The 221,494-nt window shown below is 39.2% G+C and overlaps 2 protein-coding genes across 10 annotated transcripts; both read left to right on the top strand.

Annotated features, from left to right (window-relative positions):
* Positions 1-19,917: 19,917 nt before the first annotated feature.
* Positions 19,918-29,666, top strand: LOC128638992 (speriolin-like protein). The gene is made up of 5 exons (XM_053691131.1): positions 19,918-20,116; positions 21,058-21,408; positions 22,994-23,032; positions 28,910-29,052; positions 29,242-29,666. The coding sequence occupies exons 1-5, from the start codon at positions 19,918-19,920 to the stop codon at positions 29,572-29,574; spliced, it is 1,065 nt and encodes a 354-aa protein (XP_053547106.1). The 3' UTR covers positions 29,575-29,666.
* Positions 29,667-37,810: 8,144 nt separating this feature from the next.
* Positions 37,811-196,961, top strand: LOC128639111 (tRNA selenocysteine 1-associated protein 1-like). 9 transcript variants are annotated; one of them, XM_053691270.1, is made up of 16 exons: positions 37,811-37,933; positions 39,752-39,849; positions 40,597-40,696; positions 51,292-51,344; positions 53,573-53,708; positions 57,548-57,584; positions 92,413-92,454; positions 93,974-94,066; positions 94,885-94,980; positions 96,300-96,374; positions 125,699-125,752; positions 131,642-131,707; positions 179,271-179,324; positions 179,841-179,894; positions 180,542-180,595; positions 196,449-196,961. In XM_053691270.1, the coding sequence occupies exons 1-16, from the start codon at positions 37,910-37,912 to the stop codon at positions 196,577-196,579; spliced, it is 1,167 nt and encodes a 388-aa protein (XP_053547245.1). In that variant the 5' UTR covers positions 37,811-37,909; the 3' UTR covers positions 196,580-196,961. The 9 variants fall into 9 exon arrangements, with proteins under 9 accessions (XP_053547245.1, XP_053547246.1, XP_053547247.1 ...); XM_053691271.1 differs by having other exon boundaries at positions 96,303-96,374; XM_053691272.1 differs by lacking the exon at positions 179,841-179,894.
* Positions 196,962-221,494: the final 24,533 nt, after the last annotated feature.

Genomic DNA, 221,494 nt, shown 5'->3' on the forward strand with positions numbered 1-221,494 from the left:
GATTTTACCTAAATATGAGAAACTCAAAAAAAATTCAGTTAGTGTCTTTAATCTCTGGATACAGCTTCATGATCTCATCCTGTAAATACAAATATTGTGTTAAGAACAAAATAGAAAAATAAAAACATTTTAGTTTCACTTTCTTACTTAACCTCTTAAGGACATATGACGGAATTTTTCCGTCATAAAACAATTGAGCAAACAGAAAGCTGTGTCCTTAAAGGGTTAAAATAATCACCCCAAATCACATAAAGATACTCAGCAATACTCATCAACACTTCCCCCTTGTTTGCGTGAAACATCCCAGGTGGCACGCAAACACAATATAACACGAAACTAAAAGACCCTTCATGCACTCCACTCATGCATGTAGTATACTATTCATAACATCAGGCAAAATCAAATACACCTCAACATGCAATATTCCATTCATACAGTACCTTACCACACGCATTCACTAAAAATAAAAACACAACATTCTCTTAGAAAACACTTAAAATCAACTGTCCATTTCACAAAACATTAACAGCCGACACAAACATTAACAATCAGAATTAACCTGAAATTCAACACAGCTACTTACATTCACTGAAACACAGCACTCGCAAAACACTACAAATAATAAAAATCCTATAACAACCATCTATACCCTGGTTCTGCAAATTCTACCATACACAATACTATGAGATCACACTAATAAGGCAATCACTGCAGATGATCAATAAACTTCAGTTGCATATTTACAAATAAAATCCCTAACCATAAATTTACAAAGGAACACACAAACACCTAAGTACCCTATTTTGGAAAATATCAGATAATAATGGTACAGCCACTGTTCTATATAGCCCCTGCCCCGCATGCACCGTGCAAATCCACTGTTAAATAAATCATGTTTGGCACAAATAATTTGTGAAAAGCTCTAGAATCCAATCTATACTTTTACATAACCAAAATTTTAATAAATACACAATTATTTGATTTAACTTTTTTTTATAATTTGATATTCACCATTTTGCAATTTCCTAGCCAAATATAACCATTGTATATAACACAAATGAGCTTTCTACAAAAGAATAATAATAATAAAGTAAAAGGATAGTTTGTCCAAAAATTATCCCTTTAAATTGTTCCCAATGATCCATTGTCCTCACTTATGATAAAAATGTATACTGACGTCCATTAAATAGCCTAAGCAAACACAGCCAGCATCATAAAAAAAGCACACACTCACAGTGGGGTGCAGGCTAGTTAAAGGGACATTTTACCCAAAACATTTTTAAAAGATATCTGAAACTGCTGACATAGTTAAATATACTAGTGTTAGGCTTACAGTAAACCTCATTTTCTCTCTCTGTAAATATGTCTTTAAAATCAGTTTGCCTGTATCCCTTTAAATATTCTCTCTTCTTCTTTTCTCTTTTCCGCTAGTCTCACAGATCGCAACACCAAGATTGCATCTAAATGTCTGCTATCCAAACAGCAGATTTAAAAAGAATATATACAAGGAAAGGTCTCAAAAAATATATTTTGCAAACTGCTAATACAGTGTTATTGCTGCTCATGAACTCCTTTCACATGAGTGAACTGGTCCTCTAAGTAATAAAATGACAATTTTCCATTGCTCTGTCTAAGCACTGAGCTCCGGTTTTACAGACAAATATAAGATAAGGAACACAATAAAATATGCTTATTATCCAAAATTCAACCCCCTGCAATCAACTGTGTTTTGAAAGTACAAAACTAGCTACTTCATATATACACAAATAAACTCGCAAATGCAATTTCTCCTATATATTTTAAAATATTCAGCTTGTATCACAAGTCATTGAAAATACATTAATATAAAAACAATTTTACAGTGTACTGTCCCCATAAGGGCTAACCATTTATCATGTAAATTACATACGTATACCCTAGCCATGATATAGGAAACTTGTATTATTTACCACACAAATTCTACTGCTTTACTGTATCATGACCTGTATATTTAAATGAGAGCCATCACAGCATAAATAACACCCATGTATATTAAAACTTCTACTGAATTAATTTACTTGCAACAGAAACGGACCCAAATACTTTTAGATAAATTTAATGATATACTGCCTATAACCTTATTTTATCTTTTCCACTAATTCCTTGTACAAATCTTGCAAATACAATATACTTGAATCAACCTGTTAATCTTTTTTTTCATTTACCAGAACATGACCGAAAGTCACCCAATCATCCACACATTTAAAAATCCCTTAATTAGTTCACTTGCAAAAACAATATATTGATATGCCGCAACAGGTGGATAGTTTTTTTTTATTGCATACAACAAATATCACTTAAAACTAAAAACTGCTATTAATAACACACATACTTAAGAACATGCTTATGACTTTAAAGTTGTAACAATAAAACTTCAAATACCTCATTGCAACGTCTGATTTCTCAGCTAAGAAACTAGCTTAAATAATTACCCTACAGAAAGAAAAAATGCACCAAGGTCATTTTTACAGCGATACACACACACACACACACAAGCTCATATCTCGCATACCAGAAATTCACCCCCTACATTTATTCTTACACAATTTCAACATACATGAAACTCTTAGTGACACAGAAAACACATTAACAGTCTCTTTCCTTCTCAATAAAACATATATTTCATAACATACCAAAGACATATAAAAATACAATAAGATTAACTTTCCACCAAATTTAAAATGTATTTGAAAGTGTGCGAATCTGCAAAGAATGGCCATTTTCTCAGCAGACTGAGACAGTCAAATTTTATAATACATTCTCAGATCTTTTGGTTCGTAGAGTCTGCATTAAGTATGGTGGCTACGCAGTAGTTATAGTGTCTACGGTGCTGAAGATCCGTTGGTGAGCGCTAGGAGCATCCTTTTCTACGGTCCAACTTCCAGCCAGCCTGGAGGCAACTGTAACATATAGCAATAAAAAGCAAGCAAGCACCAAATAGTAATCCATTTCCAGTGATAGGTAACAAAAATCTACTATAGGAATGTTATCGGGAAAGCGATGCCAACTTACCCAGGTGACTTCAACCTTCCGTCAAATGCATACCAACTTTTATCTTGCGCGCTTCACCAGACAGGATTGCAATACCTGTCTTAAACTAGCACAGGACTATTAACCTGTCTAGAGGGATTATCACAAGTGCCGGCAGGACTAGGAACCTCCGCACACACCCTGCTTCTTTCTTTACTGCAGGAATCCCTTAACCCTTTATCATATATAACCAACACCTATTACAAAAATAAATTTAGGTTCAGATTTTCAGAGGGAAAAGTAAAGTAAAAAACACTCATCTACTTACCCAGTGCGAATCCCACAAGCTTACACCAGGAACCGTTAGGTGTTGTTTTCAGGGGGGTGTCAGTTCAGGACTGGGCATTGCGCACACCGTACCAACTGGAAATGAGTATACCATTAGATCAGGATATCCAGGAGAACAGATTTCAGATCACGCAGCAATGATTCTAAAAGCTATTCTGTTTATTTCAAGTTGATAGGCACGTTTTATAGACAACAGTTACGGCATATAGGGTTAACAAGTGGCGTATTCATAACTACATCATCTTACATAGTATTTCTGCAAGAACAAAGAAGCTCATTTAAAATATAATCAAAAGAAAAGGAGTGTTAGGGAGTCATTTCTACAGAAATACCTAACTTCAGATAACAGTAAATATGAGCCTCATAGCCCAGCACAAATCAAGGCTGTTTGACATCTTGTAGAGGTAACAGTGCATCCAAGCACATCGTCAGGGTCATTCTCAGGGCTATTCTAGCTATGCAATTCTCCCTAACAACAGCATATTTCTCACTACATAATAAACCACTATAATAAAGGTTATTGAGACAAGATAGATGCCAAAGACAAAATGGCAGCCAAGAACAAGATGGTGCTGGTCACGCTAACAATAATTCCTAACAATGTCTTTGCTTCAATTCTGTAGAGCGCTGTACATGTTAAAAAAAATAACTGCACCCCCAGCCCACTCCAACCCTGAGTGATCTTACATACTCCAGATCAGAGTCCTGTCTTCAAATTTGCTGCCTGTTGCAAACTATTGCATAGTGCTGCTGTCTTTCCACTCTCTATTCTTCCTCCTAGGCTGCACTGCCGGCGGGTTCATCATGCTCCTCCCTCTCTGGTCACATTACTGGTGCTGTATAACTATAAGGAATGCGACTGGGGCTGAAATGGAGCATGATGAGGTGTTATGTGGAGGTAGAGACTGCTTGGTGGCAAGCTGGCTGTCCTAATACATTTATCAGTGTGCTCTCTGCACAGTGACACACTGTATCTGCCTGCACATAATAAATTTTTCAGTGTGCTTTCTGCACAGTGACACACTATCTGGACACACTATCTGCCTGCACATAATACAGCTGTCAGTGTGCTCTTTGTACAGTAACAAGAAGTCTCTACCTGCACATAATACAGCTGTCAGTGTGCTCTCTGCACAGTGACACACTATATCTGTCTGCACATAATACAGCTGTCAGTGTGCTCTTTGTACAGTTACAAGCAGTCTCTACCTGCACATAATACAGTTGTCCGTGTGCTCTCTGTACAGTGACACGTATCTGCATGCACATAATGCAGTTGTCAGTGTGCTCTCTGTACAGTGATACACTATCTATCTGCACATAATACAGTTGTCAGTGTGCTCTCTGTACAGTGATACACTATATATCTGCACATAATACAGTTGTCAGTGTGCTCTTTGTATAGTCACAGGAAGTCTCTGCGTGCACATACGACAGTTGTCAGTGTGCTCTCTGTACAGTCACACGTATCTACATGCACATAATACAGTTGTCAGTGTGCTCTCTGTACAGTCACAGGAAGTCTCTGCATGCACATAATACAGTTGTCAGTGTGCTCTCTGTACAGTCACAGGAAGTCTCTACATGCGCATAATACAGTTGTCAGTGTGCTCTCTGTACAGTCACAGGAAGTCTCCGCATGCACATAATACTGTTGTCAGTGTGCTCTCTGTACAGTCATAGGAAGTCTATGCATGCACATAATACAGTTGTCAGTGTGCTCTCTGTACAGTCACAGGAAGTCTCTACATGCACATAATACTGTTGTCAGTGTGCTCTCTGTACAGTCACACGTATCGACATGCACATAATACAGTTATCAGTGTGCTCTCTGTACAGTCACACGTATCGACATGCACATAATACAGTTATCAGTGTGCTCTCTGTACAGTCACACGTATCTACATGCACATAATACAGTTGTCAGTGTGCTCTTTGTACAGTGACACGTATCTGCATGCACATAATACAGTTTTCAGTGTGCTCTCTGTACAGTGACATTTATCTGCATGCACATAATACAGTTGTCAGTGTGCTCTCTGTACTGTCACAAGAAGTATCTGCATGCAAATAATACAGTTGTCAGTATGCTCTCTGTACAGTCACAGGAAGTCTCTGCATGCACATAATACTGTTGTCAGTGTGCTCTCTGTACTGTCACAGGAAGTATCGGCATGCACATAATACTGTTGTCAGTGTGCTCTCTGTACAGTCACACGTATCTACATGCACATAATACTGTTGTCAGTGTGCACTCTGTACAGTGACACACTGTATTAACATACCCCAGATCCAAATCCTGTTTTCAAATTTGCTGCCTAGCTAGTGCTGCAGCTGCTGCCTTCCTGCTCTCTACTCTTCCTCCTAGGCTGCACTGCCGGCGGGTTCATCATGCTTCTCCCTCTTCCTCACCGGTCACATTCCTGGTGCTGTACAACTATAAAGAATGTGACTGGGGCTGAAATGAAGCATGATGAGGTGTTAGTACAGCCAGCTTTACCCCCCCCCCCCCCTAAAAAAATAAATAAAATTCCAGCGGGGAAATAGACATCAACGTGTTTCTCCCTACGTGATCTTGAAAAAGCCCTCATGTAGGGAGAAATGCGTTGATGTTTTTGCTATTTGCAGCCAGAATAATCTTTATCATTGTTATTTATACTTTCTGTTAAGTACTCTCTGCCTAGTACAGAGTTCATATTGGGACTTTATCCAAGATTAATCCAGGTCTTAATATTGTAAAACAGGTAAATTCAAAACCTGTGAAAACGTTTGTAAAGTCCGCACTGAATAGTGCTAAAGATAAGATCAAGTTCTGCCAGAATCTCATTGGGGACATTCTCAAGGATTTTCCAGTATCCAGCGTGCAACTGCAGTATAGAGCGGATACCTTTTTTCTCCTAAACTGAGAGAGGACAAGTGGATCAGCTGAAGTGTTTAAATGTGACACCATCCAATAGGATCAGAGCAGCCTGACAGATCCGATGCAGATGACCTAACGGCAAGAGGCGCAAGATACACAGAGGTCAAACGGCTAGTAAATAGCCAGGTACTGTTATTAATTTCAGCCTATGAATATTCCTACGTAACCCACTAATTTGTGGTCTGGACTATAACTACTGTCTGGTACTGTTACTATTCCTCTGGCAATAACGTGCACTTTGTTTCTATTTTTGACTCTCAGTGGTGGCAATAAATTATCACTTTGTTTTTAATATATTTTTTATTATCGTAGACGTCCGATTAGTTATTTTTATCTAATTTGTTGCAACTTTTACTATCATTATAATGTTTATTGCCTAGTTATCCTTTGTTAGGTTATAATAAATTTATAAGAACCTATTTTGGGGTCGTTTTAGAATTACGCATTTTTTCACATATATTCCATATTAGTCACCTTTACCTTTAGCGCTCCTAAGTATATTGTGTGATTTATGTATATATGTTTGATGCAGTGACTCGATCAGTGTGAGGGGATTTATGATTTTACATCAGGCTTTACCCACAGCCAATTGGGTAATATCCATTTTACCCAGGTAATCCTAGGATTACCCAATATCTGACTTTACCTGCAACATATATATATATATATATATATATATATATATATATATATATATATATTACAGCTAGTGCTAGTTAAGTCCACTGCTGCTCCCAACAGAGACTCAAAAAGTAATGCCTCACCGCAATCTGCTGCCCTTGGCATGTGCCCTGTTTACCTAGGCGGCCAATATTCACCCCTTTTCCTTCCAATGGCATGGAGAGTCCACAAATCCATTCATTACTGTTGGGAATACAGCTCCTGGCCACCAGGAGGAGGCAAAGACACCCCAGCAAAGCTTAAGTATCCCTCCCACTTCCCATAATCCCCCAGTCATTATCTGCCTTCCTGAAACAAGGAGGAGTGTGACGAAAGCGCTCTGAAGGAGAATCTAAGTCCTTTATGGGTAGTTTCCTTTCAAGCAGGACTGGGGTAATACTGTGTCCATGTAATCCTCTTGAGTAAGAGTATTGGCAGCTGTTAGCTGCTGGAGGTTGTGGAGTACTCTCTGTTATCTCTCCAGCAATTTATTCTAACACCCCACCCGGCAACCAGGGTTACTCTGCTTTCCTTTCTACTCAGGTCCCTGTCAGAAGTCTGGATGAAGCTGGCAGACCAAAAAGTGTTGTGACTGCTCCACAGCAGAAGACCTTGGAGGGTAAGTCCTTTTGTATTCTCTATCCCTTATAGGGAACCTATGCAGGGGACTCGGTGGGGTGTCCTAATGGCGCTTAAATTCCCTCTTAGGGGTCTGAGATAAATTACATATCCTGGGATCAGGCTATTTTCATGGCCTATAAGCAGTTAGGGGTTTAAGGCTCCTGCTCACTTTAGAGTAAGTCCCTTTCTCTCAGTGGAGGGTTTCTATAGCAACTTTTATAATAATTGTCCATCTGGGAAACATAGAGCTTCTTAGGGGCTCTATGATATAATCTCCCTCATATTGAGGTAATTTCGGCTAATGTCTGGGACATCGTGTCGTTTTCTATGTCACATACATTTATTTCTTAGTGATCATGGGACTCCGATATGTTTTATTTCATGTTCCCTGTTTTATCTATATGATCACAATATTGGGATCTCTCTCATACTGAGGTGATCTCTTCTAATATCTGTGTCAGGACACTAATATGTTTATTTTCATGTTTTCCTAGTCTTGTATAGGGACTCAATATTATAATGTCTCTCCTTTTGAGGTGATGTCTGTGACATCATGTATTGTCATAGGTAACATATACATATTTCCTGGTTATCTTAGGACACTAATAAATTCAATTTTTTGTTGTCCTTCTTATGTAGAGGGACTGTGTATGTGTGTATATATATATATATATATATATATATATATATATATATATATATATATATATATATATACATACAGTTGTGCTCATAAGTTTACATATCCTGGCAGAATTTATGATTTCTTGGCCATTTTTCAGAGAATATGAATGATAACACAAAAACTTCACTCATGGTTAGTGTTTTGCTGAAGCCATTTATTATCAATCAACTGTGTTTACTCTTTTTAAATCATAATGACAACAGAAACTACCCAAATTACCCTGATCAAAAGTTTACATACCCTGGTGATTTTGGCCTGATAACATGCACACAAGTTGACACAAAGGAGTTTGAATGGCTATTAAAGGTAACCATCCTCACCTGTGATCTGTTTTCTTGTAATAGGTGTGTGTGTATAAAAGGTCCAATGAGTTTCTGGACTCCTGACAGACCCTTGCATCTTTCATCCAGTGCCGCACTGACGATTCTGGATTCTGAGTCATGGGGAAAGCAAAAGAATTCTCAAAGGATCTGCGGGAAAAGGTAGTTGAACTGTATAAAACAGGAAAGGGATATAAAAAGATATCCAAGGAATTGAGAATGCAAATCAGCAGTGTTCAAACTTTAATAAAGTAGTGGACAATGAGGGGTTCTGTTGAAACCAAACCACGGTCAGGTAGACCAACTAAAATTTCAGCCACAACTGCCAGGAAAATTGTTCGGTATGTAAAGACAAACCCACAAATAACTTCAGGTGAAATACAGGACAGTTTTTTTAACATATATAAATCCAAAACATAACATCAGTACGGTTTAATTCCATCTATTTGACAACATATTTGCTACTATATAGATAGATACAGCAAATGGATACAAAAATACAAATTATAAAACCCTATAATATACAAATATAAGGCATTTTAAGACAAATGAAAACATAGATGGTGAGAACAAATATTTAACAATAATCTATACAACTAAACTATCTCCTGTTCTCTATGTAAGATTCACATAATACACCTAAAGTAAAAAGTCAATGTTAATATTTCAAAATAGTACAAATAAACAAACAAAAGGGGAAAAAAATGGGGCTGGGATCTCCCTCCCCCCACCCCCAATACACACCAGGTATTCCCTGCTCTTAAGATGGGGAAAAAAGAGAAGAAAAAAAAAGGGAAACAAATATCTCTTAATGAACATCTCTATAGTTAGCCAACCATGTATGCAGGAAACACAACTTCAGGGAAGCGCTCAAGCACTCGTAAGATGTGGTGACAGGCAATTCACATAAGCAACACACCCCCTCTCGACGTCACTCTGACGCATCCGACTCTGTCAGCTATACCGGTGCAATGAACGGAGCTTTCCACCTCCGCTCCAAAGAATACAAACAGGTACAACAATCAAAGCACTTAGCAAAAAAGCAGCAGGTATACAAAGGATCCTTAACTCAAGAGGATGAAGAAAACGCTGTGTTTATTTCTCCATAAAAGTCACGTCTTAACAGATGAAACGCGTTTGACCTTTACTGCCTGTCTTTTTCCCAATTATATGCCAGCGCTGTGAAAAGATACCTATTGATATCTGCTGATATGGAGAAATAAACAGAGCGTTTTCTTCATCCTCTTGAGTTAAGGATCCTTTGTATACCTGATGCTTTTTTGCTGAGTGCTTTGATTGTTGTACCTGCATGTATGCGGGAATAGGTCCAAAAGGATCAATTCCATAAAGCTAATAGAAGTCAAAAAGTGGGATAGGATAAGTTTTTGAATCGGTAATGAGTATGAATTAATAATTGGTAGCCAGCCCATTAAGAATCTTTTAACTTCTTTTTCTGAGGAAAATTGTGAGTAAAATGATTAAAAAATGATTTGAAATAGAATTCCTACATCACTTGTACTCGGGACAGTATTAGATTTCCAGTTTTTAACTATTATATGCCTAATCGTCAATATAATGGTGTTTAGCGTATTTACCTGAAAGGATCTATTATTCTGGGAATATAGCCAGAAAATGTTCTCTAGTGACAAAGATTTGGAAACATAATGTCTATTAAACCAATGCTCAATTTTCCGCCATAGTTGATTGATTTTGGGGCAATACCAGAACATATGGAGGATGTCAGCTTTCGGATTAGTACAACGAGGGCAAACACCAACTTTTGCAAGATACATCTTTGAGTGGGGATAAATAGTAATTATTTATAAGTTTAAAGTGCGATCCCTTCCAGCTCATTGAGATTTCACATTTATTCAAAGCAGCAAAACTTAGTTTGATTTTATCATGATCTATTGATGAGAAAGCGTGTGCCCAGGTATTACACAATTTATCAAAATAAATTAAGCTTTGTTTAGTGAACATAATATCGTATATATGAGGGAAATAGACTCGTTACCTGCTATACATTTTTGGATACATATCTTGATATCAGACCACGAGACCAACAAAGCAGGACCCCAATTTTGGGTGTGAATATAGTGCCGTAATTGTAGATAGGCAAAAAAGTTTGTTCTAGCTAGATCTAGGGACTCCATATTATAATCTCTCTCATATTGAGATGATCTTGCTAATGTAGGGGAGATCTTGTTCAGTCCTACGTAATATATATTTTTCTTAGTGAGTAAGATGCTTCATGTTCACCTATTTTAGGCCAATAATATTCTCCTCATAAGGAGGAGTCTTTTGGCTAATGTAGGTATGATTACATAATGTCCTATGTAAGATATGTATCTTTCTTAGTGACTCTAACAGGCTTATACCCATTCTATCATGTATATAGACTCCATTTTTAATCTTCCTCATGTTGAGGAGATTTTAGCCTTATGTCTGTGGCAACATGTATGGTCCTTGTTTAATAAATTATTTTCTTAGTGATCTTCACTCACTAATTAGTTTATTTTACGTATTTGGGATTCTCGATATAGTCTCATAGTCAGATTTTGGTCCTATGTCAAAGCATATATTTCTTAATGTTTTGAGACATTAATAATTTTATTCTCATCCTCATATATTTGAGGTATTCGGAAACATTCTATAATTTTCTTATAGTGAGGAGGTTTCCTTCTAATGTCTGCTTCAACATAGGTTGTCCTTAGTACAATAATATTTTTATTAGTATTTCTTAGGACCCTATCATATGTTCATTTAGTTCAGGTTTATTTCCTGTTCTTTGTGTGTTTTATGCTGACATTTGATGTCATTTTAAACACCCTGTCAGTTTTGCTCAACCTATTATTTAGGTCTATATGGCCTTTGGCTTAACGCAATTGGACTTCTCCATAACTCGAGAATATCTTCTCTCTGCTTGTCTCTACCTTCAGTCCTCAGCACGCCTCTCAGTGGCGCAGTGCTTGGAATTAATTGTTTTCATGTGTACCTGCATGAACATTTATTCCTTTTGCCCTTTTCCATTTGAGAGCTCTCCATCTATGTGTGCTCCGTCAATGGAACAGCGTTTGGATCTGTTTGGGTTAATCATCTAGACAACCACACGTGAGAATCTCCCCTTCTGTTTCTGTCAGGTTCCTCTATTCCTAGAAACATGAATCTTGAGGCCATTGTAGGAATTTGTGTCTTTTGATGCCAGCTGGGAAACTATTTTGGATTCCTTGAGAGCTCTGGTATTCTTTCCAAGGAACATTCTGGAGCTGGGGGTTATCCACAATTCTCTAGTAGCGTGACTTCATCTGAGCTCTGTCCATTTTCCTCAGTCTCTATCAGTCAAATTTATTTATGTGGCTTTTATCAGTCCTCAAACATCTAGGACTAATGATGATGGAAGTCTCGCGTATCCCTCAATGGGCAGTGTTTTTGTTTTTCCCTTTTAAGCCTCCTTTTCCCCTTCTTCCTGAGGTGTTCTCCGATCTTACCCTCAGGTGGGGGTTCTAGAGATAGACTATATGGCTTCTCTCCTTAATACTAGGGTCAGCTTGCATCAAGCGGGAGCGGACCTTAGTTATTCTATGTTCTCCATTTTTGGTCAGGACTTGGTCAGCGGATCTGGTGCAGAAGGACCCTCTACTTCAAGGTCCTTTTCCTCTTTCAAACTCTGATTCTTCTAAGGCAGACACCGTGGGGATGGACGTTCTCTTAAAAAAAAAAAAAGACCTGGCGAGTAAGTCAGGGTTTCGTCGGAGGTATCATAAGTTCTAGTGCTCCTGTATCTAAACTTAAGTCTCAAGGTTTTTCCTTAGCGCAAGGACTTTGCTCCAAGAGAGTTCAGATAAGGGTTTGTCCGATAGTTCTTTATAAGAGCGGATCTCTTCCATTTCAGTTCTGTTATATAAAGGATTTTTCAGTTGTCCGGACGTCCAGTAGGTGCTGGTTATTATCAGACCTGTGTTTCAGCCTTTGCTCCTTCCTGGAGCCCTATTCTGGTTCTCATATTTGAGACTCCCACTCTGTTTATATTTATCTTTTATGGGAGAATGTTTTGTTTTTATTGGCTGTTTCTTTTACTCGTAGAGTTTCAGATTTTACATCTGTACAGTGTGACCCTCCTTCTTGTCTGTTCGGATAAGTTTGTTCTCCGTACCAGCTAGGTTTCCTTGCTCTAGGTGGTTTCTGATCGCAATACTAATTAGGGGATTTAATTCCTTCCTGCTGCCCTTATCTTTTTTCTCAGAAGGATAGTTTGCTTTTCAGCCTGGATGAGATTCCTACTCTGGAATTCTTCTCCAGGCTTCTAAGCAGATTAGTTATCTGTAATTATTCTGGTAGATGCTAGGACCTAGAGGTCTCTGCAACTACTCCTTTTTTGGTCTATGGGCTGTTTTTCATTTGGCTTATTAGATAACAGAACAAAAGCCTCCTTAAGGGATTCAGCTTTGTCTCCCTATGCTGTTTCGTGTCCCTGGGCCGTTAAGGATGAAACTTCCAGAAAACAAATCTGTAAGACTTTTTGCACGTCCTTTTAAAATTTTAATAATGTTGATGTTTTTGCCTCAGCTGAGCTTTCTTTTTGGAGAAAGGTGCTTTACGTGGTGGTGCCTTAGGTTTCGGCCACCTAAATTAGTTCTCTCTCCCTGACCATTCTGTGTATTCTCTTGCTTGGGTATTGGTTTAGTAGACAAATAGAAAAAAGGGCAGGAATCCAGTGCTGTAGTTAAAAAATCCATATACTTTATTGATCCATAATTTTAAAATCACCAATGTGACATAAACGGCATAACATGGAAGATAACGTGAAAACAGGAACAATCAGTCCATGCTATAACTGGCTTACGCGTTTCGGCCGTAGCCTTACTCTTAGCCTAATTAAAAACCTAGCACAGCTGTGCTTTAAACAGAGACTAACGTAACGTGATAGGTTAAAATAATGGGGCAGGTCTGATTGAGCTTAAAAGACAACTCCTTTTATGACATCATTAAATATACATAAATATTCATGCCACTGAACTAGTTATTTTACCCCAATTTGGATATTTGCTTGATAACAGTATTACATTGAACAACATGATGTTAAAAAACTTCATATACATGATAAGCATACAAAACAATATTGAGTCTTACACTCGTTGTTAGTTTGTAGTATACATATAGACTGATTTGAATCAATTGAGTAAAAACTTTGTGCACAAAAACCTGTTACAATGATTTAAATCCCTAACAAATTACTAGTTAAGATACAGAATCAGTATGGTATACAACCTAACTCATTGTCTAGAGATGGGCAGATAAGGATATATCTTTGGGTAATTTAATATAAGGATCACTTCCTACATCAATATCCAGCAAGATTAAGTTAAGCACAGACCTATGATTTCCATATTGGTTAGGTATCTTTTCAAAAAGCTGCACTTGTTTAAAGGTAAAACTAGAACTGATGTATTGATAAGTGCACAGGTAAAGCGTACCAAATGAGCTGAGTGTTACTGAATCATGTAAACCGGGTACTTAAGCTGTTAAAGCTAAACCTGATGTGTTGATAAGTGCATAGGTAAAGCGTACCAAATAAGCTGAATATTACCGAATCTTGTAAACAGGGTACTTAAGCTGGTGTATATGTATAAGGGTATGTAATGGAGAGGAGTATATTATCATAGTTAAATATAATATTCCACACTGATGTAGAGATATCTTTAGTCTATGGAAAAGACTTTTACTCCCAATAATTTATTAAGTCATATTGGGAATTAAGTCCACCCGGAAACCTCGTTTCCAGGTGAAAAATCCAAAACATTTCTCTTTTATAGAGGAGATTATCTCTGTCTCCCCCTCTCTTAGGGGTGAGCACCTGTTCTATGGCTTTCCACCTAAAAAAGGACAGGTCTTTTTGATGTTTGATTGAAAAGTGTGTCACAATGGGTGTAGTAGCTTTACCAATGGAAATAGTACTAAAATGCTTCCTAATACGCGACCAGATATCTCTAGTGGTGAGCCCTATGTATTGCACCCTGCACTGGGTGCATTCTATCATATATATCACGTATGTAGAGGAGAAATTTAGACAACGTTCTATTTCAAAAGTTTTTCCATTAGAGTTTGAGGTAAAGGTAGACGATATGTCCACGTGGTCACAGGGTTTGCATTTCCTGTGGCCACATCTAAACATACCTCTGTGTGTCAGCCATGAACTCATGGTGGTTCGGTCACTTTTAAGCTGAGAGGGAGAGACCATGTTCCCTATTGTACTGGCTCTTCTGTAAGAGCATCTCAGGCCACTGTCTACACTATTTACTCATTTATCATCAGCTCGCAACATACCAAAATGTTTACGAACAATTCCACATATTTGCTTATATTGCGAGCTGTAATTGGTAACAAAGGTGACACCTTTGTGAGGGACAGAATCTATCTTACTTTTGTTCTTCCCCCCCATGCGGAGTAAAGTCTTCCTATCCATACACTCCACTTCTTTTAGTGCTTTGTCTATGTCAGTCTTTTTATAGCCGCGTTGTTTAAAGCGGTCTATCATGAATTTTGATTGATCCCTAAAGGTGCCATCATCCGAACAATTTATTTTTAGACGGATGAGTTGTCCTTTAGCAATCGCGTACGGGACATGGGGTGGGTGACAGCTCTTGCCATGAAGCAAGGTGTTACCCGAGATAGGTTTCCTATAACTGGATGTTTGAAATGAGCCATCTGTTTGGCCCTTGATAGTGATGTCCAGATAATTTATCTCATGATCATTAACATCAAAGGTAAAAGTCAGGTTTAGTTCATTTACATTGATCCAATCAACAAAATGCTGAATTTTGTCAATGCCTCCTTTCCACACCACGAGCAGATCGTCTATAAATCGTCGATAGACGATTATGTCCTCTAGAAAGGGGTTACTCTGTGCATAGACGTGGGACAGCTCCCACCATCCAAGATATAAATTAGCGTAGGATGGGGCGAACTTGGCCCCCATAGCTGTCCCACGCCTCTGCAAGAAAAACTCCCCCTCAAACTCAAAGTAGTTGCGGGTTAGCAAAAATAATGTTACTTGAATAACATAATCTTGAAACTGTGCGGTGTATGTGGTGTAGTTGTTCAAAAAATACCGTATGGCCTTAACCCCTTCATTATGGGGAATGCTTGAGTACATCCACCGTAACTCACATGTATTCAGGTTTCCATGACAATTTCTCGAGGACATTTAGCACGTGTGTGGTATCCTTTAGATAACTGGGCAAATTTTGGACTAGTGGTTGGAGTACAGCATCCAGCCATTGGGACAAGTTCTCAGATAGTGAGCCTATACCGCTCACAATCGGTCGACCCTTTACCTCCTCCAAAGATTTATGCACCTTTGGCAGGTGGTGAAAGATTGGGGTAACAGGGTGCTTGACTAATAAATAGTCAAATGTTTCTTTGTCAAGAAAACCCAGTTCCATGCCTTCATCCAGAAGGCTTTTTAGTTGTTTCTGAAAAAGCCACACCGGATTATAGTCTAACATAGTGTAGCTATCTTGATCATAAAGCTGTCTGTGTGCCTCTTTAATATAGTCAGTCCTATTTAGTACCACAACAGATCCTCCCTTGTCTGTGGCCTTAATCACAATACTCTGATCCTTGCTAAGTTTATTTAGGGCCGCCCTCTCTTTACTGGTTAGGTTGTTTTTTTCCTCTGGATTCAGTTTTGCTTAATTTAATAAAATCAGCCTCTACACGGCTGTTTCTATTTGTCTACTTTGCCGGTTGTTCTCATCAGGAATCCATTAGTGCCGGAGCATTCTCCCAGGGGACCCGATAACCAATAGGAGGTGGGGGTGTGAGCGCAGGAGTGCGTGTCATATGACTGGATACATGGACAACGGCCAATGGCAAGCCACAGGGAGCTTGGGCGTATCGACGAACAGGCACGCAAACGATTTGTGAATACCTGAGAAGAGAGGTTTAGCCCAGGACCGCCGTATATGCCGCTCCCCTGAGTACAGATTCTTTCACAGCCCAGTGCAGCAAGGATCTACATCTGTGAGTACTGCTTTTTTGCTTTATTATTATTATATGCTTTCCGGATGAAGAGGCATTCAGTGGGACTGAAATTTCTACCCTCCTTTGTACTAAGGCTGTATTTTTAAGTGAATTCTACTCACCGCTTGCCCTACAAGTGCCATATTTCCTTCATATGCTTATGTTTTCCTAAAGACCTGACTTAAGGCAAAACAGTTGGTTTATACTTGCTTACACCGTGTACCAACTATACTCATTTACTCAACGAGTCAGGATCAAGTGTGCCTGGCTGAATTAAAGCTGATCAGTGTCCAAAAACGTGGAATTGAGCACACCAGACTCCCTCCCCACCTTTTTGAGTGTCCCCAGGGTTGGTACCCCACATTAACTGTACTACTTATTTTGCTAAGGGGTACGATAGGCCCACAGCACATTAAAGGGATTACCTTTCCATTTTCCTATTTTTGGGTATTGGTTTCCCAACAGTAATGAATGGATTTGTGGACTCTCCATGCCATTGGAAAGAAAACTAAATGTATGCCTACCTGATAAATTCTTTTCTTTTCTGGCATGGAGAGTCCACGGCCCGCACTTTTATACTCTTAAAGGCGGCATTTATTTTCATGATCTTCAGACACCTACCCCTTGTGTTCCTCTTTCTCTTTCCTTTTCCCTCGGCTGAATGACTGGGGGATTATGGGAAGTGGGAGGGATACTTAAGCTTTGCTGGAGTGTCTTCGCCTCCTCCTGACCAGGAGGTCAGGAGCTGAATTCCCAACAGTAATGAATGGATTCGTGGTCTCTCCATGCCAGAAAAGAAAATTATTTATCAGGTAAGCATAAATTTTGCTTTTGCAATATATTATAAAACTCCATATGAGTAAACATTGAGAAGACCAGGTCATGTTAGACATCCCACCCACTTCCCCATACTTATTTATTTTTATGGTTAAGAAGTCCACCTAGATCTATAAGGTTAAAACATTTTGCATATTTCTAAAAGCCTGAAGCATTGAAAAACTCTTTTTTTCTTAGGGAAAATTAAAAGGTGAGTCAAAATTCAGGAAATGTCTTAAAGGAATATGAAAATCAAAGTTTGAGTTTAATGATTCAGATAGAGCCCAGTTTTAAGAGACTTTTCAGTGTACTTCTATTATCCAATTGACATCAACCTCTTAGTATCCTTAAAGGGACATAAAACCCAATTTTTTTCTTTCATGATTTAGAAAAAACGTGCAATTTTAAACAACTTTCCAATTTACTTCTATTATCAAATTTGCTTCATTGTCTTGATATCCTTTGTTGAAAAGCATATCTAAATAGGCTTAGTGGATGCACATAGTGCATTGCTATTTCTTCAACAAAGGATATCTAAAGAATGAAGCATATTAGATGAAAGAAGTAAATTGGAATGTTATGTGTGTTTGCGGGTATCTCGTTTGTGTGTGTGTGAGTATCTTGTGTGTGTGTCTTTATGTGTGTGTGTGAGTATCTTGTGTGTGTGTCTTTATGTGTGTGTGTGAGTATCTTGTGTGTGTGTCTTTATGTGTGTGTGTGAGTATCTTGTGTGTGTGTCTTTGTGTATGTGAAAGTGTCTATGTGTGTGTGAGTATCTTGTGTGTGTGTGTCTTTGTATGTGTCTAAGTGTCTTTATGTGTGTGTGTATTTGAGAGTAACTGTGTTTGTGCTTTTGTGTATTCCTCTCTAGCCAATGAGCTCTTGTGACATTTAAAGGGACAGTCTAGTATAAATTAAACTTTCATTATTCAGATAAGAATTTTAATTGTAATCAACTTTCCAATTTACTTTTATCATCAAATGTGCTTTTTTCTCTTGGTATTCTTAGTTTAAACTAAACCTAGGTAGGCTCATATGCTAATTTCTAAGCCTTTGAGGGCTGCCTCTTATCACATGCTTTTTAAATCTCTTTTCAACACAAAGAGACCGAAAGTACACGTGGGCCATATAGATAACACTGTGTTCAGGCACAGGGGGTTATTTAAGATCTAGCACAAACCAATGCTAAATGTAAGACAATAGATAATAAACAGTCACAGTCATGTGATCAGGGGGCTAAAAGAAGGTTCCTAGAAACAAGGTAATCACAGAGCTAAAAAGTATATTAATATAACTGTGTTGGTTATGCAAAACTGGGGAATGGGTAATAAAGGGATTATCTATCTTTTAAAACAATAACAATTCTATGGTAGACTGTCCCTTTAACTGGTTTATGTGTTAACCTAGTAGTAATGACTCTCTCAGCTAATGGGGGAAACAGTTAAAGGGACATGAAACCCAAACATTTTCTTTCATGATTCAGGTAGAAGATACAATTTTAAATAACTTTACAGTTTACTTCTATTATCAAATTTGCTTCATTCTCTTGGTATCATTTCTTGAAGGAGCAGCAATGCACTACTAGTTTCTAACTGAACACATGTGTGAGCCAATGACAATCGTATATATATGCAGCCACCAATCAGCAGCTAGAACATATGTTCTTTGCTGCTCCTGAGCTTTCCTAGATTAACCTTTCAGCAAAGGATAACAAGAGAAGGAAGGAAAATAAATAATAGAAGTCAATTTGAAAGTTGTTTAAAATTGTATGCTCTGTCTAAATCATGAATGTCTAATTATGACTTTACTGTTCCTTTAATAAAGCTTCTGATTAAAGCCATCAATGGAAATCAGTGCTATCTCCTCTCCCTCTCTTCTTTTCTGATTTACTTTGGAAACGCCATGAAAAAAAGCCATGTTACACCTTGACCAAAAAATATTATGGCTAAAAAATAAAGCCTAAAACCGGGGGGGGGGGGGGGGGGGGGGGGGATTTTGAGTGCCTAGGGCAGCACAAAACCTATATACGCCACTGTGTCTGTTATACCCTTTTATTGATTTCCTGAATTTTCACCTATTCAGATAGATTTGTATGTCTCTAGGACAATTTGAAGACAGAAAGCTCTGTACATGTGAAGAACAATTAATATATTACTAAGAATGTATGTCTCCTAATGCATCTTACAACTTTTAAGAATACTCATAAAGTATGACCAACTAATGAGAATTTGACAAAATGTGCACTTCCACATATATAAAGAGAAATAGATAAATACACACACCAAAATACCTGTCCTCCCTTTTCAAATTATTTAATTCTGGGGAAGTGTTGATTGCTGTTCACTAGGTTTCACATATGTCAGTGAATGACATCACAAATGCAAACTGGTGTTTGTAGGAAGCTTTCTGTATTTTGCTTGTGACAAACCAAATGAGGCAGTTACCTCAAGCAGCCAGCAGTAACAACCAGGCTGGTGAAAAGTGTTGAGCTTAGAAACCATACTGAAGACCATAGCATGAATCTGCTGCATAGTCAAGAATTGGAATCCTTGAGAAAAGAGAATGTGCGTCTGCTGAATGAGAATGGAGAGCTGCGTAAGATGGTGGTATTGATGCAAGAAAATTTAGAGTTGCGCTGCACACTAAGGGACCATGAAAGTCGTGTGCGAACACTCTCTCCACCAGCAGCAGGATACAAGGACGACAAAGACAAAGGTAAACAAGACATGTAGACATTCTCAAGGGTTTCACAATGGCAGGTATAAGATTAAGTGCAAAAGGAAACAAATAGGCAGAGAGAGAATAGGGGCATCTATTTAATGCTCACAGTTGGAGGACCATCAGGGGGAGTTATGTAGATGGGAATGGATGGACAGAAACCAAGATGCATTAGTGAGCAGTGAGTGTGTTTTGACAAGATATATAGTATTACAATCTAAAAGCATTTTTTTCTTTTTTGCATATCTTGAAAATGGAAGATCTAAAAGAACCACCACATGTTCCCCTGTGCCAAGGTAAGCAATATTTTGCATCCTTAGTCTATATGTAGCCTATAGGGTAGTAAAGGAAGGCTCAATATTTAAATCATGGGCAAAAATTAATTATTTAGATTTTTTTTTTTTTAAACGTTACTGAGAAAATTAGGAGTACAAAGCTAATTTATGAGTTACAGAACATTGTGCTGTTATTTCCATATTCACTCAAACAATGCAAATTAAATATGAACTACAAAACTAAAACAAACTATACTGGTTGTATCATCCAACAGTTATATATGACTGAGTATTAAAGGTGAACAATTTAGATTTAATAGTTTTAACTTGTTGATTGCTGAGACCAATCTTTTCCTCAAGACTTTCCGATAGTCATATTACAGAATATCATAAATACTAGCAAAGCAGCCAAGTAATATTTCTTCTGCTGGTGTTCATGGAACAAAGGCATTGCTACCTACCCACATGATGATCATATATTTGAATCTCCACTTCTTCAGAATAGTAGCTTCATTGAAATACTGAAGTGCTGCTGTGCCCTTAATCATGCCATTGCTGTAACTTATACTTCAAAGTTCCAAATAAAGCTACTATTTTGAAGTATTTAGTGCTGTGGAATATGTGATAGTCATATAATGCCAGTCAGCAGATGACATCATAAAGGTAGACTGAGTTTGGTAGGAATAAGTTTGAATGTGAAAGAACCATTGTCAGAAGCAGCAAGCAGTGGTGGTCAGATCAGTGTGGAGTTTCTTGCCTTTGGAAACAGTTTCAAAGACAGGAGCATGGATGTGCATAGTCATGATGTGGAAGCCTTAAGGAAGGCCAATGCACACCTGGTGACTGAAAATGGAGAACTGCGAAACATGGTGGGGTTAATGCAAGAAAACATACAGCTGCATTGCACACTGAGAGACCAGGAAAGTCACATGAGCACACTCTCTGCTCCACAAACAGGATTTAAAAACCTTAAAGATAAGGGTCTGATCGATCAAGAAAGTAAGGACAAGAAAGGTATAAAGTGTAATAATTTCTACTACACACAGCTGGAGGGGTATACTTGTCAACTGTCCCAAGTTTACTATAACAGCCCAGAATGTTAGCCTCCTTTTATAATGTACCAAATTCTTGCACCGCAAAAATCTTCCCTGATGTAGTATTGAGATATGAGGCATTTTGTTGGTACATATTTGTTTGCATATTGTGTCTTCTGTATTAAAGCATGAGATTTATAAAATAATACATCTAATCTGCTAAACCTGCATCTGTGAATCTCCTGCAGTTCAAAAAGAGCAAATACTACAATTTTACTATTTTGTGTGTAATTTACATATGGTGTTTTGTGGTGGAAATGTTCCATGATCATTATTCCCATAACCTGATAACTTGATTGTTCTTTTGTCCCTGGGCATTTTTATTTTTCTTCAAATGTTTGTTACTCTGCTGGGTCATACAGAGGTAGAGGAAAGGTGAGACTTATCAGAGAAGCAGCAATGTATAGTGTTTAAAGGGACAGTTTACCCAAAAAGTGTTCAATTTTTAAACACAATAGCAGGAATAGTTATAGTAGTGCTGAACATTCTGTTTTAATCATGCTCTGTATTTAGAAATATTTTTTTGAAATGTCTCTATACAATGCACTTTGCCTAAACCCCTTAGAAAATGTTCTGGCCGCACGGCCAGTCTGCTGTTACTCCCCCTCAGTGCATTGTGCATGTGCTGTCCTCTCCTAAAGCTTTTGCAACAAGCTGCCTGATAAGCTGTGTCTGACATTGTATAGCTGTTTACTTGCTCAGATGCCGTGGCTGCCCTGCATTGCCTGCTAAAAATTCCTATGTGTAATAAAAGTCAGAGTTTTGATTGCAGACATCGCTCTGTAAGATTTAGGAGACTGAGAACGGCAAGACAAACAGAGAGATCACTTCAGCTAAACTTCTCACAGCGTGTAGTGAGCATATCTGGAGGACTACGTACTTGTAACAACACAGATTCTCACTGCAGAAATACGTATGCTGTCTGCACAAATACAGAGGTAAGAATTTCAGGTCAAATGATGTCTGTGTTGGCACAAGTACATAGTCCTACTGATATGCTCACTACACGCTGTGAGAAGTTTAGCTGAAGTGATCTCTCTGCTTGTCTTGCCGTTCTACAGCCGTTCTCAGTCTCATCAATCTTACAGAGCCTATGTCTGCAGTCAAAGCTCTGACTTTTATTACACATAGGAATTTTTAAAAATTATGTTATTTTTACTATTTAGGAGGGATTAGAGAGGATTTGTTGTGCAGGCAAATTTCTAATGCTCATTTGACATAGGACTTTACATATAGCCTATGAATGGAGGTTGGGCGTGCTAGACTAAAGCACAGCTCAGCCCTTTCATGGGGGAGTGCCAGCACCGTGGATAATACTCACAGAAGCAGGAATAAAAAGCTAAAATTTGCTAAACATATAGTTAGCAAGTTTAACTATATATGTATATTTTCTTTAGTCACTGTATTTCCTTTATGGACATAAACTGGTGATTGCTGTGTAAACTGGCCCTTTAAGTCTTATTTAAGTCTAATGCACAACTTTCTTTTTTATACCTTTGTAACAGACGATCTCACAGAAAAGCCTCACATTCCCCAACAGGAAGGTAAGTGAACATTTTCAGCCCTTGTCCACCAATGGCATATGTGACAGTAAAGGGACAGATAAAATGAATTAGAAAGGCAGATGATCACTGTGACTAGAACCACTTATTTTCTGCCACCAGCTATAGACATGAGGGGCACGAGGAATATGACCCATTTTCTAGTTGTATTTTGTTTGTGACAGTTTAGGAATAACTAACCCAATCTATGTAACCTCAATCGTTTGGTCATAACCAATATCAATTCCTAATCTTAATTTTGAGAAAAACATTTCGACTGAAATTAAAGGGATATGAAACCCAATTTTTTTCTTTCATGACTGAGATAGAGCAAGCAATAAAGAACTTTCTAATTTACTTATATTAACAAATTTTCTTTGTTCTCTTGGTATCTTTTAAAAAAAAGCAGGATCAGAAGCTCAGGAGCGTTCACGTCTGGAGCACTATATAGCAGCAGTTTTGCAAGAATGTTATACATTTGCAAGATCACTAGATGGCAGCACTATTTCCTGCCATTTAGTGCTCCAGACACCAACCTAGGTATCTCTTTAACAAAGAATACAATGGAAACAAAACAAATTTGATAATAGGAGTAAATTGTAAATTGTTTTAAAATTGTATGCTCTTTGTGAGTCACAATTTTTTTTGTTTCATATCCCTTTAAAGGGACATAAAATTGTAAAAAAAGAAAAATCTCTATTGTGTTAGAACATTTTACTTTTGCACTATTGCTTACCTGTAACTTTGTGTTTAACCCTTGCAAAGGAGTTAAACACATAGTTAACATGCAGCAATGCATTACTTGGAGATAGCTAGACATATGGTGAGCCATTGAAAAGAGGCATATGTTCATAGACACTAATCACCAGCTAGCTCCCAGTAGGATACCAAGAGAACACAGTACATTACACAACAAAAGCAAATAAAAAAAGTTTCTTACAATGATATGTTTTATCTGAATCGTGAAAGTTTTGACTTTCATGCCCCTTTGACATGAATATAACATTAGTGGGTTTATTTATATCAGTGATGGGCAGCATATGCCCCCCCCCCCTCCACCAATCTGCACCCCGTCCTCATTGTATTTAAAATAAATTGTCTGCTTTGTTTGTGCAAGAGTGTGAATTATTTGATTAAAGTACAGTTGTTCTGTGAGATAAAATAGGGCTGGTGTGTATTTGTAAAATAGGACATTATTTTGTGCTGTAGTGATGAGAAAAGATGAAGCATGTGACTAGGTAGTCTGGGGGTGTGGCTAGGCAAAACGGGAAGTGTTGAGGAAAGTGGTTTCCACCTTAGCCAAATTAGTACAAAAGGGGTGCAACCTAAGTTGTAGGGGAGAGTTTCACCCCTGTGCAACCTCTTAGAACTACCACTGCATGTGGGGCGACATGAAACCTCAAATGTTTCTTTCATGATTTAGAAAGAGAATACTGTGACAGATTCCCTGCTACCCCGACTGGGTAGCTCCTCCAAAATATCCTTCCTATACCTGGAACAGGCCGCTATGTAGAGGAGAACAAGTGATTTTAGCAATTCCCACCCAAATAACTAGACAGTCTAGCATTCAGGTGAAAACAAGAACTGACTTTTATTAGGGAAAACACACAACATTTATACAGAAACTGATCTTGATAACAAGCCTTATCTGACCACATCTCCCGCCATTCCCACCCCTCCAGACAGGCTAGCGCCTGCCATAGATACCACAGTCCTACAAAGACCCAGGACACAGGGGTGGTGGTTTTGAGGTGATCTTGGGGGCACTCCAAAGGTGTCATTCGAAAGCTCTCGGTCCCCAGATGCCACAGTCCAAAAATGCAGCATGATTCGTTACAGCCTGGTAAAGATTGGGGGGTAGGGGTGTCCAAAACCCCCGGTTCCCAAAGTAGCTTCCCTCCGGCAATTCCGCCACCTCTTGTCCTTCTTAGGGGCTACCAATCCCCAAAAGAGCAGAACTCTGGGACAAAGGGCCGCTGGAGTGACCAGGGTTAAAGGTGACCAGGAATCCAAGCTGATGCAGCCGACCGGAAGTTCCAGGAAGCCGGCCGGCCAGAGAGGGATAGGTCGGTCAGAGGCCAGTTTCTTGCACGATTCAGTTTACAGACAAAACAAGGGAAACCAAAGCTCTGGGAGAGCCCAAAACCGCTGATAAATAAGAGGTGGTAGGGGTAGAGGTTTAACCCCTGCAGCCCGGTATCAGTGACAACTCCCCCCTTTCAGTTCGGCAGACCCGGCTAGATCCACACAAGGGTCAGCCTGGGGCTGTCCGAGGAGCTTATTTCACTTCAGTCCGCCGGGAAAGTCCATCAGCGTTCTCATTGCTTTTTCCCGGCCGGTACTGAATTTCAAAGTTAAATGGCTGCAGGGCTGAACTCCACCTCAACAGTCTTCCATTGTCTCCGGAAACTCTATTAAGCCATACAAGGGGGTTGTGGTCTGTGAGGACGGTGAAGGGTCTCCCATAGAGGTAGGGCTGTAACTTTTTCAGGGCCCAGACCAAGGCCAGACACTCCTTCTCCACCGCCACATAGCCTACCTCTTTGGGCAACAGCTTTTTACTGATGTAGGATATGGGGTGGTCCTGCCCCTCTTCATCTGCCTGGCTTAATACGGCTCCCAACCCGAACATGGAGGCATCTGTGTGGACAGAAAAGCGTTTTTGGGTACCAGCACTACCAGGGAGGCCCAGGGGCTGTTGGACGGTTCAACTACACCTAGGTCCAACATTCCCCAGAGCTCCCGGTGCATGCTGTCCCTGACTGCCTCTGGGACCCGGTAGGCTGCCTGTCGCAGGGGAGCCTGTCTCGGGGTCTCCACTCGGTGTATGGCAATTGTGGTGTACCCAGGGACAGTAGAAAACATATCTTGTCTCTCTTCCAGGAGTCTTTGGACCTGCTTTCTCTGTTCAGTCCCTAACCTCTCGTCTAGGGGTATGTCGGCCACTCCTTAGGGGGCTTCAGTGGGTCCGGGGAGCTCCGGCATTGGGAGACTTTTAGAGTCCTCCACCGCCGGGGCACAGATAGCGGCCACATCCCTGGCCCTTTCTACATATGCCTTCAACATGTTCACATGAAAGGTCCGGTGGACCCGATCATCTGAACATTTGGCTACCAGGTAAGTGGTGTTGTTTAGTGCTCCACTACCCGGTAGGGTCCTTGCCAAGAGGCCTGTAGCTTGTCTGTTTTGACAGGCTTCAGGGCGAGGACCTTCTGTCCTATTGTCAGGGTTCGGGTACGAGCATTTCGGTCGTACTATCTCTTCTGCTTACGTTGGGCGACCTGAAGGTTCTCTCGCACCTGGTCGGCAAGGTCCTTCAGTCGGTCCCTGAGTTGGAGAACATACTCCACAATGGAGTGTTCTTCCCCTCGTGTAGTCCCTTTCCAGTGAGCTCTTACTAAGTCGAGGGGCCCCCTTATCTTCCGGCCATACACTAACTCAAAGGGAGAGAAGCCTGTGGATTCCTGGGGCACCTCTCGGTATGCAAAAAGGAGGTGCAGCAGGAATCTTTCCTAGTACTTGTGAGTGGCCGAGAACATGCTATGCAGCTGCTTTAGGGTCCCGTTGAATCGCTCGCAAGGCCCATTCATCTGGGGATGGTAGGGGGCACTGTGCAGGGGTTTGATCCCGCTTAATTTCCATAACTGTTGAGTGATTTCCGGAGTGAACTGTGTTCCTTGGTCGGAAATCACTTCCCGGGGGAAGCCTTCCCTGGTGAATATCCGGAGCATTGCATCTGCTATGGTCTCCGCCTGGATATTAGCCAAGGGGATTGCCTCTAGTAGTCCGCTACTATAAGATGTACCTTTTCCCTGAGGGGCTGGGCCGGGCTAATGACCCCACTATGTCTACGGCAACCCTGCTAAAGACCTCGGCAGGTATCCATTGCTTGATGCCCACCTCCACAACACGGGAGCCGGCTCCCCAGTTCAGGTGGACCCGAGCTGTGGGTGTATGTACGACGGCTCCTCGAGCCGGGGTTGGAGCAAGGCGGGTTGCTGGCCGGAGGTCTGGGGCTGCCTGGCACCGGGCATCCACATACTGATCTGCCAGGGCGGCGGCTTGGTCAGCTGTTCTGGGCCCCTTGTCCTTCACCCAGTCCCTTATCTCCACTGGACTGCGGTTGTAGAACTGCTCCATGAGGATGTGCTGGACAGCTTCGTCTAGGGTGGTGATGTGGCACCCAGTAACCCATGAGTTCAAGGACCGAGCTAAGTGGTGGGACAGTGTGGCAAGCCTCCAGGGCCCTACCGGACAGTTTCCCAATCAGGATAGTAACCCTATCGGCATTGGTGACCCCCTGCAACCGGCACTGGGTCTCGAACAGTTGAAGGTAGCGATCGATATTCTCGCTCACATCATCCTGGAAGGCTCGGAAAGCCCTGGAGGCTGTACTGGGCCGGCCCCCACTTTACTCCCTGTACGACCCACCAGCCTGCTCACTAGCCCGATCATCCTCCATCAATTCTGCTATGATGGCCGCCTTTGACTTGTTGCCAGCCATCTTTCCTCTAGCCTGCAGCAAGGTTTTCAATTCCTCTTTCCGGAGGGCACGATATTGCTCCATCCGGCAAAGTCTTTAGGTGGTGGTTTGGACGTTCCAGGTAGAGGGAAGCATCCCACTGCTGCCACCACTGTGACAGATTCCCTGCTACCCCGATTGGGTAGCTCCTCCAAAGTATCCTTCCTATACCTGGAACAGGCCGCTATGTAGCGGAGAACAAGTGATTTTAGCAATTCCCACCCAAATAACTAGACAGACTAGCATTCAGGTGAAAACGAGAACTGACTTTTATTAGGGAAAACACACAACATTTATACAGAAACTGATCTTGATAACAAGCCTCATCTGACCTTCAAATCTCCCGCCATTCCCGTCCCTCCAGACAGACTGGCGCCTGCCATAGAAACCACAGTCCCACAGAGACCCAGGACACAGGGGTGGTAGTTTCGAGGTGATCCCGGGGGAGCGGCGGCACTTCCAAGGTGTCATTTGAAAGCTCTCGGTCCCGGAGTTACAGCCCGGTAAAGATTGGGGGCGTAGGGGTGTCCAAAGCCCCCAGTTCCTAAAGTAGCTTCCCTCCGGCAATTCCACCACCTCTTGTCCTTCCTTGGGGCCACCGATCCCCAAAAGAGCAGAGCTCTGGGATAAAGGGCAGCTGGAGCGACCAGGGTTAAAGGGGACCGGGAATCCGAGCTGATGTGGCCAACCGGCAGTTCCAGGAGGCCGGCCTGCCAGAGAGGGATAGGTCGGTCAGAGGCCAGCTTCTTCCAAAATGCAGTTTACAGGCAAAACAAGGGAAACCAAAGTTCTGGGAGATTGTGGTTGCTCTGAGGAGCCCAAAACTGCTGAGAAACAAGAGAGGGGGTAGGTGGTAGGGGGTAGAGGTTTAACCCCTGCATCCCTGTATCCGTGACAAATACAATTTTTAAAAAGTTTAAAATTTACTTCTGTTCTTCTGCTTGTCTTTGTTGCAGAGATATCTGGATAGGTAGCATGCACATCCCTGAAGCATTACATTACAGGAACATCACAGGAAATAGTGCTGCAATCTAGTGCTCTTGCTAATGTATAACATTTTTGCAAAACTGCTGCCATATAGTGCTGTAGACACATGCATACTCCTGAGCTTACGTCATCCTTTTCAACAAAGGATAACAAGAAAACTAAGAACATTTGATAATAGAAGTAAATCGGAAAGCTGTTTAAGTGTATATGCTCTATCTGACTCATGAAAGAACAATTTTGGGTTTTATGTCCCTTTAAAGAAATGTCGTACTTTTTTTACATCCTTGTTTGCTTAAATTATGTAACAAAAAAGACTGACATCATTATAAGCTGACGATTAAGTTATAACATATCAATTTTATCACTTCTAGACAATGAACACCTTCAACATTGCCATCAGGTTCTAGGTGAAATTGCTTTCCAGCTAGACCGGCGGATACTCTCGTACATCTTCCTGGAACAGAGCCGTATTTATGGATTCACTGTGTCCAATGCTCTGGAAAAGATTATGCAGGTCAAGATTCTTTCACATTAGCAGCACAATTAAGGGTGGAAAAAATTGTTGGGGTGTTCATTTGGTAAAAACCTAGGTATTTATGCCAATTATTTGGTAGCCATAGAGTCCAAGGCTTCTTTATGGAAGTATACCTCTGAAAATGACTTGTAACTGTATATAAACTGTTCTGTTCTCCCTTGTCTACAGGCATCTACATGTCCTCTGACTAACAATGTAAATGAAGTACAAAGAGCTGAGATGATGGCACGCTACACAGACATTATGAATCGCCTCAAGAAGCTTGGCTATGACACTCGAGTACACCCTATGGTCAGTGAGCACCTGGTAAACTCCTACGGAATCCTGAAAAAACATCCAGAACCTTTGACAAAAGAATGGGAATCTTATAATGATCCAGAAGTTCTGTACAAGATAGCAACTGATGCTGCACCTTCTGACTCAGTGAAACATGTGCAGGTCCTCCTCAACTGTCTGGTTAATCTGGCCAAGGAGGATGGAAAGAGTTTATTTATCTGGTAGAGAGAGACATACAATGCCTACCCTCTTTCTCTAACCCTACCCCCTCATTCTCAACTTGGACATTAACCATTAAAGGATTGTTGAGCACTAAATCCAGTCAATGTGTTTGTCTGTTACACTTGAATAACAGTATAGTAGTTCCTAGTACATGCGTGCTTGCTATCTTCTGAACAGTGGTATTTTGGATATATATATTATAGACAGCAGTGTAGTTCACCAGACTATTAAATCTAGTCCAAAATAAACTTTCATGATTCAGATAGTAAATTGGAAAGTTGTTTTAAAATTGCATGCCCTATCTGATAGGGCATGCAATTTTAAACAACTTTCAAATTTACTTTTATCACCAATTTTGCTTTGTTCTCTTGGTATACTTAGTTGAATTGTTGAAAGCTAAACCTAGGTAGGCTCATATGCTAATTTCTTAGTCCTTAAAGGCTGCCTCTTATGTGAATGCATTGTGACATTTTTTCACAACTAGAGAGCATTAGTTCATGTGTGCCATATAGACAACATTGTGCTCACGCCTCTGGAGTAATTTATGAGTCAGTACTGATTGGCTAAAATGCAAGTCTGTCAAAAGAACTGAAATAAGCGGGCAGCCTGCAGAAGCTTAGATACAAGGTAATCACAATTTCAATTTGCCAGCCCCATGTATCATGTGACAGCCACCAGCCAATCACAGACTCAAAATATGTGAACTCTTGTACATGCGCCTGAGAGAGACTGTGGACAATTTCATAATGAAAGTAAATTGGAAAGTATTTTAAAACTTCATGCTCTATCTGAATCATGACTTGATTAAGCTGTTTTTACAGGAGCTTGTTGTAACTTAATTTAGCCAAAGGCAAAAATCTCTGCGACAATATTTATGAATTTTGCCATAAATAGATTTTATTGTCTAGTATATGCTTTTTGGTGCTTGGTTAAATAACAAGCAACAGTAGCTAGGAAATAAGTAGTAAAGTTATCTTAGTTTGCACATGCTCAGAAAACAAAAAAAGATTAAAAAAAAAAAAGAAAAGATAAATAAAATCAAGACATAGTGGTGTTTTCTTATAGCTTTTCTGAACGAATATAGCTACAAAACAAGGATACAAAGATGAGCATCTTATCGTACTGTCCCTAAGGTCAGGGCCGCCACTAGAAATTTTGGGGCACCTTACTTATCCAATGATCAGCCCCGGCTTTTGACATGCGCAATTTTCGACCAAGTGACTAAAGCGTATATGCACTTTATTCTTAAGTCTAGTCATTCTTGAGAATGTTGTAAAGGTAGTAACACACAAACACAGAACTCAGTAGTAAGGTCAAAATGTCCTAAAAAGGAACAGACAATGGACACACACAAAATACAAACACAAACTTGCACATACACCCAAGGAAACACCCACAGAGACAGCCTCAGAAAACACACAAAGACATACACACTCACAGACACCCACAGAAAACACACAAAGACACACACACACAGAGACACTCACAGAAAACACACAAAGACATACATACACACACACACACCCTCACAGAGACATCAACAGAAAATGCACACAGATAGACACATAAACCCTCACAGAGAGACCTACAGAAAAGAAATACATACACACTCATAGAGACACCAACAAAAGCACAAAGACATAAACACAGACACCCACATAAACACTCACAGGAGGTAAAATGTCTGCACATTGCCATCCCCTAAATCAACAGTGTGCGACATGCATGATAAAAATAAATAGCAGAAATTAAGAGATCACTTTTAAAAAAAATCATATTTGTAAATGAGCAAACAAAAATACTTATGTGAATTCAAAATTGTACATTATTTATCTGTCAAAAGGGGTAGATGAAGAAAAGTACTTTTGAAAGGTTGACATATGTTTGTTTGTCCCCCCCCCCCTCGCATTTTTCCCAACCAAGAGCACCACTTCAAATCTGTCAGCTGTACTTATGGATTTTGAAAATGCTGTACTCTTTATGGTCTTGGTGGAACCATAAGCTGTGGTACTCAGTCTCATACCATTAGATCTGGTTAAATGCAGGATTTAGGCTTGTTTGTATATATTTCAAAATTAAGTCAGCTGTAGTGTAAACTGAACATTGTTAAGTTAACCTGTCTCATTTCAAACACTGAGCAATCTTAGCCTGAGAGTACAACATTTGATGCAGATGTAAAAATCTTAGATAAAATGCCTACTGGCATCTGGAAAGTCCTTGCATAAAGAGGCAGTAAATTGGAATGTTATATATATATATATATATTATGGTTTTAAATATAGAATTTCTACAGCATTGTCAAATAATCATAAATACACTGCTGCATATTGCTAAAAAAAATGAGTTTTATGGACCCCTGACACCACCATACAAATACCACACTGAATTTACAATCTGAAATTGCACAAATAAATACAAGAACATTTACTAAGTCAGTCCTACTTACTCTGCAAATTAAAGTGATCTGCCATCTGACTCAGGCACACACTGTACAAACTGAAGTGCCAAGTCTGTCTCACACTGTGCATAGTGGTTTAGTGCACACTCATAAATCCTCTCAAATGCTAATACTGTACTTTACTCCTTGTATTGACATTTTCTGCACTTGATAGCACTCTGCTGTAGCGCCCTCTGGTGGCTGCCAAAATGGGCCCCTAACAAGAGTCACCCTATTCACTCCCTGATGGCAGCCCTGCCTAAGGTACACAGCTGCAGTCTCTGGACTTTGCTGAAGATTCAAATGCAATTTTGACATGGCTTCTAATGCACAGCAAATGCATGGCCTTCAATCTTCTGTAACCCTGTATAGTTAGTGTAATTATCCAGCGAAACGTTTAGCAAAAAAAAACAGCCTGAAGTATTATACAAGTATATACACAACACTTGATGTGCTGATGTTAAAATCTGATTCTGATCATCCAATGATGTTGACAATGGGTGTTAATGATCCAAAACCTTAAAGGGACAATCAAGTGAAAATTAATCTTTCATGTTTCGGATAGAGCACACAATTTTAAAGAACTTTCCGATTTACTTCAACAATCTTTTTATATGCACACTTTCTGAGGCACCTTCACCTACTGAGCATGTGTAAGATTCACAGAAAATATGTATATGCATTATGTGATTGGCTGATGGCTGTCATATGATCCAGTGGGAGGGAAAATAGAATTAACTTTATAATGTGTTAGAACGAAATCTACTACTTATTTGAAATTCAAACTAAGTGCTTTTGTATTGTCTATTTAGAGTGCATTTACTGATTGTGCAATTCTACTGTGCTTAGTGATCCTTTAAAGGGACAGTCTACTCCATAACTTTTGTTGTTTAAAAATATAGATAATCCCTTTGTTACCCATTCCCCAGTTTGCATAACCAACGCTGTTATATAAATTCACTTTTTTAACTCTGTGATTACCTTGCAGCTAAGCCTCAGTAAACTACCCCCTTATTTCAGTACTTTTGACAGACTTGCATTTTAGTCAATCAATGCCCCCTCATAAGTAACTCCACAGCATGAGCACAATGGTATCTATATAGCACACATGAACTAATGCCATCTAGCTGTGAAAAACTGTAAATGCATTCAGATAAGAGGTAGCCACTAAGGGCTTAGAAATTAGCATATGAGCCTATCTAAGTTTAGCTTTCAACTAAGACTACAAATAGAACAAAGCAAACTTGATGATAAAAGTAAAGTGGAAAGTTGTTTAAAATTACGTGCCCTATCTGAATCATGAAAGTTTAATTTTGACTACACTGTCCCTTTAAGTGTACATTAGCAGGTATTAAGGTAACCATTAAAGGGACAAAAGCAAAAAATAAAAAGTTCCAACAGGGAAGCTTTTAAATGTCGAAAAATAGCTTTATTTTATTTAAAACAACAGGACATGTGGATAAAATTCATGGCAGTACATAGTCTGACCGGTTTCAGACTTCCAGACCGTAATCATAGACTAATTTCTAACATGTGAAGTTGCATTTAGTTTAAATAGATGCTTCACATGTTAGAAATTAGTCTATGATTACAGCCTGGAAGACCGAAACCGGTCAGACTATGTACTGCCATGAATTTTATCCACATGTCCTGTTGTTTTAAATGGAATAAAGCTATTTTTCGACATTTAAAGACTTCCCTGTTGGAACTTTTTATTTTTTTGCATTTGCCCAGTGGACAGTGGGGTGTCTACTCCTAAACTGGAAGCCTATAGCCCTTGGGGTTATGAATCACTTTCCACTATGAGTATTGGATAACAAGCAACAACTGCTGTGACTGTGCCCGTAACTGCTGATTTGGGGATAACTCTTCCGTGCTGGCAAGCTATTTGCAGTGAGTACAGCGATTGCTGAAGTATTAGCCGGGAACTCTGTGCCGAGGTGGAGTTATACATACATCAGGAGGATGTTCTCTGCCTCACAGCCGGTCTTGTTTTCGGTTGGCCACAGACTAGTCACCTGACACACAAAGTGCACGGATTCCGGATGCTAGACTATACAGAGCACATACAGAACACCAAGTTGGATTAGCCGTTTCTTCAAACTGGGTGAGTGAAGAGTTGCGCGGTTGCGATTTTGTTCCCATTACCTACTGGAACTTTTATCCTTGCGTTGAATCCAGCTAAATCCCACGAGAGAGCGGTGAGTTTCTTTGATATATACCACTTATTACTGGATCTAGCGATGGGTTATTTCACGATGCGGAACTGCTTTAGGGATGTTTTCCTCCACGTTGTTCTCTATTTCTAAACCGCCGGTGGGTACTTGATGGTTTAAATTTATTACTGTCTGGAATAGAGCTAGTGGTTGGTTCATTCAAGCAGCGTGCAACCAGCAAGTCTCACCCGGTAAAGTATTCTCTGTTTATCAAGTGGACTGTATACATACATATATATGTGGACTCTGTGTGTTTTTTGCTTGTTTATATTACTCCTCTCAATTCTCTTACTTTGGTTCATTAAGGACTGGATTAATACAGAAAGGTGGGTAATAATCGTTTTAACTAGTTTTTGTCTGCAAAATCAATTTTCACGTTTTCTCCAGTCATACATAAAAGTACATTAAAAGGGACAATTAAGGTTTATATTTTTAATATCTGTATCTTTCAACTACATATTGTGCCCCCTAATCATCCACCAATATTTGCAGTCATTTTTCTTGTTAGACATATTATGTTAACTGCCCATCCAGCTACTGTTTTTTTGTGGGGGGTTTGTGGTTGCTTTTATGATATTGGATGGTAGAGCCTATCAGCAGTTATAGCGCCAGCCCAGCCCCATAGATAGTAAATAGATTAATTGCATTCCGTGCTGTTGGTCAAGCTGTCTTTTTAACCCTTTGATGACCGGGTTAATTTGTCTACATCGGAACAACGTTCCGATGTAAACAAATTGAAATCCCGCGATCGGATGCACAAGATTTCAATGATGGGATCGGGTCAGGAGGCGTCGCTATGACACTAGGCACACTCTCCAAACCGTGATCGCATCCTGGAAGCGTCGTTGGCTTCAGGACAGCCAAATGGCTAGGACGTTCTATTCCGTCTTAATGGCGCTAAAGCCTGGCGGGGTTGGGACGGAAAAGAACGTTGTAACGGAATTAAAAGGTTAAAGCAAAGGTAGTTTACGCAGCACAATATATGTAACTCACATTGGTTTAAAAAATAGAAAGAATCTCTTCAGCTTTTTCAACTAATAGTGGCTATTAGATTTATGACTGGCATTCTCATTAAAGGGACAGTAAACACCATGTAATTACAAGACACTTCTGTTATCTTGCTATACAATAACATATTAACCAAGTGTAAACATGTTTAGAACAAATGAACATCTTGTTTACTGTCATTGTTTTTCAATAGATAAACTCCACCCACCATTTGCCGTATTTGGAGGAGCCAGCCTGGGCTTTAGTCTGCAGACAACAAGGCTAGCAACCGCCATTATGATAGTATAAAGCACATTGTTTTGCTATTCTTATTAGCTAAAGGTGAAGATATATAGCAGAGTTAGCCTTAAAGGGACATGAAACCCAAATTGTTTTCTTTCATGATTTAGAAAGAGCATGCAATTTTAAACAACTTTCTATTTTACTTCTATTATCTAATTTGCTTCATTCTCTTGATATCCTTTGCTGAAAAGCATATCTAGATAGGCTTAGCAGCTGCTGATTGGTGGCTGCACATAGATGCCTCGTGCTATTGGCTCACCCATGTGCATCACTATTTCTTCAACAAAGGATATCTAAAGAATGAAGCAAATTAGATAATAGAAGTAAATTGGAATGTTAGTTACAGCATTTGGCCAAATGGGACAAGCCCAGGTACCACGTCAAGGTCTCTTCCACATACCGGAGTCCCTAATACAGCCACACAACTGCAGCCACGCACACAAATGCAAGCTAATAATCAAACAAACTGAGAACAAGTCAGGGTTCACAGACCTATGTAATCACCCTGGGCATAAGCAAAACAAAGAGAAAGGACAGCACATCCAGACCGGACCGGGTACACATCCCATGACCCATAAACAGGCCCAGCTTTGGTTGCTATTGCACTCTCATAAAGCTACAGTTTACAGAGTCACAGGCAGTTAACCCCGGGCCAAGTTGCGGGTGAAACGCGTTGAAGCACTGTCAGTTTGATCTGAAACATTTTTTCCGGCAATCCATCATTTCTGAAGTGAGAGTTTGTCCAAACTCGTTATCGGACTGATTGCTACCATCACATGTACTAAAAGAGGATTCAGCAATCTTACATTGACCTGCGTGCAAATGAACTAGATATCAGCAGAGGAGTCCCACAGCTGATTTCGGATCCAAGCACTCCTAGCATATGTGCTGTCAACAACGGAATCCTTGTGGTGAATATACCTACAGCGTAAGCAGGACCAGATCAAAGTGTCCGTGAAGAGTCGATTGTAAGAGGTACATTTTCCTTTACCGCAATACACCCTAACTTATTATTAAAGATCGAGAGGGTGAGTACTTTGCTCCTGCTCCAGATTCGCAGTACTACTATAGCTGTGATTGAAGATATTGTGAACATATGCTCGAACTGACATTACGCACACGCTCTTGAATGTGTTTGTTATTACCTACTCTGGACTTGTAACATTTATGAGGTGTTATTTCTGGGAGACGTCCCGCATTATATATAAATTTTATTTGCTATCTAATAATTTTATGGGTTTATTGCGATGTGTATTTTATCATGTGTAACACCTAAGTGTATCTAAACACTCTAATTTATTGAACGTATTGTATATATTTGTAGCTACTCTTATACCGCACTGAACGCCCACTTCTTATACGTTTATTTTCTGGATATTTGAATATTTTTAGGATATTTGGTCTGATTTTTATAATATTATATTTTTTATTCATTATATCTTTTTGATATTTTATGAGTCATTTCTCTGTTTAGCACCTGGATACTGAGATTTGAATAATCCGTAATTATTTAATTCATCAGCATTTTCACCAATATATATGTATATATTTTTTCCTTTTAATTTATTGATCACTTGTTATTTAACCTCGCTTTGAGCGCCCTCCTGTGTGTTTTTTGTTTCAACAACACATACCAAGTGAATGAAGAAAAATACACAATAGAAGTAAATCAGAAAGTTGTTTACAAATGTATACTCTATCTGAAAGAAAAATGCTGGGGTTCATGTCCCTTTAATTTCAAGTCATAAAACTTGTGTTCTATTCTGTATTCACTACTTCTGTACATATAAATCTATATATCCTTATTTTAATACGCCTTTCCATTTTTGTCATTTACATCTTTCTGTAAATGTATCCGTAATGCAGTCGACTTATTTAAACCTTATTAGACCACCTGAGCATCCAGTAACACGACCCTATTCGGTACCGCTACTTTCACCACCAATACACATTCTCTTCTAGCTTAGTGGCTACAGTGTACTCCATGAATACTCAATAGAACCATACACTAATCTGCTCTGTTTCACTGTTTATGGACATTACGTTCATAATAATCGTATTGCTTCTTCTGTTCCCTGCCTTTTCTCCTTTCTCCCATCACAATAACGCAAATTGTGCTCGTGCTGAGAACATGCGCGCGCTCCTCACATTCGCTAACATTAGTTTCCTCTTTAGAACACGCTTCCTAATATCGACAGCTGTATTGTCCCTCTCTGCCTATTGGCTGCTCTTTATGATGAGGTGGGCGGTAGCAAGTCTGGTTGGTTGGTACTTTTTGTCTGTAAGTGGGCGGGCACAAGGGTTGCAGTTGGTCTGGGGAAACAGAAGCTAGTGCAGCTGTTATAGCGTTACTGATGATAGGAAACTCCGGAGGCTTTTGGCCTAGAACGCTGGAATGCCGAGACTAATAATAGGAGATGTAAGTGATCTCCTGCTACTTATATGTGCTACAGAATTAACACAACGGCTTTGGTTACTGATATAGTTGATAGACAACACATTATTTATCACTTATACTTTATGCCATGGTACAAGGTAGGTTAGGCATCATGAAAGAAAACATTTGAGTTTCATATCCCTTTAATAAAGTCATTTTTTTTTAAAAAAAGGCATTTTATACACCCCTTGCAGGAGTTAAACACACAGTTAACAACAGACATTCATGAAATAATATATAATCAAATTAACTAGAGCATTTTATTATTGTTATTAATAATACAAGTAATATTAGAATGTCCTCATAAAGAAGCAGTAATGACACAAATTATATGATTCAGACAGGGCATGCAATGTTAAGCAACTTTCCAATTTACTTCTATTATCTAATTTGTGTCATTCTCTTGGTATCCTTTATTGCATCAATGGACTACTGGGAGCCAGATGGTGATTGGTGTCTGTACACATATGCCACTTGCCATTGGTTCATTGATGTGTTCATCTAGCTTCCAGTAATGCATTGTTGTTCCTTCAACAAAGGATTCCAAGAGAATGAAGCACATTTGACAATAGAAGTTAATTTGAAAGTTGTTTACAATTGTCTGAATCAAGAAAGTTAGGTTTAATGGCTTTTTAAAGGAACATGGAAGTGACCATCACACTTTTCTACATCACTTTCACTGTCTGTAAATAAAAAAAAATATATATATCAAAGAATGTGCATTTGCCCCCTGCTTCGCTATTTTTCATTCTCTCCAAGAGAGTAATGATAACTTTTTCTCAAGTTTCCTATCAAGTTTGTTTCCTAGGCGATGACACTGCCACGCATTGCATTGTGGTTTTCTCCATTTTTCATGTGTAGAATGGAGAAAACTAAAGTGCACATGTTGTTGTGATCATATACTTCACAATTTAAAGGGTCATTAAACACTAAATAAATGCTAGCTAGAATAATGCATTCAAAGAAAGGATTCATCTGAGAATAACATATACGGTAGATGTCTTTTTTAAAAGTTTTATTAGATGTTTAAATATTGACAAAATAAGTGTAACGTTTTAGTGTCTATAAAACAATGGGAGCAGCCATGTTGTAACTTAGGTTATCTTCTCTACTGTGGCGGACAGTTATAAATAGGTCACTAGAGTGTGCAGCCAATGGCTGTGTGTAATATAACTGGGTTTTTTTTTAACAGGAACTGAAAAGCTCACAATTTCAGAATGGTATTACAGGAAAAGGGGACAAAATAAATAATGGAAGTATATTGCAGAGTTGTTTTTATATATACGATTTATCATTCTATATTACCATGTCCTTTTAAGCTGAGTAGGGAACGTCTGCTTGCTCCTGTTCAATGCATTGTTTTGATTGACATGTATTCTTCTCAGATGTATTGTCCTGAAGTTCCTGGAGGGGGAAAAGGTGACAAAACTGAATATGGATTTTTCTTTCACTTCATATTTACATAAATGTTCTGGAGGTGACACCTTTCAGTTTAATCATTATTTCTTTATATTTTTAACTATTGGTAAAACAAAAGTAAATCTCCACAAGTTTTGTTATTACCACTGGAGTGCGTTGCATCAGAGGATTGATATTTTCTGATCAAGCTTTTCTTTAAATTTTCAGAAATATCCAAATTCTATTCCTTAATTTGCTATAAAATAACACTATCTAATGAAAGTTAGTGTTTAAAAAGCCCACTGAAGCATTTTTTCTCTTCTCATATTATTCAATAACAGTGTTTTGCCTTCTTCAAAACTGTCACAAGTTTTTTTTTTTTTTTTTTTTTATGTCAAACAGCTTGACCCAGAAATGTCAGAGGGGTTCCTTTTCAATGCTTTACGGTCAAGGGGTGAGAACGTTGTAAATGTTACAATACATCGCAATTCATTTACAGGGTGAGTAAAATAGGGGTAATACACAGGTTTGGTTTTTATGAGCCACATCATACGTGTATATACTATCTATTCATAAAAAAAAAAAATATATTGTAGACTGTCCCTTTAAATTGAAGGTCAAGTTTACAGTTGTTAACTACCGCAATGCATGTATAAATAGTGCATTAATATAGTCGCTAACTTTTTTTTTTTCTATTTTAAAGTCAAGGTCCATTTTGATGAATTAGTGCCCAGTTTTTAATAAACCTATTAAAAACAAGGGCACTTTAATTCATCAAAATTGACATTTCACTGTTTTCTTCAAAAACTTACCTTTTAATCCTGAGAGCTGCTCCAGCGATTTTCCCCCGGCCGTCGGAAGCCTCTGCAGACGTCAGAAATAATGAATCCGGCTTCCTCGAATCTTGGCCTGATGCAACGCTGTGATTGGAGGAAGCCGGATTCATCATTTTGGACCCGCGAAGAGGGATTGTGATGAGCGGGGGAAGCGCTACAGCGGCTGTCAGGATTAAAAGGTATGTTTTTGAAGAAAACAGTGAAATGTCAATTTTGATGAATTAAAGTGCCCTTGTTTTTAATAGGTTTATTCATTCATTTTTTCAATGGCTCCCAACTTGTTACAGTCTTCATTTATGTCTTTCTTTACTGGTTTCCAAATTATTTGCTTTATCCTTTCCTCTCTTCCATATGTCCCAAAAAACGTCTGTGAAAATTCACCTGTTATTTCCTCTCCTTCCTTTCTCACAGAATGCCGTCTGGTTACGGTTATATTGAATTTCCTGACTGGTCATCTACGGACAGGTGTTACGAAAGGCTGAATGGAAAAGTCTTTGCACTTGCTGGACCAGTATGTAAATATCAGTAAAGTTGTAAAGTGTGCAAGATGAAAACAATGTAATGGTCGGCAGAAATGTCAGAAGTACATACTGATGGCAGACCCCAAGGCAGTGCATGCTGTGATCTGAGATGTCACTGCAGAAAATGCAGCATGTCTGCAGAAAGAATGTGACACATGCAGAAACTTAGCACTTTCACTTGCAGCACTGCTCTACATTAGATTATTCTCTTTAAACAGAGCTTTGCCCTGGCTGCACTGTGTATGTTTTCCTCAACACAGTGTATCTAGGGCAAAGTGCTGTTTGAAGAAAACAGTCAAGTATGGAGCAGCCCTGCAAAGCAGCAGTGCATTTATTGTTGACTCACTCTCAGGGATTTTTTCAACCTCGCCCCCTAGCCTTTCCTTGTCTAAGCTGTGACTTCTGAGTGTAAGATGTTCTTGTGAGCAATGCACCCTTTTTTATTACTACAAGAGAAAAGGAAAAACATTTGAAACATTTTAAAAACATTGCTTTACTCTCCAGTTAATCAACACATTGCAATTGAGCTGGTGCTTTAGTGTAACTGTCTAATTTAAAATTGAATTTTATTTCAAAATGACCTGCAGAAATATGATCACAAAAAAATCTCATTGCAGAAAGTGAATAAAAGTTCTGCCTCTGGGATGGCAGATAAGAACCACAAGGCCTATTGAAGCAACCTCTATATATCTATTGTGTTGTGTATAATCTTCAGGGTAGTCTTATGCAAAAGTTTATTTAACTATCCCCACTGTATTATGGGGTTAAACACATGGCTGAAGTTCAGCTTGGGAGCCGTAAAGCATTGCTGTGTCTTTTTCAGGACCTGCTTAGCAGCACGGCTGTTGAAGGACTTCAGCTATATGTTTAAAGGGATAGTCGAGTCAAAATTAAAGTTTCATGATTCAGAAAGAGCATGCAATTTTAAGCAACTTTTTAATTTACTCCTATTATCAGTTTGTCTTCGTTCTCTTGGTATCTTTATTTTAAAAAGCAGGAATGTAAACATGGGAGATGGCCCATTTTTGGTTCAGCACCCGGGTAGCCCTTTCTGATTGGTGTCTAAATGTAGCCACCAATCAGTAAGCTCTACCCAGGTGCTTAACCAAATATGGGCCGGCTCCTAAGCTTACATTCAAATAAAGATAGCAAGAGAACAAATAAAAATTGATAATAGGAGTAAATTAGAAAGTTGCTTAAAATTGCATGCTCTATCTAAATCATAAAAGTTGAATTTTGACTATACTATTCCTTTAATGCAAGTGCAGGTGTTAAACACATATGTGTGTATTCCAATTCTTTAGAAAAACTTAGCTAAATATTTAACCTCAAAAATTTCTATGTACTTAAATATTCTAGAAAAAAAGTATTGCTAAGCTTTTCTAAAGAGTTAGAATATACCCTATAGTTCGGTGCAAGCATTAGTAAATTACATAAATAAACACTAACGCAGCAAAACATTTTTGCACCTAGTATGTTGTTTTAATTAGAGGCCTTTTACTTTCTATGTATTAATTGTCAAATGATAGTATTGTTTATGTCCTCTGCATTTCATTGGTATCATAAACTTAAAATATAGGGTGAGCTTTTGCTGTCTAGATGAGGGCTACGATACAATAAGAAACAGCTTGTAACTTCTGCCTTCCATATGAATATGTTATGAGCTTTCTATGATAACCTTGGCACCTAAAAAAGAATTGTGTGTCTGGCTCATGTTTCATGTATGTTCGCGACCCCTGTTTTGCACATTCATGATTTGGATAAAACATACAATTTTAAACAACTTTTCAAATAATTTCTATTATCAAATCTGCTTAATTCCTTTGTTATCCTTTGCAGAAGGAGCAGCAATGCACTACTGAACACATCTAGTTAGCCAATCACAAGAGACAAATGTGTGCAGGTACCAATTAGCAGCAGCTCCCACTAGTTTAGGATATGTGCATTTTTTTTTCCAACAATGGATGACAAGAGAGCAAAGTACATTGGATAATAGAAGTGAATTTAAAAGTGCCTTGAAATAACATGCTCTATCTTTATTTTTATTTTTTAAATAGTTTTTTATTGAGGTTTAGCAATGAAAACAACATACGATAGCCCTGTGACAGTAAGGCCACGTATACCATTGTTCAATAAACATTAAAATATGTAAAGAAAAGAAAATAACAATGAATGACAATGAATAGGCTTCCCTAACCTCTATTTCATAAATAAGGTAGCTTAAATGGCTGACTATTTGGATGACCCTTTATGGACCCTATGGTCGGAAAACTAAGAAACAGATGATAGTCAGATTGGCAGCCACTCTTGGGCTTAATAATAGCTGATAGTGTACAGCGGGTAAGCACCACTTAGGGTGTAATATATATGAATAATATGAAGTCACAGTACCGCTTGGGTAATTGCATAAGTAAGAGGAGTATCCATAGATTACCTGACGCAACTTATATAATATAGTTGTATAACCATATGGTATAACTAAAAGATACAGGACCATAAAGCTGGTTGATTGAGGGCACAGTATCTGGTTAAGTAGCAGATTACCTCTTTATGAGGAGGAAAAGGCCACTCTTGAGCAATTTATATAGTATGGAATTAGCAGATTTTAAAGGAAAATATTATCCCCAATGTCAATTTTATGTCCCTATTGATGGAGTGAGCACATTGGCCTTCTTAAAGTAGTGGGACATCGGATATCCAGCCTAAATTTGAGATTTTTTACGCTATTTGTCCCCTAGATGCAGGAATTCCCTATCATATAGAGTAGCATAGGGGAGTTACTCAACCATATAAAAATGGCGGTGACTGGCCAATATAGTAATATAAACTATACATCGGGCTTATAGAATATAGGAGTATATAAACATGGCTCACTTAGATATAAGCTAAACTGAAAGCTATTAATGTGTGGATTAAATTCTTGACACTCCAGGGCTCAACTAAAAGGGCGGAGATATTTAATGAGGATGAAAATAATGCCCCTTAAACTAAAAAACAAACAAACATTTCTAAAGTCAGATAGGTATTATTATCTTAAAGCAGTAATCTACTGTACATTAAGAAAGGGTACCATTAGTAATATATAGAGATATATAGTAAGCCACATAATCAAGTGTCCTCTGGGAGATCAGACAAGTCAGTCTTCATGCAACACTTAGATCCTATGGAAAAAGAATCGTCTGATTAAAGACAAGCAGTCAGAAATACATAAGGAAACTTGGAGCACAACCCAAATATATCCTGACATTAGCTTATGTAAGCCTTTGCGGTCTCTTCAAATCACCTTGATTTCTCTTTTAATATTGAAAAAAGAGATATATAATTTGACTGCAGCCAGTTATTGTAGTGCAGGGGGGTTAATAGGAGATTAGACCTGTACGATAAAACAGAAATGAAACTATGGAGTTCAATCAAGATAAGGTGTCGATGCCTCTATGAAACTAAAGAGATTCAGTACGTAGGCTTACTTTGTAATTTTATAAAGCTCTTCAGCTTACTCTACACCAGAGCGGTTTTTATTTTGCCTTTTATAGTGGTTATTTGTCCCCTCACAACTCGGTTGCGGCATGTCCAAGGCTGTCAACTATAATAGGCATTCTGATGCACCAAGGGAGCCGGTTCCTGTTTGTCTTTTCATCTGCGACGGCAACACAGTGGCTGACCAGTCTCCTCCATCACATTCCATGTGACTTCCCCTAGAGTAGTAGAAATTGTCTGAAACTCGCCTGCAGGAGTCGGCCGCACCTCCCCCGGACGTGCTCAGGGGTAGATGATTATATTTCAGTTCATCTCGGGAGCATAGGCTGGGAAGTGTAGATCGCTGAAGGAGCTGTAGCATGGAGATTGGAGCAGTCCTTTCCATCTTCGGCGTATTTTCAGAGAGGTGTGATGTGCTGACTGCGTAGCGTAGTGTAGTTCTGTGATCTATACTATCAGAGACAGTGCATTCTGAGGACCTTCTGACTATCCCCTCCTGAATCGATAAAGGGCACTGAGAGATGATCGGATCATCCATCAGCTTCGTAATTTTAGAGATCTCGCTTGTTGATTGGCTGACGCCATGTTGCATGTGCGTAACTCTGACAATGCCCCGGAGTTTGTTAAACCGCCTTTCAGCCTTACGTCCCAATCTCTCCAGCAGAGTGATTATGTTTAAGTAGGACTCCTCCATCATGGGCTATAAGGAATACGGCTGTTACCCAGCTAGATGTAAGATGCGAAGATAGAATGTAGGATTAGGCCGTTGAATACAATCTTAATCGGTATATGTCTTCTGGAGCTAGAAATGTTACAATATAGGTATCATTCCCCTCAGGATCTTCTCCTTGTTTGATGCTTAGAATTGTGCTGCAGGATGGCATAATAGTAGGGAGAAAATCAGCGGATAGTGTAGATGACCAGAAGAGCTGCTTGAATTAGCTTCCGACTATGGCTGCTGCTTAGACATGCCCCCCACATGCATCTTAATCATGCAAGTTTAATTTTGACTTTCCTTTCCTTTTGAAGATCAACGTGTATTTTAGAAATCACATTCTACAGGCAAGTTGTAATTTTCAAGTTAATAAAACATAATAAAGTTACAAAAGATTAATAATTTAAAGGAAAGGTTGACAAACTCATCTGCAAGGGCACCAAGGAGGCCTTAAAGGGATATGAAATCTTACATTTTCTTTCATGATTCAGATAGAGCATACATTTGTAAACCACTTGCCAATTTACTTCTATTATCAATTTTGCTTTATTCTCTTAGTATCCTTTCTTGAAAGAGCAGCAATGCACTACTGGGTGCTAGCTGACCACATCAAGTAGCCACCAATCAGCAGCTAGTTCCCAGCTCCAAAGCCTACCTAGGTATGCTTTCTTTCATGTAATTGGCAAGAGTCCATGAGCTAGTGACGTATGGGATATACAGTCCTACCAGGAGGGGCAAAGTTTCCCAAACCTCAAAATGCCTATAAATACACCCCCTCACCACACCCACAATTCAGTTTTACAAACTTTGCCTCCTATGGAGGTGGTGAAGTAAGTTTGTGCTTGATTTTTTTCTGTGATATGCGCTTCTCAGCATTTTGAAGCCTGATTCCTCTCAGAGTACAGTGTTTGTCAGAGGGATGTGAAGAGAGTATCGCCTATTGATTCTATGGTTTTCCTCACGGGAAATCTTTTCAAAGGTTCTCTGTTATCGGTCGTAGAGATTCATGTCCTACCTCCCTTTTCAGATCGACGATATACTCTCATATTCCATTACCTCTACTGATACTTTTTCAGTACTGGTTTGGCTATCTGCTATATGTGGATGGGTGTCTTTCGTAAGTATGTTTTCATTACTTAAGACACTCTCAGCTATGGTTTGGCACATTATGTATTATTATAAAGTTTTAAATATATGTATTTAGGAAGTTATTTTTTCTTACCTGGGGTATAGTCTTTTCTTCAAATTGACTGCTTTTTCATAAATTTTCGCGGGCAAAATTAGGCTTGCAAGGTCGCAAAATGCTGATATTTATTGCGTCATTCTTGGCACAAGAATATTTTGAATAAATTTGTCTCTTCCGGGGTCTTAGTTGACGCCAGGTTTCCTTGCACAAGGTTGCGTCTGCCATGAAGCGAGTTGCGTCATTTACGGATGTTGTTAGCACCAAAAAATTTCATTTTGCGTTGTGCGTCATACTTGGCGCCAAATAATTTAATTATTAAAACCCCACTTCCTATATGCCTCTTGCCTTTTTTTATTCTCAGAGGGCTATGCTGTTTGCATTTTTCCCATTCTTGAAACTGCCATATAAGGAAATTGATAATTTTGCTTTATATGTTGTTTTTTTCTCTTACATTTGCAAGATGTCTCAATCTGATCCTGTCTCTGAAACCACTGTTGGAACCCTGCTGCTTGATAACAGTTCTACCAAAGCTAAGTGTATTTGTTGTAAATTAGCGGAGATTATATCTCCAGCTGTAGTATGTAACAGTTGTCATAAGCTTTTACATGCAGAGAATGTATCCATCAGTACTAGTACAATGCCTGTTGTTCCTTCAACATCTAATGTACATGATATCCCATATGAATATAAAAGATTTTATTGCTGATGCGATTCAGAAGGCTTTGTCTGCTATTCCGCCTTCTAATAAACATAAAAGGTCTTTTAAAACTTCTCATAAAGTTAATGAAATTTCAAATGACCGACAACATAATGAATTATCCTCCTCTGATGAGGATCTATCTGGTTCAGAAGATCCTACCTCAGATATTGACACTGACAAATCTACTTATCTCTTTAAGATGTAGTATATTTGTTCCTTGTTAAAAGAGGTGTTGATTACTTTGAATATTGAGGAAACTAGTCCTCTTGATACTAAAACTAGTAAACATTTAAATTCTGTTTATAAACCTCCTGTGGTTACTCCATAGGTTTTTCCAGTTCCTAAAGCTATTTCTGATATGATTTCAAAGGAATGGAATAGGCCTGGTACTTCTTTTATTCCTTCTTCTAGGTTTAAAAAGTTGTATCCTTTGCCAGCAGTTACATTGGAGTTTTGGGAAAAAATCCCCAAAGTTGATGGGGCTATTGCTACACTTGCCAAACGTACTACTATTCCTATGGAAGATAGTACTTCTTTTAAGTACCCTTTAGATAGGAAACTTGAATCTTATCTAAGGAAAGCTTATTTATTCTGGCTACATGTTGCAGCTGCATCTACTTTTTGGTTGGAAAGCTTAGCGCAACAGGAAACAGATCCTGATTTGTGTAGCATTGTTCACTTGCTTCAACATGCTAATCATTTTATCTGTGATGCTATTTTTGATATCATCAATATTGATGTTAAATCTATGTCTTTAGCTATTTTAGCTAGAAGAGCTTTGTGGCTCAAATATTGGAATGCTGACATGGTATCTAAGTCTAGATTACTATCTCTTTCTTTCCAAGGTAATAATTTAATTGGTTCTCAGTTGGATTCGATTATTTCAACTGTCACTGAGGGAAGGGAGTTTTTTTAGAGAACTAGTGTTGTGTCTTCGAAGACTTGCTTGGAGGATCAATTTACCAAAAAATTCCTTGATTCCTCAGACAAGGCTCACCTTTTTAGGTTTCCAGATAGATTCAGTGTCCATGACTCTGTCTCTAACAGACAAGAGACGAATACAATTGGTTTCAGCTTGTCGAAACCTTCAGTCTCAGTCATTCCCTTCAGTGGCTATGTGCATGGAAGTTTTAGGTCTCATGACTGCAGCATCGGACGCAATCCCCTTTGTTCGTTTTCATATGAGAGCTCTTCAGCTTTGTATGCTGAATCAGTGGTGCAGGGATTATACAAAGATATCACAATTAATATCCTTAAATCCCAATGTTCGACTCTCTCTGACTTGGTGGTTAGATCACCATTGTATAGTTCAAGAGGCCTCTTTTGTTCGTCCAACCTTGACTGTAATCACAACAGATGCAAGTCTTTCGGGTTGGAGCTATGTGGGGATCTCTGACAGCAGAAGTGGTTTGGAAATCTCAAGAGGCTAGGTTACCAATCAATATTTTAGAGCTCTGTGCTATTTTCAGGGCTCTTCAGGTTTGGCCTCTGTTGAAGAGAGAACCATTCATGTGTTTTCAGACAGAAAATATCACAGCTGTGGCATATGTCAGTCTTCAGGGTGGGACTCACAGTCCCCTAGCTATGAAAGAAGTATCTCGGATACTTTCTTGGGCGGAATCCAGCTCTAATTTCTGCGGTACATATCACAGGTTTAGACAATTGGGAAGCGGATTATCTCAGCCGTCAAACTTTACATCCAGGGGAGTGGTCTCTCCATCCAGATGTTTTTCGGGGGTCTTCCCTAAATAGATCTAATGGCTTCCCATCTAAACAAAAAACTTCCCAGGTGCTTGTTCAGGTCCAGGGATCCTCAGGCGGAGTCAGTGGATGCGTTAGCAGTTCCTTGGTTTTACCAACCTTCTTATATCTTCCCGCCTCTAGTTCTTCTTCCAAGAGTGATCTCCAAGATCATCATGGAACAATCATTTGTGTTCCTGGTAGCTCCAGCATGGCCTCACAGGTTCTGGTATGCGGATCTTGTGCGGGTGTCCAGTTGCCAACCTTTGCCACTTCCTTTAAGACAAGACCTTCTGTCTCAAGGACCGTTTTTCCATCAGGATCTCAAATCATTAAATTTGAAGGTATGGAAATTGAACGCTTAGTGCTTAGTTATAGAGGTTTCTCTGACTCAGTGATTGATACTATGTTGCAGGCTCGTAAATCTGTTTCTAGGAAGATTTATTATCGAGTTTGGAAGACTTATATTTCATGGTGTTCTTCTCATAAATTCTCCTGTCATTCTTTTAGAATTCCTAGAATTTTACAGTTTCTTCAGGATGGTTTGGATAAAGGTTTGTCTGCAAGTTCCTTGAAGGGACAAATCTCTGCTCTTTCTGTTTTATTTCACAGAAAGATTGCTAAGCTTCCTGATACTCACTGTTTTGTGCAGGCTTTCATCTGTATCAAGCCTGTCATTAAATCAATCTCTACTCCTTGGAGTCTTAATTTGGTTTTGAAGACTTTACAGGCTCCTGCTTTTGAGCCTATGCATTCTTTGGATATTAAACTACTTTCTTGGAAAGTGTTTTTCCTTTTGGCTATCTCTTCTGCTAGAAGAGTTTCCAAATTATCTGCTCTTTCTTGTGAGTCTCCTTTTCTGATTTTCACATCAGGATAAGGCAGTTTTGCGGACTTCATTTACATTTTTACCTAAAGTTGTGAATTCTAACAACATTAATAGGGAAATTGTTGTTTCCTTTTTGTGTCCTAATCCTAAGAATTATTTGGAGAGATCCTTACATTCTCTGGATGTTGTAAGAGCTTTGAAATATTATGTTGAAGCTATTAAATATTTCAGGAAGACTTCTAGTCTATTTGTTGTCTTTTCTGGTTCTAGGAAAGGTCAGAAAGCTTCTGCCATTTCCTTGGCATCCTGGTTAAATCTTTTGATTCATCATTCTTATTTGGAGTCGGGTCAGGCCCCGCCTCAGAGAATCACAGCTCATTCTACTAGATCGATTTCCACTTTGTGGGCTTTTAAGAATGAAGCTTCAGTTGATCAGATTTGCAAAGCAGCAACTTGGTCTTCTTTGCATACATTTCCTAAATTCTACCGTTTTGATGTATTTGCCTCTTTGGAAGCAGTTTTTGGTAGAAAAGTTCTTCAGGCAGCTGTTTCAGTTTGATTCCTCTGCTTATGTTTTAAGATTTTTCTTTTCCATTATGAGAAAAACATATTTTTTTGGATGTGAATTTAATTTTTTCAGTGGAAAATGGCTGTTTTTATTTTTATCCCTCCCTCTCTAGTGACTCTTCTGTGGAGTACCACATCTTGGGTATTACTATCCCATACGTCACTAGCTCATGGACTCTTGCCAATTACATGAAAGAAAACATAATTTATGTAATAACTTACCTGATAAATTCATTTCTTTCATATTGGCAAGAGTCCATGAGACCCACCTTTTTTATGGTGGTTATGTTTTTTTGTATAAAGCACAATTATATTTCCAGTTCCTTTTGTTGATGCTTTTTACTCCTTTTTCTATCACCCCACTACTTGTCTATCTGTTAAACTGAATTTTGGTTGTGGTGAGGGTGTGTTTAAAGGCAATTTGAGGTTTAGGAAACTTTGCCCCTCCTGGCAGTATTGTATATCCCATACATCACTAGCTCATGGACTCTTGCCAATATGAAAGAAATGAATTTATCAGGTAAGTTCTTACATAAATTATGTTTTTCAACAACGGACACCAAGAGAACAAAGCAAATTAGATAAGAAAAGTACAATGGGACGTTGTTTAGAATTGTATGCTCTATCTGAATCATGAAAGAAAATTCTTGGGTTTCAAGACACTTTTAAAGGACATTAAACCCACATTTTTTTCCTTTCATGATCCATACAATTTTAAACAACCTTTTCATTTACTTCAATTATTACATTTTCGTCTTTCTCTTGGTATCTTTTGTTGAAAAGCAGGGATGGAAGCTCAGGAGCATGTACATGCCTGGAGCACTATATGGCAGCAGTTTTACAAGAATGTTATCCATTTTCAAGAGCACTAGATGGCAGCACTATCTCCTGCCATTTAGTGCTCCAGACACCTAGGTATCTCTTCAATACAGAATATCATGGGGATGAAGCAATGTTGATCATAGAAGTCAATTGGAACTTTTTTCTATATGAATCATAAAAGAACATTTTTAGTTTTTATTATCCCTATTAAAATAGTCCTTGAATTGAGCTACTATGAAGCAGTTGGACAGAATTGGGGGGAAAGCGCACAGCACACAAAGAGGAGAGGTATATTGGTAAACCCTGCACCACTGGACCAGGCATGTTTTTTGCAGTGTCTTGTATGTGAGAGAACGCCAGTTTATATTTGTTTGCCCAAAATGTCTCAATTCTATTTCTTTAGTCATAGAATTACAATAAGAGTTATAATTAGTGCACTTTTATCTAGAACCGAAAAAACTTGGCATTGTGGGTAGCTGTGTAGTGCTAATTGATTTGATGCCATATTTTTTTTTATTTTTTTTAAATATGTTTATTTCTTCTTTACAGGGGAAGAGATTTGAACTACAATATGAACCTGGACCACACAGTTATCGCACTAGGTAATTTATTTATGATTAAAGGGACATTACAGTCAGAATTTAAGCACATAAATTAATTAAATGTTTGAACAGAAACATATTTGCATTATACATGTATTAGCAAAAATGTTTCTAGTAAAAGTTATCACTGGTTTAGTGTTAGAATTTTCCTCTGCAGGTACATGTGAAGTATAGCTAGAAATTCTCAGTGCATCAGCATTTTAAATATTGCAGCTGCTAAGGATGACAGTGGGGCTTGTAACATGTCAGCAATTAAAAAATTGAGTCATTACCAGATAATACAAGCACCTTAGACTCTATGAGCATGTGCTGTGTTAAAAATGCTGGTGTACGGTGCATACTTAAATACACTTTTGAAACAGTTACAGCTTTTATTAGAAGCATTTTGCTAATACATGTACAGTATATTACAAAAATGCTTCTATAAAAAAACTGAAATACACCATCATGTTGAGTTCTAGCATAGCAGGAAGCATGTACTTATATCTCTCTCATCACCCAGCAGTATTGACCAGTAGGAATTGTCTGTGGCGTCATGGAATTACTTTCGGCCTGGTATTAGTAATCACACAGAGATAAACACACTCGTCCTTCTGCGCTTGTACCTCTGCAGCTTAGTGCTTCCAATGACTGCACATACCAGTGCCCTTCTTACCAGCCACTATGCCACAAGCAAGTTCACCCCCTGGAACCATACTGGGGTAAATAGTTTGGGAATCAGTGGAGATAGTGAGGGGGATACATCTATGTATATTTAAAAAACGTCCTTTTATATTTATTTCTTGCCATCCTGAATGGTATAGGACTATTCTCATCTTCTATTCTGCCAGCAAAGTTATTCATCAATCCCGAGTTGCAAAGATATGGTCAGGTTAAACTTTCACCTGTCTGCAATCTCGCTGTTTCTCAGGCCCTCTGTGTTATTTAAATGCTTTGCTTCCCTTAGTATGTATGAATGGAAATCTTTTGTGGGGTTTTATATTCCTGTAGTTTCACACTTTTAGTAAGAGAGCCAGACCTTTACTTCCAGCTACAAAGATTTTGAATTATTTATTCTAAATTTCATATAATTCGTGCACCCATAGGCGACTGTGTTATATCAACATTTCACAGGGTATTATAGGTAGAGGTGATGAGTGAGGTAAATTATATATTGGATGGTTATACGTTAAAAGCACCTACAAGTTGCAATTGGAATGTGCATTATTCCAAAGAAGCATTTTTTTCAATAAATATATTGGCAAAAGTGCTTCTAATAAAAATTATCACTGTACGGATAATAACTTATATTGTGCATAGAACATTGCACCCTCATTCAAACTGAACACTTTCTCAGAGAGCCAGCAATGATGTAACTGATACAACTCATGCCTTCTGAGCAGGTGTAGTGTCTGGATGCACGTGCACAGAGCATATGTACATATCCTGTAAGGTTAAAACTGCTAGAAATTGGAATAAGCTGGACATGCATGTTTGTGCACACTGCACAGGTAATAGATTATTAATGCTTGTAGGGAAAGCTACCACCGCTGTATTGGCTTTCAGGTAGAATTCTTCATAAGCTGGACCAAAAAAAAAATCATAGTTTGAAAGATTAGACTGAGAATAATTTGTACATGTATTTGTAAAAAATATATTAGTTGTTTAAATATTGAAAAAATAAGGGTACATTTAATTTTTATAAAGCAGTGGGCATCACCATATTGTAACTTAGGGTACACTGAGGCCAATTAGGAATTGTTATATATGACTTAATATAGTGAACAACCAATGACTGTGTGGAAAATAGTTGTGTCTTCACTTCTATGTTTAACATGAATTGGAAAGCCCACAATATTCAGAATTAAATTACAGGAAAGGAGAACAAAATAAATAATGAACATATATTGCAAAGTTGTTTTACTATGTGCAAATAAACAGTTTATATTAATATCTTGAGGTGTTCAATGTCCCTTTTAAGGGCATCATATTTAAGTCTAGATGGAAAAAAAAAAAATTTGAGCAAAAAGCCATTGCTGTGCCACCACTATCACGTTTTTCTACACACTACATGCATTATGCAAGTATAACTGGGCACATTTTGAGGAGTGTAGCACAGTTTAAAGTTTGAACTTCCAATAAAAAGAGGACATTGACTGATAATTTACGTGGAAGTATTTTATAGCAAGTAATTCATGTTTTTTAACTATTCAATTGATTCTATTCTACATTTTTTTCTCTCTCAACAGTGAAGTTCAAGAAGCTGCTGAATTCACAGAGGCCTTTGTTTTTTATACTCAGACATTTAGTAATTTTTTTACCTCTATGCTGGTTAACTCTGCCCCTGCTAATCTCCCGTTGCAACAGAATAGTGTCCCAAATCAGGTAAAACGTTGTTTAAGTTAAGGAAGATGAGATTTGTGAGTTTTGTATAATCCGCAAGATGTCATAATTTTTTAGGGTAATTATTTTTCTTTGCTGTTTTAGTAGTGATTCTAAAAAAGTGGTTACATAATGTTATATTCCCCAAAAACAACAAAATCTGGCAGAAATATTTGGGTAATGGGCCCTGCACATTGCATGCCGTTTGTTTGGTTTATGACACAAGACAAAATAAATACAGTGTTCTCCACTGAAAACTTTGCCAGCTGGGTGGCACTATAAAGCAGCCGGGTGGCACTATGAAGCAGCCGGGTGGCACTATGAAGCAGCCGGGTGGCACTATGAAGCAGCCGTGTGTCACTATGAAGCAGCCGTGTGTCACTATGAAGCAGCCGGGTGGCACTATAAAGCAGCCGTGTGGCACTATGAAGCAGCCGGGTGGCACTATGAAGCAGCCGAGTGGCACTATGAAGCAGCCGAGTGGCACTATGAAGCAGCCGAGTGGCACTATGAAGCAGCCGGGTGGCACTATGAAGCAGCCGGGTGGCACTATGAAGTAGCTGGGTGGCACTATGAAGCAGCCGGGTGGCACTATGAAGCAGCCGAGTGGCACTATGAAGCAGCCGGGTGGCACTATGAAGTAGCTGGGTGGCACTATGAAGCAGCCGGGTGGCACTATGAAGCAGCCGAGTGGCACTATGAAGCAGCCGGGTGGCACTATGAAGCAGCCGGGTGGCACTATGAAGCAGCCGGGTGGCACTATGAAGCAGCCGGGTGGCACTATGAAGCAGCCGGGTGGCACTATGAAGCAGCCGGGTGGCACTATGAAGCAGCCGGGTGGCACTATGAAGCAGCCGGGTGGCACTATGAAGTAGCTGGGTGGCACTATGAAGTTGCCAGAGGGCATTATGAAGCAACTGTGTGGCACTATGAAGCAGCTGTGTGGCATTATAAAGCACCCATTTGGCATTATGAAGCAGCCGAGTGGCACTATGAAGCAGCCGGGTGGCACTATGAAGTAGCTGGGTGGCACTATGAAGTTGCCAGAGGGCATTATGAAGCAACTGTGTGGCACTATGAAGCAACTGTGTGGCACTATGAAGCAGCTGTGTGGCATTATAAAGCACCCATTTGGCATTATGAAGCAGCCGAGTGGCACTATGAAGCAGCTGTGTGGCATTATGAAGCAGCTGTGTGGCACTATGAAGTAGCCGTGTGGCATTATGAAGTATCCGGGCGGCACTATGAAGCAGCCAAAGGGCATCATGAAGCAGCTGTTTGGCACTATGAAGCAGCCCTATGGCATTATGACGTAGCCGACTGGCATTATGAAACAGCTGTGTGGCACTATGAAGTAGCCTTGTGGCATTATGAAGTATCCGGGCGGCACTATGAAGCACCCAAAGGGCATTATGAAGCAGCTGTTTGGCACTATGAAGCAGCTCTATGGCATTATGAAGTAGCCGACTGGCATTATGAAACAGCTGTGTGGCACTATGAAGTAGCCGGAGGGCATTATGAAGCAGCCGTGTGGCAATATGAAGTAGCTGGAGGGCATTATGAAGCAGTCGTATGGCACTATGAAGCAGCTGTGTGGCACTATAAAGCAGGCAGTTGGCACTATGAAGTAATACATCATTGTAGAAACTCCATCCACCAAAGAATGTTTAAAAGACCTTTATTTTTCCATAGGTTGGGTCTAAAAACAGAGAGAACAATGTTTCAAGTCTGCAATAGGCACTTAGTCATGCACATTGCAGACTTGATATGTTGTTCTCTCTGTTTTTAGACCCAACCTATGGAAAAATAAAGGTCTTTTATAGCATTCTTTGGTGGCTGGAGTTTCTACAATGATGCATTACAGTCAGGACCTGGCATGTCTGTAACTCTGTGCCCCTCTTACAGGGTGTGCTGTTTTCCCTTTTTTTTTCTTTCTTGGCACTATGAAGTATCCAGGGGGCACTATGAAGCAGGCGGTTGGCACTATGAAGTAGCTGAGTGACACTATGAAGTAGCTGGGGGCATTATGAAGTAGCCGGGTGGCACTATGAAGTAGTTGGGGGGCATTATGAAGCAGCCGTGTGGCACTGAATTAGCCAGAGGGCATTATGAAGTAGCCGTGTGGCACTATAAATTAGCCGGAGGGCATTATGAAGTAGCCGTGTGGCACTATGAAGCAGCTGGAGGGCATTATGAAGTAGCTAATATTATATCATTTTCTGCTTTCCAAAGCACAACTTAATTGCATAATTTAACATAATTGTATTTAATGATGATTTCTACAATAAAAATTGAACATTTTTAATATTGACTAACATTTTAGCCGAGTGGTCAGTTAAATCAGCTAGTCGGTGCACCCGCTAAAAAATCCTGGGGCAGACACTGTAAATAGTTTAGATACATATGTAGGAACAAAGATGAGATGGATATGTCTCTATACAGATTCATTAGTTAGTGTATAATTCTGCAAGTGTATAAGGTTGTATGTCAGAAAAGACTGATTTGGAGATTGACTGATCATCTCTGCTTGTCAAGTTATAAAGATAGCGAAAAGCTTATTCCCCAGCAGGTTCCCATTCTTTGACTGCTAATACAGATATCTCACATGTGCAAGGTGGCAATTTGGTGTGCTTACATATTTCTAGAGCACTGTAAATTAGATTACCCCAGTTCTCACTTGTGTTTTTTACTCTAATTAGAAATAAACAAACCTGATTTCCTCCTTCTTACAGTGAAAGTCAATCCTAACGTTTGTGAAACGCTAATATTTACCATTGGAACAAATAAAGGGGACTTTCATTCATGAAGTATAAAATACTTCATGCTGAAAGTTTCTTTATTTTTTTCAAGTGTTCACCGTACTGAGCTGCTCAGGCAGCCCAAGGCAGAACGTTGTTTTGCTAAGTGATGACATTTCCACCTCTTAGCAAATAGCCATGTTGGAAATCCGGCTCCACACAGCAAATAGTGTGCGGGCAATCCGGCTTTGTGCCAAGAGGTGGAAACGTCACCTCTCAAGCAGAATTGCATTCTGCCGTGGGCTGCCTGAGCAGCTCAGTGCGGCAAACGCTTAAAACAAATAAAGGAGCTTTTAGCATGAAGTCCCCTTTATTTGTTCCAATAGTCAATCCTAGTGTTTCACAAACGCTAGGATTGACTTTCACTTTAACTGAGTTTGTGGATATTCTTTCTATGTCTCTGTTTGCTTATACCTGACTGTTCAGTAAGTCCTGGCTGGTGTGCTGTGCTAGGTTGAACAAAGAAAAATGTAAATGAAATTGTAGTTACCAAAACTTTCGTATCTTGACAGAGTTCCTTAAAGGGGCGTGTAAAAAAAAAAAAAAAAAAAGTGTGCCTTGTCCCACACTCCCTAGAGAGATCAAAAACAAAATATATAACTTAGGTTTTCACGATGCTGCTTATTAAATAAACCACCTGGCTGATTTGCAGGTTACAGAATATTTTTGACTCCTCTAGGAAATGCAGTGTTTAATGCCTTCTGTATAACAGGAAGGTAATGAGTGCTATACCCTCTTTAGAAGGTGGGATATTAGAGCTACTAAGGAAACTGAGACAAGGTTTGGACATCTGTTTTTATACAAATTAGAAAAAATTAGAAAACAGATCACAATAGAAAAAATACAAAAAAGAGTTTGTAAAGCATCGAGTGACAGTTTTTTTGCTCCTTCTGCTGTTGTCTCATAGCTTTTGTAAATAGTAACATTTGTCTTTAAAAGTTTTCACTACATTGTATGAGCAACAAAAGGGGGGAAATTATTTTAGAAAAAATCACACGCTTACCAAATCATTAAAGGATTTTTCATGTTGTCTTTTTATTTCAGATGTATAAAAGAAGAGGTATTAATGCAGAGAGAGAAGGTGAGTTTGTTATTGCAAGAAACTCACTATAATAATTAAGGAGGTATTTCCTGCAATAGGCCTTAAAGGGACAGGAAACCCAAAATGTTTATTTCATAATTCAGATGGAGCATGCCATTTTAAACAACTTTCCAATTTACTTCTATTATCAATTTTGCTTCATTCTCTGGGTATCCTTTGTTGAAGAAGCAGCAATGCACTACTGGGAGCTAGCTGAGCGTATAAGGTGAGCCAGTGAAAAGAGGCATGTATGTGCAGCCACCAATTAGCAGCTAGCTCCTAGTAGTTCATTGCTGCTCCTGAGCATACCTAAGACTGCTTTTTAACAAAGGATACTTAAAGAATAAAGTAAATGAGATAATGGAAGTAAATTGGAAAGTTATTTAAAATTATATGTTCTATCTGAATAATGAACAAAACATTTTGGGTTTCATGCCCATTTTAAACTAGCCTGTAATGGTATAATCTGTTTGTGTTTACATTTTGTGTCATGGAGATTAATATATTTATTTACCAGTGCTTACGATTATTTAGAATTACTTAAGTAAAAGTGTTGCCTAGACGTTGCCCATTTGTGAACAGTTAGGCGAGGAGAAGGTGTACCATTTGTCCATACATAATAATAGGAAAATATAATATATGGCTACATTTATAAATAGAATATTTCTGACAAGCAGAGGTTTATGATTCTCAAGTCTTCTTTCTGTCTGTACAGATGGGCTGTTTGTCTTTTCCCTGCCAAAATATACATCCTGTCAGCCTCTATTATGTATAGACGTGCTAATAGGTTTATTTTGTACTTTGAGATATAATTTAGATGCGCACTAAAAAAGGCTGGGGCAGATTAGTGCAATGTGTGCAAAGTTTGTGGTTATATCTTAAAACATATATTAGTACAATCTTAAGTAGAATGCTGTGACTATTAAAATGCTATGTCTATTAAAACATATTTATTCTGTATCTATAAAAAGAGTAGTATTTCACAGTGTTAAAATATATAACATGGATCCATGTGTACAATGAGCTCTAAATATATAAATAACATATAAAAACAGTTGGTTAGTCCCAAAAAGAGAAAAGTCTGTGATGGAAAGTCTATAATAAATCCGTGTAGAATCCTAAAGTGATGTTGTGTCGCAGATAAATGAATTCACTATGTAAAAATACCATAAATCCGATGCCTTAAAAGGTGATAAAAGTGAAAAATATATACCTGTATATATAAAATGTAAAAAATGTGAAAGATAAAAAAACAAAAAAAGGTGCAAAAATGCATAAATCCTAAAAATATAAAAATTTGTATAAAAATTTGTATCAAAATATCAAATTTGTAAAAAAGTGTTGTTTATGTGAAAAATGTCTTGGATAGTGATTCCAAAAGAGGGTGATAGGAGATCCTACTGGAGGATGTTGATTTTCTCAAAAGTAGATCCTCCTGTGTGATAGTGTGAAACCTAAAAATAAACAAATTGCACAATATGCAGGCATGTTTAATGTAAATACCAATTTTTCAAATACTTTTGAATTAATTCACTAATTCAGCTACAATTTAGTTGAGATTTTTAGATACTACAGTAGAACCGTTCACCTTTTTCATTATGGCCATGAGAGGATTTCTAGACAAAGCTACAGGGATACTCTCTAAGACATTTCTCATAGATATAGATCTGCATATTTCAAACATACACTTTATAGAACCACTTATAAATATACAAGAAAGCTCAGACTTTTTCTTCAGACAAGGCCGTCAAGATTCGTAACACATTCTAAAGTCAGTAGTTATGAGTATTACACTACAACGCTGTAGCATAAAACTCATAACTAAAGTGCTAAAAAGTACACTAACACCCATAAACTACCTATTAACCCCTAAACCGAGGCCCTCCCGCATTGCAAACACTATAATAAAAATATTAACCCCTAATCTGCCGCTCCGGACATCGCCACCACTATAATAAACATATCAACCCCTAAACCGCAGCAATCCCGCCTCGCAAACACTAGTTAATTATTAACCCCAAATCTGCCGCCCCTAACATCGCCACCGCCACCTACCTTCATTTATTAACCCCTAATCTGCCGCCCCCACTATACTAAATTTATTAACCCCTAAACCTAAGTCTAACCATAACCCCCTAACTTAAATATAATTAAAATAAATCTAAAGAAAACCTACAATTAATAACTAAATAATTCATATTTAAAACTAAATACTTACCTGTAAAATAAACCCTAAACTAGCTACAATATAACTAATAGTTACATTGTATCTAGCTTAGGGTTTATTTTTATTTTGCAGTCAAGTTTGTATTTATTTTAACTAGGTAGAATAGTTACTAAATAGTTATTAACTATTTAATAACTACCTAGCTAAAATAAATACAAATTGACCTGTAAAATAAAACCTAACCTGTCTTATACTAACACCTAACGTAACCCTACAATTAAATAACTTCCCTAAATTAAATCCAATTAGCTAAATTACAAAAAAAAAACCCACTAAATTACAGAAAATAAAAAACATAATTTATGTAAGAACTTACCTGATAAATTAATTTCTTTCATATTGGCAAGAGTCCATGAGCTAGTGACGTATGGGATATACAATCCTACCAGGAGGGGCAAAGTTTCCCAAACCTCAAAATGCCTATAAATACACCCCTCATCACACCCACAATTCAGTTTAACGAATAGCCAAGAAGTGGGGTGATAAAGAAAGGAGAAAAAAGCATCAACAAAGGAATTTGGAAATAATTGTGCATGGACTCTTGCCAATATGAAAGAAATGAATTTATCAGGTAAGTTCTTACATAAATTATGTTTTCTTTCATGTAATTGGCAAGAGTTCATGAGCTAGTGACGTATGGGATAGCAATACCCAAGATGTGGAACTCCACGCAAGAGTCACTAGAGAGGGAGGGATACAAATAAAAACAGCCATTTCGCTGAAAAAAATTAATCCACAACCCAAATATAAGTTTATTCTCAAAAAAGAAAAACTTAAATCATAAGCAGAAGAATCAAACTGAAACAGCTGCCTGAAAAACTTTCCTACCAAAAACTGCTTCCGAAGAAGCAAATACATCAAAATGGTAGAATTTAGTAAATGTATGCAAAGAAAACCAAGTTTCTGCTTTGCAAATCTGATCAACTGAAGCTTCATTCTTTAAAGCCCAAGAAGTGGAAACTGATCTAGTAGAATGAGCTGTAATTCTCTGAGGCGGGGCTTTACACGACTCCAAATAAGCTTGACGAATCAAAAGCTTTAACCACGATGCCAAAGAAACGAAAGAAACCTTCCGACCTTTCCTGGAACCAGAAAAGATAACAAATAGACTAGAAGTCTTCCTGAAATCTTTAGTGGCTTCAACATAATATTTCAGAGCTCTCACCACATCCAAAGAATGTAAAGATCTCTCCAAAGAATTCTTAGGATTAGGACACAACGAAGGGACAACAATTTCTCTATTAATGTTGTTAGAATTCACAACCTTAGATAAGAATTTAAATAAAGTCCGCAAAACTGCCTTATCCTGATGAAAAACAGAAAAGGAGAATCACAGGAAAGAGCAGATAATTCAGAAACTCTTCTAGCAGAAGAGATGGCCAAAAGGAACAATACTTTCCAAGAAAGTAGTTTAATGTCCAAAGAATGCATAGGCTCAAATGGAGGAGCCTGTAAAGCCTTCAAAACCAAATTAAGACTCCAAGGAGGAGAGATTGATTTAATGACAGGCTTGATACGAACCAAAGCCTGTACAAAACAATGAATATCGGGAGGTTTAGCAATTTTCCTGTGGAATAAAACAGAAAGAGCAGAGATTTGTCCTTTCAAGAAACTTCCAGACAAACCTTTATCCAAACCATCCTGAAGAAACTGTAAAATTCCAGGAATTCTAAAAGAATGCCAAGAGAATTTATGAGAAGAACACCATGAAATGTAAGTCTTCCAAACTCGATAATAAATCTTTCTAGAAACAGATTTACGAGCCTGCAACATAGTATTAATCACTGAGTCAGAGAAACCTCTATGACTAAGTACTAAGCGTTCAATTTCCATACCTTCAAATTTAATGATTTGAGATCCTGATGGAAAAACGGACCTTGAGATAGAAGTGGCCAAGGTTGGCAACTGGACATACGAACAAGATCTGCATACCAAAACCTGTGAGACCATGCTGGAGCCACCAGAAGCACAAACAATTGCTCCATGATGATCTTGGAGATCACTCTTGGAAGAAGAACTAGAGGCGGGAAAATATAAGCAGGTTGATAACACCACGGAAGTGTCAATACATCCACTGCTTCCACCTGAGGATCCCTGGACAGGTACCTGGGAAGTTTTTTGTTTAGATGAGATGCCATCAGATCTATTTCTGGAAGCCCCCACATCTGAACAATTTGAGAAAACACATCTGGGTGGAGTGACCATTCTCCCGGATGTAAAGTCTGACGACTGAGATAATCCACTTTCCAATTGTCTATACCTGGGATATGAACCGCAGAAATTAGACAGGAGCTGGATTCCGCCCAAACAAGTATCCAAGATACTTCTTTCATAGCTTGAGGACTGTGAGTCCCACCCTGATGATTGACATATGCCACAGATGTGATATTGTCTGTCTGGAAACAAATGAACGGTTCTCTCTTCAACATAGGCCAAAACTGAAGGGCCCTGAGAATTGCATGGAGCTCCAAAATATTGATTGGTAATCTCGCCTTTTGAGATTTCCGAACCCCTTGTGCTGTCAGAGATCCGCAAACAGCTCCCCAACCTGAAAAAACTCACATCTGTTGTGATCACAGTCCAGGTTAGACGAACGAAAGAGGCCCCTAGAATTATACGATGGGGATGTAACCACCAAGTCAGAGAAAGTCGAACATTGGAATTTAAGGATATTAATTGTGATATCCTTGTATAATCCCTGCACCATTTGTTCAGCATACAAAGCTGGAGAGGTCTCATATGAAAACGAGCAAAGGGGATCGCGTCCGATGCTGCAGTCATGAGACCTAAAACTTCCATGCACATAGCTACTGAAGGGAATGACTGAGACTGAAGGTTCCGATAGGCTGCAACCAATTTCAAACGTCTCTTGTCTGTTAGAGACAAAGTCATGTACACTGAATCTATCTGGAAACCTAAAAAGGTTACCCTTGTCTGAGGAATCAAAGAACTTTTTGGTAAATTGATCCTCCAACCATGTCTTTGAAGAAACAATACTAGTTGTTTTGTGTGAGATTCTGCAGAACGTAAAGACTGAGCGAGTACCAAGATATTGTCCAAATAAGGAAACACCGCAATACCCCGCTCTCTGATTACAGAGAGTAGGGCACCGAGAACCTTTGAAAAGATTCTTGGAGCTGTTGCTAGGCCAAAAGGAAGAGCAACAAATTGGTAATGCTTGTCTAGAAAAGAGAATCTCAGGAGCTGATAGTCATCCGGATGAATCGGAATATGAAGATATGCATCCTGTAAGTCTATTGTGGACATATAATGCCCTTGCTGAACAAAAGGCAGAATAGTCCTTATAGTCACCATCTTGAAAGTTGGTACTCTTACATATCGATTTAAAATCTTTAGATCCATATTTGGTCTGAATAAATTTTCTTTCTTTGGGACAATGAATAGATTTGAATAAACCCCCAGACCCTGTTCCTGAAACGGAACTGGCATGATTACCCCTGATAACTCCAGGTCTGAAAAACACTTCAGGAAAGACTGAGCCTTTACTGGGTTCGCTGGAATGTGTGAAAGAAAAAATCTTCTCACAGGCGGTCTTACTCTGAATCCTATTCTGTACCCCTGAGAGACAATACTCTGAATCCAATGATTTTGGACCGAATTGATCCAAACATCTTTGAAAATTTTTAATCTGCCCCCTACCAGCTGAGCTGGAATGAGGGCCGCACCTTCATGCGGACTTGGGGGCTGGTTTTGATCTCTTAAATGGCTTGGATTTATTCCAATTTGAGGAAGGCTTCCAATTGAAAACAGATTCCTTTGGGGAAGGATTAGATTTCCGTTCCTTATTATGTCGAAAGGAATGAAAATGGTTAGAAGCTTTAAATTTACCCTTAGGTTTTTTATCCTGAGGCAAACAAATTCCCTTCCCCCCAGTGACAGTTGAAATTATTGAATCCAACTGAGAACCAAATAATGTATTACCTTGGAAAGAAAGAGATAGCAATCTGGACTTAGAAGTCATATCAGCATTCCAAGATTTGAGCCACAAAGCTCTTCTAGCTAAAATAGCTAAAGACATATATCTAACATCAATTTTGATGATATCAAAAATGGCATCACAAATGAAATTATTAGCATGTTGAATCAACTTAACAATGCTAGACAAATCATGATCCAATACTTGTTGTGCTAAAGTTTCCAACCAAAAAGTTGAAGCAGCTGCAACATCAGCCAAAGAAATTGCAGGCCTAAGAAGATGACCTGAATATAAATAAGCTTTCCTTAGATAAGATTCAAGTTTCCTATCTAAAGGATCTTTAAAAGAAGTACTATCTTCCGTAGGAATAGTAGTACGTTTAGCAAGAGTAGAGATAACCCCATCAACTTTGGGGATCTTTTCCCAAAACTCCAATCTAACTGCTGGCAAAGGATACAATTTTTTAAACCTTGAAGAAGGAATAAAAGAAGTACCAGGCCTATTCCATGCTTTAGAAATCATATCAGAAATAGCATCAGGAACTGGAAAAACCTCTGGAATAACCACGGGAGGTTTATAAACCGAATTTAAACGTTTATTAGTTTTAATATCAAGAGGATTAGTTTCCTCCATATCCATTAAAATCAACACTTCTTTTAATAAAGAACGAATATACTCCATTTTAAATAAATAAGAGGATTTGTCAGTGTCAATATCTGAGGCAGGATCTTCTGAATCAGACAGATCCTCATCAGAGAAGGATAAATCAGTATGTTGCCGGTCATTTGAAATTTCATCAACTCTATAAGAAGTTTTAAAAGACCTTTTACGTTTATTAGAAGGCGGAATAGCAGACAAAGCCTTCTGAATAGAATCAGAAATAAATTCTTTTAAATTTACAGGTATATCTTGTGCATTAGATGTTGAGGGAACAGCAATAGGTAATGAACTACTACTGATGGATACATTTTCTGCATGTAAAAGTTTATCATGACAACTATTACAAACCACAGCTGGAGGTATAATCTCCACAAGTTTACAACAAATGCACTTAGCTTTGGTAGAACTGTTATCAGGCAGCAGGGATCCAACAGTGAATTCTGAGACAGGATCAGATTGAGACATCTTGCAAATGTAAGAGAAAAAACAACATATAAAGCAAAATTATCAATTTCCTTATATGGCAGTTTCAGGAATGGGAAAAAAATGCAAACAGCATAGCCCCCTGACATAGAAAAAAGGCAAGAGGCATATAGGAATGGGGCTTTAAATAATGAAATTATTTGGCGCCAAGTATGACGCACAGTGTAACGGAAAAATATTTTTTGGCACCAAAAACGTCCGGAAACAATACACTCACGTCATAGATGACGCAACCTTGTGAAGGACTCAGCGTCAACTAAGACGCCGGAAATGACGAATTTGCATCAACGAACGTAACTTCGCTCCAAAAAATCTCACGACAAAAAATGATGCAATAAACTCTGGCATTTTGCGCCCTCACGAGCCTAATTCTGCCCGCGAATTTAAAAGACAGTCAGTTTGAAAAAAAGACTATACCCCAGGTAAGAAATACATTTTCATAAAAAAGCATTTCCCAGATATGAAACTGACAGTCTGCAAAAGGAAATATACTGAAAACCTGAATCATGGCAAATATAAGTACAATACATATATTTAGAACTTTATATAAATACATAAAGTGCCAAACCATAGCTGAGAGTGTCTTAAGTAATGAAAACATACTTACCAAAAGACACCCATCCGCATATAGCAGATAGCCAAACCAGTACTGAAACGGTTATCAGTAGAGGTAATGGAATATGAGAGTATATTGTCGATCTGAAAAGGGAGGTAGGAGATGAATCTCTACGACCGATAACAGAGAACCTATGAAATAGATCCCTGTGAGGAAAATCATTGCATTCAATAGGTGATACTCCCTTCACATCCCTCTGACATTCACTGTACTCTGAGAGGAATCGGGCTTCAAAATGCTGAGAAGCGCATAGCAACGTAGAAATCTTAGCACAAACTTACTTCACCACCTCCATAGGAGGCAAAGTTTGTAAAACTGAATTGTGGGCGTGGTGAAGGGTGTATTTATAGGCATTTTGAGGTTTGGGAAACTTTGCCCCTCCTGGTAGGATTGTATATCCCATACGTCACTAGCTCATGGACTCTTGCCAATTACATGAAAGAAAACAAATTACAAGATCTTTAAACTAATTACACCTAATTTAATAGCCCTATCAAAATAAAAAAAGCCCACCCAAAATAAAAAAAACCTAGCCTAAACTAAACTACCAATAACCCTTAAAAGGGCCTTTTGCGGGGCATTGCCCCAAAGAAATCAGCTCTTTTACCTGTAAAAAAAATAATACAAACAACCCCCCCAACAGTAAAACCCACCACCCACACAACCAACCCCCCAAATAAAACCCTAACTAAAAAAAACTAAACTCCCCATTGCCCTGAAAAGGGCATTTTGCTCTATTGCGGCCCAAAGCCCTAACCTAAAAATAAAACCCACCCAATACACCCTTAAAAAATCCTAACACTAACCCCCGAAGATCCACTTACCTGGAGAAGTCTTAATCCAAGCGGCAAGAAGTCCTCAACAGAGCCGGGAGAAGTCTTCATCCAAACCGGCAAAAGTGGTCCTCCAGACGGGCAGAAGTCTTCACCCAGACGGCATCTTCTATCTTCATCCTTCAGACGCGGAGCGGCTCCATCTTCAAGACATCCGGCGCGGAGCATCCTCTTCTTACGACGGCGACTGAAGAATGAAGGTTCCTTTAAGGGACGTCATCCAAGAAGATAGAATACTATCAGCCAATCGGAATTAGGGTTGAAAAAATCCTATTGGCTGATGCAATCAGCCAATAGGATTGAACTTCAATCCTTATGGCTGATCCAATTAGCTAATAGGATTGAGCTCACATTCTATTGGCTCACCGCTGACTTAAGCAGCGCTGGTATTGGAGTGCGGTATGGAGCACAATTTTGCTCTACGCTCACTTCTTGCCTTTTAACGCCGGGTTTGTAGAAACCTGTAATACTAGCGCTGTAGGAAAGTGAGCAGTGAGAATAACGTGCAAGTTAGCAACGCACAGCTCATAACGCAAAACTCGCGATCTAGCCGGAAATCTTTTGGGAAGCTTTTAAATGTGTGACTAGAGGAGAAATACTAGCATATAGAATAACTCAGAAAAAATGAGAAGACTTAGATCAGAACAATTAGCAAATCAAGTGTCCAACGCATATAATAGGTATTTGACAGACAGAAGTTTGGGGAACTGGATTAAATATATTAAAGCAAAAGATGAGATATTTTTTTACTAGAACAAACACACAGCCAGATTACGAGTTTTGCGTTATGGCTGCTCGCTAATTACTTGTACTTTATTTTCACCGCTCACCTTTCATAGTGCTGCTATTACAGGTTTGCAAAAAGCAGACTTGTGCGGGCGATATGGTTGCATTGAGCTCCATACCTCACCCAAATACAAGCGCTGCTTGGACGTGCTTGTGCACAATTTCCCCATAGACATCAATGGGGAGAGCCGGCAAAAAAAAAAAGCCAAATGCCTGCGATTGCGGAAACAAAAAGTTCTGTAACGCAGCCCCATTGATATCTATGGGGAAAGAAAAAGTTACCTTTAAACCTAACATAAACCCCACGTCTAAACACCCCCATCTACCGCCCCTGACATCGCCGCCACCTACATAAAACTATTAACTACTAATCTGCCGCCCTTAACATCGCCGCCACATAAATAAAACTATTAACCTCTAATCTGCTGCCCCTAACGTCGCTGCCATTTACATTAGTTATTAACCCCTAAACCACCGCCCTCCATCGCAAACACTATTTAAAGATTATTAACCCCTAATCTGCCGTCCGCCCACACTGCCGATATAATAAGCCTATTAACCCCTAACGTAACCCTAACCCCCCCTAACTTTAAATATAATTAAAATAAATCTAAATAAAACTTACAATTATTACATAAATAATTCCTATTTAAAACTAAATACTTACCTGTAAAATAAAACCTAAGATAGCTACAATATAACTAATAGTTATAATGTAGCTATCTTAGGTTTTATTTTTATTTAACAGGTAAGTTTGTATTTATTTTAACTAGGTAGACTAGTTAGTAAATAGTTATTAACTACCTAGTTAAAATAAATACAAACTTACCTGTGAAATAAAACCTAAGATAGATACAATGTAACTATTAGTTATATTGTAGCTAACTTAAGTTTTATTTTACAGGTAAGTATTTAGTTTTAAATAGGAATTATTTAGGTAATAATTGTAAGTTTTATTTAGATTTATTTTAATTATATTTAAGTTAGGGGGGTTAGGTTTAGGGTTTAATAGGTTTATTATAGCAGCGGTGTGGGCGGACGGCAGATTAAGGGTTAATAATATTTAAATAGTGTTTGTGATGCGGGAGGGTGGCAGTTTAGGGGTTAAAAGGTTTATTTTTCAGTGGCGGCGATGTCCGGAGCGGCAGATTAGGGGTTAATCATTTTATTTTTAAGTGTTTGCGATGCGAGAGGGCCTCGGTTTAGGGGTTAATAGGTAGTTTATGGGTGTTAGTGTACTTTTTAACACTTTAGTTATGATTTTTATGCTACAGCTTTGTAACTTAAAACTCATAACTACGGACTTTAGATGGCGGTACGGATCTTGTCATTTTAGGCTGTACCGCTCACTTTTTGGCCTCACAGCAAAACTTGTAATACTGGCGCTATGGAAGTCCCATTGAAAAGGGACTTTTCTTAAAGTGCGGTACTGACGTTGTGTGACGGCCAAAAAAGTGTGCGGTACAGCTATTCTGACAAAACTTGTAATAGCGGCGTTAGGGAAAAAGCATTGTTATGGTCCATAACGATGCTTTTTCACTCATAACGCCAAACTCGTAATCTAGCTGACAATTAGCAGAAAAGAAAAACAAAGAGTATTTTTTTCAGACACGGGAACAAATCTGGGAAATATCTTGCTAACTTAAAGGGACATTCCAGTCAAAATTTAAATGCACATAGATTAATTACATATTTGAATAGAAACATATTTTCAATATACTTGTTGTGGCAAAAATGCTTCTAGTAAAAGTTATCACTGTTTTAGTGTTAACATTTTTTGCACGTGCATGTGAAGCATAGCTAGATATTGTCACTGCACCCACATTTTAAATAATGCAGCTGCTCAGATCATTACTGGGGCTTATATCATGTCAGCAAGTAACAAATTGAGTCATTACCAGATGGTACAAGCACCTTAGGCTGTCTGAGCAAGTGCTGTGTTTAAAATGCTGGTGCATGGTGCATACTTAAATACACTTTTTAAACAGCTATAGCTTTTATTAGAAGCATTTTTGCTAATACATGTATATTACAAAATTGCTTCTGTTCAATATCGAAATGCACCCATGTGGTTTCCAATTTTGGCTGGAATATCCCTTTAACTAGAAATCATAAACAGAATAGTCATATTTCTGTAATTAAAAAAAGAGGGGAAATCCCTCACCTCAACAGATGAAGTCACACAAGAATTTTTAGTTTATTATAAAAAAGTATATAGTGAGCCAGGAATAGATGAGGCACAAAAAAAACTTTTTGGGGATAAAGTTAAAGTTCTGCATATAAATGAACATCAACTGGAAATGATGGAAGCCCCCATAACAATTTTAGAAGTAGAATCTGTCATTAACCCTTTCGTGACAGGGTTAAAGTGCCTACATCGGAACAACTGTTCCGATGTAGACAAATTGAAACTACAATTATTGGATCGCATCTGGGGGGCGTCCCTGCAATCCTAGGAACACCCTCCAGACCGCGATTAAATCCTTGAAGCACAGAAGGCTTCAGGACAGCCGTCAGCTATGACGTTCTATTCCGTTCGATTGGGCGGATTGATGTCCGCAGCCTCAGAGGTGGGCGGACCAGTTAAGGAGCAGCAGTCGTAACTGCTATTTCCGGCGAGCCTGAAGGCTTGCGCGGAAACAGGGGCATCAGGGGCCATTTGGCCCTTGATAAATCCTCCCCTTTATCCCTCTTAGAAAATCGTATAAGAGCATTTATACATAAATGGGAGAAATTTATTGTAGCTCAAGAAATAGATTTCCAGAATCAAGTCCTATCCCCCTTTCTAAATACTGCTTTGCTGATGGAATATATGCTCCGAGGACAATGGAAATTTTTAGAGGAGTAGGGGATAGGGAGCGGAGAGAGAGAGAGAGACATAGGAGGAATTCTTTTCCCCCTTTTCTTTTTTTTTCTCTCTTCTTTCCCTCTTTTCTTTTTCTCTAATTGATCGGCTGCTGAATTTTAGCAGCACGATATATACTGCGGATCATGTTAATATATTTGTAAAAATGTGAGATGAAAGAATATTTTTTTCCTTATGATGCAGATAATTACTGACTATTGCATCTTACCTTGTTTTTCTTTGATTTATATGTTTTCTTTATTTGCATATAATGATTACTACATTGGTAAGAATCTTATATCACAAAATAATAAAAATATAATTGGGAAAAAAGGATATTTTAGTTCCTTTTCTTTGTTCTATGCATTTTTTAAAGAGCATTTAACACTTTTATTCCCATGTATCTGCATTTGAGACAGAGGACTACAGTAGTTATTTTAGTTTCCTTGTTAATGTTTTCATTAGTTTTGGCTTTACTGGAGCAGGAGAATTCCTTCCACATATTTTACAGTCCATTCTACTAGACTGGTTCCACTTTGTGGGCCTTTTAAAAGGAGGCGTCTGTTGTGTAAATTGCTCAGCAGCAACTTTGTCCTCTTTGCTCATTTTCCTTTTGGGATAGTTTTTTAAAGGAAATTCCTTAGTCTTAGTGGCTGGGAAATAGGTGTCTGCCTTAACATTTTTCCCCTCCCATCGTGGACTCTATATCTTGGGTATTAGATCCCAGGAGTAATGGCTTTTGGGCTTTCACCACCTTATGAAAGAAAACAAAATGTATGCTTAACTGATAAATTAATTTCTTTCATGGTGGTGAGAGACCACAAAACCCACCCTCCTATTTTTCCAATTGGCAGCAGTTTTAGTTTGCACCTCATTTACTGTGATATGTGCTTTCCTACATCTCTATTTCTTTCATGTAATTAGCAAGAGTCCATGAGCTAGTGACGTATGGGATATACATTCCTACCAGGAGGGGCAAAGTTTCCCAAACCTCAAAATGCCTATAAATACACCCTTCACCACACCCACAAATCAGTTTTACAAACTTTGCCTCCTATGGAGGTGGTGAAGTAAGTTTGTGCTAGATTCTACGTTGATATGCGCTCCGCAGCAGGTTGGAGCCCGGTTTTCCTCTCAGCGTGCAGTGAATGTCAGAGGGATGTGAGGAGAGTATTGCCTATTTGAATTCAATGATCTCCTTCTACGGGGTCTATTTCATAGGTTCTCTGTTATCGGTCGTAGAGATTCATCTCTTACCTCCCTTTTCAGATTGACGATATACTCTTATATACCATTACCTCTACTGATTCTCGTTTCAGTACTGGTTTGGCTTTCTACTACTTGTAGATGAGTGTCCTGGGGTAAGTAAGTCTTATTTTCTGTGACACTCTAAGCTATGGTTGGGCACTTTTATATAAAGTTCTAAATATATGTGTTCAAACATTTATTTGCCCTGACTCAGGATGTTCAACGTTCCTTATTTCAGACAGTCAGTTTCATAATTGGGATAATGCATATGAATTAATCAATTTTTTTCTTACCTTAAAATTTGACTTTTTCCCTGTGGGCTATTAGGCTCGCGGGGGCTGAAAATGCTTCATTTTATTGCGTCATTCTTGGCGCGGACTTTTTTGGCAAAAATTTTTTCTGTTTCCGGCGTCATATGTGTCGCCGGAAGTTGCGTCATTTTTTTGACGTTTTTTGCGCCAAAAGTATCAGCGTTCCGGATGTTGCGTCATTTTTGGCGCCAAAAGCATTTAGGCGCCAAATAATGTGGGCGTCTTTTTTGGCGCTAAAAAATATGGGCGTCACTTTTGTCTCCACATTATTTAAGTCTCATTATTTATTGCTTCTGGTTGCTAGAAGCTTGTTCACTGGCATTTTTTCCCATTCCTGAAACTGTCATTTAAGGAATTTGATCAATTTTGCTTTTTATGTTGTTTTTTCTATTACATATTGCAAGATGTCTCCGATTGACCCTGAGTCAGAAGTCACTTCTGGAAAAATGCTTAACTGAGTTTCAGTTCTACCAAAGCTAAGTTCATTTATTTTAAATGTTATAAATGTTTATCTTTAGCTATGGTTTGTAATAAGTTATGATATACTTTTACATGCAGATTCCATTAGTATTTTTGCTTTATACATTTCCATTCTTAAGTACAAGAAATGTTTAGAAGATTTATAAGAAATATTTTTTCTGATTAAGGCTTTGTCTGACTTCGTGCCTTCTAATACAATTTTTAGGTCTTTTACACTTCTTTTTTAATTATTGAAGTTTCAAATGACCAACAACATACTGATTTATCCTTCTCTGATGATGTTTTTTTCTCTTTCAGAAATTCTCTCCATCAGATATTGACACTAACAAATCTACTTTTTTTTATATAATTTTTTTATTATTAAAGTACATTTGTTCTTTGTTGAAGAGGTGTTGATTATTTTGGATATTAAGGTAACTAGTTCTTTAAAACTAGCTGACACTATTTCTGCCTTTTTATTCTTCTGTGATTTCAGAGGTTTTCTTTCCAATTCCCCATGCTAGGGAATGGAATAGGCTGAGAATTTTCTTTTATTTTTAAACTATATTCTTTGTCAGCAGTTAAATTCAATTTGGAGGGTTCTCCAATTTATTGGAGCTATCTCTACTCCTACTAATTATGCTATTGTTTTTATAGCAAAATAGTATTTATTTTCCTTTATATAGTTATATCTTATTTATGGAAAATTATTTAGTTTCAGGTACTTTTCTTGGGCCTGTGATATTGCAATTGCTTCATTTTTTCTGTTTACTTTAAGATCAAGTATCAGATTATGATTTATTTTAGCATTGTTAAAGGGACAACATTTACTAGACTAGGTGCTGTTGCATTTGTCTTGTTGTTTTGCATTTTGCAAGTCCTCTGTTTTGACTGGTCCTTTTAACTGGACTTTCATGCTAATGATTTCATTTGTGTCTTCATTTTATTGAATATATTCGCAAATGAGGGTTAATCTATGTCTTTAGCTATTTTAGCTAGAAGAATTTTGTGATTTTTAAAAAAAAATAAAAAAAAAAATCCATATTTCTTTTGTTCTAAGATAATCAATTATAATTGGATTCAATTCTTAACTGTTACTATGGGCTTCAAGATTGAGTTCTAAGACTAAAACTTTAAGATTATACTAGTTTGGTTGTTCTTATTAAGGAACGAATTCCTGAGTTCTTTCCCAAGTAACATGTTTATAATTGGGGTTCGAAATCAGCTCCCTAATATTGCGATGTACGTGCCGTATTCCAGCTTGGCTGGTAAGGGGCAGGTTAAGACTTCTTTGAAATTTATTTGGTTCTATTTTGTCCAAATTTCTTTGATTTTATTCCAGTAAGGCTAACACTTTCTTTCAGTGTGTTTCTGTCCTATATATTTTGGATACTGTTGAAGCATGGCTGGGTACCCATGGGGTTCAAGCGCTGCTCAGACCTGGAATCTTCTGGGGTATTTCTTCCAGTTCCTTTTCTAGGAACTGGGTTTTGGAGTTTTATTCAAACTATTCTGCCTTTTTATGGTCATTGATAGCATTATTTGTTTTCATTAGATACAATAAATGCATATTCTTCATTTCTCCTGTTAAGTGTGGTCAGTCCACGGGTCATCATTACTTCTGGGATATTAACTCCTCCCCAACAGGAAGTGCAAGAGGATCACCCAGCAGAGCTGCTATATAGCTCCTCCCCTCTATGTCACCCTGTCATTCTCTTGCACCCAACTAATAGATAGGATGTGTGAGAGGACTGTGGTGATTATACTTAGTTTTATACCTTCAATCAAAAGTTTGTTATTTTAAAACAGCACCGGAGTGTGTTGTTCCTTCTCAGGTAGAATTTGAAGAAGAATCTACCTGAGTTTTTTGTATGATTTTAGCCGGCGTAGTTAAGATCATATTGCTGTTCTCGGCCATCTGAGGAGTGAGGTAAACTTCAGATCAGGGGACAGCGGGCAGGTTAACCTGCAAAGAGGTATGTAGCAGCATATTATTTTCTGAGAATGGAATTGACTGAGAAAATTCTGCCATACCGATATAATGTAAGCTCAGCCTTAAATGCAGTAGTAGCAACTGGTATCACGCTGTCATGTATGTATATTTACACTTCAGTATTCTGGGGAATGGCACTTCACTGGGATAATACTGTATGCATAAGACTTTAGCCTAACTTGCAGTGGGAACGACTAGCAACAGGCTTTCTAATGACATTTCATTTATTTGATGTTAAACGTTTTTGCTGGCATGTTAAATCGTTTAATTATCTGAGGTACTGGGTGAAAAATTGTTTTGGGCACTGTTTTTTTCCACTTGGCGGTCGTTTTATTTAATTTAAGACAGTTTACTGATCTCCCTCACTGTTGTGTGTGAGGGGGAGTGGCCTATTTTGGCGCTTTTGCTACGCATCAGAAAATTCAGTCACAAGTCTGTTTTCTTCCCTGCATGATCCGGTTCGTCTCTACAGAGCTCAGGGGTCTTCAAAAGTTAGTTTGAGGGAGGTAATCACTCACAGCAGAGCTGTGAGATTGTGCTTGACTGTGATAAAAAACGTTTATATTCTGTACATTTTTTCTGCTATTCAGGGTTAGTTATCCATTGCTAATGGGGGCAATCCTTTACTAAAATTGTGTTTTACCGGAAAGAATTTGATGTTATAGTTTCTCCGGTTTATTATTACTCAACTGTCATAACTTTTTTTCTGTGCTTCTTAAAGGCACAGTACGTTTTTCATATTATTGTAAATTGCTTTGAAAAGTATTTCCAAGTTGCTAGTTTAATTGCTAGTGTGTTAAACATGTCTGACTCAGAGGAATATCTCTGTGCTATATATGCTAAAGCCAAAGTGGAGCCCAATAGAAATTTATGTACTAATTGCATTTATGCTACTTTAAATAAAAGTCAATCTGTACAAATTGAACATCATTCACCAAACAACGAGGGGAGAGTTATGCCGACTAACTCGCCTCACGTGTCAGTACCTGCATCTCCCGCTCGGGAGGTGCGTGATATTGTAGCGCCGAGTACATCAGGGCGGCCATTACAAATCACATTACAGGATATGGCTAATGTTATGACTGAAGTTTTGTCTAAATTACCAGAACTTAGAGGTAAGCGTGATCACTCTGGGGTGAGAACAGAGTGCGCTGTTAATAATAGGGCCATGTCTGATACTGCGTCACAGTATGCAGAACATGAGGACGGAGAGCTTCAATCTGCAGGTGACGGTTCTGATCCCAATAGAATGGATTCAGACATTTCTAATTTTAAGTTTAAACTCGAAAACCTCTGTGTACTGTTAGGGGAGGTATTAGCAGCTCTGAATGATTGTAACACCGTTGCAATCCCAGAGAAATTATGTAGGCTGGATAGATACTATGCGGTACCGGCGAGTACTGACGTATTTCCTATACCTAAGAGGCTTACAGAGATAATTACTAAGGAGTGGGATAGGCCCGGTGTACCCTTTTCCCCCCCTCCTGTGTTTAGAAAAATGTTTCCAATAGACGCCACCACACGGGACTTATGGCAGTCGGTCCCTAAGGTGGAGGGAGCGGTTTCTACTCTGGCTAAGCGTACCACTATCCCGGTGGAGGATAGCTGTGCCTTTTCAGATCCAATGGATAAAAAATTAGAGGGTTACCTTAAGAAAATGTTTGTTCAACAAGGTTTTATATTGCAACCCCTTGCATGTATTGCGTCTGTCTCGGCCGCGGCCGCTTTTTGGTCCGAGTCCCTGGAAGAGACTCTTGACTCAATAACTATAGATGAGATTTCAAGCAAGCTTAAAACACTTAAGCTAGCTAATTCATTTGTTTCAGATGCCGTAGTACATTTAACAAAACTTACGGCTAAGAATTCTGGATTCGCCATTCAGGCACGCAGAGCACTGTGGCTAAAATCCTGGTCAGCTGACGTTACTTCTAAATCTAAATTACTTAACATACCTTTCAAAGGGCAGACCTTATTCGGGCCCGGTTTGAAAGAAATTATCGCTGACATTACAGGAGGTAAAGGCCATGCCCTGCCTCAAGACAGAGCCAAACCTAAGGCTAGACAGTCTAATTTTCGTTCCTTTCGTAATTTCAAGGCAGGAGCAGCATCAACTTCCTCTGCTCCAAAACAGGAAGGAGCTGTTGCTCGCTACAGACAAGGCTGGAGACCTAACCAGTCCTGGAACAAGGGCAAGCAGGCCAGAAAACCTGCTGCTGCCCCTAAGACAGCATGAATCGAGGGCCCCCGATCCGGAAACGGATCTAGTGGGGGGCAGACTTTCTCTCTTCGCCCAGGCTTGGGCAAGAGATGTCCAGGATCCCTGGGCGTTAGAGATCATATCTCAGGGATATCTTCTGGACTTCAAATCCTCTCCCCCAAAAGGGAGATTTCATCTGTCAAGGTTGTCAACAAACCAAATAAAGAAAGAGGCGTTTCTACGCTGTGTACAAGATCTTTTACTAATGGGAGTGATCCATCCGGTTCCGCGGTCGGAACATGGACAGGGGTTTTACTCAAATCTGTTTGTGGTTCCCAAAAAAGAGGGAACCTTCAGGCCAATCTTGGATTTAAAGATCCTAAACAAATTCCTAAGAGTTCCATCGTTCAAAATGGAAACTATTCGGACAATCCTACCCATGATCCAAAAGGGTCAGTACATGACCACAGTGGATTTAAAGGATGCTTACCTTCACATACCGATTCACAAAGATCATTAACGGTATCTAAGGTTTGCCTTCCTAGACAGGCATTACCAGTTTGTAACTCTTCCATTCGGATTGGCTACGGCTCCAAGAATCTTCACAAAGGTTCTGGGTGCTCTTCTGGCGGTACTAAGACCGCGAGGAATTTCGGTAGCTCCGTACCTAGACGACATTCTGATACAAGCTTCAAGCTTTCAAACTGCCAAGTCTCATACAGAGTTAGTACTGGCATTTCTAAGGTCGCATGGATGGAAGGTGAACGAAAAGAAGAGTTCTCTCTTTCCACTCACAAGAGTTCCCTTCTTAGGGACTCTTATAGATTCTGTAGAAATGAAGATCTACCTGACAGAAGACAGGTTAACAAAGCTTCAAAATGCATGCCGTGTCCTTCATTCCATTCAACACCCGTCAGTGGCTCAATGCATGGAGGTGATCGGCTTAATGGTAGCGGCAATGGACATAGTACCCTTTGCACGCCTACATCTCAGACCGCTGCAATTGTGCATGCTAAGTCAGTGGAATGGGGATTACTCAGATTTGTCCCCTACTCTGAATCTGGATCAAGAGACCAGAAATTCTCTTCTATGGTGGCTTTCTCAGCCACATCTGTCCAGGGGGATGCCATTCAGCAGGCCAGATTGGACAATCGTAACAACAGACGCCAGCCTACTAGGTTGGGGCGCTGTCTGGAATTCTCTGAAGGCTCAGGGATCATGGACTCAGGAGGAGAGTCTCCTGCCAATAAACATTCTGGAATTGAGAGCAGTTCTCAATGCCCTTCTGGCTTGGCCCCAGTTAACAACTCGGGGGTTCATCAGGTTTCAGTCGGACAACATCACGACTGTAGCTTACATCAACCATCAAGGAGGGACAAGAAGCTCCCTAGCGATGATGGAAGTATCAAAGATAATTCACTGGGCAGAGTCTCACTCTTGCCACCTGTCAGCAATCCACATCCCGGGAGTGGAGAACTGGGAGGCGGATTTCCTAAGTCGTCAGACTTTTCATCCGGGGGAGTGGGAACTTCATCCGGAGGTCTTTGCCCAAATACTTCGACATTGGGGCAAACCAGAGATAGATCTCATGGCGTCTCGACAGAACGCCAAGATTCCTTGTTACGGGTCCAGATCCAGGGATCCGGGAGCGGTCCTGATAGATGCCTTGACAGCACCTTGGACCTTCGGGATGGCTTATGTGTTTCCACCCTTCCCGATGCTTCCTCGATTGATTGCCAGAATCAAACAGGAGAGAGCATCGGTGATTCTAATAGCGCCTGCGTGGCCACACAGGACTTGGTATGCAGATCTAGTGGACATGTCATCCTGTCCACCTTGGTCTCTGCCTCTGAGACAGGACCTTCTGATCCAGGGTCCCTTCAAACATCAAAATCTAATTTCTCTGAAGCTGACTGCTTTGAAATTGAACGCTTGATTTTATCAAAACGTGGTTTTTCTGAGTCAGTAATTGATACCTTAATACAGGCTAGGAAGCCTGTTACCAGAAAGATTTACCATAAAATATGGCGTAAATACTTATATTGGTGCGAATCCAAGAGTTACTCATGGAGTAAGGTTAGGATTCCTAGGATATTGTCTTTTCTACAAGAAGGTTTAGAAAAGGGTTTATCCGCTAGTTCCTTAAAGGGACAGATTTCAGCTCTGTCCATTCTTTTACACAAACGTCTGTCAGAGGTTCCAGACGTTCAGGCTTTTTGTCAGGCTTTGGCCAGGATTAAGCCTGTGTTTAAAACTGTTGCTCCACCATGGAGTTTGAACTTAGTTCTTAATGTTTTACAGGGTGTTCCGTTTGAACACCTTCATTCCATTGATATCAAATTGTTATCTTGGAAAGTTCTGTTTTTAATGGCTATTTCCTCGGCTCGAAGAGTCTCTGAGTTATCTGCCTTACATTGTGATTCTCCTTATCTGATTTTTCATTCAGACAAGGTAGTTCTGCGTACTAAACCTGGGTTCTTGCCTAAGGTGGTCACTAACAGGAATATCAATCAGGAGATTGTTGTTCCATCTTTGTGTCCTAATCCTTCTTCGAAGAAGGAACGTCTTCTACACAATCTAGATGTAGTCCGTGTCCTGAAATTTTATCTACAGGCAACTAAGGATTTTCGACAAACGTCTTCCATGTTTGTCGTTTATTCTGGTCAGAGGAGAGGTCAAAAAGCTTCTGCTACCTCTCTCTCTTTTTGGCTTCGTAGCATAATACGTTTAGCTTATGAGACTGCTGGACAGCAGCCTCCTGAAAGAATTACAGCTCATTCTACTAGAGCTGTGGCTTCCACTTGGGCCTTTAAGAATGAGGCTTCTGTTGAACAGATTTGCAAGGCTGCAACTTGGTCTTCTCTTCATACTTTTTCCAAATTTTACAAATTTGACACTTTTGCTTCTTCGGAGGCTGTTTTTGGGAGAAAGGTTCTTCAGGCAGTGGTTCCTTCCGTATAAAGAGCCTGCCTGTCCCTCCCGTCATCCGTGTACTTTAGCTTTGGTATTGGTATCCCAGAAGTAATGATGACTCGTGGACTGACCACACTTAACAGGAGAAAACATAATTTATGCTTACCTGATAAATTCCTTTCTCCTGTAGTGTGGTCAGTCCACGGCCCGCCCTGTTTTTTATGGCAGGTCTAAATTTTTAAATTATACTCCAGTCACCACTGCACCCTTTGGCTTCTCCTTTCTCGTTGGTTCTCTGTCGAATGACTGGGTGTGACGTAGAGGGGAGGAGCTATATAGCAGCTCTGCTGGGTGATCCTCTTGCACTTCCTGTTGGGGAGGAGTTAATATCCCAGAAGTAATGATGACCCGTGGACTGACCACACTACAGGAGAAAGGAATTTATCAGGTAAGCATAAATTATGTTTTTTCTGTTTTCATTCAGATTATTTCCTGAGGATGCGGAATCTCATATGTTTCACTTGCTCTTCAGGACATAGTTAGAGGATCTTTTTTTCAAAAGCTCTTGATTCCTCACGCAAGGGTCACCTTTTTTAGGTTTCCAGATGGTTTATGTTACTATCTTTGTCTCTATCAGACAAGGGACAATTTGTATTGGGTTCCGTCTGTCGGTACCTTTAGTCTCTATTATTTCCTTCAGTTGCTATATATGCATAGAAGTTTTTAACAGCATTGGATTCAATTCCCTTTGCTCATTTTCAATGGAAAGATCCTTTCCAGCTTTTTATGAGTGTTGTTTCTTCAAGAACATGGTTGGAGGATCAATTAACCAAAAAGTTTGTTGATTCCTCAGACAAGAGTAACCTTTTTTAGATTTCCGGATAGATTCAGTGTCCATGACTCTGTTTCTGTTGGACTAGAGACGTCTGAAATTGGTTTCAGCTTATCGAAACCTTCAGTCTCAATCATTCCCTTCGGTAGCCTTATGCATGGAAATTCTAGGTTCTTATGACTGCTGCATTGGACGTGTTCCCCTTTGCTCATTTTCACATGCGACCTCTTCAGCTCTGTATGCTGAACCAGTGGTGCCGGGATTATATAAAGATATCTCATTTAATATCTTTAAAACCGATTGTTCGACACCCTCTGACATGGTACAGACCACCATTGTTTAGTTCAGGGGGCTTCTTTTTTTCTTCCAACCTGGACTGTGATCTCAACAGATGCAAGTCTGACAGGTTGGGGAGCTGTATGGGGGTTTCTGACAGCACAAGGGGTTTGGGAAATCTCAGGAGGTGAGATTACCAATCAATATTTTGGAACTCCGTGCAATTTTCAGAGCTCTTCAGTCATGGCCTCTTCTAAAGAGAGAATCGTTCATTTGTTTTCAGACAGACAATGTCACAACTGTGGCATATATCAATCATCAAGGAGGGATTCACAGTCCTCTGGCTATGAAAGAAGTATCTCGAATACTGGTATAGGCGGAATCCAGCTCCTGTCTAATCTCTGCGGTTCATATCCCAGGTATAGACAATTGGGAAGCGGATTATCTCAGTCGCCAAACGTTTCATCCGGGCGAGTGGTCTCTTCACCCAGAGGTGTTTCTTCAGATTGTTCAAATGTGGGGACTTCCAGAAATAGATCTGATGGCTTTTCATCCACACAGGAAACTTCCCAGGTATCTGTCCAGATCCAGGGATCCTCAGGCGGAAGCAGTGGATGCATTGTCACTTCCTTGGAAGTATCATCCTGCCTATATCTTTCCGCCTCTAGTTCTGCTTCCAAGAGTAATCTCCAAGATTCTGAAGGAATGCTCGTTTTTTTCTGCTGGTGGCTCCAGCATGGCCTCACAGGTTTTGGTATACAGATATTGTCCGCATGGCTTCTTGCCAACCGTGGACTCTTCCGTTAAGACCAGACCTTCTGTCACAAGGTCCTTTTTTTCCATCAGGATCTCAAATCCTTAAATTTAAAGGTATGGAGATTGAACGCTTGATTCTTAGTCAAAGAGGTTTCTCTGACTCTGTGATTAATACTATGTTACAGGCTCGTAGATCTGTATCTAGGAAGATATATTATAGAGTCTGGAAGACTTACATTTCTTGGTGTCTTTCTCATCATTTTTCCTGGCATTCTTTTAGAATTCCGAGAATTTTTCAGTTTCTTCAGGATGGTTTGGATAAAGGTTTGTCTGCAAGTTCTTTGAAAGGACAAATCTCTGCTCTTTCTGTTCTTTTTCACAGAAGGATTGCTATTCTTCCTGATATTCATTGTTTTATATAAGCTTTGGTTCGTATAAAACCTGTTATTAAGTCAATTTCTCCTCCTTGGAGTTTGAATTTGGTTCTGGGGGCTCTTCAAGCTCCTCCGTTTAAACCTATGCATTCACTGGACATTTAATTACTTTCTTGGAAAGTTTTGTTTCTTTTGGCCATCTCTTCTGCTAGAAGAGTTTCTGAATTATCTGCTCTTTTCTTGTGAGTCTCCTTTTCTGATTTTTCATCAGGATAAGGCGGTGTTGCGAACTTCTTTTAAATTTTTACCTAAGGTTGTGAATTCTAACAACATTAGTAGAGAAATTGTGGTTCCTTCATTTTGTCCTAATCCTAAGAATTCTAAGGAGAGATCATTGCATTCTTTGGATGTAGTTAGAGCTTTCAAATATTATGTTGAAGCTACTAAGAATTTCCGAAAGACTTCTAGTCTATTTTGTTATCTTTTCCGGTTCTAGGAAAGGTCAGAAGGCCTCTGCCATTTCTTTGGCATCTTGGTTGAAATCTTTAATTCATCATGCTTATGTCGAGTCGGGTAAATCTCCGCCTCAAAGGATTACAGCTCATTCTACTAGGTCAGTTTCTACTTCCTGGGCTTTTAGGAATGAAGCTTCGATTGATCAGATTTGCAAAGCAGCAACTTGGTCTTCTTTGCATACTTTTACTAAATTCTACCATTTTTATGTGTATTCTTCTTCTGAAGCAGTTTTTGGTAGAAAAATACTTCAGGCAGCTTTTTCAGTTTGATTCTTCTGCTTATAATTTCAGTTTTCTTCATTATAAGATTTAAACTTTATTTTGGGTGTGGATTATTTTTCAGCGGAATTGGCTGTCTTTATTTTATCCCTCCCTCTCTAGTGACTCTTGCGTGGAAGATCCACATCTTGGGTAGTCATTATCCCATACGTCACTAGCTCATGGACTCTTGCTAATTACATGAAAGAAAACATAATTTATGTAAGAACTTACCTGATAAATTCATTTCTTTCATATTAGCAAGAGTCCATGAGGCCCACCCTTTTTTGTGGTGGTTATGATTTTTTTGTATAAAGCACAATTATTCCAATTCCTTATTTTTTATGCTTTCGCACTTTTTTCTTATCACCCCACTTCTTGGCTATTCGTTAAACTGATTTGTGGGTGTGGTGAGGGGTGTATTTATAGGCATTTTGAGGTTTGGGAAACTTTGCCCCTCCTGGTAGGAATGTATATCCCATACGTCACTAGCTCATGGACTCTTGCTAATATGAAAGAAATGAATTTATCAGGTAAGTTCTTACATAAATTATGTTTTTTCTCCTTTTTCTTGGCTATATGTTAGATGTGAGAGGGATTAAAAGCTTGTGAAATGTTGGGTATCTTTGCCTCCTCCTAGTGGTCAGGAGCAGGGTTAATTTTGTCGACTAAAACTAGAGTAAATTGAGCGTTAAACTAAAACAATTCTGATGACTAAAATACGACTAAAACTAAAATGACATTTTAGTCAAAAGACTATGACTAAAACTAAATCAATATTTTCTGTCAAAATTAACACTTTATGCAAGGTGTTATAATCTATCCATCTCTATTTACTGCTCTTTTGTAAAAAAAAAAAACCTTATTTACAAAATATGGTTTTATTTAATTTTAAGATAAAGACGTTATATACAACAACAGTGATATGTTCAAACCATAATAGCATAAAAAAAACTATGCTGCATTTTGTACGCCTCTCAAATTGCTTCCAAAATCGTTTATAACTTGCCTGCCCTACATAATTTGCCCCAGAAGCTGTACGAACATTAGAATATACTAGATAGCTTTTGGGTTTTGCTGTGATGTCCTGGCACTAGGGATGCACCGAAATGAAAATTCTGGGCCGAAACCTGAAAATTCAGGGTGACCTTGGCCGAAAACCGAAAATGAAAATGACTTTTTTTCAAAAATGATTTTAAAATAGGTTTTTTTTTTCTATAATTTTATTATAAATATAGAGTTTTTAATTAATTTAAATAATCTGAAATGAAAAACTACAAACCATAAAAATAAATAACCACACTTTTTATTGAAAGTAACACACCGAAATTGGGCATAAAATAACTTAAAAAACAATATACATCTTTAATAGAAAAGGTATACCTTATGGTGCTAGCTAGTGCTATAAATGGGTCATCTACAAAACAAAACATTTATACAAAGAAAAATCTAGTGTACCCTGCCATTACTGCTTCTTCACAAAATGATGTAGTGATGTGTTAGCTATAGATAGATAAATTATTTCAGATAAAATAGATTTAGCTATAACTGTAGTAGCTATAATGGTTAATTTCTGCATTACATTAAAAGGACATGAAACCCAATTTTTTTCTTTCATGATTCAGATAGAGAATACAGTTTTAAACAACTTTCTAATTTACTTTTAAATTTGTTCCATTCTCTTGATATCATTTATTGAAGGAGCAGCAATGCCAATGACAATCAATGTGTATATATATATATATATATATGCAGCCACCAATCAGCAGCTAGAACCTAGGTTCTTTGCTGCTCCTTAGCTTAGCTAGATACACTTTTCAGCAAAAGATAACAAGCGAAGGAAGCAAATTAAATAATAGAAGTAAATTGGAAAGTTGCTTAAAATTGGATGCTCCGTCTAAATCATAAATGTCTAATTATGACTTTACTGTCCCTTTAAATACCAAAGTGGTTGCTCTGCACAGCATAGCAAGATTAATCAGTAGTGCCTCTATACACTGATGCACTGTGATACATAATCCAATTGAATTGAGTCTTACAAAGAGAAAGCTTTTTGTTTTAATTAATAAGGGGGGGGGTGAGTACCTTAAACTACATCAATAGTCCAGTGATTTTCTGGCAGTGTCAAGCCAATTTGGTGTGACACCGTCATCAGAACATGAAATTATCATAACATACAATTCTAAAACTTACCTTAAACAGCTAATGTGATATATATATATATAATGCAATATAATGGATACCAATCATTATACTACCATACCAACACTGTGCTAAACATAGTTTATTTTCATTAATAACTACTGTTAACCAAAGCTGGAAGTGCTTAGTATAGATAATCTGTAGTGAATAGGGAATCATAAAGGGACTAAAAGGGGACAGGATCAATCCCCCAAATATGTCGGCTTCAATACAAAACACTACTTGCAGCAACACTGTACACACAGAAGAGTTGTATGTTTGCAATGTTCAGTAAGAAAAGATTTGGACCCTAGGAAGCCTGTCCCTATCATGTCAGGAAGACCACTAGGCTAGCTCATGTTTTCCACAATAACTCCTCAAGTGTCAGACCAGACATCTTGAATCATGACCTATTAGTACAGTAAATGTATAAATCCATTCCACGTGCCGTTTGTGACTTGAGTTATAGCATGAGAAATACAAGCCAGGAAAGAATGAACACTATGGCTATGTTTTCTGGTGCCAGTCAATGTATCTACTCTAGCAACCCTACACTCAGGAATCTTTAACCAGACAGCTATCGATTCAGCACAAAGACACACACCAAGAACTTATTTCACAAGGTACGTGTTCACCCAGGACCCAACAGTAACTACATATAATGATGTGGTGTGTTACATCAAGACACTTCCACTCTGACCTCGACATTAGGATGATTATATTCCTGCTCTAAGTACCGATTGTTTTTTTTTTTTAAATTAGCATGGAATAAATATGTTTTATATGGGCACATGACAAGTAACTATCAGTCTGACTAATGTAAATGGAAAGTGTGACATCTACCGCTGACAGGCGTCTCACCTCGCTACCTCTGCTCCACTTAGTTGGCAGCCTGTGGCAGAACCTGCAGATTGTTGGGGAGTTGCTCCATATCAGTTGTCAGGCTCAGGCTCTAAACTGATGGGCTCCGGTGGGCCTCTGCTCATTAAGATCTGCAAAATTATCTGCAAGAGTGTTAGTAGCTGCGGTTGCGGGAACGTGCCTGCACTGCTTGGCGGGAAGCTTAGTTACTGAGCATGAACGGAACAAATAACAGATTAATAAAGTGACGTTTGCATAACTTCACTTCCTAAACTAAAAAATAAATAAACACTTTATAAAAAAAAAGTTTATTTTATGCACCAATTTTGCACTCAAAGCTCAGAGTAATTTTCGGCTGGTTTGCCCCTCTTTCGGCCGAAATGGGATAGGCCCATTTTCGGCTGAAAATTTCGGCAGCCGAAATTTCGGTGCATCCCTACCTGGCACAATTTTCTTCTTGACATTAGAGGCCTATTTATCAAAGGTCTTGAGGACTTGATCCGACAGTGTGGATCAGGTACACAAGACATCTCTAAATGCGGAGAGCAATACGCTCTCCGTATTCAGCATTGCACCAGCAGCTGACAAGAGCTGCTGGTGCAACGCTGCCCCCTGCAGACTCGCGGCCAATGGGCCGCCAGCAGGGGGTGTCAATCAACCCGATCGATCTCGTTCGGGTTGAATTGTGGCGATTCCATTTTGCCTGCTCAGAGCAGGTGGACAGGGTTATGGAGCATCGGTCTTTATACCGCTGCTTCATAACTGCTGTTTCATAACTGCTGAAACACTGGCCCACAAGCTCCATACGGAGCTTGATAAATGGGCCTTATAGTCTCAATAAAGTTTCCTTTGCACAGGAACACTTAAAGGGACACTAAACCCAATTTTTTTCTTTAATGATTCAGATAGAGCATGCAATTTTAAGCACCTTTCTAATGTACTCCTATTATGTATTTTTCATCGTTCTCTTGCTATCTTTATTTAAAAAGCAGGAATGTAAAGCTTAGGAGCCGGTTCCACACACTAATGGCATTGTAGCCTGTGCACTTTTTCTTTGCATGTATTTGAGAATCAGAACTGTTGAAATAATAATCTGTGAACAACCAATTGATTCTTCCTATAGAAATAAGCATAACCCACGAGTATGGGTTTAAGTTATGCTGTGCTTGTGCTAGCTGCAGAAACTTTTTGTTGTGTCGAGTTGCAATGGCGTTACAGCCAATACAGTTTACAGTTTGTTTATTTATGTTTTAAAGTTGCACTTCTGTTTATGAAACTTGGTTTTATTTAATTTTAAGTTTAATAAAGACACTAAATTTGTGCCTGTATTGCATGTCTAAACCTTAATACCATAAATAATAACAGGTTATTAGATATTTACTCCTGGAGTATATAATGAGTTTGGAAATTATAGAGAAATGCTTAAATAATGCATTACACTTAAACTAAACCCCTTAGATTTTAGTCGACTAAAACAAATCAGATGACTAAAATATGACTAAAACTAAAATGGCATTTTAGTCAAAATACTAAGACTAAATCGAAATTTGCTGTCAAAATTAACACTGGGAGGAGTTGAATCCCAGAAGTAATGGCTCGTAGACGCAGCATCATGAAATAAATTAATTTATCAGGTTAGAATAAAATTAGTTTTTATGTCTGAAAAGAGGTATTTGAGATATTGGTGTTAGCAATATATGGTTTCAGAATCTGTCTGTCACAGAGATTACAAGTTTTGCACTAAACCCGGTGCGTAAATAACACTAAAAATTTAGCGGTACCACACTTTCCATAGCAATGCCTTTACAAGTTACAAAAAAAACTTCTTGTGTTGTGCGTTACGGTGCGTTAAGCTCCATACCGTGCAAAAGCCAAGTCCTGACTTGACGTGCTCGTGCACATTTTCCCCCATAGACATCAATAGAGAGAAAGTGTTAGAAAAAAGAACACCTGCGATTGCGGAATGGCGATCGCTATAATGCAATCCCCATTGATGTCTATGGGGACAAGAAAGTTACGTAAAAACCTAACACCCTAACATAAACCCCCAGTCTAAATACCCCCGAGATCGCAATTACTAAGTAAAGTTATTAACTCCTAAACCGCTGCCCCCCCCCGACATCGCCGACACTACATAAAGTTATTAACCCCTAATCCACCGCCCACCCGCATCTCTAACGCCTAAATAAAGTTATTAACCCTTAAAACGCCACCCCTGACATCGCCAACACGAAATAAACCTATTAACCCCTAAATCTCCGACCCCCCACATTGCCAACACTACAATAAACCTATTAACCCATAATCTGCTGCCCCCCGCATCGTAAATTACTAAACCTATTAACCCCTACTCTGCCCCCCTCAGCATCGCAAATACTAAACTAAACCTATTAACCCCTAATCCACCCCCTCTGCATCGCAAATACTAAACTAAACCTATTAACCCCTAAACCTAACACCCCCTAACTTTAAATTAAAGTTAGTTGCAAAAAATAATAAACGGAATTATCCAAAATATTAAAAAAAAAACTAATCTAATACCCCTATAAAAACAAAAAAACTACACCAAAATAATAAACCCTAATCTAACAATAAACTACCAATAGCCCTTAAAAGAGCTTTTTGTAGGGCATTGCCCTTAAGAAATTAGATCTTTTACATTCAAAAATTACAAAATAACCCCTAACAGTAAAACCCCCACCCAACGAACCCCCCAAAATAAAAAAAAACCTTACTCTAAAAAAACCTAAGCTACCCATTGCCCTTAAACATGCAATCAGCTCTTTTGCTGCCCATAAAAAAGCCCTAATCTAAAAAAAAAAACACCCCCAAAAAATCAACTAACACTAACCCCAAAAAATGTACTCACCGTTCCTGAAGTCCAGACATCAATCTTCATCCACGCGGCGACAAGTCTTCATCCAGGGGGCAATATCTTTATCCAGCACGGGTACATCTTCTTTCTTCTGTCACAGAGATTACAAGTTTTGCACTAAACCCGGTGCGTAAATAACACTAAAAATTTAGCGGTACCACACTTTCCATAGCAATGCCTTTACAAGTTACAAAAAAAACTTCTTGTGTTGTGCGTTACGGTGCGTTAAGCTCCATACCGTGCAAAAGCCAAGTCCTGACTTGACGTGCTCGTGCACATTTTCCCCCATAGACATCAATAGAGAGAAAGTGTTAGAAAAAAGAACACCTGCGATTGCGGAATGGCGATCGCTATAATGCAATCCCCATTGATGTCTATGGGGACAAGAAAGTTACGTAAAAACCTAACACCCTAACATAAACCCCCAGTCTAAATACCCCCGAGATCGCAATTACTAAGTAAAGTTATTAACTCCTAAACCGCTGCCCCCCCCCGACATCGCCGACACTACATAAAGTTATTAACCCCTAATCCACCGCCCACCCGCATCTCTAACGCCTAAATAAAGTTATTAACCCTTAAAACGCCACCCCTGACATCGCCAACACGAAATAAACCTATTAACCCCTAAATCTCCGACCCCCCACATTGCCAACACTACAATAAACCTATTAACCCATAATCTGCTGCCCCCCGCATCGTAAATTACTAAACCTATTAACCCCTACTCTGCCCCCCTCAGCATCGCAAATACTAAACTAAACCTATTAACCCCTAATCCACCCCCTCTGCATCGCAAATACTAAACTAAACCTATTAACCCCTAAACCTAACACCCCCTAACTTTAAATTAAAGTTAGTTGCAAAAAATAATAAACGGAATTATCCAAAATATTAAAAAAAAAACTAATCTAATACCCCTATAAAAACAAAAAAACTACACCAAAATAATAAACCCTAATCTAACAATAAACTACCAATAGCCCTTAAAAGAGCTTTTTGTAGGGCATTGCCCTTAAGAAATTAGATCTTTTACATTCAAAAATTACAAAATAACCCCTAACAGTAAAACCCCCACCCAACGAACCCCCCAAAATAAAAAAAAACCTTACTCTAAAAAAACCTAAGCTACCCATTGCCCTTAAACATGCAATCAGCTCTTTTGCTGCCCATAAAAAAGCCCTAATCTAAAAAAAAAAACACCCCCAAAAAATCAACTAACACTAACCCCAAAAAATGTACTCACCGTTCCTGAAGTCCAGACATCAATCTTCATCCACGCGGCGACAAGTCTTCATCCAGGGGGCAATATCTTTATCCAGCACGGGTACATCTTCTTTCTTCATCCCGGTGGCGCGGAGCTGAGCAGGAACGGCATGGCGGCGACATCCAGCGTGAAGTCTCCTCTCCATGCGATCTCCGCTCCACACTGAAGATTGAATGCAAGGTACCCCTTTTATATTGGGGCACCTTGCATTCCTATTGGTTGAAATTTTAAAATCAGCCAATAGGATGAGAGATGCTTAAATCCTATAGCCTGTTCAAATTAAGCAGCTCTCATCCTATTTTGGGTGGTTTTACTGTTAGGTGGTACTTTTTTTTTAATGTAAAAGAGCTGATTTCTTAAAGGCAATGCCCTACAAAAGGCCCTTTTAAGGTAGTTTATTGTTAGATTAGGGTTTTTTTTATTTTGGGGTGGCTTTTCTGTTTTTATAGGGGTATTGGATTAGGTTTCATTTTTATTATTTTGGATAATTTTGTTTTATTTTTTGTAATCTTAGATTTTTTTGATTTTTTTTAATTTTAGTCTGTTTTTTTTTTTTTTTTAGTTTGTTTCTTCGTAGTGTTAGGATTTTTTTTATTTTGTAACTTAGGTTTTTTAGTTTATTTTAGTTTTTTAAAAATTATGTTAGGTTTATTTATAGTTTAAGCTCAGGTTTTTTATATTTCACATGTAAATTTCTATTTATTTGAAGGTAGTTATATTGTAACTTTAATTTAAAGTTAGTAGTCCGGCGCTTTAAGGGTTAATAGGTTTAGTTTAGTATTTGCAATGTGGGAGGCTGCCGGTTAAGGGGTTACGTTTTACAATTTAAGAAAGATAAAACTTCTCATTTTCTTCAAAACCCATCTGACGATCCACTCTGTTCAACCTATGAACAATCAAATTCCATTGCCAAAAAAGAAAATAACCACACAATAGGTTTTAAGAAATGTCTCTTTTTACCACTTCTTGTGTCCCACAGCACCATCACAATTCTGTTGAAATTTTTTTATAAACTGGCACTATGTTAGGCTGCCAGCTGTCACCCACAAGAATGATGGATGACCACCTGATCCTCTAGCAGGAACTAGTGGGAAGTTGTGATCTGTTCTCAGATTATACCTGATCTTAGATTAAACCCTACAGCTTCTTCCAACTGCACACCTATTGCCCTAAAAGGGACATTGTACTGTAGATTTCCCCCCACTTTAATGTGTTTCCAGTGATCTGATTTACACATTAGAGTATATCCAGTTGTTTATAAATAGTTTTTTTCCTTTATTTTGTCATTTAAAATAACTGCTTTTGCCTTTTGAAACCACCATCTATACTGAAAAATGAATACATTCGTATAGAAAAGCTATGTTAACAAGATGCAGCAAGTACAGTGGAAGAGAGCGGTAATAACATTTTACATTTAACCACCAATCAGCAAGCGCTACCCAGGTACTGAACCAAAGATGGGTCGGCTTGCAAGCTTACATTCCTGCTTTTTCAAATAAAGATACCAAGAGAGAGAAGAAAAAATGATAATAGGAGTAAATTAGAAAGTTGCTTAAAATTGCATACTCTGAATCGTGAAATAAAAAAAATTGGGTTCAGTTAAGGGGAGAGGGTGTGTATCTTTCAGAATGTCTAAAATTATATGCAGTACACATTGACAGTTTTTGGAAGCATAGCTCACCACGGGCTAGATTACAAGTGGCACGTTAACATTTGCGTGCGAGCAATTTAAGAATATAGCAGGCACATTCATTTGTTTGCATATTAGAAGTTGAAAGTAAATGCATTTAGTTGAGTGCAATCAAATTTAACGCGTGTCAGGTTAGAGCAACTGAAGACCTCACGTAGAGAGTTAGGGATAAAAAAAAAAAAGTTCACGGAACACAACATAAATACATTAAAATATTCTGTTACACTCATATAAAGACTTATCTGATAAAAGTTATTCATATAAATATTAAGAAAAAGCTTTTATAAGTGTTCAAAGGTATACAGGATATGGCCATGTAATTGACTAAAAAGAGCTATAATATAAATTATATATATATATATATATATATATATATATATATATATATATATATATATATATATATATATATATATATATATATATGTGTGTGTGTGTAAATAATAATTCCATAATAATATGTAATATATTTTACTATGTATTTACTGTAAATAATTCACATTCTAATGGTCTTCACATACAGACAATGTTATTTGTATTGTAAATATATATATATTGGCAATATTTAATAATAAAAATAAAAACAATTCTATGTGAGGAACATTGGAATGTAAAATATGCTTAACGCGCTTCGGGTTTCGCAATGTAGGTCTAACACGGTATTGGGTTAACACATATGAAGATTTAGTTATCTTAAGGTGCATTTTTGAAATATTAAACATGCACAATTGAAAAAATATTAATACTTCATTATAGATACTGTAAAATTATATAAGATATTTGAAGAAGATACATAGCAGAATGTAGATCATATGAATAAAATGCTTTTTGTCATTTTCTCAGCTTTTATTAAATTAAACCTTTGCATTAATCATGTGGGAGAGAGTAAATATTAAGGGTGAGGGAAGGGGTTCTAGGAGTGAGCACTTCATTCTAATTTAAATTAATTCTGTTAAGCTTTTGTTTAGGGTTTGCTTATGCTGTGGGTACTCGCCTCTTTTATTTATTCATAGGTCAAAATTAAACTTCCATGATTCAGAAAGAGTGTAGAATAGTAAAAAAATTTACTTTTTATTTTGATCAAGTTTACTTATTCATCTTTGTCTTTTCCCTGAGAGCATATCTAGGTAAGCTAGGAGTGTGCACGCCTTCAGCACTTTATGGGAGCAGGGTTTATAACAGTGGGATAGATAATAATACTTTACTAAAGAGATTCTAATGATTTTCAACAGAAAATCACCATTCATTTCTATGGGGATTTCTGAAAAAAAAAATTTGATACATTTTTCTTAGGGACTGTGATCGACCCCCAATGTTTTTTGAAGTGTTGCAAGTTTTATTCTGTGTTCGAATAGGTAGTTCTAAGAGTTTCAGTAATTGTATCATTGTATTTTAAATGTTCTGATGTGGCCACTTACAACCTCTTTTGCTACAGAGCCCAGACCCTCTTCGGATTCTGTGCCATCATCTTCCCATGGTAGGTCCTACATTTCCTCACCCTAATTTTCTATACAGTTGGGTCCTTTAATCCTAGAGGGAGTGGATGCATTTGTTACTATTATTGTAAGTCATTCGCAAAAGTGCTTTTTAAATTTGGGTTAGGGAATACCAACTCTCTGAGAATGTTCATTTAGAAATCAGCAAAGTGTAAGATGCATCAGGGAAGGTAGATCATATAAATATTCCAATTAATTGTATTAATCTCAGTGGAGAGAGTAAAGGTTAAAGGTGATGAAATAGATACTGGGATCATGTGATTTATTCTAAATAGAAGTCAGTCTGTTAAAGTGATTGCAAAGTTGCAATGTTTTGAGCGCTTATGTAGGTAGCTTATTTGGTTAATTAGTAAAGTCTCTAAGTTTTGTTTTACAAGTTTTGTATTTGAAATTATTAATATTTATAATGTAAAAACTTTGTCATATCGTGCCTCTCTCCTCACCCATTGTACGTCCTCCTCTAAGATCTGTATTTCATGATTCAGACAGAGCATTCAATTTTAAGCAACTTTCTAATTTACTCCTATTATCATTTTTTTCTTCGTTCTTTTGGGATCTTTATTTGAAAAAGCAAGAATGTAAGTATGGGAGCTGGCCCATTTTTGGTTCAGCACCTGGGTAGAGCTTGCTGATTTAGACACCAATCAGCAAGCGCTACCCAGGTTCTGAACATAAAATGGGTAGGCTCCTAAGCTTTTGTTCTTACTTTTCAGTTAAAGATACCAAGCGAATTAAGAAAAATTGATTATAGGAGTAAATTAGAAAGTTGCTTAAAATTGCATGCTCTATCTGAATCATGAATGTTTAATTTTGACTGGACTATCCCTTTAAATCCTGGTCACCTAACGCCCAGGATTTCAACTGGATAAAAATGTCATAGAAACAAAAAAAAACAGTTGACACAGAGCTGGGTGGAATACGAGACATTGAAACGGTAAAGCAGTAATAACTTTATAGGGACACTGAACCCATTTTTTTTCATGATTCAGATAGAACATGAACTTTTAAGCAACTTTCTAATTTACTCCTATTATCATTTTTTCTTCATTCTCTTGCTATCTTTATTTTAAAAGCAAGAATGTAATTCTTAGCAGCCAGCTCATTTTAGGTTCAGCACCATGGATAGCGCTTGCTTATTGGAGGCTTACATTTACCCACCAATAAGCAAGCATAACCCAGGTTCTCAACCAAAAATGGGCTGGCTCCAATGCATCACATTCCTGCTTTTTAAATAAAGATAGCAAGAGAACGAAGAAAATTTGATAATAGGAGTAAATTAGAAAGTTGCTTAAAATTGCCTGCTCTATCTGAATCATGAAAGAAAAAAATTGGGTTTAATGTCCCTTTAATGTTATTGCAAAAAAAAAAAGATAAATGAAACTGCTGTTCGTTTTTTCAAAATTTAACAAATGCTGCTTTGGAAATGACTCAACTTTACAATCACTTTAAACTTTTGTTTGTGTTTTTTTATGTTGTGTTCATTCACGTCTCATATTACAGTGTCAAGACCTTCTGATGTCTCTATTTGTTCACCGTCTGTTACTTCTGCACGTGTGATGCCCTCTTTAGGTGCTACAGAAACCTCTTCATGTGGTAAGTTCTCCATTTCCTCACTCATCATTTTCCATCCGCTTATGTTTTTTAATCCTATTATTATTTATTTAAGATATTTGCAAGAAAAAATGTTACATTTGTGCTCTGGGTGTGGCAATGTTAATTTGCAAGGTATACGAAGAAGCAAAATAATAATAGGATTAAAAAACATAACAAAATGCCTTTTTGTTTTTAAATTTTTGCTAAATAAAACTTCTTTATTAATCCCGGCGGGGAGAGTAAATGTTAAATTCGAGGAAAGGGATACTGGGATGATGTGCTTTATTCTAAATTGAATTAATTGTGTTAGAGACCTAAAAACACTTTGTTTTCATTACTCACATAGGACATACAATTTTAAATAACTTTCCAATTGGCTTCTATAATCTAATTTGCGTCATTCTCGTGGTATTCTTTGTTGAAGTAGCAGCAATCCACTACTGGGAGGTAGCTGAACATCTCCAGTGAGCAGATGACAGAAGACATATATGTGCAGCCACAAATCAGCAGCTAGTTTCCCAGTAGTAGGAACTGTTCCTGGACAGCACTTTTTTATTGGTGGATTAATTTATCCACCAATCAGCAAGGACAACCCAGGTTGTTCACTAAAAATGGGCCGGCATCTAAACTTAAATTCTTGCAGTTCAAATAAAGATAGCAAGAGAATGAAGAAAATTTTATAATAGGAGTAAATTAGAAAGTTGCTTAAAATGTCATGCTCTATCTGAATCACGAAAGAAAATATTTGGGTTCAGTGTCCCTTTAATCTTTTGCTTAGGTTTTGTTGTGTTGACTCAGATCTCTTATTGCTCCTGCAGAGTCTAGACCTGTTCCCTCTGATGTCTCTATTTCTTCACTGTCTGATACCTCTGTATGTGTAGGACCCTCGGATTCTGCAGCTCCATCTTCCTGTGGTAGGTTCTGCATTTCCTCGCCCTTCATTTTCCATACAGTTGTGTCTTTAAATCCTAGAGATTGTGTGGGTACATTTGTTGCTATTATTGCAAGTTATTTGCAAAACCTTATTTTGACTTTGAGGGAATGTCAACCTATATAGTTTGTAAGGTGCAAGAAGATGCATTACAGAAGGTAGTTCATATGAATCTTAGCGACAGGTTTAAAAATCAAAAGATTTGAGAAATTTTAGCTCTCAAAGTTGCACTTACCTGGTCTCCTCTCCAGGCTCTTCTGATCAGGTCTTCTTTTTCCAAAGTGGTTTGTGAGTGCGCTGTCTAATCGCATCATGCCCAATCTCGCTATTGAACTAAATGCAGCTCGCTCCCGCTACCAGAACAGAGCTGGAGAGGAGACCAGGTAAGTGCAACTTTGAGAGCTTAAATCTCTCAAATCTTTTGGTTTTTAAACCTTTCGTTAAGACTATGTGCAGAATTATATAACATTATTCTTTACGTTTACTGTCCCTTTAATGAAATCTTTACATCCTGATGGAGAGAGTAAATGTTAAAGGCAAGGGACAACATACCAGGGTTGTTTACTTAATTCTTAATTTTTTTTCATTATTCAGATAGAGAATACAATTTTAAACAACATTCCAATTTACTTCTATTATCTAATATGTTTCATTCTTTAGATATGTTTTGTTGAATAGCAATGCACATGGTTGAACCAATCACACGAGGCATCTATGTGCAGCCATCAATCAGCAGCTACTCAGCCTATCTAGATATGCTTTTCAGCAAAGGATTACAAGAGAATGAAGCAAATTAGATAATAGAAGTAAATTAGAAAGTTGTTAAAAAATTGCATGCTCTTTCTAAATCATGAAAGAAAAAAATGATGTTGCTTATCCCTTTAAGTTAAACAAATTATATTCAGCTTTTGTTTAGGGTTCTACTGTTGTGTTCACTTGACCTTTTTGTAACAATGTAATACATATATTGTTCAAGACTCCAAGTTTCCAATATGCTTCATTTTCATGTTATTCTTGGTTGAAGAGATATCTAGATAGGTAGCATGGACACTTCTGGAAGATTAGATGGCAAAAAAAAAAAGCTTAGTGATCTTGCTAATGTATAACATCCTTTTAAAACTGCTGCTGTATAGTGCTTCAGACACGTGCATGCTCCTGAGCTTACCTTCTTGATTTTCAACAATACCAAGCAAACAAAGAACATTTGATAAGTAAATTGGAAAATTGTATGTTCTATCTGAATCATGAAAGAAACATTTTGGGGTTTTATGTCCCTTTTTAAGCTTTTTTGTTTTGTTCCAGCAGTGCCTTCTGATGAGTCTGTTTCTTCAGAATCACCTGAGCAGAGTGACGTTAGTCCATCACATTCCTTCAGTAGTAAGTTAATAACATAGTAACATGCTAGATGAGGTTGAAGAAAGACAGAAGTCAGTCGTGTTCAACCTATTCAAATCTTAATATATTTACAATAAAAGTTCCAGTTGAGCTTATATTAATCCCATTAAAAAAGGTGACCCATTTAACACAAACAATCATCCCTAAATTCTGTTTCTAGCCATAAATGTATCTTAATATCTTTTAAATGTATTTAAGGTATTGGCATTTACTACCTCCTTAGGTAATGAGTTCCACAATTTGATTGCTGAGTAAAAAAAAAAAATTTACATTGTTGGAGTTAAATCTCCTTTCCTCTAGCTTTAAATTATAACCTTGTCACAAACTATTTTCTTGGAATAAACAGAGCTTCCGCCATCTCTGTATATGGACCTTGAATATAATTAATTATATAAATGTATCATGTCACCTCTAAAGCACCTTTTCTTTCATGTAATTGGCAAGAGTCCATGAGCTAGTGACGTATGGGATATACAATCCTACCAGGAGGGGCAAAGTTTCCCAAACTTCAAAATGCCTATAAGTACACCCCTCACCACACCAACAATTTAGTTTTTACAAACTTTGCCTCCTATGGAGGTGGTGAAGTAAGTTTGTGCTAAGATTTATACGTTGATATGCGCTTCTCAGCATTTTGAAACCCGGTTCCTCTCAGAGTACAGTGAATGTCAGAGGGATGTGAAGGGAGTATCACCTATTGAATGCAATGGTTTTCTCCAACATAGGTGTGTCCGGTCCACGGCGTCATCCTTACTTGTGGGATATTCTCTTCCCCAACAGGAAATGGCAAAGAGCCCAGCAAAGCTGGTCACATGATCCCTCCTAGGCTCCGCCTACCCCAGTCATTCTCTTTGCCGTTGTACAGGCAACATCTCCACGGAGATGGCTTAGAGTTTTTTAGTGTTTAACTGTAGTTTTTATTATTCAATCAAGAGTTTGTTATTTTAAAATAGTGCTGGTATGTACTATTTACTCAGAAACAGAAAAGAGATGAAGATTTCTGTTTGTATGAGGAAAATGATTTTAGCACCGTAACTAAAATCCATGGCTGTTCCACACAGGACTGTTGAGAGCAATTAACTTCAGTTGGGGGAACAGTGTGCAGTCTCTTACTGCTTGAGGTATGACACATTCTAACAAGACGATGTAATGCTGGAAGCTGTCATTTTCCCTATGGGATCCGGTAAGCCATGTTTATTAAGATAGTAAATAAGGGCTTCACAAGGGCTTATTAAGACTGTAGACTTTTTCTGGGCTAAATCGATTCATTATTAACACATATTTAGCCTTGAGGAATCATTTATTCTGGGTATTTTGATATGATTATATCGGCAGGCACTGTTTTAGACACCTTATTCTTTAGGGGCTTTCCCTAATCATAGTCAGAGCCTCATTTTCGCGCCGGTATGGCGCACTTGTTTTTGAGGACAGCATGGCATGCAGCTGCATGTGTGTGGAGCTCTGATACATAGAAAAGTCTTTCTGAAGGCATCATTTGGTATCGTATTCCCCTTTGGGCTTGGTTGGGTCTCAGCAAAGCAGATTCCAGGGACTGTAAAGGGGTTAAATATAAAAACGGCTCCGGTTCCGTTATTTTAAGGGTTAAAGCTTCCAAATTTGGTGTGCAATACTTTTAAGGCTTTAAGACACTGTGGTGAAATTTTGGTGAATTTTGAACAATTCCTTCATACTTTTTCGCAATTGCAGTAATAAAGTGTGTTTAGTTTAAAATTTAAAGTGACAGTAACGGTTTTATTTTAAAACGTTTTTTTGTGCTTTGTTATCAAGTTTATGCCTGTTTAACATGTCTGAACTACCAGATAGATTGTGTTCTGACTGTGGGGAAACCAAGGTTCCTTCTCATTTAACTATATGTATTTTATGTCATAAAAAAATTTAGTAAAAATGATGCCCAAGATGATTCCTCAAGTGAGGGGAGTAAGCATGGTACTGCATCATCCCCTCCTTCGTCTACACCAGTCTTGCCCATACAGGAGGCCCCTAGTACATCTAGTGCGCCAATACTCCTTACTATGCAACATTTAACGGCTGTAATGGATAATTCTATCAAAAACATTTTAGCCAATATGCCCACTTATCAGCGAAAGCGCGACTGCTCTGTTTTAGAAAATTCTGTAGAGCATGAGAACGCTGATGATATGGTTTCTGAAGGGCCCCTACACCAGTCTGAGGGGGCCAGGGAGGTTTTGTCTGAGGGAGAAATTTCAGATTCAGGAAACATTTCTCAACAAGCTGAACCTGATGTGATTACTTTTAAATTTAAGTTGGAACATCTCCGCGCTCTGCTTAAGGAGGTGTTATCCAATTTGGATGATTGTGATTATCTGGTCATTCCAGAACCACTATGTAAAATGGAAAAGTTCTTAGAGGCCCCGGGGCCCCCCGAAGTTTTTCCTATATCCAAGCGGGTGGCGTACATTGTTAGTAAAGAATGGGACAGGCCCGGTATACCTTTAGTACCTCCCCCCATATTTATAAAATTGTTTTCCTATAGTCGACCCCAGAAAGGACTGATGGCAGACAGTCCCCAAGGTCGAGGGGGCGGTTTCTACTCTACACAAGCGCGCCACTATACCCATAGAAGATAGTTGTGCTTTCCAAGATCCTATGGATAAAAAATTAGAAGGTCTGCTAAAGATGTTTGTTCAGCAAGGTTCCCTTCTACAACCAATTGCATGCATTGTCCCTGTCACTGCAGCCGCGTGTTTCTAGTTTGATGAGCTAGGAAAGGCGATTATTAGTAATTCTTCTTCTTATGAGGAGATTATGGACAGAATTCGTGCTCTTAAATTGGCTAATTCTTTCACCCTAGACGCCACCTTGCAATTGGCTAGGTTAGCGGCGAAAAAATTCTGGGTTTGCTATTGTGGCGCAGAGCGCTTTGGTTAAAATCTTGGGCAGCGGATGCGTCTTCCAAGAACAAATTGCTTGACATTCCTTTCAAGGGGAAAACACTCTTTGGCCCTGACTTGAAAGAGATTATCTCTGATATCACTGGGGGCAAGGGCCACGCCCTTCCTCAGGATAGGTCTTTTCAAGACCAAAAATAAACCTAAGTTTCGTCCCTTTCGCAGAAACGGATCAGCCCCAAGGGCTACGTCCTCTAAGCAGGAAGGTAATACTTCTCAAGCCAATCCAGCCTGGAGACCTATGCAAGGCTGGAACAAAGGAAAGCAGGCCAGGAAACCTGCCACTGCTACCAAGACAGCATGAAATGCGGGCCCCCGATCCGGGACCGGATCTGGTGGGGGGCAGACTCTCTCTCTTCGCTCAGGCTTGGGCAAGAGATGTTCTGGATCCTTGGGCGCTAGAAATAGTCTCCCAAGGTTATTCTCTGGAGTTCAAGGGGCTTCCTCCAAGGGGGAGGTTCCACAGGTCTCAGTTGTCTTCAGACCACATAAGAAGACAGGCATTCTTACATTGGGTAGAAGACCTGCTAAAAATGGGAGTGATTCATCCTGTTCCATTAGGAGAACAAGGGATGGGGTTCTACTCCAATCTGTTCATAGTTCCCAAAAAAGAGGGAACGTTCAGACCAATCTTAGATCTCAAGATCTTGAACAAGTTTCTCAAGGTTCCATCGTTCAAGATGGAAACCATTCGAACACTTCTTCCTTCCATCCAGGAAGGTCAATTCATGACCAAGGTGGATTTCAAGGATGCGTATCTACATATTCCTATCCACAAGGAACATCATCGGTTCCTAAGGTTTGCATTCCTGGACAAGCATTTCCAGTTCGTGGCATTTTCTTTCGGATTAGCCACTGCTCCTAGGATTTTCTCATAGGTACTAGGGTCCCTTCTGGCGGTGCTAAGACCAAGGGGCATTGCTGTAGTACCTTACTTGGACGACATTCTGATTCGAGCGTCGTCCCTTCCTCAAGTAAAGGCTCACACGGACATTGTCCTGGCCTTTCTCAGATCTCACGGATGGAAAGTGAACGTGGAAAAGAGTTCTCTATCTCCGTCAACGAGGGTTCCCTTCTTGGGAACTATAATAGACTCCTTAGAAATGAGGATTTTTCTGACAGAAGCCAGAAAAACAAAACTTCTAGACTCTTGTCGGATACTTCTTTCCGTTCCTCTTCCTTCCATAGCGCAGTGCATGGAAGTGATAGGTTTGATGGTAGCGGCAATGGACATAGTTCCTTTTGTGCGCATTCATCTAAGACCATTACAACTGTTCATGCTCAGTCAGTGGAATGGGGACTATTCAGACTTGTCTCCGAAGATACAAGTAAATCAGAGGACCAGAGACTCATTCCGTTGGTGGCTGTCCCTGGACAACCTGTCACAAGGGATGACCTTCCGCAGACCAGAGTGGGTCATTGTCACGACCGACGCCAGTCTGATGGGCTGGGGCGCGGTCTGGGGATCCCTGAAAGCTCAGGGTCTTTGGTCTCGGGTAGAATCTCTTCTACCGATAAATATTCTGGAACTGAGAGCGATATTCAATGCTCTCAAAGCTTGGCCTCAGCTAGCGAGGGCCAAGTTCATACATCAACCATCAGGGGGGAACAAGGAGTTCCCTAGCGATGGAAGAAGTGACCAAAATCATTCTATGGGCGGAGTCTCACTCCTGCCACCTGTCTGCTATCCACATCCCAGGAGTGGAAAATTGGGAAGCGGATTTTCTGAGTCGTCAGACATTGCATCCGGGGGAGTGGGAACTCCATCCGGAAATCTTTGCCCAAGTCACTCAACCGTGGGGCATTCCAGACATGGATCTGATGGCCTCTCGTCAGAACTTCAGAGTTCCTTACTACGGGTACAGATCCAGGGATCCCAAGGCGGCTCTAGTGGATGCACTAGTAGCACCTTGGACCTTCAAACTAGCTTATGTGTTCCCGCCGTTTCCTCTCATCCCCAGGCTGGTAGCCAGGATCAATCAGGAGAGGGCGTCGGTGATTTTGATAGCCCCTGCGTGGCCACGCAGGACTTGGTATGCAGATCTGGTGAATATGTCATCGGCTCCACCATGGAAGCTACCTTTGAGAGACCTTCTTGTTCTAGGTCCGTTCGACCCACTCCAGCTGACTGCTTGGAGATTGAACGCTTGATCTTATCAAAGCGAGGGTTCTCAGATTCTGTTATTAATACTCTTGTTCAGGCCTGAAAGCCTGTAACCAGAAAAATTACCACATAATTTGGTATATCTGTTGGTGTGAATCTGCAGGATTCCCTTGGGACAAGGTTAAGATTCCTAAGAGTCTATCCTTCCTTCGAGAAGGATTGGAAAAAGGATTATCTGCAAGTTCCTTGATGGGACAGATTTCTGCCTTGTCTGTGTTACTTCACAAAAAGCTGGCAGCTGTGCCAGATGTTCTAGCCTTTGTTCAGGCTCTGGTTAGAATCAAGCCTGTTTACAAAATTTTGACTCCTCCTTGGAGTCTCAACCTAGTTCTTTCAGTTCTTCAGGGGGTTCCGTTTGAACCCTTACATTCCGTTGATATTAAGTTATTATCTTGGAAAGTTTTGTTTTTGGTTGCAATTTCTTCTGCTAGAAGAGTTTCAGAATTATCTGCTCTGCAGTGTTCTTCTCCTTATCTGGTGTTCTATGCAGATAAGGTGGTTTTGCGTACTAAACCTGGTTTTCTTCCAAAAGTTGTTTCTAACAAAAACATTAACCAGGAGATAGTTGTGCCTTCTTTGTGTCCTAATCCAGTTTCAAAGAAGGAACGTTTGTTGCACAACTTGGATGTAGTTCGTGCTCTCAAATTTTACTTAGCAGCTACTAAGGATTTCAGACAAACTTTGTCTTTGTTTGTTGTTTATTCTGGTAAACGGAGAGGTCAAAAAGCAACTTCTACCTCTCTCTCCTTCTGGATTAAAAGCATTATCCGATTGGCTTATGAGACTGCCGGACGGCAGCCTCCTGAAAGAATCACAGCTCACTCCACTAGGGCTGTGGCTTCCACATGGGCCTTCAAGAACGAGGCTTCTGTTGATCAGATATGTAAGGCAGCGACTTGGTCTTCACTGCACACTTTTTCTAAATTTTACAAATTTGATACTTTTGCTTCTTCTGAGGCTATTTTTGGGAGAAAGGTTTTGCAAGCCGTGGTGCCTTCCATTTAGGTGACCTGATTTGCTCCCTCCCTTCATCCGTGTCCTAAAGCTTTGGTATTGGTTCCCACAAGTAAGGATGACGCCGTGGACCGGACACACCTATGTTGGAGAAAACAGAATTTATGTTTACCTGATAAATTACTTTCTCCAACGGTGTGTCCGGTCCACGGCCCGCCCTGGTTTTTTTAATCAGGTCTGATAATTTATTTTCTTTAACTACAGTCACCACGGTAACATATGGTTTCTCCTATGCAAATATTCCTCCTTAACGTCGGTCGAATGACTGGGGTAGGCGGAGCCTAGGAGGGATCATGTGACCAGCTTTGCTGGGCTCTTTGCCATTTCCTGTTGGGGAAGAGAATATCCCACAAGTAAGGATGACGCCGTGGACCGGACACACCGTTGGAGAAAGTAATTTATCAGGTAAACATAAATTCTGTTTTCCTCACGGGAGATCTATTTCATAGGTTCTCTGTTATCGGTCGTAGAGATTCATCTCCTACCTCCTTTTTCAGATCTACGATATACTCTCATATTCCATTACCTCTACTGATAACCATTTCAGTACTGGTTTGGCTATCTGCTATATGTGGATGTGTGTCTTTCGGTAAGTATGGTTTTTTTTACTTAGACACCCTCAGCTATGGTTTGGCACTTTATGCATTAATATAAAGTTCTAAATATATGTATTGTACTTATATTCGCCATGAGTCAGGTTTATGTATTTCCTTTTTCAGACTGTCAGTTTCATATTTGGGGATAAACATATAAGGAAATATTTTTCTTACCTGGGGTTTAGTCTTTTTTCAAATTGATATGTTTTTTTCTTTCAAATTTCGCGGGCAAATTTAGGCCTGCGAGGGAACAAAATGCCAACGTTTGTGTCATTCTTGGCACGAGAATTTTTTTGGCGCGACGGTACATCCGATGATGCAAATTCGTAATTTCCTGCGTCTTAGTTGGCGCCGAGTTCCTTGCACAAGGTTGCGTTGTTAATTATGCGAGTGTGTCATTTCCGGATGTTGTTAGTGCCAAAAGAATTTCAGTTACGTTGTGCGTCATACTTGACGCCAAATAATTTCATTATTTAAAACCCCATTCCTATATGCCTCATGCCTTTTTTTATGTCAGAGGGCTATGCTGTTTGCATTTTTTTCCCATTCCTGAAACTGCCATATAAGGAAATTTGATAATTTTGCTTTATATGTTGTTCTTTCTCTTACATTTTGCAAGATGTCTCAATCTGATCCTGACTCAGAAATCACTGTTGGAACCCTGCTGCCTGATAACAGTTCTACCAAAGCTAAGTGCATTTGTTTTTAAACTTGTGGAGATTATATCTACAGCTGTGGTTTGTAATAGTTGTCATGATAAACTTTTACATGCAGACAATGTGTCCATCAGTAATAGTACATTGCCTGTTGCTGTTCCTTCAACTTCTAATGTACAAGATATACCTGTGAATTTAAAAGAATTTATTGCTGATTCTATTCAGAAGGCTTTGTCTGCCATCCTGCCTTCTAATAAACGTAAAAGGTCTTTTAAAACTTCTCATAAAGTTGATGAAATTTCTAATGACCGAAAACATACTGAATTATCCTCATCTGACGAGGATCTATCTGCTTCAGAAGATCCTTCCTCAGATATTGACACTGACAAATCAACTTATTTATTTAAAATGGAGTATATTAGTTCCTTGTTAAAAAAAAGTGTTGATTACATTAGATATTGAGGAAACTAGTCCTCTTGTTATTCAAACTAGTAAACGTTTAAATTCTGTTTATAAACCTCCTGTGGTTACTCCAGAGCTTTTTCCAGTTCCTAATGCTATTTCTGATATGATTTCTAAGGAATGGAATAGGCCTGGTACTTCTTTTATTCCTTCTTCAAGGTTTAAAAAATCGTATTCCTTTGCCAGCAGTTAGATTGGAGTTTTGGGAAAAGATCCCCAAAGTTGATGGGGCTATTTCTACTCTTGCTAAACATGCTACTATTCCTTTGGAAGATAGTACTTCATTTAAAGACCCTTTAGATAGGACACTTGAATCTTATCTAAGGAAAGCTTATTTATATTCTGGTCATCTCCTCAGGCCTGCCATTTCTATGGCTGATGTTGGCAGCTGCATCAACTTTTTGGTTGGAAAGTTTAGCGCAACAGGAAACGGATCCTGATTTGTCTAGCATTGTTCGCTTGCTTCAACATGCTAATCATTTTATTTGTGATGCCATTTTTTATATCATCAAAATTGATGTTAAATCTATGTCTTTAGCTATTTTAGCTAGAAGTGCTTTTTGGCTTAAATATTGGAATGCTGACATGGTATCTAAGTCTAGATTACTATCTCTTTCTTTCCAAGGTAATAAATTATTTGGTTCTCAGTTGGATTTGATTATTTCAACTGTTACTGGGGGGGAAGGGAGTTGTTTTGCCTCAGGATAAAATACCTAAGGGTAAATCTAAAGCTTCTAACCGCTTTCGTTACTTTCGGCAAAATAAGGAACAGAAACCTAATCCTTCCCCCAAAGAATCTGGTTCCGATTGGAAACCTTCAAGTTGGAGTAAATCCAAACCGTTTAAGAAACCAAAGCCAGCCCCCAAGTCTGCATGAAGGTGCCGCCCTCATTCCAGCTCAGCTGGTAGGGGGCAGATTAAGATTCTTCCAAAACATTTGGGCAGATACTGTCCAAAATCATTGGATTCAGAGTATTGTCTCTCAAGGGTACCGAATAGGTTTCAGAGTAAGACCTCCTGTTAGAAGGTTTTTTCTCTCACGCATCCCAGTAAATCCAGTAAAGGCTCAAGCTTTCTCTTGTAAGGTGTATCCAGTCCACGGATTCATCCTTTACTTGTGGGATATTCTCCTTCCCAACAGGAAGTGGCAAAGAGAGCACACAGCAGAGCTGTCCATATAGCTCCCCCTCTAGCTCCACCCCCCAGTCATTCTCTTTGCCGGCTCTAAGCAATTGTAAGTGTAAAGTGAATGTGGTGTTAGAAACTTCTGTTGAACAGATTTGTAAGGCAGCGACTTGGTCTTCGCTGCATACTTTTTCCAAATTTTCCAAATTTGATACTTTTGCTTTTTCGGAGGCTATTTTTGGGAGAAAGGTTTTACAAGCAGTGGTGCCTTCCGTTTAAGGTACCTGTCTTGTTCCCTCCCTTCATCCGTGTCCTAAAGCTTTGGTATTGGTATCCCACAAGTAAAGGATGAATCTGTGGACTGGATACACCTTACAAGAGAAAACAGAATTTATGCTTACCTGATAAATTTATTTCTCTTGTGGTGTATCCAGTCCACGGCCCGCCCTGTCATTATAAGACAGGTGGTTTTTATTTTTAAACTACAGTCACCACTGCACCCTATGGTTTCTCCTTTTTCTTCCTAACCTTCGGTCGAATGACTGGGGGGTGGAGCTAGAGGGGGAGCTATATGGACAGCTCTGCTGTGTGCTCTCTTTGCCACTTCCTGTTGGGAAGGAGAATATGCCACAAGTAAAGGATGAATCCGTGGACTGGATACACCACAAGAGAAATAAATTTATCAGGTAAGCATAAATTCTGTTTTTCTGAAGTGTGTTTCAGACCTGGAGCTTTCAGGGGTAATCATACCAGTTCCGTTTCAGGAACAGGGTCTGTGGTTTTATTCAAATCTTTTCATTGTCCCAAAGAAAGAAAATTCTTTCAGGCCAGTTCTGGATCTGAACATTTTGAATCGTTATGTAAGAGTGCCAACTTTCAAAATGGTGACTATAAGGAATATTCTGCCTTTTGTTCAGCAAGGGCATTATATGTCCACAATAGACTTACAGGATGCTTATCTTCATATTCCGATTCATCCAGACCATTATCAGTTTCTGAGATTCTCTTTTCTAGACAAGCATTACCAATTTGTTGCTCTTCCGTTTGGCCTAGCGACAGCACCAAGAATCTTTTCGAAGGTTCTCGGTGCCCTACTCTCTGTAATCAGAGAACGGGTATTGAGGTATTTCCTTATTTAGACAATATCTTGGTACTAGCTCAGTCTTTACATTCTGCAGAATCTCACACAAATCAACTAGTGTTGTTTATTCAAAGACATGGTTAGAGGATCAATTTACCAAAAAGTTCTTTGATTCCTCAGACAAGGCTCACCTTTTTAGGTTTCCAGATAGATTGTGTCCATGACTCTGTCTCTAACAGATAAGAGACAATTAAAATTGGTTTCAGCTTGTCGGAACCTTCAGTCTCAGTCATTCCCTTCAGTGGCTATGTGCATGGAAGTTTTAGGTCTCATGACTGCAACATCGGACGCGATCCCCTTTGCTCATTTTCATATGAGACCTCTCCAGCTTTGTATGATGAACCAATGGTGCAGGGATTATACAAAGATATCACAATTAATATCCTTAAATCCCAATGTTCGACTCTCTCTGACTTGGTGGTTAGATCACCATCGTATAGTTCAAGGGGCCTCTTTTGTTCGTCCAACCTGGACTGTGATCACAACAGATGCAAGTTTTTCAGGTTGGTCCAGCTGTCTGGGGATTTCTGACAGCACAAGGGGTTTGGAAACCTCAAGAGGCAAGGTTACCAATCAATATTTCTCTTGTTAAGTGTATCCAGTCCACGGATCATCCATTACTTGTGGGATATTCTCCTTCCCAACAGGAAGTTGCAAGAGGATCACCCACAGCAGAGCTGCTATATAGCTCCTCCCCTCACTGCCATATCCAGTCATTCTCTTGCAACTCTCAACAAAGATGGACGTAGTAAGAGAAGAGTGGTGTATTATAGTTAGTTTTTTAACTTCAATCAAAAGTTTGTTATTTTTAAATGGTACCGGAGTGTACTGTTTCATCTCAGGCAGCATTAGAAGAAGAATCTGCCTGTGATTTCTATGATCTTAGCAGAAGTAACTAAGATCCACTGCCGTTCTCACATATTCTGAGGAGTGAGGTAACTTCAGAGGGGGAATGGCGTGCAGGTTTTCCTGCAATAAGGTATGTGCAGTTAACATATTTCTAGGGATGGAATTTGCTAGAAAAATGCTGCTGATACCGGATTAATGTAAGTTAAGCCTTAAATGCAGTGATAGCGACTGGTATCAGGCTTATTAACAGAGATACATACTCTTATAAAAGTGTAATATAAAACGTTTGCTGGCATGTTAATCGTTTTTATATATGTTTGGTGACAAAACTTATTGAGGCCTAGTTTTTTTCCACATGGCTGGCTTGATTTTTGCCTAGAAACAGTTTCCTGAGGCTTTCCACTGTTGTAATATGAGTAGGAGGGGCCTTTTTTAGTGCTTTTCTGTGCAGATAAAAATACTGACAGAGACATTCAGCTTCCCTCTGCATGATACAGGACATCTCTGAAGGGCTCAAAAGGCTTCAAAGTCGTGTTTGAGGAGGGTAACAATCACAGTAGACTGTGGCAGTTGTTGTGACTGTGTTTAAAAAACGTTTTTGTCATTTATTATTCTCTTTTTGTTATTAAGGGGTTAATCATCCATTTGCAAGTGGGTGCAATGCTCTGCTGACTTGTTACATACACTGTAAAAATTTTGTTAGTGTAACTGCCTTTTTTCACTGTTATTTCAAATTTTGTCAAAATTTGTTTCTCTTAAAGGCACAGTAACGTTTTTTATATTGCTTGTTAACTTGCTTTAAAGTGTTTTCCAAGCTTGCTAGTCTCATTGCTAGTCTGTACAAACATGTCTGAAACAGAGGATACTTGTTCATTATGTTTAAAAGCCATGGTGGAGCCCCATAGAATGTGTACTTAATGTATTGATTTCACCTTAAACAGTAAAGATCAGTCTTTATCTATAAAAGAATTGTCACCAGAGGGGTCTGTCGAGGGGGAAGTTATGCCGACTAACTCTCCCCACGTGTCGGACCCTTCGCCTCCCGCTCAAGGGACGCACGCTAATATGGCGCCAAGTACATCAGGGACGCCCATAGCGATTACTTTGCAGGACATGGCTGCAATCATGAATAATACCCTGTCAGAGGTATTATCCAGATTGCCTGAATTGAGAGGCAAGCGCGATAGCTCTGGGGTTAGACGAGATACAGAGCGCATAGATGCTGTAAGAGCCATGTCTGATACTGCGTCACAATATGCAGAACCTGAGGACGGAGAGCTTCAGTCTGTGGGTGACGTCTCTGAATCGGGGAGACCTGATTCAGAGATTTCTAATTTTAAATTTAAGCTTGAGAACCTCCGTGTATTGCTTGGGGAGGTATTAGCTGCTCTGAATGACTGTGACACAATTGCAGTGCCAGAGAAATTGTGTAGGCTGGATAAATACTATGCAGTGCCGGTGAGTACTGATGTTTTTCCAATACCTAAAAGGCTTACAGAAATTATTAGTAAGGAGTGGGATAGGCCCGGTGTGCCCTTTTCCCCACCTCCTATATTTAGAAAAATGTTTCCAATAGATGCCACTACACGGGACTTATGGCAGACTGTCCCTAAAGTGGATGGAGCAGTTTCTACTTTAGCAAAGCGTACCACTATCCCAGTTGAGGACAGTTGTGCTTTTTCAGATCCAATGGATAAAAAATTAGAGGGTTACCTTAAGAAAATGTTTATTCAACAAGGTTTTATTTTACAGCCCTTTGCATGCATTGCGCCTGTCACTGCTGCGGCGGCATTCTGGTTTGAGGCCCTGGAAGAGGCCATCCATACAGCTCTATTGACTGAAATTGTTGACAAGCTTAGAACTCTTAAGCTAGCTAACTCATTTGTTTCTGATGCCATTGTTCATTTGACTAAACTAACGGCTAAGAATTCCGGATTCGCCATCCAGGCGCGTAGGGCGATATGGCTCAAATCCTGGTCAGCTGATGTGACTTCAAAGTCTAAATTACTCAACATTCCTTTCAAGGGGCACACCTTATTCGGGCCTGGTTTGAAAGAAATTATTGCTGACATTACTGGAGGTAAGGGTCATACCCTTCCTCAGGACAGGGCCAAATCAAAGGCCAAACAGTCTAATTTTCGTGCCTTTCGAAATTTCAAGGCAGGTGCAGCATCAACTTCCTCTGCTTCAAAACAAGAGGGAACTTTTGCTCAATCCAAGCAGGCCTGGAAACCTAACCAGTCCTGGAACAAGGGCAAGCAGGCCAGAAAGCCTGCTGCTGCCTCTAAGACAGCATGAAGGAGCGGCCCCCTATCCGACAACGGATCTAGTAGGGGGCAGACTCTCTCTCTTCGCCCAGGCGTGGGCAAGAGATGTTCAGGATCCCTGGGCGTTGGAGATCATATCTCAGGGATATCTTCTGGACTTCAAAGCTTCTCCTCCACAAGGGAGATTTCACCTTTCAAGATTATCTGCAAACCAGATAAAGAAAGAGGCATTCCTAAGCTGCGTACAAGATCTCCTTGTAATGGGAGTGATCAATCCAGTTCCGCGGACGGAACAAGGACAGGGGTTTTATTCAAATCTGTTTGTGGTTCCCAAAAAAGAGGGAACCTTCAGACCAATTTTGGATTTAAAGATCCTAAACAAATTCCTCAGAGTTCCGTCATTCAAGATGGAAACTATTCAAACCATTTTACCCATGATCCAAGAGGGTCAGTACATGACCACAGTGGACTTAAAGGATGCCTACCTTCACATTCCGATTCACAAGAATCATCATCAGTTCCTGAGGTTTGCCTTTCTAGACAGGCATTACCAATTTGTAGCTCTTCCATTCGGGTTGGCTACAGCCCCAAGAATTTTTACAAAGGTTCTGGGCTCACTTCTGGCGGTCCTAAGACCGCGAGGTATAGCGGTGGCTCCTTACCTGGACGACATCCTGATACAGGCGTCAAGCTTTCAAATTGCCAAATCTCATACAGAGATAGTTCTGGCATTCCTGAGGTCGCATGGGTGGAAAGTGAACGAAGAAAAGAGTTCTCTATCTCCTCTCACAAGGGTTTCCTTCCTAGGGACTCTAATAGATTCTGTAGAAATGAAAATTTACCTGACGGAGTCCAGGTTATCAAAACTTCTAAATGCTTGCCGTGTTCTTCACTCCATTCCGCGCCCCACGGTGGCTCAGTGCATGGAAGTAATCGGCTTAATGGTAGCGGCGATGGACATAGTGCCATTTGCGAGCCTGCATCTCAGACCGCTGCAATTATGCATGCTCAGTCAGTGGAATGGGGATTACACAGATTTGTCCCCTCTACTAAATCTGGATCAGGAAACCAGAGATTCTCTTCTCTGGTGGTTATCTCGGGCCCATCTGTCCAAGGGTATGACCTTTTGCAGACCAGATTGGACAATTGTAACAACAGATGCCAGCCTTCTAGGTTGGGGTGCAGTCTGGAACTCCCTGAAGGCTCAGGGTTCATGGACTCAGGAGGAGAAACTCCTCCCAATAAATATTCTGGAGTTAAGAGCAATATTCAATGCTCTTCTGGCTTGGCCTCAGCTAGCAACACTGAGGTTCTTCAGATTTCAGTCGGACAACATCACGACTGTGGCTTACATCAACCATCAAGGGGGAACCAGGAGTTCCCTAGCGATGTCAGAAGTCTCCAAGATTATTCGCTGGGCAGAGACTCACTCTTGCCACCTGTCAGCGATCCATATCCCAGGTGTAGAGAACTGGGAGGCGGATTTTCTAAGTCGTCAGACTTTTCATCTGGGGGAATGGGAACTCCATCCGGAGGTGTTTGCTCAATTGGTTCTCCGTTGGGGCAAACCAGAATTGGATCTCATGGCGTCTCGCCAGAACGCCAAGCTTCCTTGTTACGGATCCAGGTCCAGGGACCCAGAAGCAGCACTGATAGATGCTCTAGCAGCGCCTTGGTTCTTCAACCTGGCTTATGTGTTTCCACCGTTTCCTCTGCTCCCTCGTCTGATTGCCAAAATCAAACAGGAAAGAGCATCGGTGATATTGATAGCGCCTGCGTGGCCACGCAGGACCTGGTATGCAGACCTAGTGGACATGTCATCCTTTCCACCATGGACTGTGCCTCTGAGACAAGACCTTCTAATACAAGGTCCTTTCAATCATCCGAATCTACTTTCTCTGAGACTGACTGCATGGAGATTGAACGCTTGATACCTTAATACAAGCACGAAAGCCTGTCACCAGGAAAATTTACCACAAGATATGGCGTAAATATCTTCATTGGGGTGAATCCAAGAATTACTCATGGAGTAGGATTAGGATTCCTAGGATATTGTCCTTCCTCCAAGAGGGTTTGGACAAAGGATTATCAGCTAGTTCTTTAAAGGGACAGATTTCTGCTCTGTCCTTTTACACAAGCGTCTGGCAGAAGTTCCAGACTTTCAGGCATTTTGTCAGGCTTTAGTTAGAATTAAGCCTGTGTTTAAACCTGTTGCTCCTCCATGGAGCTTAAACTTGGTTCTTAAAGTTCTTCAAGGGGTTCCGTTTGAACCCCTTCATTCTATTGATATCAAACTTCTTTCATGGAAAGTTCTTTTTCTGATGGCTATTTCCTCGGCTCGAAGAGTCTCGGAGTTATCTGCCTTACATTGTGATTCTCCTTATCTGATCTTTCATTCAGATAAAGTTGTTCTGCGTACAAAACCTGGGTTTTTACCTAAGGTGGTTTCTAACAAGAATATCAATCAAGAGATTGTTGTTCCATCATTATGTCCTAATCCTTCTTCAAAGAAGGAACGTCTTTTGCATAATCTAGACGTAGTCCGTGCCTTGAAGTTTTACTTACAGGCTACTAAAGATTTTCACCAAACACCTAACCTGTTTGTTGTTTACTCTGGACAGAGGAGAGGTCCGAAGGCCTCGGCAACCTCTCTTTCTTTTTCGCTTCGGAGTATAATCCGTTTAGCCTATGAGACTGCTGGACAGCAGCCTCCTGAAAGGATTACAGCTCATTCTACTAGAGCTGTGGCTTCCACCTGGGCCTTTAAAAATGAGGCCTTTGTTGAACAGATTTGCAAGGCTGCAACTTGGTCTTCGCTTCATACTTTTTCCAAATTTTACAAATTTGATACTTTTGCTTCTTCGGAGGCTGTTTTTGGGAGAAAGGTTCTACTGGCAGTGGTTCCTTCCGTTTAAGTTCCTGCCTTGTTCCTCCCATCATCCGTGTACTTTAGCTTTGGTATTGGTATCCCACACGTAATGGATGATCCGTGGACTGGAAACACTTAACAAGAGAAAACATAATTTATGCTTACCTGATAAATTTATTTCTCTTGTAGTGTATCCAGTCCACGGCCCGCCCTGTCCTTTTCAGGCAGGTCTAAATTTTAATTAAACTACAGTCACCACTGCACCCTATGGTTTCTCCTTTCTCGGCTTGTTTCGGTCGAATGACTGGATATGGCAGTGAGGGGAGGAGCTATATAGCAGCTCTGCTGTGGGTGATCCTCTTGCAACTTCCTGTTGGGAAGTAGAATATCCCACAAGTAATGTATGATCCGTGGACTGGATACACTACAAGAGAAATAAATTTATCAGGTAAGCATAAATTATGTTTTTAGAACTCCGTGCTATCTTCAGGGCTCTTCAGGTGTGGCCTCTGTTGAAGAGAGAACCGTTCATTTGTTTTCAGACAGACAATAACACAACTGTGGAATATGGCAATCATCAGGGTGAGACTCGCAGTCCCCAAGCCATGAAAGAAGTTTCTTGGATACTTGCTTGGGCGGAATCCAGCTCCTGTCTAATTTCTGCGGTTCATATCCCAGTTATAGACAATTGGGAAGCGGATTATCTCAGCCGTCAGACTTTACATCCGGGGGAGTGGTAGCTCCATTCAGATGTGTTTTCTCAGATTGTTCAGATGTGGGGTCTTCCAGAAATAGATCTGATGGCTTCCCATCTAAACAAGAAACTTCCCAGGTAACTGTCCAGCTCCAGGGATCCTCAGGCGGAAGCATTGGATGCATTAGCTGTTCCTTGGTGTTACCAACCTGCTTATCTTCCCGCCTCTAGTTCTTCTTCCAAAAGTGATTTCCAAAATCATCATGGAACAATCGTTTGTGTTGCTGGTAGCTCCAGCATGGCCTTACAGGTTTTGGTATGCGGATCTTGTTCGTATGTCCAGCTGCCAACCTTGGCCACTTCCATTAAGGCTAGACTTTCTGTCTCAAGGTCCGTTTTTCCATCAGGATCTCAAATCATTAAATTTGAAGGTATGGAAATTGAACGCCTAGTGCTTAGTCATAGAGGTTTCTCTGACTCAGTGATTAATACTATGTTACAGGCTTGTAAATCTGTTAATAGGAAGATTTATTATCGAGTTTGGAAGACTTATATTTCATGGTGTTTGTCTCATAAATTCTCCTGGCATTCTTTTAGAATTCCTAGAATTTTACAGTTTCTTCAGGATGGTTTGGATAAAGGTTTGTCTGCAAGTTCCTTAAAGGGACAAATCTCTGCTCTTTCTGTTTTATTTCACAGAAAGATTGCTAAGCTTCCTGATATTCACTGTTTTGTACAGGCTTTCGTCCATATCAAGCCTGTTATTTAATCAATCTCTCCTCCTTGGAGTGTTAATTTGATTTTGAAGGCCTTACAGGCTCCTCCTTTTGAGCCTATGCATTCTTTGGACATTAAACTACTTTCTTGGAAAGTTTTGTTCCTTTTGGCCATCTCTTCTGCTAGAAGAGTTTCTGAATTATCTGCTCTTTCTTGTGAATCTCTTTTTCTGATTTTCCATCAGGATAAGGCAGTTTTGCAGACTTCATTTAAATTCTTACCTAAGGTTGTGAAGTCTAACAACATTAATAGAGAAATTGTTGTCCCTTCTTTGTGTCCTAATCCTAAGAATTCTTTGGAGAGATCCTTACATTCTTTGGATGTTGTAAGAGCTTTGAAATATTATGTTAAAGCTACTAAAAATTTCAGGAAGACTTCTAGTCTATTTGTTATCTTTTCTGGTTCTAGGAAAGGTCAGAAGGCTTCTGCCATTTCCTTGGCATCTTGGTTAAATCTTTTGATTCATCAAGCTTATTTGGAGTCGGGTCAGGCCCTGTCTCAGAGAATTATAGCTCATTCTACTAGATCAGTCTCCACTTTGTGGGCTTTTAAGAATGAAGCTTCAGTTGATCAGATTTGCAAAGCAGCAACTTGGTCTTCTTTGCATACATTTACTAAATTCTACCGTTTTGATGTATTTGCTTCCTCGGAAGCAGTTTTTGGTAGAAAAGGTTTTCAGGCAGCTGTTTCAGTTTTATTCCTCTGCTTATGTTTGAGTTTTTTCTTTTCATTATGAGAATAAACTTATATTTTGGGTTGTGGATTTATTTTTTTTCAGCGTAAAATGGCTGTTATTATTTTATCCCTCCCTCTCTAGTGATTCTTCTGTGGAGTTCCACATCTTGGGTATTACTATCCCATACGTCACTAGCTCATGGACTCTTGCCAATTACATGAAAGAAAACATAATTTATTTATGAACTTACCTGATAAATTCATTTCTTTCATAGTAGCAAGAGTCCATGAGACCCACCCTTTTTATGGTGGTTATGATTTTTCGTATAAAGCACAATTATTTCCAAATTCCTTTGTTGATGCTTTTTACTCCTTTCTTTATCACCCTACTACTTAGCTATTCGTTAAACTGAATTGTGGGTGTGGTGAGGGGTGTATTTATAGGCAATTTGAGGTTTGGGAAACTTTGCCCCTCCTGGTAGGATTGTATATCCCATACGTCACTAGCTCATGGACTCTTGCCAATATGAAAGAAATGAATTTATCAGGTAAGTTCTTACATAAATTATGTTTTTTTTTTCTAGAGAAAACAGACCAGGTTTGGATAGCCTCTCCTCATAGCTTAAATTCTCAATTCCCCTTATTAGTTTTGTGGCCCTTCTCTGAACTTTTTCTAAGTCTGCAATGTCTTTTTTTGAGACTGGTCTATATTCAAGGTGAGATCGGACATCTCCTATATAGCAGCACGGATAAAACAGGGCTCAACCTAAAATATATATATGTGCACAATATTGCTCCTAAAGGAGTATTCTAAAGGATAGGGAATATTTAACCCCAGCGTCCAAAGTAGCCGAAAGTGGCATCTGTTAGGTGCTATTGCAAAGTCAAAGCACCTGTGTAAATAGACCGGTCTTACATCAGTATAGTGGGATAGCTTAATGACAGCGTGGATCGCAACACTGTAAGCGATTATCTCCTCAGTCACGGAGTACATTTTCAGTGCCTTATTTATGCCGATGATAGATCCGGGAGCTTACCAGCCTCTCTCAGCGTTGGTGTTTCCTTTGGACGTCACAGAATCATGTGTCTGTTAGACTTGTCACAGACCTCCAAGGTCAGAGGTTAGATCTTATAACTGGAGGCTGGATCGCTCTCAAAGATTATCGATTACAATAGTGTGACCATCCGCTCTTAGTACATATAGCACGCAGGATGGAGATGCGCAGTTGTTATTTATTTCTTTATTTCTCTTTAAACTTGGTATCAGCAGGCAGTGAGGAACTCCGGTTCACAAGCCAGTGTCAAGGTGGATTCCCATATTGGTAGTTTGCACAAAAGTCCACGCTTTCAAAGTAAGCGATTTGCAAAAAGAGTATTTTTTCTTTCACTTTCAAATACACTTAAAGGGACAGTATACACTCATTTTCATATAACTGCATGTAATAGACACTACTATAAAGAATAAGATGCACAGATACTGATATAAAAATCCAGTATAAAATGGTTTAAAAACGTACTTAGAAGCTTTCAGTTTAGCTCTGTTGAAAAGGCAGATGGAAAGCCCACTGCAAGTGGGAAATAAGAGCCTCCCCCTTCTTTGGATATGTAAAGACCCTTTACACAAACAGGAGCAAACTCGAGAAGGCAGCTGACGGTATTCAAATAAAACTTTGGGGCTTGGTTAGGAGTCTGAAAATCAGAGCAATGTTATTTAAAAATAAGCAAAATTATACATTTCTTTAAAAAACAAACTTTATGGGCTTTATAAATAGATCATCTACAAAACATTTATGCAAAGAAAAAAAGAGTGTATAATGGCCCTTTAATTGCTCCATGTCAGTGTAAAAAAGACGGCTTTAACATCAACGTGTTTCTCCCTGCATGAGGGGTTTATCTTACTTTTGGTTTAACTTCTCTTATTTTGTTATTCCATTTACCTTTAGCATTTGTAGCGCTCTCACACTTATATTTCTTTCATGTAATTAGCAAGAGTCCATGAGCTAGTGACGTATGGGATATACATTCCTACCAGGAGGGGCAAAGTTTCCCAAACCTCAAAATGCCTATAAATACACCCCTCACCACACCCACAATTCAGTTTTTACAAACTTTGCCTCCGATGGAGGTGGTGAAGTAAGTTTGTGCTAGATTCTACGTTGATATGCGCTCCGCAGCAAGTTGGAGCCCGGTTTTCCTCTCAGCGTGCAGTGAATGTCAGAGGGATGTGAGGAGAGTATTGCCTATTTGAATGCAGTGATCTCCTTCTAAGGGGTCTATTTCATAGGTTCTCTGTTATCGGTCGTAGAGATTCATCTCTTACCTCCCTTTTCAGATCGACGATATACTCTTATATATACCATTACCTCTGCTGATTCTCGTTTCAGTACTGGTTTGGCTATCTGCTATATGTAGATGAGTGTCCTGGGGTAAGTAAGTCTTATTTTCTGTGACACTCCAAGCTATGGTTGGGCACTTTGTTTATAAAGTTCTAAATATATGTATTCAAACATTTATTTGCCTTGACTCAGAATGTTCAACTTTCCTTATTTTCAGACAGTCAGTTTCATATTTGGGATAATGCATTTTGATTTGATCATTTTTTCTTACCTTAAAATTTGACTTTTTCCCTGTGGGCTGTTAGGCTCGCGGGGGCTGAAAATGCTTCATTTTATTGCGTCATTCTTGGCGCGGACTTTTTTGGCGCAAAAATTCTATTTCCGTTTCCGGCGTCATACGTGTCGCCGGAAGTTGCGTCATTCTTTGACGTTATTTCGCGCCAAAAATGTCGGCGTTCCGGATGTGGCGTCATTTTTGGCGCCAAAAAGTATTTAGGCGCCAAATAATGTGGGCGTCTTATTTGGCGCGAAAAAATATGGGCGTCACTTTTGTCTCCACATTATTTAAGTCTCATTTTTTATTGCTTCTGGTTGCTAGAAGCTTGTTCTTTGGCATTCTTTCCCATTCCTGAAACTGTCATTTAAGGAATTTGATCAATTTTGCTTTATATGTTGTTTTTTCTCTTACATATTGCAAGATGTCTCACGTTGCATCTGAGCCAGAAGATACTACAGGAAAGTCGCTGTCAAGTGCTGAATCTACCAAAGCTAAGTGTATCTGCTGTAAACTTTTGGTAGCTATTTCTCCAGCTGTTGTTTGTATTGATTGTCATGACAAACTTGTTAAAGCAGATAATATTTCCTTTAGTAAAGTACCATTGCCTGTTGCAGTTCCCTCAACATCTAAGGTGCAGAATGTTCCTGATAATATAAGAGATTTTGTTTCTGAATCCATAAAGAAGGCTATGTCTGTTATTTCTCCTTCTAGTAAACATAAAAAATCTTTTAAAACTTCTCTCCCTACAGATGAATTTTTAAATGAACATCATCATTCTGATTCTGATGACTCCTCTGGTTCAGAGGATTCTGTCTCTGAGGTTGATGCTGATAAATCTTCATATTTATTTAAAATGGAATTTATTCGTTCTTTACTTAAAGAAGTTCTAATTGCTTTAGAAATAGAGGATTCTGGTCCTCTTGATACTAATTCTAAACGTTTAGATAAGGTATTTAAAGCTCCTGTGGTTATTCCAGAAGTTTTTCCTGTTCCTAATGCTATTTCTGCAGTAATTTCCAAAGAATGGGATAATTTGGGTAATTCATTTACTCCTTCTAAACGTTTTAAGCAATTATATCCTGTGCCGTCTGACAGATTAGAATTTTGGGACAAGATCCCTAAAGTTGATGGGGCTATTTCTACCCTTGCTAAACGTACTACTATTCCTACGTCAGATGGTACTTCGTTTAAGGATCCTCTAGATAGGAAAATTGAGTCCTTTCTAAGAAAAGCTTATCTGTGTTCAGGTAATCTTCTTAGACCTGCTATATCTTTGGCTGATGTTGCTGCAGCTTCAACTTTTTGGTTGGAAACTTTAGCGCAACAAGTAACACATCGTGATTCTCATGATATTATTATTCTTCTTCAGCATGCTAATAATTTTATCTGTGATGCCATTTTTGATATTATCAGAGTTGATGTCAGGTTTATGTCTCTAGCTATTTTAGCTAGAAGAGCTTTATGGCTTAAAACTTGGAATGCTGATATGGCTTCTAAATCAACTTTACTTTCCATTTCTTTCCAGGGTAACAAATTATTTGGTTCTCAGTTGGATTCCATTATTTCAACTGTTACTGGTGGGAAAGGAACTTTTTTACCACAGGATAAAAAATCTAAAGGTAAAAACAGGGCTAATAATCGTTTTCGTTCCTTTCGTTTCAACAAAGAACAAAAGCCTGATCCTTCATCCTCAGGAGCAGTTTCAGTTTGGAGACCATCTCCAGTCTGGAATAAATCCAAGCCAGCTAGAAAGGCAAAGCCTGCTTCTAAGTCCACATGAAGGTGCGGCCCTCATTCCAGCTCAGCTGGTAGGGGGCAGGTTACGTTTTTTCAAGGAAATTTGGATCAATTCTGTTCACAATCTTTGGATTCAGAGCATTGTTTCAGAAGGGTACAGAATTGGTTTCAAGTTGAGACCTCCTGCAAAGAGATTTTTTCTTTCCCGTGTCCCAGTAAATCCAGTAAAAGCTCAAGCATTTCTGAAATGTGTTTCAGATCTAGAGTTGACTGGAGTAATTATGCCAGTTCCAGTTCCGGAACAGGGGATGGGGTTTTATTCAAATCTCTTCATTGTACCAAAGAAGAAGAATTCTTTCAGACCAGTTCTGGATCTAAAAATATTGAATCGTTATGTAAGGATACCAACGTTCAAGATGGTAACTGTAAGGACTATCTTACCTTTTGTTCAGCAAGGGAATTATATGTCCACGATAGATTTACAGGATGCATATCTGCATATTCCGTTTCATCCAGATCATTATCAGTTCCTGAGATTCTCGTTTCTGGACAAGCATTACCAATTTGTGGCTCTGCCGTTTGGCCTAGCTACAGCTCCAAGAATTTTTACAAAGGTTCTCGGTGCCCTGCTGTCTGTAATCAGAGAACAGGGTATTGTGGTATTTCCTTATTTGGACGATATCTTGGTACTTGCTCAGTCTTTACATTTAGCAGAATCTCATACGAATCGACTTGTGTTGTTTCTTCAAGATCATGGTTGGAGGATCAATTTACCAAAAAGTTCTTTGATTCCTCAGACAAGGGTAACCTTTCTGGGTTTCCAGATGGATTCAGTGTCCATGACTCTGTCTTTAACAGACAAGAGACGTCTAAAGTTGATTACAGCTTGTCGAAACCTTCAGTCACAATCATTCCCTTCGGTAGCCTTATGCATGGAAATTCTAGGTCTTATGACTGCTGCATCGGACGCGATCCCCTTTGCTCGTTTTCACATGCGACCTCTTCAGCTCTGTATGCTGAAGCAATGGTGCAAGGATTACACGAAGATATCTCAATTAATATCTTTAAAACCGATTGTTCGACACTCTCTAACATGGTGGACAGATCACCATCGTTTAATTCAGGGGGCTTCTTTTGTGCTTCCGACCTGGACTGTAATTTCAACAGATGCAAGTCTCACAGGTTGGGGAGCTGTGTGGGGATCTCTGACGGCACAAGGAGTTTGGGAATCTCAGGAGGTGAGATTACCGATCAATATTTTGGAACTCCGTGCAATTTTCAGAGCTCTTCAGTTTTGGCCTCTTCTGAAGAGAGAATCGTTCATTTGTTTTCAGACAGACAATGTCACAACTGTGGCATACATCAATCATCAAGGAGGGACTCACAGTCCTCTGGCTATGAAAGAAGTATCTCGAATCTTGGTTTGGGCGGAATCCAGCTCCTGTCTAATCTCTGCGGTTCATATCCCAGGTGTAGACAATTGGGAAGCGGATTATCTCAGTCGCCAAACGTTGCATCCGGGCGAATGGTCTCTTCACCCAGAGGTATTTCTTCAGATTGTTCAAATGTGGGAACTTCCAGAAATAGATCTGATGGCGTCCCATCTAAACAAGAAACTTCCCAGGTATCTGTCCAGATCCCGGGATCCTCAGGCGGAGGCAGTGGATGCATTATCACTTCCTTGGAAGTATCATCCTGCCTATATCTTTCCGCCTCTAGTTCTTCTTCCAAGAGTAATCTCCAAGATTCTGAAGGAATGCTCGTTTGTTCTGCTGGTAGCTCCGGCATGGCCTCACAGGTTTTGGTATGCGGATCTTGTCCGGATGGCCTCTTGCCAACCGTGGACTCTTCCGTTAAGACCAGACCTTCTGTCACAAGGCCCTTTTTTCCATCAGGATCTGAAATCCTTAAATTTAAAGGTATGGAGATTGAACGCTTGATTCTTGGTCAAAGAGGTTTCTCTGACTCCGTGATTAATACTATGTTACAGGCTCGTAAATCTGTATCTCGAGAGATATATTATAGAGTCTGGAAGACTTATATTTATTGGTGTCTTTCTCATCATTTTTCTTGGCATTCTTTTAGAATACCGAGAATTTTACAGTTTCTTCAGGATGGTTTAGATAAGGGTTTGTCCGCAAGTTCTTTGAAAGGACAAATCTCTGCTCTTTCTGTTCTTTTTCACAGAAAGATTGCTATTCTTCCTGATATTCATTGTTTTGTACAAGCTTTGGTTCGTATAAAACCTGTCATTAAGTCAATTTCTCCTCCTTGGAGTTTGAATTTGGTTCTGGGAGCTCTTCAAGCTCCTCCGTTTGAACCTATGCATTCATTGGACATTAAATTACTTTCTTGGAAAGTTTTGTTCCTTTTGGCCATCTCTTCTGCTAGAAGAGTTTCTGAATTATCTGCTCTTTCTTGTGAGTCTCCTTTTCTGATTTTTCATCAGGATAAGGCGGTGTTGCGAACTTCTTTTGAATTTTTACCTAAAGTTGTGAATTCCAACAACATTAGTAGAGAAATTGTGGTTCCTTCATTATGTCCTAATCCTAAGAATTCTAAGGAGAAATCGTTGCATTCTTTGGATGTTGTTAGAGCTTTGAAATATTATGTTGAAGCTACGAAATCTTTCCGTAAGACTTCTAGTCTATTTGTTATCTTTTCCGGTTCTAGGAAAGGCCAGAAAGCTTCTGCCATTTCTTTGGCATCTTGGTTGAAATCTTTAATTCATCTTGCCTATGTTGAGTCGGGTAAAATTCCGCCTCAGAGAATTACAGCTCATTCTACTAGGTCAGTATCTACTTCCTGGGCGTTTAGGAATGAAGCTTCGGTTGACCAGATCTGCAAAGCAGCAACTTGGTCCTCTTTGCATACTTTTACTAAATTCTACCATTTTGATGTATTTTCTTCTTCTGAAGCAGTTTTTGGTAGAAAAGTACTTCAGGCAGCGGTTTCAGTTTGAATCTTCTGCTTATGTTTTTCGTTAAACTTTATTTTGGGTGTGGATTATTTTCAGCAGGAATTGGCTGTCTTTATTTTATCCCTCCCTCTCTAGTGACTCTTGTGTGGAAAGATCCACATCTTGGGTAGTCATTATCCCATACGTCACTAGCTCATGGACTCTTGCTAATTACATGAAAGAAAACATAATTTATGTAAGAACTTACCTGATAAATTCATTTCTTTCATATTAGCAAGAGTCCATGAGGCCCGCCCTTTTTTTGTGGTGGTTATGATTTTGTATAAAGCACAATTATTCCAATTCCTTATTTTATATGCTTTCGCACTTTTTTATCACCCCACTTCTTGGCTATTCGTTAAACTGAATTGTGGGTGTGGTGAGGGGTGTATTTATAGGCATTTTGAGGTTTGGGAAACTTTGCCCCTCCTGGTAGGAATGTATATCCCATACGTCACTAGCTCATGGACTCTTGCTAATATGAAAGAAATGAATTTATCAGGTAAGTTCTTACATAAATTATGTTTTTGTTTTTTATTACCATTTTCTGTCCCAATCTGAGGGTTTTTAAGACTAGTGAGGAGTCTGGTATTTGAGCCTAGAGCACAGTCCTACTATATTATTAGATATACTCAAGGTGAGGTCTTACCAGGGATTTATATAGTGACAGAATTATGCTTTCCTCCATTGCATCAATGCCTTTTTTAATACATGCTAGTATCTTATTAGCCTTAGAAGCCACTGTCCTGCATTCTGCACAGATCTTTAGCTTGTTATCTATTAATACTCCCACATCCCTTTTCACCCCTGTTTGGCTAAGTCTAGTCCTATTTATAATAATAGATTGCCTGCTGTTCTTTACTTCCAAAATGTACAACCTTGCATTTTCCAGTATTAAATCCCATTATCCATTTACCTGCCCATACTTCTAATTTTTTGTAGATCCCCTTGTAAAGCAACTTCATCCGTCACTGATTTAATGACCTTACACAACTTTGTATGATCTGCAAAATTAGAGATGTTGCTATTTTAATCCTTGCTCCAAGTCATTCATTAAATATTAAAAAGAACAGGGCGCAGTACTGATCCCTGGGGAACTCTTTGTTTAATCTGAGTATGATCCGTTTACTACTACTCGTTGCTCCCCATCTTTTATCCAGTTATTTATCCATGAGCTAACATTTTCAGCTATTCCCAGTCCCTTCATTTTGTACATTAATCTCTCATGTGGCACTGTATCAAACACCTTTACAAAATCCAAATCAACTGATTCTCCTTTATCTATATTTTTACTTACGTAAAATCTAATAAGATTAGTTTGACATGATCTATTTCTCATAAAACCATGCTGATTTGAACTCATAATCTTGTTTACACAAATATACTCATCAGTATAATCCCTTATAATACCTTAAAGCATCTTCCCCACTATTGATGTCAGACTAACTTGTTTAATGCTTCCTGGATCAGCCCTGCTTCCCTTTTTTAAAAAGTGGCACCACATCAGCTTTACGCCAGTTCTTGGGTACTATGCCTGAGTAGAGGTTTGGCTATAACAGAGGGGGATGCTACTAGTGGTGTTCCTCAGGGGTCTGTTCTGGGGCCTGTTTTGTTTAAAATATTTATCTGTGATATCAGCAAAGGGCTACAGGGGAAAGTATGTCTGTTTGCAGATGATACAAAAATTTGTAACAGAGTGGATGTTTCAGGGGGGGTAGATAAAATGAGAAGTGATATACAACAATTGGAGGATTGGACAAACGACTGGGATCTAAAGTTTAACACAGCAAAGTGTAAATTAATGCATTTAGGGAAGAAAAATTCAAATGTTAATTACAGACTCAATGACACTTTACTGACTGTTACAGATGAGGAACAGGATTTGGGAATTATTATTTCAGATGATTTAAAACTTAGTAAACAATGTAGCAATGCAGCGAGTAAGGCTAGCAGAATGCTTGGATGTATTGGTAGAGGTATTTGCAGCAGAAATAGTAAGGTTCTTATGCCACTATATAGATCATTAGTTAGGCCTCATCTTGAGTATTGTGTGCAGTTCTGGAGACCATATCTTCAGAAGGATATTAACAAATTTGAATCTGTGCAAAGGAGGGCTACCAAAATGGTACATGGTCTAAAAAATAAAACTTACCAGGATAGGCTCAATGACCTAAATATGTATAGCTTAGAGGAGAGAAGGGAAGGAGGTGATATGATAGCAACTTTCAAGTATGTTAAAGGGCTTAGTAAAACTGAGGCTGTGGGTATTTTACATAAAATGGTAAATTCAAGAACAAGGGGTCATGATCTCAAGCTAAAGGGTAGTAGATTCAGGAGTAATTTGAGGAAGCTTATTTACAGTAAGAGTGATTGATTTATGGAATAAACTTCCTCAAGAGGTAGTAATGACAAACACTGTGGGGGACTTTAAAAATGCCTGGGACAAGCATAAGGCTATCCTACGAACTAGATAAGTTTATACTGTTAGGTAAGGTCGGGCAGACTTGCTGGGCCTATGGCTCTTATCTGCCATCAATATTTATGTAGTGCTGTATTCCCGGTGTATTCCAGGTGCATTAGTTTCTCTTCTCTCTCTTCAGTTATCTCCCAGACCCTATGTGGTAAAGCTATGTGCAATCTGGAAAAAGATCCGTGGATAAATGTTGTGTCCATAAGTAAACAACTCTATTTAGGAAATTATTGACTAGTTTTATTGAATTAACTCTTGATACACTTTGTTGAAATTTAGCTCCATTCCATGAGAGCACAAAACCCCTATTTGTAATCTTCCCCTTGTGTTGCTAATCCTTACCTTGAGTTTCTCTTACAACAGTCTAATTGGACCCCACATCTTTTAACCCTTTTTGTACAGGATCTCCTTTTGCATCTCTAACACAATACCGCAACCCTTTATGATTTTTTTCTCCACATGGAATTCTGATTGAAGTGAGATGAATTAAAGGGATATGAAACCCATTTTTTATTTCATGATTCAGACAGAGCATGCAACAACTTTCTAATTTACTTCTATTACAGGTTTCACATATTCTTTGTTCTCTTGGTATATTTTGTTGAAAAGCAGGTATGTAAACCCCGGAGAGTATATGTGTTTGGAGCACTATATGATAGCATTTTTGCAAGAATGTTATTCATTTGCAAGAACCCTAGATTACAGAACTATTTCCTGACACCTACCTAGGTATATGTTCAACAAAGAATACCATGAGAACTAAGGACATTTGATAAAAGTACATGGGGAACTTATTTTTTATTTTTAATTATATGCTCTATCTGAATCACAAAATTTTTGGGGGGGTTTTATTTCCCTTTAATGTCAGAACTGAGATCATGCTCTATTGTCTAATCACATTTATTAACCAGAAAAGATGAACGGCATAGGGTTTATTCCACCATGGTTAGCAACAGTAGGTTTAGGGAATCAGCAAATACCACAATATTTTTAAGTAAAACTGGTACCTATATACTATGCTGAAGCTGCTTATCTGATAGACATTACAAATGGCTGTAGATAAACACATTATTTAGCGGCATAAATAGAGCTGGCTGATTGAGATATAATTCCAAAATTGGTGACACGCAAATCTGCGTTGCTTAAAAAAGAAAAAATTTTTTTGTAACTCTACTGGGATTTTGCCTTTGGTTGAGTTGTCTGTGAGTTTTAAACATTTAAATATGTATTGAAATATGTAGTACTGAGGATTTGGGTAACTGTCTTATCTGATGCAAGTACCTACTTTCTCTGTTACATGATCTAAAGCTCCACTGCCTGATGCTTCTGTATGTGTGAACAATTCAGCGCCCTCCTCCAGTGGTAAGTTTTATTATTCCTGTCCATACATAGAAGGTTCTTATCTGAAAAGCAGCTTTGAAAGTGTGTTTAGATTTGTGAGGGAATAGCAAATATTCATTTTAAATTCTGTGCCATTTTCAAAATTCAGACACATGAGAAACGGTAGATCTTATACATAAAATGCCATTTATAATTTTCTCATGTTTGTTCCTGATAGAGAGGGTGAAAGATAGGATACAACACATATCATGCTTTATCATAAATAGGGGAAATAGTGTCTATTATCAAAGCCTCAGAGTGTTTGTTAGCTGACCCAGAAAACGTTCTGTTGGCAGGTGTACTGTCACAAGCCATACTGGTCATAACGTCACATATTTGTCTTGTGTATTCTAGCTGAAGGTACTGCAGATGTGATGACAGTGGAAGCTAATATGTGGAGCTGTGATTGAAATATTGGGTTGCAAATGTCATTTAGAAACCAAGTGTTTGCCGGTTACCTTTTATGGCTAATATGCTGATAGCACCTAGATTTCATAATTTCCAAGTGTTCAAAAAGGTACAGTATAGTTCTTCCATACAGTTATAGAATCAGATTAGCAAGGTCTTTCTACTTTACTGGCGTTTCAGTTTTTTCATTTCTCAAGATAATCCATACTCAGAGACGCATTTTGGCCAGATATTCTAAATGAAAGTAAGAGGGCATGGTCATTAAAGCTAATTTGATATTACACCTGACATGAATTCCCTAGTAGGAGCACATCTGTTGCTATTTCTTTCTAATGACACAGTTAGTCCACGGATCATCAGTAATTATTATTGGGAATATCACTCCTGGCCAGCAGGAGGAGGCAAAGAGCACCACAGCAAAGCTGTTAAGTATCACTTCCCTTCTTGATTGCGTCTCTGGGAGCTCCGGATCGTCTATAAATCCTTAATCCGGTTGCACCTCATCAAAGAGTGCTGAGGTGAAGAGGCTGCCTGAGGTCTTTTATTGTGCTGTTGCTGCAGTTAAAATTAAGATTATGTTTAAAATTTAATGTGACAGTAACGTTTTTTTGAGAAACAATTTTAAAGCAGTTTTTTTTAAGAGAGTTAAAACAGTTTTTCTTTAATTTGTCGGGTTACTGGGTAAGATGGACCAAGAGGCCCTGCAAAACGTTACATGTAGCTTGTGTTTTGATTCAAATGTGGAACCACCAATCCCTTTTTGTCCTTCTTGTATTAAAAGAACATTACATTACAGGGATAGACTTTTTGATTCTGAGCCACCATTAACTAAGGCGGATGCTGTTCAGCGTTCTCATGTTCAAGAGATGCCGCAGCTTTCTTCTTAAGTGTCCCAAACATTATCGTCCACACATGCAGTGCCCTGCGCTTCCTCTCACACTCCGGTTGGTAGCAAAACATTGCTACCCACATATCTTCTGCGGTAACTGATGCGCTGTCGGCTTTTCCCATGCTGCAGGGAAAGCGCAAGAGGAAATGTAAGGAATCAGTGAGTAAGGTTTCTGACACAGTCGTGGCTATTCCGAATGTTCCCTCCCAGAAGTCTGAGGAGGAAGATACTTCGGTAGCATCTGAAGGTGAAATCTCAGACTCAGACAGTGTAATTCCTTCTTCTGATGCTGAAGTTGTATCCTTCAGGTTTAAGCTGGAACACCTCCGTTTGTTACTTCAGGAGGTTTTGGCTACCTTGGACGACTCCGACACGACTGTCGTGGTCAATCCTAAGAAGTCTAGTAAGCTAAACCAATACTTTCATGTACCTTTGGCAGTGGAGGTTTTTCCTGTACCAGACCGGGCTACATAGATTATTGCTCAGGAATGGGAGAGACCTGGTATCCCTTTTTCTCCATCCCCAATTTTTAAGAAGATGTTTCCAATAGCTGACTTTATCAAGGAGTCTTGGCAGACGGTCCCCAAGGTGGAAGGGGCAATTTCTACCTTGGCTAAGAGAACCACTATCCCCATTGAGGATAGATCTTCTTTTAAGGATTCTATGGATAAGAAGTTGGAAGGTTTACTTAAAAAGATGTATGTACACCAGGGTTTACAATGGCAACCTGCATTATGTATTGCTACCGTCATAAATGCGGCAGCATACTGGTTTGATGCGCTGTCTGATTCGATTCAGAGAAATACTCCCCTTGAAGAGATCCAGGATAGGATCAAGGCTCTTAAATTGGCCAATTCCTTTATTACGGATGCTTCCCTACAAGTTAATAAGTTGGGAGCAAAGATTTCTGGCTTTGCCGTACTGGCCCTCAGAGCTTTATGGTTGAAGTCCTGGTCTGCAGATTTGTCATCTAAGTCTAAGCGTTTGGCAATTCCCTACAAGGGTAAGACCTTGTTTGGCCCGAGCTTGGCTGAAATTATTTCAGACATTACGGGAAGAAAGGGACATTTCCTCCCTCAGGATAAGAGGAATAAGCAGAAAGGACATCAGAGTAATTTTCGTTCCTTTTGAAACTTTAAAGGTAAGCCTTCTTCTCCCTCTGCCAAGCAGGAACAGTCCAAGCCTTCCTGGAAGTCCAATCAGTCTTGCAATAAGGGGAAGCAATCTAAGAAGCCCATTAATGACTCAAAGTCAGCATGAGGGGTCTGTCCCCGATCAGGGAGCAGATCTTGTGGGGGGGGCAGACTTTCCTTCTTCGCTCAGGCCTGGGTTTGTTTTGTTACGGATCCCTTGGCGGTGGACATCGTGTCCCAGGGATACAAACTAGAGTTCAAGACCTTTCCTCCCAGGGGCAGGTTTCTGCTCTCAAGATTATCTGTAGACCAGATAAAGAGAGAGGCGTTCTTAAACTGTGTCAGAGACCTTTCTGACCTGGGAGTGATAGTTCCTGTTCCAATGCAGGAACAGGGTCTGGGATTCTACTTCAATCTGTTCGTGGTTCCCAAAAAATAGGGAACTTTCAGACCGATTTTAGACCTCAAGAGTCTAAACAAGTTCCTCAGAGTACCATCATTCAAGATGGAAACTATTCGTTCCATTCTCCCCTTGGTTCAAGAGGGTTAATTCATGACGACAGTAGATTTAAAGGCTGCGTACCTGAATGTTTCCATCCACAGGGATCATCACAGGTTTCTGAGGTTCGTGTTTCTAGACAAACACTTTCAGTTTGTGGCTCTTCTATTCGGCCTTGCCACAGCTCCCAGAATTTTCTCAAAGGTCCTGGGAGCACTGTTGGCGGTGATCTAGTTGTGGGGCATTGCAGTGGTGCCTTATCTGGACGACATTCTTGTTCAGGCACCATCTTTTCAACAAGCAAACTCCCACACGGATATGTTATCTTTTCTGCGCTTTTGGGAAAAGAGTTTGGACGCTTGGGAAAGAGTTCCTTGATTCCAGCTACAAGGGTAGTGTTCTTGGGAACTATAATAGATTTCTTATCAATGAAAATATTTCTGACGGAGGTCAGAAGAACAAAGCTCTTCGACACTTGTCTTGCCCTTCAGTCCTCTTCTCGGCCGTCAGTGGCCTAATGTATGGAGGTAATTGGTCTGATAGTAGCTGCCATGGACATCATTCCGTTTACTCGGTTCCATCTCAGGCCTCTGCAGTTTTGCATGCTCAAACAATGGAACGGGGATTATGTGCAGATCTGTCTCCAAGATTAGAACTGGATCAGGCGACAAGAGATTCTCTTCCTTGGTGGTTGTCTCAGGAACATCTCTCCCATGGAGCCTGCTTCCGCAGACTTACCTGGGTGATTGTGACCACGGATGCCAGTCTGCTGGGATGGGGAGCAGTCTGGGGCTCGCTAAAGGCTCAGGGGATATGGACTCGGGAGGAGTCGGTTCTCTCCATAAACATCCTAGAGCAGGCCTCAGCTTCAGCCCGGTTTATCAGGTTCCAGTCGGACAACATAACTTCAGTGGCTTACATCAACCATCAGGGAGGAACTCTGAGTTCCTTGGCCATGACAGAGGTATCCAAGATTATTCAGTGGGCAGAGACCCACAACTGCTGTCTATCTGTGATCCACATTCCAGGAGTGGACAACTGGGAAGCGGATTTTCTGAGCAGACAGACCTTTCACCCGGTGGAGTGGGAACTCCATCCGGAGGTGTTTTTCAATTTGATTCTCAAATGGGGACAGCCGGAGCTGGATCTCATGGCATCTCGACAGAATGCCAAGCTCCTGAGGTACGGGTCGAGGTCAAGGGATCCTCAGGCTGTACTGATAGATGCTTTGGTGGTCCCTTGGAATTTAAGTCTAGCATACCTATTTCCTCCGTTCGCTCTCCTTCCACGGATCATTGCTCGAATCAAACAGGAGAAGGTGTCAGTGATCCTCTTTGATCCAGCGTGGCCTCGCAGGATCTGGTATGCAGACCTAGTGGAGATGTCTTCTCTTCCATCTTGTTTCTCTGAAGCTGACTGCTTGGAGATTGAACGCTTAATTCTATCTAAGCGCGGGTTTTCAGAGTCATTCATTGAGACCTTGATTCAGGCTCGTAAGCCTGTGACTAGAAAGATTTACCACAAGATATGGTGCAGATATCTGTTCTGGTGTGAATCCAAGGGGTTCTCGTGGAGTAGAGTCAGGATTCTTAGAATTTTGTCCTTTCTCCAGGAGGGTACTTTGACGAGTCAAATATCGGCCTTATCTATTTTGTTGCATAAACGTCTGGCAGATGTGCAGTCCTTCTGTCAGATGTGCAGTTCTTCTGTCAGACCTTGGTCAGATTCAGGCCTGTGTTCAAACCTATTTACAGGAGACTAAGGATTTTCGCCAGTCTTCTGCTTTGTTTGTCATTTTCTCTGGGAAACGCAAGGGTCAGAAAGCTACGGCTACTTCTCTTTCTGAAGAGTATTATTCGCTTGGCCTATGAAACTGCTGGACAGCAGCCTCCAGAGAGAATTACGGCTCATTCCACAAGGGCTGTTTCTTCCTCCTAGGCTTTCAAAAATGAAGCGTCTCTGGAACAGATTTGCAAGGCTGCAACTTGGTCCTATCGGCAAGCTTTTTCAAAATTTTATAAATTTGATACTTTTGTCTCGGCTGAGGCTTCTTTTGGGAGAAAGGTTCTTCAAGCAGTGGTGCCTTCTGTTTAGGTTCCCTGTCTTGTACCTCCCTTATCATCTATGTACTCTAGCTTGGGTATTGATTCCCAATAGTAATTACTGATGATCCGTGGACTCACCATGTCATTAGAAACAAAACTAAATTTATGCTTACCTGATACATTTATTTATTTTGTGAGTCCACGGCTCGCCCTGTATTTTCAGACAGGTTTTTTTTTGTCATATAATCCTCAGGCACTTCTGCACCTTGTGTTGCTTCCTTTCCTTTTCCTTCGATCAAATGACTGGGGGTTGTGGGAAGGGAAGTGATATTTAACAGCTTTGCTGTGGTGCTCTTTGCCTCCTCCTGCTGGCCAGGAGTGATATTACCAATAGTAATTACTGATGATCCGTCGACTCACTGTGTCAAGAAAGTAATAAATTTATGAGGTAAGCATAAATTTTGTTTTCTAGAATTCTAAGCAGCCTCATTATTTTAGGATTAGGGAGGTTTGCACTATAAAATTCAAGAATTCCTAACCAACAGATATTTTTATCACATTACCAACTCCAGTAGATCATGTGGAAAATATATTTTAAATGTATGTATCTGTGCTTATCAAAACTACTCATAGAGTTTAACTTTAGCAGTGCAAAATTGTGTTTCACTCCTGTTTCTAGCAGTTGTGAGGACTATCTTAGCAGACAAGCAATTGTACCAATATTGTGGAGTCTCAACAATAATTTCAGTAATAGACCTGGTGGGAGTCTGCCTTAGGTTGATTGGTCTCAGATTTTTTTCAAATTGTAGAATGTATTGAAATCTGTAGTATTGAAGGTTTGGTTGTTTTATTAGATTAGATATTGTCTGATGTGATTACCTACTTTCTCTATTTCAGGGTCCAAACCTCCACTACCTGATAACTCTGCATGTGTAAGAACCTCTACAATTCCCTCTTCCAGTGGTAAGTACTTAATTTCCTGTCCATACATAGAGGGGAGTGGATACATTTTCTTATATGATAGCCAGCTTTGAAGTTGTGTTTAGGTGGGAGGGATTATTAGTCAATATAGTTTGACAAATAATAATTTTAAATTCTGTGATTTTTTTACAAAATATAAATAAAATCAGAGAAGGTTGTTCATATAAATAAAACGGCATCCATAATTTGCTCATGTTTTTTCCTGATAGAGAGGATGAATGTTAAAAAGTGAAAGATGGGATACAACGCATGTTTTATCCTAAACTAGAAAAATAGTGTCTATTATCAAAGCCTCTGGGTTTTTATTAGCTGACCCAGAAAAGAGTCTCCTAGCAGGTGTGTTGTCACAAGCCATATTGGTCATAGCTTCAAACATTTTTCTAGTGTTTTTTAGCTGAAGTTACTGCAGACTTGATTATGGTAAAGCTAATATCACCTTCAGGGAAGTCTGAGTGACGCAATGGATTGCAAATGCCATTTCCATACCAAGTGTTTTCCTCATACCTTTTATGGCTAATATGTTGAAAGCACATATATTCCATAAAGTTATCAAATCAGAATATCAACATTATAATCTTGCACCATTAAAAGCAATTTTAGTTTGTCAAGATAATGAAACCACATTCAGAGACACATTTTGGTTAGAAATAGGATATTATAAATGAAAGTAAGAGGCCATGGTAGAGTTCATTAAAGCTAATTCTATATTAGATTATACCTGACTTGCATTCCCTAGTAGGAGCACGTATCTCACTGTTTTTACAATTCTGAGTAGACTCCATTTTTAGGGAAGGTTGCATTTTAACATTCAAGAATGCCTCACCAACAGATAATTTTTTATCAGTAGATCCTGTGCAAAAGATATTTTATATTTATTTTTCTGTGCTTCTCAAAGCCACTCATAGGGTTTAACTTTATCATTACAAAATTGTGCTCCACTTCTGCCTGTTTCTGGATCCAAAGAAAGAGGCTCATGGTAACGTGTAATAGCTTCAGGCATGGATCAAACGGGAATAACTGAATCTCTGCCTCTTATCAAAGTTAATCTTTCACAACCATTTTTGGGAGATAGAACTCAAAGACCTATATCTGAGTATTCAATTTACTGTTATGCATCAGAGCTTTCTCAGAGTTGCAGTGGGAAACAACCATTTCTAAATTGTGTTCTCCTTGGGTCCTGCACTAGTTCTAGTGGTGTTTTTTGCAAAACTTTGTTTAGAGCATGACAATAATTGGATGCATTCTGATTGCTGCCCCTTCTAAGGATCTTGCATCCAAACACAGAGCATTTGTCATGACTTTCCAGGGCAAGTACAGCTGGATGTTCCATCTGGAATCATTTATTACCACCCAAAGAGTTTTTTTTATTTTTTTATGACAATAATTTGGTGAGTGCTACTAGAATGAGCCAAGATAAAAAGAAACAAAATTAAACCAGATGAAATGTGTGTGTGTGTGTGTGTATATATATATATATATATATATATATATATATATATATATATATATATATATATATATATATATATATATATTTGTCTCCATGCACTATGTAGCAATCACAAAACATTCCTCCCATAGTTACTGCTTATGAACTAAGATGGTATGTAGTAGGATGGGGAGGAATCTTATCTACATCCTAAAAGGTGGGGTTTCAAACTTTGGGTTTCTGTAATTTATGGTTCAAATGCTTCCTATGAAATTGCTTAGGAAATTTCAGTAAAAGTTAGTTTCAGTTTTGCCTGATTAAAAAGGTTATTCTTCCTATTGTGTTAAGGTTAGGTTCATCCGTTTATGGCAATTGTGCAACTTGATATTAAGAAGAGAATTATGAAACTGAACTCTGAGAATAATTTTTCCATTGCTAGGAATAGCAGAAGAAAATATCCTTTTTTTAATCAATGTTAGCTGCAAAGCAAACTTGGGGAAAACTGGAGTTTTAAGTAGTCATGTCAGTGAGAGCATTTACGAATGTTAGAGTCTGGAGATGCAGGAAGAGTCTTTCTGCGAACGCATCCAGACTCGTATTAACAGCTCCTAAGCAATCAGTGTTAACGAGTTTCACTGCCTGTCTCCATCACTCAAGTCCATGTCAGGAGTGATGCTACAAGACTGTCATGTCATGTGTTTTACACATATGATAACGCAAGAAGACAGGGTCACAGTGTGGCTCCTTTTATCTGTATGAAATCAAGGGTTAATATCTCCGTAAGGGGGATTATTGAACAGGGGGAATAATCACATAAGTTTATTTGATTATGCTGCGATATGTGTGAGATGAGGCTCAGGCAGATGTTGGAACGTACATTCTGATGCGTTAGAGGGTACTCCCTCTTTACTGAAGTCTAATACCTGTCTATAGTGTAAGGAGGCCATGGTATACCCGCCTGTTCAATTATGTTCCACATGCCTTGATAAAGTAATCATATCAAAGAAAGTTAATATGTTTGATACCACTGAGCCATCCACCTCTGAGGAGTCTCCGTCCCGTGAGGTGCGCACCCTACAGTCATCTCCTAATACACATGCAGCTTTTCGTAGCACTCCTAATCCTCCATCTGGAGGGGCCCTTTTACCGCCAGACTTTACTGAGCAGTTACAAACGGCAGTGTCTGCGGCCTTTAGTGCTTTACCTCGCCCTGCTAAGCGAAAGGTCAAATATTGCTATCCTTTCCAGGGGTCATCTACTAGCTTATTGGATTTATCTGATTGGAGATTATCCGATGATGAAGGCGCCTCTGATACTTCAGAGGGTGCTCTTTCTGGGTCGGAATCTGCTGCCTTTAAGCCTCCAGCTGTGGAGGAACCAGACTTTAGATTTAGGATTGAGCATTTACGCTTTCTGCTGAAGGAAGTTTTGGCTACGTTAGAGGTTCCAGAGCCAAAATTGCCAGAGGAACCTTTGATTCCTAAATTAGATAAGGTCTAGTTGGACAGGGTTGTACCACAAACTTTCCCGTAAAGATGGCGAACATTATTAAGAATGAATGGAAAAGACTTGGTTCTTCGTTTTCCCCTTCTTCCTTTAAAAAATTGGTCCCGGACTATCAACTGGAGTTGTGGGGTTCCATCCCCAAGGTGGATGGCGCTATCTCCATGCTTGCTAAATGCTCTACTATCCCGCTTGTGGATGGTTCGTCGTTTAAAGAGCCCATGGATAAGAAGATAGAAACTCTGTTAAGAAAGATGTTTCAACATACAGGATATTTGTTTCAACCGGCAGCGGCTGTTGCTGGAGAGGCTACCTACTTGTGCGACTCCTTATCTGAGTTAATCAAGGTGGAGGGTCCCCTCGACGTGATCCAGAAAAGAATTAAGGCCTTAAGGGAGGCTAATTCTTTTATTTGTGATGCAAATATGCTAATTATTTGCCTGAATGCCAAGGCTTCAGGTTTTTCTGTTCAAGCAAAATAGGGCACTCTGGCTGAAGTCCTGGTCTGTGAACATGACTTCTAAGTCAAGACTTATTACCCTCCCATTTAAGGGAAAGATTCTATTTGGTCCAGGCCTGGACTCAATTATCTCCACAGTTACTGGAGGCAAAGGTGCCTTTTTACCGCAGAATAAGAACAAGCCTAAGGGACAAGGTCCTAATTTTCGTTACTTTCGTTCAGATAAATCCCAACGTCAACAGCCCTCCGCAAAGCCCGAGCAATCCAAGGGGATTTGGAAGCCGGCTCAGTCCTGGAATAAATCCAAGCAAAGCAAGAAGCCCGCCGAGGCAAAGTCGGCATGAAGGGGCGGCCCCCGATCCGGTTCTGGATCTTGTAGGGGGCAGACTGTCGCTCTTTTCAAACGCTTGGTTTGGGGACGTGCAAGACCCGTGGGCTCTGGAGGTCATCGCTCAGGGATACAAGATAGGTTTCAAGTCTCATCCAACCAGGGGCAGATTCCTCCTATCAAACCTGTCTTCAAGGCCAGAAAAGAGAGAAGCCTTTCTGGGGTGCGTGAGGGATCTCTCCTCCCTAAGAGTCGTTGTCCCGGTACCTCTTGCAGAAAGAGGTCTGGTACTATTCAAACCTCTTTGTGGTCCCAAAGAAGGAGGGAACTTTTCGCCCGATTCTGGACCTAAAGTGCTTAAACAAATTCCTACCTGTCCCCTCGTTCAAGATGGAGAGGATAAGGTCCATCCTTCCCTTAGTTCAGGAAGGACAGTTCATGACAACTGAACGATGCTTACCTTCACGTTCCAATACACAAGGAACACTTCAAGTTCCTAAGGTTTGCGTTCCTGGACCAGCACTTCCGTTTAGTCTAGTTACTGCTCCAAGAGTTTTTACGAAGGTTCTAAGGGCTCTGCTTGCAGTGGCCAGAACCAGAGGTATAGCAGTAGCTCCATACTTGGACGATATTCTGGTTCAAGCACCATACTGTCATCTGGCAGAAGACCTTACATCCCCTAAATTACAAAAAATAATGAACACTAAAATTACAACAACAAAAAACACATTACAAACAAAGCACAATAAAAAATAAAAGAAACGCCAGTTATGCCTATCCTAAAACTAAAGTCTCCTTAAAAAAAGCTCTCCCAAAGTAAAAAACCCTGTACTAACACTATAATCCACTCTAACAATTGCCCTTAGAAGGGCATTTGGTAGGGCATTGTCCTAAAGTAATTACAGCTCTTTTACATTTAAAATAAAAAATCCCTATTCTAAAAATCAAAGTAAACCCCCACCCCCCAAAAAAAAAAAAAATATCTTAAAAAACCTATTCTAAAAATTGCCCTGATAAGGTCATTTCGTAGGACATTTCCCTAAAGTGATTTAGCTCTTTTACTTTAAATTAAAAAAATATTAATATTATTTATAATAATAAAATATTTTCTAAATAAAATCCCTATCCTACAAAAAGGTTGCACTGAAAAGAGCATTTGTTAGGGCATTGTCCTTAGAAGGGCATTTGATAGGGTAGTGCACTAAAGTAATTATAGCTTTTTTGCCCTGAAATAAAAGCCCTATCCTAAAAAAAAAAAGATTGCCCTAAGAAGAGCAATTGGTAAGGCAGTGCCCTAAAGTTATTATACATTATTTTTTTTTAAAAAAAACCTATTCTAAAAAATTAAAGACCTTAGTTAAAAAAAACTATCTTAACCCCTTAGTGACCAGACCACTTTTCAATTTGTTGACCATCTGGGACCAAGGCTATTTTTGCATTTCTGCGATGTTTGTATTTAACTGTAATTTTCCTCTTACTCATTTACTGTACCCACACATATTATATACTGTTTTTCTCGCCATTAAATGGACTTTCTAAAGATACCATTTTTTTCATCATATCTTATAATTTACTATAAAAAAAAATATAAAATATGAGGAAAAAATGAAAAAAAATGCACTTTTTCTAACTTTGAGCCCCAAAATCTCTTACACATCTACAACCACCATAAAATACCAATGCTAAACAGTTTCTAAATTTTGTCCTGAGTTTATAAATACCCAATGTTTACATGTTCTTTGCTTTTTTTGCAAGTTATAGGGCAATAAGTACAAGTAGCACTTTGCTATTTCAAAACCATGTTTTTTCAAAATTGGCGATAGTTACATTGTAACACCAATATCTGTCATGAATCCCTGAATAACCCTTCAAATGTATATATTTTTTAAAAGAAGACAACCTAAGGTATTAAACTTGGGGTATTTTGACTTTTTTCATGCAACCATTTTACCACCAATCTATGCCAAAGTTTGGGGGGGAAAAAAAATAATTTGATTTTTTGACAAAATAGCAATTTAAGAATACATTTACTGATAATATTAAGGGTTACTGCCAAATAACACCCTCATATGTCTTCAGCAGCATCTCCTGGGTACAGTGATACCACCCATGTATAGGTGTGTCGGGTTCTCGGGGGGCTAAAAGCTCTTATTTTTAGGGAGCGCATTCCAGTTTTTCAACTTGGAATTTTCACATCGGTCATCATGCACCCATGTCCTATTTGGGACATTTCTGAAGCTGGTCAATGGAATTTACCCCCATCAAACCATATATTTTTGAAAAGTAGACACCCTAGGGTATTTCAAATGCTTGTATTTTAACACTTTCCATGCACTAATTCAACCACCAGTCTTTGTCAAACTTTTGGGTAGTCATTATTTTGTGTTATTTTTCACACACATTGTACTTTAGGCATGGATTCTCAGTTCCTGTTATGTGTTACTGCCAAAAAAAACCTCAATATGTGTTCAACAACATCTCCTGAGTACAGTGATACCACCCATGTATAGGTGTGTCGGGTTCTCTGGGGGCTAAAAGGCCTTAATTTTAGGAAGCGCATTCCAGTTTTTCAACTTGGAATTTTCACATCGGTCATCATGCACCCATGTCCTATTTGGGACATTTCTGAAGCTGGCCAATGGAATTTACCCCCATCAAACCATATATTTTTGAAAAGTAGACACCCTAGGGTATTTCAAATGCTGGTATTTTAACACTTTCCATGCACTAATTCAACCACCAGTCTTTGTCAAACTTTTGGGTAGTCATTTTTTTTGTGTTATTTTTCACACACATTGTATTTTAGGCATGGATTCTCAGTTCCTGTTATGTGTTACTGCCAAAAAGCACCTCAATATGTGTTCAACAACATCTCCTGAGTACAGCGATACCACCTATGTATAGGTGTGTTGGGTTCTCTGGGGGCTAGAAGGCCTTATTTTTAGGAAGCGCATTCCAGTTTTTCAACTTGGAATTTTCACATCGGTCATCATGCACCCATGTCCTATTTGGGACATTTCTGAAGCTGGTCAATGGAATTTACCCCCATCAAACCATATATTTTTGAAAAGTAGACACCCTAGGGTATTTCAAATGCTTGTATTTTAACACTTTCCATGCACTAATTCAACCACCAGTCTTTGTCAAACTTTTGGGTAGTCATTATTTTGTGTTATTTTTCACACACATTGTACTTTAGGCATGGATTCTCAGTTCCTGTTATGTGTTACTACCAAAAAAAACCTCAATATGTGTTCAACAACATCTCCTGAGTACAGTGATACCACCCATGTATAGGTGTGTCGGGTTCTCTGGGGGCTAAAAGGCCTTAATTTTAGGAAGCGCATTCCAGTTTTTCAACTTGGAATTTTCACATCGGTCATCATGCACCCATGTCCTATTTGGGACATTTCTGAAGCTGGTCAATGGAATTTACCCCCATCAAACCATATATTTTTGAAAAGTAGACACCCTAGGGTATTTCAAATGCTTGTATTTTAACACTTTCCATGCACTAATTCAACCACCAGTCTTTGTCAAACTTTTGGGTAGTCATTATTTTGTGTTATTTTTCACACACATTGTACTTTAGGCATGGATTCTCAGTTCCTGTTATGTGTTACTACCAAAAAAACCCTCCATATGTGTTCAACAACATCTCCTGAGTACAGTGATACCACCCATGTATAGGTGTGTCGGGTTCTCTGGGGGCTAAAAGGCCTTAATTTTAGGAAGCGCATTCCAGTTTTTCAACTTGGAATTTTCACATCGGTCATCATGCACCCATGTCCTATTTGGGACATTTCTGAAGCTGGTCAATGGAATTTACCCCCATCAAACCATATATTTTTGAAAAGTAGACACCCTAGGGTATTTCAAATGCTTGTATTTTAACACTTTCCATGCACTAATTCAACCACCAGTCTTTGTCAAACTTTTGGGTAGTCATTATTTTGTGTTATTTTTCACACACATTGTACTTTAGGCATGGATTCTCAGTTCCTGTTATGTGTTACTGCCAAAAAAAACCTCAATATGTGTTCAACAACATCTCCTGAGTACAGTGATACCACCCATGTATAGGTGTGTCGGGTTCTCTGGGGGCTAAAAGGCCTTAATTTTAGGAAGCGCATTCCAGTTTTTCAACTTGGAATTTTCACATCGGTCATCATGCACCCATGTCCTATTTGGGACATTTCTGAAGCTGGTCAATGGAATTTACCCCCATCAAACCATATATTTTTGAAAAGTAGACACCCTAGGGTATTTCAAATGCTTGTATTTTAACACTTTCCATGCACTAATTCAACCACCAGTCTTTGTCAAACTTTTGGGTAGTCATTATTTTGTGTTATTTTTCACACACATTGTACTTTAGGCATGGATTCTCAGTTCCTGTTATGTGTTACTACCAAAAAAACCCTCAATATGTGTTCAACAACATCTCCTGAGTACAGTGATACCACCCATGTATAGGTGTGTCGGGTTCTCTGGGGGCTAAAAGGCCTTAATTTTAGGAAGCGCATTCCAGTTTTTCAACTTGGAATTTTCACATCGGTCATCATGCACCCATGTCCTATTTGGGACATTTCTGAAGCTGGTCAATGGAATTTACCCCCATCAAACCATATATTTTTGAAAAGTAGACACCCTAGGGTATTTCAAATGCTTGTATTTTAACACTTTCCATGCACTAATTCAACCACCAGTCTTTGTCAAACTTTTGGGTAGTCATTATTTTGTGTTATTTTTCACACACATTGTACTTTAGGCATGGATTCTCAGTTCCTGTTATGTGTTACTGCCAAAAAAAAACTCAATATGTGTTCAACAACATCTCCTGAGTACAGTGATACCACCCATGTATAGGTGTGTCGGGTTCTCTGGGGGCTAAAAGGCCTTAATTTTAGGAAGCGCATTCCAGTTTTTCAACTTGGAATTTTCACATCGGTCATCATGCACCCATGTCCTATTTGGGACATTTCTGAAGCTGGTCAATGGAATTTACCCCCATCAAACCATATATTTTTGAAAAGTAGACACCCTAGGGTATTTCAAATGCTTGTATTTTAACACTTTCCATGCACTAATTCAACCACCAGTCTTTGTCAAACTTTTGGGTAGTCATTATTTTGTGTTATTTTTCACACACATTGTATTTTAGGCATGGATTCTCAGTTCCTGTTATGTGTTACTGCCAAAAAAAACCTCAATATGTGTTCAACAACATCTCCTGAGTACAGTGATACCACCCATGTATAGGTGTGTCGGGTTCTCTGGGGGCTAAAAGGCCTTAATTTTAGGAAGCGCATTCCAGTTTTTCAACTTGGAATTTTCACATCGGTCATCATGCACCCATGTCCTATTTGGGACATTTCTGAAGCCGGTCAATGAAATTTACCCCCATAAAACCATATATTTTTGAGAAGTAGACCCCCTAGGGTATTTGAAATGCTGGTATTTTCACACTTTCCATGAACTTATTTAAAGTGAAGGTAAAGTTTTGCTTTTTTGATGCCTGTATTCTATTATTCATCTAGTATATACTGTGATCGCTAAGTTTTTTTTTCATCATTGTATATATATTATTGTATTTTTAAACGTTTATATTTACAGTCTCTGCCGTTCTTCGCTCCTCCCTCCTTTCATTTCCTGATTTTTCACTATATTACGTAGAGAGCGGTCCCACCCGCTCTGTACGTACTTCCAAAGCGCGTTCCCGATTTATGGCTCACTTGCGCATGCGCAGCTTATGCCGAACATTTGATTTGCGCCTGCGTGAAAGAAAATCTTAGACCTAAAGCGCAGGCCTCAATATTCCTTGCAACAGCCAAGACGACGCCTGACAAAATCAAAAAAGCGCATGCGCTAAACTGTAACGAGCTGTGAGAAGAAAGGAAAGGAAGTGAAGGCCGCGCATGCGCATATAGAACAATAAGGCGGTGACGTCATATGACGGCCGCCTAACGGCCGGTGTTTCAATTGGATAGTCAGAAAACGTGACCGGTATTATGAAAAAAAAAAAAAGAAACGGGTTGTTTTAAAAGGGTTCGGAATCGGATCAAGAAACGGTAATAAATAGATAACTATAGCGTTTAAAAAATTTTCATGACTTAAAGTCCCATTTATTTTAATAGTATTTACAGGGGCAAAAGTGTAATATGTGAAACTTTACCTTCACTTTAACCACCAGTCTTTGTCAAACTTTTGGGTAGTCATTTTTTTGTGTTATTTTTCACACACATTGTACTTTAGGCATGGATTCTCAGTTCCTGTTATGTGTTTACTGCCAAAAAACACCTCAATATGTGTTCAACAACATCTCCTGAGTACAGTGATACCACCCATGTATAGGTGTGTTGGGTTCTCTGGGGGCTAGAAGGCCTTATTTTTAGGAAGCGCATTCCATTTTTTACACTTCCCATTTTCACATCCCATGCACCCATGTTCTATTTAAGACATTTCTGAAGCCGGCCAATGTAATTTACCCCCATAAAACCATATATTTTTGAAAAGTAGACATCCTAGGGTATTTCAAATGCAGGTGTTTTAACACTTTCCATACACTAATTCAACCACTAGTCTTTGTCAAACTATTGGGCATTCATTTCTTTGTGTTATTTTTCACATACATTGTACTTTAGACATGGATTCACAGCTCCTGTTATGTGTTACTACCAAAGAAGACACCAATATGTGGTCACCAACATCTCCTGAGTTCAGTGATACCACCTATGCATAGGTTTGGTGGCTTGTTTGGGCGGTGCAATGCCAAATGTCTGACATGTGTTTGTGATTTTTTTTCACATTTAACATATTTTCTTTGCCTATCGTCTTTTTTTGGGGGTCTTTTAACATACCCCAATTTATTTGTTTTCCATAAATGTGATTATATTTAAAAAGTTGACCCCCCAAGGTATTATACATGGAGTGGTTTGATGACTTTGATGCAACCGTTTTAGCCCAAAAAATTGGAGAAAGTATATGGTGGTAATTTTTCAATTTTCATTGTTACAGACACATTGCTTTTTTACTATGATTTAGGAGAGACTGTTGTAAGTTATTGCAAAAGAATACTTTAGGTTGTTTTCTGCAAGGCACCCTGAGTACACCTATGCCCCCCATGCATAGTTTTGCCAGGATTTTGGGAAGGTTATGTTACATGATTTTAGTTATTAAAAATGAGAGTATTTCTTCTGATAGGCCTATCTTTAGTTTGGGGCCTATCACATACCCCACTTTTATTTATTGCATTCAAAGTGTATATTTTTTAAATGTTGACACCCCAAGGTATTGTATATGGTGTGCTTTGATGCCTTTGAAGCAACCGTTTTAGCCCAAAAAATTGGAGAAAGTATATGGTGGTAATTTTTCAATTTTCATTTTTACAGACACATTGCTTTTTGACTATGATTTAGGAGAGATTGTTGTAAGTTATTGCAAAAGAATACTTCAGGTTGTTTTCTGCAAGGCACCCTGAGTACACCTATGCCCCCCATGCATAGGTTTGCCAGGATTTTGGGAAGGTTATGTTACAATTTTATGACTTGTGATTTTAGTTATTAAAAATGAGAGTATTTCTTCTGATAGGCCTATCTTTAGTTTGGGGCCTATCGCATACCCCACTTTTATTTATTGCATTCAAAGTGTATATTTTTTAAATGTTGACACCCCAAGGTATTGTATATGGTGTGCTTTGATGCCTTTGAAGCAACCGTTTTAGCCCAAAAAATTGGAGAAAGTATATGGTGGTAATTTTTCAATTTTCATTTTTACAGACACATTGCTTTTTGACTATGATTTAGGAGAGATTGTTGTAAGTTATTGCAAAATAATACTTCAGGTTGTTTTCTGCAAGGCACCCTGAGTACACCTATGCCCCCCATGCATAGGTTTGCCAGGATTTTGGGAAGGTTATGTTACAATTTTATGACTTGTGATTTTAGTTATTAAAAATGAGAGTATTTCTTCTGATAGGCCTATCTTTAGTTTGGGGCCTATCGCATACCCCACTTTTATTTATTGCATTCAAAGTGTATATTTTTTAAATGTTGACACCCCAAGGTATTGTATATGGTGTGCTTTGATGCCTTTGAAGCAACCGTTTTAGCCCAAAAAATTGGAGAAAGTGTATGGTGGTAATTTTTCAATTTTCATTTTTACAGACACATTGCTTTTTGACTATAATTTAGGAGAGACTGTTGTAAGTTATTACAAAAACATACTTCAGGTTGTTTTCTGCAAGGCACCCTGAGAACACCTATGTCCCCCATGCATAGGTTTGACAGGGGTTTTGGTTAAAAAAAAAAACAGGCCCAATTTTAGAAAAAAATAGAGTAGTGAAATGTAAAAATCTGGCACAGTAAAAGTAAAAAAAACAAAAAAACATCTAACTATAAACATAACCAAAAAAAATATATATATATGTAACAGCAAATGTATTTATTTTTTTTAAAAATTGACCATTGTATGGTACCGCTTGAAGCAGTCCCCAATGCAGAGTGCAGGCTGTCCAGGGCAATCAGGACAGTAATATATGGTGTCCCTTCTCTTCCCCCTCTTGGTACAGACTCTGCATTTTTTTTGTGGTTTCTGCTTTGTGGCATTAGGGGGGATTTTAAAAATAAAATGGGTAGCCCCAACTCTGCTCTCTCCCATCACCGCCCGGGGAGCAGGTGCATCATGGTACAAAATCCCCGTAATAATCTGGAGCTGAAACTGTAAAAAAGTATTTTTAACTCTGGGGTTTGCTTTTTTGAACAACAAAAAAGCGTTGTGGGTTGCAATCTGCATTAGGTAAATTGCAACCTTTTTGTACCAGGCCCTTGTCTTCCGCATAATTAGATAGGGCTGCAGCAGCTGATCAGCCAGATCAACCCCACCCATATGCCGGTTATAAGACTTGATGCACACTGGCTTCCTTATGATCTCAGCTCTGCCACGTACAGAAACCGCCACCGTCCTCTCTGTGTGGATGGTGGTAAGAAGGTATACATCCTTCTTGTCTCTGTACTTCAGTGCCAACAGCTCCTCTTGGCGCAGAGCTGAGGTCTCCCCCCTTCGTAGCCGGGTGCGTACAAGCTGTCCTGGGAAACCTGCGCGGTTCTTTTTAATTGTACCGCAAGCTACTGTATCAAAGCAATACAGTAGCTTGAACAAAAGGACACTTGTATAAAAATTGTCTAAGTACAAGTGATACCCTTTGTTCATTAGGGGTAATATCAGGTCCCAGACAATCTTGCCAGTGGTTCCCATATGTTCTGGGCAACCTGGAGGGTCAAGGTGGCTATCCTTTCCCTCATACACCCGGAAGGCCTGAGTATACCCAGTCTCGCTGTCACAGAGCTTATACACCTTTACCCCATATCTGGAGCGTTTGGAAGGAATATACTGCTTGAATCCCAGCCTTCCCTTATACTTCATTAGGGATTCATCAACGCATATATTCCTTCCAGGTGTATAAGCCTCTGCAAACCTGGCAGAAAAGTGGGTTATCAGGGGGCGGATTTTATACAGCCTGTCAAATTGGGGATGCTCCCTAGGGGGGCACAGGCTGTTGTCGCTGAAGTGCATGAAATGCAGAATCATTTCATACCTCTTCCTCGACATAGTCTGGGAGAAAATGGGGGTAGAGCAGATGGGGCTAGTACTCCAGTAGGAGCGAATGGAGGGTTTCTTTATGATGCCCATCAGCATAGTCAATGCCCAGAATTTTTTGAATTCTGGCACATTGATGGGGGCCCATTGCTGCTTTGCCAAATATGTTCCAGGCTTTGCAGCACGGAACTGATGGGCATATAAATTAGTTTGGGCGACAATGTTCCCCAATATATCATCGCCCAGAAACACTTCCAGAAACTGCTGGGGGCTAAAACCTGCCACATCTATATTTATGCCAGCATTTGCTGTGAAGGGTGGGATATCTGGCCTCTGGAGATGAGGCGTTACCCACTCTTCAGCAGCAATGGCAGCAACACGCCTCCTTCTGGCAGGGGGGCTAGCAGGGGGGCTGGCAGGGGGGCTGGCAGGGGGGCTAGCAGCCAGAGATACATCACTATCAGTTGAGACTGCATCTAGTGATGTATCTGAGCACATGGCAGGGTCAAAATTGGGGTCTGAGTCAGAAATAGAGGCATCTGACTCTGACGCAAGGATGGCATACGCCTCCTCAGCACTATATCTTTTCTGTGACATTTTTGTATCACAGAAAACAATTACTAAAAAAAATTAAATTAACTAAATTAATTAACTAAATTAACTAGCAAAAAAGTACAGCTATGCTACTGCCAGTGATTTATAGCGATCACTGGCAAGCTAGAGGTTAATGGCTCTGAAAATTAAATTAAATTAACTAAATTAATTAACTAAATTAACTAGCAAAAAAGTGCACCTTTGCTACTGCCAGTGATATATAGCGATCACTGGCAAGCTAGGGGTTAATGGCTCTGAAAATTAAATTAAATTAACTAAATGTTTCTGAAAAGAGCCTTTGGGTTTTTAAAAAATTACAACAACAAAATTAACCCCTAAAAAAATGCACAGACAGCAAAATGCAGCAAAAAAAAAAGTGCACCTTTGCTACTGCCAGTGATATATAGCGATCACTGGCAAGCTAGGGGTTAATGGCTCTGAAAATTAAATTAAATTAACTAAATGTTTCTGAAAAGAGCCTTTGGGTTTTTAAAAAATTACAACAACAAAATTAACCCCTAAAAAAATGCACAGACAGCAAAATGCAGCAAAAAAAAAAGTGCACCTTTGCTACTGCCAGTGATATATAGCGATCACTGGCAAGCTAGGGGTTAATGGCTCTGAAAATTAAATTAAATTAACTAAATGTTTCTGAAAAGAGCCTTTGGGTTTTTAAAAAATTACAACAACAGAATTAACCCCTAAAAAAATGCACAGACAGCAAAATGCAGCAAAAAAAAAAGTGCACCTTTGCTACTGCCAGTGATATATAGCGATCACTGGCAAGCTAGGGGTTAATGGCTCTGAAATAATTAAATTAACTAAATGTTTCTGAAAAGAGCCTTTGGGTTTTTAAAAAATTACAACAACAGAATTAACCCCTAAAAAAATGCACAGACAGCAAAATGCAGCAAAAAAAAAAGTGCACCTTTGCTACTGCCAGTGATATATAGCGATCACTGGCAAGCTAGGGGTTAATGGCTCTGAAAATTAAATTAACTAAATGTTTCTGAAAAGAGCCTTTGGGTTTTTTAAAAATTACAACAACAAAATTAACCCCTAAAAAAACGCACAGACAGCAAAATGCAGCAAAAAAAAAGTGCACCTATGTTACTGCCAGTGATATATAGTGATCACTGGCAAGCTAGGGGTTAATGGCTCTGAAAAGAGCCTTTGGTTCTATATTTTTTAACAAATAAAAGAAATAAATCTCTCTCTCTGCTAAATACAGGTCTCTCTCTCTCTCCAACAAAATGGCAAGTGAGGAGAGGGAGGGAGATCCACACTGATCATAGTCAATATTTACAAATATTGACATGATCAGACAAATGGGGTATTTTATTATTATTTTTTTTTTTAGGGTGGGAGGCTCAGATTGGGTGACCCTAGCTTGCCCCTATGATGATGCAGGCTAGGGACACCCCCAGAGGCCCCATGATGCACTGGGCATCGCCATCTTGGATGCCTAGTGAAGGGGGAGGGGGGGGGCTATTTAGGGCTTTTTTTTTTTTTATTCGTTTTTTTTTTTTTATTATTTTTATTTTAATTTATAACTAACTAAGTGCCTCGACCCACCGAGGCACTTAGCAAACAAGCAGAGCATCGGAAGCGTGTCCGATCGCTTCCGATGCTCTGAAACACTGCCGGGCTCCACGTGGAGCGAAACCGGAAGTGATCACTCGTGGGGGAGTGATCAATCCGGTCCCGGCACTCGGGAACAGTATTGCAGGATGCCTAGACCTCAAGGCAAGCCTGCAATACTGTTAGAGCAGCTGGAAGCGATTTCGATCGCTTCCAGTGCTCTGTTAAACCGACGACGTATGCCATACGTCCTCGGTCGTTAAGTGCTTTTTTTTTGAGGACGTATGGCATACGTCGTCGGTCGTTAAGGGGTTAAAGGGACATGAAACCCAAAAATTTTCTTTCATGATTTAGATAGAGAATACAATTTTAAACAACTTTCTAATTTACTTCTATTATTTAATTTGCTTCCTTCTCTTGTTATCCTTTGCTGAAAGGTTTATCTATGTAATCTCAGGAGCAACAGAGAACTAAGGTTCTAGCTGTTGATTGGTGGCTGCATATATTTATCGATTGTGATTGGCTCACCCATGTGTTCAGTTAGAAACCATTAGTGCATTGCTTCTCTTTCAACAAATGATACCAAGAGAATTAAACAAAATAGATAATAGAAGTAAATTAGAAAGTTGTTTAAACTTGTATTCTCTATCTGAATCGTGAAATAAAAAACGTGGGTTTCATGTCCCTTTAAATAAAAAAGTTGCCCTAAAAACGGCATTGCCGTAAAGCAGATTAAGCTCTTTTGTGCTCCTCTTCTTTCTTTATGTTGGCGGTCCTCCTGGGTGTTCCTCTTTATATTCATCACAGCGTTCCTCTTGTAGCTTCATCCATGGCGCCGCTCATCCACCTGATGAGTCTTCTGTCTTCTTCCATCCGATTCTTCTTCATGAGGTCACCGCCGCACACTGAGGCTTAAATGCGAGGTACCCCCTTATATAGTAATGCCATTCCCTTTCTATTGGCTGCTTTTTTAATTCTTAGTCCAATCAGACAATATAAAGAAAGCTGTAGCTTAGGTGGTGTTAGGTGACTGGGGGGACCTCTGAGACAGCCATATGTCCTGATTTGCCCCGAACACAAACATGCCCACTATCCACCTGACACCCTGGATCTCTGTGTGTTTCAGTCTAAATTATCCAATTTATCCAGGTGGTTGTCTGTTTTTTGTTTGTTTTTTTAGCATGATTTGGTAGTGTTACTAAGCAATCTAAGTCTGGCAGGGTCTATGTATATTTGCATAAAAGCACTTTGATTCAGGTGTATTTGTGTAAATGAGACATAATATGGCAGGATTCTGATGTTCTGTGTGAAAAATAATTAGATCTGTAAGTTTTTGTGTAAAATTGATATGATTCGAGAATAAACCGGAGTTTGCATCTATGAAAAAACAAAATTTATACTTACCTGATAAATGTATTTCTTTCTTGACACGATGAGTCCACGGATCATCATTAATTACTGTTGGGAATATCACTCCTGCCCAGCAGGAGGCGGCAAAGAGCACCACAGCAAAGCTGTTAAATATCACCTCCCTTCTATCCCACCCCAGTCATTCGACTGAAGTAAAGGAGAGAAAGGAAGCAACAAGGTGCAGAGGTGTCTAAAGTTTATAAAATACTAACAACCTGTCTAAATAACAGGGTGGGCCGTGGACTCGTGTCAAGAAATAAATACATTTATCAGGTAAGCATAAATGTTGTTTTCTTTCTAATGACACGATGAGTCCACAGATCATCATTAATTACTGTTGGGAATCAATACCCAAGCTAGAGTACACAGATGATAAGGGAGGGACAAGATAGGAAACCTAAACTTGAAGAACCTTTCTCCCAAAAGCGACCTCAGCAGAGGCTAAAAAGTCAAATTTATAGAAGTTTGAAAAAGAGTGAAGAGAGGGCCAAGTTGCAGCCTTGCAAAACTGTTCTATAAAGGCTTAATTTTGAATGCCCAGGAAGAGGAAACAACCCTCGTAGAAAGAGCCGTTACTCCCTCGGGAGGCTGCTGTCCAGCAGTTTCATAGGCAAAGCAAATGATAGTCTTCAGCCACAAAGAAAGAGAAGTAGCCGTAGCTTTCTGTCCCTTACGTTAAACAGAAGACTGAAGAAATCCTTAGTCGCCTGAAAATAGAATTTTAGTGCACGTACCACGTCCAGATTGTGTAGAAACCATTCCTCCTGAGAAGAAGGATTAGGACACATGGAAGGAACAACAATCTCCTGATTAATGTTCCGGTCTGAAACTACTTTAGGGAGAAACACTAATTTAGTACGTAAAACCACCCTATCCGATTAAAAAAAAATAAGGTAAGGAGACTCATACTGTAATACCGAGAGCTCTCTACGAGCAGATGAAATAGCGACAAGAAACAAAACTTTCCAAGATAACAACTTAATATCTAAGGAATGCATTGGCTCAAATAGAGCCCCTTGAAGAACTTTAAGAACTAAATTAAAACTCCAAGGAGGAGTAACTGGTTTGAATACAGGCCTAATCCTGACAAGGCCTGACAAAACAATTGTACGTCTGGGAAGTCTGCCAGACGTTTATGTAACAAAATAGACAAGGCAGATATTTGACCCTTTAGGGAACTTGCCGATAATCCCGTCTCCAAACCTTCTTGGAGAAAGGACAAAATTCTAGGAATCCGAACTCTACTCAAAGAGTAGCCCTTGGATTCACACCAGTATAGATATTTACGCCATTTTTATGGTAAATCTTCCTAGTCACAGATTTACAAGCCTGAATCATGGTCTCAATGACCGATTCTGAAAATCCACGCTTGGATAAAATTAAACGTTCAATCTTGAAGCAGTCAGCTTCAGAGAAACTAGATTTGGCTGAAATTAGGGTCCTTGAAGTAGAAGGTCCTTCCTCAAAGGAAGTCTCCAAGGTGGAAGAGATGACATGTCCACCAGGTCTGCATACCAAATCCTGCGAGGCCACGCTGGTGTAAGGAGGATTACCAACGCCCTCTCCTGCTTGATTCGAGCAATGACTCGAGGTAGAAGAACAAACGGAGGAAATAGGTATGCGAGACTGAAATTCCAAGGTACTGTTAGGGTCGTCTATTAGTACAGCCTGAGGGTTCCTGACCTCGACCTGTACCACGGAAGCTTGGCATTCTGCCAAGAAGCCATGAGATCCAATTCCGACTGACCCCATTTGAGAATCAGGCTGGAAAACATGAAGTTCCCACTCCTCCGGGTGAAAGGTCTGCCTGCTTAGGAAGTCCGCATCCCAGATGTCCACTCCTGGAATGTGGATCACCAACAGACAGCTTGTCTGTCTCCGCTCACTGAATGATCTTGGCTACCTCTCTCATGGCCAAGGAACTCCGAGTTCCTCCCTGACGGGTGATGTAAGCCACTGAGGTTATATTATCCGACTGGGACCTGATGAACTGGGCTGAAGCTAACTGAGGCCAGGAGAGCATTGAAGTTTGCTCTCAATTCCAGAATGTTTATGGGTAGAACAGACTCCGACAGAGTCCATGTTCCCTGAGCCTTTAGAGAGCTCCAAACTGCTCCCCATCCCAGAAGGCTGGCATCTGATGTCACAATCACCCAGGAAGATCTGCAAAAGCAGGTTCCCTGGGAGGGATGATCCTGAGACAACCACCAAAGTAGAGATCCCTTGTCTCCTGTTCCAGCTGTAATCGCGGAGACAGATCCACATAATCTCCGTTCCGCTGCCTGAGCATGATTAACTGCAGAAGTCTGAGGTGGAAACAGGCAAACGGGATGATGTCCATTGCCGCTGCCATCAATTACCTCCATGCACTGAGCCACTGATGGCAGAGGAGAGGACTTAAGTGCTATGCAAGAATCGAAAATCTTTGATTTCCTGACTTCTGTCAGAAAAATTTTCATTGATGAGGAGTCTATTAGGGTTCTCAAGAAAACTACCTTTGTAGTTGGAATCCATCCGTGAGACCGCAGGAATGATGATAACATTTCCGCGTGTGATCTTGCTTGTTGAAAGTAAGGCGCCTGAACTAGAATATTGTCCAGATAAGGTGCCACTTCAATGCCCCGCAATCGAAGCAAGGCCAGCAGGGATCCCAGAACCTTTGAGAAAATTCTGGGAGCTGTGGCAAGACCGAATGGCAGAGCCACAAACTGGAAGAGTTTGTCTAATAATGAAAACCTTAGAAACTTGTGAAGGTCCCTGTGGATGGGAACATGCAGGTATGCGTCCTTTAAATCCACATGGTCATAAATTGACCCTCTTGGACCAGAGGAAGAATGGAATGAATAGTTTCCATCTTGAAGGACGGCACTCTTGAGAAACTTGTTTAGATTTTTGAGATCTAAAATTGATCTGAAGATTCCCTCCTTCTTGGGAACCACGAACAGATTGGAATAGAATCCCAGACCTTGTTCCTGCTTTGGAACAGGAACAATCGCTCCCAGGTCGGAGAGGTCCCGTACTCAGTGGAAGAACACCTCTCTTTTTGTCTGGTCTACAGATAATCTTGAAAGCAAAAACCTGCCCCTGGGAGGAAAGGTATTGAACTATAGTTTGTATCCCTGGGACACAATGTCCACTGCCCAGGGATCTTGAACATCTCGAACCCAAGACTGAGTGAAGAAGGAAAACCTGCCCCCCACAAGATCTGGTCCCAGATCGGGGGCAGGCCCTTCATGTTGTCTTTGGCCCAACAGCCAGCTTCTTGGATTGCTTTCCCTAGTTCCTAGACTGATTGGGTCTCCAGGAAGACTTGGACTGCTCCTGCTTGGAGGAGGGAGTGAAAGGATTTCCCTTGAAATTCCGAAAGGAACGAAAATTACTCTGACGTCCTTTTTGTTTATTTCTCTTATCCTGAGGGAGGAAATGTCCCTTATCTCCCGTAATATCAGAAATTATCTCCGTCCAACCAGGCCCAAACAAGGTCCTTCCCTTATAAGGAATTGCCAAAAGTTTAGACTTAGATGACACATCCGCAGACCAAGATTTTAACCATAAAGCTCCGCAAGCCAATATGGCAAAGCCTGAAATCTTAGCTCCTAGCTTAATAACCTGAAGGGAATCATCTGTAATAAAGGAGTTGGCCAACTTAAAAGCCTTTATCCTATCCTGGACTTCTTCGAGGGGAGTGTCTGTTCGAATAGAATCAGACAACGCATCAAACCAGTATGCTGCCGCACTAGTGACAGTAGCAATACAAATCGCAGGAAGCCATTGTAAATCCATAGAATCCTTAAAGGAACAACTATCCTCTATGGGAATAGTAGCTTTCTTGGCTAGCGTGGAAATTGCCCCTTCCACCTGCCAAGACTCCTTGATAAAGTCTGCTATAGGAAACATCTTTTAAATATAGGGGATGGAGAAAAAAAGTCTCTTCCCATTCCTTAGCAATAATCTCTGTAGCTCTATCTGGTACAGGAAATACTTCTACCATGGAGGGCACATCAAAATACTTGTTTAGGATTGACTATGACAGTAGTATCGGAGTCGTCCAGGGTAGCTAAAACCTTCTTAAGTAGTAAACGGAGGTGCTCTAGCTTAAATTTGAAGGATACAACTTCAGCATCAGAGGAAGGAATTACACTGTCTAAATCTGAGATCTTACCCTCAGGTGATACCGAAATATCCTTTTCTTCAAACTTATGAGACGGAAAGTTCGGAATAGATACAGTCGTGACAGAAACCATACACACTGATTTTTTACATTTCCTCTTGCGCTTTCCCTGTAGCAAGGGAATTGGGAGGAAAAGCATGGCACTGTATTATTAATAAAAAAATTGGGACACCTGAGGAGAAAAACTGCGGCATGATTTGAACATTGTCAAAAAACTCCTAAACAATATTGGCTCAAAAAGCTAAAATTTTGTGTTCTCTCAACACATGAGGAACAGAAAAAGAACTGGTGGACTATATAATCATTTAAACAAAAAGGATATCTGTAATCTATAACAGAGTCTTGATCCCTCTTAACATAAATAAAATAAAATAAAAACATATCAAATTTTACTAAAATTTTATACAGAAAAAAACGTTACTGTCTCTTTAAATTTTAAACAGTAACTGCTTTATTTTTGATGAACTGCAAAAAAAAAAAAGTAACAGTTTTATTTTTGAACTGACAAAACGTAATTGCTTTATTTTTTACTGCAAAATAAAGATTTAACACACTTCAAACAGCTTCTACACCTCAGCTTAGCTCTGCTGAGTTGTCAACCTTGTTGGATTACCGGAGATAATGTATATGAAAACCGGAACAAAAACAGAGCTGTTGTAAATAATGTTAAACTATCTTTAATCCGTTTTAACTAAAAACGGCAAGTAGGCAGATTTCTCTCATTCATATACCGTAATTAAGAGAAAATATGTGCGCAACAGATAATTCTACCGCCACACAAGCCCCGCCCATCGTGGGCATGTCAAAATTAACGTGTCAGCTGACATTTTATGTGAAGCTCCGTAATAAATAACTATCACCAACATTGAGCCTATCTTCTCAAGTCCCCAGTGCCTGCAAATGCTGCCGTATATAATCCCCTTAAGTACATTAGGATTACTGTATCATTCCAGGAAAATAATAAAATGCCATATTTTTTTCCCTAATGAATAAAGTGTCCTTTTTCTTTACTAGTCCTTCGAAAAATAAAGTCAGCACTTACCTCATGAATCTGCCAGGCAGCAAGGCAGCTCACTAGGTTTGAGAGGTCCTCTCCCTCACATGGACATGTGGAAAAAGAGATCAAGACTGAGTAATCTTAAGATAAAGGTGGGGGCACAGTGCAGGGCAGCGGCTTCCAAGGCTAATAAGATACTAGGATGTATTAAAAGAGGCATTAATTCAAGGGAGGAAAGCATAATTATGTCACTATATAAAGCCCTCGTAAGACGTCACCTTGAGTATGGAGTGCAGTTCTGGGGACCAATTGCAAAAAAAGATATTGCAGAGCTAGAAAATGTTCAGAGAAGGGCCACAAAGCTAATAAGGGGATTGGAGAATTTAACCTATGAGGAGAGGCTAGCCAAACTGGGTCTGTTTTCTTTAGAAAAAAAGGCGCTTGAGAAGTGACATGATTACTTTATATAAATATATTCAAGGCCCATATACAAAGATGGCAGAAAATTGTTTCTGACAAGAGGTCACAATTTAAGGTTGGAAGAAAGGAGATTTAATCTCCTGCAACGGAAACATTTTTTCACTGTAAGAGCAATAAAATTGTGGAACTCATTACCAAAGGAGGTAGTGAATGCCAATACCCTAGATACATTTAAAAATAGTCTGGATACATTTCTGTATATAAACAAAATTCATGGATATGATTGCTAGTATTAAATGGGTCACCTTTTAGTGGGGTTATTTAAGCTTACCTGGAGCTTTTTGTAAATATTTTAGATTTGTATAGGTTGAACTTGATGGACTTCGGTCTTTTTTCAACCTTATCTACTATGTTACTATGATACTCAGGCTTTCAGGATTAGGGCAGCATCAATATATGGGAGTCGCAGTGAGAATTATGTCCCACAAGTTCCCATTGCTCTAAAGCCACCACTGCTCTACTGAAGAGACTGATATGGACTACGGCTACACCCCAGAACAAAGCAGCACAATCTTACACTACTTAAAAAATAATAAACTCTTGATTGAAGAATCTTTTACTAACACCTAACTTTACCACTTCCTTGCTCTAACGTAGGCAAAGAGAATGACTGGGGTGGGATAGAAGGGAGGTGATATTTAACAGCTTTGCTGTGGTGCTCTTTGCCGCCTCCTGCTGGGCATAATGATGATCCGTGGACTCATTGTGTCATTAGAAAGAAATGAATAGATCTGGCAGAATCCAGGCAATTAGCAATTTTAATTGAATAATATAATTATAATAATTATATCATTATTTCAAAATGTTGATGTTTTGGGATGGTGAGCATATTTTAAAAAAACATAAGCACCTACTTGAAGTACAGCCCCAAGAAATAATGGCTCCCATGTTGATGTTTAACCACTTAAGCTATATAAAATAATTTTGCATTCTGTATACTTGCTTTTTACCATTGTAAGAAACGTTCCGCAAATTAAAGTTGGTGCTTGGTTTGTGGGGAAAAATATATACCCTGTGTGTTACCTTTACAAATACAGTACTTAAAATGATATTTAAATGAATGTTTTAGCACAGAAGCAACAAATAGGTCAGCAATTAAGTGGTTAACATACACACAGCTTTGATCAGAACAATAAAAATGTGTTAATAAAAAGAACATGGATACTACAGGCCCCAGATTACTCACGGGCTGAGAACAGTTTAATTCCAGGCTGTCGGACACAGAGACCATGAGTAGAACTAGAACAGGTGAAACTTGCCAGCCACAAAGCACATACTGGTTTGATGTCTACTATGGTCTGTGACTCCTAATTTTATGAATATGGTTTTGTCTTGTAATAAAGATTTGGACTTTTTATAATATACTAGTAGGGCTGCACAATTAATCGCGAATGCAGTTTTAAACCACGATTAATCTCTGCGGTTTTAAAAACGCGAGAGTACACGATTTTTTGGGGAAAAAAATACTCTGTTCGTCATGAAAACAGAGGCAGAGAGGGAGGATGAGAGGCGGACCAGTGTGTGGCCATGGGCGGACCTAAGAATGCCCGCGAAACAGCCATTTTGGAAGAGATTGCAGAGTGTGTGTGGCGGTGGGACAGCTCAAAGTTGTGAGCAATAAAGTGAGTATTGTACAAAAAACTTTAAAGTGCCTTACTGACTTTTTTTTTTTGGAACTTCTGTGACGCATAACATTGAGTTTGATTACATTTTACAATATATTTTATTTATATATGTTCATTAAGGGTTGCTTTTAGGATGTAGTGTGAAGTGAATTGTAAATAATAATATATTCAACATGTTACTATGTAACCACAGCACAAGCAGCTAATTTTATTTTAACTATTTTGTGGTTTGTATTTTTATGCTCCAAGAGTGTATTGGACCTTGAGAAACATGTACAGTAATATTCTGTAGAGTTAAATAAACGTTTTATTAAAAAAAAAAATAAGGTGTTATAGTAATTTTTAATAAAATCGTGATTAAATCGCAATTGTGTTGTTGTTTTTTTAAAAAAAACAATCGCAATTTTTTTTTTCACCCATATCGCCCAGCCCTATATACTAGTGCTCCATATTAATTTTTGCTGTGCCACCTAAGACACATGACTATGCCAGAGTGACACCGGGGTATCCGCTTGCTGAACCATTCTGTGCTACAAACACACAACACTAACTCCTGGAAATTCACAGTCTTACGTATCTCAGCAGGTGTCACGATAAAGGCAAAGCTTTAGGGAGATGAAATAGCTACAGTAATATAGATGGGCATGGTCATGTGCCATGTAGGTGTAGTTAAGGTTAGAATGACCGTGTTATGTAGTTGTATGGTCGCGGTTCTGTATTCAAAACAAGAAGGATCAGATTTGGGCAGAGCCTGACTGGGGGAAAAAGTGCAGGCCTGGAAAAATTAAAGACCAGCCCTATATTCTGTCCAGTCCATATATATATATATATATATATATATATATATAAAACACAAGAAACCATTTTATATGATATATATAATTAGGGCTAGGTTACAATTGGAGGCGTTAGAAGAAAACGAGCTGAAAGTGCCTTTACATAGGGATCCATCGGAACAACTTTATTAACATATACAGTATATCGCTTTAAATATATATGTATAAGAATCTATACATATATATATGTGTGTGTGTATATCAGTATATTCATGAATTCATTCATTTTTATTAAGACCAAAAAGTAAGTGTTACATATACAACCAAAGCTCAAATCGAGTAAAGTAATAACATAACCTAAGACCTACAGGTGGACTGGCTTACGTGTTTCGGCTCGCAAGTGGACTTACTTATTTATGTATATTCATACATATCTACACATATAAACACATAAATGTATATGTATACATTTGTATACATATTTATTGCTGTGTTGTTGCAATCAGGGTTGCGTGAACTGTGGCTGCGAAGCTGTTGGCGTGAAAATGAGGCTCAATTCAAATTGGAGAAAAAAACATGTTGAGCATGTGGATGCGATTGCGAGGGACCAACCCATAATCTCACGCTAAGTAGCGCATGCAGAAATGATAAAACAGAGCAGAGATTATGGGTTTGCAGAAACGCAAATATGCGCTTAACTCATAATCTAGCCCTTAGCATGTGCTCACAAACCAACAGTCTTCATTACAGAATATATTTACACTTATCTCATTTTGTGTACTTTTTTCCCATATAGTTCCAACCCATTTCACAGGCAAATGTTTAGTATAATAAAAATAAATTCATTTTTGTAATCCTTTCTTCACATTTATTCTTATAGCTATCACTTAAAATCCAAAGGTAGCATCATCAATCATTTCTTTCATGTAATTAGCAAGAGTCCATGAGCTAGTGACGTATGGGATATACATTCCTACCAGGAGGGGCAAAGTTTCCCAAACCTTAAAATGCCTATAAATACACCCCTCACCACACCCACAATTCAGTTTTACAAACTTTGCCTCCGATGGAGGTGGTGAAGTAAGTTTGTGCTAGATTCTACGTTGATATGCGCTCCGCAGCAAGTTGGAGCCCGGTTTTCCTCTCAGCGTGCAGTGAATGTCAGAGGGATGTGAGGAGAGTATTGCCTATTTGAATGCAGTGATCTCCTTCTACGGGGTCTATTTCATAGGTTCTCTGTTATCGGTCGTAGAGATTCATCTCTTACCTCCCTTTTCAGATCGACGATATACTCTTATATATACCATTACCTCTGCTGATTCTCGTTTCAGTACTGGTTTGGCTTTCTACAAACATGTAGATGAGTGTCCTGGGGTAAGTAAATCTTATTTTCTGTGACACTCTAAGCTATGGTTGGGCACTTTGTTTATAAAGTTCTAAATATATGTATTCAAACATTTATTTGCCTTGACTCAGAATGTTCAACTTTCCTTATTTTTCAGACAGTCAGTTTCATATTTGGGATAATGCATTTGAATTAATCATTTTTTCTTACCTTCAAAAATTTGACTCTTTTTTTCCTGTGGGCTGTTAGGCTCGCGGGGGCTGAAAATGCTTCATTTTATTGCGTCATTCTTGGCGCGGACTTTTTTGGCGCAAAAATTATTTTCCGTTTCCGGCGTCATACATGTCGCCGGAAGTTGCGTCATTTTTTGACGTTATTTTGCGCAAAAAATGTCGGCGTTCCGGATGTGGCGTCATTTTTGGCGCCAAAAGCATTTAGGCGCCAAATAATGTGGGCGTCTTATTTGGCGCTAAAAAATAAGGGCGTCGCTTTTGTCTCCACATTATTTAAGTCTTATTTTTTCATTGCTTCTGGTTGCTAGAAGCTTGTTCTTTGGCATTTTTTTCCCATTCCTGAAACTGTCATTTAAGGAATTTGATCAATTTTGCTTTATATGTTGTTTTTTCTCTTACATATTGCAAGATGTCTCACGTTGCATCTGAGTCAGAAGATACTACAGGAAAATCGCTGTCTAGTGCTGGAGCTATCAAGCTAAGTGTATCTGCTATAATTTTTGGTATCTGTTTCTCCAGCTGTTGTTTGTATTGCATGTCATGACAAACTTATTAATGCAGATAAAATTTCCTTTAGTACTGTTACATTACCTGTTGCTGTTCCGTCAACATCTAATTTTCAGAGTGTTCCTGATAAACATAAGAGATTTTATTTTTTAAATCCATTAAGAAGGCTATGTCTGTTATTTCTCCTTCTAGTTTACATAAAAGTCTTTTAAAACTTCGCTTTTTTCAGATGAATTTTTAAATGAACATCATCATTCTGATACTGATAATGGTTCTTCTGGTTCAGAGGTTTCTGTCTCAGAGGTTGATGCTGATAAATCTTTGTATTTGTTCAAGATGGAATTTATTTGTTCTTTATTTAAAGAAGTATTAATTGCATTAGAAATAGAGGATTCTGGTCCTCTTGATACTAAATCTAAACGTTTAATTAAGGTTTTCTTTCATGTAATTAGCAAGAGTCCATGAGCTAGTGACGTATGGGATATACATTCCTACCAGGAGGGGCAAAGTTTCCCAAACCTCAAAATGCCTATAAATACACCCCTCACCACACCCACAATTCAGTTTTACAAACTTTGCCTCCGATGGAGGTGGTGAAGTAAGTTTGTGCTAGATTCTACGTTGATATGCGCTCCGCAGCAAGTTGGAGCCCGGTTTTCCTCTCAGCGTGCAGTGAATGTCAGAGGGATGTGAGGAGTATTGCCTATTTGAATGCAGTGATCTCCTTCTAAGGGGTCTATTTCATAGGTTCTCTGTTATCGGTCGTAGAGATTCATCTCTTACCTCCCTTTTCAGATCGACGATATACTCTTATATATACCATTACCTCTGCTGATTCTCGTTTCAGTACTGGTTTGGCTATCTACTATATGTAGATGAGTGTCCTGGGGTAAGTAAGTCTTATTTTCTGTGACACTCCTAGCTATGGTTGGGCACTTTGTTTATAAAGTTCTAAATATATGTATTCAAACATTTATTTGCCTTGACTCAGAATGTTCAACTTTCCTTATTTTCAGACAGTCAGTTTCATATTTGGGATAATGCATTTTAACATTTTTCTTACCTTAAAATTTGACTTTTTCCCTGTGGGCTGTTAGGCTCGCGGGGGCTGAAAATGCTTCATTTTATTGCGTCATTCTTGGCGCGGACTTTTTTGGCGCAAAAATTATTTTCCGTTTCCGGCGTCATACATGTCGCCGGAAGTTGCGTCATTTTTTGACGTTATTTTGCGCAAAAAATGTCGGCGTTCCGGATGTGGCGTCATTTTTGGCGCCAAAAGCATTTAGGCGCCAAATAATGTGGGCGTCTTATTTGGCGCTAAAAAATAAGGGCGTCGCTTTTGTCTCCACATTATTTAAGTCTTATTTTTTCATTGCTTCTGGTTGCTAGAAGCTTGTTCTTTGGCATTTTTTTCCCATTCCTGAAACTGTCATTTAAGGAATTTGATCAATTTTGCTTTATATGTTGTTTTTTCTCTTACATATTGCAAGATGTCTCACGTTGCATCTGAGTCAGAAGATACTACAGGAAAATCGCTGTCTAGTGCTGGAGCTATCAAGCTAAGTGTATCTGCTATAATTTTTGGTATCTGTTTCTCCAGCTGTTGTTTGTATTGCATGTCATGACAAACTTATTAATGCAGATAAAATTTCCTTTAGTACTGTTACATTACCTGTTGCTGTTCCGTCAACATCTAATTTTCAGAGTGTTCCTGATAAACATAAGAGATTTTATTTTTTAAATCCATTAAGAAGGCTATGTCTGTTATTTCTCCTTCTAGTTTACATAAAAGTCTTTTAAAACTTCGCTTTTTTCAGATGAATTTTTAAATGAACATCATCATTCTGATACTGATAATGGTTCTTCTGGTTCAGAGGTTTCTGTCTCAGAGGTTGATGCTGATAAATCTTTGTATTTGTTCAAGATGGAATTTATTCGTTCTTTATTTAAAGAAGTATTAATTGCATTAGAAATAGAGGATTCTGGTCCTCTTGATACTAAATCTAAACGTTTAATTAAGGTTTTCTTTCATGTAATTAGCAAGAGTCCATGAGCTAGTGACGTATGGGATATACATTCCTACCAGGAGGGGCAAAGTTTCCCAAACCTCAAAATGCCTATAAATACACCCCTCACCACACCCACAATTCAGTTTTACAAACTTTGCCTCCGATGGAGGTGGTGAAGTAAGTTTGTGCTAGATTCTACGTTGATATGCGCTCCGCAGCAAGTTGGAGCCCGGTTTTCCTCTCAGCGTGCAGTGAATGTCAGAGGGATGTGAGGAGTATTGCCTATTTGAATGCAGTGATCTCCTTCTAAGGGGTCTATTTCATAGGTTCTCTGTTATCGGTCGTAGAGATTCATCTCTTACCTCCCTTTTCAGATCGACGATATACTCTTATATATACCATTACCTCTGCTGATTCTCGTTTCAGTACTGGTTTGGCTATCTACTATATGTAGATGAGTGTCCTGGGGTAAGTAAGTCTTATTTTCTGTGACACTCCTAGCTATGGTTGGGCACTTTGTTTATAAAGTTCTAAATATATGTATTCAAACATTTATTTGCCTTGACTCAGAATGTTCAACTTTCCTTATTTTCAGACAGTCAGTTTCATATTTGGGATAATGCATTTTAACATTTTTCTTACCTTAAAATTTGACTTTTTCCCTGTGGGCTGTTAGGCTCGCGGGGGCTGAAAATGCTTCATTTATTGCGTCATTCTTGGCGCGGACTTTTTTGGCGCAAAAATTCTATTTCCGTTTCCGGCGTCATACGTGTCGCCGGAAGTTGCGTCATTTTTTGACGTTATTTTGCGCCAAAAATGTCGGCGTTCCGGATGTGGCGTCATTTTTGGCGCCAAAAAGCATTTAGGCGCCAAATAATGTGGGCGTCTTATTTGGCGCGAAAAAATATGGGCGTCACTTTTGTCTCCACATTATTTAAGTCTCATTTTTTATTGCTTCTGGTTGCTAGAAGCTTGTTCTTTGGCATTTTTTCCCATTCCTGAAACTGTCATTTAAGGAATTTGATCAATTTTGCTTTATATATATGTTGTTTTTTCTCTTACATATTGCAAGATGTCTCACGTTGCATCTGAGTCAGAAGATACTACAGGAAAATCGCTGTCAAGTGCTGAATCTACCAAAGCTAAGTGTATCTGCTGTAAACTTTTGGTAGCTATTTCTCCAGCTGTTGTTTGTATTGATTGTCATGACAAACTTGTTAAAGCAGATAATATTTCCTTTAGTAAAGTACCATTGCCTGTTGCAGTTCCTTCAACATCTAAGGTGCAGAATGTTCCTGATAATATAAGAGATTTTGTTTCTGAATCCATAAAGAAGGCTATGTCTGTTATTTCTCCTTCTAGTAAACGTAAAAAATCTTTTAAAACTTCTCTCCCTACAGATGAATTTTTAACTGAACATCATCATTCTGATTCTGATGATTCCTCTGGTTCAGAGGATTCTGTCTCAGAGGTTGATGCTGATAAATCTTCATATTTATTTAAAATGGAATTTATTCGTTCTTTACTTAAAGAAGTCCTAATTGCTTTAGAAATAGAGGATTCTGGTCCTCTTGATACTAAATCTAAACGTTTAAATAAGGTTTTTAAATCTCCTGTAGTTATTCCAGAAGTTTTTCCTGTCCCTGATGCTATTTCTGCAGTAATTTCCAAAGAATGGGATAATTTGGGTAATTCATTTACTCCTTCTAAACGTTTTAAGCAATTATATCCTGTGCCGTCTGACAGACTGGAATTTTGGGACAAGATCCCTAAAGTTGATGGGGCTATTTCTACCCTTGCTAAACGTACTACTATTCCTACGTCAGATGGTACTTCGTTTAAGGATCCTCTAGATAGGAAAATTGAGTCCTTTCTAAGAAAAGCTTATCTGTGTTCAGGTAATCTTCTTAGACCTGCTATATCTTTGGCTGATGTTGCTGCAGCTTCAACTTTTTGGTTGGAAACTTTAGCGCAACAAGTAACACATCGTGATTCTCATGATATTATTATTCTTCTTCAACATGCTAATAATTTTATCTGTGATGCCATTTTTGATATTATCAGAGTTGATGTCAGGTTTATGTCTCTAGCTATTTTAGCTAGAAGAGCTTTATGGCTTAAAACTTGGAATGCTGATATGGCTTCTAAATCAACTTTACTTTCCATTTCTTTCCAGGGTAACAAATTATTTGGTTCTCAGTTGGATTCCATTATTTCAACTGTTACTGGTGGGAAAGGAACTTTTTTACCACAGGATAAAAAATCTAAAGGTAAAAACAGGGCTAATAATCGTTTTCGTTCCTTTCGTTTCAACAAAGAACAAAAGCCTGATCCTTCATCCTCAGGAGCAGTTTCAGTTTGGAGACCATCTCCAGTTTGGAATAAATCCAAGCCAGCTAGAAAGGCAAAGCCTGCTTCTAAGTCCACATGAAGGTGCGGCCCTCATTCCAGCTCAGCTGGTAGGGGGCAGGTTACGTTTTTTCAAGGAAATTTGGATCAATTCTGTTCACAATCTTTGGATTCAGAGCATTGTTTCAGAAGGGTACAGAATTGGTTTCAAGTTGAGACCTCCTGCAAAGAGATTTTTTCTTTCCCGTGTCCCAGTAAATCCAGTAAAAGCTCAAGCATTTCTGAAATGTGTTTCAGATCTAGAGTTGACTGGAGTAATTATGCCAGTTCCAGTTCCGGAACAGGGGATGGGGTTTTATTCAAATCTCTTCATTGTACCAAAGAAGGAGAATTCTTTCAGACCAGTTCTGGATCTAAAAATATTGAATCGTTATGTAAGGATACCAACGTTCAAGATGGTAACTGTAAGGACTATCTTACCTTTTGTTCAGCAAGGGAATTATATGTCCACAATAGATTTACAGGATGCATATCTGCATATTCCAATTCATCCAGATCATTATCAGTTTCTGAGATTCTCGTTTCTGGACAAGCATTACCAATTTGTGGCTCTGCCGTTTGGCCTAGCTACAGCTCCAAGAATTTTTACAAAGGTTCTCGGTGCCCTGCTGTCTGTAATCAGAGAACAGGGTATTGTGGTATTTCCTTATTTGGACGATATCTTGGTACTTGCTCAGTCTTTACATTTAGCAGAATCTCATACGAATCGACTTGTGTTGTTTCTTCAAGATCATGGTTGGAGGATCAATTTACCAAAAAGTTCTTTGATTCCTCAGACAAGGGTAACCTTTCTGGGTTTCCAGATGGATTCAGTGTCCATGACTCTGTCTTTAACAGACAAGAGACGTCTAAAGTTGATTACAGCTTGTCGAAACCTTCAGTCACAATCATTCCCTTCGGTAGCCTTATGCATGGAAATTCTAGGTCTTATGACTGCTGCATCGGACGCGATCCCCTTTGCTCGTTTTCACATGCGACCTCTTCAGCTCTGTATGCTGAAGCAATGGTGCATGGATTACACAAAGATATCTCAATTAATATCTTTAAAACCGATTGTTCGACACTCTCTAACATGGTGGACAGATCACCATCGTTTAATTCAGGGGGCTTCTTTTGTGCTTCCGACCTGGACTGTAATTTCAACAGATGCAAGTCTCACAGGTTGGGGAGCTGTGTGGGGATCTCTGACGGCACAAGGAGTTTGGGAATCTCAGGAGGTGAGATTACCGATCAATATTTTGGAACTCCGTGCAATTTTCAGAGCTCTTCAGTTTTGGCCTCTTCTGAAGAGAGAATCTTTCATTTGTTTTCAGACAGACAATGTCACAACTGTGGCATACATCAATCATCAAGGAGGGACTCACAGTCCTCTGGCTATGAAAGAAGTATCTCGAATTTTGGTTTGGGCGGAATCCAGCTCCTGTCTAATCTCTGCGGTTCATATCCCAGGTGTAGACAATTGGGAAGCGGATTATCTCAGTCGCCAAACGTTGCATCCGGGCGAATGGTCTCTTCACCCAGAGGTATTTCTTCAGATTGTTCAAATGTGGGAACTTCCAGAAATAGATCTGATGGCGTCCCATCTAAACAAGAAACTTCCCAGGTATCTGTCCAGATCCCGGGATCCTCAGGCGGAGGCAGTGGATGCATTATCACTTCCTTGGAAGTATCATCCTGCCTATATCTTTCCGCCTCTAGTTCTTCTTCCAAGAGTAATCTCCAAGATTCTGAAGGAATGCTCGTTTGTTCTGCTGGTAGCTCCGGCATGGCCTCACAGGTTTTGGTATGCGGATCTTGTCCGGATGGCCTCTTGCCAACCGTGGACTCTTCCGTTAAGACCAGACCTTCTGTCACAAGGTCCTTTTTTCCATCAGGATCTGAAATCCTTAAATTTAAAGGTATGGAGATTGAACGCTTGATTCTTGGTCAAAGAGGTTTCTCTGACTCTGTGATTAATACTATGTTACAGGCTCGTAAATCTGTATCTCGAGAGATATATTATAGAGTCTGGAAGACTTATATTTCTTGGTGTCTTTCTCATCATTTTTCCTGGCATTCTTTTAGAATACCGAGAATTTTACAGTTCCTTCAGGATGGTTTAGATAAAGGTTTGTCCGCAAGTTCTTTGAAAGGACAAATCTCTGCTCTTTCTGTTCTTTTTCACAGAAAGATTGCTATTCTTCCTGATATTCATTGTTTTGTACAAGCTTTGGTTCGTATAAAACCTGTCATTAAGTCAATTTCTCCTCCTTGGAGTTTGAATTTGGTTCTGGGAGCTCTTCAAGCTCCTCCGTTTGAACCTATGCATTCATTGGACATTAAATTACTTTCTTGGAAAGTTTTGTTCCTTTTGGCCATCTCTTCTGCCAGAAGAGTTTCTGAATTATCTGCTCTTTCTTGTGAGTCTCCTTTTCTGATTTTTCCTCAGGATAAGGCGGTGTTGCGAACTTCTTTTGAATTTTTACCTAAAGTTGTGAATTCCAACAACATTAGTAGAGAAATTGTGGTTCCTTCATTATGTCCTAATCCTAAGAATTCTAAGGAGAAATCGTTGCATTCTTTGGATGTTGTTAGAGCTTTGAAATATTATGTTGAAGCTACGAAATCTTTTCGTAAGACTTCTAGTCTATTTGTTATCTTTTCCGGTTCTAGAAAAGGCCAGAAAGCTTCTGCCATTTCTTTGGCATCTTGGTTGAAATCTTTAATTCATCTTGCCTATGTTGAGTCGGGTAAAACTCCGCCTCAGAGAATTACAGCTCATTCTACTAGGTCAGTTTCTACTTCCTGGGCGTTTAGGAATGAAGCTTCGGTTGACCAGATCTGCAAAGCAGCGACTTGGTCCTCTTTGCATACTTTTACTAAATTCTACCATTTTGATGTATTTTCTTCTTCTGAAGCAGTTTTTGGTAGAAAAGTACTTCAGGCAGCGGTTTCAGTTTGAATCTTCTGCTTATGTTTTTCGTTAAACTTTATTTTGGGTGTGGATTATTTTCAGCAGGAATTGGCTGTCTTTATTTTATCCCTCCCTCTCTAGTGACTCTTGTGTGGAAAGATCCACTTCTTGGGTAGTCATTATCCCATACGTCACTAGCTCATGGACTCTTGCTAATTACATGAAAGAAAACATAATTTATGTAAGAACTTACCTGATAAATTCATTTCTTTCATATTAGCAAGAGTCCATGAGGCCCGCCCTTTTTTTGTGGTGGTTATGATTTTTGTATAAAGCACAATTATTCCAATTCCTTATTTTATATGCTTTCGCACTTTTTTATCACCCCACTTCTTGGCTATTCGTTAAACTGAATTGTGGGTGTGGTGAGGGGTGTATTTATAGGCATTTTGAGGTTTGGGAAACTTTGCCCCTCCTGGTAGGAATGTATATCCCATACGTCACTAGCTCATGGACTCTTGCTAATATGAAAGAAATGAATTTATCAGGTAAGTTCTTACATAAATTATGTTTTTAAATCTCCTGTAGTTATTCCAGAAGTGTTTAATCTCCCTGATGCTATTTCTGAAGTAATTTCCAGGGAATGGAATAATTTGGGTAATTCTTTTACTCCTTCTAAACGTTTAAGCAATTATATCCTGTGCCATCTGACAGATTAGAGTTTTTTTGGGACAAAATCCCTAAGGTTATGGGGCTGTCTCTACTCCTGCTAAATGTGCTACTATTCCTACGGTAGATAGTAATTCATTTTAAGGATCCTTTAGATAGGAAAATTGAATCCTTTCTAAGAAAAGCTTACTTATGTTCAGGTAATCTTCTTAGACCTGCTATATTTTTAGCGGATGTTGCTGCAGCTTCAACTTTTTGGTTAGAAGCTTTAGCGCAACAAGTAACAGATCATAATTTTATAGCATTATTATTATTCTATAACATGCTAATAATTTTATTGGTGATACCATCTTTTGATATCATTAGAGTTGATATCAGGTATATGTCTCTAGCTATTTTAGCTAGAAAAGCTTTATGGATTAAACTTGGAATGCTGATATGTCTTCTAAGTCTACTTTGCTTTCCTTTTCTTTCCAGGGTAATAAATTATTATTTCAACTGTTTCTGGAAGGAAGGGAACTTTTTTACCAAAGGATAAAAAATCTAAGGTAAATTTAGGTCTAATAATCATTTTTCGTTCCTTTCCTCACAATAAGGAACAAAAGCCTGATCCTTCATCCTCAGGAGCGGTATCAGTTTGGAAACTATTTCCAGTTTGGAATATATCCAAGCCTTATAGAAAACCTATAGCAAGCTCCTAAGTACCCATGAAGGTGCGGACCTTATTCCAGCTCAGCTGGTATGGGGCAGATTACGTTTTCTTCAAAGAAATTTTGATCAATTCCGTTCTCAATTTCTGGTTTTAGAACATTGTTTCAGAAAGGTACAGCATTGGCTTCAGTTAAGGCCTCCTGCTAAGAGATTTTTTTCTTTCCCGTGTCCCAGTTAACACAGCAAAGGCTCAGCATTTCTGAAATGTGTTTCAGATCTAGAGTTGGCTGGAGTAATTATGCCAGTTCCAGTTCTGGAACAGGGGCTGGGGTTTTATTTTATCTCTTCATTGTACCAAAGAAGGTCAATTCCTTCAGACCAGTTCCGGATCTATCAATATTGAATCGTTATGTAAGGATACCAACATTCAGTTTCTGTAGGACTGTCCTGCCTTTTGTTTAGCAAGGGCATTATATGTCTACAATAGATTTACAGGATGTGTATCTGCATATTCCGATTAATCCAGATCACTTTTAGTGTCTGAGATTCTCTTTTTAGACAAGCATTACCAGTTTTGTGGCTCTACCGTTTGGCCTAGCCTCAGTTCCAAGAATTTTTTTCAAAGATTCTCGGTGCCCTTCTTTCTGTAATCAGAGAACAGGGTTTTGGTATTTCCTTATTGGACGATATCTGGGTACTTGCTCAGTCTTCTCATTTTCGAAGAATCTCATATGAATCGACTTGTGTTGTTTCTTCAAGTTCATGGTTGGAGGATCAATTTACCAATCAGTTCATTGATTCCTCAGACAAGGGTAACCTTTTTAGGTTTCTAGAATAGATTCAGTGTCTATGACTCTGTCCTTGTCAGACAAGAGAAGTTTAACATTGATTTCAGCTTGTCAAAACCTTCAGTCACAATCATTCCCTTTGGTAGCCTTATGCATGGAAATTTTAGGTCTTAGGACTGCCGCATCAGATGCGATCTCCTTTGCTCGTTTTCACATGCTGTCAGGCACAACTAAGAAAGAAAAAATGTGTGCAGCTTAGTTATTTGGACCACAACTGCTGGGTTTGAAAAAGACAATAAAAATTGTATGGTTGTTTGCAACAGAGTGATAAGGTAAAACAAAGATTAGGAATTAGGCAGCTATGTAAAACCTTATTCCTTATTGCAAAGTTTTAATATACAGGCATTAATTGAGCATATTCCCTATGGCTGCCACATGTGTCTGGGTAGTCACTGTGAGAAAGTAAATGCAGCAGGGATATGCTCAGATAAACCTGAGATTTTACCATTAGTGAAGGAAAAATAAATAAGCAAGGAAAAAATGGTACTATGATCATAGAAAAAAATAAGCAATTGCTATTGTGTACAGAGTTATGGTAAAACAGCAGGATATGAGGAATGAAAATAAAAGTCACAGAAAAATAACAGCAGCAACTGAGATACTAATCTTAGAGTATAGCAGCAAAGTAAAATACAGAGACTGGCTTACCCCTAACAGGACTGTTATAATGATAGTTGCAAACACAGGGTTGTAATGGCGACTTGCCAGAGGGAGCAGGGAAGCTCAGTAGCAGCTGGCTGATGACGTCACAGCATGAGGAAGTGGAGCTCAGTGAAAAGTGAATCCCAAGGCCGGTGAGCTGCAGGGGAAACTGAGTTAGAGTAAAGGTATGAATGAGGCTTTTTGAAATAGCTGAATCTTCTTGAGGGAGAAGCAGGCAGGAAGGAGTGGAATCCAACAAACAGAAGTAGTAAGATAAATCTTACAGAGAGCAGGCTCAGGTTAAGGTTTAAGACAAACTTCAATACTAAGCAATGTGAAAATGCTGGGAGGGGCCTTAAATAGGTTGATGTTAATGAGAGCAGGATGCTTTAAAGGGACAGTGCAGAGAAATAAGTATGCCATTATCCTGACACATGCGACCTCTTCAGCTCTGTATGCTGAACCAATGGTGCAGGGATTACTCAAAGATATCTCACTTAATATCTTTAAACCGATTATACGACACTCTCTGACATGGTGGACAGATCACCATCGTTTAGTTCAGGGGGCTTCTTTGTTCTTCCGACCTGGACTATAATCTCAACAGATGCAAGTCTTACAGGTTGGGGAGCTGTGTGGGGGTATCTGACGGCACAAGGGGTTTGGGAATCTCAGGAGGTGAGATTTCCGATCAATATTTTGGAACTCCGTGCAATTTCAGAGCTCTTCAGTCTTGGCCTCTTCTGAAGAGAGAGTTGTTCATTTGTTTTCAGATAGACAATGTCACAACTGTGGCATACATCAATCATCAAGGAGGGATTCACAGTCCTCTGGCTATGAAAGAAGTATCTCGAATTTTGGTTTGGGCGGAATCCAGCTCCTGTCTAATCTCTGCGGTTCATATCCCAGGTATGGACAATTGGAAAGCGGATTATCTCAGTCGCCAAACGTTGCACCTGGGCGAATGGTCTTCACCCAGAAGTATTTCCTCAGATTGTTCAAATGTGGGAACTCCCAGAAATAGATCTGATGGCTTCTCATCTAAACAAGAAACTTCCCTGGTATCTGTCCGGATCCAGGGATCCTCGGGCGGCGGCAGTGGATGCATTATCTCTTCCTTAAAAGTGTCATCCTGCCTATATCTTTCCGCCTCTAGTTCTTCTTCCAAGGGTATTCTCCAATATTCTAAGGAATGCTCGTTTGTCCTGCTGGTAGCTCCAGCATGGCCTCACAGGTTTTGGTATGCGGATCTTGTCCGGATGACCTCTTGCCAGCTGTGGACTCTTCCGTTAAGACCAGTCTTCTGTCTCAAGGTTCTTTTTTCCATCAGGATCTCAAAACCTTAATTTTAAGGTGTGGAGTTTGAACGCTTGATTCTTGGTCAAAGAGGTTTCTCTGACTCTGTGATTGATACTATGTGACAGGCTCGTAAATCTGTATCTAGAGAGATATATTATAGAGTCTGGAAGACTTATATTTCTTCAGGATGGTTTAGATAAAGGTTTGTCCGCAAGTTTCTTGAAAGACAAATCTCTGCTCTTTCTGTTCTTTTTCACAGAAGGATTGCTAATCTTCCTGATATTCATTGTTTTGTACAAGCTTTGGTTCGTATAAAACCTGTCATTAAGTCAATTTCTCCTCCTTGGAGTTTGAATTTGGTTCTGGGGGCTCTTCAAGCTCCTCCTTTTGAACCCATGCATTCTTTGGTCATTATATTACTTTCTTGGAAAGTTTTGTTTCTTTTGGCCATCTCTTCTGCCAGAAGAGTCTCTGAATTATCTACTCTTTTTTGTGAGTCTCCTTTTCTGATTTTGCATCAGGATAAGGCGGTGCTGCGAACTTCTTTTGAATTTTTTACCTAAGGTTGTGAATTCTAACAACATTAGTAGAGAAATTGTGGTTCCTTCATTATGTCCTAATCCTATGAATTCTAAGGAGAAATCATTGCATTCTTTGGATGCTGTTAGAGCTTTGTAATATTATGTTGAAGCTATTAAGTCTTTCCGAAAGACTTCTAGTCTATTTGTCATCTTTTCCGGTTCTAGAAAAGATCAGAAAGCTTCTGCCATTTCTTTGGCATCTTGGTTGAAATCTTTATTTCATCATGCCTATGTTGAGTCGGGTAACACTCCGCCTCAAAGGATTACAGCTCATTCTACTAGGTTAGTTTCTACTTCCTGGGCGTTTAAGAATGAAGCTTCGGTTGATCAGATTTGCAAAACAGCAACTTGGTCCTCTTTGCATACTTTTACTAAATTCTACCATTTTGATGTGTTTTCTTCTTCTGAAGCAGTTTTTGGTAGAAACGTACTTCAGGCAGTGGTTTCAGTTTGAATCTTCTGCTTATGTTTTTTCATAAAAAAATTTATTCTGGGTGTGGATTATTTTCAGCAGGAATTGGCTGTCTTTATTTTATCCCTCCCTCTCTAGTGACTCTTGTGTGGAAAGATCCACATCTTGGGTAATCATTATCCCATACGTCACTAGCTCATGGACTCTTGCTAATTACATGAAAGAAAACATAATTTATGTAAGAACTTACCTGATAAATTCATTTCTTTCATATTAGCAAGAGTCCATGAGGCCCGCCCTTTTTTGTGGTGGTTTTGATTTTTTTGTATAAAGCACAATTATTCCAATTCCTTATTTTATATGCTTTCGCACTTTTTTCTTATCACCCCACTTCTTGGCTATTCGTTAAACTGAATTGTGGGTGTGGTGAGGGGTGTATTTATAGGCATTTTAAGGTTTGGGAAACTTTGCCCCTCCTGGTAGGAATGTATATCCCATACGTCACTAGCTCATGGACTCTTGCTAATATGAAAGAAATGAATTTATCAGGTAAGTTCTTACATAAATTATGTTTTTTGGCCTTTTCTCCAACATAGGTGTGTCCGGTCCACGGCGTCATCCTTACTTGTGGGATATTCTCTTCCCCAACAGGAAATGGCAAAGAGTCCCAGCAAAGCTGGTCACATGATCCCTCCTAGGCTCCGCCCACCCCAGTCATTCTCTTTGCCGTTGCACAGGCAACATCTCCACGGAGATGGTTAAGAGTTTTTTGGTGTTTAATTGTTTGTTGTTTATTCTGGTAAAAGGAGAGGTCAAAAAGCGACTTCTACCTCTCTTTCCTTTTGGCTTAAAAGCATTATCCGATTGGCTTATGAGACTGCCGGACGGCAGCCTCCTGAAAGAATCACAGCTCACTCCACTAGGGCTGTGGCTTCCACATGGGCCTTCAAGAACGAGGCTTCTGTTGACCAGATATGTAAGGCAGCAACTTGGTCTTCACTGCACACTTTTGCCAAATTTTACAAATTTGATACTTTTGCTTCTTCGGAGGCTATTTTTGGGAGAAAGGTTTTGCAAGCCGTGGTGCCTTCCATTTAGGTGACCTGATTTGCTCCCTCCCTTCATCCGTGTCCTAAAGCTTTGGTATTGGTTCCCACAAGTAAGGATGACGCCGTGGACCGGACACACCTATGTTGGAGAAAACAGAATTTATGCTTACCTGATAAATTACTTTCTCCAACGGTGTGTCCGGTCCACGGCCCGCCCTGGTTTTTTAATCAGGTCTGATGAATTATTTTCTCTAACTACAGTCACCACGGTATCATATGGTTTCTCCTATATATATTTTCTCCTGTCCGTCGGTCGAATGACTGGGGTGGGCGGAGCCTAGGAGGGATCATGTGACCAGCTTTGCTGGGACTCTTTGCCATTTCCTGTTGGGGAAGAGAATATCCCACAAGTAAGGATGACGCCGTGGACCGGACACACCGTTGGAGAAAGTAATTTATCAGGTAAGCATAAATTCTGTTTTTTCTGTATTTCTCCCTAATTCTAAAGGTTTTGCTCAAAGAAAGATGGAATCAACATTATGTAAAGAATTGTAGCTTTTAACTGAAACAAATATGGCTTCCCAGTAGACTGCAACCTTTTGAAAACAAAATAAGCATCATTCTCCTTTTTTGTGAGAGGCTCAGATGTAGAGACATTTTCTTCACAGAGGAGATTATTCAGTACTTCTAATTAAATAAAATTAGCAATATAAAAGAGTTGCATCAGGGAAAGTGAATTATTTGTGGTAGTTTTTATGATGTTAGTGTGATGCTGTGTGCTCACAAATGTGCAGATGACAGTTGATGCAAAGTAGCATGTGTGGTACTTTATATGTGAATGAGTGGTCCTGTGTTTTAAATGACAAGTATGGTTGCATGTAAGCATAAAGGCTGTGACATACTGCACGCAAAGCAGCTAGAAGTTTGCAACCTTCACTTTGCGCTGCACTGCCTCGCAGCTTGTCTACACTGTAGTCTGTACCCTGATCACTGGTCAAGTACAGGGCTGTTACAGAATACAGAAATAAAAATTATACTGTGCTCTATATAGCTACCAACAGTCCTTATGTTGGTAAAATTAATAAACTATTATATAGATTATACTGTATATTTCACTTTATTTCTAAGTTACCAAGGAATTGTTTTATAAAAAAAGAAGTGTTTGCAGCATAAAAAAGAGTACATTTTTAAATATAAATAATATTACATGTTTAATAAATAACAAAATAAATAAAAATACCAATTTTTATCGATGTTCAGGCAAAATTCCACTCTCAGCACTACTGCTGACCAATAAATTCTTTTCACCAGACGCTTATTTGTCTGGAGGAATCTGATTGCGAGCCATCGGCCAGCTGACGCGCGCAAGGTAAGTAGGAAGACACACTGCATGTGAATGTCCGCGCTTTGCCTCTTCCCCTAGCTGTGGGCGGCTTTGCGTGCAGTGTGTCACGGGCTTCATGGAGTGAGTTTGCTTGAACATATTTGCAGCCGATTGCATATATTTATGTGTATGTATGAAATTTCACACACAGGAGCAGCGTGCATGTGGGCGGCTTATGCACTGGTAAGCATATGTGACAGAGTGGCACATATAAATTAGTGGTCTCACTTTCGCAGAAATTATTAATTATGAGCTTATTTAATCTTGTTAATGTTAGTTTTTGTCTTTGGGTGGCTATATAACAGTTTGCATGAGTGATCTTATCACATTAATTTTCTCTTTTTGTGAATGTATTTAAGCATATATAGTTGTATGTGCACACACATTTGTTCCGGTGTATGCCAACATGCTTAATATGCATAGCTGTGTGTATAATTGGGACCTTGTATGAGCAAGCATGAGTGACTGTTGGTTGTGTGTATAATTGGGACCTTGTATGAGCAAGCATGAGTGACTGTTGGTTGTGTGTATAATTGGGACCTTGTATAAGCAAGCATGAGTGACTGTTGGTTGTGGGTATAATTGGGACCTGTATAAGCAAGCATGAGTGACTGTTGGTTGTGTGTATAATTGGGACCTTGTATGAGCAAGCATGAGTGACTGTTGGTTGTGTGCATAATTGGGACTTTCTATGAGCAAGCATGAGTGACTGTTGGTTGTGTGTATAATTGGGACCTTGTATGAGCAACCATATAATATGCACGTGCCCGATCGCTTATTATATTATGCGCAAGCCTTACATGAATATTATGAATATTTCATGAATATGCTTTTACATGTTTTCTTCTACTTATTGGCAAAGGGATCCAATTCACTTATATATTCTATATATGTATACATATGTTTGTATGTTTTTATATGTCTACATATTTCTGTAAATACATATATATACATGTATAAATACGTATGTACACACACACACACACACATATATATATATATATATACAGCAAAAAGGAGACGCACTCGCCGGGTCTTAGTAAATAGTGTGTTTAATACACCATGTTTAACAGTGACGTTTCGGGGTAATTAGCCCCGTCCTCAGACCATAACAAATATGTACATTAGTAACAAATATTTAAAGCCTTACCCTCCACCAAGATTCTATACTGGAAGTGTCCATAGCGTTCCCCCTGCGCCACTGCGCAGGACCGGGGGTGGTCATAGCAACCGGTAAACAATACTCAAGGAATGACACTGAACTCCGGATCGTACGGACACGCCCATCTGCACTGACAGTGCCAAAGGTAGCCGTAAGAGCCGGATAATGGTTACAATTCTGATAAACTATCTGCAAAAGAGAAACATACATAATAGAGTATTTAAGCACATCAATAGCTGTTCAAATTAGAAAACAATGTATTGTAATATAATGGGGGTCATCGCTTGAATACATGCTATGGTCGGTTTCAATGTCAAAAAAGGGGGGTATATACAGAATATATATTCTTAAATTAGATAGTCATTACATAAATGAAATCACTAAGTAAGGGACAAGTATCATAAGAAACATTGCCAATCTAAATTTACATTTAGCCCATTTGGCGTTAAAGTGTTGAGGGTATGAATCCATCTGGATTCCTTTTGTAGAAGTAGTTTGGCCCTGTCCCCCCCTCTACTAGGTCTAGGGACATGATCTATTATGACATATCGTAAATTAGACACCGCATGGCCAGCCAACGCAAAGTGTCTAGCAACAGGTTGATCAGACTGTTTTTTCTCAATGGCCAATCTAATCGCAGTGCGATGGTTGGCCATGCGTGTCCGTAAATCATCAATGGTTTTGCCTACGTAGTATAAACCACAAGGGCAATGGATCAAGTAGACAACATATTCCGTGGTACATGTAACTCGGTGTCTGATGAAGAATTTTTTGTTTGTGTGAGGGTGTACAAAAAACTTGGTGGCACTAAGGCCATTGCACGTAGTACATCCCAGACATTTAAAACAGCCTGGTTTTGCGTTGGCTGGCCATGCGGTGTCTAATTTACGATATGTCATAATAGATCATGTCCCTAGACCTAGTAGAGGGGGGGACAGGGCCAAACTACTTCTACAAAACGTCACTGTTAAACATGGTGTATTAAACACACTATTTACTAAGACCCGGCGAGTGCGTCTCCTTTTTGCTGTACATGTTTTCTCTAGATGCACCCCGGGCATCTGCTGCACATTAGTTAGAGTGAGTGCGGATCTCTGAGAACTGTTTTTTATATATATATATATATATATATATATATATATATATATAAAACACAAGAAACCATGTATGTATTTATACATGTATATATATATATATATATACACTCACCAGCCACTTTATTAGGTACACCTGTTCAATTGCTTGGTAACACAAATTGCTAATCAGCCAATCACATAACAGCAACTCAATGCATTTAAGCCTCTAGACGTGGTGAAGATGACTTACTGAAGTTCAAACCGAGCATCAGAATTGGGAAGAAAATGGATTTAAGTGACTTTGAACATTGCATGGTTGTTGGTGCCAGGCGGGCTGGTCTGAGTATTTCAAAAACTGCTGATCTACTGTGATTTTTACGCAACAACCATCTCTAGGGTTTACAGAGAATGGTTCCGAAAAAGAAAAACCTGGTACTAGCAAGGTGTAACTAATAAAGTGACCGGTGAGTGTGTGTGTGTGTATATATATATATATATATATATATATATATATATATGTATATATATATATATATATATATATATATATATATATACATACACATACATCTGTAGACATGTATATATGTATGCATCTCAATGTTAAAGTCCTTTGTCTGCCAAAGAGCTCATATCTTTAAACCCTTATAACTTGTGTGCAATTATTTTCTTTTTTAAATAATTTTTATTAGTTTTATTATGAGTTTAACTGTACTCTGTAATGTATTTTTTGTGTGTTTTGTGACACTTTTTTGACTCACGTAATGGTTAACCACAGCTCGGAGATCGCGGGAATGATTCTTGCGTAAATCGTGATTGTGCTCATGCGATCGTGCTCAACTTGTAAAATGAGCAAAAAATTTAACCGTCAAACGTTTCTGCACCGCTTGTAATCTGGTCCTTTATGTATATTAAAATTGGCCACTTGCAACATGGATTTGTGGGAAGGTATGGGCATTAATGAGACAGACTTCGTGTCAACAAGGATGCAATTTGCAGCTTTTCTTGCTGAAATTAATGTGCTGTTAAAATATCACCAGTATTAATTACGGTTGAATTGTCTTTTTTTTTTTTTAGCATTCATATTTGTTAATATGAGACAACATCAAACGACAAAATAAGTGTTATTTAGCTATTGTTATTATGTTGTGATAAACCTGTTCAATTGAATTGTGCACATATGGTCGGAATAAAATTTGTTAAAGAACAAACTAAGTTGTGGGTCAATATTCTAATATGCATAAAAAAGCTGTTTGTTTTTCTCACCAAGAATCAACTGTTTCTCATGCACTACTGCATTTTTGGCTACAGAAGACTTGTTTAGAAAGAAGCGGCTCTATTATTGACAGAAATGTGATCATGGATAGCTTGCTGAATCTGAAAATTCCGAGCTTGTCATAAAATGCAGCATTCGGTGAAGACATTCAGTGGATGAGAATAGAATGTGGTATTCAAGTTACAATCTAACCTGGGATTTTATCAATGGACAATGGTGCATCACTGCAACCTGATAATAGTACTGAAAGGGCCATCTTCAGTTAATTGGGCTGAATTAGAACGTTAAAAATATGTGCAGTGCTACGAAAACCTTTATGATATTTTTAATGTAACCATCTTTCTTATACACTTTTTCCTGTCTCCTGTAGCAATGTGTTACATCTTTGTTTAGTCATTCCTTAAAATATCAACGTGGTTTGTGAGTAAGACTGCTTTGGATGCTGACATGTTAATAAATGGACATGCCTTTGTTTGCCATAGAAAATGCAATGAGTGGGCAAATTTTGTGTGATGATAGACTGCCTTTAGGTGAATCAATTTTAGTTGTCTGAGAAACTGAATGAGAATGCTGTTTGCAAATACACTATATGGCCAAAAGTATGTTGACACCTCACCATCACATCTATATGAAATTGTTAGAATCCCATTCTAAAACTATGAACATTAATATGGAGTTAGCTCCCAATTTGCAGCTATAACAGCCACATGCTTTCCACATTATTTTAGAGTGTGTCTGTGGGAATTTCTGACTATTCAGCCAAAAGATCATTTGTGAGATCAGGTACTGATGTTGGATGAGAAGGTCTGGCAAGCAATCGGCATTCCAGTTCCTCCCAAAGATGTTCAATAGGGTTGAGATCAGGGCTCTGTGCAGGCCTCCACACCAGACTCGTCAAACCATGTCTTCATGGACCTTGCTGTTGCTACAAAGTTGGAAACACTGCATTGTCTAAAATGTCTCAGTTCCAGTGAAGGATCATCTTAACACTACAGGATACAAGGCGGCCTAGCACAAACCCTGCAAAACAGGCCCAGACCATTATCCCTCAACCACCAAACTGTCCAGTAGTTAATGTTCTATCTGGAATCCACCACACCCAGATTCTTCCATCTGACTGCCAGTTGGTGATGTGTGATTCACCACTGAAGAGAACACATTTCCACTGCTCCAGTGGCAGCTTTATTTACACCACTTGGCATTGCAAATGTTTTTGTGATGCTTGTGTATAGCTGCTCTACCATGGAAACCGATTTCATGAAGCCCCAAACATAGTGTTGCTATTGAGCACATATTGTGTGGTCAGTCACATTTTGTTAATTCCAGATGCAGGGGCCTTCTGTCATCTGATGCCTGTTCCCTACTATCTGGAGAACTGTACATTTAAAAGATATTTTTCAGTCTACTTTTTCTCATCACTTAAAGACACTTGTAGGCCACATTCCATTAGCTATGGAATCACTTCCCTAGAAATGTACTTCTGGCACCCAGCTTTTTGGAAAATTCAGAACATATCTAACTGGGAAAAACATCTTTTTCTGGTTCTTAAAAAATCTGTGTGGCTTTTTCCTCAATATACTTAATGGCTCCAAAACCTTGAACCAATGTTGTCAAATCCGGAAATAATCATTTGCTGCATTGGAGGAGGTAAAGGAGTTTGTTTACAGAACTTTTTTTTTTTTTTTTTACAAAGGTTAGTTGATAGTGGCAGGTCCACTTTCAACTAATTTTTTATATTTCATACAGTTTTCGACCGCTGTGAGAGTCTACGGCCATCCTGGCATTGGATATTTCTGAGGGTAAGATATGATATTCTCTTAACTAGACTGTGTGAAAGTGGTGATGAGCAGCATTAGACTTTTTGTGTGTTGTTTGCGATCTGTAAGATGCTGTGTTTGGCTTACTTGGAGACCTGAGTGCACAGAACTTTGTAAAAAAAAAAAAAACAACTGAATTTGTGTTGCAAGTGTATTTTGTGAAAATCTGCATCAATACTGCTCCATCCTCAGCAAGAAACTATAAATATTTACATTTATTAAAGAAACAGTTGGCTGCATTAGGTAGTTATTCTTCCTTTACAGATCCATTTCTGCAAAGGTCAGTTGATGGTAATAGATCCATTCTTGTCTTTTTAAAATATTTCTCACAGGTTTTGATTGTAGCAGCAAGTCTACTGCCATCCCAGGAGTGGGATCTTTTGATGGTAAGATATACTCATTCTTATGATGGGGCTTTATGGTGGTAGGCACTATAAGACTGCTTGTGCGTTGTTTGTATGGTGCATGTAATTGGAATCCTCTGTGTGTAGTAAGGGCTGTCAAAAATCTAGAATAAAATATTGTCCTCAATGACTTTATAGTTTTCATGGGCATTTGGTTGCTTGTATGTTGCCTGTGTTTGGTCTGGGAGATGTATACTAGATTTGGAACTCTGGTTGTAGAAAGAGGGCTGCATGCAACAGTACTGGTGCTTGCGTGTGTGCGGACTGTGATCCTTTTTACATTTCTCACAGGTTTTGACTACATTACCAAGTTAACTGTTTAATAGTGGTGAAGGGCAGCATTTGCATGTTTTTATGTTTCCTGTGTATGGTCTGAGAGCTTCATGCTTGCAGATTTGGAACTCTGTGTTTGTTGTGGACTGGGACTATGTGTCTTTATTGCGGGCTGGGCGTTACGGTGGTGCGTGCAGACTGGGAGCCTTTTTACATTTTTCACAGGTTTTGACTACACTACCAAGTCAAAATGCTTCTCGGGCTTGGAAGATTCTGAGGGTAAGTTTTATACTCCTTTAATTGAACTTTTTAATGGTGGTTAAAGTTAGCATTTGGCTGTTTGTATGTTTGTGGACTGAAATAGCTTCCTGTGTGAGGACTGAGAGCTGCGTGATTGTGAACTGAGAACTATGTGCATGCTTCAAGACTGGGTTGTGCGCAGAATAGGAGCGGCATGCTTCTGGACTGGGAACTATGTGCGTGATTGAGGACTGTAAGTTGTGTGCAGAATAGGAGCTGCATGCTTGTGGACTGGGAACTATGACTATCTGCGTGCTTGAGGACTGGGAGTTGTGTGCAGAATGGGAGCTGCATGCTTGTGGACTATGCTATCTTGTAACTGTTTGAATGCTTCTGAGTGAAGTTCTCTTCATTTCATATGCTATTACTCTGTATTGCAGTGCCCGGTATTATTATTTATGTATATTATTATTGATTTATGTATTTATTTGTTAATCCTGCACATTTATTTTTTTAATTGTCTTGTTTGTATTTTGTGGATCTCTACCACCATACTGCTCCTTCAGCAAGACCTTCTTCAGTGCAGTACATTCACTGATGGAACAGTTGACCAAGGGGGTAGTTAACAGAAATTATTTTCTGCAAATGGTAGTTCACTCTTAACAACCTTTTAATATTCCTCACAGGTTTGGAATGCACCACCATATCTTCTACTATCCCGGACTTTGGAGATTTTGAGGGTAAGGTATGCTCTGGACTGCATTGTGTGATTATTGTTTATGAGCAGCATTTAGATGTTTGCTGTTTGTTTACTCTGATGTATAGATGAATTACAAATTGCTGTGTGCAGTTAGCAATCTTACAGATCTGTCCTGTTCATTGTGACAGCTCATAAAGCAGCTGATGATTCTTAACTAAAACGTTAATATCAAACGGAGAAAGATAGGACCTTCAAACTAGTTGTCATCTTAATATCCCCCTCTCCCTAGCCAAGTTTTCTCTCTCACACCAGTTGTTTAAAGGCTACCTTAGTTGACATTCAGTCCTTCTCATCAATGCTATATACCAAAAGGGATCCCTCAAATGGACAGCTTTGCTCTAACTGTGTTTGTTCCATGCTACAAACTGCAAGGCTACCAACTTACTTATATTATTTGGATATACCTAATTCCATCTTCTATTAATGCAAACTGCAAAGGTCTCTTTTAGTTTCTTACACCTGTCTTGTGTCTGCTGTACTCACATCTGGTCTGCTAACTAAAATGCGGACACCGTTAATTTCACAGCTTTGCTTGTATGCGAAATCTGCATGTGAATGAATAACTGTATTAATATTCAGCCAGATTACGAGTTTTGCGTTATGAGCGGCTCGGAAATAATTTGCAAGTTATTTCCACCGCTCACCTTGAATAGCGCTGCTATTACAGGTTTTCCAAAAACCTGCGTTAGCAGGCAATATGGAAGCGTTGAGCTCCATACTGCACACAAATACCAGCGCTGCTTTGAGCTGGTTTTACGTGCTCGTGCATGATTTCCCCATAGACATCAGTGGGGAGAGCCGGCTAAAAAAAAGCCTAACACCTGCAATAAAGGAGTGTAAAGCTCCGTAACGCAGCCCCATTGATTCCTATGGGGAAAGAAAATTTTTGTTTACACCTAACACCCTAACATAAAGCCTGAGTCTAAACACCCCTAATCTGCCGCCCCCGACATCGCCCCCACCTACCTATACTTATTAACCCCTAATCTGCCGCCCCCAATGTCGCCACCACCTACATAAATTTATTAACCCCTAATCTGCCGCCGCCACTATACTAAAGTTATTAACCCCTAAACCTCTGGCCTCCCACATCACTAACACTAAATAAATATATTAACCCCTAACCCAAAGTCTAACCCTAACACCCCTAACTTAAATATAATTAAAATAAATCTAAATAAAAAATTACTATCATTAACTAAATAATTCCTATTTAAAACTAAATACTTACCTATAAAATAAACCCTAAGCTAGCTACAATATTACTAATAGTTACATTGTAGCTATCTTAGGTTTTATTTTTATTTCACAGCTAAGTTTGTATTTATTTTAACTAGGTAGATTAGTTATTAAATAGTTATTAACTATTTACTAACTACCTAGTTAAAATAAATACAAATTTACCTGTAAAATAAAACCTAACCTGAGTTACACTGAAACCTAACATTACACTAAAATTAAATCAATTACATTAATTAAATACAATTAACTAAATTACAAAAAAAATAAACACTAAATTACACAAAATAAAAAAGAAATGATCAAATATTTAAACTAATTACACCTAATCTAATAGCCCTATCAAAATAAAAAAAAACCTAGCCTAAACTAAACTGCCAATAGCCCTTAAAAGGGCCTTTTGTGGGTCATTGCCCCAAAGAAATCAGCTCTTTTACCTGTAAAAAAAAAAAATACAAACAACCCCCCAACAGTAAAACCCACCACCCACACAACCAAACCCCCCAAATAAAATCCTATCTAAAAAACCTAAGCTCCCCATTGCTCTGAAAAGGGCATTTGGATGGGCATTGCCCTTAAAAGGGCATTTAGCTCTTTTTCTGTGCCCAAACCCCTAATCTAAAAGTAAAACCCACCCAATAAACCCTTAATAAAACCTAACACTAACTCCCGAAGATCCACTTACAGTTTTTGAAGACCGGACATCCATCCTCATCAAGCCGGGAGAAGTCTTCATCCAAGCGGGGCAGAAGTCCTCAACGAAGCCCGGAGTCTTCATCCAAGCAGCAAGAAGTCGTCCTCCAGGCAGGCATCCAGATGGCATCTTCTATCTTCATCCTTCCAACGCGGAGCGGCTCCATCTTTAAGAGATCCGACGCGGAGCATCCTCTTCTTTCGACTCCTCTTGAAGAATGAAGGTTCCTTTAAATGACATCGTCCAAGATGGTGTCCCTTGAATTCCGATTGGCTGATAGAATTCTATCAGCAAATCGGAATTAAAGGTGAAAAAATCCTGTTGGCTGATGCAATCAGCCAATAGGATTGAGCTTTAATCCTTTTGGCTGATCCAATCAGACAATAGGATTGAGCTCGCATTCTATTGGCTGTTCCAATCAGCCAATAGTATGCAAGCTCAATCCTATTGGCTGATTGGATCAGCCAATAGGATTGAAGTTCAATCTTGTTGGCTGATTGGATCAGCCAATAGGTTTGAAGCTCAATCTTGTTGGCTGATTGCATCAGCCAATAGGATTTTTTCACCTTTAATTCCGATTGGCTGATAGAATTCTATTAGCCAATCGGAATTCAAGGGACGCCATCTTGGATGATGTCATTTAAAGGAACCTTCAGTGTACGGCTGGGACTGTATGAAGAGGATACTCCGCGCCAGGTGTCTTGAAGATGGAGCCACTCCGCGTCGGAAAGATGAAGATACAAGATGCCATCTGGATGAAGACGTCTGCCCGTCTGGAGGACGACTTCTTGCCGCTTGGATCAAGACTTCTCCCGGCTTCGTTGAGGACTTCTGCCCCGCTTGGATGAAGACTTGGATCTCACTTTACAGACTGTTAACAATATCATTACTACCAGAATTTACAGAAAGCCAATGGCAGGCAATACAATCCTGCATGCACAATCCCAACATCCTCAACATTTAGTTCAGTCCATACCTAAGTCACAATTTATTAGAATTAGACGTAATACTAAGTTAGATAATACTTATGAACAACAGTCAATTGAACTCAGGGATAGACTTATTGCAAGAGGCTATAAATCAAATAAGTTAGAGGAATTGAGAAATACTGTTAGAAATCATGAAGGAATCACAATGACAAATAAACATGATAGTAACTTCAATGAAGCAATAGTATTTTCTAGTGATGCACCGAAATGGAAATTCTGGACCGAATCCGAAAATCCGGGATGCACTTGGCCGAAAAACGAAACTGATACCGAAAATGTATTTTTTCAAATTATTTTCAATTTTTTTTTTTTAGGTTTTTTTTTTGCATAATTAGAGCCAATAAAAAAAGCCCACACTTTTATTGAAAGTAACACACTAAAATTGGATAAAAATATCTTAAAACAATATGTGCTACACAATAATTTTACCAAGAAAAAAAAAAAACAGGCAAAAAAATAATGCCATTTTAGACCAAAATGTTTCTGCGACCAAAATTTTGGTGCATCCCTACTTAAAACAATTATAAATATCAATATACTGTATTATTCTTCATTTAGTTCTATGTAATAATCATATTTAACAGGTTGTTTTTTTTACCAATTATCCAAATAAAGTATAATCCTAGAAAACTCATTATATGCAGAACAGCAAGTGAAGTAATAAACTTGAACAGCAGCTCTAGGCTAGCATCAAATTTGAAATATGCTACACAATAATTTTACCGAAACTAAGAGGTAAAAAAAACGAAATAGCCAAAAATGCCATTTTCGGCCGAAACTTTCTGCGGCCGAAATTTCGGTGCATCCCTAGTATTTTCTACTCCTTTTAGCCAGCAATATAATGATATTGTTAAAATTTTGAAAAGACATTTACATTTGTTGCAAGCTGATGAGACATTGCAGCCTTATATTAAAAATTGTAAATTTGTGTCAAGAAAATCTAAAACTTTGGCACAAATTTTGTCTCCAAGTTTGGTTAAAAATAATTCACAACAGCTGCATACTGCTACCACCTGGCTAAATAAAAAGGGTACTTATAAGTGCGGCACTAGAACATGCTTAGCATGTCCAAACATTATTCAAGAAGATCATTTCTTATGTCGAGCAAATAAGAAAAAATATCAAATTGATTTGTATGCTAACTGTAGCTTTAAGTATGTAGTATATTTACTTACATGCAATTTATGTTTTTCTCAATATGTAGGTAAAACTACCGGTACAGTAAGGACATGTTTCAATGAACACATTAGAGATGTTATAAACTTTAGCAAAGATTCAACTGTAGCAGATCACTTTAATAGTTTTCATCTAACAAATATAGCGAGTCTTTCCTTACAAGTTATTGACATTGCCACTATTCCTTTAAGAGGTGGCAATAGGGATAAGATTCTTGAGAAAAAAGAGCTGTATTGGATACTTAAATTGTGCACACGTTTCCCATCAGGTATGAATAGAGAATGCGATAACTTTTTCATAGACAATTAATGTGAATATTTTAATATTATATTGTTAAGACGTTGGTAAATATATATATATATAAATATATTCATTCATCCCATTTTTCTCTAGGATTATCTATTATTATCAATATACATATTGTCACACAATAGCAATAACTTTTAACAAATTATTTGTGTAAACACTAGTTTGATAAGGTCCTTATAATTGTATGAGTATATGCAATGATAACTTAGTATCTATTATGGAGATTGTTTTTACTCTAATTATTTCCTTTTGGGCAGTAAGTGGTTAACTGGATTTCCGCTTCTGCCTATAAAGGTTTAGGGTTTAGGCATAGACTGTAGTCTATGAGTAAGCGCCTATTGTGGGCTTGAAAAATGTTAAACTGATTGTCTTCCTCCTGCCATGTCTGCATGTGTATTTTTAAAGATGGATTAATAAAGAACTTTTTCTGCTTTTAACTCTTTTCTTAGTCTGGAGTTGTACCTGGCGCTATCTCTCAAAAAGAGCTAAATGCCCTTTTAAGGGCAATGCCCATCCAAATGCCCTTTTCAGGGCAATGGGGAGCTTAGGTTTTTTAGATAGGATTTTATTTGGGGGGTTTGGTTGTGTGGGTGGTGGGTTTTACTGTTGGGGGGGTTGTTTGTTTGTTTTTTTTACAGGTAAAAGAGCTGATTTCTTTGGGCAATGCCCCGCAAAAGGCTCTTTTAAGGGCTATTGGCAGTTTAGTTTAGGGGTTTTTTTTTATTTTGGGGGGGCTTTTTTATTTTGATAGGGCTATTAGATTAGGTGTAATTAGTTTAAATATTTGATCATTTCTTTTTTATTTTGTCTAATTTAGTGTTTATTTTTTTGTAATTTAGTTAATTGTATTTAATTAATGTAATTTATTTAATTTTAGTGTAATGTTAGGTTTTAGTGTAACTCAGGTTAGGTTTTATTTTACAGGTAAATTTGTATTTATTTCTTTCATGTAATTAGCAAGAGTCCATGAGCTAGTGACGTATGGGATATACATTCCTACCAGGAGGGGCAAAGTTTCCCAAACCTCAAAATGCCTATAAATACACCCCTCACCACACCCACAATTCAGTTTTACAAACTTTGCCTCCTATGGAGGTGGTGAAGTAAGTTTGTGCTAGATTCTACGTTGATATGCGCTCCGCAGCAGGTTGGAGCCCGGTTTTCCTCTCAGCGTGCAGTGAATGTCAGAGGGATGTGAGGAGAGTATTGCCTATTTGAATGCAGTGATCTCCTTCTACGGGGTCTATTTCATAGGTTCTCTGTTATCGGTCGTAGAGATTCATCTCTTACCTCCCTTTTCAGATCGACGATATACTCTTATTTATATACCATTACCTCTGCTGATTCTCGTTTCAGTACTGGTTTGGCTTTCTACAAACATGTAGATGAGTGTCCTGGGGTAAGTAAGTCTTATTTTCTGTGACACTCTAAGCTATGGTTGGGCACTTTGTTTATAAAGTTCTAAATATATGTATTCAAACATTTATTTGCCTTGACTCAGGATGTTCAACATTCCTTATTTTCAGACAGTCAGTTTCATATTTGGGATAATGCCCTTGAATCAATTATTTTCTCCAACATAGGTGTGTCCGGTCCACGGCGTCATCCTTACTTGTGGGATATTCTCTTCCCCAACAGGAAATGGCAAAGAGTCCCAGCAAAGCTGGTCACATGATCCCTCCTAGGCTCCGCCCACCCCAGTCATTCTCTTTGCCGTTGCACAGGCAACATCTCCACAAAGATGGTTAAGAGTTTTTTGGTGTTTAAATGTAGTTTTTATTCTTCAATCAAGTGTTTGTTATTTTAAAATAGTGCTGGTATGTACTATTTACTCTGAAACAGAAAAAAGATGAAGATTTCTGTTTGTAAGAGGAAGATGATTTTAGCAGAAGTTACTAAAATCGATTGCTGTTTCCACACAGGACTGTTGAGATGAAGTAACTTCAGTTGGGGGAAACAGTTGGCAGACTTTTCTGCTTAAGGTATGACTGGCCATATTTCTAACAAGACTATGTAATGCTGGAAGGCTGTCATTTCCCCTTATGGGGACCGGTAAGCCATTTTCTTAGTTAAATAAAAGAATAAAGGGCTTCATAAGGGCTTAAAAAACTGGTAGACATTTTTCTGGGCTAAAACGATTGCTTTGCTAGGCATATTTTGCAGATTCTAACTATTAATGGTTATTATAATCTTGGGGATTGTTTAGAAAAACGGCAGGCACTGTGTTGGACACCTTTTTCAGATGGGGGCCTTTTCTAGTTATAGACAGAGCCTCATTTTCGCGCCACTAATGCACAGTTGTTTTTGGAGAGCAAGGCAAGCAGATGCATGTGTGAGGAGCTAAGAATCACTGAAAAAGCTTATAGAAGGCATCATTTGGTATCGTATTCCCCTCTGGGCTTGGTTGGGACTCAGCAAAGCATATAGCTGGGACTGTATAGGGGTTAAATGTAAAAACGGCTCCGGTTCCGTTAATTTAAGGGTTAAAGCTCTGAAATTTGGTGTGCAATACTTTTAAGGCTTTAAGACACTGTGGTGAAATTTTGGTGAATTTTGAACAATTCCTTCATACTTTTTCACATATTCAGTAATAAAGTGTTTTCAGTTTGAAATTTAAAGTGACAGTAACGGTTTTATTTTAAAACGTTTTTTGTGCTTTGTTGACAAGTTTAAGCCTGTTTAACATGTCTGTACCATCAGATAAGCTATGTTCTATATGTATGAAAGCCAAGGTGTCTCCCCATTTAAATTTGTGATAATTGTGCCATAGTGTCCAAACAAAGTAGGGACAGCAATGCCACAGATAATGATATTGCCCAAGATGATTCCTCAAATGAGGGGAGTAAACATGATACTACATCATCCCCTTCTGTGTCTACACCAGTTTTGCCCACACAAGAGGCCCCTAGTACATCTAGTGCGCCAATTCTTATTACCATGCAACAATTAACGGCTGTAATGGATAACTCTATAGCAAACATTTTATCCAAAATGCCTACTTATCAGAGAAAGCGCGATTGCTCTGTTTTAAACACTGAAGAGCAAGAGGACGCTGATGATAACTGTTCTGACATACCCTCACACGAATCTGAAGGGGCCATGAGGGAGGTTTTGTCTGAGGGAGAAATTTCAGATTCAGGAAAAATTTCTCAACATGCTGAACCTGATGTTGTGACATTTAAATTTAAATTAGAACATCTCCGCGCACTGCTTAAGGAGGTATTATCTACTCTGGATGATTGTGACAATTTGGTCATTCCAGAGAAATTATGTAAGATGGACAAGTTCCTAGAGGTTCCGGTGCCCCCAGACGCTTTTCCTATACCCAAGCGGGTGGCGGACATAGTAAATAAAGAGTGGGAAAGGCCCGGCATACCTTTTGTCCCCCCCCCCCCCCCCTATATTTAAGAAATTGTTTCCTATAGTCGACCCCAGAAAGGACTTATGGCAGACAGTCCCCAAGGTCGAGGGGGCGGTTTCTACTCTAAACAAACGCACTACTATTCCTATCGAAGATAGTTGTGCTTTCAAAGATCCTATGGATAAAAAATTAGAGGGTTTGCTTAAAAAGATTTTTGTTCAGCAAGGTTACCTTCTACAACCAATTTCATGCATTGTTCCTGTCACTACGGCAGCGTGTTTCTGGTTCGAGGAACTAGAAAAGTCGCTCAATAAAGAATCTTCGTATGAGGAGGTTATGGACAGAGTTCAAGCACTTAAATTGGCTAACTCTTTTATTTTAGATGCCGCTTTGCAATTAGCTAGATTAGCGGCGAAAAATTCAGGGTTTGCTATCGTGGCGCGCAGAGCGCTTTGGCTAAAGTCTTGGTCAGCGGATGTGTCTTCCAAGACAAAATTGCTTAACATCCCTTTCAAGGGTAAAACATTATTTGGACCTGATTTGAAAGAGATTATTTCAGACATCACTGGGGGAAAGGGCCACGCCCTCCCACAGGATAGGTCTTTTAAGGCTAAAAATAAGCCTAATTTTCGTCCATTTCGCAGAAACGGACCAGCCTCTAATTCTACATCCTCTAAGCAAGAGGGTAATTCTTCACAACCCAAACCAGCCTGGAGACCAATGCAAGGCTGGAACAAGGGTAAGCAGGCCAAGAAGCCTACCACTGCTACCAAAACAGCATGAAGGGATGGCCCCCGATCCGGGACCGGATCTGGTGGGGGGCAGACTTTCTCTCTTTGCTCAGGCTTGGGCAAGAGATGTTCAGGATCCTTGGGCGCTAGAAATAGTTTCTCAAGGGTATCTCCTGGAATTCAAGGAACTACCCCCAAGGGGAAGGTTCCACAGGTCTCAATTATCTTCAAACCAAATAAAAAGACAGGCATTCTTACATTGTGTAGAAGACCTGTTAAAGATGGGAGTGATTCATCCAGTTCCAATAAGAGAACAAGGGATGGGTTTTTATTCCAACCTGTTCATAGTTCCCAAAAAAGAGGGAACATTCAGACCAATTTTGGATCTCAAGATCCTAAACAAATTTCTCAAGTTTCCATCGTTCAAAATGGAAACTATTCGAACGATCCTACCTACTATCCAGGAAAATCAATTTATGACTACCGTGGATTTAAAGGATGCGTACCTACGTATTCCTATCCACAAGGAACATCATCAGTTCCTAAGGTTCGCTTTTCTGGACAAGCATTACCAGTTTGTGGCACTTCCATTCGGATTAGCCACTGCTCCAAGGATTTTCACAAAGGTACTAGGGTCCCTTCTAGCGGTTCTAAGACCAAGGGGCATTGCAGTAGTACCTTACTTGGACGACATCCTGATTCAAGCGTTGTCTCTGTCAAAAGCAAAGGCTCATACGGACATCGTCCTAGCCTTTCTCAGATCTCACGGATGGAAGGTGAACAAAGAAAAAAGTTCTCTGTCCCCGTCAACAAGAGTTCCCTTCTTGGGAACAATAATAGATTCCTTAGAAATGAGGATTTTTCTGACAGAGGTCAGAAAATCAAAAATTCTAAGCTCTTGTCAAGTACTTCATTCTGTTCTTCGTCCTTCCATAGCGCAGTGCATGGAAGTAATAGGATTGATGGTTGCAGCAATGGACATAGTTCCTTTTGCACGAATTCATCTAAGACCATTACAACTGTGCATGCTCAGACAGTGGAATGGGGATTATACAGACTTGTCTCCAACGATTCAAGTAGATCAAAAGACCAGAGATTCACTCCGTTGGTGGCTGACCCTGGACAATCTGTCACAGGGAATGAGCTTCCGCAGACCAGAGTGGGTCATTGTCACGACCGACGCCAGCCTGGTGGGCTGGGGTGCGGTCTGGGAACCCCTGAAAGCTCAGGGTCTATGGTCTCGGGAAGAATCTCTTCTCCCGATAAACATTCTGGAACTGAGAGCAATATTCAATGCTCTCAAAGCTTGGCCTCAACTAGCAAAGGCCAAATTCATAAGGTTTCAATCAGACAACATGACGACTGTTGCATATATCAATCATCAGGGGGGAACAAGGAGTTCCCTGGCGATGGAAGAAGTGACCAAAATAATTCAATGGGCGGAGGATCACTCCTGCCACTTGTCTGCAATCCACATCCCAGGAGTGGAAAATTGGGAAGCGGATTTTCTGAGTCGTCAGACATTTCATCCGGGGGAGTGGGAACTCCATCCGGAAATCTTTGCCCAAATAACTCAATTATGGGGCATTCCAGACATGGATCTGATGGCGTCTCGTCAGAACTTTAAGGTTCCTTGCTACGGGTCCAGATCCAGGGATCCCAAGGCGACTCTAGTAGATGCACTAGTAGCACCTTGGACCTTCAACCTAGCTTATGTATTCCCACCGTTTCCTCTCATTCCCAGGCTGGTAGCCAGGATCAATCAGGAGAGGGCTTCGGTGATCTTGATAGCTCCTGCGTGGCCACGCAGGACTTGGTATGCAGACCTGGTGAATATGTCATAGGCTCCACCATGGAAGCTACCTTTGAGACAGGACCTTCTTGTTCAAGGTCCATTCGAACATCCGAATCTGGTTTCCCTCCAACTGACGGCTTGGAGATTGAACGCTTGATTTTATCAAAGCGTGGGTTTTCAGATTCTGTAATAGATACTCTGATTCAGGCTAGAAAGCCTGTAACTAGAAAAATTTACCATAAAATATGGAAAAAATATATCTGTTGGTGTGAATCTAAAGGATTCCCATGGAACAAGATAAAAATTCCTAAGATTCTATCCTTTCTACAAGAAGGTTTGGAGAAAGGATTATCTGCAAGTTCTCTGAAGGGACAGATCTCTGCTTTATCTGTTTTACTTCACAAAAGGCTGGCAGCTGTGCCAGATGTTCAAGCATTTGTTCAGGCTCTGGTTAGAATCAAGCCTGTTTACAGACCTTTGACTCCTCCCTGGAGTCTAAATCTAGTTCTTTCAGTTCTTCAAGGGGTTCCGTTTGAACCCTTACATTCCGTAGATATTAAGTTATTATCTTGGAAAGTTTTGTTTTTGGTTGCAATTTCTTCTGCTAGAAGAGTTTCAGAGTTATCTGCTCTGCAGTGTTCTCCGCCCTATCTGGTGTTCCATGCAGATAAGGTGGTTTTGCGTACTAAGCCTGGTTTTCTTCCGAAAGTTGTTTCCAACAAAAATATTAACCAGGAGATAGTTGTACCTTCTTTGTGTCCGAATCCAGTTTCAAAGAAGGAACGTTTGTTACACAATTTGGACGTAGTCCGTGCTCTAAAATTTTATTTAGAGGCTACTAAAGATTTCAGACAAACATCTTCCTTGTTTGTTGTTTATTCTGGTAAAAGGAGAGGTCAAAAAGCGACTTCTACCTCTCTTTCCTTTTGGCTTAAAAGCATTATCCGATTGGCTTATGAGACTGCCGGACGGCAGCCTCCTGAAAGAATCACAGCTCACTCCACTAGGGCTGTGGCTTCCACATGGGCCTTCAAGAACGAGGCTTCTGTTGACCAGATATGTAAGGCAGCGACTTGGTCTTCACTGCACACTTTTGCCAAATTTTACAAATTTGATACTTTTGCTTCTTCGGAGGCTATTTTTGGGAGAAAGGTTTTGCAAGCCGTGGTGCCTTCCATTTAGGTGACCTGATTTGCTCCCTCCCTTCATCCGTGTCCTAAAGCTTTGGTATTGGTTCCCACAAGTAAGGATGACGCCGTGGACCGGACACACCTATGTTGGAGAAAACAGAATTTATGCTTACCTGATAAATTACTTTCTCCAACGGTGTGTCCAGGTCCACGGCCCGCCCTGGTTTTTTTAATCAGGTCTGATGAATTATTTTCTCTAACTACAGTCACCACGGTATCATATGATTTCTCCTATATATATTTCCTCCTGTCCGTCGGTCGAATGACTGGGGTGGGCGGAGCCTAGGAGGGATCATGTGACCAGCTTTGCTGGGACTCTTTGCCATTTCCTGTTGGGGAAGAGAATATCCCACAAGTAAGGATGACGCCGTGGACCGGACACACCGTTGGAGAAAGTAATTTATCAGGTAAGCATAAATTCTGTTTTTCTTACCTTAAAATTTGACTTTTTTTCCCTGTGGGCTGTTAGGCTCGCGGGGGCTGAAAATGCTTCATTTTATTGCGTCATTCTTGGCGCAGACTTTTTTGGCGCAAAAAATCTTTTCTGTTTCCGGCGTCATACGTGTCGCCGGAAGTTGCGTCATTTTTGACGTTCTTTTGCGCCAAAGATGTCGGCGTTCCGGATGTGGCGTCATTTTTGGCGCCAAAAAGCATTTAGGCGCCAAATAATGTGGGCGTCTTATTTGGCGCTAAAAAATATGGGCGTCGCTTTTGTCTCCACATTATTTAAGTCTCATTTTTTCTTTGCTTCTGGTTGCTAGAAGCTTGTTCATTGTCATTTTTTCCCATTCCTGAAACTGTCATTTAAGGAATTTGATCAATTTTGCTTTATATGTTGTTTTTTCTCTTACATATTGCAAGATGTCTCACGTTGCATCTGAGTCAGAAGATACTTCAGGAAAATCGCTGTCTGGTGCTGGAACTACCAAAGCTAAGTGTATCTGCTGTAAACTTAAAATAAATACAAACTTAGCCGTGAAATAAAAATAAAACCTAAGATAGCTACAATGTAACTATTAGTTATATTGTATCTAGCTTAGGGTTTATTTTACAGGTAAGTATTTAGTTTTAAATAGGAATTAGTTAGGTAATCATAGCAATTTTTATTTAGATTTATTTTAATTATATTAAAGTTATGGGTGTTAGGGTTAGACTTGGGGTTAGGTTTAGGGGTTAATAACTTTAGTATAGTGTCGGCGGCGACGTTGGGGGCGGCAGATTAGGGGTAAATAATATTTAACTAGTGTTTGCGATGCGGGAGTGCGGCGGTTTAGGGGTTAATATGTTTATTATAGTGGCGGCGATGTCCGGAGCGGCAGATTTGGGGTTAATAAATTTATTTTAGTGTTTGTGATGTGGGAGGGCCTCGGTTTAGGGGTTAATAGGTAGTTTATGGGTGTTAGTGTACTTTTTAACACTTTAGTTATGAGTTTTATGCTACAGCTTTGTAGCGCAAAACCCATAACTACTGACTTTAGGTGGCGGAACGAATCTTGTCGGTATAGGCTGTACCGCTCATTTTTTGGCCTACCAGGCAAAACTCGTAATACCGGCGCTATGGAAGTTCCATTGAAAAAGGACTTTTTGAAAGTTGCGGTAGTTACGTTGCGTTACGGCCAAAAATGTGTGCGGTACAGCTATACCTACAAGACTTGTAAAAGCAGCGGTAGTAAAAAAGCAGCGTTATGAGCCATAACGCAAAACTCTTAATCTGGCTGATTGTTAGTAATTTCCAAATTGTTACAAATACTTTTCTTTTTTCCTTTGTGCTCATGGTGTGTTGCATATTTCTGAGTATGCTTGGGGGAGATGATAGGAGAGAGCCCAAAGGCAGAGCATGCTGTGATCTGAGATGTCATTGCAGAAAATGCAGCATGTCTGCAGAAAGAATGTGACACATGCAGAAAGAATGTGACACTTGCACTTTGCACCACATTAGACTGTTCTCTTCAAACAGAGCTTTGCTCTGGCTGCATTGTGTAAGTTTTCCATAAAACAGTGCATCCAGAGCAAAGTGCTGTTTGAAGAGAACAGTCAAATATGGAGCAGGGGTAAAAAGCAACAGTGACTGGTTATCTGGGATTTTTCAACCCTGTCCCTTAGCCTTTCACAGTCTGCAAAGCTGTGACTTCTGAATGTAAGATGTTCTTGTGAGCAATGCACCTTTTTTTATTACATTTCTACCTTTTGATGTTAGACTAAGAGGAAAGGCAACAAATTTGAGACATTTTCAAAACATTTATTTTTTGTCTGCAGCTAATTTGCAAAGCAATTTCAACTGTTGCACTTTATTATAAAAGTTTAAAAATTGCTTTACTCTTCAGCTAATCAACACATTGCAAATTGAGCTGGTGCTTTAGTGTAACTGTCTAATTTAAAATTGAATTTTATTTCAAAATGACCTGAAGAAATTTTTTCACAGTAAAATTCTCATTGCAGAAAGTGAAGAGTTCTGCCTCTGGGGGGAAGAGATCTGCAGGAGGGGATGTATTGTTTAGGTCATTTGATTTCATATCTTCTGAGTTTTATTTTTATAAATCCAAGTTCCTTAACATCGTAGGAGATTCCAATTCAGTTCCAGTACCATGAGAAACCAAAGAAATTGTTATTCCAAGCACCTTTCCAGTGCTTTATTCATAGCCAAATTATCCTGTGATCCCTTTGTTACTCATTCAGCAGAGGTTAATTCTTCATCTGCATAGCTTACCTTACCTGCTTATTCCCCTCCCACTCATACAGACATTTGTCAGGCTTATAAACCTTGTCAGACTTTATCCAGTCTAAGCATGGGTTTTCCAGAGGTTGTTAGTGTGAGTTTATCAGTTCTGCTTTGGTTGTGGGTACGAGTGACGGATCCAGCAGGAAGCATGGTCAGTGGTAGCTGCCTGAAATAGTTATTTACGGTGCTGTGGTCGGTCATGAGAATAATTAATAACACTGTAGGGGACTTCAAGAATTACTGGGATTAGCATAAGGCTATCCTATGAACTAAATAAGCTTACACTTTTAGGAAATTTTGGGCAGACTTGTTGGGTCTATGTTTTTTATCTGCAGCATTGGAACTACAGCCATCTTTATTTCTCCTCTTGTGTATAAGGTCTGTAGCTTATATCAAAGCACCAGAAAACTGAATATAGCACACACACACACACACACACACACTAAAGCTTATTCAGACCAGTGACACCAACTAACTTTATATCCTGGAGAATTGTGTTTTATTTAGAAAATTATACACTCACTTTTCCTAACTGTGGACTAATCATGACATTACACATGACATGACAGCCCAGCAACATCTATACACTCATGTCTCACTTCATGTCTTTAAAACGAACGGAGAAGGAAATTGCTTGAGGTTGAAAGAAACTTAGGGAGGTGAATGTTTTTTTTTACAAACCTTCTAATACAAACAATAGTTGACATTGTTAAATCCATCCCCAACCTTTTTATATCTCTCCCAAGTTTGGACAACACTATTAAGTCTTCTACCATCCCATAGGTGGAAGATCTTGAGGGTAAAGTATGATAGTTGACAGCAAGAGAAGGGGAACGATGGCACTACAGGTGTTGTGTCCCACTGGTATAATTCTTATAATAAGCCCCTATACAAATTAGGGGTTAATGGATATTAAATATGAAGAAAAGGGGACAGGGGTGCTGTACATAGACTGAGACAACAACTAGACAAAAATTCTAATGCTTAGCATTAGAGAAGTATGTACCTGAATAGCACTCTACAACACACTGGATTGCTAAATAATAGGATGCTGTCATTGCACAATTTGGGAAACTCCCAATAGAAGGGGTTAAAACTTAACTTTTATTAATATATAAAAAAAATAAAAAATGTTTTTAAATCTCTCTGTGTCTAAAATATGATAGTTCTCTGAAATATGGAGCGTGTGACCTTGGTGATGGTTATCAAGTGGTTGTGTATATGCTGTGCTGCAGAATATAGTGGACGCCTCTGACGGCAATTAGCTCTGTTAAAAAATCATACAGACAATGTTGTCTTTAAATTCCTATGGCATTGGTTTGCTGTTTTCAGTTTATTTTTCCCCCAAATAGCTCCTTATAGGTATTTTGTAGAATTTATCCTCTTTCCGAAGCAAGACCAAATCCAGTGTTATACTTTCTTGTGAAAACCGTTAAATACTTATAATTATCTCATTAATTTAGAGGTATTGTGTGTGTTGTGTAACATTGTAAATGACTCTATAATCCTATTTCATGGTACAAGCTGTCTGAAGTTGGATCTCATAGTCTCATTGAGTACTGCTAGTGCCTCATTCTTCAGCATTTGAATTATGTGTAAATGTCAAGTAATTTATTATTTGTCTTCACAGATCCTATGACCACGCTGGATGTAAATGAAGCCAATAGACAGTTCATACAATATAGTGAAGATGTGTACAACGCACTTATGGACTGTCATTGGCAGCCTTTAGACTCTGTTACTTCTAGTATACCCTCATAAAGATCAATTCTGCAGCCGTCATAAATTGAACTGTGCCACGAACAGGCACTGCACCTTGGTTTGATGACTTTGTAGTTTCATACATTAATAAATCCAGAGGAAGCATTATTTTGTATCATCAATGGATGGTGTCAATTCAAAATAACATTGTGCTCTTCTCTTGTGTTCATAATTAAAGTTGTAAATTAAAATATATAAATTGTTAAATTTGCTGTTTATTACAAATACTGTATTGTATATTGTATTGAAACTGGCATGAACATTATGTTTACGTTTTCATTTTTATATGGTAAACTCTAAGTGAATGTTTTTTTAATAGCTCTGTGTTATGTACTGGTTTTTTTAGGCATAATTGTGTTATAAATGTATAATTGTTTCAGCATCTTTGTCCGGCTATATCTTGGTAGTTTTACTTGAATACATTGTCCATTGCCACCTATACATACTGTAACTTCAAATTGCTTACACTTTGGCTGTAGAATTGCTGAATTTGAAGCATGGGTGCAAAACCCTCTTTCTCTCATGCTCTTTGAATAATTTCTCTAATACTTAAGAAGTAAAACCTAAAATCAAAGATATTCAAGATCTTCCCCAACGTCCTAAATGCTCTGTGTAAGTGCACTTTAAGGGATCCGCACGGTCTGCACCTATTGTAATTCCTCACACCAGTATTAGTATCACCATAGGAAATATGGTACGAATTGCTCAGTTCCAAGATGAGTGTCTATAGGTATATAATCCTGAAATCAGGAATCACTAGTGGACACATATAGCTTGCCTTTAAACTATGGTACATTCCAAAAAGAGAGCTTATACACACCTCTAAAAATAGTAAAATACAAGGCAATGTAAGTATAAATAAGGAACGTGTAGTTTCTCTTGCAAGGTGTATCCAGTCCACGGATTCATCCTTACTTGTGGGATATTCTCATTCCCTACAGGAAGTGGCAAAGAGAGCACACAGCAAAGCTGTCCATATAGCTCCCCCTCTGGCTCCGCCCCCCAGTCATTCCATTTGCCGCTCTAACAAGTAGCATCTCCACGGGAGGGTAAAGTGAATGTGGTGTTAGATTTGTAGTTTTATATCTTCAATCAAAAGTTTGTTATTTTTAAATAGTACCGGTTTGTGCTATTTACTCTCTGGCAGAAATATGATGAAGAATTCTGCTGAGAGGAAAATGATTTTAGCATGTTGTAACTAAAATCCATTGCTGTTCCCACACAGGACTGAGGAGTACCAGAAAACTTCAGTTGGGGGGAACAGTTTGCAGGCTTAACTGCTTTGAGGTATGTTTCAGTCATATTTTTTCTAGTCAAGACAGATAATGCTAAAAGACTGACAAGATTCCCCATGTGGGAAGGGTAAGCCATGTTCTGAGACTTAGTATAGAACTAGAGGCTTATTTAAGAGCTCAATAGACTGGTTATTACTTTTACAGGGCAATCGATTATTTTATTTAGCAAAATACTCTTTATTGACACTTTTTAAGCACTTTTGGTGTGTTTATTGGGGTTTTATTCCACATGGCATTATTTTTAGTCACCTAAATTGGGTTCTGAAGGCCCCACAGCTCCGGAGTGGAGTGGGAGGGGCCTAATTTTGCGCCTCAGTTGCGCAGCTTATTCTGACAGATTTCCTTGCATGCTGCTTCACATGGGTCCAGAGACTGCTTGAGGACTTCAGGAGGCTTGATTTTCTCAAATCCAATCCTTAAGGGAAGGTAGGGCCACAGCAGGCTGCTGTGGCAAGGTGCTGTAGTTTATTAACCGGTTGCTTTAGGCGGATCCGGTTTGGGCATTAAAGGGTTAATCAGGCTGAAACTTGCTGTGCAATCATATCGAAGCATTAGGCACATACTGTAAAAATTTAAAGAGATTTGGTTCATTTTTCACCGTTTTGTAAAATTGTGTGCGCTTTTATTTCTTAAAGGCACAGTACCATTTATTGCAAATTGTATTTTTTACTTGATAAAGTGTTTTTCCAAGCCTGCTTGTGTATAATACTAATCTGTTAAACATGTCTGACACTAAGGAAAAGCCTTGCTCTATGTGTTCAGAAGCCATGGTGGAACCCCCACTCAAAATGTGTCCCAAGTGCACTAATGTGTCTATACACTTTAAAGATCATATTGTGTCACTTAAAAATAAAGCCCTAGATGATTCTTTGACTGAAGGTAATGAGGATAGTCCGCCTTCCTCTCTCCATGTGTCATCACCAGTTACGCCCGCTCAAGCGATACCTAGTACCTCTAGTGCATTAGCACCTATTACATTGCAACAACTGGCGGCAGTCATGGATAATTCCCTTGCGGCCTTTCTATCCAAACTGCCAGTTTTCCCTAAAAAGCGAGATAGCTCTGTTTTGAGAACAGATGAGGAGCAGTCGGAAGCTTTGGGAGGTTTATCTGACGACACTCTGAAGTAGGGGCGAGGGATGTAATGTCGGAGGGAGAAATTTCTGACTCAGGAAAAGTTTCTCAGCGGGCAGAATCAGATTCACTAGCATTTAAATTTAAATTGGAACACCTCCGCGTACTGCTTAGGGAGGTCTTATCAACTCTGGATGATTGTGACCCTATGGTGGTCCCAGAGAAATTGTGTAAAATGGACAAATATCTAGAAGTCCCTGTATACACTGATGCGTTTCCGATCCCTAAGAGGGTGGCAGATATTGTTGCTAGGGAGTGGGAAAGACCAGGTGTACCCTTTGTTCCCCCCCCCCCCTATTTTTAAGAAAATGTTCCCCATAACTGATCCCAGGCGGGACGCGTGGCAGACGGTCCCTAAGGTAGAGGGGCAGTTTCAACACTAGCCAAGCGCACAACCATACCAATTGAAGACAGTTGTGCTTTCAAAGATCCTATGGATAAAAAATTAGAAGGTTTACTAAAGAAAGTATTTGTTCAACAAGGTTTCCTTCTCCAACCTATTGCCTGCATTATTCCTGTAACTACTGCAGCGGCTTCTTGGTTTGAGGCGCTGGAGGAGTCGCTCCAGAGGGAGACTTCATATGACGAAGTCATGGATAGAATTAAGGCTCTAAAACTGGCTAATTCTTTTATCAGAGATGCCGCTTTGCAATTAGCTAAGTTAGTGGCGAAAAATTCTGGTTTTGCCATCATGGCGCGCAGAGCGCTTTGGCTCAAATCATGGTTGGCCGACGTGTCGTCCAAAACAAAATTACTGAATATTCCTTTCAAGGGAAAGACCCTTTTCGGGCCCGAGTTGAAAGAGATTATTTCGGATATCACTGGGGGAAAGGGCCATGCCCTCCTGCAAGATAGGCCTTTTAAGGCTAAAAACAAGTCTAATTTTCGTTCCTTTCGCAACTTCAGGAGCGGTTCTGCTGCAACCGCAAAGCAAGAGGGTAACGCTTCACAGCCCAAGGCAACCTGGAAACCTTTGCAGGACTGGAACAAGGGTAAATAGGCCAAAAAGCCTGCGGCTGCTACTAAAACAGCATGAAGGGGTAGCCCCCGATCCGGGACCGGATCTGGTAGGGGTCAGACTCTCTCTCTTTGCTCAGGCTTGGGCAAGAGATGTTCCCGATCCCTGGGCATTAGAGATCGTTGCTCAGGGATATCTTCTAGAATTCAAGGACTCTCCTCCAAGGGGAAGGTTCCACATTTCTCGTCTGTCTACAGACCAGACAAAGAAAGAGGCGTTCTTACGCTGTGTAGAAGATCTACTCCAGATGGGAGTGATATATCCAGTTCCAATTACAGAACAAGGACTGGGTTTTTACTCAAACCTGTTTGTGGTTCCCAAAAAGGAAGGAACTTTCAGGCCAATCCTGGATTTAAAAATTCTAAACAAATTCCTCAGAGTTCCATCATTCAAGATGGAGACCATTCGGACAATCTTACCGATGATCCAGGAAGATCAATATATGACTACCGTGGATCTAAAGGATGCGTACCTTCATATTCCTATCCACAAAGATCACCATCAGTTCCTAAGGTTCGCTTTTCTAGACAAGCATTACCAGTTCGTGGCCCTTCCCTTCGGGTTGGCCACCGCTCCCAGAATTTTCAGAAAAGTGCTAGGGTCCCTTCTAGCGGTACTACGACCGCGGGGCATTGCAGTAGCACCTTATCTGAACGACATCTTAATACAGGCGTTGTCTTTTCCCAGAGCCAAGGCTCATATGAATATTGTTCTGGCCTTTCTAAGGTCTCACGGGTGGAAGGTGAACACCGAAAAAAGTTCTCTGTCCCCGCTCACAAGGGTTCCCTTCCTTGGAACATTAATAGACTCGGTAGAAATGAAAATATTTCTGACGGAGGTCAGAAGGTTAAAGCTTTTAAGTACTTGCCGAGCTCTTCATTCCATTCCTCGGCCTTCTGTAGCTCAGTGCATGGAGGTAATCGGATTAATGGTAGCAGCAATGGACGTAGTCCCTTTTGCTCGAATTCATCTCAGGCCACTGCAATTGTGCATGCTCAAACAGTGGAATTGGGATTATGCAGATTTGTCTCCTCAAATTCAACTGGACCAGAAAACCAGAGATTCTCTTCTCTGGTGGTTGTCTCAGGATCACCTGTCTCAGGGAATGTGCTTCCGCAGACCGGAGTGGATCATTGTAACGACCGACACCAGTCTGTTAGGTTGGGGCGTGGTCTGGGGCTCCCTGAAAGCTCAGGGCCTATGGTCTCGGGAAGAGTCTCTTCTCCCGATAAACATTTTGGAACTGAGAGCGATATTCAACACGCTCCAGGCATGGCCTCAGCTAGCGGCGGCCAAATTCATCAGATTTCAGTCGGACAACATCACGACTGTAGCATACATCAATCTTCAGGGAGGAACAAAGAGTTCCTTAGCGATGAAGGAAGTAACCAAGATAATCAGGTGGGCGGAGGATCACTCTTGCCATCTATCTGCAATTCACATCCCAGGAGTAGACAACTGGGAAGCGGATTTCCTAAGTCGTCAGACTTTTCACCCGGGGGAGTGGGAACTCCACCTGGAGGTTTTTGCTCAGCTGACCCAGCTACAGGGCATTCAAGAGTTGGATCTGATGGCGTCCCGTCAGAACACCAAACTTACTCTTTACGGATCCAGGTCCAGGGACCCCAAGGCGGCATTGATAGATGCTCTAGTAGCGCCTTTGTCCTTCAATCTGGCTTATGTCTTTCCACCGTTTCCCCTTCTCCCTCGGCTACACAAAGAATAGCCAGAATCAAACAGGAGAAGGCCTCGGTAATTCTGATAGTGCCTGCGTGGCCACGCAGGACTTGGTATGCAGACCTAGTGGACATGTCATCTGTCCCACCATGGACACTGCCAATGAGGCAGGATCTTCTAATACAGGGTCCATTCAAGCATCCAAATCTAGTTTCTCTGCAGCTGACTGCTTGGAGATTGAACGCTTAATTCTATCCAAGCGTGGGTTCTCTGAATCAGTCATAGATACTCTGATCCAAGCTAGAAAGCCTGTCACCAGGAAAATTTATCATAAGATATGGCGGAAATATCTTTGTTGGTGTGAATCCAAGGGTTACTCGTGGAGTAAGATTAGGATTCCAAGGATATTGTCTTTTCTCCAAGAAGGATTGGAGAAAGGTTTGTCAGCTAGTTCCTTAAAGGGACAGATATCCGCTCTGTCTATCATTTTGCACAAGCGTCTGGCAGAAGTACCAGATGTTCAAGCGTTTGCACAGGCTTTAGTCAGAATCAAGCCTGTCTATAAACCTGTGGCTCCTCCATGGAGTCTAAATTTAGTTCTTTCAGTTCTTCAAGGGGTTCCGTTTGAACCTTATAGATATTAAGTTATTATCTTGGAAAGTTTTGTTTTTGGTAGCTATATCCTCTGCTCGAAGAGTTTCAGAATTGTCTGCTTTGCAGTGTAATTCACCCTATCTGGTGTTCCATGCAGTTAAGGAAGTTTTGCGTACCAAACCTGGTTTTCTTCCTAAAGTTGTTTCTAATAAGAACATTAACCAGGAAATCATTGTTCCTTCCCTGTGTCCTAATTCAGCTTCTAAGAAGGAACGGCTTTTACACAATCTTGATGTGGTTCGTGCTTTGAAATTCTATTTACAAGCAACTAAGGATTTCAGACAAACATCATCTTTGTTTGTTGTCTATTCCGGTAAGAGGAGAGGTCAGAAAGCGACTGCTACCTCTTTTTCCTTCTGGTTGAAAAGCATCATCCGATTGGCTTATGAGACTGCTGGGCAGCAGCCTCCTGAACGAATTACAGCTCATTCCACCAGAGCTGTGGCTTCCACTTGGGCTTTCAAGAATGAGGCTTCTGTTGAACAGATTTGTAAGGCAGCGACTTGGTCTTCACTGCATACTTTTGCCAAATTTTACTAATTCTATACTTTTGCTTCTTCGGAGGCTATTTTTGGGAGAGAGGTTTTGCAAGCAGTGGTGCCTTCCGTTTAGGTTACCTGTCTTGTTCCCTCCCTTCATCCGTGTCCTAAAGCTTTGGTATTGGTATCCCACAAGTAAGGATGAATCCATGGACTGGATACAACTTGCAAGAGAAAACAGAATTTATGCTTACCTGATAAATTACTTTCTCTTGCGGTGTATCCAGTCAACGGCCCGCCCTGGCAATTAAGTCAGGTTAAAATTTCTTGTTTAAACTACAGTCACCACTGCACCCTATGGTTTCTCCTTTTTCTCCTAACCGTTGGTCGAATGACTGGGGGGGCGGAGCCAGAGGGGGAACTATATGGACAGCTTTGCTGTGTGCTCTCTTTGCCACTTCCTGTAGGGAATGAGAATATCCCACAAGTAAGGATGAATCCGTGGACTGGATACACCACAAGAGAAAGTAATTTATCAGGTAAGCATAAATTCTGTTTTCTTCTAACAAAAAGCTTTTAAAATGTGGTCTGCAACACTGTTAGAGTTTATTATTATGCATTTCCTTCCTGTCACCTTAGACTTTAAGACAGGACATGATCATTCTTGATGCCCTTTTGTGGCTTTTTTTTTTTCAATTTTAAAGGGACAGTGTACTCCAAAATTTGTATTGTTTAAAAAAAGATAGATAATCCCTTTATAAAATATTCAACAGTTTTGCTTAACTGAAACTGTTTTATTAATCTACTTTTTACCTCTGTGATTACCTTGTATCTAATCCTCTGCAGACTGTCCCCTTATTTCAGTTCTTTTGACAGACTTGCATTTTAGCCAATCAGTGCTGACTCATAAATAATAAGGGGTTATCTATGTTTTTAAACAATATAAATTCTGGAGTAGACTATCCCTTTAAGTCTACAAATTCCAGCCAAGTGGTGTTCTGTTCAAGTTCATCCATAAACTATAATAATGTAAAATTCAGCTCCTTAGTGTCATGCCGCGCCGCTCTAGCCATTGCTAATGGCGCAGCGTCTCCTTCCCTGCTCGTTGCCAGGGGCAGTGTCAGGTCCGAATGCGTGCAGTGCTGATGCCGGTCAGACCTCTGTGGTGCGAATCCTGCGCCTATTTAAAATTGTTACAAACGATCTGTCACAGCCCAAGTATAGGTGCTACTTTGTGTTCTCCTGAGTGTGACAGATTGTTCTATCTATGTGCCTTATTTCCATTACTGAACCTGCCTGTCTGACTACTCTACCTGCTTCACCCCTTAACTACTGGATTGAAATACCGTTACTGAACCTGCCTGTCTGACTACTCTACCTGCTTTAACCCTTTACTGCTGGATTCAATTACCATTGCTGAACCTGCCTGTCTGACTACTCTACCTGCTTTACCCCTTTATTGCTGGATTGTATAACTGTTGCCAAACCCTGCCTGCCTGACCATTCTAGTGGTGTGCCCTTGGACTGCTTTACTGGTGCCAAACCCTGCCTGCCTGACCATTCTAGTGGTTCATCCTTGGACTGCTCTGCCGCTGGGGACTGTCCTGCCTGTGGTGAGTGCCGCCTTCCTCATCTCACTAACTTTCTCTGCTCTGGGATATTCCCTCGATGCCGGGATAACAAGACTACTGGCCGAGTTTGGTCTGATAGAGAAGTATCCCATGAGCGTTACATTATACTTGGGCCATGCAGCCAGATGAGGTGGCACAAGCTGTTTATCTTCAGGGACAGATGTTGGGAACCCATACCACACAGTTGCAGAATATGGATTCCAAGCTAGAGGCTATTACCGCTCAACTCTCCTTACTAGTTGCAGCGAGGGATGCCGCTCCTGTTGCTACACCACCAGCCCCTCCTCCTAGTACTGTGACTTCTTCCTCTGCTTCTGGAAGTATACCCTTGCCTGACAAGTATGAAGGTACTACTGATTGCAGGGGCTTTCTATACCAATGCAGGCTGCACTTCCACAATGATCCTCACACCTTTCAGACTCATCAGTCAAGGGTCACCTTTATTATTTCCTTGCTAAAGGACAAGGCTCTAGCCTGGGTCTCTCCTCTTTTGGAACAGAACGCTACACTCCTGCATGATGCTGATGAGTTAATTTCTGCTTTATCTTCTGTATTTGGGACTTCTGGCCGTACCCCGGCTGCAGAATATTCTCTCCTGGTTCTCCGCCAGGGCAATAAAACTGTGGCACAATTTGCCATCAAGTTCCGCACCTTGGCACTTGAAACCACTTGGGATGGCAGTGCTCTCAGGGCAGCCTTTAGGAGGGATCTTCATGAATGCATCAAAGATGAACTCACTTATCGTGATATTCCTTCTTCTTTGGATGACTTTATAACGCTTTGTATCAATCTGGACTCTCGCTTTCAGGAAAAACAAGCCGAGAGAGACAGAACAAGGAGGGTCCTTCCCTCCCGTCCTCCTATTCACCCAGTTTTGGCAGCAGCCGCTACCTCTTCAGCAGCTCCAGTTACCTCGAGTAACCCATGGATCTCTCCTCCTTCAAATCTTCAGAGTCTGAATCTAACACCCACCAACTAAAGGACTGTGACATTCGGCCAGGAAAAGCCAATACTTAGGGGATAACACTGGGGTACCTCTAAGCATGATCTCAACTAAATCCCTTCACTCCTCTCGGATCCTGGTACCTGTTACCCTAAACTTCCTTCAGAATACTGTCCACACTCAAGCCTTCATTGATTCAGGGGCAGCTGGAAACTTTCTGTATCACCGTTTTATGATTCAAGCTGGTTTGCCTCTTCTGCAGAAAAGACACTGTCTCAAAATAACTACCCTGGATTGCACCCCTCTTGGTTCGGGCGTGATCCATTTTGAGTCAGCACCCCTGACCCTGACAGTCCTCCACACTGAACAGCTGCAATTTTAGTTAATTCATTCCCCAAGCCTTCTGGGGTACCTCCTGTTTCCACTCCTGCCTTGCTAAAGTCATTCCTCTGCCCCGCATTCCCATAGCCAGTATACAGACTCCTTCAAACCTTTCTTCAGTATACACAGGCTTTGCGGATGTGTTTGAGAAAAAAACAGCCGACGTGCTGCCAGCCCACCTCTCACCGTGGACTACTCTCCAAGGCTGAAACCAAATCCATGGAGGAGTACATCCAAGAGAACCTAGCTAAATGTTTCATTCGCCCTGCCTCCTCTTCTGCTGGGGCTGGCTTCTTTTTTGTTAGTAAGGATGGTGGGCTCAGACCCTGCATTGATTACAGGGCCTTGAACAACATAACCATCAAGAATCGCTATCCCATACCATTGATCACTGAACTGTGTGACTCACTCCAGGATGCTCACTTTTTTACCAAATTGGACTTATGTGCGGCATACAATCTGATTCGCATCTTTCCAGGCCACGAATGGAAGACCGCCTTCAACACAAGATCTGGGCATTACAAATACCTTGTAATGCCCTTTGGACTGTGTAACGCCCCTGCAGTCTTCCAGGCATTTGTCAACGATCTCTTCCGTGACCTTCTCAACCGCACTGTCATTGTTTATCTGGATGATATCCTTGTTTTCTCTTCCACTTTAAATGAGCATCATAGGTAAGTGAGAAAGGTGCTTCTTTGTCTCAAAGACAATTCTTTGGTAGCCAAGCTTAAGTTTGATCAAGTTCAGATCCAATTCCTTGGTTATGTCATCTCGAAGGAGGGTTTTGCCATGGATCCTGCTAAACTCACCGCAGTAAAGGAATTGTAGAGGTTCTTGGGATTCTCCAATTATTACCACAAGTTTATAAAGAACTTTTCACAAACAGTCGCTCTTTTCACTGAATTGATAAAACAGAACAAAGACTGTAAACATCCTTTGAGTCCGATTCTGGTTCCCGGAGGGAACTCTTGAGAGGGGGGCAATGTCATGCCGCGCCGCTCTAGCCGTTGCTAGGGGCGCAGCGTCTCCTTCCCTGCTCTTTGCCAGGAGCAGTGTCGGGTCTGGATGTGTGCGGCGCTGACATCATCGCCGCACGCTCCTGATGCCGGTCAGACCACTGTGGCGCGAATCCTGCGCCTATTTAAAATTGTTACAAACTATCTGTCACTGCCCAAGTATAGGTGCTACTTTGTGTGATAATACAAATCAAACAGAGTGTAATCGGCTTTGCCCAGATGAAATCACCAAGCTCACTGTATAGGTACCTCCTAACAAAGGTTCCAAGGGATAACTAAAGTGAAAAACAGAATATAGGAGCGACAAAAAAGGCTAAAGGTGATAGTCACGGCTAAAAATTAGGACTAAAAACCAAGCTTAAAGTATTAAAACAGGATATTCGTTACCAAATATAAAAAAGATAAAATATAAAAGTGATATATGTTTATTATCAAAAATAAAACTAAATAATGCAAGCAGCGATAGAGGTGGCCATGCACATCGCCTTTGCAATGGCATGCAAGCTGCAAAGTCACACTATAAAGTTATAAAACAAGTTTTTACAGTTCTAACATAGATAGATATAGAGAGATAGATAGATAGATAAAGATAGTTAGAAAGAGATAGACAGATAGAGATATAGATAGAGAGATAGATATAGGGAGATAGATATAGAGAGATAGATATACAGAGATAGAGATTAGATAATGGATAGACATATAGATAGAGAGAGAGCGAGAGAGATGATTGTTAGATAGAGACAGAGAGAGATTATTGATAGATAGATACATTGATAGATAGAAATAGATATATATAGATAGATAGATACAGATAGTTAGATACATTGATAGATAGAAATAGTTAGATAGAGATAGTTGGAAATAGATGGATAAATAGATAGACAGACATAGATAGATGATAGATAGACAGAGAGAGAGACATGATTGATAGATAGAGACAGAAAGAGAGAGATTATTGATAGATGATTGATTGATTGATAGATACATTGATGGATAGAAATATATATATAGATAGATACAGATAGTTAGATCGATAGATCATAGATAGATAGAGATAGTTAGAAAGAGATAGATAGATGGATAAATAGATAGATGTAGAGAGATAAATACAGAAAAGTAGATAGATAGATAGAGATAGTTAGAAAGAGATTGATAGATAGAGATAAATATACAGAGATAGAGAGATATATCGAGATTAGATAAATGGATAGAGATATAGATAGAAAGAGAGAGATTATTGATAGATAGATACCTTGATGGATAGAAATATATATATAGATAGATACAGATAGTTAGATCGATAGATCATAGATAGATAGAGATAGTTAGAAAGATAGATGTATGTAGAGAGATAAATACAGAAAAGTAGATAGATAGATAGATAGATAGAGATAGTTAGAAAGAGATTGATAGATAGAGATAAATATACAGAGATATATCGAGATTAGATAAATGGATAGAGATATAGATAGAGAGATGATTGATAGATAGAGACAGAGAGAGGTTATTGATAGATAATAGATAGATAGAGATATAGAGAGACAGATGATTGATAGAGATATAGAGAGATAGATGATTGATACATAGATAGAGACGATTGATAGATAGATAGACAGACAGATGATTGATGATAGATAGATAAATAGATATAGAGAGATAGATAAATAGAAATAGTTAAAAAGAGATAGATAGATAGATAGATAGAAAGAGAGAAATAGATATGCTGAGATAGATAGATATATATAGATAGCGATAGATATAGAGAGATAGATAGAGAGATTGAGTGATAGAGATATAAATAGATAGATTGATGGATAGAGAGAAAGAGAGAGAGAGATGATTGATAGATAGAGACAGAGGGAGAGAGATTGTTGATCGATAGATATAGATAGATAGATAGATGATAGAGATTAGATAGAGAGATAGATGATTGATAGATAGATAGATAGATATTAGATATATAGAGATAGATAGTATGAGAATAGTACTAGAGAGCGCAGGAAGATACACCAAACTCCTAAAAATACCTATGGGTCCCCAACTAGGTAGCAGAAATGAACATATGAGTGAAAAAATAGATAGGAGCGCTAAAAGCTAAAGGTGCTAAGTGTATTAATGTGATACTTATTAGAAAAAGAAATAAACAAAGTAGATGTATGTCTAAAGAAACATAGATTTATTCACATTAGGTGATATAAAAATGTAAAAACGGACGTCTCCGTAAATAAAAACAATTTCTACAATAAAGTTGCCATCATTTGATATAAGAATAGACTTGCAATATAAAGTTCAGTCCAAATCCGCACTTAACTTTTAAATCGGGAGTTGGTTTGTTAGCAAGGCAGGGGCTTACCCAGACGAGTGCACAGTCAGTCTGCTCCGTGACTCGTTGTACGGCCGTAATGACGTCACTATTGGGGGCGCTGTCCTGAAAACACTTACTGATTGGTGTAAATGCGATGTTAGTAGGTTACACTGTTTCTTGGCTTCTTTTGCTCCAATGCAGCGTTCAAATGCAGAGAATAATCCTGCACTTAGTGCCAAATAGCACGCAGGATAACCAATCCAAAAGTGTGGTATAAAGTAGTGTCCAGAGTTGACCCGTTACAGGTCTAGTGGCAAGTTGGAAATGGCTAACAGTGTTAGCAGGTAGCTTTGGTTTAATTGCGGTACATCCCAAATCCAAGAACGTAGTAGGAGTAATGTCCAGAAATGACCCGTTACGGTCTAGTGGTAAAAGCAGAAATGGCTAACAGTGTTAGCAGTATGGCTCACGTTTAAATGGCAAGTATTAGCTTAGGTGTACTTGCAGTACATCAACGCGTTTCTCCCTCTGCAGAAAAAGCCCTGCAGAGGGAGAAACGCGTTGATGTACTGCAACTACACCTAAGCTAATACTTGCCATTTAAAAGTGAGCCATACTGCTAACACTGTTAGCCATTTCTGCTTTTACCACTAGACCGTAACGGGTCATTTCTGGACATTACTCCTACTACGTTCTTGGATTTGGGATGTACCGCAATTAAACCAAAGCTACCTGCTAACACTGTTAGCCATTTCCAACTTGCCACTAGACCTGTAACGGGTCAACTCTGGACACTACTTTATACCACACTTTTGGATTGGTTATCCTGCGTGCTATTTGGCACTAAGTGCAGGATTATTCTCTGCATTTGAACGCTGCATTGGAGCAAAAGAAGCCAAGAAACAGTGTAACCTACTAACATCGCATTTACACCAATCAGTAAGTGTTTTCAGGACAGCGCCCCCAATAGTGACGTCATTACGGCCGTACAACGAGTCACGGAGCAGACTGACTGTGCACTCGTCTGGGTAAGCCCCTGCCTTGCTAACAAACCAACTCCCGATTTAAAAGTTAAGTGCGGATTTGGACTGAACTTTATATTGCAAGTCTATTCTTATATCAAATGATGGCAACTTTATTGTAGAAATTGTTTTTATTTACGGAGACGTCCGTTTTTACATTTTTATATCACCTAATGTGAATAAATCTATGTTTCTTTAGACATACATCTACTTTGTTTATTTCTTTTTCTAATAAGTATCACATTAATACACTTAGCACCTTTAGCTTTTAGCGCTCCTATCTATTTTTTCACTCATATATAGAGATAGATAGTTAGAGATATAGAGAGATGATTGATTGATAGATAGAGATATGGAGAGATAGATAGAGATTAGATATATAGAGATATAGAGATAGATAGAGATATAGAGAGATGATTGATAGATAGATAGATTAGATAGAGATATGGAGAGATAGATTGAGATTAGATATATAGATGGAGAGATAGAGAGATGATTGATAGAGAGATAGATGATAGCTAGATTAATAGATACAGAGATAGATAAAGATAGCTAGATAGATAGAGAGAGAGAGTGATAAATAGAGATATAAATAGATAGACAGAGAGAGAGATGATTGATAGAGACAGAGGGAGTGAGATTGTTGATAGATAGATATAGATAGATAGAGAATAGATAGATAGATAGATGATTGATAGATAGAAATATAGATAGATAGAGATATGGAGAGATAGATAGTTAGAGATCTAGAGAGATGATTGATAGAGATATGGAGAGATAGATAGAGATTAGATACATATATAGAGAGAGAGAGAGATGATAGCTAGATAAATAGATAGATAAAGATAGCTAGATAGATATAGAGATAGAGTGATAAATAGAGATATAAATAGATAGATAGACAGTGAGAGAGAGAGATGATTGATAGAGACAGAGGGAATGAGATTGTTGATAGATAGAGATTAGATAGAGAGATAGATAGTTAGAGATATAGAGAGATGATTGATAGAGAGATAGATAGATAGAGATATGGAGAGATAGAGATTAGGTATATAGAGATGATTGATAGATAGAGAGAGATATGGAGAGATAGATAGAGATTAGATATATAGATAGAGATATGGAGAGATAGATAGAGAGATAGATGATATATGATAGCTGGATAGATAAATAGATATACATATAGATAAATATACATATATATAGAAACTTCACTACAGATGATACAGATCTAGAGAGAAGCTTTCTCTCCCTTTCCATATAAATCTGGATACTTTTAACCTATTTTAAGCATTTTTAGATTTTAATTATAGACCTCGATGTCTTTAGATATTTATCTGTATTAATAAATGTATGTTTTATATATCATATTCATTGCATATATATATGTATATATTTTTATATAACACATCACATATATTTTTATATAACACATTACTTAGATTTATATGTTTTAGTTCTTTTTACGCTAACCTAACCTCCCTTTTGGCTTTACCTGTTGTGTATCAGGCAATGTGACACCTTTAAAGCAAGTCAGAGTCATAAAACTGTGGTTAATCAATAAAAGTCACTAAAGCTAAAAGTTTAAATTGCTGGATTGGCCAAATGTTTTTTTGGGGAGATAATAGATTAGATTAGAGGAATTCACTGTTATCTAGAAAATAGCTTTAATGACAGCAGATATAAATTATGTCAGGATATAACCATCCCTTTAATGTTTTTGGGCATAAGGCAAGACCATCTGAACTTCACCAGACAGTAAAGATGAGTGTGTGATTGTATTGATACATTCTACCTAACCTAAGAATAAGAAGACACAGTCAAGAGGGCATTTTTTACTAAGAATTGGATACTTCTGGAGATTGGAAATAATTGCATCAAGTTGGCAGAAAAGAGAATCAGCGCTGCATATTATTGTAAGTATTCACTACATCGCAGACACAGATTCATCTATTAGCAGTTTTATAACAATGAAGTTGCTTCTAGTTTTTATTGTAAAGAATTCTGTATGTTTGTCAGTTAATTGTAACGTCCCACAAGCAAATAAATTTCTACATTGCCACACACATCATTTTATTTATTATTTTGAGACAATCTTATATATAATCAGAGATAGTGGACCATTTACATGTTTTTAATTTAATTGTATGTGGCATGTTACTAAAGTGTGTGTGTGTGTGTATATATATATATGTCTGGGGTTAACTGCTTGTGGCTCTAGGGACAGCACAGCTTCCTGTGAGTGCCAGTGGCACCCAGGGCTGAGCATGTTGCAGGGTCATGGGATGTGTACCCGGTCCGGTATGAGAGTGCAGTTCCCTTCCGTGTTTTGTATATGTCTAGGGTGATTACATATTCCTGTGCACCCTTCCCTTGTTTTCAGTTTGTTTGGATTTGAAAGCTTGCATTGTGTGGCTGTTTTAGGGTCTCAGGTATTGGAAAGGACGTTGACGTGGTACCTGAGCTTGTCCCATTTGGCCAGATGCGGTAACTAACCTTTCCATTTTTGCTTTTAAATCTTAGCTGAGAGCTTGTAAGTGAGTGCTGGGTTTTCTCTGCGTGTTGTATTAATTTGTTTTGTAATTTTCCCTATGGTTCTTGCACCCAGACCTGTCTGGGGTTAACTGCTTGTGGCTCTGGGGACAGCACAGCTTCCTGTGAGTGCCAGTGGCACCCAGGGCTGAGCATGTTGCAGGGTCATGGGATGTGTACCCGGTCCGGTATGAGAGTGCAGTTCCCTTCCGTGTTTTATATATATATATATATATATATATATATATAGTAAAACATATAAACTGCACTCACTGGATTTGTGAAAAGAAATAGATTTTTTTTTGCTATATCATAGTGACGTTTAGGGATCCACAGACCCCTTCCTCAGACCAAACAACAAAGTGAAACAAAGTGATCTTAAAGGGACACTAAACTCACATTTTTTCTTTAATGATTCAGATAGAGCAGGCAATTTTAAGCAACTTTCTAATTTACTCCTATTATTAATTTTTCTGCGTTCTCTTGCTACTTTTATTTAAAAAAGCAGGAATGTAAAGCTTAAGAGCCGTACCATTTTTGGCTGAGAACCTGGGTTATGCTTGCTAATTGGTTTGCTAAATGTAGCCACCAATAAGCAAACGCTATCAATGGTGCTGAACCTAAAATGGGCTGGCTCCTAAGCTTTAAATTCCTGCTTTTTAAATAAAGATAGCAAGAGAACAAAGAAAAATCAATAGTAGGAGTAAATTAGAAAGTTGCTTAAAATTGCATGCTCTATCTGAATCATTAAAGAAAACAAATGGGTTTAGTGACCCTTTAAATACCCTTTAACCCCTCCCCAAAGCTTTAAAAAATGTGCCAAAATGTGAGCCCGTAGTCATGGGGATAATTATCTACAATCAACATAATTTTGAACAAGTTGTCAAACAATTAAATACATACATAAGGTAACAAAATTATTTGATTCAGCTCCCTAATAAATGTATTGTTAGAACAGTTAAGTGCATATATAAATCTGTGTGTGGAACTAAATAATTTTGACAAGTTGTCAAATAATTAAATACATACATAAATCCCTACATGAGATAACAAAATTATTTGATTCATGTCCCTAATAAATTCATTTTTAGAACAGTTAAGTGCATGCATAAATCTGTGAGTGTGGAGCTGTCACCTTGATTGCCACTTATAGGTGTATGACCAAGGTTAATTATGTACTATGCTTACTTAAAGGGACAGTGTACAATAAAATTGTTATTGTTTTAAAAGAAAGATAATCCCTTTATTACCCATTCCCCGTTTTGCATAACCAACACAGTTATATTAATATACTTTTTACCTCTGTGATTACCTTGTATCTAGGAACCTTCTGATAGCCCCCTGATCACATGACTGTGACTGTTTATTATCTATTGTCTTGCATTTAGCATTGTTTTGTGCTAAATCTTAAATAACCCTCTGTGCATTAACACAGTGTTATCTATATGGGTCCACAAGAACGTATCAGTCTCTTGTTGTGAAAAGGAATTAAAAAAAAACATTTAATTAGAGGCAGCTTTCAAGGCCTTAAAAAATAGCATATGAGCGTACCTAGGTTTTGTTTCAAATAAGAATACCAAGAGAACAAAGCAAACTTGATGATAAAAGTACATTGGAAAGTTGATTAAAATTACAAGTCCTATCTGAATAATGAAAGTTTAATTTTGACTAGACTGTCCCTTTAACAATGGGGGCAGAGATATGTACACTGAGACTTAGTGCATAAAGACACTGGTTATCCTCTCTGAATATTAGCATCACTTTGCTTTGCTTAATGAATTTGATATTGGGATCACACACTAAATTTAATCCCATATACACATCATGGCTAAGCTAATCACTTATTATTAACCGCTACAGTATGTGCAACTCCACCTCCGGTTTAATCACATAAACAAATAAGCATGATGTTTAGAGTGCTACAACAGTAGCAGATACATAATAGGTGACTGGAATCCCATGGGTAATAATCCAAAGTCAAGTAATTCACACACAGGTTGTACACACATCTGGTATACATTACACATAGGAGTACAAACTGATTTAGCTCCACACTCACAGATTTATGTATGCACTTAACTGTTCTAACCATGAATTTTTTAGGGAGCTGAATCAAATAATCTTTTTATTTCATGTATGGATTTATGTATGTATTTAATTATTCGACAATTTGTTCAAAATGATATAGCTCCACACTCACAGATTTATGTATGCAGTTAACTGTTCTAACAATGAATTTATTAGGGAGCTGAATCAAATAATCTTGTTATCTCATTACGGATTTATGTATGTATTTAATTATTTGATAACTTGTTCAAAATTATTTAGCTCCACACTTCCAGCTTTATGTATGCACTTAACTGTTCTAACAATGAATTTATTAGGGACCGGAATCAAATAATCTTGTTATCTCATGTATGGATTTATGTATGTATTTATTTGACAATTTGTTCAAATTAATTTAGCTCCACACTCACAGATTTATGTATGCACTTAACTGTTCTAACAATAAATTTATTAGGGAGCTGAATAAAATAATTTTTCTATCTCATGTATGGATTTATGTATGTATTTAATTATTTGACAACTTGTTCAAAATGATTTAGCTCCACACTCAAAGATTTATGTATGCTCTTAACTGTTCTAACGATTAATTTATTAGGGAGCTGAATCAAATAATTTTATCTCATGTATGGATTTATGTATGTATTTAATTATTTGACAACTTGTTCAAAATTATGTTGATTGTTGATAATTATCCCCATGACTATGGGCTCACATTTTGGCACAATTTTTGAAGCTTTGGGGAGGGGCTAAAGGGTATTTAAGATCACTTTGTTTAACTATGGGCTAGATTTATCAAAGTTATTCTCCTATAATCACGCTCAAAATAAAGCATACGCACTGATCCCCATATTCAGTAAACGACTGTGCGCCTTTAATTGCGCAAATCTGAAAGAAATCTGTTCGCCTTCGCCTAGACGCACAGGCGCGCTCTCAACAGTGCTAATACACATTGCTTACAGACGTAATTTTAGATGCAGACATAGAAATATGACTTGTTTGGAATTCATCATTGCTTTGCGCCGATAGGGAACTGAAATTTCAGCTTCAATTGCGTGTTGTATATTTCGCCATACAGACTGATGCGAACTCCATTATAATACATGCTTTTACATCTTGTGATGCAGTACTTTCTTCTTTTAACTAATTTTTCAAAGGCTCAGCGACAAAAAGAGACTGTTATTGCAAGAAATTTGTTCTTCCACAGGTGCATATGGGTACCAATAGTTTTATATATATATATATATCAATATATTGATACACACACAAAAACAGCACAGAAACATTATTTCTTTCATGTAATTAACAAGAGTCCATGAGCTAGTGACGTATGGGATATACATTCCTACCAGGAGGGGCAAAGTTTCCCAAACCTTAAAATGCCTATAAATACACCCCTCACCACACCCACAAATCAGTTTTACAAACTTTGCCTCCAAGGGAGGTGGTGAAGTAAGTTTGTGCTAGATTCTACGTTGATATGCGCTCCGCAGCAAGTTGGAGCCCGGTTTTCCTCTCAGCGTGCAGTGAATGTCAGAGGGATGTGAAGAGAGTATTGCCTATTGAATGCAGTGATCTCCTTCTACGGGGTCTATTTCATAAGGTTCTCTGTTATCGGTCGTAGAGATTCATCTCTTACCTCCCTTTTCAGATCGACGATATACTCTTATATATACCATTACCTCTGCTGATTCTCGTTTCAGTACTGGTTTGGCTTTCTACAAACATGTAGATGAGTGTCCTGGGGTAAGTAAGTCTTATTTTCTGTGACACTCTAAGCTATGGTTGGGCACTTTATTTATAAAGTTCTAAATATATGTATTCAAACATTTATTTGCCTTGACTCAGAATGTTCAACTTTCCTTATTTCCAGACAGTCAGTTTCATATTTGGGATTATGCATTGAATTTTCATATTTTTTCTTACCTCAAAAATTTGACTTTTTTCCCTGTGGGCTGTTAGGCTCGCGGGGGCTGAAAATGCTTCATTTTATTGCGTCATTCTTGGCGCTGACTTTTTTGGCGCAAAAATTCTTTTCCGTTTCCGGCGTCATACGTGTCGCCGGAAGTTGCGTCATTTTTTGACGTTATTTTGCGTCAAAGATGTCGGCGTTCCGGATGTGGCGTCATTTTTGGCGCCAAAAACATTTTAGGCGCCAAATAATGTGGGCGTCTTTTTTGGCGCTAAAAAATATGGGCGTCATTTTTGTCTCCACATTATTTAAGTCTCTTTATTTATTGCTTCTGGTTGCTAGAAGCTTGTTCACTGGCATTTTTTTCCCATTCCTGAAACTGTCATTTAAGGAATTTGATCAATTTTGCTTTATATGTTGTTTTTTTCTTTTACATATTGCAAGATGTTCCACGTTGCAACTGAGTCAGAAGATACTACAGGAAAATTACTGCACAGTGCTGGAGCTACCAAGCTAAGTCTGCTATAAACTTTTGGTATCTGTTTCTCCAGCTGTTATTTGTATTGCATGTCATGTCAAACTTATTAATGCAGATAAAATTTCCTTTAGTACTATTAAATTACCTGTTGCTGTCCGTCAACATCTAATTTTCAGAGTGTTCCTGATAACATAAGAGATTTTATTTTTTAAATCCATTAAGAAGGCTATGTCTGTTATTTCTCCTTCTAGTATACATAAAAGTCTTTTAAAACTTCTCTTTTTTTCAGATGAATTTTTAAATGAACGTCATCATTCTGATACTGATAATGGTTCCTCTGGTTCAGAGGTTTCTGTCTCAGAGGTTGATGCTGATAAATCTTTGTATTTGTTCAAGATGGAATTTATTCGTTCTTTACTTAAAGAAGTGTTATTTGCATTAGAAATAGAGGATTCTGGTCCTCTTGATACTAAATGTAAACGTTTAAATAAGGTTTTTAAATCTCCTGTAGTTATTCCAGAAGTGTTTTATCTCCCTGATGCTATTTCTGAAGTATTTTCCAGGGAATGGAATAATTTGGGTAATTTATTTACTCCTTCTAGACGTTTAAGCAAATTATATCCTGTGCCATCTGACAGATTAGAGTTTTTTTGGGACAAAAATCCCTAAGGTTATGGGGCTGTCTCTACTCCTGCTAATGTACTACTATTCCTATGGCAGATAGTACTTCATTTAAGGATCCTTTAGATAGGAAAATTGAATCTTTTCTAAGAAAAGCTTACTTATGTTCAGGTAATCTTCTTAGACCTGCTATATTTTTAGCGGATGTTGCTGCAGCTTCAACTTTTTGGTTAGAAGCTTTAGCGCAACAGGTAACAGATCATAATTTTATAGCATTATTATTATTCTATAACATGCTAATTATTTTATTGGTGATACCATCTTTTGATATCATTAGAGTTGATGTCAGGTATATGTCTCTAGCTATTTTAGCTAGAAAAGCTTTATGGATTAAACTTGGAATGCTGACATGTCTTCTAAGTCAACTTTGCTTTCCCTTTCTTTCCAGGGTAAATAATCATTTCGTTCCTTTCCTCACAACAAGGAACAAAAGCCTGATCCTTCATCCTCAGGAGCGGTATCAGTTTGGAAACTATTTCCAGTTTGGAATATATCCAAGCCTTATAGAAACCTATAGTCAGCTCCTAAGTACCTATGAAGGTGCGGCCCTTATTCCAGCTCAGCTGGTATGGGGCAGATTATGTTTTCTTCAAAGAAATTTGGATCAATTCCGTTCTTAATCTCTGGTTTCAGAAACATTGTTTCAGAAAGGTACAGAATTGGCTTCAAGTTAAGGCCTCCTGCTAAGAGATTCTTTTCTTTCCCGTGTCCCAGTTGACACAGCAAGGCTCAGCATTTCTGAAATGTGTTTCAGATCTAGAGTTGGCTGGAGTATTTATGCCAGTTCCAGTTCTGGAACAGGGGCTGGGGTTTTATTTTATCTCTTCATTGTACCAAAGAAGGTCAATTCCTTCAGACCAGTTCTGGATCTATCATTATTGAATCGTTATGTTAGGATACCAACATTCAAGATGGTTACTGTAGGACTATCCTGCCTTTTGTTTAGCAAGGGCATTATATGTCTACAATAGATTTACAGGATGTGTATCTGCATATTCCGATTCATCCAGATCACTTTTAGTGTCTGAGATTCTCTTTTTAGACAAGCATTACCAGTTTTGTGGCTCTACTGTTTGGTCTAGCCTCAGTTCCAAGAATTTTTTTCAAAGGTTCTCGGTGCCCTTCTTCTGTAATCAGAGAATAGGGTTTTGGTATTTCCTTATTTGGACGATATCTTGGTACTTGCTCAGTCTTCTCATTTTCGAAGAATCTCATACGAATCGACTTGTGTTGTTTCTTCAAGTTCATGGTTGGAGGATCAATTTACCATTCAGTTCATTGATTCCTCAGACAAGGGTAACCTTTTTAGGTTTCTAGATAAATTCAGTGTCTATGACTCTGTCCTTGTCAGACAAGAGAAGTTTAACATTGATATCAGCTTGTCAAAACCTTCAGTCACAATCATTCCCTTTGGTAGCCTTATGCATGGAAATGTTGGGTCTTAGGACTGCCGCATCAGATGCGATCTCCTTTGCTCGTTTTCACATGCGACCTCTTCAGCTCTGTATGCTGAACCAATGGTGCAGGGATTACTCAAAGATATCTCAATTAATATCTTTAAACCGATTTTACGACACTCTCTGACATGGTGGACAGATCACCATCGTTTAGTTCAGGGGGCTTCTTTGTTCTTCCGACCTGGACTATAATCTCAACAGATTCAAGTCTTACAGGTTGGGGAGCTGTGTGGGGGTCTCTGACGGCACAAGGGGTTTGGGAATCTCAGGAGGTGAGATTTCCGATCAATCTTTTGGAACTCCGTGCAATTTTCAGAGCTCTTCAGTCTTGGCCTCTTCTGAAGAGAGAGTTGTTCATTGTTTTCAGATAAGACAATGTCACAACTGTGGCATACATCAATCATCAAGGAGGGACTCACAGTCCTCTGGCTATGAAAGAAGTATCTCGAATTTTGGTTTGGGCGGAATCCAGCTCCTGTCTAATCTCTGCGGTTTATATCCCAGGTATGGACAATTGGAAAGCGGATTATCTCAGTCGCCAAACGTTGCATCCGGGCGAATGGTCTCTTCACCCAGAGGTATTTCTTCAGATTGTTCAAATGTGGGAACTTCCAGAAATAGATCTGATGGCTTCTCATCTAAACAAGAAACTTCCCAGGTATCTGTCTAGATCCCGGGATCTTCAGGCGGAGGCAGTGGATGTATTTTCACTTCCTTGGAAGTATCATCCTGCCTATATCTTTCCGCCTCTAGTTCTTCTTCCAAGAGTAATCTCCAAGATTCTGAAGGAATGCTCGTTTGTTCTGCTGGTAGCTCCGGCATGGCCTCACAGGTTTTGGTATGCGGATCTTGTCCGGATGGCCTCTTGCCAACCGTGGACTCTTCCGTTAAGACCAGACCTTTTGTCTCAAGGTCCTTTTTTCCATCAGGATCTGAAATCCTTAAATTTAAAGGTATGGAGATTGAACGCTTGATTCTTGGTCAAAGAGGTTTCTCTGACTCTGTGATTAATACTATGTTACAGGCTCGTAAATTTGTATCCAGAGAGATATATTATAGAGTCTGGAAGACTTATATTTCTTGGTGTCTTTCTCATCTTTTTTCTTGGCATTCTTTTAGAATACCGAGAATATTACAATTTCTTCAGGATGGTTTAGATAAGGGTTTGTCCGCAAGTTCCTTGAAAGGTCAAATCTCTGCTCTTTCTGTTCTTTTTCACAGAAAGATTGCTATTCTTCCTGATATTCATTGTTTTGTACAAGCTTTGGTTCGTATGAAGCCTGTCATTAAGTCAATTTCTCCTCCTGGAGTTTGAATTTGGTTCTGGGGGCTCTTCAAGCTCCTCCATTTGAACCTATGCATTCATTGGATATTAAATTACTTTCTTGGAAAGTTTTGTTCCTTTTGGCCATCTCTTCTACCAGAAGAGTTTCTGAATTATCTGCTCTTTCTTGTGAGTCTCCTTTTCTGATTCTTCATCAGGATAAGGCGGTGTTGCGAACTTCTTTTGAATTTTACCTAAAGTTGTGAATTCCAACAACATTAGTAGAGAAATTGTGGTTCCTTCATTATGTCCTAATCCTAAGAATTCTAAGGAGAAATCGTTGCATTCTTTGGATGTTGTTAGAGCTTTGAAATATTATGTTGAAGCTACGAAATCTTTCTGTAAGACTTCTAGTCTATTTTATCTTTTCCGGTTCTAGGAAAGGCCAGAAAGCTTCTGCCATTTCTTTGGCATCTTGGTTGAAATCTTTAATTCATCTTGCCTATGTTGAGTCGGGTAAAATTCCGCCTCAGAGAATTACAGCTCATTCTACTAGGTCAGTATCTACTTCCTGGGCGTTTAGGAATGAAGCTTCGGTTGACCAGATCTGCAAAGCAGCAACTTGGTCCTCTTTGCATACTTTTACTAAATTCTACCATTTTGATGTATTTTCTTCTTCTGAAGCAGTTTTTGGTAGAAAAGTTCTTCAGGCAGCGGTTTCAGTTTGAATCTTCTGCTTATGTTTTTTGTTAAACTTTATTTTGGGTGTGGATTATTTTCAGCAGGAATTGGCTGTCTTTATTTTATCCCTCCCTCTCTAGTGACTCTTGTGTGGAAAGATCCACATCTTGGGTAGTCATTATCCCATACGTCACTAGCTCATGGACTCTTGTTAATTACATGAAAGAAAACATAATTTATGTAAGAACTTACCTGATAAATTCATTTCTTTCATATTAACAAGAGTCCATG

This window comes from Bombina bombina, chromosome 8, assembly GCF_027579735.1.
Source record: "Bombina bombina isolate aBomBom1 chromosome 8, aBomBom1.pri, whole genome shotgun sequence".
NCBI classification, from domain to species: Eukaryota; Metazoa; Chordata; class Amphibia; order Anura; family Bombinatoridae; genus Bombina; species Bombina bombina.

Coding starts and splice junctions, on each gene's coding strand:
- LOC128638992 (XM_053691131.1), top strand. CDS start 19,918: ATGAATCTGCTGCATAGTCAAGAATTGGAATCCTTGAGAAAAGAGAAT. Junction 20,117..21,057: donor CAAGGACGACAAAGACAAAG/GTAAACAAGACA, acceptor GACATCATAAAG/GTAGACTGAGTTTGGTAGGA. Junction 23,033..28,909: donor TCACATTCCCCAACAGGAAG/GTAAGTGAACAT, acceptor TATCACTTCTAG/ACAATGAACACCTTCAACAT.
- LOC128639111 (XM_053691270.1), top strand. CDS start 37,910: ATGCCGAGACTAATAATAGGAGAT. Junction 92,455..93,973: donor TGTGCCATCATCTTCCCATG/GTAGGTCCTACA, acceptor CTCATATTACAG/TGTCAAGACCTTCTGATGTC. Junction 180,596..196,448: donor GGACTTTGGAGATTTTGAGG/GTAAGGTATGCT, acceptor TTGTCTTCACAG/ATCCTATGACCACGCTGGAT.